This window comes from Puma concolor, chromosome B1, assembly GCF_028749965.1.
Source record: "Puma concolor isolate L17-30 chromosome B1, mPumCon1.1.hap2, whole genome shotgun sequence".
NCBI lineage: Eukaryota > Metazoa > Chordata > Mammalia > Carnivora > Felidae > Puma > Puma concolor.
In genome coordinates this window covers 32,281,397-32,569,754 of record NC_141670.1, presented here as the reverse complement: position 1 = coordinate 32,569,754, position 288,358 = coordinate 32,281,397, and the positions used below count along the sequence as shown (strand labels likewise).

The 288,358-nt window shown below is 44.4% G+C and overlaps 1 protein-coding gene, 2 long non-coding RNA genes and 1 pseudogene across 4 annotated transcripts; 1 reads left to right on the top strand and 3 right to left on the bottom strand.

Moving 5' to 3' along the window:
- Positions 1-14,067: 14,067 nt before the first annotated feature.
- LOC112870015 (COP9 signalosome complex subunit 6 pseudogene) lies at positions 14,068-15,051 on the bottom strand (annotated as a pseudogene).
- Positions 15,052-66,141: 51,090 nt separating this feature from the next.
- Positions 66,142-263,720, bottom strand: EBF2 (EBF transcription factor 2). Of its 2 annotated transcripts, XM_086703420.1 has the most exons (16): positions 263,157-263,718; positions 260,568-260,724; positions 259,462-259,525; positions 259,100-259,155; positions 258,513-258,586; positions 251,808-251,876; positions 126,963-127,044; positions 110,403-110,520; positions 108,756-108,886; positions 107,737-107,863; positions 86,068-86,156; positions 84,755-84,820; positions 84,494-84,671; positions 82,599-82,784; positions 73,738-73,905; positions 66,142-69,028 (listed from the first exon to the last, which is right to left on the bottom strand). In XM_086703420.1, the coding sequence occupies exons 1-16, from the start codon at positions 263,285-263,287 to the stop codon at positions 68,997-68,999; spliced, it is 1,728 nt and encodes a 575-aa protein (XP_086559546.1). In that variant the 5' UTR covers positions 263,288-263,718; the 3' UTR covers positions 66,142-68,996. The 2 variants fall into 2 exon arrangements, with proteins under 2 accessions (XP_086559546.1, XP_086559547.1); XM_086703421.1 differs by lacking the exon at positions 73,738-73,905 and having other exon boundaries at positions 263,157-263,720.
- Positions 227,034-230,784, top strand: LOC147581554 (uncharacterized). Its single transcript, XR_015250030.1, has 2 exons — positions 227,034-227,341; positions 230,445-230,784. It is a non-coding gene; the product is annotated as an uncharacterized LOC147581554 (long non-coding RNA).
- Positions 263,721-266,819: 3,099 nt separating the features above from the next.
- LOC147581552 (uncharacterized) lies at positions 266,820-268,825 on the bottom strand. The gene is made up of 2 exons (XR_015249696.1): positions 268,488-268,825; positions 266,820-267,145 (listed from the first exon to the last, which is right to left on the bottom strand). It is a non-coding gene; the product is annotated as an uncharacterized LOC147581552 (long non-coding RNA).
- Between the last annotated feature and the right edge of the window lie 19,533 nt (positions 268,826-288,358).

The following is a 288,358-nucleotide window of genomic DNA, read 5'->3' as shown; positions in this document are numbered from 1 at the left end:
AAATCTATAAGCATACCTTATGAGCTTCTGGGCTCACCACTGTTTCTAACAACATTCCTTTTTGCTAGGGTCACTGGTCACGTTTTAGTGGTGCCTTCAGTGTGGGTTGGAAGATGAAAAGCAATTTTAGTTTCTATATGTCTAGAAAAGTCTTATTTCATCTTCGCTTTTAAATGACAACTTACAAGGGTATTGAATAAGACAAACTATTTGTTTGCCTCAGCCTTTGTTTCTTAGCATCTGTTGTTCCTGGTGAGTGGTTTGCTGTCAGTCTAATTATAAATCCTTTGTTGGTAATGTGTCATTTTTCCCTGGCGGCTTTTTACTCTTTTTTCCCCCCTCCCTTTGGACCTCTGGTTACAGATTTGGAGTGATCATAATCCATGGTTCATGAACACTAAGTACTATCTATCTATATCTATCTACCGTCTATTTATTGTAATTTATCTATCTCTATATGTCTCTCTATACATTTATATCAGTACATTAATATTTATATAGAAATAGAGATAGAGATATATATTGATATAGACATATAGTACTTAATATCTACTATTTAATGAACCCTTAAGAAAAATTATACTACTACCAAAAACATACATCTTTTAATGGGTTCTTTTCCTATGCCATCTTTCTATCATCTCCCCTTCCAGAAGTAATCTCTAGCATGAATTTTGTGTTTATCTTTTCTTTGTTTTAAGAAATGTTTTATCATCTATGTACCTATAATCTATCATCTATCTATCTATCATCTATCTATCTATCTATCTATCTATCTATCTATCTATCTATTATCTATCTATGTATCTATCTATGTATCTATCTATGTGTCTATCTATGTATCTATCATCTATCATCCATCATCTATCTATGCCTCTACACTACATTATTTGATCTAGCTTGATTTTGGACTTTCTAAAAAAAGGTGTCTTACCTTATAGTTCCCTGGGACTTGCTTTTTTTCACACAATGTATGAAGATTCATCCAGGTCATTGCATGTGGCTGTAGTTCTTTCATTTTCTCTGCTGTGAAATTTCCATTGCATGAATTTACACAATTTAACTTTTTCCTGTTAATTGACACTTAGGGCATTTCCCATTTTTTTCTGTATGGGTAGTGCTGTTATGATATTTTTGTACATGTCTCTTGAGACACATATACTAACGTTTTTCTTGGACATATAGTTAGGAGTGGAATTGTTGAGTTGTGAGGTAAAAGGGTGTCCAATTTCACATTATAATGCCAAACGGATTTTTAAAATAATTGTATCAATTTACACCCCCAAAACTTACACCTGGGGATGAAATTGACACATATTCTTGCCAAAACTCAATATGGTCAGATTTCTTTAATTTTTACAAATCTAATCAGTAAGAAAATGGCATCTTGTTTTGTCTTAATTTGAATTTCCTTGATGACCAATGGAGTTGGACATCTCTTCACTTTTTTATTGGCCATATGATTTCCTCTTCCTCTTCCTTTCCTCTTCTGCAGAATTCAGATAATCTTTTTTGTTGTTGTGGTTCTTAACTGAGTTGTTTGTTTCTCTATTATTGACTTGCAGAAATTTTAAAAGATAGTCTCAATTTGAATATTTTTGTTTATATGAGTGTTTTCTACCAATTTCTAGTGTGAATTTCACTTTTTAAATTTTTTTAGAAGTTTTAGTGATGTTAGTGTAGTTGAATCTACCAATATTTTCTTCTTAAAGTTGGCACTTGCAGTGTATTATTTAAGAAATCCTACCCTATCGCATAGCCTGAAAGACACTTGCCTATACTTTTTTCTAAAAGTTTTATTATGTGACCGAGCTTTTCCATTTTCATTTCTTATTTTGTTCCAGTTTTATTAAAAAATATTGATTCATAGGGGCGCCTGGGTGGCTCAGTCGGGTTTGAGCCCCACGTCGGGCTCTGTGCTGACATCTCAGCCTGGAGCCTGCTTTGGATTCTGTGTCTCCCTCTCTCTGCCCCTCCCCTGTTCATACTCCATCTCTGTCTCTCAAAAATGAATAAACATTAAAAAAATATTGATTCACACATCACTGTATAAGTTTAAGGTGTACAGCATGATGGTTTGATTTACATTATAGTGAAATGTTTACTACAATTAATATCGTTCGTTTCATATCGATACAATACAAAGAAAAGAAAAAAAATTCTCTCCTTGTGATGAGACTCTTAGGATCTATTCTCTTAACATCTTTCCTATGTATCATATGACAGTGATGTACAACATGATGGCTAACGGCTATCACATTCTCAGTACGTATTTATCTTAAGTACTGAAATTTGTACCTGGAAATTGGTAGCTTTTCAATTCCAATTCCCCTTCCCCCAGCCTTCTGTCAGAGTAGACACAAATCTGATCTCTTTTTCCATGAGTTTGGTGTTTTTGTTTGTTTCTTTTTAGATTCCACATATAAGTGAGATCTCATAGTAATTTTCTTTCTCTGTGTCACATAGTTCACTTAGCATAATGACTTTAAGATTCATCTATGTTAGGGGTGCCTGGGTGGCTCCGTGGGTTAAGCAACTGACTTCGGCTCAGGTTGTGATCTCATGGTTCATGGGTCCCAGCCCCGCATCAGGCTTTGTTATGACAGCTCAGAACCTGGACCCTGCTTCAGATTCTGTGTCTCCCTCTCTCTCTGTTCCTCCCCTGCTTGTTCTCTGTCTCTGTTTCTCAAAAATACATAAATGTTAAAAAAAAATTTAAAAAAAAGATTAATCTATGTTATTGCATATGGTAAGATTTTTTTCATTTTTTATGGCTGAATAATATTACATTATACATATACCACAACTCCTTTATCCATGAATATTTGGGTTGTGTCCATGTCTTAGCTGTTGTAAACAATGCTGCTATGAACATGGAAGTGCAGATATCTTTTCAAGTTAGTGTTTGAGTTTCCTTTGGTTTCCCAGAAGTGGAATTGCTGGGTCATATGCTAGTTGCATTTTTAATTTTTTGAGGAACCTCCATACTGTTTTCCATAATGTCTGTGATAACTTGCAATCTCCCCAACAGTGCATGAGAATTTCCTTTTCTCCATATCTAGACCACTATTTGTTATTCTTGTCTTGTTGATGGATATTTTGACATTTGTGAGGTGATATCTCACTGTGGTTTTACATTTCATTTCCCCAGTGACTAGTGATGTTGAGCATCTTTTCACGTACCTGTTGGCCTTTCATACATCTTCTTTGGAAAAATATCTATGTAGATTCATTGCCCATTTTTAACTGGATTATTATTTAACTGACTTTTTTTGCTATGAGTTGTATATGTTCTTTATCTATTTTGGGTATTAACCCCTTATCTATGATTTGCAAATTTTTTTTTCTGATTCCTTAAGTTGTATTTTCATTCTGTTGGTGGTTTCTTTTGTTGTGCAGAAGCTTTTACGTTTGATGGAGACCCTCTCGTTTATTTTTTATTTTGTTGCTTGTGCTTTAGGAGTGATTTTCTTTTCATAACTACTTTTTAAAAAATTGTTTCTTACATTTATTAATTTTTGAGAGACAGAGAGAGACAGAGCACAAGTGGGCGAGGGGCAGAGAGAGAAGGAGACACAGAATCCAAAGCAGGCTCCAGGCTCTGGGCTGTCAGCACAGAGCCCAACATGGGGCTCAAACCCACAAACCATGAGATCATTACCTGAGCTGAAGTCGGACGCTGAACCGACTGAGCCACCCAGGCACCCCATTTTCATAACTACTTTTTAATGGAAGCTGAGAATCCTCAATCTATTATCCATTTTTCAACAGCTCTGTCTGTATATTTTAGAGAATACATTTTTTTTTACATTTTTTTACATTTTTTTACATTTCATAATCTTGTTCTTATTTGTGGGTGCTAATCCTTCATTTATATCTTTGAAGACCCTAAACATACTTATTGTAAAGTCTATTTCAGATTGTTCTGGTACTTTGTTTCTATCTGCAGTACATTCATATTCTGGTTGTTGGCTTTATTGTTTTCCTCCCTATCTTTTGTTTTTTTTTAGAATTCATATTTTTAGGCTCATTTTGAATGGGTAGCTTTTTTTCTCTTTTCCTCTTTTTCTTTGAGCTTATTCTCCATTTAGTAGTCTTGAATTAATTGTCCCTAGCCCTCCCCCCACCCAAAACCATGTTTATATTGTTGCTCCAGCTTTCATGCTCTGCAGTTAAATTTGGGATGTCATAGCTTCAGCCTGCTTGATTTTTTTCTTGATATTAAGGCTGTCTGCTTTCTCTTACTAGCCCTGGCCCAAAAAAAACTTGGCAATACAATAACATTTAGGAAGACTGAAAATCAACCCCAAGGTATCTTTTAGTCTATATTTTCACTAACTGTTAAAAACAAGAATGAGATAGTATCTCTTGTCTTGTCCCACTTTAGTTAAGGAATTTATCATGTAAATTCCTCCTTCTTTTTTCTTCTTGGTTTTGCTGGTATGATTTGGGATTTTAAATCAGGATTATTGGGGCGCCTGGGTGGCGCAGTCGGTTAAGCGTCCGACTTCAGCCAGGTCACGATCTCGCGGTCCGTGAGTTCGAGCCCCGCGTCGGGCTCTGGGCTGATGGCTCAGAGCCTGGAGCCCGTTTCCGATTCTGTGTCTCCCTCTCTCTCTGCCCCTCCCCCGTTCATGCTCTGTCTCTCTCTGTCCCAAAAATAAAAACGTTGAAAAAAAAAAATAAATAAAAAAAAAAATAAATCAGGATTATTGTTCCCAATTTGTTCTGTTAAATAGCCATCTTCTCCGTTAAACTGGAAATGCTCCAGTGTAAGGAATAGGCACACTTCTGGTTTTCTCACATCCATAACCTGGAGCGCTGGTGAGCATAAAGAAGATGAAGATATTTGGGGGTACTCCCAGTTTTCTTCTACCCAAATTGCAATAAATGAAAAATTAAAGTAGCATAACTAAAATAGGTCCTTTCTGCAGGTCTTTCTAAGAGTTATCTTTTTTATTCAGCGCAGCTTTTGGCTTGTCCCATCATTATAAGTAGCTTACCCAATAAGGATCGGAAATACACATGAGAAGGTGAAAGTATTTAATAAAAGGTATTTGTAGGTACTGGAAACACAGCAAAACCATAGGCTGGATAGCCTATGTTATCATGGAATTTATAGTCTAGTTAAACAAGCTCATGAATCATCCATAGGTCCTCTTCAAGTTCACCTTCAACACATTTCATTCTGTCTTACGTCTCCACAGCTTCTGTCAAGGACACTTATGGCCTCCATGTTGCCAAATCCAAAGGACTCCACTGTAGTTAACTTCTTGGCAACATTCAAAGAAATTGACTATCTTCCTTAAATCAATTTTCCCTCTTAATTTTGATGAGACAAAACTCCTGGTTTTCCTTCTATTTTTTCTGGCTGCTCCTCTATAATTTTGCTGATAAATATTGGAGTTCTCAAGGCTTACTCCGGAGCTTCCATTTCTATCAACGCTCTCTCCTTATGAAAACTTACCCAGTTCCATAGCTCTAAATAATGTATAAAATGAGGAGTCTCAAAATTAATCATCAGCTTTAAATTTTCTTCTAAGCTCCAAACTCACAGGTTTAATGCATATTTGATATTACTACACGATGTGTAATAGACAACTCAAACAAGCCATCAGTTGTCGCCCACTAAACTGTTCCTTCCCCATTACTCCCTTATCTCAGTAAATGATTTTACCAGCCATTTGCTAAGCTAACTAACAGCCTAGGAATCCTTCATCACTTCTTATCCCAAATATCCAATCCATTGCATTACCCACAAAATGTATCTTGGGTCCGTGTACTTTTCTCCATTCTCATTACCACCACTGAAATATAAGCCAGCATCATCTCCTGTCCAGACCACAGCACTGGTCTGCATGCTTTCATGCCTGTCTTACTCCAGTCTCTTCTTCACGTGGCAGACAAAGTGATCTTTTTATAATATAAATCATATCATGTTATTTCCCTGCTTAAAGCCCCTCATGACTTCCCAGTGCCTTTAAAAAAAGTCCAAATCCTCTTAATATGGATTATTTCAACAACCTTATTCTTTTCTCCCCCAGTTCCTTTCAACTGTTCAAAAATGGCAGATTTTGTTCCACCTTAAATCCTTTGTATCTGCTCTTACTCTGCCTGGGAGGTTCTTTCTCTGGCTCTTTGCAAGGTCTTGACTCAACTACACCATCATCAAAGAAGTTTTTCTCTGAGGGGTGCCTGGATGGCTCCGTTGGTTAAATGTCTGACTCTCAGTTTCAGCTCAGGTCATGATCTCACGGTTCGTGATTTCGAGCCCTGCATCAGGCTCTGCACTGACAGTTCAGAGCCTGCTTGGGATTCTCTCTCTGTTTCTCTCTGCCCCCTCCTGTGCTCACTCTCTCTTTCTCAAAATAAATAAATAAACTTAAAAAAATAAGTTTTTCTCTGATCACACTCCCCCAGATTATTTAATTCAATTAATGTTTTCCCTTTTCCCTTCACAATGTTATATGAAATTATCATTTTGTTTTTTAGTTTATTATCTATTTCTACCAATTCGAATGTAAATTTAGTAAGGGAAGAGATTTTTGTCTTGTTCACTGATGTATTCTCACAATCTAGAACTAGGGCGACAGTATAATTTATTTCCAGACTGTGACACTGGTTTTTGTGTTAAAATAGTAAGATGTATGGAAAACAAAGACAGCAGTTGTAAACAGGGATTACCCCAGGCAAACTGTGATGTATAGTCAATCTGCTGAGAGCATTATCTGACACCTACTTGGTCCTCAACGATGAACTTTTTCAAAAAAATTACAGAATCACCTAGTGCTAAGTGAAAGAAGTTGATGTGAAAATGCTTAATATGAAATCATGCAATTTATGTGAAATTCTAGAAAAGACAAAACTATAGAGATGGTAAACAGACACATCAGTGGTTGCTAGGGACTTGGAGGAGGGAGAGGGTTGAATAGGTGAAGCACAGGGGATTCCTTAGGACAGTGACCCTACCCTATGTGATATTGTAGTGGTGAATACATGACACCCTACATTTGTTAAAACCCATAGAACTTTGCAGTGCAATCCATGAACCTTAATAAGCGCAGGATAGAATATGGGCTATGACAAAAGACTTTAATTGTACCACAAGTGTATAAAATAACCTCAATGAAAGAAGTGTGTATGTGTGTGGGGAGTGATGCTGACCTACGTACCTTTAGAAGTGGATGGAGACTGTGAGAGTAAACCATAAAGAACTGTACAGAAACGCTGTGCTCTCTTTGCTAAAGTTGTTTCCCACAAGGTATCGGTTAATAGTTCTGAAACCACTATACATGTATACTGGAACCGAATAACGGATTAAATGGATGCAGTTGTTGTGAGCCAGGTTCTCACTGTTGGAATGGAAGGTGCAGAGAAGCAAGGAGGGAAAGACTATCTGAATGATCCATATGGTACTGAATTAGAGTTGGAGGCATCAGTACAATTTCAAGTTTAATTTAATATGGATATTGATGAATAGATAGATAGATAGATAGATACATAGATGTATGTACAAGAGTTAGCATACATATATTTCCTTGATCTGCCATCAGTGAGCATATTCAGCATGTAGATCATGGTTTCCAATATCTTCCCCAATAAGAGAAATCACAGCTTTTGGGAAAAATGGCTGACTCTAGACCTGAGGCCGGGAATATATATATAATATGAGCTTCTGGTGGTGCCAGAAAATAATGAAGTGCTCACAGACACACAGACAGAAAGATGAGGGTATGTCAAAGGAACACAGCAGCCAACCTGAAAGAGCGCTCTTGGGCCCAAACTGGAACACTTTGAGCAAGAAAATGAGTCTGAGAAACTGCAACAGTCCAGAGGAACCTAAGAAAACATACTGATCAAATGTAATGTGGTATCCCAGATGGGACCCTGGCACAGAAAAAGACGTTAAGTGAAAAATTAAGGAACTCTGAATAAGATTTGGAAATACATAGAATACTCTAGGAATAAAAAAATGAATAGTTGACTTAGTCTGGCGGTGTGGGGAGGGGAAGGCATCTTTAACAAAACTATGTATAAACTAAAGCCTCAAAGATGAGTAAAAGCCAGTACAAGCGTGGGTTCTGAGTTGGGAACAAACCGAAGAATGTTCTGGGCAAAGATAAGCTTGTGGGATGACCCACAGGTAGAAAAAAGCATGTAACATTGAAGAAAAGTAAACAAGTCTAATATCTTATGTTCATCAACCTGTTCTTCTCCAGAATAGTTCTTGAACAGGCTATGATTAGTCCCAATTTACACATGAGGAAATGGAGGTCACGTTCCCAGAGACATATGGCTGACTAAAGCAGAATTGGGAGCTCAGCCCATCCGACTCTAAAACCTATATCCTTTTCTCTCACACTACTTTCCATTTTCCTAAGAATTGTATCAAAGTAGGCCGTGGTCAGCCAGTTCTCACTTCTGAAAATGAGCAAAACTGAGCCTGCAAGGAGTTAACAAACAGATCAGCAGGGATTCTGGGAACAGTTGGCCAGAGCACCATTGGTTCTCACTGGGTTGCTCTCACAAGAAGCATTCTCTTACTTGCCAGGAACCAGAGCCCTCTGAATCCAGAGGTCAAATTCCAACCTGTGAACCCAAGGGGAATTATGGATCATGAAAATATGGCCTGACAGCTGGAACCAAAAGAAAAAAAAAAAAAAAGCCTGTTATAGAAATGAGAATTATAGCAGTGGAAGGAGGGATGTGGTTGGAGACAGGCTGTCCTTGGGTTGGGGAGAAGTGGACAAGGTGAAGACTTTAGTCTCATCTTGGAAGGTGCCATCAAGAAGAGTCAAGAGTCAGGCCATCATTGTTAATTTAAAGGATTCTGTCCCAGCTGCTCCTTCTGGCCCCTTTCCTCCTCCTCCGTAGCTAACACTTTAGTAAGCTGTTTAAAACAACAGCAGCAACAACAACAAAGAAACAAAAACAGGAAGAACTATCCAAACCTAGCACCCACCTGAAAAATCGCATTGATGTCCCCACGGGCCAAGCCCAGGAACAAAGCGACATTTGGCGGAGGAGGGTAGGAAGAGGGCTACCTTAGACAGAAAAACTCAAGCACTGGAGTGAAGCATTACGGCACTGGTAGCAAAAGGAGTGATACAGAAGTTTTTTAAATGCCAAAAGGAAAGCCAAAAATAATTTTAGAACACCCAGAACAATGTCAAAAAAGCACTCAGAAGAGGTTGACCATTAGGGAAACTTGTTACACTGAATCATTAGATCAACTGCTTTTAACCTAAAGTTCTGGGGATATACTTTTACAGTGGAAAGGGATGGCAAGTATAATGCTATTATAATTGGCCAAAAGAATGTGGGCCTGGGAAGGAGGGCAGAGAAAGGCAGGTACCCTTGTTAGGCCCTCTGTCACAGTTCCCAGGCGAAGCCCTGAAGTGAGTAACCCCGAGGTTCAACAGTATGTCGTATCTTGGGTGCCCTTGAGCCCTCCTAGTTGGGCCCCAGATCTGATCTGTCTTGGGTCCCGCCCACCTAGAGGATGGCCTTTCCAAAGGCTGACCTGTTGTTTGTGTGGTCGTTTGAGAGATGGCCAGAATTTTCTCTAGGGTGTATTCTACTGTAGGGATCCAGGTTTGGGGCACGCCTCGTACCTCCTAATTACTTAACTAGAGAAACTCAATTTTACCACACAGATGGAGTCAGGCATGTTTTTCTCTTTCCAAGCAAGTTTGAATCAAAGGGAGGTGTGGTAGAGATTCAGAACTTTGAAGCTGGAAGCAATTGACATTTGGATCCTGGAGGAGGAAGGGGAAGTTTTTGTGGTTCGTGTTTACATTGGCTCAGATAACAGGGCTCAAACAGTTGCGGTATCATCACGCCCTCTGCATCAGCTGCACAGAGCTGGCTAAGTGGGGTCCTAGGGACATTCTTCACCAGCTGACCTTTGTCCTGGCTGTTTCTAACACAAGCACCATTAGCTGCCTTGTAGCTTGGGATATTAAATGTCGGAGAGTGGGGGGTAGGATGGGAGTTCACCAGGTCAGCCTTCTGCTCTGACTCTGAGTATAGCTTAGTGCTGATCATTTGCCAAGAAGTTCTGTACAAGAAGGCCGCGTGACTCGAAATTACTAACACAGGATGGGGCTGCTTGGGGACAAACATATAAGATATGTATATTAAGTACTATAAATTCTTTACAAAACAAAACAAAACAAAACACCCAGAAGGTAACACTTTTGGCGGAATACTGCTGACTTCATGTACTTACTCACTGAGGCCAGCTGTGTGCTGACGCCATTTTGATCCTAACACTGGATACACTTAACGCTGGAACTCATCTTTGAAAACGGTCTTAGGGGACTTGTTACATTCCTTTATATATTATCAATGGTGAGTCTTCATTCTTGGAGGATGTATTTGATTTGAAGAAAGAGCCAAAAGTCATTATGACCTCATTATGGTAGGTAATTTGGCAGAGAATTATTGTTTTTGGTGAAAATAATTATAAAACCTTTCTTCCCCCTCTCTAGCATCATCTCTCCGACTGACATCATAGAGTCTAAGATTTTTAGTTTTGGAAAGATTAGGAGAAATAATGTAAGGCATTCCAAAAGAACTTCATGTTGAATGATATTTGGACAATCTAAACTCAGCTCTGAATTTGGAGTATCAATATCATCTATTCAGGGACTATTAAAAAAGAATGGTATTTCAAGCCAATACAATTAGTAATACTAATATTTGTGCAATGCTTCTAACTTTTCAGAGGGCCTCTGGAACCCATATTTAGTGGTTGCCAAGTTACAATGAGGCAATATTTGATTGCAGCAGCAATTTTTAACCCCTTCAAGTATAGTTAAAGAGAGGGGCTTAAACTAATATTTGAAATACTTGGTGCCCTGATTGGGTGAGAACTGGTGAAGAAAACCTTGATTATTTTTTAATATATTTTCGTATTTTATGGTGAAATGCTTAGGAATCTGCGCTCAGGAACCAGCTTGCCTGCGTTCAAATCTTATGTCCATTGCTTACTTAGCTCAAATTAGCATCTTGGAACCTCAGTTTACTTCTCTGCAAAATGAGAATAATAATAGCACCCACCTCAGAAATTTTTTGATTATCAAATGAATTTAAGGTATACAGATTTCACATAGTAAAGCGCTCAATGAATCTTAATTGTAACTACTATTAGTATAATTATTTCCCAAACCACAGTATAAAATAGGCAGAGCAGGTATTCTGAACTCCAATTTTATTTAATTGGCACAATAATCGTGACTGTGAGACATGAAAATGCCCAAAGAATAAAGTGTAAGAGCATGAAACTTCCTAAAACTCCCTGCCTACAAGATAGATTATAACAATAAGATCTGTTTTTCTTTTCTGTTATTCTATTTTTATTCTGTTTTTCTAGTGAGCTCTCAGTTTTAGAACATCATAATTAAACTGGAATTTCTAAACTCTGTTTTTATCAGTTGCTTCTTCCCTAGTCAGGGCATTTCTGAAAAGGTTTAATGAATGCCAATGTTTTAAAATTATCATAAAAGTAATGCAGAAGATGTATATCACATGTATTTTCTACCGTAGTTCATTCAGAATTGATGAAAATGGCCACACATTCCTTTCCCAGAGTACATTCTAGAAAATCTTTTAGGATTTTGGTGATGCAGATAAGTGGAAAGGTCTTCGTCAATTTTTTTAATCTGGAGCTTACGTAGCAGAATTGAAGTATCTGACTATACATGATATCCTCTTTTCAGCCAAAATGCCATCATACTTAAAGTAATGCCTTGTGATGAAGAACAAGTCATTTAATTATTCTGGATAACCTTTAGTCAAGTTATTCAACTGTGAAATCTAAATTTTCTCATCAGTAAAATGGGGTTAACAAAATAACATTAAACTGAGAGAGAGGATATGTGAGTGTTATGTATAAACAATCTGCCATCGGGGCGCCTGGGTGGCGCAGTCGGTTGAGCGTCCGACTTCAGCCAGGTCACGATCTCGCAGTCCGGGAGTTCGAGCCCCGCGTCAGGCTCTGGGCTGATGGCTCAGAGCCTGGAGCCTGTTTCACATTCTGTGTCTCCCTCTCTCTCTGCCCCTCCCCCGTTCATGCTCTGTCTCTCTCTGTCCCAAAAATAAATAAACGTTGAAAAAAAAAAAAAATTTTTAAACAATCTGCCATCATTTGTATAAGTGTCTCCATGAGGGAGTTAACTGTTCTGAAAAACCACAGGTGATACCTGGCTTATTCAAGCTCTCAATAAAGACGAGCTGCTAATATTAGTATTAGTATTATTACTACTACTATGATGACCACTGCTGCCTTTCAAGATCTCATTCAGGGGCACCTGGGTGGCTTAGTTGGTTGAGTGTCAGTGTCAGTTGAATCCTTTGGCTTAGGTCAGGATCCCAGGGCCACAGGATTGGGCCCCAGGCCAGGCTCTACGCTGAGTGTGGAGCCTGCTTGAGATTCTCTCTCTCTCTCTCTCTCTCTCTCTCTCTCTCTGCCCCCTCTCATGCTCTCTCTCTCTCTTTAAAGAAAAAAAAGATCTCATTCAAATATGAGCTCACTCTCCTTCCCCAGCCCTAACACGTGATTTATTCACTAATCACAAGATGCTGTATTTTATTGTATGCACGCATAACCCAAGAGCTTAGAAGGATACATGCACACTTTAAGAAGTTCCCTTCTACTGCTCCAAATATTAGGACTTGTGCATACTTATGAATGTAACCAGGAACAGAGCCCAATGTGGGGCTCGATCTCATGAACCATGAGCTCATGACATGAGCCAAAATCAAGAGTTGGACGCTTAACCAACTGAGCCACCCAGGCCACCCCAAAGGATTGAGTTAAATCTATAGATCGCTTTGGATAGTATTGACATCTTAATAATATTAAGTCTTTCAAATCATGAATATATGGCGTCTTTCCATTTATTTGTATCTTCTTTAATTTCTTTTATCAATGTTTTATAGTTTTCAGTATGTAAGTCTTTCTCCTCCTCGGTTATTCCTAAGTGTTTTATTCTTTCTGATTGAAAGTGGAATTATTTTCTTAATTCCCTTTTGGGATTGTTTATTGTGAGTGTTTAGATACACAGCTAATATTTGTGTGTTGATTTTGTATGCCACAATTTTGATGAATTTGTTTATTAATTCTAATAGTGTGTGTGTGTGTGTGTGTGTGTGTGTGTGTGTGTGTGTAATCTCTGGAAATTTTTACATATAAGATTATGTCATCTGCAAACAGAGGTAATTTTACTTCTTCCTCTTCAATCTGGATGCTTTTTATTTCTTCTTCTTATCTAATTGCTTTGGTTAGGACTTCTAGTACTATGAGAATAAAAGTGGCTAAAGTGGGCATCCTTGTCTTGTTCCTTATCTTATAGGAAAAGTGTTAGCTGTGGGCTTCTTATATATGGTCTTTATTATGTTGATACAGTTTTCTTCTACTCTCAGTTTGTTGAGTGTTTTTTATCATATAGGATGTTTAATATTGTCAAATGCTTTTTCTTCATCAGCTGAGACTATTATGTTATTTTGTCTTTCATTCTGTTAATTTGGTTGGTATATTGCATTGATTGATTTTCATTTGTTGAACCATCCTTGCATTCCAGGATAAAAAGCTCCCTAGGTCATCACTATGATCCTTTTAATGTGCTGTTGAATTCTTTTTTCTAGGATTTGGTTTAGGATTTATGTGTCACTATTCATCAGGGCTATTGGTCTATAATTTTATTGTAGTGCCTAGCTTCAGTATCAGAGTAATGCCAGCCTCATGAAATGAATTTGGATGTTGTTACTTCCTCTTCAACCTTTTTGATGAATTTAAAGACGATTACTTTAGTTCTTCTTTTAATGCTTAGTAGAATTCACTAATGAAGCCACCTGGTCGTGGGATAGCAGTTTTTTGATTAGCAAGTTTTTTGATTACTGATTCAATTTTCTTACTCATTATTGGTCTGTTTAGATTGGGGGGGGCGGTGCTGAGAGGCTGCTCCCCTTTTATTATTGACAGAGGTTTCTCTAAAGGGAGTGTAACACCCCTCTCCTGTGGGACCACTGTCCAACCTGTGCATCCTCCCTTCAAGTACCCTCTCAGAAGAAGAGCCCCTGCATCCGCCTGCTGATGCCTTGTCAATCATAGAGGACGTTGAACTTGTTCACAAACTGGTTCATGGTGTTGCACGTTTTGCTGATGGTGCCAAGGTAGGCCACGAGCCCCACGTCATTACATTGATCGTAAAAGTCTGTCTTGAACTTGTCTGTGCTGAACACTGGGAGGCAGTGACACAGAGCATAGGCCTCCCGCAGGATTTCTTGATTAAAGGGGACCTCCCCTGCTTCAGAGGCCTTGACGTATTCCCAGATGAGCTTGACCCGGCTGTGCAGCATCTTAATGGCACTGTGTTGCTCTATCAGGTGTTCAGCCACAGTGGAGTTCTCCCCACGGCCTGTGGCTGTCACTCGGGCTACGTGGTTTACACCCATGCGTTCAGCTTCCTCTCTGGCCAGAGTGTAGGTCAGCTCAGCAAACAACATTGTGGCCTCTCCATTGATTATATCGATGACAGACTCAAAAACACTGATGGGAAGATGTGTGTGCCTGGTCATAGGGTTCAACTTCAGAAAGAGAGGGCTCTCGATGATCTTGCACGCCTGCTTCTGGACGTGGATGTCAGAGGGGTCAGGCGGCCCCCCGGGGGTATACCAACCCAGAAACTCCAGCTCCTTGAACACCTGTTTGAACTGCTCTTCCTTGGTGTAGTAACACTCCTTGTCAATGATAATCTTCTCTTCCACGGCGTGGGACAGCAGCTCAAAGGAGTTCATCACCTTGATATTTCGGCCCTCCTGTTTCCTGATCAGAGCCCCAATCACCTGCATAGGCCGCCCCTCCTGGGAGCGCATACGAATCCAATGGTCTGAAATGTTGAGAATGACAAGGGGATGAAGAGGACTGAGACGCTCCCTGTCACGCCGGAGGCCATCACGCTGGGGACTACTGCTGCATCCACCTCCATCCCCGCTGTTCCCTCCGGTGCTGTTCGCCGCCACCGCCATTTTCCCCGCGCCCGTCAGCCTTGGCCGCGGTCTGTTTAGATTTTCTAATTCTTCATGATTCAATCTAGATAGGTTGTGTGTTTCTAGTGACTTGTCCATTTCATCAAGGTGATCCCATTTATTGTCATACAACTGTTTTATGGTAGTCTCATAACCCCTTTTATTTCTGTAAAACTGGCTGTAATGTCCATTAGTCATCATATTTTTATATTTACCCTATCCAATGCCTGCCCAAGTTGGGATACTTGGTAGCCATTTAAAAAGAGAACGTAAAAGAGAAAATCACCGGACCCTTCGAGCCATGTGGACAACCTATCATGGGTAACTTCACTGAGAAGGGATAGACTTGGAGAACGAGGCCACCACCAGGAGGTCTTCAGGTCAGAACTTGGGCTAGCAGGAAAGGGCTCCCAGGGCTGGCCCTGAGTGCGGGGTGATGACTCTCTGTGAGATGTCGCAGAGTCTTCAGGCAGGGTGTGGATCAGGGAGACATAGTGGTCTTGCCCATCATGGAGCCCAGAACCTGCAGAGTGAACTTGACTTGACCATGAGTGCCAGTGGATCTAGCATGCTTCCTGAGCCCAGCTTGAGCAGTTCTTTTCACACAGCTACAGAGATGACTAAACGTATTGTGTAGTAATCCACATGGGAGGTTGTCTGGCAGGGGCAAAATCTGTCTATCACTGTGTTCTTGGAGAAGTAGAGTCCAGGCGAGGAATCTCTTAAGTGATCTTTCTTGGGACAGGGTGGGGCACTCTGACTTCTTGCCCTTTCATAGTTCTGACCAGGAAGAGCTATAGAGAACCACACATAGTACATAAATGTTGAGAAGGCATGGCCAGCTTTGTCTCACGGTTGGTCTTCCTCCAGCAGCTTTGAGCCTCCTCTCACAAAAGCAATTCCGTAATCTGAGGGAGCATGCCTTATTCCCTGCTATGGACAGCCAGAGTAGGCAGGCTGTTGTTTTTATGTAAAGGGCTATTCTACTTGCCCAGCACGATTTGAGACACTCATTTGCAGTTCTTCCCTTCCCATCAACCCCGACCCCACCAAGAATCTCTCCTTACCACCTACGTTAGCTCACTTTTGCACATTCCCCACATCTAGTGCAGTGCTTGGTGCTTAGCAGGTGTTTGACAGATAGGTGCTGGATTCCTTCTATTACTGTAGTCTTTCCACAGTGCCCTACTTGAGGGAAGATGGAGAAGGGGCACATTCTCTGCTGCGATCATAGAGACCGAAGGGAAATGTGTGTGTCAATGAGTATTTCTTCTATTTCCTTCTTCTCATTTTTATTCAACTACCCAGAGACCAGCATTCTCATTTGAGGTGTTTTGAGAAGCAAGCAAACACAGCAGATGACAGGCAATGCTAGCTAACAAATTTTTTCCCCTTCAAAGCAGGTTAGTAGGTTCAAATAAAATACACTGAAGAGGCATTACATGAAAACAAAACGGAAACTGTGAAGTGCAAGCTGATATTTTTAGAAGTTTGTATAATGACAGGTCAGATTCCTGAGGATTAGCCAAAGTGGCAAATCTAACACCACTTATTCAAAAAGGGGTAAAAGATATAGCAGGCAATTATACTTTAGCAGCAGTTGCAGGGGGAAATCAACTCTTCTTGAACTTACTGAGGGGACAGCTTGAAAAGTGTAATTTGAATATAGATAGCCAACTAGAAGGTTTCTATGAGGAGGGGGTTGGGAAGCTGGAGGAAAGGGAAGAGGAAAGGAAGGGGGTTGCCAGGAGTTCATTATTTTCATATTTTAAAGCCCTGCACAGTTTGAAAGGATGATTGCCAGAGGGGACCAGGAAAATTAGTGGTTGTTTGATTCAGGATCAATTTTCAAATCTGCCCAGTTTATAATTGTGCACCTCTCCCTGTCATCACTCATGTGATTCAGGCTCCAGATGTTCAGGGTTGAAATGTCCCCAGGGCTCACCACCTCCTTGGTATGCCTCCGGGCCTCTCTGTCTTCCCCCACCAAACAGTTTTCCCCTGGACTTATTTATTGATATCTGGAATGCCTGCATGGGGACTTAGAAATAAGAAGTGAAAAAGAAACACTTAAAACACGGGGCTCAGGCTTAATGTGTATCACCTTTGCAAGAAGTGACATAGATTAAATCCACACTGAGACATGAAGGGCCAGGATCCTGCTCTTTTCCAAGAGCAGATCTTTGTGAGGACAGAGTTCTGAGATTCCCAGGAATGAGAAAGATGAAGGAGGGGCTGGATCACAGAAGACAAATTTGGATAACCTGACAGTTTTAATTAGAACTCACCTGCATTTGCTGTTTATCATTCCTGACTTTAAAGATAATGGGAGAACTTCAGAACTGGAAAGAATCTTTAAGATCATCTGGCACAGCCTTACTCAAACTGGGTTCAGCAGACTCTTGGGATCCACAAACATATTCTTAGTCTACAAGTTTTTTTATGAGATTTAAAATTTGTCTTCTCACTCTGATGGTGATATAAATATATTATCAGAGTATCAAAGGCATCTGAATGCAGATCCAGAGTTATGTGATCCTAGGACAGTGTTTATGGTTTTTTTGGAGGGGAGGGCACCACCCAAAGGGAACTTGTACTTGGGCTTGTCCAGCTGGAAGCAAGTTGGTAGGTCCTAATATCACAACGACAGCTACCAGCCTCTGTTCTCTGTATACTCACACTGAATTCTTTACCAGCAATAAACACAAGCCTTATTTGCCAAAGATAATTTACAATTAAGAGACATTTTCATAGACTATGATTTTTGTCCCTAAAGTTTTTTTTTAATAAATTAAGACTTTGATTTGACATCATGGAAATGACATACTATAACAGATGGCTAATGAAAAAGAACAGAGTCAGGTTTAATAGATGAATTATGCATTTCATAAAGTTAAGATGAAATACTATCATGGCACACTGTCTGAATGAAAGTTTCCAGTAATTTTAAGAGAAGAAAGTGATATGAGAAGTTTGTCATCACATAACACACAGAAATATAAACATATCAATCAATCCCCAAAGTAACTGAGTTGTAGCCTTCATCACCCTGTTCATGTTGGGGATAACAATTTAGTTTCTGCCAAACAGCATTACTTATTATCTTAAATTAATGACTTTTATTGTCTTTTGGGTTTTGTTTCTATTCACTTTGTGAATATGCCTTTGTAGTTATTTAATACTTATAAAAAGTGATGCTGAATTTTATATTGGTACAAAACATATAAAAATATATTAACATTGGGTGTTTACAAATTTTTTCTCCCCCACGACAAGGAGTCTGAATATAACTTATCCTTGAGTAACACTAATCTGGTTCTTTGTTCTTATTTAAAAAAGTGACCTTTCAGTATTATGGGTATGTCTCAGTGTTGGAACCTCCACAGTCTTTCCAAAGAAAACTCAACCATCCTCTCCACCTATATATAGGTTATTCTATATTCCGCCCAGTGTTGATTGCTTTTTCCCTATTCCTACGTTTGCTTCTTTCACTCCCCCAGATTCCCTCAGTGTTCCTACGTCAACCATAGCAAACTTCTGCTCATGTTTCAAGACCAGCTTATTGAAGGCTGCTCTTCTGGAAAGCTGTTTTTTCCAATACCATCAAGCAGTTTTCCAAGTCTCAGTGGATACTGACTGGGTGTCCCACAAACTTCACCCAATTCTCCCACTACCTACCTGGAGATAGCATCAGATCCCACAGGTTAAGGGCTCAGCCCTAAAAGGCTGCCCCCACTTCAGACACCATCACAGATCCAAGTTGTCACCTGACTGACTGGCTATAAATCACAGGTTTCCATGACCCTCTTTTCAGGCTGGATTAATTTGCTACCATGGCTCAGAGAACTCAGGAAATCAGTTTACTTACTAGATTATTGATTTATTATAAAAGATATTAAAGTATCTGAATCAGTTGTCAGATGAACAGATATATAGGGTGAGGTTTAGAAGAGCCCCCAACACAGGGGTTTCTGTCCCCCCCCCCCCCCATGGAGTTTAAAGTGTGCCACCCTCCCAGCACATGGACATGCTCTGATTCACCAACCTGGAAGTTCTTTAAACCTGTCTTTTTTTTTTTTTTTAATGCCATTTCATTACATAGGCATGATTGATTAAACGTTTGGCCATTGGTGATTGAACTCAAACTCCAGCCCCTTTCCTCTGTTTGGAGGTTAGGGATGGGGCTGAAAGGTCCAGCTCTTTAATCATAGTTCCACTGGGAACCAACCCCATCCTTAGTGCCTTTCCAAAAGTCACCTCATTAACATACTCAAGTATGGTTCAAAGAAGTTTGTTATAAATAACAGGACACTCCTTTCACCTTTATGGCTCTGGAGCTATTTTAAGAATCAAGGACAAAAGACCAAGTACTACAACAAAAGATGCTCACATTTCTCTTATCACTCAGAAATTCCAAGGGTTTTAGGAGCTCTGACTCAGAAACTGGATGAAGACCAAATATATATTTCTTACTATAAATCACAATATCACAGAAGCCTTCCTTCTTTTCCCGGTGTGGTGAGTGGCTCTCTCTGTGTTTGCCACAGCTTTCAGTTTCTATGTCTCATGCCACACCCTTCATGAGACATTGAACATATCTACTTACTCTCTAAACTTCTGACTTGCGCTCACCTTGAGGAGCCTAGCCTTACTCATCCACGATTCTAGTCTGTGGCTCATTGTCAATTTTTAATAAAAGTCTATTAAGTAAGTTAGACCTCTCTATATTAAAACAATACATCCTAATGAAACTGATCATCACCCCATGAGGCACAACCTCTAATGTCACCCTTGCAAGATTTTTAGGAGACATTACCTGCTAGATTTATTTTTACCGAATTAGAGCATGAGAAGAATAAGACAGAAACAGAGGAAAATTTTGCCAACAAGACATTAGAATCCCTGGAATTTATATGCAGAGGTGGGCAGGAGGCTATCTCCAGGGTCAGCTTTTGACCTTCCCATTTATGTTGGAGGAAGAAGGGTTGGAAGTTAATTCTTGCTTGAATCTGGCCTTGTGATTGGTTGCAAATGGAAAGACTTCTCGTCTCTGCAGGAAATGATGCCATCACATTGAGAAGCTGTTTTTTGGACTGGCAAATGGAAAATGTTCTTAATGAAAACACAGGATAATCACTCTGAGTGTGGGGAAGAAGCACTGGGAGGAAAAAGGAGAAAGAATACATATTAAATAGATGTGCCTACCAGCATACTGATGAGGAAAGGGATTTAGAGGTTATTGTAGGAAAAAAAAAAACCCTCTTCATGTTATTATCCTAATGCCTTTCTGTAGCTTAAAAAGTGAATATACAGAATGTGTCACAGTGGAAGGAAAATGCCAATCAGTGGTCTCTAAAATAGAGATATGGTGGTCACTTTCTAGAGCTATTATAGAAACTGTCACCCAGTCCAACCCCCAAATTCACTTTCACTTGTCAGACTATTTGTCCAAAGCTTTGTTTGGAAAATATGGTCACCAAGTTATCAGACATATATTGTAATAATCATAGTGGCTCATGTTTACTAAGTCCTGACATATGTTCTAAGCGCTTTATAAGTATTAATTCCTTTTTCCCATTTTACTCAGGAAATGGAGTCACCAAGCAGGTAAGAAATTTGGCCAAGGTCACATAACTAGTGCGTTGCTCAGCCTAACTTCAGAGCTCCAGCTGCCTAGCATTATGACAGTCTGCCTTCATAGGAGAAAAACATGGGCTTTCGAGTCATGCCAGTCTCCCCACAAATCCTGAGCATTGGGCTTTGGCACAGGACAAGTTATTTAATGTTTATCAGCCTCCATTTTATCCTATGCAAAATGGGAATGATGATATTTAACTCATAGGGTTTTGTGTGGATTAAATAAACTGGTATACATAGAGTTCTTGGTACAGTACAGAGTAGATAATTTTCCTGCACCTACATTCTCCTTGCCTTAGGAATCTTTATAAGACAGGGCTTTAAGGTTTTTGGAGTGAGACATGATGTGTTGAGGCTGGCTTTATGGGATGTCACCAAGAAGGTATACCCCATCGGGTTGAGGTGCCAGTGAGGTCATGGACAGGTGCACGAGGATGCTCAGAATCAGAGACTGACAGAATTGTTCCTCTGTCCTTGTATGTTCTCTTCAAGGGGGATATGGCTTAGGAGAATCAGCAAGATGAAATTTAAAATTAAATTGCTTCCGCTAATCCTGTGTGCTTTCTGCAAACTGAGTAAAATACCCCCAGACGTGCACAAATGTGACTACCATGGTATTGGTGATTAGCTCATGTCATTTGCTCAAATGGAGCTGAAGTCCTGATATTCTTGGGGGAGGGTAGAGATGTATGATACAGAGGCAGGGGATGAAGCAGCACTGGAAACAATAAAAAAACTTCATGTTGGTGGGGGCTCACATCCTCAGTCCAAACCACTCACATTGGACAATGAAGCGGATTCTAACCAACGGGGAAATTCTTGAAATCCTTTCTACTGCCCTAAAAATGCCCGTCTACAAACCGGGAATCTTCTCCATCAATATTTAAGCCAGAGTGAAGAACTACCATCAGGTGGCACCAAACCACAGCCCGCACAGGAAGGATTTGGATTGCATAGCCAGACCACTGGAATGCTTCCAGAATTTCAAGCTGGTCACATGTGCAAAGTCCACCTGGTCATTTCATTAACCTTGGACAAATGAGAGATGACACTTTGCACAACCAAAGTTTGGGGACATCACACACCATGTTATTGTGGGTTTTCTCATGTACGCTGACCACCTACTATTTGGGGACATATGTTAAGTGCTTGGGATTCAGAAGCAAAAAAAATCTAGCCCCACCTTCTGGGAGCTGATGGTTCAGTGTGGAGATGGTCAGACAGACAAGCAATCACACCGTGATGTGACAAGCGCCACCACAGTGGAAAGCAAGGAATGCTTTGGGACTGCAGAGGAGACACAGGAAGGACATCTGAACCATTTTCCTGAGGCAGAACCGGAGGATGAGAAGGGAATTCCAGGCAGAGAGAGCAGCTTGTACATCGACCTAAAGGAGTCATGGTTTGTTCCCAAAAGTCAAGAAGAAGAACATGAGAATGAGGTATGAGGCATGAAGGACCCCAGCTGCCATGATAAGGAGCTTGAGCTTTTTGCTGTGTATTAATAATCCCTAGCCTTTTCTGGGATGCAGACTGTAGTGGGCTTTCTGGTCCCTTTTCTCTGGAAAGAAAAGCTATAGTGACACACACATACACGTGACTCTTATATTTGACATTCAACTTATTTATGGACTCCTACTTAAGACATCCCACCTAGAAGTAGTAGAGATGAGTAGAAATCAGATTTTGGGTTGAGCAGGAACGTGTCCATCAAATAACTGGAAACAGAAGATGGATTGGAAGATGTACAGCCTGAAGACGAGGAAGATGGGACCACAGTTGGGAGCCGGTAGTCACGGATTAGACAAAACAATGGTTTTGTGCAATCTCCTCCATCTCCAAAACTTTTGTTGGGTGGTGGATAAGGCACAGAACCCAATCACTGGACTCAGAGCATTTTCTGCTCCACCCCATTCTTTCTCAGGAAGGCGCCAATGATCTTGAACTCAGCTGTGAGGGAAGGCAAGGGGAGGATAATAAAAGAAGCTGTAATCTACAGGTGATATCACCAGCCCCTAGGGTACAGATTGCCTAGGCTAGTACCCCGGAAGTTCATCTCTGAGAACATGCCCCTGGAGTGTGTCGTCTGCTTCTAACAACCACAGTGGTATCTCACTAGGAGACCAGGAAGCCTCTGGGTAGCAAGACATCATTGCTTCTTCTGTGTACTGGGGAGAGAGGCATGCAGAGAGGGAAAAGTGCTTTCCTTTAGCAGTGAGATAAGGATGTGGAGATGTGAACTTAATCCCGACTCTTCCTGGGAGAACCTGGCAAGTGTCTCTGCACTCCTATTTCTACATCTAAGGGAGTAACAATAAAAGTGCTAACATGCTCTGGGAGGAGTGACAAGGAGAAGCATTTTGTAAACTCTGCAGGAAGGTGATGCAACAGTGGCGGATGGCAGGTTCACTGGAGGACACAGCAGAATTATAGCCATCCTTGCTTTGTGGCCGACTTTTGATTTCTCCCATCACTAAAGGCCCTCCCAGAAGTAAGGGAGCCCTGCCTCCCTTTCTTATTGCCTTCTGCAACTGTCTTGCCATGTGACAGCAATATGGTGGAAACCAGAGAAAAGAAAGTGTCCTGAAGCAGTGGGAAGCTTGGAGTGTTGAGCGAGCCTCACTATCTCTCTAAAATAGCTGCTTAGGGAAGCCAGGGCTGGCTCCACCGTACCTGGTGTGTGTGTGTGTGTGTGTGTGTTTTGTTTTAAGTTTGGGTTTAATTGAATTTTCATTGATGCCAAGAGCGCCTATAGCACTTGCTGTCCCCCATAAAGTGGGCAGTAGCTGCTCAGAATGGCTTGGTTTCCTTGAAGTCACGTTGTGGCAGACTGAGACCCCCATCCATCCAGTTCCACACCTGCTGCTTTTTCCTTAGGACCGTCCTCGCACCTGAAGAAGGTGGGAATGATGAGCCCTGCTGGAGTCTAAACCAATCTGCTGTTCCCTTCAGACTTCCAAATGCTTTCTCCACAGCGTGATGCCTTGTTGGGCTTGAGGTATTTTGTTTTTTGTTTTTTTCACGAGTCGAGTTTTGGCACCATTTCTATCAGTTGCAATGGAACAGAAGAGGAGGGTGGCTACAGGTAACAGATTATTTTTAATTCTGCCTTGTTATTTGGAACTGCTTTCCCATATGTTGTTGTTGTTCAATTCCTTGCATGAATTTTCTCAAATATTTGTAACATATGTCATATCTATATGCAGATTTTAAATTATGGATGCCTTCATCCAATCATTTTCGAAGGAGGAAAAATCCAAGTCTAATACTCTCAGGCAGGACCACAGTCTCCTGGGCATCAGTTATCGTTCAGGTAGACACATCTGGTGAAATGCATCACATCAAATTAGTATCAAGGGTATTGAGACTCTGAGACTACAGGCAGACAACCCCCTTCTAATGTACTGCTTTTTAGATTGTTGGGGAAACTTGAATCCCAATTCTCCTGTGAAATGAGTGATACTAACATGCCTGTTCAAATGCTCAAAGTGAAGATCAAAGCAGCAGTGTCCAAATTGCCTTTGCAAACAAAGCAGCCCCTTGCATCCCCCCTGGGGATACCGTGCTAATTTTATCTACTCTCCCTGGCTCTTCTGCTATTAAATAGCAATAAATAAATGTTTTTTTCTGGGTTTGCCAGTGGCTTATTTGTCTGACAAACAAGCTCATTTCCTTTTAAGTGTGAGGTTTTAGTCCAACTAATAGAATTAATCTATTTTTAATGAAAATGCGAATGGCTTTTACTTAGAAATCTACCTACCCATCTCCCTCTTGGCAACAGGCCCCTCCCCCCAGTGCCTTCTCTGAACACATACAACCAGCCATGAATATTTCAATACATCTCAGGCTTCCAGATCAATATAGGCAACTCTCAAGCCCTATTGATTTTCAGAGGTTTGACTCACAAGGGTGATAAATATTTCTCGACTTATGAAACCTGAGTTAAAGAGGCTTTGCTGGCCCTTCAACTTTTCCAGACATCTTTGTCTCCTCTTCTGTCCTCTTCCCATATCCCTTCTGCTCCTTCTCCCTCCCTCCCTTGCCCTGCACCCCGCCTTCAGTGTCGCCCTCCCCCGCCCCCAGCCCCCCAACAGCCCTGAGATGGAGTTTATGACTAAGCGATACGTCCTGGAGAAGCAGGCACTGTTTCCCCACTGGGTCCACTTCAGTTCAGAGGGAGAAGAGCCACGGGAGGAGAGCAGTCATGGCACAATTCGGCCCCCATCCATCTCGCCTGCAGGGACCCTGCCAGCTTTCCTCTTGTCTCTCTGATTCATTTATCAGCACAGCCGACTCCTCCTCCTGCACACCTCTGAAGATGTAATCCCAGAAGGCGACCCTAGCAACATATGAGGAATTCCCCACTGAGGCACAGGAGCTGAGCTGCTCCATATGGGTAGGAAATAAGCTAATTATACAGTCAGCCATGTCCAATGCCAGGATGTATGTTGTTATAAGTTTATCCAGCCTAGTTATGAAGCAGTGAGCCTGAAATTCTTGGAAAATTTTACCGAACCTTTGCCATTTGATCCACCGTGATGTGCATTGGATTAGGAGGAGTTTGGAGACCCGGGTACGGATTTCTCTGGCTCGCCCTGGGAGGTTGGTCAAATCAGATGACTTCCCTTCCTGAGCCTCTGTTTCCTCATTAACAAAATAAATTCATTCATTCATTTACTTACCAAATCATTGCGGAGTTCCTCCTATGAGCTAGGGACAGAGGCTAGAATGGCAAATGAGAGATACGGGTCCCTGCTCTGTTGAAGCCCATCATCCAGCCAGGACTAGTCAAGGCTATACTAATGGGGCTTCCTCCTCTGAACTCCCATATTGCATGCCTGTAGATACTGCAAAGACATTGTATATAAATATGTCATCATCGTGTTTCCAATATGATCCCTTGCTTAAACTGTGTGCGGCTTGTTGGTCTGGATTGTGCCTAGATCTTTGGAGATGCTTGTTCGCTGGACAGCAGTTGAATAAATTGGCTCTTTATACTCTGTGTCCTGCTGAACATCATGTAGAATTGAGGTAGCAATCCTGTGTGTGGAGCCACAGCAGAAACATACTCAGTAGTCATGGATCCTGCTCCAGTGGTTTTTCATTCCAAGTCTTGTGTAAAGAAAAGCATATGAAAGGACTTACAGAAAGCGAGTTATAAACTTGAATAAGTTGAATAAATTGTAGTGAATATAATTAATATATTTGTAGTGAATATAATATATAATATAGGTAAATATAATATAGGAATATAATATAATATAATATAATATAATATAATATAATATAGGTATAATATAGGTATATAATATAGGTATATATAATTGTAGTGAATATAATACATAAGTAAATAAGTAGCTGTGTTTTCAATGGAAAGTTAGAGATGACCAAAATGACCCTGTGACCAAAACAGACAGACTAACGTCTTTCTCTTGAAGCACAATCACGTTTTGAGTAAAAGTATGGTAGAATATGTAAGTCAGGGGATAAGTCATTTATTCTAGTAGCCAGATACATTTTTGCATTTCAACTTTTGAAAAAGTTTTAAATTTATTATTTTTTTTTATTTTTTTTAACGTTTATTTATTTTGAGACAGACAGAGCATGAATGGGGGAGGGTCAGAGAGAGGGAGACACAGAATCGGAAACAGGCTCCAGGCTCCGAGCTGTCAGCACAGAGCCCGACGCGGGGCTCGAACTCACGGACCGCGAGATCATGACCTGAGCTGAAGTCAGCCGCTTAACCGACCGAGCCACCCAGGCGCCCCTAAATTTATTATTATTTTCAATTTGAAAAGTTTTTCAAGCTCTATTGAGATACAGTTAACATATAACATTGCGTAAGTTTAAGGTGTACAGTGAGCTGATTTGTTATACATATATGTTGCAGAATGATTCCCACAATAGTATCTGTTGACAGACGAATGGATAAAGGAAATGTGGTATACAGTTACGGTGAAATATTATTCAACCATTATCAAGAAAGAAAGCCTGTCATTTGTGACAATATGGATGAATCTTGAGGGCATTATGATAACTGAAATAAATCAGACAGGGGAAGGCAAATACTTTATGATCTCATTTACATTGGAATCTAAAAATGCAGAATTCAGGTGCCTGGGTGGCTCAGTCAGTTAAGTGTCCTACTCTTGGTTTCGGCTCAGGTCATGATCTTATGGTTCATGAGTTTGAGCCCCGCATCAGGCTCCACGCTGACAGCATGGAGCCTGCCTGGAATTCTCTCTCTCCCTCTTTCTCTGCCCTTCCTCTGCTCTCTCTGTATCTCAAAATAAATAAACTTTAAAAAAAAAAAAAAGAATGTGTAGAAACAATGAGTATATTGGTGGTTTCCAGGGGTGGGGGTTGGGAAAAAGAGGGAGTGAAGAAATGAGTGAAGTTGATCAAAGCGTACAAACTTCTATCTGAAATTTTTAAGTGAAGTCACATTTGCTTCTTTTTTTTTTTAATTTTATTATTTATTGAGAGAGAGAGAGAGAGAGGGAGAGAAAGAGAGAGAGGGAGAGAGAAAGAGATTGCAAGAAGGGAGGGGCAGAGACAGAGGGAGAGAGAAAATCCCAAGCAGGCTTCGCACTGTCAGTATGGAGCCAGATGCAGGGGTCAAACTCACCAACCGTGAGATCATGACCTGAGCTGAAAACAAGAATCAGACGCTTAACCTACTGAGCCACCCAGGCTCCCCAAGTCACATTTGCTTTTAAGTGACCTTGAACAACACTCAAACAGGCCCAGTGACTTGGGTTGGAAAAGATGCACAAGTCTCCTTCCAGCATTGGTATTGCTTGATTCTACATGGCATTGTTTATAATTTATGTGAGCTCAGAAAGAAGTCCCCTCTTCTATGCTACTCCCTCATAAGTCACGCAGGGTCAGCTCCCCTTTCTCAGGGAAGCCCTCTCTGGGAGCATCCTTCACCCAAGGTTCAGTGAAGGGCCTCTCCCACACTTACCTCTGTTTCCATGATAAGTTTTCTTGACTGTCTCCACTAAACTTGGAGCCCTCTGAGGACAGAAGTTATGTTTTATTCTGCATGACATTTCTAACATCTTCCTACCACATTGCTGGCACAAAATAAGTACTAATAAATATTTACACTGAGTAAAATTGAGAAGTTCTCTGCTTAACATGTTGAATAAATAAATATTAATAGAAGATCTAGAGATCTAGAGTGGGGAGGTGCTGATGCAATTCCTTCTTGCTCTTAAATCCTCAGGAGGCATGTAGGAAAGAAATCAGGAATCATTTGCTTTCTGTTTCCATTTCACTGGAAGAATATGGTGACCATTTTGGTACCATTGAAAGATATTTGGTCTTTGTCCCCAGTTCCTGGCACAAACCTCCTAAAATTTTGGAATTTCCTGGGTGATAATTGTGATAGGAGCCCCTTTTGTTCTAATGAGGCAACTCTAGGCAAGCCCCAGATAGGTTCCGGATGGCAGCTGGTCATTGTTTCAATGAGGGATGGTCACTAGAAAGACCAAGCCTTGATTAGAAGCTTGAAATTTTCAGCACCCCCATCCAACATCTAGGGAGGAGAGAGGGGGCTGGAGATTGAGTTAATAACCAATACCCAACAATTTCATCAATCCTGCCTACATAATGAAACCTCGATAAAAACCCCTAAACTACAGGGTTCAGAGAGTTTCTGGGTTAGCAAACACACTGAAGTGCTGAGGGGGTGTTGTGCCCTGCCTATGTGTTTCCCTATGTGTCTCTTCCATTTGGCTGTCCCTCGTTGTATTCTTATAACAAACTGCTAATAGTATGTGAAGTGTCTTCCTGAGTTCTGTGAGTGTTCTAGAAAATTATCAAACCTGAGGAGGGATCAAGGAACTCCAAATTTGTTTCCAAGTCATACAGAAGTGTGAATAATCTGGGTACCCTACTTGAGACTTGTGTCTAAACTGAGGGCAGTCTTATCGCTTAAGCACTTAAGTCTATGGAGTCTGGTGCTAATTCATTGGTAGGTAGTGTGAGAATTGAACTGAATTGTAGGATACCCAGTTGGTGTCAGAGTTGGTTGATGTCAGGAGAAAAAGCCACACATTTGGTGTCAGAAGTGTGAGCAAAACCAGTTCAACCACGAAGACAGCCTTTGCTGTTTGCTTTGGCAATAAGGGCATCTCCTGCTATGAGAGAAGGCCCAGTCTTCCACCATGAGGACATAAGCTTGTAGCTGGGTAGGTATTTCCTGAGTGGGTTGTGCAGGGAGTCATGTACAGAAGTGATGATATCATCAAGAGTTCTTAGGGGCAGGAGCTGGTTTGGGGAGAAGATGGAACTCTACAGCCTTTCATTTGCTGTGGAAATTCTGAAGGATCTCAAAGACCTCCCTGGGGAACAATCCAGTTACTCTCCACCAGAGACAGAAATGCAAACCGCACTGCAGAGCACAAAGTTGCTCTCCAACTTGACAAACTAACACCTTGATGGTGGCAGAGCTAGCAGTGGAAGTGGCGGTGGGAACATGGCATGATGTGGATGACAGCAGCTTTGCCCTCAGTCTGCCAGATGCTTTGCTGGTTGCTTCCACCAGCTGTCTCATTTTCTACCTCTCAAAATCCTTTTATAGATAAAGTACTATGATCCTTAGTACACAGATCAAAAATTAATTCTGAAGTTCTGGGGAAAGAAAATCTGATTTTCACATCAGAAGTCACAAAGGTTGCAAATGTTCCAAAGTGTGTGTATGGCTAGGAGATACAATAAACAGAGCACTCACATTGCCTCAGTTTTATTCAAAGTGGTGGGGGTTTTGGTGGTGTTGGGGGGCTGGTCGCATTTTATTTATCAAAAATGTGAATGCAAACTTTACTTCAATATGCAAAGATTAAAAGCACATCTGCAAAAGGGCTGGCTTAGTTGGTGGAGCATGTGACTCTCCATCTCAGGGTCATGAGTTCCAGCCCCATGTTGGGCATGGAACCTACTTAAAAAAAAACCCAAACATATCTTGGGGTGCCTGCGTGGCTCAGTCAGTTAGGCATTCAACTCTTGGTTTCAGCTCAGGTCATGATCTCAAGTTTCATGGGTTCAAGCCCCGCATGGGGCTCTGTGCTGACAGCGTGGAACCTGCTTGAGATCCTCTGTCTCCCTTGCTCTCTAACCCTCCCCCACTAACACACTCTCTCTCTTTCTCAAGATAGTAATAATAACAATTATAAAAAGCCATACACATCTGCAAAGAAAGTGTGCACGGCAGCAGGTTTGCACACCGTGCTCCCAGTACTCCCAGTGGCATTGTGGTTATTTGACAGAGAATTTGAAACACAGGGATGCACGAGTCCTGGGGTGTCACAGCTTGCTGTGATGCAGCTAGAGCTAGCTGAAGAAGTTGTGAAGAATGTCAAATAATTTTTAGGCATTAACTCTGGAGTATAATTTCTTTTTCTGTTTCTGAGAAGGAAAGAGGGGACAGACTGCTTTACTAATTAAACGTGCAAGCAACATTTGTTCTCCAGCTAATAGTTTGATGCTTCCCACTCAGTGACATGCCCTCCATTGCCCCCCTACTTACCTCTTGTTCCAAACAAGACGCCCTCATAAGTACAATCAGTCTGGAATAAAAAATCAAGTTGCTGTCTGTTAGTGTCTAAATGCATCACATGTAAACACGTGGATGGATTTCTCTGTAAATCTTGAGGGGGTATGTGGTGTGGTCTGGTTTTAAATCTAGGTTATGTAAAGTTTGTGAAATTTGCTTTCAGGAGCTGAGGGGGCACCTAAAAGAGAGAGACAGCTATACTCTGGAGCATCTGAAACTGAGTTTACTTGGGATGTCCCAACGACTTCTGATCTACAATGTTATAACTTCCATGGAAAGGGAAAAGAGTTTCATATTCGAATCCCAAATTAGAAGTCTCAAAGGCAGGTGCTCTGAATTGATTCACTGTGGAGCTACTTCTAGAATGGGCAACTCTATCTTATGAAGCCCAGACTTCATTTACATGATATCCAGTGAGACTTTATTATTACCCTAAGTGATGCTGGAGGCGGTGAGGGGGGCCACCTAGTATCACACGTTTCCTCAGCTGAGCAGCCTTCCTTTTACATTTGCCTCTTTTGCATTGAGCCATTCTCTAATAAGCATTAGCTGACTATCCCAAACAGGGCTAAACATCTACTCTAAAAGGTAACCCACTGCAGATTAGCGTTTTAGGGCTAAAGCGCACTGAGAACATCACCTTGTCAAAGCTTCTTACTTTAACAGTGAAGTAACAGGCCCGGAGTTGTGAAGTGACTTGCCTAAGGTCATTAAATTAGCTAATAGTAACACTGAAACAGGACAGGTGTCTCCTCTGATCTGAGTGCTTTGTTGTTCCAGATAGCGCCCTATCTTTTCCAGGCGAACACCATGGAATTTTCAAAAGTATTTGGCTTATTTGAAGGTCATTTGTTTCTGAAAACAGGGAGCTCATGACTTATGAAACAAACTGAGAAACTGAAAATAATTTCTCATTGGGGTGTTATTGTTGAGCAAATGTTTCTGTCCTCCGTCTCCCCCAGGAAAGGGGTAGACTTTTAGACACCACTGGTGGGCCGTTTGGCCAGTGAAACGTGAGCAAATTTGAAAATACCACATCTGAGCAGAGGTGTGCTGGTGTGGTGTGGGTTCTGTGCTCTCTCCCTTTCCTGTAAGAAGGACATGCTCCAGCTTCCTGGGTCCTAAAATAGAAAGACATGAGACAGCCCTGAATCCAACTTGCTGCTGAGATGCTAATCTACAAATGCATGGGCAAAGATATAGGTATTGGAGTCTATGGAAATTAGGGGGGTTTATTATATAGCATATATTGGGGGATATTTATTATATGGCGTATCACAGAGCAAGCTAATACACTCAAGCAAACCTTTCCTTATGTAGTCGTACCTTGCTCTCACCTTTCACATTGTGGTGTACAAATTCAGATTGTCCCTTCAGTTTTCAGGCAAGAAAGTTGCATCCCAGGTTAGATGCTTTATATAAGGGCACATTGGAGAAAACAGAGGCATAGCTGCAGTTAAAATTCATATATCCTTCCTGATTTTCAGAATATAGTTTCACAGGATATTTAGACATGAGATTCGTATTACCTTTCAGGTTAGAGAAAAAACCAAGGCTATTTGCTTTTTTGGTTTTGTCTATTTCTTATCTATCCATCATCTTTCTTTCTCTCTACTCCCCCCCCACCACCACTCTCCCCCACCTTTATCTATCTATCTATCCATCCAACTGTGTATTTGTTTGAACTAGAGAAAGGTAGTCTTAAAGTTCTATTGTGTTCACTGTTGTGGGGTTGACATTTTAGTGCCTAAAAAAAATTCAGCTGAGTTGATAATGTTTAGTTGATCTGTCTGCATCTGATTATGCTTGTTTCCAGATCCAAGCAGTTGTTAATGAAACAGTTGCTGTTTTGTTGACAGAACATTAATTACTTGATCTTAGGACTCAGTAATTGCACAAGCCCCCTCTGTATACATTACTAATTACATTAGCAATTATATGGCATTTTAAAGACAAAGAAGTGACTGAAGCAATTGCAGTGTCACAGGTAACCTGCTGCTAGATTTCAATCACATTCCTCACGTGTCCATGATGTGCTGAAGCAGTTCTGATGCATCTGTGACACCGACTTGAAGAAATGGCCTAAGACTTCTTACCTATGAACCCACTGCCTAGTGGGAAGCCCATCAGGTGGGCAGAGATAATGTCAGGAAGGTCTCTTTAGCACTCATTTCCTTCCTCTATTGAAAGAAAAATCAGAGAGAGAAAGGTTGGACCAGAAAAATTAATTCATGTATTTAACAAATAGGTATTGAATTTCACTACGTTAGCTAAGTTACAGGCCTAGTCGATAACTCTGTAAAGTTTATAATCTTGTGGAAAAGACAGTAAGTAATAAACACTAAAATAAGTTGGTAATGGTCAGAGTAAAGCTTGTTAGCTGCTGTAACAAATAGCCCTCTAAATCTCAGCAACTTACTATAATAAAATTCTATTTCTTGTTCGTATCTTGGTCAGCTCTTTCTAAGCGGTGGCTCAGGGATCCAGCTCTTCCCTTGCACGACCCCATAATTCTGGGCTTCTTCATTCCCAGCTGTGGGGACGGAAGAGAAAGTTCAGGATCTTGGGAGATTTTAGAGAGCAGGCCTGGACGGCCATGCTCCATTTCCCCTACATGTTACTAGCTGAAACTGATCACAGGGCTTCTTCTTCCCTGCAAAAGAGGCTAGAAAATATAAAGAAAAAGGAAGAAATGAGCACTGATTCTGTGTCCACTGCACTACACAATTACAAATGGTGACTGGTGCTATGGAGGACAAGCACATAGTATGATGAAAACATGCAATGGAAACGTTCACTCACTTGACATCTGGCATCCATTCTTCTTCCTGATAAGAAGGCCCTCGTTGCCTGAGAAGGGAGCTACCCTCTATTGTGTGTAGTTTTTGTGGAGCTATCATTCAAGTTTTCCTATTTCTCCGTCCTATTCCTATCAGGCTTGTGCACATGGTATGCCCATCAGATTCCCTCCCTGGACCTTAACCTCAACTGGAGAGACACAAAAGACAAGGAAAGGTAACATTTCATTCTCTACTGTGAAAGAACCATACACCGACCAACTTGTCACTTGGATCTGTATATGCCCAGTCCCTGTCCTTCTGGCCTATTTATCAGCTTTCCTTTCAATCTCCGCATGATCTCATATTGATCCAAAGGATTACCTTTTTTCCTAGATTAACCAGTTGGTTTCTGTGCTTACACCCAAGAACTAATTGACACAGGCATATGAATTACATTGGGAGGTTTAGTGTCTCTGTGGAGCAGCATTTTTGCTTATAAATGAAGCATAAGTTAGGGTTACCTAGATGAAGTGGGGAAAATGGTTTCTAAGGCAGAGAAAATCATATGCAAAGGCCTTGAGGTATTAAAAAAACCTTACAGTGTCTGAGAATCATAAAGTATGCCTATCTGGCTGGAGGTTGTGGAGTGAAGGGGAAAATAACAAGATGGAACTGGACAGGTGGGAAAATAATAAAAATTGTGAGCAGTGTTGAGCATTTTGGATTTTGTCTTAAGTGCATTGGGAAGCCACTGAAAGTTTTTTTTTTTTTTCAACGTTTATTTATTTTTGGGACAGAGAGAGACAGAGCATGAACAGGGGAGGGGCAGAGAGAGAGGGAGACACAGAATCGGAAACAGGCTCCAGGCTCTGAGCCATCAGCCCAGAGCCCGACGCGGGGCTCGAACTCACGGACCGCGAGATCGTGACCTGGCTGAAGTCGGACGCTTAACCGACTGCGCCACCCAGGCGCCCCGCCACTGAAAGTTTTAAAAAGGAAAGAGATACAATTCAATTTACACTAAGAAAAAAAAAAAAGCCACCACCACCACCAACAACAACAACGCACCCAAGCTAGTCTGTGAGAGACAGAATGGAGTCAGAGTAGAAGCAGGAAGATCACTCAAGAGTCCAGGAGTCAAGAGACAGGAGGCATGACCGTGGTTTGTCTTGGTGGCTGGCAGAGAAAATGGAGAGAGGAAGGCACTCTGGATGTGCATTGGGATAAAACTGACACAGCTTGGTGACGAATAATGTCCTGGAGGCAGGAAAGGAGGGACAAAAGGAATGACGTCAGTTTCAGGAGGTTATCATTACTGAGATTTAGAAAAAACTGAGAGGAATAGGTGAGAGTGACAGAGTTAAGAACGCCTTTTTGGCACTGAACTGCTTTAGAGACTCCAAGCAGTCATGTCAAATGTCGATATATAGGTCTGGCATTCAGAAGAGAAGTCTTGGTCAGAAATACAAACGTAGATAGCATGGACTTAGACATTGCATTTGAAGCCATGGAGAGGAAGAGACAAGATATCTGATAACTCCTGAATCTACTACCCTGGGATGGGTGCCTAGGTGGCTCAGTCGGTTAAGCGTTCGACTTCAGCTAACTAAGGTCATGATCTCATGGTTCCTGAGTTCGAGCCCCACATTGGGCTCTGTGCTGATAGCTCGGAGCCTGGATCCTGCTCCAGATTCTGTCTCCCTCTCTCTCTGTCTCTCCTCCCCCTCAAAAATAAACATTATTACCTTGGGAAGCAGACAACAATATTGCACCAGCCATCCACTCACCTAACCATGTTTGGGCTATGCCGTGTCTTCGGGCTTAGGGCCCTGTCCTTTTAAGGAAGCCAACCCTTCCTGCCCTACTCTGCCAGGACACAGTTGGAATGGCTCCCTCTATTCCTGAAGCTTCCCTCACTCCCCAGTCATTTCCCCTCTCCTTTCAATCCCCTTGCATAGTTTCTGAGCAAAGCAGCCCTGCTTCCACTTCCCCAGATCTGAAGCCAGTTGTGTTCCTCTAGTGCAGCCCCTGGCTCCCTCCCTCAATGGCGCGTGCTAGTTCTAATCTGTGGGTTATTTTTCCTTCCCTACCTGATCCAGCCTGGCCTTTGAGCCGTGCCCCTGGTGAGCTCCAACCTCTGAGGACTAGCGCCGTGCCCTTACATTATTTCATGGCGCCTGGCCATTGGCCCGACTACTGCTTTCTAGAGTTGAAGGAATGGGTAAAGCAGAGAGAGAACAGCAGAGACTAGCTCCTGGGAAACCAGGCTGGTGATCTGAAACTGGAGAAGTTCCCCAGACGGTGTGAGGGGGATTGTCCTCCTGACCCCTCACCTCCCCACAGCCCTGGGTCATCTTCCTCTGTTTACTTGAGAACACGCATGTGAGAAAACAGGACCTGCCTGGGCCAGTGAGCCGTGTATGAGAGAATTTGAACTTTATTGGTCCTGACACCTCTGCCTTGGTATGTGTGACTGTTCGTACACATATGGATCGGATCAAACGAGATAATTTATGCGAAAGCACTTTGAAATTTTTAGAGGGCTATCCCAAGTATTGCTTGTTGTTATTATTACATTCCACAGGAAAGCCTTTCCTCTTTAACATACCCAAGTATTTGATTAAAATTAGGTGGCAAATTGGCAAACCTATAAAATGCTTTCTTGTGTAGCCTGTCACCTATACCTATGGTGACCATATGGTCTCCATTTTCCAGGATGGCCCAGATTTCATGTCATTTTATTCTTTACAACAGAAAAGTGATTTGTTAAATTCTTAACCAAGTGTCACTTCATTATTAAGCCTCTGTAAGATTTTTCTCAAGAATAAATTCTTAAGTCAGGATAAAGAGTTTTGTCAGCCCACGCATTTTAATTTTTTGGACAGGTATGGCCCTCCGTATTTAATACTGTCATCCATGCAGAATGGGAAGTATTCTGAAAAGTCAGAGCACCTCTTTTATCTCCTGCATCTGGCAGGAGGGGAAAATGAGAAGAAAATCAATTCTCCTCCTTTTAACAAGTGAGTAGATTCAAGCCAGAATGGCCTGGGTGGCACCATGGCCTTGTGAGGACAGCCACCCTGGAATTAGTTGGATTTTAATGGAAGGGGAAGAGACGAAGGGGGACTGGCCACAGTACCTTTGTCCCTTGTTGGTTCTCCCCTCTTTGTTTTCTTTTTTTCTTTTTGGTCATCCAAGGCTTTCCAACAGGGACTCTGCAATGGCAGCCTTTGGGTTCTCATTGTCCACATATGCTCCGTGTCCCGTGGCTGTGGGAAGAAGTCATGAACAGAAATTAAGAGGGAAGGAGGGACAGTGGGCCTCCTGCTTGATTCCCACAGGCTTATTCTTTAGGGAAGAGAAGGATGTTCATGGGTTTTTTCTCTGAGACATCATTTTCTGATCTATTCTGAAGTAGCTGGCCCACCAGGCATCTGAGAGATGTTTCATAAATGGCTGCATCCTCTTCGCTACTTCCTCTCCTTCTTCCCCTTTCAAAACACCTTCTCCTTTGCACAGCCTTCTCCTAAAATCCTAACACAGGGGCTCGTTTGGTATTGTTCCACAAAGGATTCAGTGAAGAGGTCACCTTAGGTTTTCCAGTCAAGAGAATTTCTATGAGTAAGAGTCCAGTTTCTAGAACATTGTAGGCCAGGTTGCATTTGAGCTTCAGTTAACTCTAGCCCTGACCCAACCACCAATGAGCACCGTGAGACAGAGCAGCTCAATGAGCACCGCAGGCCTTACTTTGCTTACCTGTGCTGTGAAAGAATGGTCCTTCCACCTCCGTGGAACAGTTCAAAGAACAGAGCACCTTTTGTCCCAGATACTCTTCATTGGGTTGCACACTTTAAGCCTCTGTACTCAGCTCTTCCAGCCGGGCACACAGCTACCATTTTTCTGCTTGTATAAATCTAGTTTGATGAATCTTGGAACAAGTACCTGCCAGATGCTTGGCACTTTGACACACTTTTTTCTCATCGAGACTCATCTTCTGAAGAACAGTGTAGGAATGAGATGAAACAACATGGACAGAAGCATCCAAGAGAGAACGAGGACTCTGGGTTTCACAGAGCTCATACTCCCCGCATGAGGTCACTTAGATGAGAGGCAGCCAAACCAGGATTTCAATCCGGGTGTTATGGCTCCGGGGCCAGTGTTCTTCCCAGCACATCACAGCAATTGCATTCAGAAGTTGTTGCTCTTTAAAAAGAACCAAAAAAAAAGAAAATCCTGTAATCCAGGAAATCCCAAGTCTTCTAAAATTAAAGAAGTTTAGAGGAGAGTGTAAGTTATTTTGAAAAGTGAAAGCTGTGAATCACCACAGCATTGCCTAGCCAGGAACACGTTTGAAAGGAAACAAATAACAAAGATATAAATGTTACCATTCTGACTTTTGATAGTATTAAGAGCATTTCACTTCAAACAAGCGTGTTTATTCTTCAATATTCAACGTCCTCAGTCTTTGAGGACACTTCTGGTATGCACTTACAGAAATAAACTCCATATTCTACAAAGGGCCTAAAGGAAGACGTTTGGAACAACTTGTTCTGCTTTTGCTAATGAAGAAGCTGAGGCTAGGGAGGACGGTGGCTTGCGTACGGTTGCTCAGCCGGTGGAGAAAATGGCAGAATCTTGAATGAAAGAACCTTAGCATTTTTGCTTGAATGAATGGATGCATGGTATTGCCATTCGCTGATGTAAAAAACACTTGGATTGGAGGATACATTTTGGGGAGAGGCAAAAGTTTATTTTGGATATGTTGGGTTGAGCTTTCTGTGAGATATCCATGTAAGCAGCTGTCTGAACCTCAAAAGAGGTGAGAGATGTCAGCATATAAACAGGTGCTAAAAGCCAGGCTCGGGCTGAGAGTGGAAATTGGCGCAAGCTCTACAGATAGAGGGGACCATTTGGTTTATCATCCAAACCAGCCACTTAAGTGCAAGAGGTATTATTATTAATAACTACACTGGGACAATGTCCTTGGCAAGCTAGAGTGACGGTAGTCTCTCTCTTGAAGGTAATCTGGCAATATTTGAAAAATGACAAATGCACATGTTCGTTCACCCACTTCTGGGAATTTGTCCTGCAAATATACTATAACTCTTCTCACATATGTGCAAAAGGACAAATTTATTAAATACCAATTATATTATTATTAGTGGCAAAAATAGAAAACAACATAGATGTCAATAAATAGAGGAATGATCAAACAAAATATATACATTAAAAATTGGAAGGGATTGAAAGGGGAAAAGCACTGCCCGCTGGGCCTGAAGATGGTTTGAGGACACAATCAGAGAACAGCGGGAGCCCAAAGCTGCTGCTGGGGCCACTTGCCCCATGGCTGGACCAGGTCCTGGACTTCCCTCTTGGTTCTGTCCTTCCTACCCCTCTGTAGGTGCCTCCCACCAGGAGAACCCTCCAGGGCTTGGGCTCTGCTCTCTCTTAAAAAAAGAAAAAAAGAAAAGGACTACAAGACAACCATTAAAAGCCAAGCTGTTATTTATGCACAATGGAAGTCTTTAAGATGGTTAGTTTTATATATATATATTTTTTATTTATAAATTATATATATTTATAAATTATATATTTATATATTTATTTATATATATTTAATATATATATTTATTTAATTTATATATATTTATTTAATATATATTTATATAAATATTTATAAATATATATTATAAATTTATATATATATATATATATATATGGTGCAGTTATATTTTTTTAAAAGGTACAAAACAGTGAGTAGCCTGTGTTACTGTGGGAAAGACAGGCAGAGGATAATATGTATATGTATATATGGAGACTACCTCTTAGAAAATATACAAGAAATTGGTAAAATTGATTACCTACAAAGAAGGAAATTGGGTGACTAAGGGACAGTTGTCAGAGGGAAATTTTTCAGCATACCTTTGGACTATCTTGAATTATGAACCATGTTAAAATATTACCTCTTAAAGAAAAAAAGTTAAAATTAAAGATGAATCAATAAAATAAAGTCAGCCTGAACTTTAACCCATAGAAAAAATGTATTGTGAGGCTTGTAGCATTTTATACATTTTCTTCTTACAAGGTGAAAGCCACAAATGCTTAGACCATGCCAGAAAAAGGGTACTTCTCATGCATGGTAACCAAGATATCCTTTATAAGACCAACAGACTGACACTAAATAACATCAGAGTGGCTAATATGTCAGAGTGGCTAAAATGAACAAATCAGGAAACATACACAGAATTGCAAATTGAAATTAAAAGCTGTAAGAAGTTTCAGCCACGGTGGAGAACTGGGACCAGGTTAGTCCTTCTTCTTAAACAACAAGGAAACTAGACAAAATATATGAAATGATTCCTTTCAGACACTGGAAGTGAGCAGAGAATGACTGTGACAGTGAGGGAAAAGAAACAGTGAGGGGAAATCATAGCCCTACAATTACTGTGGCTTTCCGCCTGGAAGCACTTTCTGGAGCTCAGCACAGGGAGGAGGAGATCAAGCACAGCAGGGCCATCTTGCTGAGTTGAGGAGACCGAGATTGAGGTTTAAATGGTCTAAGGTGGTTGGGAGTTGTGGGGAAGACTATTAGAGGCAAAGAAGCAATGCAGAGAAAGATCCAGAAATCTACAGAGGAGCCTCCTAAAGTCTGATGCTAAATGTTAAGCTATCTATCTATAAGGTGCAAGTCCATGAAGCCATACAAAATCCACTGGTGAGGACGGTAAGGCTGAACAGTTGGCAGAGCTCACAAGACCTGACAGATGTTCAGTTTTCAATCAGCCAAAGAGGAGACACATTGTCTAACACCCAGGCATGTGGTAGATACCCCAGAAGGGTCACGTCTCAATGAGAGTTAAATTAACCCTAGAGAAAAACTACTCTAGATTTTCCCCTACAAAGTTTAACCAAATCCACAAAGGATCAAACTAATCCTTTTCAAAATAAAAATCAGCTCTTTCAAGCCTGACAACAAAATCCAGGCACGCAACAGTGTTAGATCCACAATATTTATAAATATTTATATAATATCCCACAATAACAAAAAAATTACTAGACATATAAAGAAGCAAGAATATATGGTCCATAACCAATAAAAGAGTTGGTTGATAGACCAGAAATTATAAAGATAATGGTATTAACAGAAAAAGACTTTAATACGGCTATTATAAATATGTTCAGGGATTGAGGAGGAATGGGCGTATAAAAAAGAATCAGTTGGAAATTTTAGAACTTCATAATGCACTATCTGAAATTTCAAAGTTAACCAAATGTACTCAGTAGAATATTATACGCAGAGCCAGAAGAGCTCAGTAAATTTGAAGACAATAGAAACTATTCAAACTGAGGCACAGAGAGCAAAAGTTTGGGGAAAGAAAGTGAAGAGTGAAGTGACTTGTGGGACATTATCAAATGATCATATCATTGCAGTCTCTGAAAACTGCAAAACATTGCTCAGAGAGTTTTAAAAAATACCTAAACATATGCTATGTGAGGGATAGTATGTTTATTTGTCAGAAGACTCACTATTAAGAAAGTCATTCGTCCTAAATTAACCCATAGAGTCAACACAATCAAAATCTCAAAAGGCTCTTTGGTAGAAATTGACAAGCTAATTCTAAAATTTATAGGAAAATACAAAGATCTAAAATAGCCAAAAATTTTTTTTGAAAAAGAACAAAGTTGAAAGACTGATTTCAAAATCTACTATAAAGCTCTTAAAATCAGTGTGGTATTGGCATGAAGGTACATATATAGATTGATGAAACATAATAAAAGAAATAGGCCCCCACCAAATATATGCTCAACTGATTTTGATACAAATGCCAAAAAACAAAAACAAACAAAAAAAAAACAACCCAACGTGGAAGGGATAATCTTTTCAATAAATGGTTTTGGCACAATGGATAACCTTAGGAGACTAAAAATAAAAACAAAAAACCTTTTACCCTTGTTTCAGACCAAACGCAAACATAACCTGAAATAGATCATAACTTAAATATAAATCTAAAACTCACAAAAAAGAAAATCTTTGCAACAGTCAACCGTTTAACATTGGAGTAGGCAAAGATTTCTTAGCCCAGATGCATAAAGCACTATCTGTAGAATTGAAAGAGATTGATAAATTAAATCAATCCATAGAAGGGGAAGCTGATAGATTGGACCCCATTAAAATGAAAATTGTTGTTCTCCAAAAGTGTCTCTTAAGAGGGAGAAAAGACAAGCTACAGACTGGGAAAAAAATATTTGTAAATCTCTTATCCAACCAAGAACTAGTATTTAGGATGTATGAAGAATTCTCAAACATTAGAGTAAAAAACCAAAAAAAAAAAAAAAAATTCAATTAGTAAATGAGCAACTCATGAAGAAACATTTCACTGAAGGTGAAATATTTAGAGGGCAAAAAAGCACATGACAAGATATTCTATTTCATCAGCAATTAGGGAAATGCGAATTAGAGCTACAATGAAAACCACTATGCACCTCTCAGAATGGCTAAAAGAAAAAACAGTGACAAGACCAAATGCTGGCAAGGAGGCAAGGAAACTGGATCACTCACATTTTGCTAATGAGATTGTAAAATGGTACAGCCACTTTGGAAGATGGTTTGGCAGTTTCTTATAATACTAGGCATGCAATTACCATATGACCCAGCAATTGCACTCCTGGGCATTTATCCCGGAGAAATGAAAATTTATGTTCACACAAAAACCTGTCCATGAATGTTCATGGCTTTATTCGTAATAGCCCCAAAGTGGAAACAACCTGGATGTCTTTCAGTGAGTGAATAGTTAAACAAACTGGTATATGGAATGCTACTCAGAATGAAAAAGCAACAAACTACTGATACATGCGACAACTTGAACGAATCTCAAGGGAATTATGCTGGGGGGGGGGCGGGGAATCCTCAAAGATTACATCCTACATGATTCCATTTATATGACATTTTTGAAATGAAAACCTGAAGATGGAGAACAGATCGGTGATTGCCAGGGGGTGGGGACGGGGTGTGGGTGGAGGAAGGAAGGTCTGTGGGTGTGGTTATTAAAGGGCAACACAGGGAGCATAGTATTCTGCTTCTTGACTATGGATCCATGAATCTACACAAGTGATAACTGAATATAAACACACACACACACAGGAGTATACATAGGACTGGGAAAATCTGAATATGATGGGTGGGCTGCACTTAGGTCAATATCCTGGTTGTAATGTACTACTGATAGTTTTGCAAGGTGTTACCACTGGGGGACTGGGTAAAGGGTCACACGAGGTGTCTCTCTACTACTTTTCACAACTGTGTGTAAGTCTATAATGATCTCAAAAGATGCTTAACATTATTAGTCATCAGGAAAATGCAAATTAAAACCACAGTGAGATAGGCTATACACCCATTATAACAGACAGAACCAGAAAATCTGAAAATACCAACTGTTGGTGAGGATGTGGGGCAACTGGAACTCACATGCATCGCTGGTGTGAGTGAAAATGACACAGTAACTTTGGAAAACAATTTAGTCTTTTTAATTTTTTTTTTAATGTTTATTTTTCAGAGAGAGAGAGACAGAGAGAGTGCAAGCAGGGGAGGGACAGAGAGAGAGGCAGGCACAGAATCCGAAACAGGCTCCAGGCTCCAAGTTGTCAGTGCAGAGCCCGATGTGGCGCCCGAACCCACTAACCGCGAGATCATGACCTGAGCCGAAATCGGATGCTTAATCGACTGAGCCACTCAGGCGCCCCCAACTGAGTCTTTCTTAAAGATAAAATAAGACATATGCTAACAATATGCTTACAATTCCCTTCCTAGTCGTTCACCCAAAAGAAATGAAAACATCAGTCCACAGAAAGTCATGTATGTGAATGGTCTTGGTGCTTTACTCATAATAGCTAAAAAATAGAAAAAGTATCAATATTTATCAACAGGTAGATGAGTAAATAATTTATAGTATATTCATACAACGGAATACTACTCCTCAATAAAAAAAGAATGAACTACTGACACATGCAACAACATGGATGAATTGCAAAAGCATTATGCTTGATGAAGAAAGACAGATACAAAAGATTACATACCATATAATTCCATTTATATGAAATTCTACAAGAAGCAAACTAATTTATGGAGGCAGAAAGCAGAGCTTTCAGAAAGCAGAGCAGATGCTTGCAGTCAGGGGTGGAGGATGTGTTTAGGGATGATGGAAACACTCTAATCTCAGTTGGGCTGGTGTTGATGTGCCAAAACTCACCACACTGTATACTTTAAATGGATTTTTTTATGTCAAAATGAATCACAATCAATTTTAAAAGTAACCAAGGAAAAAAAGGTTTCAGAGAATACACAGATTCTGTAAAATATAAAGTCTCTCAACTAGTCAACAAGTTTGCCAAACTCTCGCAGACAGTGAAGTCAAAGGACAGAGAGAGGCAATGAGAGAAAGAAAGTATAGATGTGAAGGTCAGACCATGGAAACTTGACATATGGCAACTATTGTCCCAAAGAAGACAACAAATGGGAATAAAGAAAAAAAAAAAAAAAAAAAAAACCTTTAACGTGTAGTCATAGGAAAGATGATGGCTAGCTAGGAGGGTAGGTAGATAGAGCCTCAGACTGGTGTACCTGTTGCACAATCGATAACAGGATGTGAATAACTTCTCAGTCTGAGAGAAAAAGGAAACATGGTGCATATGGCTAAATAAAGAAAATTGCAAAAAGGCACAAACTATAAAAAGTGGCGTATCAAACATAAGACAGGGCTTTTTTTGATACCATTAAGCATAAATCGATTAATCTTCCATATATGAAAAGAGTATTTTGAACTTCTAAAATAACAACAAGTGAAACGCAGATATTTGATCTTTCTTCCATTTTTAACAGAAATGACAAGAGAAAGTAGAAGAAACCAGGATTTCTAGATGTTGGGAAAGAAACAATCCAGCTTCCTTAAGCTTTGGAGGTTTGTGCCAGATGCACAGAGAATGGAACCAAAACAGAGAGATAACATGAACATCCTTGAAATTTACTGCCCAAAGAGTAGGCAGAGATTTGGGACCCTACGAACATCCCTCAGCTCTTAGGAGGAAAGAGTGGCTGCAAAGGCAGCCGCTGTGTCTTTAGCCACTGTGTCTCAGTGATGGTCAGCACCCAAAATAGCCAAGTACCTCAAGTCCAAAGCCAGCACTGATGGTAAATGGATTTATTCCAATAAAACAACAGAGCTCTTATCTTTTGCGGAAAATGACAGCACCAGAAAGGAAACTGACCACGAATGGAGAAAACACATTTCAACAAATGGTGCGGGGAAAATTGGATATTCACATGGAAAAGAATGAAGCTAGACCCCCTATATTATTACACCACTTACAAAAATTACGTCAAAATGGATTAAATACTTAACATAAGACTGGAAACCATAAAATTCCTAGAAGAAAGCATGAAAGTAAATAGCTTTTGGACACGGGTCTTGGCAATAAGTTTTTGGATATGACACCTAAAGTACAGGCAATAAGATAAAAAATAAACAAGTTGTGACTACATCAAACTAAAAAGTTTCTGTACAGCAAAAGAAGTGATCGATACAATGAAAATACATCCTATGGAATGGGAAAAATATTTGTGAACCATATATCTGATAAGGGGTTAATGTCTCAGGTCTATAGAGAACTCAAACACCGTACTTGTCATAAATAGACATTTTTCTGGAAATATATGAATGGCCAACAGGCACACAAAAAGATGTTCAACATCACTCATCGTTAGGGAAATACAAATCAAAACCTCATCTTGAGATGAGATATCATCTCAAGCCTGTTAGAATGGCCATCATGGAAAAGACAAGAGATGACAAACAATAAAACTTCTAGAAGAAAACATAGGCAGCCAACTCTTTGGTATCTGCCACAACAACGTATTTTGGAAGCCATCAACAAGATGAAAAGACAACCTACTGAGTGGGTGAAGATGAATACTATATGACCTCATTTACATGTGAAGTAAGAAGAAAAACTCATACAAAAATAAATCAGCCTTGTGTTACCAGAGGTGGGGAGTGGGGTGTGGTGTGGGGTAATTAGATGAGGGTGGTCAAAGGGCACAAACTTCCAGGTATAAGATAAAGAAGTTCTGGGGATGTCACGTAGAGCAAGCTGACTGTAGCGAACACTGCTATGTGATCTATGGGACAGTGGTTAAGAGGGTAAATCCTAACAATTCTCATCACAAGGAAAAAAATATTTTTCTTTTTTTTTTTCGTATCTATATGAGATGGTGGATGTTAACTAAATTTGTTGTGATAATCACTTTACAATATATGTCGATCAAGCCCCCATACACCTTAACAGACATCCAATTCTGCGTGTCATTTACATTTCAACAGCACTGGGGAAAAAATATGAATCTTTAAATTAACCTATATATAAAAAAAAGGAAGCTGAGTACAATTTGGGGGCACAATCCTCTCAGTCCTTGATATAAATGGTTAGCAAGGGATACATAAGGCTGGAGAATCTCAATAATGTAATAACATTGATTAATAGATATCTTTCTACCCCAAAGCTTCATCTTTTTCTCCAGTATCCTGAACTACTTTTTTTATAAAAAATAAATGTGGTCATATGTTAGACCACAAAGAAAACATGTCAAAAACACCGGAAATCAGAAAATGTACAGTCTGCATTCTGAAATAATGCAAGGAAACATAGAAATTAAGGACGAAATTATGAAATAAAAGTCCCCACTGCTTAGGAATTAGAATGCACACTAAATAATACCTTTGGGGCACCTGGGTGGCTCAGTTAGTTGAGCATCTGATTCTTTTTTTTAATGTTTATTTATTTTTGAGAGAGAGAGACAGAGACAGAGAGAAGAGAGAGTAGGAGACACAGAATCTGAAGCAGGCTCCAGGCTCCATGCTGTCAGCACAGAGCCCGATGCGGGGCTCAAACTCACAAATGGTGAGATCATGACCTGAGCAGAAGTCAGACGCTCAACCAACTGAGCCACCCAGGCGCCCTGAGCATCTGATTCTTGATTTCGGCTCAGGTCATGATCTCAGGGTCATGGGATAGAGCTTTGAGTTGGATTCCATGCTGAACATGGAGCCTGTTTGGGATTTTCTCTCCCTCTCTCTCTCTCTCTCTCTCTCCTTCCCTTTCTCTGCCCCTCTCCCTTCCTCATGCTCACTCCCCCGCTCTAAAATAAAAAAATAATAAAATAAAATAAAATAAAATAGCTATTCAGTACCAATCTTGCAAAAAGCAATGCAAATCCAAAATTAAGAATATTATATCAGTTCCATCATTAAGCAACAAACTGATCACATTATACAAGATAGAAGGAGTATTGAGAGGATCCTGATGTAACACAAAGAATCGAAAGACAAGCTGAGCCAAGGTGTCTCAGGAAAGCCACGGAAGGCTGTTCTAGACTCTCACACTGGGAGCTCATGGGATCTCACTAAGGCTTTAGCTAAACCTGGAAGAAGCAAGTTCAGTAGACAAAAACAATAGTTATTATGACTCCATGGATCAGAAAAATACAAGTTAAAACCAGTGGGTTGGAACCAGATCTGTCCTTGGAGAGAAATTAAATAACATTAAATCATTTTGTTTCTAATAAGTGAAAAGGTAAATAAACTTCACTTAAGTTAAAACAGGAAACGTCCCCACTACACCATCCCCAAAAGGAAAGAAATAAGGAAAACTTAATAAAAGTACCCTAACATTTAAATAGAGGATTAGTAAAGCTAAGAATTGATTCTTTGCAAAAAATAATCAAGTACCAAATTACTAAAAGTCTAACAAAAGGATATACTAAATTAGACCACAAGAAAAATCCAGTAGGAACTGTATGCAATTCTATGGTATTCAATTTAAAATTCTCAGTGCAATGGTAGGAAAATTTAAAGTAATAAAATTGACAAGTGATGAAATAAAACTCCTTAATTAATCAATAATGATGAGTAAAACAGAAAAAGCTGTCAGAATATTATCTCTCATTGCAGCTCCAAACCCACAAGTTTTTATGAACAAATTTTAAAGTTTTTTCAAGAAAAATAATTCTTGTTACATAAGCTAGAAAATAATGAAAATTTTCTAATTTATTTCATGGTTCTATGTATCCCTCAAGAACACAAACTTAGTACTTTGAAAACTGAAAAATAAAAGCCAATCTTCCTTTGGCCTTGTCCACAAATCAAACACAGCAGCTTAGTTTAAATAAAGAACACAGCAGAATCAGGAATGCAAAAATGGCTTGATGATAGAACATCTATTCATATAACTCATTAGTTTTGTAAATAAAGGATGAGTCACATGATTATCTTACTAGATGCCAAAATACGTTGGTGATTTCCAATGTCATTCTTGATTTTTAAGAAAAAAATTTCAAATGAAACTTCTCAGCAAGAAAGGAGACTTCCTTAACCAGAAAAAGCATATTTATGTCAAATTGGCCAATACCACATTTAATTGGGAAACCTGGATATAAAAGTCAGACCTAGGCATGTGAGCTTGCTATCATCACAACTTGTTAGTTAATATTTTCCTGGAACCCTTAGTCAACAGGACATCAACAGAAAGAAATATGAAGTATAAACTTTGGAAAGGAGAGAAAAACTGTGATTTGCCTCAGAGGTTACTAGAATAATATCCTTGATGGGCTTGGGCTTTTGGAAACCAAATTCTCTTTATTTTCTGCTTTTTGCCTGTTCATTTCTCCCCTGAGGCAATGAGCAACATGCTTTCTATCTGCTTCAAGTAGGGAGAGAAGGAAAAGGGAGATGGACTGAAAAGAAAGAGGGAAGGAATCGGGAACAGCCCAAAAATATTACTGCACACACTCACGCACACAAATACACATGCACACACAGAAAACAAATCTGGAGAAAATGATAACAGGGCGTATTCCTTAACAGTAAAATAACTATTTTTTTTTTTTCTTTACGCTGGTCAGCAGTCTCCAAATTTTCTACAGTGAACATTTATTACTCATGTAGTAGGAAAAAAAAAACATGATTTCAAAAAAAGAGGCCAAACAAGGGGATTGTAAGAAATTAGTCCCGGAGCTGTGGCTGGTGGGGAGTTGGGGAGCAGAATCCAAAGGGAAGGGGTCACCGGGATGTATTGAAAGAACTGTAGCTCCGTATCCAGAAGACCTGAATTCATTTCTGGTTGCATCGCTCATAAGCCTGTTAACTCCAGGGAAATCACTTAACTATCCAAGACTCCATTTCCTTTGGGGGAAACACCTATGCCCTAGTCCTCATGTTCCCCCCTGGAGGGGCTTCCCTGGAGAATTAGGACTTTCACCTTGCTTGACGCTTGAGCTTATGGCTCCAGTTACCATACATCACAATTTGCCCAGCACAGTGAATGCCTTTTGTCTCACAGTATTTATACATTTCTTTCCTTTTCACTCTCAAAACTGTCCTGGTTTAAACACTAAGTCACGTGGTCACCCTACTCGTGACAGCTTTGTCTATGTGAAAATGGCTATTTTTTATTGTTTTAAATACACGTGGACTTCAGCGAACTCCGGCTGCCAGGGCAAGCAGGCCGCTGGGGTCTTGGCAAAGTCCACCTGCCAACGCGACTGGTGCCGTTTCACCTGCAACCACCCAGGCTCGATGAGGTATTGTCACCTGCTAGGCATCAGTAGGCAGAACTGTGCTTGCATCTTTGACCATGGATCTCAGCCAAGTCTGCAGGCCAAGAGTTTAAACTGTGTGGTCAGCAATGATGTACAGAGCACGAAGGTGTCTTGGGCCGGGCACAGATAAAGCGAGGCTAGGTCTGATGTCCCGGAAGTCATCCGACTGTGTTGCTTTGGATCCCCTTGAAAGCTGAGGGAGAGAACCATGGAGGGATTAAAACTCCAATTGGATTCCCATGGCTTATTCACACTTTCCAGAATTCGCCCCCGTTTGGCGCTGGTTTGTAAAATACATAAGCACTGGCCAAGATTTTAGATTTCAGGACCTATATTGTGGGTTAGCCCACAGATTTTCTCCTTCTCCCAACACTGCTTGCCTCTGACAACACTACATACTGGGTTCTGAAAAAAAAATAATTGTGATAAGTTAGCTTCTCAGGTGGCTGGAGATTTCTTGTGGTTCTAAATTTTGTGGAATATGGGCCTGATGTGATAATAATCTTCTGTGTTCCATTAACTCTTTGAACCCTTTAAAAATGGAGCTCCTGGGGGACTGTGCAGGAGTCACGCCCATTCCCATGGAAGACAGCCCAGTCTGCAGCTGGTAAAGGCCAAGACCCTCTGGTTGAGACTGAGCAGGGCTGGAAATTGAGATGAAATTTTGGACATGAATTTCTCTGTGTATCAAGTCACAGGAAAAACGAAAAATTCCAATTCAACTTTAATTTCTTTGGACTTTTAACCCCACAAGTTAAAGAAATTTAACTTTGGGCCTTAATTATTTTGGCCTGAAATGTCTTTGGACTTTCTTTAGAGGAGTATTATTTAATTTTTGGACTTCAATATATCCCTTGGAATTTCCTAATGGGAAGGAGTTTCGATTCCAATTTGGTCCCCTCCATGTTGCTGGCATTATACAATTGAGTATATTGTTACTTAACCACATTGCAGAACCTCTGAAAGGCGTATCAGAGAACATGGCTGAACAGTTTTGGGGGGAGGAACACAGAATCAGGCGTGCCTTTGCACTTGGTTAAGTTCACGTAGTCTTTGGATTCGTTCAGAGTCTTCTGAAGGCAAATTCTAAACTGTCCATCTACGATCCCAGGAGGATTTTCCAAAGGAGCCCGGGCAAGGACTGGGGGGCTGGCCTCGTAGAGTGCGAGCAGCACGGCTGTGAGATAAAGCCCCTCAGAACAAACAGCCACACCTGTGATGACCATGTGCTTGGCGGTTAAATTCCAGGCATTAGAACAAAAGAGCTGGGATGTACCAGGAGAAATCCCTTCCCCTCCCCTCCTTGTGTTTCCATGAACAATATTGCTGGCTCTCCTGCCCTCTCACCCACTCAACCTCGTAAGGAGGAGGGAGTTATCCACTCGTGAAATGACAGCCTCAGTTGCATGGAGCTCATCTATCAAAAGCCTTTGAGCATGAGGGTTGTGCTCTCTTCCCCCTCCTCCCGGATTCGTGGTAAGTGAATCTGCTGTGAAGACCAAACTTGTACTTGAATGGGCTGCCCTTGGTCTATGCTGATGTCCGTTGTGTGTGCCTGTGGGGAGAGGGGCGGGGATGTTAACAGACTCATTGCATATGTCAGCCGCTCTCCCTGGTAAGTTTTAGCAGTAATAAAGCTGACATTTTCCTCTTCGCTCGCCTGGCTTCTGTAGGTTCCGCACTTGGGCAAGAACAGAGGTATTTGTTTAGTCTATAGAGCCCTGGAGAAACCTCATCTTTGAAGGGTGAATGATAAGTACCGCTACCATACAAAGTTGTATTGAAAAGTTAAGTGGATAACGGATGTGAGCATATTTGGTGAATTGCTGATCATTACGTAGTTTGGCCAATGACCACTGTTACCTTTATTAGGTCTAAGATAAGCATCACCTACTTCCCAAATCAGAATTTAAAAGGGCACTGCTGGCTGTTCAGTCGGTTGAGCGTCCGACTCTTGGTTTCAGCTCAGGTCATGATCTCATGGCTGCTTGGGATTTTCTCTCTCATTCTTTCTCTGTCTCTCTCTGTCTCTCTGTCTCTTGTCTCTCTCTCTCGCATGTGCATGCTCTCTCTCAAAATAAATAAATAAACATTAAGAAATAAATCAAATAGGGGCATTCTGGGTAGCTCAGTCAGTTACGTGTCAGAATTCAGCTCAGGTCATGATCTCAGGGACCGTGAGTTCGAGCCCCGCATCAGGCGCTATGCTGACAGCTCGGAGCCTGCAGCCTGCTTCGGATTCTGTGTCTCCCTCTCTCTCTGCACCTCCCCCACTCGCACTGTCTGTCTGTGTCTCTCTCTCCGAAAAAATGAATAAACGTTAAAAAAATTAAAATAAATAAAATGAAAGCACGCCTCTGCCTGTCGCGTGTTAGCAGAGTGCCTGGCCACCACTTACGGACTCCCTACTCTGTGTACGGCACTCGGGACGGTTTCCCCCTCTGAGCATTTCTGGCTCTACATTTGCAGTTTTCATCAGAATGTGAGGGGAAAGGAAGCTCGTGGGAGAACCCTGCCACGTGTGCCACCGGGAGGCCCCCGGCTGTCATTTCTCATGAACACAGAATAAATACATTTGCTGTTGATAGCGCCTCATGCAAAAAGAGCTGGGAAGTGGCCGCCCCCGCTCTGTATTCCTCTTCAAGGTTGCAAGGGGGGCATAGGTTGCCCACGTCTTCTCTTCTAACTTGATATCTTTGTGTGTCAACTTCCCATTAGCTATTCTGTCGACACGGCGCTCGGCCCCAGCTGCCCCGTGCACCCTATCCCCCAAGCAGAGATAATGAGACAGTGCTACTTATATAACCTGGTCTGATTAGAGTCTCAGATCTTTGCACCTCAACAGCTGTGTGTTGTCACCAGTGGAAATTTTTAACTCGTCTGCCAATTCCCAGGTCGCCCAAATAAGTGGCTGAAAGAGTGGCTGCTGTTTCACCGTTTATTAGAACAGAATTTAGGTTCTGATAAACCCTAATGCTGAAAATTAGCTCCGAGGAAACTGTGGCCGCGGTTCCTGGTCTCTGGCCGATAGGCACAAGGAGAATTTATTCAGGTGGGTTTTTTTTTTTTATCCTGTAGCCCGTTCGGCACACAAATTACTTCAGAGCTATTTTTAAAAACGTAATAAGACCAATACTTAGGAGAGCCAGACACAGTGTGAGGAGGATCAGAAAGCATCTATTATGGGCTCGACATTCGCTCTCCCCCAAAGCCTCAGATGATATTGAAAAATCTCTTCCTGGTCTTCCTGGTGGCTGAGCCACGTTGCTGGAATCCTCTGGGTGTTGGTCAGACTTGCCATGGATGGAGAAGTCATTTTGGCCTGCAAAGTCATGTCGGAATTAGCCTTTTGATACGGGCAGAGTGGGGGTACCCCGCTGGCTTTCCAGACTGTGTGACACACGGCGAGGTCACCTCTAGGACCGGCGCATTCGAACCTCTGGCACTTGAACACTCTCTTCAAGGTCTACAGAGAGAGAGGCCTTGCACCCTTGGTGGTGCATTCGAGTGTTTCACACCCAGTTCAGAGGAAAAAGGAAAATTCGTTTTCAGGCGCATTCTAGAACTTTCCTTCTTGTTGTGACATGATGAAGCATAAACCCTCCTTCATCACCACTCCCCTCTGATTCCTTTAGGCATGGTTCTTGGAGGTTGTAATGAATTCCACCCCCTTGGCCTTTCCTTTTGCAGACCAGAGTGATCCATAGATCAACCAGGATACATTGCATCCCCAGCTGGGAGCCTCGGAGGGAGAGGAGGAGGCCGGCCACTAAAGCAAAGTTATATGACACCGTTCCTGGCCCCGTTGGAACCTACCATCTAGTGAACAAATTCTTTAATTTTTCCCTGTCAGGAAGAGTTTTCTTGTCTCTCCCCCGAGCTTTTGTTCATTTTGGCCGCGTCCTTCCCAAGCCTTTCCAAGTTCTCCCCATTCTCGCCTCAGGTCAGAGGCCCAGCTTGAATCTCGGACAGGAAAACAATAATCTTATTTTAAAAGATTTCTACATTCCAAACACCTATAACATCTTGCTTGTATTATTTTAACATTCAAATGGGAAATCAGGAGAATTCAAGGCAGGGCTTTGCCACTGCCCAGCTGCTCAACGTCAGGCAGGGCCCCTAACCTTTCCTGGCCTCAGTTATGCCACCTCTCAGATGTGGGTAGCCACAGTCCATTACAGGCTTGCCGGGGGGATCAGAGACTAGGTAGTGAAAACTTCTTGCACTGATTTTTTTTTTGTCCTTGGAGTGAAACATTTTAAACGCTAAAAATTACTACTGCCTTCTCGTGGATGAAAATAAAACAGGCCCGTGGTCCTCGAAAGCAACAGCAGTGCACCCAGCGACCTCTTCTGTGACACCTTTCCTAAGACGGAGCTGGATCTCTGCCGCCAGCTGCCCCCCAACCCTCCGTGCCCCCTCTTCCACCCCTTGGCCATGGTTCAGGCTTTTCCCGCCTGACCTGGGCGCCTTGCAGTTGCGTGTCCATAAACGAGCTCCTCCCTCAGGTAATGAAGCTCCGGAGGTAATGAAGCCCCCAGGAAAACATGGGGCGTCTCCTCACCTGGGCGTCCCCAGCACATTTGCACTCGCCTCCCAGATTATGTTAGTAACACTTCCACATGTACTAGCATATTATCTCATTTAATCCTTCCGACACTCACGTGAGCTTGTTCTTTGGGCCCATTTTACAGAGGATAAAACGTGCTCAGAAAGACCGAGTCACTTTTCCATGGACAAAATGCTCATGAACAAGGTCACTTGCACATGAATCTTGGTCTCTGGGTTCTCCATTCCTGCTCCCAGTTCTGTCCCTTTCACACAGTCAACATCCTCCTGGAGCTAGACCGCCCCCAGGCGTCCTGAAGGCTCAAGTAATCCCAGGGTTTGTGCATTCCAAAAAACACAGCTCAAGCCCCCAGGTATCTGTGAGCCACCCAGAGAGAGAAGCCCACCCAGAGAGCACCAGGCTGCCCTGGGAGCTTGCTCAGTCTCCCCGTTGGCTTCCTCTGGGCACCAGAATCTTGCCTGAAATGGTTCTGTAGTACCTACAAAAAGCTCACGAGTGGTTTTAAACTCCAGACGTCATGTGGACAAGAAAGGTGTCGCTGGGAATGGCTGAAGCCACACAGTTGAGTAGACTCAGAGTCAAGGCTGTAAACATCTCCCGGCGGCTTGTGATACGAAGTCCTACTGAGTTTTACTTCCTCATCAGCAAAATGCTTAGCAAGTACAGATAAGGGGATCTCTGTGCTGGTCATGACCAGATTTATCTTCCTGAGTTATAGAGTCGCCGCAGTTCCCTGTCCTTGTCTATCAGGGGGCATACCCGGCTACTCTTCCTCAGCCTCTGCCAGTGTCCCTTGCTCAAGGCCCTGTCTGAGCAGAAGTGTGGCCAATCCCCATGCGCTCCACAAACTGCTCGTTGAACCTGTAGTGTCTCAACTCAGTCGATTCTGGAAGCTCTGTGCTGTCTGGCTGGCCGTCCCAGGGCCGTGGTGAGGAGGCAGGTGCTGTCTTCCGCTCCTTTTGGACAAAATGTGGGTTCTAAGATAAAAATGGATTCCCCGGTGGGCAACAGCCTTCACCTTTATCAACAGTCTTTCTGATCATAGCAGACAGCACTCTGACATTTTTTCTACTTCATTTCCTGTCATGGATGGGCTCACTGTGTGTTCAGGGAGCAGCCCTTTCTGGCATCTTCGCCTGAATTAGAAGGGGAATGGGATGCCTCCAGCATTCTTGAGAGTGGAAGAGAAGTGCTCGTTTCCATCGCCTGTGTTATTTATTTGTACAGCCTAAGGATAGCAAAGTGGGGAGCAGGAGGAAGGGGGAACAAAACAGCCATGTAGGCCGCTCTAAGGCTTAGACACTTCTTCCCTTGGATTTATCTTTCTGTGTCTCTTTGTGTCTCTTCATCTTTCTCTCTTTTAAACCATCTTATGAAGTATACAATTGACATACAGTAAACTATACGTACGGGGTGCCTGGGTGACTCAATCGGTTAAGCTGTCTTACTCCTGCTTTTGGCTCAGGTCATGATCATGCGGTCTGTGGGTTCGAGCCCTGCACTGGGCTCCATGCTGACAGTGTGGAGCCTGCTTAGGATCTCTTTTTCCCTCTCTCTCTCTCTCTGCTCCTCCCCCGCTCTCTCTCGAAATAAACTTCAAAAAAAAAAATGTTTTGAAGAGTCTGTTTTAAGAAAAAGAAAAAAGAGGGGCGCCTGGGTGGCGCAGTCGGTTAAGCGTCCGACTTCAGCCAGGTCACGATCTCGCGGTCAGTGAGTTCGAGCCCCACGTCGGGCTCTGGGCTGATGGCTCGGAGCCTGGAGCCTGTTTCTGATTCTGTGTCTCCCTCTCTCTCTGCCCCTCCCCCGTTCATGCTCTGTCTCTCTCTGTCCCAAAAATAAATTAAAAAAACGTTGAAAAAAAAATTTAAAAAAAAAAAAAAAGAAAAAGAAAAAAGAGACTATGAAAACGTAAAGCATGCTCTCTGACGAGTTTCGACATATGTAAACACCCACATAACCATTACCGCAGTCAAGCTAGTAAATATCTCTATGACCCTCAAAAGCTTCCCCATGTTCCTCTATAATCTTCCCCTCAACCCCCAGCAACCCCTGGTCTGCTTCCTGTCTCTATAGATCAGTTTGCTGTTTCTAGAATTTTATAAAAATGGAATCCCACAGTACGTAGTTTAGAAATAAGCACTTTAGGGGTGCCTGGGTGGCTCAGTCGGTTAGGCGTCCGACCTCAGCTCAGGTCACGATCTTGCGGTCCGTGAGTTCGAGCCCTGCGTCAGGCTCTGGGCTGATGGCTCAGAGCCTGGAGCCTGCTTCCAATTCTGTGTCTCCCTCTTTCTCTGACCCTCCCCCGTTCATGCTCTGTCTCTCTCTGTCTCAAAAATAAATAAACTTTAAAAAAAATTAAAAAAAAAAAAAAAAGAAATAAGCACTTTATTGAGAGAGAATTCACATACAATAAAATCGACTTGCGTTAAGTCTACTTTTCATCAGGGTTCTCCGGAGGCACATCACTAATACGTATATGGAGAGAGAGGGAGACATTTATTTTAAGGAGTCGACTCATACAATTGTGGGGGCTGGCAAGTCTGAATCTTCCAGGGCAGCCCAGCAGGCTGGAAACAAGCAGAAGTTCGGTGTCACAATATCGAGGCAGAATTTCTTTTCCTGGAATCTTTGGTGTTTGCTCTTATTAAGGCTTTTCAATGGGTTTCACAAGGCCCATCCATATTATCACAAGGAAGTCCTTTTAACTGATGGTAGATGTTAACCACATCCATAAAATACCTTCACAGCAACACCTCGGTAAGTGTTTGGTTGTATAAATAGGTAGTGTAGCCCAGCCGAATTGATACACACAGCCACTAAGTACACAGCTCGATCATTTTAGTCTATTTATTTACTAAAGTTGGGCCCCTATCACCACAACCTAATTTGAGAACAGTTCCATCACCCCAAGGTCTTTACACACTTTTTCTCTCAGATTTATCTCTGTCTCTTTCTTTGCCATCAAGGTTATGAGAGGGAAAGGGACCAAGCTACCTCTAGTCTAATTCTTTCAATCTTCAAATCCAACCATTTTTAGCAAGGCTTTTCTCTAATTGCTTACTGATGATCTGTTACTTATCAATATACCAGAATTGAAAAAGTCACTCTGTAACATGAGCCCATTCCTTGATTCGTGTTCAAGAGCACTGAGTTCTGCTCTGTGCTAGGGGCATTCACAGGAGTCATATGTGATTCTTATCACAACCGCACAAAGTAAGGAGGAGTTGGTCCATTTTGCAAAACACAGCAGAGTCCCAGAGAGGCCAAGAACTGACATATTCAATCCATAGACAAACAGATTTGCGAACCGTCCTCCCGATTCTAAGTCCTTCCCTTGCAGCCCAGCTGCCCTCTTTAGATGTCACATGTCGTATGTGTGTTAGAGAGCCTGATACCGCATCACACGCACATGACTAAACCTTGCCAGGTTGAAGAAAAGCCTTGTGAAGGTCCTGAATGCAGGAAGCTTGGCTGGGAAGTGAGAGAATCCTCAAGCATTTTCACCTGGTATTTCCACTGGCGCTTCAGAAAGGACACCACAAAAGGGCATTGGCATATTTCGGTAGATTTCTTGGCTACAGCTGTTGAAGTCTTTGGTTGTTAGAAAACTAGGCTAGAGCGTGTTGGGGAAAGCACCCTTCCCAGATGTATCCCTCTTGTCTTTCTATTGCCAACACAGTCCTCTGTTAGGCAGAAAGAACCCGGCACCTGTATGAGGGACCTGAAGCATTTTGCCTAAGGCTTTGCACCTCCTTTGCTCCTTCCCTGCTTCCTGCACCTGCTGCCTTTCCCACAGGCTCCTTCTCTTCTGCCATGCTGATGAATGTCAAGGTGAGGCTCCACGTTCTGCTGTCGTTTCTGAAGAATGGATGCCATCAATCGTATATCTTGTGCTCCCACAAAGGGACAGCCCTCTCTTCATTCCCCACATCGAAATGTGTCCTACAGGACAGAACCTCAGTGGTACTTCTCCTGCTTGTGCCTATTGCCTCTGAGAATTTACTTAACTGAACTTTTCTCCACCATGGAATTCTTCCTCTGTTCTTGTTTTAAGATCATGGGGCGCCTGGGTGGCGCAGTCGGTTAAGCGTCCGACTTCACCCAGGTCACCATCTCACGGTCTGTGAGTTTGAGCCCCGCGTCGGGCTCTGGGCTGATGGCTCAGAGCCTGGAGCCTGTTTCAGATTCTGTGTCTCCCCTCTCTCTCTGCCCCTCCCCCATTCATGCTCTGTCTCTCTCTGTCCCAAAAATAAATAAACATTGAAAAAAAAAAAATTTTTTTAAAAAAAGATCAAATGCGTATCGTATGGCATATTTGAAAGTCGCAAAGAGAGTAAATCTTAAAAGTTCTCATCACAAGAAAAAAAAATTTGTAACTCTGTGTGGTGACAGATGTTGACTAGACTCACTGTGGTGATCATTTCATAATATATACAAATATCGAATCATTATGTTGTACACCCGAAGCCAACAAAATGTTGTATGTCAACTATCCCTCAATAAAAAAAAAAAAAAAAGATCAAATACATACTGTGTTCTCTCTTCATTTTCTCTTTTCTTCCACTCTCTGACATTCCTCCTTAACCCAAAGCGCAAACAATTAAGGAAAGACAACAGTAACCGGAATGAAAACTATATGCTATGCAAATCCGCATCTGCTTACAAACTTGGGTCCTTTGGCCGGTACAATATGATTCAACGTAGAAGAGAAGTTTAGCCTGAGGCGTGAGCATTTCCCCAAGCTTCTGGGCACACCGCCTTCTCTACCATCACTATGCCAACCCTGCTAAGCCTGAAGAAAGGACCAATTTTTACAAGGCTTATTATACAGGAAGAGATTTCTTTCTGGTTTCCTTGCAAAGTCAGGGTACGTTTCCCAGAAGAGCTGGTTTGATTTCTGTTCTCACCTCTTGCCCACCTTAGTGAAATCAGGGAAGTGATAGATTCTTGGGTCTCAGCCCACACATACATAAGGACGGTGAAGACAAGAAACTGTGGCTTTCAGTTTTCAAAAATAAGAAAGTGAAGCTTTCACCTGCACTGAAGCTGCATCACGTGGTAGGTGATTTTCATGGCTTATACCGTAGAACTCGGTACGTCCTGGATTTTCCACGACAACCCGTTTCAGATACATCTCTGCTTGTCAAATCCCAAGTCCTGATATGTGCCCTACAAAGGATGATCACCTTGGTTATAGGTGAGCCTGTGCTACGTGAGGTCATTTTGGTAACTAATTTTTCTCGGATGGTGTCAAAGATGACTCTGAGTTCTGCCACACTGTATCAATGAGTCATATTATTGAGATGATACAGTGCAGTTACCAGGTGGTTTTGCTAATAATTAGAAACACATTTCTATATTTCATAGAACCAAGGCAAGGAAAACATGACCAGGAAAATGTTACATGTGGGGACAATTATTCAATAGGTCCTTGGCTGAGATTTGTGGATATGAACATAATTCAGAGGCAAAAATGAAATACTGGAATAATACATGGAGATTTCTTTTATTGATGCTGAATTACAGAACACAGGAATTAACATTCAGCCAAGTCTTGATAATTCAAGGAATGATGACCCAATCTGTAGAATACCAGACCTTTTCCTCCTCTTTCTCATCGCCATAGGCTTCTCAAATTTGAGTAATGTGTTTCGGAAAAAAATCTTTAAGAGGCTACAGTGTTTCTTAAGTTGCGTATACTAAAATTGTAAAATTTGCACAGAACTAAACTTTAAGATCGAATACTTATGCTTTCATATATGCTTGTTTTAAATAAAAATAATTCACAAAGGCCATCAAAATCACCAAATCAATAAATTGGATATTCACAACACGCATTTACAGTGATGGATGGTGTTGTTTTGCTGAAACAACATGGAACACCGCGATCTTTCTATGTGACCAGAAGCAGAGGGGAACGAAATATAGAGACCAGTGTGAGACCCACAAGCCTCAAGTCCTCCCATAGAACATCACGCTCCTCCCCCAGGGACGTATGAACCCTGGCTTGAGGAATACTGCTTTAATCCATTTAGAATTGATCTTTTTCTATATTCCAAGATCTACAAGGGCAAGGAGAAAATGTGAAACCAAAATGGGCCAGCGATCCTTCTTGTTGGTAAAAGTTGTCACTGAAGGGGACTTACGGGTGATTTGTAGATTTCAATCAGATCAACTTTTGACCTCCTTTTATTGGTTTCCCATTGCCCTGGCTATTAGAGGATTATCTATAATATTGCCTGTCCCGAATTGCCTGCCTACTGCTCAGAACAGGCTGTAGTGCAGCCTGCAGACCCACGGCTTTTCCAAAGACTCCCACACTGATTTTTGAAAGACTGGAGCACTTCTATTAGGACTCCCTTACATTGTAAGCAGATCCAGTTGAAGGAGCCGCCAACTCATGTATTGTGATGTAAATGGTGTTGTTCCACACCCAGTGCTTTTCATCTTCCAAGAGTTTCACAAACACGGACTAATTAATAAGCCTCTTTTCCATGCTGGCAGGGAGGAGTTGTAAGAAAAGAGCTGATGGGTGGTTTTCCAGATCAACACATGTTAATTTTTACCTAAGGCTGAGGAGAAAGAAAGAAAAAAAATGTATAGTGTTGAACACGTAACTGTGTCGGCCACTTTCACATTCTTTATTTTCTTTCAACCTCACAACAGTCTTGGCAGGAAAAGAATCTTGGCACAGAGGTCTTCTTGTCACCAGTTTTACAGATGGGAAAATGACGGCTCCTAAAGGTAACTTTCTGACAGTTACACAGTCATAAGTGAAGGCTGGAGGTGGGACTTGAACTCAGGTCTGTGAATTTCCTGCGCTCACACTCTTTCTGTTCCTCCATAGGACGCAGACCGGAAGTTGAGCATTTTCGCTGTATTGGTGATTATCATTGTTATTGTTACCAGTTAGTGCTATTAATATTTAATGACCATAATATTTCACAATTATTAAGTCACAATCTTTGAGGCACTTAGAGTTCTATGCAACTATTCTGCTTTTGCTCAGTTCCGAAATGGCAAATATTTGGATTTGATATTACAAGTCATTTTGGTCTCATTTCTGTCTTACAAGCAATTTTTCATGGGTTCAAACTCTTGGAACTTGCAAAAATCTGGAATTAAAAACAATGCTTGCTTTGTCCTCAGAAGTTTTGTTCATGACGCACCAGATGTTCTGGTCTATGATAAAAAAAAAAAAATTCTTCTTAGTTTTTAAAGGAAGAAAACACAGACGGTGTTAAGGACACATCTTTCAGTCTTATTATCACTTACAAAGAACTGGGACTGTGGCTTCTCTTGAGTGGACCACTCCCAGGTATGCAGAGCGCTAGAGAACTCTTTCCTGGCCTGGGGTCGATTATCCCTCCTTGACTTTTGCTCTCGGTTCAAAGGCCATCATGGCCAAATAATGGTCCCAGTGCTGTTCACTCTTCAATCCACCGAACAGACTGGACTGAGCCTTGTGCTCTGACTCCTTCCCTTCTGAGCACCTATTTGAGAGGCACCTGGGACCCGGGACCATAAGAAGGAGATATTAACTGACCCCAAGGCAGGAGCAGTTGTAGTAGTTCTGTTCTTTCAAAGATGATAAACCAGAGACTACAGGGTTTCAGTACTCACACGCTGGCAAGTGGGAGAGCGAGCCTGGGGGCCTCAAAAACCCTGCTGGAGCTATTGTCAAATTTACTGAGTCTCTACGGAAGGCAGGCATTTCACATATTCATTTAATTGTTAATTTTTTGTTGCATGCCTACACTGTGCCCAGTACTATTCTAGGTGTTGGGAACAGAGCAGTGAAGACCAAAAACAAAAATTCAACACTCACGGAGCTTATGTTCTTTAACGTATATAGGTGTTGCTATTTAACCATAAGAATGATACATACATACATATGTATATATGTGTATATATGTATAGGTATATATACTCCTTAGCCATGTATATTTTTATTGATGTAATCTTGCGTAAATCACTGCATTGAGTCTCGTCTCCTCAAGTGCAAACCAAGGACAACCATATATATGTATACGTATACATATGATATACATGTGAATACATGTGTATACATATATACATATAGTTGCTTTTGGTTTGCATTTGAGGAGATAACGATTTAATGCAGTGATTTAATAAAGATTGCATAGCTAAGGATGATAGAATTTGAATCCAGATCTCTGCATTCTAGCCATTTCCATTTTATCATACCATGTTCTGTGCATATAATTATATAATCTATGGAAAATAGAATTTTACTGTTCCAAGTGGGATCAGCTATAGGGAAATAACCAGAAGCACTGATGTGCCATTTCAACATATTTCCAACATTCAGGCCATGGGTCCCTTTTTGTATATTTTTTCATTGAAACAACTTCCAGTAGTAGTTTTGGGAATTACTTGTATCTTATTATTTGTATTTGACTATTTGAAATCATCCAGGGGAGAAGATGAAGAATGTAGCCATCGGCCTGGGCCACAGGAGCTGGTTAGCAAGGGGAATCTATAAGGTCAAAGGTAGAATGGAGGGGTTCGTAGCACTACGCAGCAATCCCTTTTTCTTGAATTACTATGGTTCGGAGAATACGAAGCCATCAGATTAACACACTATCATAAGACCTTTCCCATCAATTCCCACTCAGAATCACTCAATAGAAAATAGGGAAATGTGAAACAGAGGCATGAATTTCATCTTGGATGAAATTAGGAAAACCGGTGACCCCAAATCACGATTTGTGAGGAAGGCATGGCAATGGCATTGAGAGTCAAACAGGACTGTGTAGAGACTGAGAAAAGATGCTTCAGCTGCTACAGTCAGACAAAGCTGGCAGGATGAGGTGTGATGATCCTAAGGTCCAAACCAATGGTCTTCTGTTGAAACGACTAGAAGTAACATATAGTCTGATGGCAGACACACCTCTGGACCCCATTTGGCAGAGGCATAAAGCACACTAGGTAAGACTGATGTGGGAAGGACGCAAGGAAGCCATGGACGTATGAAGTAGTCGGTGAGGAAGAGTAGCAGCCACTGTGAGAAAGAGCACAAGTGCTGTTTTACCTTGCCCAAGAGGAAGTAAAAGCTAAAACAAGCATCTCTCTCTTTCTCTCTCTCTTCTCTTGTACACACACACACACCCCCCACATCCCTTTGAAATAAGAGTTCCTGCTAGCCTGTACATGGTCCTAGACCCTTCCCTTTCAAACTTCTGGCAACTAGCTGATACAGAAAAAACTCACTTTAAAGATGAGTATTATTGGGCACCTGTGTGGCTCAGTTGGTTAAGCATCCGACTTCGGCTCAGGTCATGGTCTCGAGGTTTGTGAGTCTGAGCCCCACATCGCACTCTGTGCTGACAGCTCAGAGCCTGGAGCCTGCTCCGGATTCTGTGTCTCCCTCTCTCTCTGCCCCTCTGCTACTCATGCTCTGTCTCTCTCTCAAAAATAAACATTAACTTTTTTTTTTTAAATGAGTATTATGAAGAAGGTATCAAAACATGATTTATATACATACACCAGGAGAGAAAAAAAAAAAAAAAAAAAGGTAGGTGATGACAACACTCACCAGAAAAAAACAGAAAAGTTTTCACAAACCTGATGGTAATTCTGATCAAGCTCATTGCCATAATAATAATAAAATAATTTCTCTATGAAACAATAGCTCAAAGCAGAGATACAATAGCTCAATGGAAACAAGCAACACAATAGAAAGCAATGGGGTATAAGCTGGTACAGCTGATGAAAAAGTGAAGGAAAAAATAGAAGCATCTGAAAATTAAGGCCACATTTGAGGGAGTAGAGAAGAAGACAAGCATACGAATGGCAATATACAGGTACACTAAGAGTCAAGGGTGGTTAGAGAGACCATGATAGATATGAATGATGGACACTAGAGATCCAGCTTATCAATAGCTAGAGTCTCTAGCAAGACAGACTGCAATGAAGGAACAAGGAATGTATTTTATGTTACAATTAAAGGAAAGTTTCCAAAAATGAAAGAAGCCTGGAAGCTACACCTTGAAAGGGAATGCCGTATCCCAAGGGGGAAAAAATTACACATAGCTATCAACACTAAGCAAATCACTGGACTTCACATACAGAGAAAGGCACTTTTAGGCAGGCAGATAAAAATATCAAGAGTGAGACCAACTGCCAGTTTGCATCTGTTTTCCAGGCATAATTATTTACTGTGCCCCTTCTCACGGTCAGAAGGGTCTGGACTTCACCAATTATGGGATTTCCTTGCTTATATAAGGGAAATTAAAGAGAGGAATGAAAAGGGAAGGCATGACTGCAGACATCCCCATAGCAACATTCAATACTGGGAGCTAGCTTTAAAACAAACCCTTGTATGACGTTCTCAGAGATATGCGGTGTAACCCCAGAAATTTTATACCCAACTGAACAGCCATTCAAATAGAAACAGAGCAACCATTTTTTTAAATATGCATGAACCAAAGTAATAATTCTCCTGAGTCCTTAAATCAACTGCTGGCAAACAGACTTCAGCTAACCAGGAAAGAAAAAAGGAACTGGGGCATTTGTGCTCCAATTTAAAATCATGATATCTTCGCATTCCCCGCAATCTGTTCCTCTCTATTCCCTATTTCGGTTAACGTTATCACAGAATCCAATTGTCTAACCAGCAGACTGGGACTTAATACCAGCCCCCTCTTCTCCCTCATTCCCACATCTAATCAGTCTGTAGGTCCTGTCAAACTGCAAGGCTCACTCTCAAATCTTTCCTCTACTTTTCATCTCTATTGGCAATCCTTAGGTCAGGTATGTCACTCTTACCAGGATTATTGCGACTTCCTCCTAATTTTCAGGAGTCATTTAAAAACACTTATCAGCAGGCATGGCATAGGTACTGATCAGTCAGTATGGACACCTGCCGTAGGCACCAATACAGCACACAGGTGCATATGAGCCATCTTTCATCCCTCGCCTGCTTGGACTCCTTGCCTCCAGTAACCACTTGCTCCAATCCATAATCCACACTGTAGTTACTGTCATTTTTCTATAGTTTAAAGTGTATCGGGTCACTCCTTGACTCAAGTTCCTGTAAGAGTTTTCCGTGACCTGCTGCACAGTCCTGGGGATGAAATCCAAACTCTCTGGCATGGTCTCCAAGATCCTTTAGGACCTCGCTTCCACTTCATTCATAAAGTCTCACATTCACTGCCCCACAGCCACTCTGAACTTGCAGTTTGGTGAATGCCCTAAAAGCTCTTTGCGATTCAAGAGTGGGATCGACAAGTGTCATATCTGGAACAGAAATGGAATGCACATTTCCCTAAAAGTTCCCGATTCTGGTTCTGGAATTACATCATGAAAATCCACATGGGATAAGTTCCAGGGCCAAGGGGTCAAGCAACTGACCCAAGAGGCTACCAGCCAGAGAGGTCTCTTCTCTCTTGCTTTCTTTCCATTTTGAGATTTCTATATTTATTAAGCAACCAGCCACTTTACATCATAGACACACTTCATCTTTTTTTTTTTTTTTTTGATTAATTGACTGACAAGATCGTCCCTAAGGAGTGGGCTCTCAAAGCGATGCTATTTCCTACCATTTGTGACAGATCAGCTACCTCTCCCACATGGAAAGGCAGAGCTGCCTCTGGGGATCAAAATTCAGTGTGTTCGTTCACTAATTTAACAAGTATTTGTTGGGCACCTCAGGCACTGAGCTCAGTGCTCCACATAAAGTGTTGAGATGGCCCCTGTTCTTATGAGCCTTCAGTCTAAAGTAGACAACAAATGAATCCAAATCATGACAAGGACACAAGCAGAGTTCAGTTAAAGAGAGTAAGTGGGAAACCTGCATGATCAGAGGTCAGCCAAGGCCTCCATGAGCACAGGATACTTGATCTCAGGCCTGAAGGACGACAAGACACCAGGCTGCAAAGAGCAAGATCTTCCCCATGAGAAGATCAAGGGCAAGCACGGTCAAGGCAGAGAGATAGTCTTCACAGAGAAAATCAGAACTGAGGTGACTTTCTCAGATTAGTGCTTAGAGATACCATCTCATCCACGCATGCAAGGAACGCGGTTTACGTGGTTTCAAGAAACTATACCCTTGTAGACAGAAAGGAGATAATCTAATCATGAGTATGCTTGTGAACAGTCTGCTTGAAAATGACATTGAGGAGCACATTCACCGAAATGTGCTTTGTGAATTTCCCTTTACATGTCTCTGTTTGTGACGGCCTTCCATCTGCAGCATTCACTATCAACCTCTGCCACAAAATTCCTACCATTCTTTGAAGGCCCTTTCAGCCCTGCCTCCCCCCATAGAACCTTCTCTGACCACTCCAACCCTCTGTGATTGCTGTCTTCTCTGAGTTCCTGCAGCCCTTCTATATTCCTGTATGAGCTATTCTCTATGGATTATTTCCTTCCAGGGGCATGCACCTTGCTCTCTTCCTATGACTTAAGACTGGCCTCAAGCCTTTGTGTCCAGCCTCCAAATCTTGACCCAGTGTCTGATGGGTCAGTTATAACATTTGTTCAACATGCAGTTTCAAACTTAAGTAGACCACCCACCTACCTCAAGAATTCCATACAGCCAAAGTCCAACCCAGGAAGTAGGATCCTTCTGAGTTTTTATGAAGGAATTTGACCGGATGGATACATAAATAGATGCGTACAGAAAAATGACCTAAAGTCATACATATTCTCTCCTGCAAGTGAGAACCTCAGAACACTTTCCATGTAAGCAAAAGCTGTAGTAAGATTTCCTCAACCAGAGCTCAGGGACTAATAGTTATGAGAAAATCCGCAAACATAAGAACAAATCCCAAACTATTTTTTTTGCACTTCAGGGGGGAAAAAAAAGGCAAAGTTCCAATCATTTTTACAGTACAAAAATTTTATTTTTTGTTAGGATAATTTAAAGTTTAAAACTGAAGTAGACGTATTCATTTTACAAACAAGATATTCTTTAATAAGTAAGACCATTAAAAACAGTAAACAAAAAAGCTGTCTTTACAAAAAGCTCTGTGCATAGCAACTTTATACTGTATATAACTGACAAAGCAAAACGATAAAAGGAAACTATACAGTTTGAAAATGAGACCTTACTGTACAAAAGGTAGAGAAGATAATGGTTTTTAAACCATGCATATTGAAATGTGCAAAGAAAAACTGGAAAAAATATGATGCTATAACAAAAAAATGAGATAAATAATGAAGTAAATTGTCCCTTTAAATGGAAAATCTTACACAGCTCCTCTTACAAAGATAGGATAGAATTTGTAGTTACCTATAGAAATACTCGTATTCCAAGTGGCACAAAAGTAACCTGGGATCGGAATGACTCAACAGCAAGACTGAAGAGGAGAGAGTAGCTTTGTTTTTAATTTATTAGTACACTAAAAATAATCCGTACACACATTTGTACAATTAAATAGATCTGTCGCTGCCAAGGTTCTAGCTGAATGGTCAAGGATGTCTGGTATTTAGTTACACACATTTTTCGGTGTCAAGCTATCAACAAATTCTACAATCATTTTGAAGACAGTACTCCACTCATCTTCATGCAAGAGCAAAATTCACAGATTCTAAAAGCAATGCTACTTAAAAAAACATTTCCTTATGTTGGATTGGCTCGAATCCAGGTCTAAACACGCTTAGTTTTGTTCTGCCTTCACTTTTGGATGGTGGTGGTTGTATTCCACACACTCTTCCTCTTCGATCAGAATTTTCACAGGGAACTTTCTCTGGTGCATTCCCTATGTTTTGGTGCTGTAAGCCCTGACTATGAAGGACTGTCAGCAGTAATTATAAGCATGCCAGGTTTCTAGAATCTTGGATTCTCATGTGCATAGAAATAATATTTGGGTCATATTGAGTAATTCCAGAATGGATTGAAGGCAGGTAAGACCGTTGGGGGCTGGACAGCTGTGGGCAGGTATCAATGGGGCAAACAGAAGGGAGGTGGGATTTGTGAAGTCACCTAAAATTGGCTCAGATGCACTGAAGATGTGTTTCCATGAGAGCTGCAACAATTTCTGATGTTAGAACCCCAGACCGAAATCTGTATACAGACTGTACCGTGGTACCAATGAGGCAACGAGGAGAACCCTGGCCTACAAAAAAATGACGTCCTTACCGGAAATCCAAACGAGTCTAGATACATCTTCAGGATCACACAGACTTTCAGGACTCAGCCACTGTTAGCCGCTCCTGCAAAGTTTCCCTAAGAGCTAGTCCCAGAACTAGGAAGAGTCCGTTGCAGACCTGGGTACCAGTGCTGTTTCAGCACAGAGGCCCTTAGTCTCTGACCCTGCTAAGAATCTGGGTGTCCATCTTTTTGAACATTAGGAGAGGGATTTAGGGCTTTTAACATTCTTCTTCCACACAACCATCCCATTCTTGTCTGGAAACTGTGTCAAGTTAGATACAGATATTTTCAAGAAAGTTGAATGCCATGAAAGGGGAAAGCTGCAGAGAGAAGAAAGGACACGGACATTCTAAGACTAGTGCTTACGAGTCCAAGAAACAGGATCATCTTCCTTAAACCCTGTCTCTGAAGTTCCGTGGAGCTCATAACCTCTGTGCTCAGCCAGGTAACCAACAAGGAGGGGGCATGTGGCTCTATCAAGGGAGAATTCCAAAGGGGCCACTTGGGAAAGTCACATGGCTTTGGCTCCTCTTTAAGGCGAGACACGTCTTGCTCCGGGACGCAAAGCCTGGGACACACTAAAACATGGGAATTTTCCGCGCTGCTTGGAGGAGAGTGTTGAAAGCCAATATAAATTTTTCAAACATTCACAAAGAGTGAATACCAAAAGGGACATGTAGACTAGAAAGTGGACGGAGCTGGGAATGAGTGGATGACTTTGAGTATTTGTGTACGCGCATGGACTGAATCTTTGCTTCTGCCTTGGGCTCTTCTGTAGGAATCTGTGGAAGGTACGCGTTCTTGCCCATGGGTCAATAAAATGATGGGAAAAGTGGGGGAGGGGATGCAGGAGGGGGGATAAAAGTCTAGTAAGTAACTGCAGGAATAATCACACACCTTTTAAACTCGTTACTACTTGTTTGCATCATTTTCATTTTACATCAGGAAGAGAAATTCCTCTCTCTTCCAAAAAGGTCTTAATTTCTACCTCTACTTACAATAAGTTACACGTTTATTTATTTAAATAATTGTAAAACATTTTAAAATTTTTCCCTTTTTTGCTTTTTTTTTTTTTGTTTTTGTTGTGTTTTGTTTTTTAAAGAGATTAAACTATAAGCAAACGCACATACAACATTTCATCATTCAGTTCAGGTTTCGTTTAAGAATGTCTTCCATGCTGGTACCCTGTTGTGTTCAATTTTTTTTTTTTTCTGCATAAACTAAATTGGTATCTGAAAGGCTTCATAGAAAATAGAAACTTTCAACTTTTTTTTTCCTACAAAGAAAAACAAATAGTATCCAAAATATTAAGCATGAATTGTTTGCCAATTTTTTTTTCTTAAATATTTTACAAACATAGGAAGGTGGTTCTCATAATGTTCATAACAAAGAATTGCATTTCTGCTCTTAGCACTGACTACGTCAATGACATCTTTTGTCCTTGTCCCCAAGAGGGTCAGTTTGTGTAGCCACCATGAGAACTATCCAGGAAGCGGGAGGCCAGGTGAGATGCGGCTCCTTGCACACCCAAATCTGTCCGTCATGTTCGTTCTGGGGCCCAACTCTCCCCAAAGAGCTCATAGTGCTTTCTTCAGTATTGGTCCATCAGAGTAAGTAGTTTTGTGCTATAAGAAAGCAGTTCCTCTTCTTTACATCGGGGGCACGACAAGTCCAGTCATGGCTGCAAGGAAAGAGTGGCACAGAAATGAGACTCAGAGATGTTGACACTCGTGTCTATAACCCGCAGTGAGGGGCGGGGGGTTGGGACTGACAGAGTCTGGTACAATCCGGGGAGACGGTGCACTGATACGGGAAACCATTTTCTCCAGGTCTGGTCTAGCAGACAGCCCGGTCAGAGGCACCGAAGCCTTACGGAATCACTGACATATACACAAGGCTTGTTGAAGTTTTGTTGGGAGGCCAGGAGCTATGTTTTGTCTTGTTGTGTATCAACGGGTTGTATTCTTGACAGAACAGAGGTAAACATGTAAACTACTCACATCCTTGCATTATATTCATTTTGTAGCATCAGACTACAGAGAAGAGTGTATGGTCTCAAATCAGTTGGAACAGGAAAGAAAGCTCCAGGTGCTGAGCCTATAGCGTCACTCACCGGGTGTCGTTTATGACCTGTAGGGCTTTCTATCCATCCTAGGTTTCTATCCATTCTAGCTGAAATGTGATGAGTTTTTTTCTAACTAGCTCATCTTCCTTTGGTGCTTACTGCTGATACGCAATGCTCGTTCACTAACAAAATGCTGATCCCCTGGAATAGAAGACTTAATTGTGTTCCTAATCTGGGAGTCACCCGATCCCCACTCTTCAGCCCCTAGCCAAGTGTGGTGCTCAAGGTCTCCTCCATCTAGTGAGGAGGACACACACGATACCTGTTGGGGGCATTGGGTTCAAGGCTTCCCCTTGATATGGGAAACAATGCAGCCTCGGCAAAATGTGGAAAAGTCACACGGCAAAACGCACCCTCTGACCTTGGCTTTCGGGTGATGAACCCATTCTTGGGAATCAGCAGAGCAGCTTCCTTGCATCAAACCTGAAAACCCTATCTAGAACTTGATGCTTTGAGTTTTATTGTCTCTGTCTCATCTAGAGCTCACCGGATACATAGAAGCATTTTGCTGAGTGGTGCTGACCAAGCTTCTAAGCAAATGGCCGAGATTCTTCCTGCTTCCCCCAACACCACCCCTCTTCCCTCAACACCACCCCTCTTCCCTCCTCCCCTCCTCTTCCTCCCCCGCCCCTCCCTCTGCCCCTTCTCTCCGTGCCAGCTAGTCTGCTCGGGCAAAATTGTCAGCCGCCTATTTCCCTGCCCATACAGCCTTTATTGAATGTTTGTGAGATCCGGATTAAGGTCTTACACAGCTAGCAAAGCCTTAATTATTTTTGCCTGTATTACTATATATTGAATCGATGTAACTTTTCAATAAAGGCAGTTCAATTCTGGACACTCCCTGATGATTTGGAGACATAGCAACCCTGGTAATTATCCCAGAGTGTAGGAGGTTTTTTATTTTATTTTATTTCTTTTCCTGGAGGGAGCTGGAAAATGAATCAGGCACATAGTGCATAATATTATCTCGACAATCTATACTCATCACTGCAAATGCCTGATAAATGAGGTAGAAGCTGGGAGAGTGAACACTACACGTATAACTCTCTGGCAGTGGGATTCTGGCTCACGTTTTTCAACTTTAACTTGTCCATTACACTTAAAACTCATCAGCCCCTTCCTTTTTCTGGGTCCTCGGGGAGTTACCCAAGCTGCTTAGGGCAGAGCCGCTCAAAGAAGAAGATCCACTGCCTGCAGGAAGAACAACAGATCTCACATATTTTCCTTCTTCCTACTCTCACCTCGGGCACCGGGTGGGCTGGATCTCCGCTACATGGTGACCCTGACTTTTTGCTTATAGAAACCATCGCCAACAGACAGAAAGCAGACGTTAAGTGGAGAAAAAGTAAGCATGCTCACTGTCGCGAGGGGAGCGTGCTTAAAACCGCACTTTGTTCAATTTCTTTCTGCCTTTGGCGTTTTCCAGGAAAGCAATAATCCCCCTTTGGTCCAGGTGGAAAGCAGGTATGGGCGAAGGGTGAAGAGAGGAACTGCACCATGCCTGTCCCCGGGGAGACAGAGGGCTGTTGCAGCACAGGCTCTGGAATCCAAACGTCTGAGGTCACCTTGCTTGTGTGGCCTTGGGAAAAACGACTTAACTGAGAACGGTGATAATGGTACGACCTTCCCTTTTTGGTCACATGTGCGGCGTGGGCAAGGTAATCCGTGTAAAGCGTTTGGGTCACTGTCTTGCACGTGGTGCTCAAAAACGGCAAGCCTCAGAGACGGCTGGTTGCACGTGACCTCTGCAGATGATTGAGCCCCTCTCATCTTACGGACCAGCCTGTGACCACCCAGGCACCTCCGACCACACTCTTACTCTCCCGACGTCTGTCTCTAGAGAGACGCGGCTTCGTGCTGATCGCCCCGGCAATCCCAAGACTCCTTCGCTCGGGGACTGTGGCTAGCTCGTTTGAAGCCAGCTTGTTTTCTCCTTCTAGGCATCAGCGGGACACCTGGTAGCATTGGACCTTGAAGTTCTAGTCACCTGATGCCGAATGAGGAGAAGTGGGAGTCTGCACTCCTAATTTAGGCACGGCTCTCCCCCTCCACCTCCTCCCTACTGTCTTCCTTCTTCTTCAGGCTCAAATTACCAGAGGAATTTAGAGGGAATTGTAGGATTCCCAAAGAGGCTCGGGACATTTCAGCGATTCTATAGAAAGGAGACTAGATCCCAGAGCCTGTGCCTACGCGCAACTGATAAAATAGTCACTCCTGCCGACACAGAACGTGTGGCTCAGCCACCTCCTCAGTCTAATTATTCTGACCTGTGGGGGACCAGAAGCCCACATGGCTGAGGACCCTAGGGAGGGTCTTCTGGCGACTGCTGTCCCTGCAGAGAAACCTCACTATGACCGCACAGACCCTTCCAGCATTTGGGGCCAACTCAACTCTGAACGGGTCACACCACAGCTAGACTTAGGCAAGCAGCCACAGGCAGGGCGTAGATTCCGGGTCATGGGAGCCGGTGTAAGATCTGTCCCGCATTCCTGAGGGCCAAAAGCCAGGCAGGGCCCATCGTTGAGTATCTTCTGCCCAGAAGATCTGAGGCAACCAGCTCAACTCGCCCAACTGAGTGCACGCGAAAGAGAGATAAAGGAGGGAGGGCAAGTGGAAGTGAAGTCGTACGTTTCCTCCTCGAAGTGAAGCTGGAAATGTTGGCAAGGGTTGCCTGCAAGGAGGAAAGGGCTGCATCCCTCCCGACTTCCTCCTACACCTGCACTCCTTCTTAGCCTTTCGGGGGGCCCTCGCTCTACATTTCCCCAGCGAGAACTGTGTGGCCCCCACTTGGTTAAGGGACGTGACTAAAATCACAGCACTTAGAAAGGGGAGACATCATCACCGACGCCGGCAGGCAGAAGGGAAAGATACACCAAATATTCGACAACTGTATCCACTTCCCGGTCTCGAGATGAGGCCATTCATAGAAAACGTTCTGAGCATATCCCCCAAGGACGGGATGGAAACCACTGGTTGTTGAGGAGAGACCAGGCAGGTAGTGACACTGAGCCGCGGGCTGAGCCTCTTTCTCTATGGATCAGCCATCTAGATTAGAACCAAACAGATCCATATTGTCCCCCTCAAATATACAGATGTTTCCAACTACTCACACGTTGGATGGCATGTTTCCCAGCTGCTTGTCTCATTGAAAGTGAAAGAATTTTCAGGGACCTCTTCTTAGGGTTGAGCTTCCAGTTCCCGTTTCACAGTTTGTCTGTCCAGTCACTGGACTTTGAGGAGACACCACTGTCTCTTATGGTAGAATGGGACAGGAACCTACCATGCCTCCCAGAGCTCTGCTCGGCCACAACTGGCAGATGAACCCTCACAGGTGACCCAGAGGGTCAGGAATCTACGCATAATCATAAAGCTACTAGGCAGATGCCGTCCTGGGGACGGCACAGGTCATCTGAGGTTCTGCTGAGCTCAGAGGCTCTGATCCATAAGGGGTTAACCAAACCTCTGCCCTGCTCCGTTTTAGCCAATGCCGCTAATCGTGAATGTTTTCATGTCAAGACATGAAAAAGAGCCTAAAAATAATGTGGGTCGTCAGGATCCATGGTGTCCAGCAGGTTCCAATTTGTTCTTTTGCCATCAGCTGGCTCCCATTCACAGCGAGATGATTAGATTCTCATGCACTCATCACATTTGTGTAATGTTATGTCATACTCTATTTTCAGACATTGCTCAAAAATGGGTTGGATGGGCGATATTCATTTTTGTTCTTAGACGGTGTATGTCTTTTTTCTTTCTTTCTTTCCTGCCCCACCCCTGATCAGGCACCTGCTATCAATCTGACTGGCATGTAACCAGAACTCTCACAATGGGCTGGTTGCTCCCAATGGATCCTGTCCATTTGTGCCATGGGAATATGTATGCAGTGTAGACGGCAAGACAGGTAAGCAGCAATCACCATACGGTATCTGATGTGGCAACGAGGCACCTTCTGGGAAACGGTGACACGGCCCTGTGGAAACCAAAGGTCTGGGGAGTCCAGACACTCCCGGAGGGTGTATATGGCTCTATCATAGTTAACTCTGTGACCTCGAAGAGCTGTCCGCCTTCTCTCTTTTCCTCCATCTTGCTCTTGGATGGAGTACAAGCTCAGCTGTACAAGCCATCTGTGACCCATGGTGAAAACACCAAAGCACCTCTTTGTAAGTACATGGTTAAAGATGGGGAATGATGCTGTGCTGTTTGCTCTTACTCTGCTGGCCCTGTGGCCCATCTAATCATGGCGGTACCAAAGTGGTACCTTTGCTTACCTCTGAATCCATTTCCATTGCCACTGGAGCAGGCAGGTGAAGGGGAGCCTTGTGGCCTGATGACAGGGGCAAAGGCACTCTTCTGTTTGACAGCAGGAAAAACTGAAGAGGAAAATGGAAGGATGGAGGACGTGCTAGAAGATCCAACAGTAGGACTTGATGACATGACTGGAAAGCAAAGGCACAATCCTCTTAGGAAGGGACAAACCTAGGAACGAAGTCCTTTCTTCAGGACATACAACCGACACACATTACTCATTGGTTCCAGGCATTGTCCCAGATTCTGGGGATTCAAAACAAAGTAGAATGCAACAATGTCCCCGCCTTGCCCAGTGGAGGGAACACACAGACAAAATAATGAACAGGTTCACAGTCCTACTGGAGGAACATACACGATGCTAAGGAGACTCAGCAGACAGAGTCCTCTTCTGCCAGGGAGTCAGGAAGACAGAAGCAGGAGGTAATACGATGATAGGTCTTTGCTCACGACTAGAAGCTTGACAAGAGAACACTAAGACCAACATCGGCAAAATCATCAAATCTACTCAAGAATGGAAACCTCTTTTTCACCCTAAAAAGAAGTCCTGGCTGGGAGCTCTGCGCTGCCCTGGTAATTCTCAGCGCTCCAGAGGTTTCATCTACAGGGTTAACATCTCTGAGAGTACCATCTCTATGGGCCACTGCCTCATTAAATGTAAACGTTTATTAACATCTAGGAGATTACCTCCCTCTCTCTCTCTCTCTCTCTCTCTCTCTCTACTTTCAAAGCCCCTGGGAAATGAAGTTGCAAGTTAGGCCCCTCTGATGTAATGTGTAGAAAAAAACACCAATATTAACACTAAAATTACTTAAAGGAAGCCAAAAGCTAAGTGTTGTAATTTCCAAGAAAAATAAAGGCAATTTCCACAATGAAATGCCCTACCTCTTAATGTCAGATACTCCACCAAGTTACATCATACAAGAAGATAATTTTATCTTTTCTGTTCAACTAGCTCAAGTAAGGGGTAATCTCCAGTTCACAAGGGTAAAATTGGCAGATACAGCATCTTGGAGAATAAGGTCAAGTTCCAGGGATTCATTTTAGCACCGTCTCCAGAATTCTGAACCATCATATGACATGGTGAAGGAATTACTGAAACCTAATGGTCAAGGCTAGGAGTGCTAACTTCTGCTTCGTATCTTCAGTGACCCAGCTACCCAACAAAGTAAATTTTGAAAGTGAGGACATGTATGTGACTTATGGTTCAAAGACCAAGTACAGGGTGAATTGAAGGTCAACTGTTCTGATGTCCTCTGTAAGACTCCATTCCCGTTTCTTGTCTCTCCATATTTTCTACCTCCATATGAAGATACACTTTGGGCTATGTTCACACAATTACATATATAAAATCACCATATAGCATCCCTGCAATATGATGTCTTTTATAGCCAAACTACAAACCAAAGACCTCAAACAAAGAGCTTTATCTAAAAACTGCTCATCCTTATGTAGTCCTGATTTAAGCGCAGAAAGACGCATCTGAGTACATGTCTGTCTTTCCGCAAGTAATAGGAATCAAGAGAAAAAATTGGAAAGGAGGATGAAGTCTTGGAAGAATCTCACATCATACTTGAAGATTAAACTGAAGAAAAAATTGGGCTAATTCACTATTATTACAGAATAGGACACAGGGCTAACCATTGGGAGTGGATTGTATTCATACTCTCAAGCAAAATCTCCTCTTCTAGCATTGGCTTTCACATCAATAAAAGGAAGTCGGGGACCTTTCCCCTTTCTGGAAGGCACACAATTAGAGGCCAAAGAAAAGCTGAGACTCCGGAGGCCCTGATTCCGATCACAGTCCAATCTCCACCACTCCATGTGAACCATGCAGGCACCAAGATGGCGCCTTGACTTCTGAGTCTGCAAAAGCACCACCTCTCCTCCTACACCATGATAGAGGAGGGTTTTTATAACATTAGGCACACATATACACCCTTGATTCCATTTATATTCAGCATCTGATTCACTTTTACAAATACCTCTTTTCTAAACAACAGATCTCAAACTAAAGTAGATTCATTAGGTCAAATGTGGCTGCCTCTCCATGAAAGAGTCGCCTCAAACTTCGCTAAGTAACATGGAACAATTGTTGCAGAGTTGAATAAGCACAGAGTTATAATATGCCCAATTAAAATACCTTTTAGGAAATTTTTGTGAAATGCTAAATACCCAACTTAATTTAAAATTTAATGCAACTATAACAAAAATCCCAAGAGGAATTTTAATTTGTTTATGTCCACAAACCCAATTGTTATGTTTATCTACTTAAAAAACAACAACCCTATAAGAGCCAGAAAGTTCTGTTAATACTTCAAAAGTACTAAGAAAGCATTTATCTTAACAGATATTAAATCTTACGAAAAATCTACATCAGTGAAGTCAGTGTTATATGAGTGTAGAAACAGGCAGACAAATCCTTGGAGAAAATAGAGGCGAGAAACAGACCTGGATATATATGAGAACTGAAACTTAATAAAGGCGACATTTCAAATTAATGGGGACATAAATGCATGGGAACAATATACAAGCCCCCCAGAGACAAAATTTAAAGTGCTTCCTCGTGTTAAACACTAAAGTAATGTAAGTAGATTAATGAGTTATTTGCTAAAACAAAATTATAAAGGCGCTAGTAGAAAAATTAGGAAGGTTATGTAATCTACATAATCCTTTCAACCTCAAAGCCTAAACAGAACATCACGGAACAGATTTGCCCCATGACGCAAAACTTCCTTAACACGCAGAGAAAAGGCAAATGACAAATTAGGAAAAATCTTTATCATAATTATTGAGATACGTTCTTATCCTCAATAGCTAATAGGCTGTTATAAATCAATTAGAAAACAGAAAAACATCCCAACGAGGAAAATGGGCAAAGGATCGGAAAAGCAAAGTCACAAACATGAGTGAGACATGAGTGAAATTGACCAAAAAGACTTTCATAGGCCTAAAACATGTTCAAACTGATTAGTAATCGAATGCAAATTAAAACAGTCATGAGGGGTTACTTTCCACTTTACCAAACTGCCAAAGATTAAGGAGAAAGGAACAGGGCAGGGAAACAGCTACTCTTCCTTTACTAAGGGGAGGTTCCATCTCTCTGGGGGGACTTTGGCAATGTGTATTTAAAATCAAAGTATTTTAGGGGCGCCTGGGTGGCGGTCGGTTGAGCATCCGACTTCAGCCAGGTCACGATCTCGCGGTCCGTGAGTTCGAGCCCCGCGTCAGGCTCTGGGCTGATGGCTCGGAGCCTGGAGCCTGTTTCCGATTCTGTGTCTCCCTCTCTCTCTGCCCCTCCCCCGTTCATGCTCTGTCTCTCTCTGTCCCAAAAATAAATAAATGTTGAAAAAAAAAATTTAAAATCAAAGTATTTTAAAATGTGCCCATTGTTTAACCCAGCAATTTAATTTTGAGAAGTTAATCCCAAGGAGATAATCATAAATTTGCAAAAAAAAAAAAAATTGATCCAAGGGCATTTTTATAATTGGGAAAAATTGGGAAATAATGGAAATGACCTAGCAACGGGGTAAACTATATTAAGTCTATAAAATAGAATGCTATGCAAATATTAAAGCTAATGTTGGAGAAGAATATTTGCTGACATGGAAAGATATGCCTCCTCAGGTGAATAGGACAAATTACATCATAACATATACATCAAACCCAATTTCATTTTTTTAATGATTAACTTTTTTTTAGTTTTAGAGAGAGGGAGCATGTGAGCAGGGGAGAGGAGCAGAGGGAGAGAGAGAGAGAATCTTTTAATTTTTTTTTAACGTTTGTTTATTTTTGATACGGAGACAGAGTGTGAGCCAGGGAAGGGCAGAGAGAGAGGGAGACAGAATCTGAAGCAGGTTCCAGGTTCCAAGCTCTGAGCTGTCAGCACAGAGCCCAACGCCGGGCTCGAATTGATGAACCGTGAGATCATGACCTGAGCAGAAGTTGGACGCTTAACCAACTGAGCCACCCAGGAGCCCCGAGAGAGAGAGAGAGAGAGAGAGAGAGAGGGAGAGAGAGAGAGAATCTTAAGCAGGCTCCACGCTTAACACGGAGCTCAATCCCATGACCCTGGGTTCATGACCTGACAAATCAAGACCCTAACAAATCAAGAGTCAGGCCTTCAACCATCTGAGCAACCCGGGGGCCCCAACCCAATTTTATTTTCTAAGAACACATACAAAGCAAAAATTTAGAAGGATGTGATATGCATCAAAACTTTTAACAATGTTATCTCTGGCCGATGGATTATGAATGTTCTTAAATTTATTCCTTTAACTTCTCCATATTTTCAAAATCTTCTATGATGAACATGCATTAATTTTGATGTAGCAGAAACCAATAAAAGCTGTTAAAAGAAACAAATGGAAAATCTCCTTTTTTTTTTTTTTTTTTTTTTGGTTAAAAATTATATAATCCTTAGCACTTTGGTTAACTTTGGTTAAAAATTATATAGCTTTCCTGGCTGTTAATGCTCCTCTTTGATTTAAGGCTTTACTACCTGTAAACAAGGTTGCCTGTTAACCTTTCTGCTACAAAAAAGCAGACACTGATAAATTTTCAAAATCCCGGGAAAAGCTTATTGATTATAGTGAACTTCGCAAGGCAAACATCACTCCTTCTGTCTGTTCTCCATTCTCAGGACCCAGGTCTGCATCACTGACAGATTTTATGGAGCCTAGCTTCCAATCTGTGACTTTGATAATTTTGCCACTTTTCTTTTACTCCCTCTTTCATTGATCCCCTGGCAGAATTCCATTTGTTGTGCATCAGAGAAGACACTGCAATTTTCAAAATGTATCTATCCATGACTAGAAGGTTATCCTTTAAAAGCTAACGGCGGTTGTCCCTGCACGGAAATAAAGCGTGTTCCTTTTTACATATACTTGCTTTTCAAATTGTGTATAAATGAGAATGTTACTATTGTAACAGGGTTTCTTTTTCCTTCCCGAGTAAAAGACAATAGAAATATGTCAAAATGTTAACAAGGTTGTTTTTTACGGTGGGAGTACGCTTTCTTTTTGAAACTACTTCCATATGTTCTAAATTTCCTATAATAATCATTTAATACTCTACCATAGAAAATGTCTTGATATCTGTTGTTGAAAACATAAAAATATTGAGCCCCAGGGCCCAGGCTAAAACTATGTAAATGAAGTAGGAGTCCCGGAGCACGGGTTGGATTTCTGCCCGTATAGATTCTGCCCCAATCTTTGGAATTGCTCGATGGCTACCCTGCTTTGGAAGAAGTGGTCCCACAAGTGTCACAAGCCTGTTGAGTAGACCGTCTTTGGGGACACCAGCGGGCGCCATTTTAGGAAAGCTGATCACATCCACTTGCAACTGAGAATTTCTCTGGACAACTCTCTCTCTATGGATAGAGGCCAAAGTAAAGGCAAGTCTGTCTGGCCCCCAAATCTCTGTGAACATGGGGAGTTAAGGAAAAACCACTTTTCTTCTTACAAGGATTGATTGGCCTGCATAGGCCCAGCTGGAACTCACCGGGCACATATCCTCCTTTGCATCGAGCCATTGCATTTGTTGGCGCTAAGGGGTCTGTCGGCATTTCATTATAACCCCCTATTGTCAGGGGTTTAGAATTCAGCCATAAAAACCTGCACTGAGCTGGAACTTGGCACACATGCTACCGCCAGGAAGTGAAGTTTGTATGTGAAATTGAAAAAACATCTGTCCGGCCATTTTTGAAGCAGTGTGAGAGCGAAAGCAGTGAAGACGCAGGTTTTTGATACTCTGCGATGGACATCATGCAAATCAACTTGACCGAGAGGCTTGGCTTTTTATTTATTTATTTTCTTAACGTCTCTGGCAAGTGATTGCTCCGGGGCAGGGCCCGGCTGCATCAGCATCGCTTAAAAAAGAAAACGAAAAATCACAGACTGGTGTTTTCAGACACAAGCAACTGAATTGACAAAATGGTTTCCCCTGGGCTGTTTTTTATATTTCCCAGAGAAGTTAAGACTTAGCTGGCTAGAAATACAGGTCAGATGCTATTGTAATGAACTCCAAGGGGTATTCAGTATTTTTGCAATAGGGGATTTTATTGTAATGAATGCACTGCTTGGAATCCATTCTCGGTTTACAACTGCTTCGGACCCTCCTTCAGAAAATAACGGTGCGAGAGATCACACAGACCCAGGAGGAGCAAGGAGAAGGTTCTCTGTTGTGTGTCCCTACTCCCGTTGGGCAGGGTGCCTCTTTCTGGTCTGTATAAGCCATCTTGTTTTAATGGGTGATTTGAAGAATTGGGTGTTATCATTTTTCTTGTGGCAGTGGGATCGAATGATCAAGAAAGGATAGTGGAAGGAAGTTGTCACTGCTGCAGTGGGAAAGGAAGCTCCCGACCAAATGAATTAGCTAATAAGAAACAAGCAATTACCCAGTGGGCATATTCATTTAGCTGTTCCTCTTTTCTCTCTCTGTCACTCTCTATCTCTATCCCTATCTTTCTCTGTCCCTCTCTGTGTCTCTGTCTCTTTCTGTCCCTCTCTCTCTCTATATATATATATCTCCCTGCCTCTATCTCTCTCTCTCATCCCTACTCATCCACCCCTGTCTTTCTTTTGGTCTCTCTCCCTCATCACCACACTACATACTATATTATTATATTGACCATTTTTGAGCTACAAAAATGACAATTAATATGGTTCAGCTTTATACATGGATTTTTATTGATAAACGTATGTTGAACATATGAAACTATTTGGGGGAAAAAAAGTAATTTCATGCTGTTTGGTCTAATAATGTATTATGAATACAAAAAGTATTTCTTACAGTATTGAATAATTTTAGAACATGGTATTCTGAACCTGGTGACATATTTCTAGTCCTATTTTTATGATTTATTGGCTACAAATCCTTGAGTAAGTCATTTAATATCCCTTGATAACTTAAAGGGAAAATGATAATAATAATTACAATCATAGCCGTGGCATAAATTGTTGTGGGGATCCCACTGGGGTCTATATGTGAACATGCTTTTTAGACTGTAAAGTGGAATGCAGTTGTGAATTACTCTTGTTGTCACCATTATTATGTGACATTCTTTACACAATGGCTCTCTTGCCTTTGTATCGCTTGTAGGGGCTATTGGAGATGTGGTCCCTTCTACACAGTGATGCATGGGAGATATCTCTCCAAGATCTCAGCAACAGAAAAATCAGGTTTCTTCAGAGCTCCCCCCCACCCCACACCAAGAAATGTGTGGACACAAAATCTTATGACAAGTAATGTTTCTCTCTTTGCTTTCCCATCTTGTAAGCCTCCGAACCAAGTTTATGGCTCTCTTGAATAGACTGAATAGCATCCAGGTTAGTCCTTGGATTCGTCTAATTTTCCTATCCATATTTTTAAATTTTATCTCAGTTTCTTATAGTTATTATTTTATACTTTCAAAGCACTCATCTCACTATTAATATCCCCCCGAAATATTTTTGGAAGACGATAAGGTAAAAACAAGTAAAGAACTAAACAAATCAAGAAAGCAATAGTTTGTTTATCTAGACCGCCATGATCTATCCATATTTTTTAATTTTATCTCAGTTTCTGGAGGTCATTATTTTATACTTTCAAAGCATTCATCTCACTATTAATATCCCCCCAAATATTTTTGGAAGAAGATAAGGTAAAAACAAAGAACTAAACAAATCAAGAAAGTGATAGTTTGTTTATCTAGACCACCATGATCTAATTGATCCAGGCCATTGGACATGACAGACACAGAACTCATGTCTTTACAGCAGTACGATTTTAGTTGTAGTAGAAGAACCAACCTCTGGTCTCTCTGCTACTTGGTTACTACGTCCTTATCACACTGAGTAGACTGTTGAAGGTAATGATTTGAACAGATAACACAGAAATAACTCATGGGTGTGTGTCCACAGAGAACCACAAGGCTGTGAAAGGCAACCTCCAGATCCTTGGCATGTCACAGCCTGAGCTGTGTGCTGCCCTTGACTTGCCCTTGTCCCTGGCCTGGGGGAACCATTCTGGTGAACGGAGGGCCTGCTGTAGAGCCTTGCAGTTGGAGCCAGAATTTCAAGAACATTCCACTCACTCACACAGACTCTCCATGGAGGCTTCTCCCCTGGCCTGAAGTATCCCCCAGGTAGGTCTGAAGAACACATATTCTCTCAGGTTTCTTAGCCCGCGAAGCAACCCAAAAGAGTTTTCACGACCCCCTAGGACATCTAGCTAGCCCATAATAGGATTAAGAGGTCTGTCTCACAACACCCTCTCATAAGCAGCTAAATTCCATCTCTCGGAAGGTACGTAAGGAGGAGAGGGCCATGTAACAAAGCAACATGGGAGCATGGTGTGATACACAAATCAACCAAACCACAAATTCTGTGTTCAAATGATGGCCCGGCTCTATCCTCGCTGTGTGATCTCAGATAAGTCAACTGCTGTGCGCCTGAACCTCCTCACCCACAACAAGGAGGAAGTTCTTATAAGGATTAAATAAAACATTACATCCCAAAGTGCCTAATTGAGAGTGTGCATAATGGTAGCTGAAATGGAATCTCAATTCCCCTCTCCTGTCCATATGAGCCGCATTGCCCTTTCTTTGCAAAAAGCAAGTATCTTCCCTCTTTGTCTTTCCTTCAGAAGGCTTTGAGCAACCAAGTGCACCAAAGTCCAACCAACGGCGAAGAGCAGAGGGCAAGAAGGACATTTCCTCGGGAAACTGGGTTCCTCCTCCACGAGTCAGTCAGATGTAGGGATGCAACTCTCCCTCAAAAGGGTGAACAGTAAAGCCCAGGGACAGAGAGACAGGGAGAGCCGGACAGAGGGAAGGGGCACTTACTTCCATACGGGGAGCCTGTGGGGGAGCCGTTTAGAAATCCTGGTGACCCGGGGACGCCCAGGTTGGCCATGGGGACGTTGCTGTAGCCGTTCATGCTGTTACTGGAGGTGCTGTAGTTAGACTGCTGGGGGGTGGAGCTGGAAGAGTAGCCCCGCGGAGAGATGCTGCTTGTGTTGCGGATGTACCCTGGACAACAAGGAGAAAGCCCAGGTAAAGGAACCGGCACACGCAGCCAGCACAGGCCAAACATGGCGGCGTGGGCCCACGTGGCCCCCAGATGGCAGAAACCCCCCCGGAGCCACCCTTGGGCAGGGTGGAATGTCTGCACTTTGTCTTCAGCCTTCTATCCTCCTCTCCCTTCCCCATCCTACAACCAGGCCATGTCCCTGACAGCCCCTCCTTCCTCTTGGTCCCCATTTGCAGTCAACATCTCCAGCTCAGACCGAGGAGTAGTGACTAGCGGTTGGGTGCAGTGACAGCTCCCAAATCATCCTTCAGGTCAAGTCCTGTGAGATCTCCAGGGTGTCACTGAGGAAGGCATTCTGGGGTCAAGTTGTGTACTGTAGCTATCCCTTGTCTTTTCGCGTATGTGGGGCCTAGAGAATAAGCAAACCAGTTTACATCCGCTAACCTAGTGTTTCCCAAATTTAACATACCACAGTATCTTTCCCGGGAGCAGTGGGCAAAAGGGATCCTGATAACATCCCAAGGGCCACCAGGACTCTGCAGATCATAGCTTTGGGAACGTGAGTTCAAGGTTGTTACCATGCCCTGGGTGGGAGTGGGGAACATCTTCATTTAAAAATTGCTGTTAAATTCATCTAAATGTGCCATTCTTTGGCCAAAGACTTGGAAGCATCCGCCATCGAGTGCAGGGAGATCAGGTCTGTGGGAGGGATGGGAAGGGATGGCAGGGTTCTCATACTTCTGAAACCCCAGCACGGAGACATCACCTAACCTATCCTGAAATAATCCATTTTGGATAACAGTCTCTAAAGCTATGTAAAAAATGACCCAAGTCAGAGAAGGAGGAGGAGGAGGAGGAGGAGGAGGAGGAGAAGGGGGAGAAGAAGAAGAAGAAGAAGAAGAAGAAGAAGAAGAAGAAGAAGAAGAAGAAGAAGAAGAAGAAGAAGGAGGAGGAGGAGGAGGAGGAGGACAGGAAGAAGAAGGCGGCTATAATATGTCCACACCCACCCTTCTATAAGAAAAACGCAGCCTGGGCATGAAAATGAGGCATTGCCTTCCGATGGATGAATGAAATTGGAAACAAAGCTATCCCAAAGTTAGGGATATGATTAGGAAATTTATTCCTTTTAAAACATGATTTGTGATAAACTTAGCACCTTAATAAAATCAACCTCGGTGACAAAAGTCTTTACACGATATACTTCAGGTGTAGAAAGCACTGTTAACTAGAAAATGTGCTGCTGTGTATTTGTATATGAGATAATACACACATAGAAGTCACCAAATAAAGCCAAGCCACTCACCCCTGGCTCCTAGGAAGAGAGGGCTGTGCATAATAAATAAACGATAATGGCAATGACTCGGCCTCCTTTCACTATTCAAGCTGATGATCCCAAGAGCAGAAGTGCACATTTGAGTCCAAGAGTACCTGTAAGTCTCGTTCCAGGAAGCCGAAACCATTCTAAATAAGTAACAGTCCCTCCTAACCTTAAATATCTTCAATTAAGGGGATTCGACCCGGGACCTAAAAAGCCCCAAATCTAACAAAACATCACCTATCATGTTGAGATAATCCAATATGTGATCGGGAAGGGGGGGACACGTTTTTCTGATGGTACATGAATCAAGCTTCACCTCCCTCCACTCACGCAGAACCAACGTTTTAAATGGAGAAGGTGCTTGAAGCCTGCCTCCGGGAAAGGCTGTACCTTGATTATTTCCCTGTGTTGACTCTGAGATGCTGACGCCAAGCTGGCTGCCGTACGAATTGATGCCCATCATGCCACCGTGAGCCGGAGAGCTGGAGAGAGCTGGGATCTGGCTGGGATTCCTGGGGACGCTGTACAGGGCTTCCGCGATGTCTGCGGCCCGCTTCAAAATGATGTCCTGCAGAATGGCAGGTTGAGGTGAGCGTTTTTATTCAGCGCAAAAACTCAAGCTCAACCGAGGGTAAGAGGTCAACGTCTAACCTGGTTATTGTGTGGTGTGCCATAGAGGGCCTCCACCAGATCCGCAGCTCTTTTCAACAGCATTTCCTAGGAAAAGGGAAGAAAGAATAAGGGATGAGCAAAGGTAACCCCCCCCCCCCCAGTGGCAACCACAAAGGAAAATTATGCATAAAAATCAAAAGTCCAGACATCCTCCCTGAAATATAAATAACTGGCTAAGGGGTCCTGTATAATTGGTGTGACAGGCAGAATTATACCTGTACGTATAAATCCCGCTATAAATATGTATCTACACGGAATCCATCTAGATAAAACGGTTCCATACATGATTGCACTACCAAAACCAAAACGCGACCAGATTCAAGGTGGAGCTGGTTAAAATTAATAAGGTCTGGGAAGTGCCATTAAAAACTTTCAGACCATTCCATTTATAAGATCTGGTACTCTAATTAACCAGAAATTCTTCAAATGATTGACTGGACTGAGCTTAGCTGCTTGCCAAGGAGTTGTTCGTAATACTGAAATGATCTTGGCAGGGCCTTCTGCAAAATTTTATTCTAATAAAGATGAATTCTTTCAATAATATTTCCCCCTGTTCACTTTAACCAGAGAGAATTAGTAATCAGTAATCCCTTTCGTCTCATTTTGTCTTTTCCACCTCCTGCTTTGAACAGCCTCTTAAATTGCTATTAACCTACTTTCCAGATATCATCTAATTTAATGGTGGGGCTGGGGATTTTTCCAAGAGGAGAAATAAAGGTGTGATGGAGAAGCGAATGTGGTACTTGAATTTTACTCACAGTACAGAGAAGAGAACACGGCATATTATAACGTGTGTACTCAAAATGCGAGTAGAGACGTTAAAGTTTAATAATGTCTTCTTAATTGAATGTCTAATAAATTAATGTGCTTTTCAATACGGAAAGCTAAAATAATGGGCCAAGTTCATGACATAATTGTCCATAAGCAAGTTCACTTAAAAGTGATTCATTTCACAGAAATTTTACATGAAGGCATTTTTCACTTCACAAAATACCCACATACGGGGTGGTGCCTCTATGAATACCTGATTGTGGGTTAATGTGCCCTTGCAACTATGGGCACATAAAACACAAAAAAGTGAGGACTCACATTTTTAAGCAATTATACAATTATTTATTTTCATAAAGTTGGCAATGTTTTATAAGCTGGATACTTGTAGTGTATCTGTTTTTGAGGACAAAATTTTCAGATTTCATATTCCCTCAGGTATTAATTTTCTGGATTCATCTAAGTTTGCTGAAATCCTATAATAAGGTTTTCACCTGTCAACTTCCAAAGCATTTTTTTTTTACCTTAGCTAATCTCTCTGGGTCCCCAGGATGCCTTGGAATGACTTTCTGCAGTCTTTGGAAACCGTAGTCTATGGTGGGTTCATTTAATGCTGAAAAATAAAAGTCCTCTTATTGAGTATGTTTCATGGTCATAAAGCAGAACTTCTCAGTAAGTCTTCCACCCGCAAAGAGAAAGGTTCTGGTATTATCTGAGAATCGATACATAATGGATACAATTCGTTACGGAATTTTTTGCTGTCGACATTGGTTAATTCACATTTGTAAGTTTGGAATTCACGGTAGTTTAGTGTCTTTGCATTCAAACGATATTTCAGAATTTCGGGATTATTACATTTACTTACCATTCTGCCTTAAGTGCATACAACTTCTCATTCTCCGCTCACTCTCAAATAACCAGAAATATTACACAATCGACCATCTCCCCGTTTTCTACAAAGACAATAAACTACCCTTACATGCTTTTTCTCTTCCCCCCTCTTCCGTTTCCCAAGTGTACCTTTATCATCTATTAATTCTCCTAATTATCAGCTTTTCTTATTCCCCTAAATATTTCCATTCATACATATACAAACCTTCTGTGAATTTATTCTCCCAAAGCCCTGTTCTTATGCAATACACTTTCAGAATTTCCCATGACATTTTGCTACACGTACATTCGTATACTGTCAGGCTCCACCATATGCTGAAAGTTCCATAGAATCAGGACACATGCTTTGCTTTGCCAGTGTGTTCTCATTGTTGAAGACAGTGCCCAGCACATAGTAGGCATTTGGCATCAGCAATTTGTAAAATGAGTGAGGGACAGAGTGAACGAATGACACATCTCCCCATGTCTACCATGCTAAAGAATTTTTGGAGTGGATTCCCTTATCCTTTCTCCTTCTTCCTGTCTTCTTTGAGTTCTTATAAGTCTGTTGTTTAAATTTTGTAGTTTCAAAATTAATGCATGATCAAAGTAAAGAAAAAAGATGCAAAGAATAAAAAAATAATCACCTGCACTCCCTTTAGGCAGCAGTAAACACAGGAGGGTGTACTTCCTTTTTTAATCTTCCTTTTTGCACATATGTTTTATGAATATTTGTTGCTATTATTCTAAATATCAAAGCAACACCTTTGGTTCAAAAGAATTATTCAAAAAATTTAAATGCGGAAATAAAAATACAATCATCCATAATCACCATTTTAGAGATGAGCTGGGTTAGCATTTTTGCTCATATCCCTACAGATCTAAACACGCACGCATACTTAAAATTATTCACACTGTTACATAACCTACTTTTTATCAATTTAGCAACATATCAAACTTTTCCCCAGCTTATTCAATATTCTTTTATAACATTATTTAAAATTCCTGCATATTTTTCCATGTCATGGCCTATAATTTATTTAAATGGCTTCCTAACGTTTGCCATTTAACGTGATCCTTAATTTCTCACTATTATAAAAATCAGAGCCATAATTATCCGCTGTGTATAGTTTTAATGATTTCAATTGGATAATTCCAAGAATTAGAATTACTGGACCAAAACTATGATTTATATTTAAGGCCTTCCACACATCCCGAACTCTTCTCAGAAGACTGTACAAATTTGTATTCCCTCCAGCGGTGCATGTGGTCACTTTAACGTCTATTTCGTCATTCATCAGTGAAACTGAAGAGCTTTTTCTTATACTTGCTGATCATTTTAATTTTTTTCTTTTATGAACTGCTTATTGATTCTTTCCATGGTCCTTTCAATTGGGGATTAGTCTTTTTCCTTTTTTTTTACTTGTAAAAACACTTTATGTATAAATATTTTTAACACTCTGAATGTCCCCATGCTATAATATCATATCCCAGTTTGTCCTCAGGTATTATAGGTAAAAAGATCATCCCAATTCCATGATAAGTACGCACGCACACACACACACACACACACACACACAGACACACACATGCAGTACGTGTGGTATTTGCATATACATATACAAACATATATGAATTCTCTTTCTTCTTCTTTTTGCCCAGGTCCACCAATAAAATGTGTACTGCTCATCATCTAGGTAATACGTTTTTTATTTTTTGGTCTGTATTTCACTTTTTATCATTTTTCTTGTCAATACGATTACTCCCTCATCACATTTTCTAGGAGTTTTACTAGTGCCTAGAAACACTTTTGGTTTTTATGTGTCTGTGCAGGCAGCGTGCAGGGAGTGGGTGGTCGTATATGGCCTAGTCATTAAGAGATTCCGCTTTAGAGTCAAATGGATCTTGGGTTTGAATTTCAGCTCCACCATTAATTTCTCTAAGCCTCTGTTTAAAATCCGTCTCATGGGTTTGCTGTCAAAATTAAAGAAAACCATTTATATAATGTCCCAGCTCAGTTCTTGGCCCAGAAAAGTTCTTAACCAAGGGCGGCTATCTGTTATTTTGTAACCAAACCCCTGACAGATGTCATTAATGTTTTCTGTTCATTCTTAGGACCATCCATTCATGGCATCAACATATGAGGATCATTTTGTCTGTATATTAATTCCAACTAGTTCTCTTAATCTCATTCTCATGTTAGCTAAAATGTCCCAAATGGTCTAAAAATGAGGATGATTGTGGAAATTCTTGCTTGTTTTTCTCCGAATGGGAATGACATTGACATTTCACCATCAAATTATTTATTATGTTTCAATAAGGGTTTTTTATCAGGACTTTTTAGAATTTGAGGAAATTATAATCATGAATTTTCTCACTTGACAAGTATATATTATATTTGATAAGAGATTTCCCAATTTGTCACAATTAAGTGTTTCGTCACGGATATGGTATATTTCTGAATACAGTTTGTTAATATTTTCCTAAGATTCCTGCTGTGAGGATTAAATCATTTAACTATTGAGAATAGTGCCTAGCATATACTACTCATTCAACAAGTATTAGTTACTATTACCATTGCTGGGGGTTTATGTGTCCATATTAATAATTGGGATTGTGTGCTTGGTATTGTCCAGCTTCTGGTTGATTTGTGTTTTATACGAGCTTTGAAAAATAAATTGAGAAGCTCTCTGTATTTCATCCTATGCTTTGTAAAATTTATACGGCATGGATATTCTCTCTTGACTAAAAGTCTGGAAGAACCCTGTGAGATTTCTCTCATTAAAGTCACCAATAACATTTTAACCAAACCAAGAGGAACTTTGCCATTCTTCTTTTTTTATATATGTATTCTTTGAGAGAGAGAGACAGAAAGAGCACATAGGGAGAGAGGCAAAGGGAAAGGGAGAGAGAGAGAATCCCAAGCAGTCTCCACACCCAGCGCTGACTGGGTGAGTTCTCCACATGGGATTCTATCCCACGATCTTGGGATCATGACCTGAGCCAAAATCAAGAGTTGGGCACTCAACTGACTGAGCCACCCAGGGACCCCGGAACTTTCCCACTCATATGATAAAGACGAGTTAGGATTTGACACTGGAAATACTCTCCCCTTGGAAATTCTTCCACCCATCGCCTTTCCTGAAAGTGCACTGCCTGTTTCACTCTACCTCCTTAGTCACACCATCTCAGCCCACTTTGAGGACTGCTCTTCCTCCATCTTGTAAATGCTATTGCTCCCCATGACTGTTGCCAAGCCAGTCTTCTGTTTGGCTATACATTCTCCCTCAACCACCTCATCAGTGCCCGCATGATTTCCATGTCAAGCTACATGCCGACTGTCACAAACCTTTGTCTCTAGTCAAGAAAGCTTGCCTAAGATTCTGCCTTATCACTCCAAGTATTGGCTGGAAATTTCCACGGGATAGCCCATAGACTCCTCCCACTTAAGATACCCCAAGCCGATGTGGCTTTCTGTGAATTGTCATGTCCATTAGGTTGCCAATCAGAAACCTTAGATTCATTCTTTATTTCTCAATATCATTTGTATTCTTCTAGACAATTCATGCATTTCATCACAATTTTAAATGTTTTAGCACAGATTCTACACAGTATATTTAGAATTTCTAAACATGGGGCTTAGTCCCACACCGTGAGATCATGACCATGAGATCATGACCTGAGCCAAAATCAAGAGTCAGCATTTAACCAACTTGATCCACCCAGGTGCCCCATGAATAGTCATATTTCTAATTCTGTCTTCCTTTTGTTCCAAAGAAAATATCTGAGACGCTTGGCTGTTAGTTAATTATTTATTCCAGCTAATTGCATTGGATTCTAAAACGTGGCCTGCAGAATATCTGTCTTTTGGAATTTAAGTTTTTTCTGAATTCATACATATTAGTTTTGTCTGTGTTCCATGGGTAATGCTTCAAGTATATTATTTAATATATCTTTTTGATCATATTATTTAACATATTCTATATATAATTGCTACTATAAATTTGTCCTTCCACATTCTCCATGTATTTCTGATAGTTTTTTAATGGCTATATTTCTCTCTAGTAATGAGAAAGATACACATCCTATTTTAACTTAAAACAGTGCTTTTAGGGGTACCTGGGTGCCTCAGTCGGTTAAGCGTCCGACTTCAGCTCAGGTCACGATCTTGCGGTTCGTGAGTCCGAACCCTGCATCGGGCTCTGTGCTGACAGCTCAGAGCCTGGTGCCTGTTTTGGGTTCTGTGTCTCCCTCTCTCTCTCTCAAAAATAAATAAATATTTTTAAAAAATTTTTAAAAACAGTGCTTTTAGGTTTCTCTGAAAATCTTTTTTTCTAACTATTTGAGTCCGGTAAGCCCCTCCACACGGAAGGAATTTGGTCCACCCTTAATTTCTCTACCTCATACTTTCTACTTTTACATTTTGATTGTTCGGTTGTCATCTTCAGCTAACATTACTATCGTTAGACTTTCTATGATCCGTCTCTTTTAGACTAATTTTCACATTGACATTAGGCTTTGTCATTACATTGACAATAATTGAAATACTCTAACTGCTTTCTCTCTTGTGATACCATAACTTTTCCATCCTTACGTTTTTCACTGGTTCAATTCCCCAGCAGTCAGGTTACATCAGTAAGAAGAGCTGAATTCTATCCAAGCCCCTACAATGAGACAATATCTTTTTGTCTCCCTCATATGTAAATGACAGCTTCTCTGGATGTAGCACTGCTAGGTACCCTGGTCTCCATTCAAGATCACGTTTCTGCTTGTGTTGCTTGTTCTTACCCTTTGGGTAGGGGGTCAGAGGAGGCCTGGAGGGGAATGACGGGTGCAGCTTTCTACACATCCTCCAACATAACCCTGTTTGCACACACCAGCACACAATTTCTGGCATATTGATGACACCAAACTGGCTTCAAACATGAAGACTAGATTTCCCTTATTTTTGTTGTTGTTGTCGTCGTCGTTTTCTTGAAAATATCCTCTGATATTTTCTGGGGCTGAGGGCAGATTAAACACTTGGACTCAAATTACCATTTTATCCAGAACCACATGTGAGAAAACCTGTGTGTATAATTAGAATCCTTCCATAAACCTTTTTTTTTTTCCCCACTTAGCATTAAAACGTCAGCAGTTTCTGAATCCTTTTTCTTTAATAACAGTATTTTTAGTGGCAATAATATTCAATAATGAAAATCGTTATTGCTGCCGTTAGAATTAACCAAAGGCTTGCTGTATTACAGGCCTTTTACATACGTTAGCTCGTTTAATCCCCATTACAGCCCCACGCTATGGGTTTTATCCCCATTTCGAATGTGGTTCCAGGCAGTAAAGGTGGAATTTGTGTCCTGTCTTCTCTAACTCCTAGGCCTGTGCCCTGAACCTTAGAGATGTTCTCTCAAGCCTTATCCAGATTCGCCAACGGCCGCCTGGGTCAAAGGCTACCCCTCTGCACTGAGCTACTGGGCTGAGCTGGTAAAGAGCAGAGAGTGTTGGCAAGTGGCCATGCCATCTTCTGCTTCCACCCACTCTTTGCACCCGCCCTTCTGCCTTCCCGCGCTTCCTCTCTAGCTTCTGGCAAAGGGCTGCAGATCTCCAAAGCGAAGCCTCGCCAGGTTGCCTGACTTCGCAGTCCCTGAGTGTGGGAGAAGGCCCCATTTGGTATCAATCAGCAAACCCAAACAGCTGCCCAGGGCTGCAGGGAGAACAGACCTAGTGACAAAATGCTCTAAATCAATCATTGCCTTGTCTGTTTTCAAACAGGCACCATTTCGTTACCTGAGGTACTGATTTTCTTATGTGGAGAAAATGGAAGTTATAGAAATTAGTATGCTCACAATATGTTTACTAGAAAGTAAGGGAAGATCCCCTAAGGTAGAAAATCTAGCCCCTCCGAGGGCCTCCCCCTCCTGTCTCCACTACTGTCCTTGTCCTTTCTAGCCATTTGCATGGCTACTCCCCCCCCCCCCCACCGACAGGTTCTCACTCCCCCTCACTACAGCTCCAGGGGTCCCCCCATGACCACCACTAATCCCCGTATCCCTTGTGCTTCCTGCCACTTGCAGAGGAATTCTCTACGGCTGGGCTTTAATCAGTACACAGAAGTGGGATGTAGATGGAAGTTTCTCTTGCACAGAATTGATCGCACATTTGTACCCACTGTTCTTCCCGTTGGATGGGAAACCACCAGGTCCCAAGGGTAATGTCTGCTTTATCTTGCCTGCCCTCCTCTCCTCACTCCCCACCCAAATCAGAAATAGCAGACTATCTTGGCCACACCGGGTCAGCGATGCATGTTTTAAACTGAGAAGTTGATCAGGCATCCTCATCTATTTCTGATGTTGAGTGTTTTTTGGCAGGCCCCTGCCAGACTTCACAGCAAACTGTGGGAGGGGTTCTGTGTGTATCCCAGATGAGAAGACAATGGTAAAATACACTGTCGCCTATACGGACAGGAAAAAAAAAATCACATGCATGCACACACGCGCGCATGCACACACACGACTTCGTTTAATCAAGGGCACGTCTGAAGCACAAATCATGAGCGGTGCTTAGTCAACGCCAAGCCAAAAGAAGAAAAGTCGGTCAATGCCTCCAGTTTTCGGCCGTCAGAACATCCAGGTTGAACTGGACAACCTTTACTTTGGTCCCAAACTGACTTCCCAACTGACCAGCTGGTTTTGCATCCTGTCGGTTCAGCCTCACGTTGAATCCCGGCTTCCCTCCTCCCCATCTCCCTGGGTGTTCTCTGACATTTCAGGCCTCGGCGCGAGCCAAGCAAACCTCAATTAGCTAATGAGGTGCCCAAGATCAGCACCAAGACTGCCTCCGAGGGCCAACCAGATCATTAACCACCATCATCAGTGTGAATTTCCAACCTCTCCTACCACATGGAGTGGGGGGGGGGGGGGGTGCTGTGAAACGCTGCCGGCCCCTTGGCTGACAGGGACACAGAGAAGTGCTAGCAGGGCAAAAACAGAGTAAATTAAAAATACACTTCGATCTATAGGCTCTATTTATCTATGTCTTTCTTTAGTAACATCACATTAAGGTAAAAGGTCATATCCCCGCTGAAATATAATTTATATTTACCTTTTATTAAATAATTATGGCATGGCATGAAGTTAAATATTACAGAAGCTAATCAAGGGGGAATTCAATAGAGAAAACTCAGACATGAGAATTTCGTCTTTGCTATACATAGAATGTCTTAATCCTCCACTGGGAGTCATTCGGGTTTGCTTAAGGAGTTTAATAATACACATTTCAACTGCCACAGAATCTAAATCCCATTTGGATCAGCCTTGGAAAAACTTTCATCAATACCTTGAGATTTCATAATATTTCTCCTGAGAGCCTGGATCTTATGTGTCATTTCTCATTTTGATTGTGGGTATAATATATGAGGTTTCTTACATATCTTGGATCCGGCAAATAGATATAAACTATAAGCAGTGTGTAAAGGTTTTATTTTATAAGTAAATAGTATTTAACTAAAAATATCTACTGGGAACCACTCATTAGAAAAAAAGCTGGCTGGTGTTCAATATTAATTTTCCCCAGAGGTTGGTGAGATGTATAAATTCTATATGATTATTGCTTTCCTTAAAGGGAGGCACAGAAACCAGATAATGCCTACCCTCTACTTCTGTTTCCAAAAAAAAATATAGGGGACACTGGCTAACATGGAATGGGGAGTCTTTGTGACAGTTCTGGTCAACCCTCAACAAAGACAGCATTGACATTGCAGGCAGGAGGTCATTTATGCCCTTGGCCGACAGGAGTACTCATCACAAAAATGGCGGCTTCAAAGGCTGATCAAATTCCTTTGCAGAAATTTGAGAAGAGACAAATCAGATGATGTGGTGAGGGAAGATCTGAGTGCTCAATTGGGCTGTCACTCTAGGATGTTGGCCTGGGTTTCAGCTTTCCTCACTGGTAAGTCTTCAGCTGGAGCCTACGATCATCATGGAGTGTATGGATGGCCATCAAGAGGCCAATAAAATTCTAAAAGTCTGAGCCTAGCTGTATGTTTGCACATATGTGCATTTATCGGCAACAAAGGATCTTCACTTTTATTAGATATGCATAGAGCCCATGGCCCACTGAGGGGTCTAGACCACATAAATAGAGGATCTCTCTAGTCCTAACTTGAAATCTTACCCTTCTCCAATAATAAAGAAAACAATGGAAAAGAATCAAATCTCTGCAATGTGACTGCCAGACAAACACCAAATCAGAAGATGGACTTTGATACGCAAGCGAAGGGGGAAAACTGCATCACGAATGCCTCTCTGTGTGGCTCTGGTCAAAGTCCTGTTGACAGGACAGGAAGGTGAAGAACAACTCAGCATGGGGAAGAATTCAGATGTACAGAGACCAGCTCTTGCCTTCATGTTACCTCTAGGACTTCTCCATTCTGCTTTTCCCTCAGTGTCCATCTCTTCAAAGAGCCTTGAGCCTCCATATTGATTCCTGTGGGGTCTGCCTTCTTTGTGCTTTGATTTTAGTTTCTCTCTCTCTCTCTCTCTCTCTCTCTCTCTCTCTCTCTCTCTCTTTCTCTCTCTCCTCACCTTCCCAATGTCCTTGTCCAATCATCTACCTTCTGCCCCACTGCTCATGTGTCCAACATGCAAAGCCTACGTTCATTTCTTTTAAGGCCTATGTTCAATTAGCATCTTAATGCTCCCAAATTAAATTTTTTCAGAGCATTAGATAGCCAATGGAGGTAAAATTGGTCTGGCCTGGGATCTGCTTTATTCGCCCACCCATGACCGACCATACACCGTCTTCAAGGCCAGGTGGACTTTGGTCTCTCTCTCTGCAAAGACACAAGCTGGGGCTAAATGGCCTCTAAGATCCCTTGTAGGCCCTTGCATATGATCCAAAGGCTATTATTTATTTGGTGCAGTGAAATTCTTCTTTGAGAAGCGGAGACGGGTGGGGCTGAAGCCATAGGCTGTTGAATTACATCGTCGTTAACCTTTGCTACATTGAAATCTTTCCCCACATCCGCTTGTTTCAATGTAGCAAAAGTTCGGTGTCACCAATTAAAAAAAGGGACAAAGATAATATAAGAACACATTATTAAGAGGCGGTACCCGCCTTCGTGGATACAGGAACAAGAACACGAGGTGAGAACCAGCAGTGCATAAGTGAAAGATTAGACTGAAGCCTTTGATATTTAATTTTAAATGAAATATTAATTTAATATTTAATTATGCTTTGGTTTCAAGAAAAACTGCAGCAGGAAGACAGATTGTTTGAAGAAGGGAGTAATATACGCGGTTAAGGAGACAACTGTAAAAATTAAAGATAAATTTCAAGGGTAAATCTAAATGCCACAATGGAGCAGTTATGAATATGATCACGCTCTCTGTAATGTGTATTTAGAATATTATAGCCGAGAGCACCAGGCCATTAAGGGGCTGAGATGTCTCCAGTGAAACAACAGCCCCCTATTCTGGGGCTTCCAATGGAGACATCATTCTTCAGACTCAGCTGAATGACGGATCCGAATTTTACAAGAGGTGGGGGCAGAGGCGACCTCAGTACAACTGCAGGCTACCAGGAGGGCTATTGATTCAACCTGTTTCCAGGGTGAACAGGGACCAATTGTACTCGGGCCAGTTTTTGATGTCTGAACTGGGTATTTTTAACTAAAAATCAGATTCATTTCTTAAATGGGAATTTTTTTTTTTCAGGGTACCGCTCTAAGAAAAAGAAAGAACGAAACGTGAATTGCAATGAGCTATTCACATTTGCAATCCCACTTGCACATCTGTGAGGTGCAGCTTTATGAAAAGAGGACCCCCACCCCCTACACCAAGCCTCGGGTATGATGGAAAGGTTTGTGGAAAAATCCAGGTCTTCCATTTCTTCTCCCAACTGCTGCCTGTTCTTGGCCATTTTCTTGTTAACGCTTTGTCTTGTTAACACATGGAATCAGATGCAATTGTTTGTGCTAAAGCAAAAGGTAAGAAGGTCTCTGGGGACGGAGGTGAGGTGACATGAATTCTTTGGCTCCTCAGCGTCCCAGGGTCCCCATCCGTTCTCATTTGCCAACGTCCAAGTTCAACCACACACCTGGGCAAGCAGCTCCTCCGTGCGTGCCTGGGCCACTTGGGCCGATTAGGTGTCTTCTGCTCCTTCTGTCCCCCTTTGAAAACCCGCTCCCCCTTCTCTCCACCTTCAGAGCCCACGTTCTCAGGCTGCCTTGGCCCATTCTGGCCCCGACAGAATCCTGATTTCTAATCTAGTCCCAGCTATGAAGAGCATGGTGCGGCGGGCCTTTCAAGAAGAATCCACCTTTTTCAGAAGGGAAGACATGCCAAAAAGCCCACCTTGGATCCAACGGTGAAGAAGGCGAAGCCACGTAAAACTCATCCCGGAAACACGTGCCCCTCTGCCAAACGCCGACAGGAGTGAGCTGTACTTCTGTGTCGATATTTCTAAGCATATGCATTTGCAAATCTATACCATTTCATTCTCCTCATGAGATATATACCTTCCTATTTGTTCACTTAGGGACCTGACATGCAGAAGGGTTAAGTGATTTGCAGGAAAGTTGGGACTCAAATCCAGGCCTCCACACTCAGTCCCTGTCTTCCACTCCAGCGCTAGGTTCTCTCTTAATAAGAAAGTGGAGTTGGTACTCCTTTCCCAACTTCAGTTATTCGTGGAGAGGATGGTTTCTAGGACTTCTAGGGAATCGGAAGCACTCCATAGAGTCTCAGCCGATCGCACGACATCCCCACTTCGCAATGTGGGGCATCGTCTTCGTCTTTTTTTAAAAAATCTTTTTAATGTTTATTTATTTCTGAGAGAGACAGAGGATGAGCAGGGGTCGGGGAGGGGCAGAGAGAGAGAGTCTGAAACAGACTCCGGGCTCTGAGCTGTCAGCACAGAGCCTGAGGCGGGGCTCGAACTCACAAACTGTGAGATCGTGACCGGAGCCGAAGTCAGACGCTTAGCCGACTGAGCCACCCAGGCGCTCCGGGCAAGGCATCTTCTGAGCCCCTCCGTGCTCATTGGCCAGGCTTATCTCCTGTGCATTTCCTCAGAGTACCGGCCAGAGAGGCAAGGCCACTGGCATTTGCCAGGTAAAATATTGGATGAAGCCAAAGAGATGGCCTTGGTGTAATTTCTTCTACTTGCTATTACGGGATTGGTGAGTAGCATAGGTCAGTGGTGAAGAAGGCAGCTTTGAAATGAGACACCTAGGACTGCACCTATCTCGGTGACCTTAGGCAGCAGCATTCTCATCTATAAGGTCGAGATACTAATAGAATCATCACCATGGGGGAAAAGCAGTGATGCTATGAGCTCGTGAGATATGAGCCTGGCCCTACCTCCTCAAACGATGCCAGATGTGACTACTGAATTCGTATCATCATTTCTTTTTTCTCACTAGTCCTATCTGATGACAGAACTTACGGGAGACTTCTTCACCAACAATCAAACGTTTACACCAGATGTTTAGGCCAAAGAACCAGAGGAGTAACACTGAAAAGCTGTACTCATCTACCCCCATATCCTCGATGACCTGCCTTCAAAAACCATGACCTCTCACTGGTTTCTGTGGGTGGTGCGGATTTTATCATTATAAACTGTGGCCATTCTACCCCCAGATGCACACTCCAGACATCCCCTTCCTGCACCCACAAGACAGCCAGGAAGCACCTGCACAACCAATAACCATGATCCCACTGGGCGCCTCTACCGCGATTATTTTTCTGCCCTCCAAGTTCACTGTGGAAGGGTCTGTGAGGAAAGCAGAGGTCCTTCTTCCCTCTGAGCCCCGGCTGGTATACCATGCCTCGGTCCCTAAGCAGACAGAGGCAGTCAGACCTTTCCCGAGGAGCTGTATTCTCACATGGATCTCTCAACTCCACAGCAGCAAGCCACGCTTTAGCAAACCACGGTTGGAGGAAAACAGATCTGCAAAGTCACACGTGTGAAGCAAATGTGTTGTTTTTCAGAGCCCTGATGCTGTTTATGCTGTACTTGGCGCAACAACCACGGGGAGCTGATTACTGCATTTTGGCTAATTATATCAAGTAAGTTACATCTAATAGGCTTGGGTTTATTATGATGGTGTATCCTTGGATACAGCAACCATCAATGGTTGGACCTTGGAGCCTCCTTTCCCACCTCCTGCTTTTTGAGTCTCCTAGAAAGTTCCACCTGAGAGTAAATATTATTGTGTTCGCGGTGCAACGACTCAGTCTCGAAGGAGGTGCCCCCGTGCGCAGGGTACTTTACCAGCAAGAAAGTCTCCACGACGGCCTGATGAGCAGGACTCAGGCTTCTCAAACTTGTTTCTTTGTTTAAAATACAGATTCTCAGACCCTCCCCAAAGAGAATGATCCGGTATGTCTGGAACGAAGCCAAGCATGATTCTCATGCTCAGCCAAATTAGGAAAACACCTATGGGTAATAGTATAATTAGTACCAGAGCTTTACAGATGAAGAAAATGAGGCTCAGGAAGGTTAGCTGACTTGTCAAAAGGACAAACAAGTCATTGGTGCCACAGCCGGCATCCGAAAGCACGTCTTCTGGCTGAGTCCAGTGCACCCTCCCTTTGGATGCCAGCCGATCGCTGGTGCCCAGTCTGTCCCCACTAAAGCTCTCTAGATTTCTCAAGGTTTTCTTTTCCTCTGGAATCAAGATGCGATTTTCCACGTGACCACTGGAGCTGAGTATTTTGTCTAGACCTCTAGTGGTTTCTGACACACTATCCTGCAGCTGAGCACATTCTGAGGCTCCAAAGGTGTGGCTCAGGAGGCCGGGCTGGCTGGAAATCCATAAGTTCTCTCCCCATCACCACCCAGAGAGAAGGTCAGGATTCTCCAGGTTCCCTGAAGCCAGGCCTCAGCTCGGGAGGCATTGTAGCCCCACCTCCAGTCACGGGGGGAAGCCACTGCCTCTCCAGCTCTTGGACCAAGATTCCCGATGGGCTGGAAAGTACTTTCCATGTTGGTGGCTGCTCATTGAGTGGGCAAGACCAGAGATTGCCAAACCATTTCCTGTAGTGCCTGGGCCCCTCCGTGAATAACATTAGCCACTTGTGTCTACCAACCCCAGTCCCATTTGGCTCAGTAACCTCAGGTAGAAGTTTTTAGAGAGAGTGACCAGCCTCCTGAGCCACCTGAACAGTGTTTGTATTTTTATTTTCTTCTCTATTTGTGGAAGAATATACTACTGTGTCCCCACCCTCCTCACCCTTAACTGCTTCCCATGGTCCTTCTTTATCAAAGGCAGTCTTCTGGAAGAAGCTTCACTGCTTCCCTGGCTGGAAATACTCTTTTTTGTGCCTAAAGAATCAAGTCGACCAATGTGTGTTGTTTCAGAATTTAAATATGGGGAACATTAATTTTTTATACCACATTTTCTTTGTTTAATTATTAATTAAAAGTTACTTATTTTTTTCAGAAAGTAATAAATATAAGCAAAACTTAATAACAATAATACCAACACCTAGAAACCACCATGGTTAAGACCTTCATATGCAGGGCTTTTTCATCTTACTGGGGTTTTTTATACAACTATTCCTTTTTCATATATATGTGTATGTGTATATATATATGTGTAAACACACATACATACATATATGTATACACACACATATATACATACATGTATATATGTATACATGTTCATTAAATCAAAAGGAAAAGGACAGAGAACGTATTCATTACTTGTGATATATTATCTTATGTATAAAAAGATTCATTCATTTGTTAGCATAAGCTTATTTTATGCCTACCATTTGTCAACAGCTATGTTACACATGTGGATAATTATATATATATATATATACATATAAAATATATATGGATGTTATATATATAATATCCATATATATTATATATATAATATGTGGGTATTATATATAATATATATTATATATTATATTATATATATAATATGTGGATATTATATTATATATTATTCAGTGTAAAGAGACTTCATTATTTATTCAATGAGTCCCCTAATGGACACTAAGGATGTTTTCAATTTTCACTACCACAAACAGCGTTCCAATGAACAGCCTTCAGGCAAACTGAGTTATTTCCTCGGTATACATTACAGAAAGTAGAATTGTTGGGTCAAAGAGTATATGCATTTTTAAAGCCAGTGCCATCAAGGTACTCTTTAGAGCCATCTACTCTCCTGCAGTAGAGTGTTAGAAGTCCCACTTCCTTCTAATTTTGCCAACTTGGGTATTTTCATTTGTTTAAAAACAATTCTTTGCCAACCTGACAGGGAAAACAAATGTTATCCTATAGTCGCCTTAATTTGCATGTATTAGATTATTAATGAGATTGGGATTTTTAAAAATACGTTTGCTGCTAAACTGTATTCCTTCCTGAATTAACTCCTGATATTCCTTGCTAGCTTTTAATTTACATATCTTTCCTTTTCTCCTTAGTTTGTGAGATATCTAACATTCATCACTTTACCCACAAGGCATAACATAGTGGTTGACAAATGGTAGGCATAAAGTAAGCTTTTGCTGAACAAATGAATGAATCTTTTTATACATAGGGTAATATGTCACATGCAATGAATGTGTTCTCAGTCTGTCCTTTTCCTTTTGACTTAATGACCATCACCCTGACATGCAAAAATTTTCTTTTTATGTCATCACAGATTTATGCTTGATGGTTTCCTTGGGGTCAAGGTTAGCAAGGCTTAAGATTATAATATTTTGAAATGTGTACATTTTTTTAATGTTCACTTGTTTACTTTGAGAGAGAGGGAGAAAGAGAGAGAGAGAAAGAGGGAGGGAGAGAGAGAATCTCAAGCAGGCTCCACAGTCAGCATGAAACCCAATGTGGGGCTCGATCTCACGACCACGAAATCATGACCTGAACTGAAATCAAAAGTCACCGACTGAGTCACCCAGGCACCCTGAACTGTGTACATTATTCATTCAAAACATCTAATTCAGATATTTCAGTTTATAATATAAAATTAGTCATCTAACTTTTTTTTTTTTAATGCTTAACTAGTGAGCCCATTCCCATTGGTTAAACATTCCATCTTTTCCACATTGACTGAGATGGCTCCTTATGTATCCATAGTACTCATGTATACAAAACCTGTTTATTTTTAAATGTTCTCTTCTGTGGCATAACATTTCTATGTATTCCTACAAAGCCCCATATTCTTCTAATTACTGAAACTTGCAATAGGTTTTAAGTCTGGAAGAGCATGGCCCTTCTCATTTTTCAAAAGGAGGGGTTCTATTTAGCACCTTTATTTTTCCAGGTGAACTCTTGTAAAGTTTCCCCAAACATTTTGTTAGTACTTTGATTGGCATTGTGTTAAATGTATTCATTAATTGACATCTTTACAATATTAAATCTTCTCACCTCTCCACCAGCTGGAAGTATTTTGGCCTTCCTCTGAACTCCCTTAGCACTTTATACCTTTTTAAAAATCCCTTTCTAAACTATACCCACCCAATTTTTCAAACTTGAAACCTGAGAGCTGCCTCCTCCCCTCCCTTCCCCAACCTTCACCCCATCCAATCAATCATCAAGTGATGCCAACGCTACCTCCTAGATTCCACCCCCTTCTGCCTGTTCCCACTACTGGTACTCTGGTCCAAGCTGCCATCATTTCTGGCCGGGGCCACCACACCGGCCTCCAGCTGACCTCCTTGAATCCACCCTGGCTTCCAAGCCATTCTCAACAACTCAGCCAGAATGATCTTTTAAAAGGCAGATCTGATCATGGCACTCCCCGGCTTTAAAATATTCCAGTAGCTCCCCATGGCACTCGGGGTAGAACCAAATGATCAGCCCCAACCCTCCCTTTCCAGCTCGAGGCCAACCTTTCTTCAACTCATTCTTTCTTCCCTGTTCATAGTGGCCATCGTATATATCCCATTTTCTTTCTTACTCCAGGGCCTTTGCACCTTCTGCTTCCTGTGTTTGGACCGTTCTCAGCTTTCCCCATTATCTCAGTTTAAGAGGGTTCAATTTCCCAAGCATATGTCCCCAGCATCCTATGCAACTCCTTTTTAGGATTCATCACATTTGTAATTACTTGCTCAAGTTTCCATGGTAATAACCCTGATAGTAAAAGTTTCCATGGTAATAACCCTGATAGTAAGCATAGGAAAATTATTAGTAATAAATAATTTTTTTTTAATTTTTTGTGTAACGTTTATTTATTTTTGAGACAGAGAGAGACAGAGCATGAACGGGGGAGGGTCAGAGAGAGAGGGGAGACACAGAATCTGAAACAGGCTCCAGGCTCTGAGCGGTCAGCACAGAGCCTGACGCGGGGCTCGAACTCACGGACCGCAAGATCGTGACCTGAGCCGAAGTTAGACGCTTAACCGACTGAGCCACCCAGGCGCCCCAGTAATAAATACTTTTGAATAATAAGATATAGTCGCTCCCCCTCCCAAATGCTTACATACAGAGGTGTTCTAGACCTGGTTTCCACCAGCTTGTGAGAGCAAGCTGTTAAATTTTCAGAAATTTTGTGAGCCAGCTGATGTCATACTGGTAAGCTAGAAATCACCCACAGTCAGAGTATTTGCACCATGGAAATCAGCAAATACTACAAACCCTACTGCTCTCTCCCCCTGGCTTTTCCCTGAAGAGCCAATTGTGAAACTTTTACCAGCACGCCACTGTTTCCATGCCCCATATTTTTAGTCCTCACCACAGCTCTGTAAGGTAGGCAGCCCATTTTGTAGACGGGAAGGCTACGAAGTGAAGTCACGTATAGAAGATTTCAGAACTATTTAGAGGCACCCAAGCAGCCCAAGCTTAGAGCATCACTGGCTTATCCTCACATCACTGCACCATAATGAAGGAAGGATCCTGCTGGTCTGACTCATCTACAGTGTCCCCAGCACATGGCACAGTGCTAAGCACAGCAAACACGCTCCACCAATATTTGCTTCCTGTGGGGGCTCAGTTGGTTAAGCATCTGACTTTGGCTCAGGTCATGATTTCGTGGTTTGCGCGTTCGAGCCCCGCATCAGGCTCTGAGCTGTCAGCCCAGCCTACTTCAGGTTCTGTGTCTCCCTCTCTCTCTTCCCCTCCTCCACTTGTGCTCTTTCTCTCTCTCTCAAAAATAAATAAACACCAAAAAAAATTTTTTTTTAAATATCTGCTTGGTGAATAAGTCGATAAAATCTCAGCACATCAGGAAGGCCGAGCTGTTGGTTAACGATAATTGCTAAATAAAAGATGCCGGGCAGGATGGCCAGAGACCTGAGTCCTTATTCTGACTCTACCTTGAATTCAAGGGGCCATTGGGAACAAGTCACTTCTGCCTGGCTCTCAATTCTCCCATCAGCAAAAGAGGGAGCTTGACCACGTGATCTTCAATGGCTCATCATCTCTACCGTTCTTGGAATTTACAAGTAAGATAATATCTATTATTTTCATGGTTATGTGGGCTCCTCTTTGCCAAACACTTTGTTTCCACAGGCTGTGGATCACGGCCTCTTCTATTCTGTCTGGCAAGTTCCTACTGTGCTTTAGAAATGTCACTCCGTTGTCACCTCCTGGAAAGCCTTCACTGATTCCCCAAAGTCAGCCACTCCCTGCTCAGTGCTCCATGCATTTATACCTCTTATGGGACTTAATCCAATTATCATAATCTCCATGTGTCCGTCTCCCCTTCTAGAACTGTAAGCTGCTAGAGACATACTGAAATTACTGATTTGGTGCCTTGAGCGTAATTTAGAGCTGATGTTTGTTCAGTGAATATATGAAGTGCATGGATACCTGGGTGGGTCCTGCCCTCCGAGATTCAGAGATACTTGGTCTGGGGCCCAGGTGTCAGTGACTTAAAGTGCAGCAAAGGGTGAGGACTTCTGCTGCAGAGACAGTTTTCACATGTACACACACATATGCGTGTACAAGCACACAAGCCCTGGTTCCACACGTCCACAGCCTCCCTGAGGATTGATGTCTTTCATTACTTCACAAGAGAGCTGAGGATTGGCTGCAGTGTGATTGCTATTAGTCCCACCTGTCCCCTCACAGGCCGATGGTCACCCATATACAGTGAGTATACCAGAAAAAACCGAGATGCCAGAGTCCTACATGTGGCAAGTGCCCCAAAGTGAGACCCGTTCCTCACCTAACTCTGGGGACAGCCCGCATTTCTGCTGTCCTCCAACCCTACCAACCACTCCTTCTCAGTCACCTTCACAGGCTCCTCCTATCACCCCGAGCCCTACATGTTGGTGCTCCTGAGGCGCCATCTTGAGACTTCTTCCCTCCTGTAGCTACACTCCCTTCTGTGGCCCTCTCATCCAGCCCCGTGGCCTTCAATCCTGTCTGGATGCCGACTGCTTCCCTGTTCAACATCCTCCGTGTCTTCCCATTCAAACCCCTTGCTCTATGTGCCCTTCCAACCTCGTCTCCCATTGTCTTCCTCCCCCCCAATGCTACTCCAGCCACAGGCATTCATGCTCTTCCCTGACGACGCCAGGCTTATTCCGACCTCTCAGTCTATAATCTGTTCTCTGCTTGGGACGCTCGGCCCCAATTCACTGAGAGTCAGACACTGTGCTAGAGAACACTGAAGAGCCACACAGAAACACAGGCCTGAAGAGTTCCAGGCGCAGAGGGAAGGCAGTGTGAGTGGAGGCGAGAGAAAGTGAGAAAGATACGGAGGCAGGGGGACAGCTTTGCACACCTGTGATACAGGTCTTCACGCAACGTCCCTTCCTCACAGCGTCACTCGCTGACCACCTCACCCCAAGCCCTCCCTCATTCTCTATCCCTTACTTATTACTGTTGAAATTATATTACCTGTTTTCCATGTTGTCTGTCTTCCCCTCTGGAAGTCAGTTTTATTAAGATGAGGGATTTTCTTGGGGCGCCTGGGTGGCGCAGTCGGTTAAGCGTCCGACTTCAGCCAGGTCACGATCTCGCGGTCCGGGAGTTCGAGCCCCGCATCGGGCTCCGAGCTGATGGCTCGTAGCCTGGAGCCTGTTTCCGATTCTGTGTCTCCCTCTCTCTCTGCCCCTCCCCCGTTCATGCTCTGTCTCTCTCTGTCCCAAAAATAAATAAACGTTGAAAAAAAATTTTTTTTTAATTAAAAAAAAAAAAAAGATGAGGGATTTTCTCTTGCCCATTTCTACATCGGAGAGCCTAGACATGTGCCAGGCCATGGCAGTAGGCATGTAAGAAACACTCATTTAAATGAATGAGTAAACTGTGTCCCTCTGGGGGCGAGAGCAGCAAATAGCTTACTGTTCCTGCAATAGACTCTTCCGTAGACACACACACACACACACACACACACACACGCTAACCCTGAGAGAGAAAATTCAAAGGTGAAATTTTAAATTTTTTTTTTTCAACGTTTATTTATTTTTGGGACAGAGAGAGACAGAGCATGAACAGGGGAGGGGCAGAGAGAGGGAGACATAGAATCGGAAACAGGCTCCAGGCTCTGAGCCATCAGCCCAGAGCCTGACACAGGGCTCGAACTCACAGACCGGGAGATCGTGACCTGGCTGAAGCTGGACGCTTAACCGACTGCGCCACCCAGGCGCCCCAAAGGTGAAATTTTAAATAAATAAACCTAAAAATTACTCTCCATCTACTCCTCATTGATATCTAACCAGACGCTTACACGTACACAAGAACAGGAGGCTGGATCCAAACGAGAGACGAGGACGCTATAAAATACGATCAGAATTTCGTAATGTGCCTGATATATTTTTCAGGTTCATATGATTCTTTCTCTACACCCCTTATTTTCTCCTTCAAAGTACAATGTCCTGGTTGATCTTCCTGCCTTCAGTCATTCCCCTGACTGACTCAGTCTTTATACCAACAGCATTTGTTTTTCTTACGACAACCCCTTTGAGTTACTCTCCCTTGCCTGGGAACACTTAACGTTGTCTTACAAATCAAGCCCTAACTCCCACACGAGGAGCTTTTTTTTTTTTTTTTTCATTTCTTTAAAAATTGTGGTAAAACATGCATAACAAAATATACCATCTTAAACCATTTCTGAGGGCGCAGTTCAGGCATGTGAGGTACATTCACACTGTTGTGCGACGCATCTCCAGCATTCTTTTCGTCTCACAAAACTGAAACTCTGTACCCATTAAACATCAACTCCCATTCTCCCTCCCCAATAAGCACCCGATAACCACCATTTGATGTTCTGTCTCTGACTTTGACCACTCTAGGTACCCTACAGGGCTCTCAAACTGTTTTATGTTTTCCTTCCCTCCCCTGCGTGGCTCATGTGGGCTAAGTTCTGGTCTAAGTTCTACCTGAGTGCATTGCCACGGCTGTCAACCGGCCCTCTCTTCTCCAGACACCTGCTCACCTCACCCGCTGGGCCTTAGTATGTGAGATTCCCATAGCTGGAACATTCTTCCTTCTTCCCTTTGCCTATTCAAATCCTCCCCGCCCCTAAAAATAGTCTTTGGGGGCACCTGGGTGGCTCAGTCAGTTAAGCGTCCGACATCGGCTTGATCTCCCGGTTTGTGATCTCACGTCCTGATCGCACAGTTCGCGGGTTCGAGCCCCGTGTCAGAGCCTGGAGCCTGCTTCAGATTCTGTGTGTCTCTCTCTCTGTCCCTACCCCACTTGCGCTTTCTGTCTCTCTCTCAAAACTAAATAAATAAACATTAAAAAGACAGTCTTTGATTTCCACCTCCTCCTTGAAAACCCTTCCTCCTACTCTAGGCCACACCAAACTCATATTCCATTCATCGGAAACACTAAACATTTTGAATATTCAAATTCCTCGGCTGTTCTGTGCAATATACCATCCCTCCTCCAAAAGTTTCTACATCTCCAAATAGGAAGCATGCCTTATAAGTCATTGCACCTTCCATGTAGAAAAAGTAGATACAAAGTAGATATTCAACAGATACCGAAATAATAATTTCCACTTCCATAAAATTTTAAAAGACTTTGAATCAGTCTGTAGTATCATTGGGTAATTTTTATGAATCTTTTTCAAGAAAATTTAGTCATAGCCAGCAACTTGGTCTATTTTTTTTTTTTATCTGATTGCTCAGACAAAATTCCATTCTAGGTGGTTCCAGCTGAGTTAAATCTATGAGGATATATACTCGTGAAATGAACTCCCGTGATCATCTCTCAGACTGTTGAGAAACTGCTTGCATAAAATAAACTTTAGAATCAAGTCTGCATTTCCCCAGTCAATACCTATCACCCAGTCCACTCTTCCCACACTCGTAGAAAGGCCTAGAAAAGGTAAAATCATTATAAATTGGAGACACCGGGAGCTAGAGCAAAGGTGAACCAGGAGCCAGTCTCCCTTGGATCATTTTCTCACCCACCTGTGTAAATGAACCTCCCAGGAGCTCCTTTGCAGAACTGCTTGGATTTATAAGATAATGTCACTTCCACTACTCCAGGGATGTGCCGGGGAGGAGTCTGCACTCGGATGGCATGAGGAGTTATTAGCTGAACAGGCAGGGAAATAAAATACCTGTTATACAAGTTATCACCGAGGATATGGAGAACAGGAGCATCTCCCTCAACAACCCCCCGGGGCAAACTGGCTGTACTCACAGTGCTCCAAACGCTCCAAACGCCCCGTCCCTGTGTCGCGCGTGTTTCTCTCTCCCACTCTGGAATTTCCTCGCAAGGTAACCTGTCTGGATCCTTGCCTCCCCACCAGCGCTGCTCAAGTCCCACCACCCCCTGTATTCACTCCCTCCCTGCTTCCCACACTGCTACTCTCTCACATCGTGATTTGCCACTTTCCATATCCAACCCAGCACTGTACTCGTCTTTTGGTAATGTCTTGTTGGTTTTCTCATTATGACAGTGGAACACACCTACTTTAGACCATTTGGAAATGATAGAAAAATATAAAGTAAAACATTAGCATTGCATAACCCAGAGACAGCCACTGTTAACCTTTGGTGCGTTTCTAGCGTTTTTCTATGGATGCATGTTGTGTAATTAGATTTTATATCCGTAGACCTTGTTATCCTGAATTTTTTTTCACTTACCATTATAGCGTAAGTACGATCCCCTCTCCTGTGTCATTAGAACTTTGTCAAAACCTAATTTTTAATAATGGATTTTAACCATTCCATTATTCAATATTTAGGCTACTCCTAATTTTTCACAATTGTAAACAACGCGCAACAAAGATTTATCTTTTTAAGGGATTCGTGCCTACAATAAACTGTGGTTTACATGTCTTTTAATTCTCGGTGACTCGCTCATAGCGAGTACTCAACAACAGGCAATCACGTTTTTGCTGATGATCCAGGAATTACACTTACCCAAATCAAAACAATCTTTGGGCCAAAGAAAATCAGGGAAGCAAGTTGCCTTTGCCTACCTCACTCCATACAAGCATGGTCCCAAACACCACTTGGAGGCCATCAAAGAAGTTGTCTCCAATGATGATGACCATGGCTCCTCCTGTGGTCCAGCCTTCGCTCGGGCTAATGGCTTTGATGCAGGGGGTAGCTAGGAAGATAGGAAAGGAAAAGTCAGGGCTGTCCTTTGATGGTTGAAATTTAGAGTTTTGGGGATTGGCTGCTCTTGAAAGCTGTTGGTTATTTCAAGTTCAAGTTGAGCTTTGCTGACTTGCCATCATTCCCTAATTGGTTGCTGGTTTTCACCAGGTCATTAAAGCCTAATGAGTTGACCACTATATATGAAAACGTGGAACACTTAGCTAATTGTGCAAAGGGTGTTTTTAAAACCCTGTTGTTTTCCCCCATATTTTTATAAGTTGATCACACTAGAAATGTGTAAATCCCTTTTCTCTCCCCACCTCCTCTGCCCCAAGATGTTAAGATTTACAAGGCCTGTTAATGTGCTAGTGAGAGGAGAAAGTAAAATCTATCATAGTTGAGTTTTTTTCCGGCTCTATTAAGAGACAATTTCTAATCAGTTTCCTAACTTTGTAGGAAGGATTCCGCCCCCGCCCCCCCCCTTCTTCCATATGTTCAAGGCCTCTGGACTTTACATCCCAACAGGAACCCAATATGGTTTTCAGGCCATAACTAAAGTCAATCCATCACTCCATTTCCAAAGTTGACAGGGTCAAAGGTGGAGGAGAACTTTGGCAGGACTCCAAAAACATGAGCCCCCTTTGAACAGCCAGTCAATCACATCCAATCAGTCAAAAGAAACTGGATGGGTTCCTAGTTCTGAACCCTGGGATTTTCTTCTCCCCTTTCAATGCCCACTGTGGGAGAATTAACACCACTCCAAATTCTTTACTGATTCAATCATTTTCTTTCAGTTCATTAATTCCTATTTAAATTGATACAAGACACATTTTAAGGGCCAAGCTGGAGCGGGGGGCTGGTGGGCAGTACACAGCAAAACATCACAATAAAATAGTAGCCTAGGTTAGCCATTCACCCCCTATAACAAAGCCTTACCCAACCCTGGCAAGTTGGGGAGTGTGAAAGATGGAATTTACTTAGGTATTTGTCAGTTATCTTCCTTGATATGCTTTAATTTTTTGGACAACTTGAAGTTGAACAGTCACCAGTATTTCTGACGACTCTAATGCACATGGAAAACTACCCAGAGCAGATCATGATTTCTTCTTGTCCAAGCAAACAAAAATCAATTAGTGTCAATTTCATTCTGCACATTGTTTTGTTTTGCCCACAATCTGTTTAAGGGTACATCTGACACTTATTCATACATGTCTGGCAAGGTAACGTTCCTGTTTAACCAAGATGTCATAGGCCCACGTTTGCCTGAGATGCCCGTCTAGCAAAAAGAAAAACACAGAACTGGATGGAGGGGACGGTGAGGCATGGGGGCCTGAGTGTGGGCTGGGACGTGTGTGGCGTTGCAGCAGAATAGGCAGGCATCCGTGTTTACAACTTCACTTAAAACCCACATGATCTTGTGTGCTTTCCCCACTCCGGCTTAGACATGAATGGAAAATTCAAGCCAGGACAATTGCGGACATCTCGACCTGTGTGCTGTTCTCAGCCCAGACAGCGGGCAGCCCTACCTTCTGACGGGTCCAGCCTTCTCGCTCGCCGTCCATGCTTGGAGTTGTTATGAACAAACATGTTGTCAGAAACAGCCAGCACGTGTCCATCCACATTCACCGTTGTTGACAACACAACCTGCGTATTTCAGGTGAAAGTGGGGTGGGGGTGGAGTTAGTTGTACATAAAGTAGTAGAGGCCGTAGCATACTGATCTGCCAGACTTCCCCATGGCTAATGAGAGACGGAACAGAAACTTGGGCCGGGGCCATGCCCTCAGCATCTCAGCAGGCCATCCCCTCATAATTATGGCAGAGCCTTCTGGAGAAAGAGGCCACCCTTCACTCACGTGTTGTTACGTATTTGCACACAAACCACGCCCAGGTGATGAAGTGGGGAAACTGGCCATCCGCCTGCTGGTTCTAAAAACCTCATTCTCAGGAGCGCCTGGGTGGCCCAGGAGGCTGAGCATCTGACTCTTGCTTTCAGCTCAGGTCTTGATCTCATGGCTCATGGGTTCGAACCCCCCTTAAGGCATGGACTGCCAGCATGGAGGCTACTTGAGACTCTCGGTCTCTCGATCTCTCTCTCTCTCTCTGTCCCCCCCCTGCTCTCACTCTCTCTCTCTCTCTCTCTCAAAGTAAATAATAAACTTTTTTCGAAAAGATAAATAAGAACCTTGTTCTCTACCACAGGACTTGGACAATCGTTCCCAGCTGACCCTACATCTGTAGTCACACCAAGGAGCCGATTGTGTGTGCTCAGGAAGTGAAGATCTCGACACCAGTGGGGAGGTCATTTCTCCCAGCTTGGAAATGGGTTCTCCCACTTCTAGCGTGTGCTAAAGCAATGCTGGGCACCAGGATGCTGCCCGGGGAGTGGTCTGCGGTGGCCCCGCCCACTCGAGAGCTGCGGCAGAGATGCTCTGATCTTTTGGTGAGTGGATGAAGAAGCTGGAAGTCAGTGTTGAAAATGTAGGACAGTCGGTAAATCTAAGCAGAGGAAAGGGAAGGGATGGGTGTGGAGTAATGGAAGGGCATGGACTGGGAATGAGACAGAACTGAAACGCCACACCTGCTCTTCCCCAACCTTGTAACCTGGGACGAATTACTTCACCTTGTCTAATCTCTTTTTTTCCTCATCTGTAGAACATACACAATAATGCCTGTCTCAAGGGCTGAATAAACAGAGGAAGGATAAGGTGAGATATTTCACGTAAAGCGTTTGGGGCAGGGCCTGGCCCATGCCAAATCGGGATGACGTCCGACCCTAATTGCCTCACCTCTGCCTTGTTTGACCTGTCAATAGGACAGGTGACATTACTCAGTGAGCCCCTCCCATAGCGTAAGCTCCGGGGAGCCTCTGGAAAGGCAGGCACACAGGCTGGGTACCAAATTTACGAGGCAGGGTCCCTACCCTTAAAAAGCTCACTCTCAGGATACAGAGATATGGCTAACACATCAAACCAATAGCATGCAAGATGAAATCAAATTGAGGTCTATGTGTGTGCCTTAGATCAGGGGTGCAGGGGACATTCAAGACAGAGATCAGTCAAGGCCAGAGCAGTTGGGAAAGCATAGCAGAGGTGGATGGACTTGAGTGCACCCACCACCTACTTGACCCAGGAAGACGGGCCATGCTAGACATGAATCTTTTTATCAGTTATGCATGCAATTTTTTTGAGAAAGTAACGTGTTATATACATATTCATGCGTATGTATAGACCTCTTGAGGAAAGACATTGAATAGGTACATAATGAGGAGCCGTATTTAAAAATGACTCTTCTGTCTACTCCCAAATTAAATTTGCTGATATTCTACTGGTAATTTTTCTGCACACCCCTTCCTTCCTTATTAAATGAAGGGCGGGAGGAAACCTTGACCCTGCCTTATCTCTAATATGAAATAAGATTCATTAGACGGCACTTAAAATTTTCCACTACGAATAATTTCAAGCAAACAAAATAAACAGAATAGTATAATAAATCCTTTTTCTAAGTTGAAGTTTTCATACATTGAAATGCACAAATCTTTGCTGCACAGCTTTGACAAAGAGATACATTCAGGTAATTCACACCGTATCAGGACAGTGAACATTTCCATCTCCCCAGAAAGTTATCTTGTGTTCCTTCTCAGTCAGTCCTATCCACTGCCTAACCCCCGCCCAAGAAAACCCTTCTGAATTTTTTTTTTACCTTAAATGGAGTTTTAGATGGTATCTTTAAAAATTTTTAATATATATTTTAATGTAATAGGGTTCAAGAAAACCCCCATAAACAGAAGTCCACAAAATATTTCACCTAGCCTGGTGCTGTGGGCATGACAGTGGCATATAGGAATTTTCCAGGGACATAAGTGGGCTTCAGTCATTCATTCCAAAAGCTTACAATGAACTCCTGCTATGTGTTGGGTATTACGTCAGGTCCTGGAGATTGAAAGACAACAGAACGTCTTCCTAGTCAGCTACGTGTCCTTCCCACACTTCAGCTCCTGACTTGGGAGTGCACCACAGGTACGGTGTCCCTGCCTCTCTGTGACATCAAAATGAACTTAAAGGAACCTTAGTTGTCACTCAGAAAATTACCGTCTATAAGCTCACAATTCAGGGATGCAGCCTTGTCTAGCTCCGGGTCTGTTTTTAACTGTGCCCAAGTTAACACGTTAGGAGTCTGGGGAAAGTCCTTCCAGAAAGTTCCTATCGTACGGTGGCCACTGTAAGATGTAGACATCCATCACTCTCTCACACATGCGCAGAGGCACAAGTTCTTATCCGGACAAGCATCAGATGGCATCATAGTCAAAGGAAGAGAGAAACTAAGTCTCCTAGCGCGGGGTTAGGATGAACACGAAGGTTGAAAGCACTCACCTCTGTATACGCTCGCCCTCTGAAAACAATAGGAGGCAGAGGAAAAAAAGAGGAAGCGGACCACCTTTGTAACTTGTGTGTGCGAATGGATTTTCAAGGACATGGCTGCCATCTGTGGGAAAACCTGAAAACGCGAGGGTGCTTCTGGCTTTAATTGCCAATGAGCCGTCCTAGGCACAGTGAGGGGAACCCTAGCCTGTCTGAGGATTATGTGGCCAGAAAGAGCATTCTCTCTGAGACCACATTAATTCATTCCACAAGCTTCTTGTCACACTGTACTGTAACGCTCCTCGTGCATCCCTGCCACAAAATGTGGGGCTTTCTCGGAGCCAGCTGATTTCATCATTGTGCATTTGGGTGGAGTGAGATTCAGTTCCAAAGTGAACATTTCCCGAATGACATACCCTGATGGTTCAGATGCACTTCATTATTTTCTATTAACAATGGAAATAAATTTTAATCTCTTGCTGGCTAGCGCTGGCCTCTCGTGACAGCAAGGGAATTAACCTGAATTATTTCAGTGTCTGCAAAATTTATTACAAGATTTTAAATTATGTCCAAATGTATGTGCGTGTGGGTGTGTGTATATATAGATACGAGGCAAGTTCCCATTTTTAATACTCCAACCTATCTTAGACTGTGAGGTATCTAGGAGAGCCTGTCAGTGAAACGGACTTGGCAATATGTCGAGGACGTAATGTTCAAACTCCACCGCGTGAAACCAGACATGTTTGTTTGTTGCTCTCGTACATGGAGGCACACGCCGATATTGACTTTTACGCCCATTCCCTCTACTCCTGGAAGCAAACGAACCGCATCGTGGAGGCGAAGACCCACTTGGTACACTGAAAGCTTCGAATTTAACTTCCTTCCCTGTTTTCTGGTGAACGATGACAACACCGATATTATTCTATTCAGACAAGTTAAAGTTTCTGAATGTTCGGGGACTAAAGGAAGTAGAATGTGCATTCCAGCATCGCCCCACTCCCAGGCCTTCCCCTTCCACAAGCCAACTTCTTTCCCCTAGTGAGTATTTCCTGGGTCACGAAGGCTGACCTTTTCCATCTGGAATCAATCAGTCAACCCCTGACAACTTCCTGAAACACCTCACTCCATTTCCTGTTCTCTCCCCCTTCTCTCTTTTCCCCTGGTTAGCTTCACTCTTCAAAACTGCAGGCCACAGCAGCTTAATGTTAGAGGGTCAGACACAGTTAGACTCCAAAACACTACACAAGGACACCTTTGACCTTCAAAAATCTTTACATCTTAGCTAAACAAATCAAGGTCAACATTTCTTACCATTACCTTGTTAACTATTTGTATGCATCTCTGCCAACGATCTTCTGATCATATAACCATCAACACTACGTGCTGTCTCAGGCTCATAAGCTGATCTGTTTTAGAAGTAGCAAACTTCGGATTGACAAAGGATTGCCATTCGGAGGTTGCCGAAACTGAAAATCACGGGTATTGTGGCAAACCTATGGAGAATACGGCCTACAAAAGAGCTTCGATGTCTCATCAGTGTCTCCGACCACCTAAACCCGATACCTTGTCTTTTCTGAAGCTGTCAGGCTCTCTTGGAACTCCCATTCTGCTGGCACAGCCCGAAAGAATGCCAATTAGGAATACAGATGTCCATAATTTGTGTGGGATGGACCCCCGGTCTTAGCTGCTGACACCGTGACAGCTTTCATTTGTTTCTCAGATCTGGTGTATCTGTATTTTAGCTCGAAGCTCTCAAAGGAAAGCCTGCAGATCTGAAACCCACGCTACTGTAAATTATAGCTCTCCCCAACTGCAACATTTCGGTTCAACCCAAAAGCAAAAACTACCATATTCATGCAAATATTATTTATGACATGGCACTTGTAAGACAAGTTTCCAAGAAAGAGAAGTAGGGATCCGTTGAGACTGTTTGCATTAAAAAAAATTTTTTTTTAATGTTTATTTTTGAGGGAGAGAGAGAGAGAGATAGAACGCAAGCAGGGGAGGGGCAGAGAGAGAAGGAGACACAGAATCCGAAGCAGGCTCCAGGCTCTGAGCTGTCAGCACAGAGCCCACTGCGGGCTCAAACCCACAGACCGCAAGATCATGACCTGAGCCAAAGTCGGACGCTAAACTGACTGAGCACCCAGGCGCCCCAAAATTGCTTGCATTGCTTTAAGTGACAGTAGCTTTGTACTTCTCGCAACTCCCTACGTTGCGCCGCGTGATCTCTAAGTTTTGGTGAAGCCAGATCAATACGCACAGACCAACTGGAGAGTGGCCGTGTGCGTTCCGTTCTGAATCAGCCAATCAAATGGCAGTTTTCGCTACATGAATAAAAAGTCTGTATCTCCCCTTGAAAAGTACGAGAAAGTTGTAAGAACAAAATTTACAACTGTGTTAGCAATCTGCTAAAAGTACCCAAGAAAACCGATTGGCTTCCTCAAATTATATTTTTCTTCTCATTATCTAAAAGTACTCCCATGTCCCTCATTCTAATAATTTATACAAAGCAGGAGCTGAGCTGTGAAGAGGTCTCTCCTGCCTATACAAGGCCACGGCGGGAGTGACCCTTTAGGTGGGCACATCCGTTAACCCGTACAACCAATTTGCCACGAAAGGAACTGTGCCTTTGGTATCAGAATGATAGCATGCAGCCTGGGAACCTTCACCAACCTGACTTATCCCCACCCTTGAGGTATTTTTTATGTCTCACTCTGAGACGTCTTTGGCTTTTTGGAACATCACGCTTTTGGTTTTCTTTTTAACATCTCTCCTTCTCAAAGCTCTAACCGTATGGCTTCGTTGAATTGCTTAAGTCAGAGGGACGACCAGCTTGGATTCTACCCCCAGCCAGCCTCTCTCAGCTCCCACCCAGGTGTTCCTACAAAGGCCCTAAGCCTCACACAGGAGGGTGAAGGAAAAAGAGAAGTCAAAATGAAAAATGGGGGGAATGACTACACGATCTGCTTTTTGAAACAGACGAGAATCCTAGTGTCTGTCGTCATGAGAGAATAATTACACTGGTTAGAAACCTCCCCATATGGATCAGAGCTCCTGCTTTGAAAACACACCAGAGTCCACCATCAGTCAGACACGTTTCCCCTCCATTTCAGTGAGGGTCATGCACCTTCTAGCTGAACGTGGGGGCCTTTCGTAGTTTAATCTCAGTAAAGCTACGCTACGTAGCATTTATAGCACACTCAGGGTGGAAGGCTCTCGTGTACCTACTCACAAACACGCGTCCACCAAGCTACATAAAATGGCCTCGAAAATTCCTGTTATTTTGCCAAGTATGGAAAAAAATTCTTTATGACATTTTACATCTGGAAATGGAATTAAATTCATGATGTGCTTTTCCCTTATAACTGTTCAGTTGCCATATATGTTATTTCAGCTTTCCCAAAGCGTAACTATTATGTGGGATTTTATTTTCCACCTGTGGTAGGAGGAAAGAGACATAGAGACCATTAAAGGGACAGAGAAAATCAAGACAGACTTCTGGTTGTGGTAGGCAACCAAGTCTGGAGTCCACAGCACGAGAAAAAAAATACTCCACTGGTGTTTTTATACCCTGGCTAATTCTCACATTCGACAAGGGGACTCTGATGAAACAGTTTTGTCTAAGCCTCCGTTAATTCAACCCAGGCTGACAACAAACAATTGGCTACTGAAAATTGTTTCTCCCCACCACTCTACTCTTGGCACACGTCGTATTTTCAAACCAGATTTAAAGACCAGATTCTTCTTTGTTACTGGACTCCAGGGTCTCCAAAATTACCTTTAAACACCTACCCCACAAGTATGGATTTTGTCATCTTTTTTTTTTTTTTAAAGGAATTCCCAGAATTCTTAGCAATCGCTGCCGTTTCGTATTCCCTAAGGCTAAATTTTCTGTTCAGTTAAGGATCAAGTGCCGAAGGAGAGAACACAAAGTTGAGTGCTGTTGAGACAGATGTGGGGCATTGTGGGACTGCTTGCATGAAAGGAGGGGGGACCATGGCATTAATGACATAACTCCTGAGAAGACACTTGCTGAAGTAAGAAGACAGCCCTATGTTTCAAGCAGTCAATGGTATTTTTTGACACTCCCAGTGACATTCCCAGTGACACTCCACGGCTACACGCAATGGAGACTTACAGAAAACATTGTCACGACTCCAAGGAGCTTACCAGGTAGTTGATGAAGCATAACAAACACTACACATAATCAGAAAAGATGACTATATAGTAATGCATAATTGAGGACCAAATTGGGTGGCCGTTGCATACCCTAGGAGTCCAAAGGTGAGAAAAATTAACCCGAAGGCAGTAACCACCATTTTCATCAAGGACGTGAAACTTGAGATAGGTCTTGAAGAGCTGAAAAAGTTTGGTTACGTGACTTGAGGTTACTGAAATCATCATTCTGGAACTTAAAACAAAACAAAACAAAAATCTAATGGGCATAAGTGCAGTAGTATGCCAAAGACAGTTTCTGCTGGCATATTTTGCAAATTTGGCTTAGGATGGCTGTCTTTTAGAGCCTGTTTTTTGGGGTTGTTTTTTAAGAATTAAATATGTACAAAAATCAAGTGGCAATGTTTTTTCCAACCCACCTTTCGTGTCATTGGGGAGCCTGCTTTACAACTAAATTTGCCCCATCTCAAGGGTCAAAGACACTTGCTGCATCCACCCTACCTCATTTTATTCCATCGAACCCATTGCTTTCCCCGTCCAAAACGTACTCCGAGCGGGATGGTTCTGGTCAAGGGCTGTATTTTACTAGCAAACATTTGGAGAGCCACAAGGGAGCCTTAACATATTTGATGCAGTTCTCGATTCAGTTGGGCCATTTTCTTCCACCAAACTCTGCCCACCGGGGACCTCATGAATCACCTGTCGCTCATCAAAAACCAGGAGCATGCAGTCCCCATAAGCAGCTAAAAATCTACGCACTCTTGTTGCAAAACTAAAAAAGCTTTGCTTTCCAGGAAGTTCTGCATCTGATTGTTCTGGAATGCGTTCAGAGGTAGGGTTTAGGGCCCAAGCTTGAGTCTCCTAAAATGCTGGAGCATTTAAGCTTTGTTTCCACTTACCTGAAATCTGACGTGTCCTTTTCCCAAAAGTTATACAGAGAGCTACTTGCTACCAATCTCCCTTTTCTCCCCCCAAAGAAGTCAAAACACATTCCCTATGGGGGTGAGTCAAACCTTTTGTCCGCCTGATTCTTGTCCCCATTTGAGATGCCAAAGGTCACGCGTTGGGTGGCAGGGGGGGGGCAGCAGGTTATCCTGCCAAGCAGAGAAAAGCTTGAAGTGACCCACAGAAAGCCTTCCCTGAGCTTAAAGCACTAGACTGAGGGAAATATCCTCAGCCCCTCGGAGGGGTTTTGTTTTTTTTCTGACTCCAGATAGATAATTATTCTTTCCTGGACTCTCTGGTTTATTTTACCACCAGATCATGGACTCACCTGTTGATTAGAGAGGCCATAAGTCAAGTGATTTTCATTATGAGCTTTAAACCTGCTACTCAGTAGCCCAGCAACCTTCCAAGGGTGCATGAGATCACAGAGCAGCTGGGGGAGCTCTCGATTTGAAAGATTTGAACTGAAGAAACCTGCAGGCAGCTGGAGCTGTATTAAATTTTTACCATTTGGAGTTCATTTAAACTCTCGTTCCCCTCTTCAATGGGTGTGAGAGAAACAGTCAACATTTTTTATTTAAGGAAAATAGATGGTGGTGCCATTAAAACGTTTTATATAAGAACCGGGGGGTTAAGAAATCGTAAGGGTTTGTTGGATGGATCCTGGCCCTGTTCCAAGACATGAGCAGCCCTGCCCTTCGCTCATGCGTTGTTTAGTCACACAGACTAAGGGCTGACGCCCAGCTGTGGGGACTGGGTGTCTCTGTCATCCACATTAATTTCCCGGTTGCTCCTGGGCAGTAACGACTGTTTCCGGGCCCCAGGCCTCTGACATTATCCAGCTACCACAGCGATGCCAGTCAGGGCTTATGCGGCCTCACTTCCTTTCTTCATTCTGATGGAGGAGATCTTACCGCCTTCCGTTCCCTTCTCTCCACATCTCTTCCTCCCAGGTCTGGCAGACCTAGATGTATCCTCACCAGGCACAACCCCCTCTCTCACCCCCTCCAAGTGCCCCTCAAAATCCCCTCTGGCAGGCCCATCCCGGGATTCTGTGAAGACCCCTATAAACAAACAGGAATCGACTTAGCACCGATGTCCTTCCCAATCTGGCCCCACGATGACTTTCCTTTCGTCAGAAATGGGTGCCTGTGCCCCTCCATATATCTTGCCCGTTTGTCTCTTGAGGCCACAGGTGGTGAGACCTGTCTGTATATATTTCTCAGTCCTCCCCCCAGAATCGGCGTATAAACAAAAGTTATGATTTTGGTGGACCTAATCCAAAAACGGAATCATTTAGGGGTGAACCTGAGGCGTACGAGAGTCACTCAGAAAAGTTCAGCACATGACAGTAAGAGTCTTTATCCTAACTACACGAAAGCTTTAGGTCTAAACGAAGGAGTTCATTTCATATTATGCTCGGGTGAGAGATATCTCAAGGCACATGCTACTAACTTCAGAATGACTAATGGACAAGTTGGTGCTACCTATATGATGGAAAATACTGCAGCCCTCTACAGTGATCAGGCCTGTTTATTTATTTTTTTTAATTTTTTAAATTTATTTTTGAGATAGAGAAAGGGGAGGGTCAGAGAGAGGGAGACACAGAATCCGAAGCGGGCTCCAGACTCCGAGCTGTCAGCACAGAGCCCAACGCGGGGCTCGAACTCACGGACCGCGAGATCGTGACCTGAGCCGAAGTCGGATGCTTAACCGACTGAGCCACCCAGGCGCCCCTGATCAGGCCTGTTTAAATTTTTTTTTTTTCAACGTTTATTTATTTTTGGGACAGAGAGAGACAGAGTATGAACGGGGGAGGGGCAGAGAGAGAGGGAGACACAGAATCCGAAACAGGCTCCAGGCTCCGAGCCATCAGCCCAGAGCCTGACGCGGGGCTCGAACTCACGGACCGCGAGATCGTGACCTGGCTGAAGTCGGACGCTTAACCGACTGCGCCACCCAGGCGCCCCAATCAGGCCTGTTTAAAACAGACTCCTTTTTTTAAAAAATGTGGTGTGTTTTTTTTTTTTAATTTATCTATTGAGAGAGAGAGAGAGAGAACACGAGCAGGCGAGGGGCAGAGAGAGAGAGAATCCCAAGCAGGCTCCGTGCTGTCAGCGCAGAGCCTGACACAGGACTCAATATCACAAACTGAGATTCATGACCCAAGCAGAAATCCAGAGTCAGACACTTAACTGACTGAGCCAGACGCCCGAAAACAGAGTCCTTGTGAGGCAGGGGGAAATCATGGACACCCAGGCCTTTAAGCTTCCCAATATCAAATAAATAAGTGATCTGCTGACGTTAGTGTCCTCTTACAGCTGATGCTCTAAAAAACTTTGAAAACTACATGGAAGAGTATCCCCACTGACTGCTATCATAACGGCGGGTATCGCTTAGTTCTACCTCAGCTGGCCTTGACCACACCACTGGGTTCTGACAGTCAGGGCGAAGACAACTGGCCTCATGCTGGGCCCTGCGCTTTCAGGCAGGTCACTTGAAGACCACGGGGAAGCGGAGCTAAGCCATGTAAATCACTCATTTACCATATTTTCCCTGTGTCTCCCCTCCCCGCCCCGGGAGATACGTCTCTAAAGGGCAGGGAATTGTATCTGTTTTGCTTGTTGATGTATCTCTAGCACCTAGGATAGTTCCTGGCAAAGAGAATTTCCTCAACAATACTGGTTGGGTGAGTGAATGAAGGAGGGCATCTATGTTTTCATTGACTTGGAGCAGAAGCAGTCCGCCTGTCTATGAGAATGAGCTGGCAACAATTGCCCTGATTGTTATCAACTTCTGTGCTTTCAAATCTGAATGGGGGAAATGGCAACATATTTCACTTCTCCTTGTCTTGGCTTGATTTTCTTCTGGATTTTCCAACTGCCTGCTCTCCACCCACAATGCAGCGAAATAAAGAATGGGGTTCATCACGTCTAACAGGCCTGTCAGCTTAAACTAGGCACAAATTTCTTTTCCTTTTCTTCACTGAGCTGTTAATCTGGGTGTTTCACCTAACTGTTCCATTTCAAGAAGGGCAGAAGTGATTTTCTGCATGTATGGTCCATGGATTTAGATACGTTGGGCACCACAGACATTTTTACTTTCCCTTTCTTCCTTCCCTTTATTTCTTCTCCCTCTTAAAAATGTATCTGATAACAATTTATTGAGCTCCGCAGAATGGCTGGCATTGTGCTAGGCATTGGGGAGAAATACAAAAATTAAGAAGACATAGCAGTTACCCTCAGGCAGCACAGTCTCAGACAAACAATAATGACAAGACAATGTGATCGATGGTATAGAAGAAGCGTGGAGAGAATGGTATGATGTACAGAAGAAGGAGGCAACCAATCTGTCCGGTCAGGAAGAGTGAGAAAAATGCCTCACAAAGGAGGTGACACTCAGGTGTAGTCTCTTTTTTTTTTTAATTTTTTGAAAAATGTTTTAATGTTTATTTTTGAGAGAGACAAAGCGTGAGCAGAGGAGGGGCAGAGAGAGAGGGAGACACAGAATCCGAAGCGAGTTCTGGGCTCCGAGCTGTCAGCACAGAGCCCGACGCGGGGCTTGAACCCATGAACTGCGAGATCGTGACCTGAGCCAAAGTCAGAAGCTTAACCGACTGAGCCACCCAGGCACCCCAGGTATAATCTTGAAGCATGAGTAGAAGTCACAAATCAGAGAGAGGTGAAGGGTTCTCAGGCAGAGGGGTGACTGTGTGGAAAGGTTCCAAGTAATATTCCATGTCAGAGAAGTCAGCGAGAGGTGCCTAGTGAGTGGTGGGTATATGGAAACATCAGGAGATGTGCGTGACAGGAGCACTGCCTGGTGTATCTATGAAGAAACTATTCAGCCTTTTAAAACCTGAACTTCGGGGCGCCTGGGTGGCGCAGTCGGTTAAGCGTCCGACTTCAGCCAGGTCACGATCTCGCGGTCCGTGAGTTCGAGCCCCGCGTCGGGCTCTGAGCTGACGGCTCGGAGCCTGGAGCCTGTTTCCGATTCTGTGTCTCCCTCTCTCTCTGCCCCTCCCCCGTTCATGCTCTGTCTCTCTCTGTCCCAAAAATAAATAAACATTGAAAAAAAAAATTTTTAAACCTGAACTTCTGTCTAGATACTCATATTCTAAGCAGAGGAGTGACATGTTTTCAAAGTTAACTTTGGCAGTAGGGCTGGGGATGGACTAGACAAGGAAGAAGTAGAAGCAGGGACCTATTGCAGTTGTTTTCAGGAAGAGAGATAGATGTAACCGCTACTTGGGTGGAGGAAGTGATACTTCAACGATAAATAAGGAGGCCACAGATCCAGAGAGTCAGTACTGAGATCTGCTGGGAACATGTGCTCATTAGTGACACAAGAGAAGATGCCCAGGAAGAAGGTAGAATGGTAATTCTGCAGCTCCAGAGAAGGGTGAGGTCTGAGGACAGGGATCCAAGAGCCACCTGGGAACAGATGGCATTTATAAGAGAACAGGAAAATTCATGAGGGAATTTTCCCAAGTGAACAGGTCCTCTTTGTAAGGGTTAAATGGAGGACGGCCATTTGGTAGATGAATTTCATTTCTTTAGATCAGGGGTCCATGGAACCCTAAGAAACATTTCAAGAGGTCTGGCCACACCTGATATTTTAAGTAAAACTTGGTTTCAATGTAGCTTTTGGTGGGGAAATTATAGCTTCTACCAAATTCTCAATAGGTTGTGAGCCAAAAAAGGATTAAAACCTATTGTGTTTTGATAAATAGACATATGTATTTGTATAGGTCCAAGATACTTAGGACTTGAACTGAATTAAAGAAAGGTTTGTTTTAGGTTAGAAAATGAATGTAATATAATGGTTTTGTTCTCATGTGCTCATTTTTGGAAAAAGAATTCGGTTCCACCAGTGTTTTGGAGACAGAGGAAAGAAGAGGGGTGAGAGAGGAGAGGGAGGTTGGTTGGCGTCGTGATTTGGTAAGAAGAGATTCATATTTTTATCTGTTCAGATCAAATCTCCACAAAAGAAGGCTTCAGATGAAATATGTTTGACTGATCACTTAACAAAGTAGAGAAATGAAGTAATTGTCTGTATGGTTTAAAAGTGTTACCTTTGTCATTCTGAGTAAGATATGTATTTCAGAAATTCCTAAGTCACCATTCCTTCAGATCACAACCCGCCCCCCACCCCACCACCATGATTACCTACAATCTCTGGTTTGGTTCCATATGTTGAACTTGACCCAAGTCTCCCACTTGACCCTGATAGCCCATAGTCATAGTCAAGGCTCTTCTCCATGCAAAGAGTATTCATTGAAGACTATACTCTTAATAGAATCTGAGCACAGTATAAAAATTATCATTTCTTCTTTGCATCACAGAGCACTATCCAAAAAGAGAAAAGACAATGATGGAATGAGAAAAAATATTTGCAAATCAATTATCTGATAAGGGCCTAGTATCACACACACACACACACACACACACACACACACACACACACACACACATATATACACACACACACAAACACACATAATCACAATAAACTATATTTTATATATATATAAAATATAAACCCACAGAACTCAACAATTAAAAGACAAATAACCCAATTCAAAATGGACAAAGGATTTGGAATGGACATTTCTCCAAAGAAGATACACAAATGGTCAACACGCACATGAAAAACTGCTCCACACCATTAGCCGTTAGGGAAAGACAAATCAAAACCACAGTAAAATACCACTTCACCTTCATAGGATGGCTAGAATTAAAAAAGAAACAAAGAAACAAACAAAGAAACAAACAAAAACCGGAAAATAACAAGTGTTGGCAAAGAGATGGGGAAATTGCAACCTTTGAACATTACTGGTGGGAATGTGAAATGATGCAGCCACTGTGGAAACCAGTTTGGCAATTCCTCAAAAAGCTAAAGATAGAGTTAACGTATGACTCAGAAATTCTACTCTTAGGTATATACTCAAGAGAATTGAAAACATATGTTCTGTTTGCACATGAAAAAACTTGCACACAAATGTTCACAGCGGCACTATTTATAAAAGCCTAAGTGTAGGAACAACCCAAGGGTCCGTCAACGGATGCACAGATAAACAAAATGCGGTACATTTTTACAATGGAATATTATCCGGCCACTAAAAGGAATGGAGGACTGTCACAGGCTACAGCACAGGTGAGCCTTGAAAACATCATGCTAGGTGAAACGAAGACAGACCCAAAAGGCCACAGATTGTATGATTCCAATTCTATGAAACTTCCCCAAGAGAAAAATCCACAAGAGACAGCAAGTGGATTTGTGGTTGCCAGTGGGTGGAGAGAAAAGAGAATTGGGAGGTGTGGGGTTTCATTTGGGGATGATGAATGTTCTGGAAGCATATAGCGGTGATCGTTGCACAACACTGTGGATATACTAAAGGCCACTGAATTGCACAATTTAAAATGGTTAAAATGATGAATGATATGTTCTCTCTGGGGTGCCTGGGGGGCTCGGTCGGTTAAGCATCCGGCTCTTGGTCTCATCCGGCTCATGAGTTCAAGCCCCACATCGGGCTCCACGCTGAGAGTACACAGCCTGCTTGGAGTTCTCTCTCTCTCTCTCTCTCTCTCTCAAATAAATAAACTTTTTAAAAAAGGATCAATGATATGTTCTCTGAATTTTAACTCAATAAGAAAATACAAAAGAAAATTGCCAATTGATGTTAGCACTACCCCCAAAATAAGACAATCAGAACCCACAAGCTTAAAACAAATCTTTCTCGTTCTCTGCAGAAGTTAAATATTTTCACATGGGATGAGAACTCGCCATCATTCTGAGATCAGCAGTATTTATTCTGACCCTGTTGAAAGCTCAGACACGTTGAAACCCTCACTTAGTAAATAACCGAAGAAGTACAGGAAATATGAGCATGCGTTTGCTTAGTGGGTACGTTTCCAAAATTTGAGAAAAATAAAATGACAAGGCTTTCTATGAAAAGCCTCTTCACATTTATAAGAGCATTCTCAAATGCAAAACTCTTTGGAAGTGATGGTAGTGAACAGGAAGATAGGAATGCAAACTGCCAACCTCTCCTCCCGACTCTGTTTCTTGGGGAAGTGAAAGCCAAGGTCATTCTGGTCATCGAGGTACTTTGGAATTCTTTTGCATCTCACACTTTTTTTGGACTGACATGCTGTACTATTGCATTTGGAACATGGAATACCATAAACTTCCACCTTGCACAATCTTCCTTGCGTGGTCCCCAAGAAAGCTCACTTTATTTCCATTTGTCTTCACGGCATACGGCAAGGGGAAGAAATTGTGTGATGGAGAGGAAGAGAGGCTGGTAATAGTGTTCAATAATGCGCAAAAAGTGGGCCAGTGCCAGGAAGATAGTTCGATAGCCATCAGATGGTGGGGAAAAAAAAATGACAAGAATTTTCTTTTTTTTTTTTTTTTTTTCAAAGTAGTTCTCTCACCGTGTGTGCACCCACCTCCCCTGGCAACTCTTTAAGGACCCTGTTCCTAAACCCGAGAAGCTCTCTGAGCCTCGGGCGGGAGCAGCGACATTATCTGTGCGGTCCAGCGCAAAACGAATACGTGCAGCCCCTTGCTCAGAAATGATTCAGGTTTTTCAAAAAGTCAACAGCAAAGCGCGCACCTAGCTGTTGTACACAGTGCAAACCCGCGGTCTGGTGGAAGGGGTTTGAGCAGACAGACGCTCCTGGCTCCTGGTTCCATCACATCCTTCCTGAGATTAGAGGCAGGTCACTAAGGCCCTAGAACCTCACTTTCCTCCCCCAAAACACGAGTTTAATAATCCCCATCCCTTCCGTTGCTGCCGGATTTTTTTTTTTTTTTTTAAGTCTCAAGCTTGAAGGCTATTGTCTAACGTGTTTTCAATGTTTCCACGGGGAAGAGAGCGCTGTATGTTTCGCCGGGGTGTGAATGGCAGGAAAGCCTTTTGGTGGATTAAATATGGGTCCTTCAAAGATTAAGGAAGGGGGCCGAGGGGGACTGCACTTCCTCTCATCTCCTAGCTGACACACTTTGCCTCTCTCTGTGTTTTTATTAGCTCGTGTCCTCAGTACATCAGTGGCAAGGGTGATGAAACCGGTGGCAGATTTAACTGCCAGGCAGCTGGGTCACTGCCCCGTGGGTCTTGTTGTCATGCTGCGATCTTAAAGTGACCACGGCTGTTTGGGCTGCTGCTTTCCCAAAGGCTCCGAGAGAGACCACTGAATAGTTAATCGGTGGGAAAGGAAAGGAAGAGGCTGTTGCTTGCAGAAAGCACAGAGAAGCTGCTTTGAAAAATCCCAAGGTGGCGGAGTATCAAGAACACGGTTCCTGCTGTGGGCAGCTGTGTGTGCGAAGGGCAGCCTGAGGGCTTAAAATCAAATCTCCAGCACGGGTTGGTGCCCCTCCCCTGGGGCCTTGGCAATAGAGGCCGAGGGCCTAAGCACTACAAAATGAAGAAACCCTCAATGCTATGGGATGAGGGTTATCATTTAGAGTTATCTTTATTGTTAGCAGCATCGGTGAATAATGTTTTCTAAGGCAGAAAAAAAAAAAAAAGAAGCAAGTGCTAAAGACTGGGAAAACAGGATGACTTATTTAACAGGCAAGAACCGCAGGCCCCTTACCTGAAACCTTCTCATGTCCCTCGGGTTTCCTGCTGTTTTCAAACAATTCTGATTGCACTTGAGGAAAAATTTGAGAAAGAATCTGCGAAGAGAAAGCAACGTGTTACACTCCGGAGTAAACAGTTTTTAAGAGAAAATAGATCTGCATTATATTAGATTTGATTGGAAAGCGATTGTGTTTCAAAGTCTGGGGAATTTCAGCCAGCCGCCTGGGAAGGAACACCCTGCCCCAACCCACTGCAATTTGCAAATTTGGATGTTTGCGATCACACGCCAGCTCCATCACCCGTTGAGGATCGTGAGGTGGCTCCCAAGCTGGGCTCCTGGTTGTATACCCGCCCCCCCCACCCCCGCCACCCCCACCCCCGAGTCGCAAGGGCACTCTGTCTCCCAAAAATAAGCCTTCCAAGGCAGCAGTGACTCCTGCCGCGCAAAAATGTCTTGCTCCGGGGTAAAAAAAAATGGCATGACTTCACCCAGAATCCTAGGGTTCCTCACGCATGTGGCTTTCCGCGGGCCACACACACCTTCACGCTCGCACACATATCCCCTCGCCCACAAAAGGGCCCCTGGTATTTTTAACCAATGTATATAAAAATCAGAAAACGGTATGTTGCCATCCATAGGCAGATCGGTCTGTGCAGGAATACACTGGGGTTTTTATGATTAATAACAAGTGTGAATGTCCTCTCAGACCATCTGTAGATTATCCCGAAAAATACAAAGGCGCAGCATAATGGTCTGAGGTTATCATTCATAAGGCATATTTTAAAGCCCACAGCCTCTGAAATAAACTATTTGTGCAGGTTTAAAATTGGGAACCTTTAATCAGACAAGGACATGGAACAACAACAACAACAAAAATGGCAGAGGTGGTCTTTTCAGCCATTTACCTATTTCATGTTTTGGATTTTGTTGCAAAACACAATAAGTTTCTCATTTATTTCACTTGCAGAGTCCTTTTCCTTAAAAAAAAAAAAAAAAATCCAGCTTTTGCAGTGTTAAAGTCCCAGGTGAGCTAGGCCTATTTCCCTTTCTGTTACTATGACAACGAAATTTTACCGCAGTCCCAAAGTCCCTCCAGAACTCTCACATCCATGCCTTGAATTAGAACTTTAAAGGAAAAGATATACATTTTTTCCCCAGGATTTACCAACAAAAATAAGTGGAAATCAACAATGCTTCCAAAAATTCTATTTTAAAGCAACGGCTGGTGAGATGCTCTCAGGGTGACCTTCTGTTTATTTTCATCTTTTTTTTTAAAGAATCACACAAAAGAATTAGAGCGCGCTCCGGTTAATTGTATGTAGCACTTAAAGAAAAAAATAATAATAATAGCCCTGATGGAAAGATAAGCAGTACACGATAGAGGAGGAGAGAGTGGAAACTGTATTCTGCACAGTGTTTTCCGTGTTGGAGTCTCTTTTACTCCAGATTCGCTAAAAATATTTGGCCAAGTGCTCCTGACCCCTATCTATGAATAAGGTGGGGTGTGAATTTGGAAATAACAGCTAAATTTTTTTTTCGTTCTGTTACGAGATCTGCTTTTCACGTCTCTCTTTTAATCTTTACTGGGGCGGGGGTGGGAGTGGGGCGTGGGGGGTGGGGCAGGGGGTGGGCATTACTTCCGGTGCCATGCAGCCACCGAGGGTCTCCAGCCGAGGTACCTCTGGAGTGACAGGGCAGAGAAGATGCCCCGCACTGCTTTTTTATTTTGCCCCTCACTGCTTTACGCAGTGTCCAAATTCACCACCTGCCTTTGCTCCCTAAAATGCAGTGAAATGCCTGCCCGTAGCACTCGGAGACGGAGCAGAATTCAAACATTCGATTTTTGTGAGGGGAAATGTTCCTCCGTTTGTACATTCTCCGCAGAGGCAGCTACTGCCACTCACGACTCACGGAGATCCTTTAAAACTTGCTTTTTCTCACAGCAGTCCCCTTGCAAACAATAGCCCTCCCCCCCCACCCCCCATGGGTGATTTACACCTTTTCCCCTCTTCAAACCAAATCAAGTGCCTTTTCTTACCAAGTCCTTGATGTTTGGAAAGTTTTGCTTCAGCGGAGCTCCTTATAATGCACTCTCTGTGTGTTAGACTTTCCCTTACCTGCCCTACCCTCTCCCTGAAATGTATCTGGTGAAGACATTAATGTTCGCGAAGGCATTATTACGCGCATGGTGTGGTAGGTGGAAAAGTGCAAAAAAAATAAATGCTTACAAGAAATCAAATTGATTGGGGGAAACGAGGGGCCTGCCGAAAGGCTCGATTCATTTTCAATTAGGAGTTCTTTGGATGGAAAGTTTTGACTCTTTTGCTGGCCTGGGATTGGAGTTTGTAACCTAGACAGCTCCCTGCACAGTAGGGATATAACCCTCCGTTCACAAAGGAGAAGGGAGTGGTGGTGGGGGTGCGGGGGTAAGTCAAGCGGGGAGGGAGAGAGAGAAAATTCTCTTACGTTGTACAGTACTTTCTAAAGGAAGGCACAGCGGCTTCTAAGTGGCTAGCTCCAGAAACTATGGCCTGGATATTTTATATGTGAACCTAAAAATTAATGTAAAGGAATTCTGGGGTTTCCTGAGGTCTCTAATTTTTTCTCTTCCTTTTCCTGCTGTCTTCCACCTCCCTCGCCCACACCCCCTCCACCCACCGTGCTCAGGGGCTTGCTAGAGAACCCTTTACTAACTATACCATCCATTAGCCACAGGCAGGGAACAAATCCCCTGGGTCTGGATCCCTCCGAAGCCACAGCTGCCTGAAAAATGTCAGCACTCTGCACTCAGAAACGGGAAACCAAAATGAATTACAAGATTCGGACCAAATGTGCCGATTCTCATCAGGATGGATGCTGTTATTTCCACGTTCTCCAAACAGCGTTGACTCCATAAATATTACAGCCACTCAGCATATAGTACACTTTGCAAGGCTTCTGATCTCACTCCTGAGGAGCGAACTCTAACAACTGCAGGACTGTCCTTGTTTTATAGACGCGGGGAGGTGGGATCAGAATGGGAACTCGAGCCATCCGCTTTCAACCTGGTTCCTAGGTCCGCTGAGGCAACCTAAGGTACCAAAAGGCATTCCCACACTCCACAAATACATATTAAATGCTGACAGGATTCTAGTCTTGACCTGCTACCAACCAGCTATGCAACCAGGTTACCTCACTTCCCTGGGCCTCAGTTTCTTCCGCTGGGTTTAACTGGATGACCTCCAGGGCTGAGGCAACATTAACGTTCTATGATCACAAAGTCAAGCGTGTAGAGCTGAGAGCCCTCCAGAAATGGCTGCACTGATAGAAGAAAGCACTGAAGACAAAAAGACCCCGGCTTACTAAAGTCCAAGTGGGATGTTTGCAGGGTTTTCTAGAGATAGGGCAAACCCACTGATCTGAGATTGTGGAAGAATAACTAACTAAATAACTAAATAAGGCAGGACAGCTGATGGATGGAAAGTGAGGCATCTTAGGTGATGCCTTGGTCAGAGCAGGTGGTACCCTGGGGCTTGGCAGGCAAACTGCTGAGTGTCCATTCTCTCAAGACCCCTTCTGGATGCTTCTGAGGCAGGAGAAGGTGGCTCAGGAACATCACAGGTCAAAGCCACCTCTGTCCCTGCTCACCATTCTGGGTTGGACCAGCGGCTGAAGGGCGTCGGGATCACAGAAGGGACGGAAAGGAAGTTTGTCTCCTCTGTGCAATACCCTGAGCTAGGTGCTTCATATACAGCGCGCCATTTTTTTCTTGCAACAACTTTATGACTGATGAATCGTCTCACAGCCACGAAAAACAAAGGCACCAGATTTTTCAGACACTTGCCCAAGATCACACAGCTTGTCCGTGGCAGAAACAAGGATTTGAACCTGGGTCTTTCTCGCAGCAAGCTCCATCTGGCGTTCTATGTTTCCTGAACCAATTAGATTACGGCAATGATTGCACAGCTCTGTGAACAGATTAGAAGGCATGGCGCTGTACACGTTAAATGGGTGAACTGTATAGTGTGTCAGTTATATCTCAAAACAGCTGTTTTAAAACAGAAAATGCTCAGGAAGGAAGGAAGAGGGAAGGAGGGAGGAAGGAAGGAAAAGGGAAGGAGGGAGGGAGAGAGGGACGGAGGGAGGTAAGGGGAGGGGGGAGGAAAGAAAGAGAACCACGTGAAGGATTCTGGTTTCTTGGTGAGAGGGCTATAGCATCGCAAGAGGGAAACATTAGGTCAAAGATAGTTGCATGGAAGTCAATGCCTACTAATGAAAGTCATGTATCTACCTATCTGATCGACTGCAAAGTATATAGTAAATTCCACAGAAGTTCAAGCACCATGGCAAATAAGATGGACAAAATCTTTGCCCTCATGGAGCACACAATCAACCTCTTCAAAATATACTTCTTCAGATTGTGAGAGGCGTCTGGAGACCCCTGAACATGGGTCTACGATCTCACGGGATCTCCTAGTACCCCAGAACTCTTCTTCTCCCAATCTGGAATACTGGAACACGCATCACTGTTAAGAACAGAATGAAAGTTCTAGAAGGGTGGGTCTAGAAGTGTCCTGAGCCCTTCCCAAAAGGAACCTGAGTTTATTTTTTTTTTCCTTTTTTTCTTTTTTATTTATTTATTTTTTTTCAACATTTATTTATTTTTGGGACAGAGAGAGACAGAGCATGAACGGGCGAGGGGCAGAGAGAGAGGGAGACACAGAATCAGAAACAGGCTCCAGGCTCTGAGCCATCAGCCCAGAGCCCGACGCGGGGCTCGAACTCACGGACCGCGAGATCGTGACCTGGCTGAAGTCGGACGCTTAACCGACTGCGCCACCCAGGCGCCCCGGAACCTGAGTTTAAAACCGGTTGCAGAAATAGGGCGCTGAGTGAAGGCCTGGAGGGTGGGAGAAGCGGGGCGGGCAGGATGTGTCTCTAAATCCAAGGAAGGGCAATTACTCAGTATTCACGCCGGATTCCAGAATTATAACCAACGATCCGACTAGTACGAAACCCAGCAGAATTCTGTCCAGATTTGTGGTAGAGGTCATTCAATTCACCTCCCATTTGAAATCCGAGATCCAGCGCCTTCTAAAAAAATTGCAATAGGAAAAGTGTTGCGGAGAGCACTGTGGGAAGACACGAACGTCTGCAAGGAAAAGATTAGACAGGGATGCGTATCAAAAGAATGTGAACTAGGGGCGCCTGGGTGGCTCAGTCGGTTGGGCGTCCGACTTCGGCCCAGGTCACGATCTCGCGGTCCGTGAGTTCGAGCCCCGCGTCGGGCTCTGGGCTGACAGCTCAGAGTCTGGAGCCTGTTTCGGATTCTGTGTCTCCCTCTCTCTCTGCCCCTCCCCTGTTCATGCTCTGTCTCTCTCTGTCTCAAAAATAAATAAATGTTAAAAAAAAAAAAATTAAAAAAAAAAAAAAAAAAGAATGTGAACTAGCACCAGTAACAGCCACCATCAGGTAGAACCTTACTCTATACAAAATAATGTGTAAAATACCTTTCACTTTGAAACCTTTTCCCTTAAAAAAACATATCTAATTCTGCCTATGCTGGAAATAATTTCTGCAGTACCATGATCACATGTTCCACACCACAGAGATGAGAATACCCCCACCCTCTCCAAAAGCCAAGAGCAAGGGGTACTCTCTCTGGTTCTCTCTCTCTCTCTCTGCCACGGTGGCCACATAAGCAGGCTGGCTCACTGAAGCCTGAGCCATATGTAGACTGGATATGCCTCACAAACCGTGTAGGTGTTTAAAGGCCGAAGTCCAATGATTTTCGAGGAAGACACATGTTATCTGGATTAACTACTAAACTGCCTTTTCTAGAGTCCAATAAATTAAAATACAATTGGCTCCCACTGCTTGTGGGTGCTTCTGAAAAGAAGGTTAACTCCTGTCCTTTAAGGCACTCCTACCACTTCTGAGAACCATCAAATGTAGGGAGAGGCCGGATCATCCAGTCATATTTGAAAGAAATGAGCACTTGCCTCTCTTGTCCCAGGGCCCTGTCACGCTTGGATCCTCGGGGGACTAGGCAGGATGAGGGGCCGCGCTGGATGGACACACCTGCGGGGGCCATTTTCTCACTCAGAACGTCCAACATGGCAGCTCCCTCTGCTTCACAAGGTAAGAAAACCCCTAAGTGCTGGGTTTCCACTTGAGACCAGTAAAAAACATGATGATAATGCTCCAGCTTTAATCTAGGTCTTAGCTGTAACATCCTCTTTGAACCTTCTGACAACAGAAAGAACGCATTTTCCTCTCCCAAAAGCCTACAACAGAATCCAAATCCTGGCGGCCAAAGTGAGATGAAGGGCAGCAGTGGGCCCCATGCTTGGCTCAAAGATGACATTACTCTTGATAAATCTATTGACTGTTTAGGTATCAGCCCAAGGAAGAAAGGGCCCTGAAGCTTTAAGGGCCTTGTGAAGGGTCTCATTCAAGTCCACAAAAATTAAGAGAATCTGGGGGGGGGGGTCAAACTCCCCATTGGCTCTTGCTATGCCTTAAAAACTTGACAGTGGGGCATCTGGGAATGGTTGGAACTTGACATCTGCTTGGTAAGATGACAGCCAAAACAAAGGTTCAAGAAGATCCATGGAAAGGGGAGATAACTGAAAAATGTTGACTGACTGGGATCTTTAGGCTTAAATCAAATACTCATTTCTCTAAGCTGAATTTCTAGGTGATCTATTTATTTAAACAGTCGCTTAAAATGTAAATATAAATACATGAACAGAGCAGACAGAATCTTTAATCTCCACAGGCATCCCTATGGAAGAGGTTTATTACCATTAAAGTTTATCCACTTAGACTACTTCGGTGAGAGGTCATTTCAGATCCGAAAAATGTAAGTTTACGGAAAATCTGGAAGCACTACATTGTCTTACTTACAACTACACTCAACCCCTCTCACTCCCGATGGTTGAAAGACTAATTACGGAGATGATTGTAATAACAATAAATAAATAACCCACATTCATCGACCTCATATTATGTGCCACGTGTGATTGTATTTAACCCACCCACCTCTGACAGTAGGAGAATTAACATCTCCGTTTTACAGGGGAGAGGAACAACACTCACACAGGTGAGATTACTTGTCCAAGGTCAAACAGCTAATAAGTAGAAGAGCTAGGAGAGGAACTCTGCTTCGTCTGACTCTTAGAAAAACATGGCTCTGGTGGGAGGTTGGCTGTGCTTCTTTTTTTCTTGTTGTCTTTAATGTTTTCAATGTATATTTATTTTTGAGAAAGAGAGAAAGAGTGCAAGTGAAGGAGGAGCAGAGAGAGAGAGAGAGAGAGAGAGAGAGACAGAGAGAATCCCAAGCAGGCTCCAGGCTCTGAGCCAGCAGCACAGAGCCCGATGCAGGGCTCGAACCCACGAACCATGAGATGACGACCTGAGCCGAAGTGGGACGCTCAACCGACTGAACCACCCAGGCGACCTTGGCCGTGCTTCTTTTGAAGAAAAAGGTAGGACGTACAGCCAAGTGGCTCTTTGCTTCAGGGACTAGGGCCTCACTGATCTATGGGGGGATCATGTGATATCCTTCACCTTATTCTACGGAAATGAGAGTAAAGTCATTCTTCATGTCACAAAACAAAACAAGCAGACAAAAGTCTATCAGGTATCCGAAAATAAGACATCTCAAGAACCCACGTGGTCCAAACATGACATGACCCAAGAGTTACAGCCTTCTAGAAAAAGAACACAAAATACTGCTTGAGTGGATGATGAAGATTAGGGGTCGTTTGTCCATCAAGACTGTAGAGGGAAGGGGCACCCAGGTGGCTCAGTCAGGTAAGCATCCAACTCTTTGTTTCAGCTCAGGTCACGATCTCACCGTTTCGTGAGTTCGAGCCCCGCATGCGTCAGGCCCCGCGCTGGCAGCGTTGGAGCCTGCTTGGGATTCTCTCTCTCCGTCATTCTCTGCCCCTCCCCCACTCATGCTCTCTCTGTCTCTCTTAAACAAATAAATCAACTTAAAAAAATAAAAGACTATGGAGACAGAAAAGGCTGGGAGTCAAATGTGAAACATGAGCAGTTGAATTAAATCTTGGAAAACATTTTTTGAGAGTCAAGTCACCAAGCTAAATTTTGAAAGCATTACCCAAGGGACTGAGGAGGCTCTCCTACATTGGAGATTTTTTAATAGACCAGCAAGTTCATTTCTTTGGCCGCAGATAATTTCGGTCTTACATGTGGCAGCTCACTGGGGTGTCCCCACCAAGTCACTGCCACACGACATCAAGGCTTCTGCAATTACTGTTATTATTTTTTGCTTGCTTTGTATTTATTGTAAAAAAAAGTTAGGGACCTTCAGTTTCTTCCTCTGTAACCTGACCCCCTGCACCAGTGGCGAGGATTAATTATCCACGCCAAGTGTTTGGGCTGGGACATAGTGACTTAGCGCCCTCACCTTTCCATAGGCGAACTTACGGCACCTCGCCCTGAATTGCCCCTTCCTCGCCACCACATGTGAAAATGGCTCATTTTCTAAACAAAATTATACCAGAGGGAGTTGCCATAAATTCAGATCTGGTTCTCTCTGCATTGATTACCTCTCCAGTATTAATATATACTCTACTGAAAGATCTTCCCTTAATTTTCAGGGAGAGATCGTTTGTTTGGTTTTTTTTTTAAGTTTTTTAATGTTTATTTGTAAGAAAGAGAGAGAGAGCATGAGCAGGAGAGGGGCAGAGAGCGAGGGAGACACGGAACTCAAAGCGGGCTCCAATAGCACAGAGCCCCACATGAGACTTGAGCTCATGAACCGCGAGATCAAGACCTTAACTGACTGAGCCACCCAGGCACCCCTATTTTATTATTCTTTTAATGTTTATTTTTGAGAGAGAGAGAGAATGAGCAGGGTTGGGGAAGAGAGAGTGGGGGGCAGAGGATCTGAAGCAGGCTCCGCACTGACCACAGCAAGCCCGATGTGGGGTTCGGACTCACAGACCAAAGTTGGATGCTCAACTGACGGAGCCACCCGGGCATGCCCTGGAAAGATACCGTAAAAAGAAAAACAAAAATGCCATTAAATCTATCACAACAGATCGTAGGAAGAGAGCAACAGCAGAGGACCGTGGGTCAGAGTCCTCATCCACGTTTTCCGCAAACTACGGTCAGGCAAAACAATTCGGTTCCTCACTGGCAGCGGGCCCCATCAGATCATTTTCTATTCGGCGTTCACTCCAATCACAAGCTCCTGGAAGTGGCACTTCAGTTTGGCACTTCAGGTTCAGATCCTTCATTACCAAACACACTGCCTCCCGAGTGGACCAGAAGGGAGCGACTTCCCCCACTGTGTAATTCTGACTCTGTATTGATAGACTCCATTTCCGAGCCATTTCGGGATTTCTTCCGAAGTGAGGGTCTCCCAGAGCTCAAGTGCAAACAACCGACTGTCAACAGTCGCTGAGTTGCCAAAGCAAGGGGCCACTTTGATTCTCCACGTCTGACCAATAACACCCTATAGTTTCTGAGGACCTGGGGTTATGTGGCGGGAGGTTTTTTTGTCTTTTTTTTCCTTCTGGAGTCAGACACACATCCTCACTCCCCTGAATTCCATTACTTGGCAACATGAGGCTCGTAGGAAAAGAATCTCCAAGGAGAAGTCCTTGTTTTTGCACTCGGATGAAAATCTGACACCATTAATGAAAATAATAATTGAACTCTTTGGGCTTGAATTGGAGTGAAACAGAACGCTAAGAGCATGTTTGTAATTCCAATTGTTCTCAGAAAGTGTCTTTGGAGGGCTCTTGGCAATGTGCGCTGTTCCAGCTTTTCCTTTTGTTTTTTGTTTGTGTGTTTGTTTTGCTTTGTTTTTAACCCGCATCTCTTTTTGGCCGGATCCTTCCCTCTCCCTTCAGATCAATAAGAGGAAAAAAGACGGAGGGAAACCGAACGTGGTACCGGCTGACTTCAGGAAGCATCATTCAGGGAGACTTCAGAATTGGAATACAAATCTCTTTCCCTTTCTAACGCCCACGACGACTCGGATGAAGGAGAGAAATGAAGTTATTAGCCAGCCATCAGCTTAATGGGTCCTTACCATCCTATTTCCTTAGCGCCCCTTCTCCCCTTGGACAGCCTTCCCCTCCCCCTCCCGTGGCTCTGCCCTCCCTGTGAAGCTCATCTATGCTAGGCTGAGCAATGAACACCAATTACACCAAGAGCCCTTTGCTGCTGCCTGGTCCGCTGGTTTTACTGTTTTGCCAGATGGTTGAGGCCAATGTGTAAAACTCTCTACCCTACCATTAATTCATAACTTGGTAATAACTTTCCCACGGCTCCAGGAAATTGAAATGAAGTGCAAATGTGAATATTTGGAAAGGGAATCAAGGTTGGACAACTTTTCTACCTGCCAGCACAGATAACGGTCGGACAAAAAAGATATCCCTTTCTACACAGGTTGGAAGGTTACTTTCCTGAAACTAAGGCGGACCGACCCAATACGCAATATTGGATAAAGTGGCGAGCAAAGTTCAGAGTTTGGGTCCCTCCTATCACCGCTTTCCCCCCGCAGTTTTTAGCTTTATACTTACTGCACCTATGGGTCCACTCACTAATGACCTTGAGTTTGAGCATCTATGTAATGCTATATTCTTATGACAGAGTCGTAGATTAGCAGATATGAGTGCATTCTCTTGGTAAGACAGGACACCATCCAATGTTTTTTAGCATCATTAAACTAAAACTGACTTTTCACCTGCTCCCATACCATATGCAGCTGCAAATTTTTAAATTAAACTATGAAGCCATGCATAAATTTACATATATTACAGACTAGCCTCTCCATTTAACATGCAAATGTACTCCAATGTTTCAGAACACCTTCTGTCGCTAATTAATTTGCTGAATTATAATTAGACTAATCCTGCATAATTAATAAGCACAGATTTTTTTTTAATTTGTAAGCAGCTTGAGGAGATCATTCACTTCCTTCTATAAACTGCTAAGTAAGTGTTAAAAAAAATCTGGAAAGAACATGTGTGAAAAGGTATGTTTGATGTCGCATACAAACTCAAACTAGTGTGGAAGATACAGAAGTCAGTATTGATAAAGGTACATATTTGAAGCCAACATTCAAACAATCAAAAAATCTCACTCAGAGGATGGGGACTAATTCTCCCTTTGTCTCCTTGTGTATAATGTTTTATTCTTTGCCGTCTATCCGTCGGATCTTGCAAGATCACAGAGGCGGGAGAGGATTAAAGTAACCGTATGTTGTATTAGGAGAGATAATGATATTAACACTCCACTGTATATCAAAACACTCTGTGCATGCTGGGTGCTTATAAGCCCCTTTGATGGTATTTGGAATCATTTTCATTTTGGCTGCCAAAAACACCCGAGATCCATCTAGTGGAAACAATTAAGTTCCATTAGTACTGTATCCATTCGGTAATGATTACAATGAAGGGTCCCTCTTTAATGCTGAAGAGTACGGTCTCAAAGAAACGCACGCATCTGTGCGCTTGAAAACGTGAAACTATACAGTTTTACGACCGAGCACGAGGCTCAATTTTGACCCGGAGAATAAACCAGGGGCAGGAGAGTCCAGGTATGGGTCGATAACTTGTTTGAAATTTTGAGGCAAGGCGGGAATCTGGAAGGCCAAAATGTGCTTAACAGACAGTCACACAAATCGAGGACAAAGCTAGAAACACAAAGTGGGAAATGCATGTTCTGGCAGGGGGGAGTGATCAAACTTTCAAAGAGAGGAGAAATAACAGGCTGGGAGAAAGCAGAGAGGTCCTTGGCCCTCCCACTCTGCGAAGTCACTAATAGTAGCAGCCAAAAAAGATCGTTAGGCCAAAAGGACGGGGCCACTTGAAATGTGCCTGGCTGTCTATCCCTGGAATGCAGGTTTTCACAGAATGCACACAACAGCAACTTCCGAAGAAGGGGAAACATTTTCCCAGGTCCGTTACCATATACTTCCTCATTACTAGGCAGCCAACATTTTTTTTTTTTTTTCACAAAGCTAGGACACAAGCTAGCTCAGGAGCGGAGATGAAAGTTTAAATGTTCTTTAACGGTTATTATTTATCTTTGAGAGGTGGGGGTGGGGGGAGGCGCAGAGAACAAGGAAGACACGATCTGAAGCAGGCTCCAGGCTCTGAGCTGTCAGCACAGGGCTGAAAGAAGGGCTCAAACTCACAAATGTTGAAATCGTGGCCTGAGCCCAAGTCGGACGCTCAGCTGACCGAGCCACCCGAGCACCCCAGAGTGGAAATGCAAGTTTAGACGTGCACTAGCCCCTCAGAGGCCTGTGGCCACTGCCAGGAGCCAATGCCAGGGGGTCAGACTGACAGGCGGCTCCTGCTTCTGCCCTGAGAGGCATTCATCTTATTTTTTCTTTTTCTTTTTTTTTTTTTTTTAATTTTTTTTAAGTTTATCTATTTGTGACAGAGACAGAGAGCGAGCATGAGCTGGGGAGGTGCAGAGACAGAGAGGGAGGCAAAGAATCCGAAGCAGGCTCCAAGCTGTCAGCACAGAGCCCGATGCGGGGCTCGAACTCACGAACCGTGAGATCATGACCTGGGCCGAAGTTGGACGCTTAACCGACTGAGCCACCCAGGCGCCCGAGAGGCATTCGTCTTAGACCCCGGCTACGGCCTGGGGCTACTGCAGTGACTAAGCGGACTGAGAAAAATATCTTGAAAGCACCTGGAAAGAGTGCAACAATTTTTCTGAGCAAAGTGATGTTATTACTTGGATAGTTTGGAAGCATAAGACACTGGGACGGGTTTTCGGAGTCAAACCATAGCTTTCGCCTTCGGTTTCCACCTGAGGAGATTAAAATGGTTTTAGGCAGGTTTGTAAAAGCCTAAAAGAAAGGGAGCTCTCTGTGTATCTCGTAGTGACTCAGAAGGAACATAACAACAGCTGGAATAATGCTATTAATAAGAGGCAACAATTATCTTCGGTCAAAAACTACATGCATGGCCATGGAGATCCTGAATAACACCTTCACCTTTCAAGAAAACCCACTGTAATATAGCGTGCTCGTCTTTCAAACTCCCCACATCCCATTTTTTAGTAGGAAACCTGGTTTCTGTGTAGTCGGGAACGGGTGCGGGTCTGTTTTGCTAAAGCGAGAAAAGGGCTTAATCGTTAAATTCTGACTGAAAGGGAGGGCCTCCCCGCTTCCTCCCTGAAGTGTTGGACCAAGGACGCCACATCCTCTCTGCAGCAGAGCTTAGAGATGGAAAGAGCCAGAAGGTCACCCAGTCAAGCCCCACGTATGGATAGGCAAATGATTTGGTTTTGGTTTTGGTTTTCTTGGCTATTTTCTCCAGCTTTACCCAGCCAATTTCAAAATACGTACCAGGGGGAGAGAGCCGAGAGAAAGCAGTTGTGGCCCATGCACAGTCAGGTTTTGAGACATTCCTGACAACTTATTAGGGAGAAAGAGAAACGACTTTGTGGCCTTTAAACACTAAGGTGTAAAGCAATTCGTTAACAAACCCACATCACTTGTGGTAATGGTTTTTTTTTCCCCCTCGTATATACATTCCAGGAAATTCCTCTAATTTTACTCTTTACCGGGAAGATCTTCCCCCCTTGACTATCACTCCCAGTTTCTTCTCGTGATTTGTTCTGTCTCCATCCCTCTGTCTCCCCAGTTCGTAAATTCAGGACGGCGTGTTGTGCTTTTCAAGAGTCGTGGGGGGGGGAGGCGAGTTGGGAAGAAGGGGTGGCCGGAGCAAAGAAGCCGAGATGATAATGACATCAAAGCTCTACCTCATCTGAAATGTATGACGGCTTGCCTCCACCGTAGCCGTGAAGACCCACATTCCCAGTTAATGCAACCTTCATGCCAAAAAAAGGAAACAAGAAAGAATGTGTAACCTGACAGGTAGCAGGTGGTACATATGGAATTATCATTGGCTATTAACACCAGGTCGGGTATCATATTAGCCACTTTCAGACTGCATTTGCCAAACCCACATAAAAATATAAAACCAGGTATTTCAATATTCTGTCACTCCCTTAGCAAAACAGATTTTCTTATATTACTCATAGTAGAGTCAGCCGGCTTTCATTAGAATTTTTTTAAGGTTTTTTTTTTTTTTTTTCCTTAAAGGAAGCACTAAACCTAAATGATATAAGAGAGAAACTAGGACAAAAATCAGGTCAAGAATTTGATACAAAAAGCATCCAGATAAAGCTAATAATATTCCAGAGTGTTGTCAGTATCGCGGCCGATGATGACATTTGTCTAATCTCAACCCAACCCCTAGATCTACATGAGGTCCCAGGAATCAGGTATTATTTCTGATTTTTTTTTTTCATTCAAACTTTGCTGATTCTAAAGCCTCTCTTTACTTTCTGGGTATCACTCACTTTCTGGAAACTTCCAAATCTTAGTACCAAAAATGGAATCTTTCTTTTACATGCCACTAAGAGATTTTTTTTTTTAATCTGTTCCACTTTTTTTCACGCGGGGCTCGAACTCACGGACCGTGAGATCATGACCTGAGCCGAAGTCGGACGCTCCACCGACTGAGCCACCCAGGCACCCCCAAAACTCTAGTTTCTTAAATAACTTCCAAACTGATGAAAATCGGTTTTCTTTCTTTAGCCTGGTTTTATGATATGCAGTGTTTTACAAGTCCAGACCATTTCCAAAGGTAAGAGTGGATTTTAGGTAATTATCCCTGCCCTTCATTAAATAAGATCTGTTCTTTCAGCCAGGGGAGTAGCATGCGTGCCTTCACAGTACCTTCGCTTGAGGCCAGAGAATCACGATGACTCAGATAAAGAAAACCTTTCTTCAGAAAAAGATTGCAAAGGTGTTGGGTATCTACAGAGATCCTCAACTTTAATGGTTCAAACGCTCATTTCCTTCACCGGAACAGATATCATTGCCACGTCAAAGTACACAGCACACACACATACACACACACGCACACACACGAAACAGGGTAGCACAAAAAATGCATGAAAGTTGCATATAGTCCCCAAAACTCTGTTGAGACTTTCAATGCCATTGGCTTTCTTACTCTCCAAAATGCCTTTGAAGTAAGTGCTGATAAGCCAAATGGACCACCGCAAGTTCTTTTGGGAACATGGCGGAGAATTCAATGAATGACTAAAATTTTAACACCATGAGGGGAAGAAAGGCTTGATCATTGACACGCTCAATATTCAGCAATCTGCAAAAACTAAAGACTTGGATTGCCTCATATGAGCCGTCCCTTTCCCCACAGCTTAGAGTTGAGTTTGTGGTTTCTCCTCGTGTGGTAGATCATAGAACACAGTCATTAAGGAAAAAAAAAATCACTTCCCTTAGGGAGTCAGCAGCTGACCTGGAAGTAAAACGTCTCAGCCCTTCACTCAGAGGCCACAGAGCCTGTTCTGTTTTCTCAGGGAGCTGCCAGGACTCAAGTGAACAGTAGGACTGGGTCCAGGAGCATGGGAAAAACGAGAGCCACAGCTCCCTGGGGAAGAAGCACAGAAGGTCGCACAGCCACGCTGGGAGAAGGGCAGCTCCGTCCAGCCCGGCATTTTCTGCTGACTCAGAACCCAGGGACCCAATGCCAGCTTCAGCTTCTCCCTGGCAAAGCCATCGGCAGGATCACCACCCCCAGAAACGGCCCAGAAATGCCTCTGGTCCAGCACCGTCACAAGGAAGTCATCTTGGCTCCTGGATGACTCAGAGCTGATTGGCTGCACATTGGCCCCCAATTGAAGCTACAATTCTACTGTTCCTCCTGATAGAATCCTGCCTTGAAATCTGACAGAACAGGAAGAAGAAGGCCCGTTTTTGTTACCATCCCTCAGCTTGCCAAGGTGATTACAGTTTAGCCATGCTGAGCAAACAGCTAATCCATGGCTAAAGTTCTTTGTTTTCTAAGAAAAAGGAGATTTCCTCACTCCCAGGAACATGACTACATTAAGTTTTCTTTAGATAGTGCAAGTTCTGAACTGATCAAAATGTGTCTCCACCCCCCTGCTTTGTTAGCCAAGGCCTTGAGTTGGGGATAAGGGGAGCACTTGAGTTCAAGTTCGAGATAGAGTCCAACTGAAAGGCCCAGGTGTGGTTCGTGGCCTTTCACAGTTTGTCCTCATCTATTTTTTTTATCATTATTTATTTTGAGAGACAGAGAGAGTGCGAGTGGGGGAGGGGCAGAGAGCGGGAGAGAGAGAGAGAATCCCAAGCAGGCTCCGAACCGTCAGCATAGAGCCCAAGGCGGGGCTCGAACCCACGAACCGCAAGATCATGACCCAAGCCGAAACCAAGAATCGGACGCTTAACTGACTGAGCCACCCAGAAACCCCTTGTCCTCCTCTTTAAGCTTATCGTTTTATTAAGAATACATTCTATTTTGAGGCTGGCCAAGATTATGATAGCAAAGCCTTGCTCGGTGAACGAAGCGAGGCAGATGAACTTTTACATTACGATTTTAAAAAGCGATAATGCAGTTCTCCAAAATTAGCGGACTCCTTTTGGTTTTAACTCGGCTGTTGTTAACCGGGGCTGAATGTGTACCCTTCTCCTAATGAGATGACTCACCGAAAAGTGAAGATAAATGTCACCTACTTTTCACGTGATCTATAAAATTAATCTCCCATGCTTACGTTAATACCGATAATGTAGTGTAGGAGGCAGTGCGACCCACAGGATAAAACTTAAGAGGAAAGCGAGCGTGTTCAATTACTGCCTATATTACTCACAATATTTTCACCTCTCTGTTTCACTGCCTACTCTCGGCCCTCGTACACGTTCCCTCACATATCTTCCCTGTAAAATTGGGTATTACCTCAGGGAGATGCTGGGAGAATTACTTAGGTGCTTTGGGAAACAACTTAAAACACCTTTTAGAACTTTCTCGTGAAATAGCAGATATTGTTAACGTCCCTACCGTCGCGGCAGCCTTCGGTAAATAACCATGACACATTTAGCAAATTGTCTTTCTACTCGGTGAAAGACGATCCCACACAGGTAACCCTCCACCCAAAGGGTTCCGTTTATTTCCAGAGAATAAATTACACAGAAGGAGGGCACCATGGATAATAATTAAGTCACCAGGAAGAGATCAATGCTTACACTTCAGGGGTTAAACCAAGAGCTGATTACATCGAGAAGGAATTCATGTTCTGTATTCAGCTGTAAAAGAAACTCGGAGTTCTGTGTTTGGTGTCTGAAACATCTTTCGGAACACTAAATCAATTTAATATCAATAATTGCCAGATATATGCTAGATTAAATGAACCAACACAGATAGCTTTGTTCACAGAGAAAACAGGGCCAAATGGCCTTCATTAGCATGACTAATCCCAAAGTTCTGTGTTTCGATAATCAGATGTCTAAGCCTGAATTCTCACTCTTGCAATATATAGTTTGGCACAAGACATTATACACCCAGCTATTCTTTGCCTTTCACGTGCATGCAGGATGTCAGAACAGCAAGGTGACATTTATAGCGTCCGTATTAGCCACAACTGCGCCCACTGGTGCTTGGAAACATACCAGACGCACAGAAAATGAGGAACCGGCTCTTCGGTGCAGGGCTGAGGCTTTTCCCAGACCCGTTTCTGGGGTGCTTTAGAAACACCTGCTTTGGCCTTGGGAGCCTTAGGGGGACCCTCTCAACAATAGTTTCAAAAACCAGGCCTTTCTTCATAACAACTCTCCAGCAGCCCCATCCTGCTGGTCCCTTTCCTGCCATGCTTATAGGACCAAATGGGCCCTGTAACTGAAGGGTTGGTAGTATTTTCACCTCGGACCTGAGAATAGTTCCCTTTTTTTGAAATTCTAACGTATCTTTTCTCCTTGCGACTTCCCAAGTTTGAAAATTATAACACATTTTGTCCCTAAACAACCCTGTGAATTTCAGGGTTTCTCTCAGGATCTCTTAACTAGAAAAGAATGGGCTTTTCAGAAAACCAGGGGCGTAGAAAATGAGCTGAGGAAGGTCATCAGAATGACTGGTGTGGGTGGAAACTAGGGAATCGTCAGGGCCCGGCTTCCACCACGGACAATTGGATGTGCAGGAAAATGTTGGCAGAGCACTTAGAACCTTGTGGAAGGGGGCTGTGGACATTATCATTTGTCGGCCCTGGTTTTCTAATCCTCAAGTCCACCCCCTCACCCCCAACCCGCCATTACATCACCTCAGCCAGTCCTTGTGAATATACTTCACCAGCTGCCCTTTGAAGAGTGAGTGAGTGAGTGAGAGTGTGTGTGTGTGCGTGTGTGTGTGAGTGTGTGTACTGCCAGAAACACAGAATAGCTCTTCAGGGCCTAATCACAAGGCGGCCAAGCCTCTGGACAGTCTCCTTTGGAGGTCTGTGAGCCTCAGGTCAGAACAGCTGCCTCTGAGTCATGGTGGGCTGTGGGGCCCCAAATGCCTTCATAGCTGATCTCTTCAGAGCTGAGAAAATACTTAATTTTCATTTCCATGATAGAAAGGAAGTTGTTTTTTGTTTGTCTGTTTGCAAAACCCTTACAACCCAGGCAGGGAATTATTTATTCTGAGCAAGGGGGGTTGGGGGCGCACAAGCACAGGAGGGGCAGAGAGAGAGGGAGAGACAGGAGCCCAAGCAGTCTTGCACTACCAGCGCACGGCTGGCTGCAGGGCTCAAACCCACGAACCCCAAGATCATGATCTGAGCCAAAATCAAGAGTCGGCCGCTTGACTGAGCCACCCAGATGCCACAGGGAATGCATTTTTAGAGTCAAGGGTGACTGTCCCTAGACTGTGGTTTTGAAAATCACAGACTCCGATTATGAACGTTCCTGGAGCACAGCTCGTATGCACAAGTACCAGCCATGTCCTTGCAGGCTCTACTCTCCTGTGCTACGTGCGTGTGCACACTTGTGCACTGTAACGGTTCTCTTCCATTCCCCCATTGATACAGCGGCAAAGAATTCCTCAACTGCCCCGCCTGGCAGGTGCTCCAAGGGGTCTTGACTCAAACATGCAGTTAGCTCAGAGGGGCAGAGAGAGTCCTTCTGATGGGAGGCAAAACCAGCAGGCGAGGGCTCCACGTCCCCAGGTACAGGGCCACAATACAGAGCGTGAGGAGGACGTCTTTATCCTCTCCACATGGTAGCCTGGCTGAGAAGTCAAGTGTTTCTGTGAGTTTTCTGGGACCGAATCCGAGGCAGGCTGGCTCATCCGCTATAGATGCTATTGCAAAGAAAGGTATTTATTTATTTGTCTGTTTGTTTTTGAGACAGAGGGAGAACAGGTGTGTATGAGGGAGCAGGGGAGGGGCAGAGGGAGAGAGAGAATCTTAAGCAGGCTCCACACTCAGTGAGGAGCCTGACGCAGGGCTGGATCCCACGACCTCGGGATCATGACCCGAGCCAAAATCAAGAGTCAGGTGCTCAACTGACTGAGCCACCCAGGCGCCCCCAAAGGAAGGTGCGGAGGAAACATCATGTCTGGCCTATGAAATCTGTCCACCCACCCCACCTCTCCCGTCTTTCCAACGTTCTTCTCAAGTCTCGCTAAGAGTAATGCACTAAGCGCTTGGACCGGATGGTGGCCGAATCTCTTGAGAAACAATCTGGAGAGGATGGCAGGCCTGGTGCCTTTGTGAGTGGAACCTCAGCCTTTACACCTTGACTTTGGCAAAGGAAACACAACTTTCTCTCTGGGCATCCCCTTTCTCTGATTCTGAGCAGGCTGTATTAAGAGTTTTCATTTAGTGAGAAAGTGTGCATTGTTCCTACTCTCCGTGACACTCACCAACTCCCCCAATGTGTCCCACCAACTCACAGAGGCCTGAGTCCCTTCCACATACCGAGGCTACTTCCTAAGAGATGCGATCACCGTCAACGCTGGCGATAGTTTATTGTTGCATGTAAAATTTGAGAAGCACCCTGGAAAATTCTATTCATAATCTTTGCAGCCATCTACGTTCACCACACTTCCCAGAAGAAATGAGAAGAGAATCGTCACCACCTCAGAAAACCCCTGAGATCAAGGAGGACGTGCACATGATCTTTGGGGGCCAGTAAGGAGAGGCAGAAATCCCAGGGAGAGTTTCAGGTCTGTGACGGCTAGTGTGGAGTGTCAACTTGGCTAATGGCTAAGCTCCACTGTCCAGTTATTGAATCAAACATTAGTCGAGGTGTTGCTGTGGAGGTATTTATAGGATGTGGTTAACATCTATAGTCAGTCGACTTTAAGTAAAGGCAATTACCCTCACAATGTGGGTGCGTCTCATCCAGTTACTTGAAGGTCTAAAGCAAAAACTGGCATTTCCTAGATAAGACATTCTGCTTCAAGGTTTACAGCACCAACCCCAGCCTGAATTTCTAGGCTGCATATGGATTTTGGACTTGCTAACCTCACCGCACCAGTATATGAGCCAACTCATATATACGTATACATATATACACACACATATACACACACATACACACACATATATACGTATGTGTGTATATGTATGTGTGTGTATGTATGTCCATGTACATATATATATATATATATATATATATATATATATATATATATTCTCTTATTGGTTTCTCCCGAGAGAGAACTTTTATCATTCTAGAACTTAAAGATGCAAAGAACCTAAAAGTACCAAAGAGTAGACACTTTTCTGCCTGAGTGGATAACTCCGAGGTGAGCTGTCCTATTCTTGGTACACAGTAAACCTTCTGGGGACATTCCTTCTGAGTGGTACAAGAGGGAAGTGGGGGAGAGGAAGGGGGGAATATTTCTGTGATTCATGCTGCTGTGGCCTTATAACAGTAAATTTTACATACCTGACCGAAAAGTACTCAATTGGAACTCAAACCCTAAACAGAGTGAGTTTACATGACATTGTCGTTATTATGGCCCAGCTACAATCAAATTGTGTCAAGTACCACGGGCTTTCTTTCCTTCTCTGAGAAATCCCTATACTTCTCTGGAAGAGCTACAGAACTCTGATGAGAAAACCTCGTAGAGAATAAAACCTGGCCTTTATGGACCCAGGACAAGACCAGAATGTATGTATTCCATTCAATAAAGATAAAAATAGAAGGAATCATGCCCGCTGTATAAAGGACGAAGGCTTGTCCCCTCCTCCCCATGCACCTGTAGCCAGAAGTTTGGAAACTGTCAGAAATGGGTTTCCCCTAGCTTAATGGGAAAAGACATGGGTTAGAATCTGGTAGGGGTGAATGTTATTCTTTAGGATGAATTCAGTTAAGAAAAAAAAAATGCACCGTTAGCATGTATTCCTGAACTCTTTTCCCCACTTTCTTGAGGCTATTTGGCATCCTAGATGCACAGGTTGGGTCTCTACAGGCTGTAGGAAGAGAAGAACCTTTTAGATACCTGGTCGTTACCGGCTTAAGTCTCAGTGCTAACTGTGGAAGAGAGAAAGAGAACCCCACAGACTTTTCACTTGCTCTTTGACCCCTTTCACCTTGGAGATGGAAACTGGAAATGACTTAGAGATCAAGCCTTCTCCACCAGGAAGTAGACCACACTTGGCCAAACTGCAAACACACCAGGAAATAGTCCCTCCTTTCCAAGATAATCCTGCTACCTAAGAGGCACCTACTGTACGGAATGCTTAGCAAGATGCCTCCACATCAACACTCGATACATGATAGTTGTTAGTACTATTAGTTTTAATTCAAAAAGAACGGTATGGAGAGAGTTCAACTGAAAATAATACACCTGGTGAGGGAACCCTGCGGGGCCAGGGGTTGGGCCCACTGGGGTTGGCGGTCTACATGGGCAGAGTTCTCCCCAGGAGTGTTGTGAGATGGGCCAGGGCCCAGATGCTTCAAGCTCACATTCTATCAGTGGGGCCCAAGGCCGAGGGCCCAGGTAGAGTCCATTTAAAAAAGAAGGAAGGAAGCAAGGAAGGAAGAAAGAGAGGGACAGAAGGAGGAAGGAAGAAGGGAGGGAGGGGGGAGGGAAAGAGGGAAGGAAGGAAGGAAGAGAAAGAAAGAAAGAAAGAAAGAAAGAAAGAAAGAAAGAAAGAAAGAAAGAAAGAAAGGAAGAAAGAAAGGAAGGAAGAGAGAGAGAAGGAGGAAAGAAGAAGGGAGAGAGCGAAGGAGGGAAGGAAAGAAGGAAGGAAGGAAGGAAGGAAGGAAGGAAGGAAGGAAGGAAGGAAATAATACACCTACCTAGTGCTTACTGGATGTTGACCAGTGATCTGCTTCTAGTTCATTTGAATACTCGCAACAATCTTGTGAGACAGGTAGCCATGATATCCCCATTTTACACAGATGGGGAAACTGAGGTATAAAGAGGTAAAGGCACTCACACAGGGTCCCATAGCGACCGGATGGTGGAGAAGGGACATGAGCCCAGGTATCCTGGCTCCAGACCAGACTTGTTTAGCCACAGCACGAGGGTCCAGCTCCCTACCTCGGGGAAGAGGGAATCGTTGCCATTTCTTTTTTTTTCCTGAAGCATTTTATCACAGTTTATCGGGTGATTTAAAGCACTCAGTACACTGTTTATTGAAAGCAGACACTCGATACAGCTCTTCATTATATGATTAAGATTTTAAGGCAAGAGAACTTCTCCATTTTAGTATTTATTCACCTTGTTCCTTCAATGCCTTTCTATTGGGTACTTTTTTCTATTCTGCCTTTGAAACCTTGTAAGTTCTACCCATCTTTTGGGACACACACACACGTCCTCTCCTTTATAAATCCCGATCCTTCAGTCCACGGTGTTGTTCTCTCCTTGGCATATCTACACACATCCGTGAGGAAAATAACACTGGTCCTGGGCCTCCTTCACAGCTCCTTCCTCCTCCACCCCACCCCCCGAGAGCTGGGCCTTACCCAGATCCAGATAACTAGTGGGGAGAAGAGTAATGGAAGGACTGTGTTAGGAAGGGCTAAGGTTTGGGGCACCCGGGTGGCTCGGTCCGTTAAGCGTCCAGCTCTTGGTTTCAACTCGGGTGATGATCTCATGGTTCATGGATTCAAGTCCTGTGTCAGGCTCCATGCTGACAGCACGAAGTCTGCTCGGGATTCTCTCTCTCTCCCTCTCTCTCTCTCCTCTTCCCCAGCGCCCTCTCTCTCAAAATAAATAAACAACTTAAAAAGAAAAAAGAAAGGACTAAGGTTTATGAGAAACAGAGAGAGAGAAACAGAGACAGAGAGGGAGAGAGGGGTAGAGGGAGGGAAGGGAAGACGGTGAGGAGTTGAGAGAATGAACAACAGCAGTGAATATACAGAACTCATGGCGGCTAAGGACGGGAGAGGGATGGAGAATAAAATGATGAGGCAAAAGCTTATGAACGGAATTCCCTTTCATTACTTTACTGTTCCTTAAACTATGCCCGGAAGAAAATGAATTACTTGCAATTACTTTTAGCCGCTGAAAGGTTTGGATGTGAGACCATGCGGAGACAGGCACGCACAGACTTTTGGTTTTATTCCGACTACACTCCAAGGCTCGGCCACGGTCATGGGTACTGCTGGGCTGCACCACTCACGGAGTACTTAATCTTATGCTGACTCACACTGTGTGAAGTAGTGTTGAGAACACCAGTGCTGGAAGACCCGGGCTACAGTCCACCACTTCAAAGCTGTGTGACCTTCGGGAAGTCGCTGAGCCACTCTGAGCCTCACGAACAATTTCTGTCTATAAGAAGCAACGGGGACAGTATGTGTGGAAGCGTGCTGGGAGCCATCGAGTGCTACCTACACATCACTTGTCGCTCAGTGCCTAGCAGGGACTCATTAAAATCTTGCCGATTGACCGACCGATTGATTAACTCTCTGGCCAGCTTCCTTAAGAGTTTCCTCATTCAGTTGAGAAACGGGATGGCCATTTGTTGGACGACAAGCAACACCCGAGACAATCCACTCGGCTCTGCAGCAGCTGAGGCCAAGAGATGTTTTAAGCTTATAAATTCACTTGCGAACACAACTTCTGCCGTTTAATGAATTTCACCTTGGTTGGGACGATGAAATTTGTCAAGAGAAAGGACGATGTCACGTTGGCTAAGTGCACGTTTGAGCTTGGAAGAACCCGGATGCCAAAGAATCTGAGTGCAGACGGCAAGAACACTAGTCCCCACCTGCCTTGCCCCACCAGCTCCGGACTAAGATTTTTGAGAAACACCTCAGGGCTTCCCTGACCTCATGAAAACAAAAATGACTTGAAGTTAAATACAGTTGAAGCGAATGAAACTTCAAGCCACATTTTATTGAAATTCTCTTCATTGTCAGCCGACATTTTCAATTTCCATTTCCCTGCCTCAGCCCATTTTGCCATAGAAACTTGGATGTTTTCATTGAACAGCAGCCAGTGAACATTGGACTGAAGGGGCACACTATAAATTTGGAAAAATAAATAAATGCTTCAGAACTTCCACTTGAAAACCACAGCTAAAAATGAAATCAAATCTGACCCACCCCTTTTCTTTTAAATTGTGGGAACAGACTCAGTCTGCCTCAATTTTTAAGCCCATATTAAATTTTATATAAGCACCTTGGAGATCAACGCATGGCCTGGTCTAAAGCAATTGTGGAACTTTTGACTCATACGGCAAGGTTGGGACGACTTGAACCAGAAGGTATCATCCCTCCTCCACCATATTCCTTAATAAACATGTGTGCTTAAAAAATAAAAAGGGAAGAAAAATCAGTTTATGGGCATAGAGAGAATAATTCACTCCAAATTGCTCCTTTGATGAATGTGGACAAAAGAACAAAATTTGTCACCCAGCTAATATTACCATCAATATTTTGTCCAGCTACATTCCTTCCAATTTAAAAACAGTTCAATATCCCTTTTACCTTCAAGTAGCAGCACTTAATAAACAGTGATGGATGGTTTTTATTTTTGTTCGCATTTCAGTCTTCCCTGCTTCTGTTACGAGGGGACTATTTTGCTTGGGGGAAATGTAGATCTTCAGTCTTTCTTGCATTGACATGCATCCCTCAAGGAAAGACGGCCATATTTAATTCATAACCCCCATCGGCTACACAAACATACAACTTCCCATCAATTAGGCAACACAGAGATGTTGTTAAAAATCAATGAGCTTATTATTAAATATATTTTTTTCATGTAGCAATAATAGTTATTGCCGCACTATTGTTATTACTGCAATGCCAGCTGTTTAGGCAGCGTTCAGAGAGTTTGATTGGTTTTGATGTTGCTCGCAAGGCATTCTATGAAACAAGGGATCAGGGTGAGGCTTTCCTGTTCTGTCTCCTGCCTTCCCTAGAAGCCATCAAGAGAAAAGGGGGAAGGAGTGCTGTAGGGGAATGAGCCCCGGAATGTTGGCAGAAGACCTGGGTTCCAATCCCCCCTTCTGCGCATAACAAGCTGTATGACCGTGGGTAGACCCCTTCTCTCTCCTGGGGTTTAGTTTCCTCATTTTTATTTATTTATTTATTTTTTTAATTTTTTTTTTCAACGTTTATTTATTTTTGGGACAGAGAGAGACAGAGCATGAACGGGGGAGGAGCAGAGAGAGAGGGAGACACAGAATCAGAAACAGGCTCCAGGCTCTGAGCCATCAGCCCAGAGCCCGATGCGGGGCTCGAACTCCCGGACCGCGAGATCGTGACCTGGCTGAAGTCGGACGCTCAACCGACTGCGCCACCCAGGCGCCCCTAGTTTCCTCATTTTTAAAAAGGAGAGGAGCACCTACAGGATGGCTGAGGGCCCCTCCATTCCAAAATTCAGGATTGTTTCATAACTTGTTTTACCAGCAAACAAAACAGGAAGAAACTGGTACAATGCAGCAGTTCTTAGTCGTTCCTTTTCAAAAAAATCCTGATTTATAAAAAAAAAAAAAAAAAAAAAAAAAAAGACGGAGACAGAGTGGGGCTGGGTGGGGGGCGGTGGGGGACACTCCTGAATCTGGAACAGACGTTAAATTGATCCGAAGACCAAATATGCCCATATCTGTGTTTTCATCCTCGTTGTGTGTTTATTAAAAATAATTTTGATATTTTGACACATGCCACTAACTGTGGGAGCCTCCTGCCTACAAACAGAGATGTTAAAACCGTGCCAGCACATGCAAAGGTTAAAAACAACATTGCACAGATCTTGGCAACTACATCATGTGCTGTCTGGCCGCAGCTGATCTGAACTGAGTCCCCCGTAATTACAGGAGAAGGTGGAACAGGTTTGCTGCTAATTGGAAAATTCTGCAAATGGCAGCACTGAAGAAAATTGACAGTCGTTAGAATATTAGCAAAATGAGAGTACTGATTAGTAAAAAGCTCAGATGCAGACTCTTTTTTTTTTTTTTTTTTACTGCCGGATTCTACTGGCAAATTGATAATAAAAGCTGAACTTAATAATAACAGCTGTTATTTGACCTGCTAATATTTTTTTTTAATCTGTTGCTGTTCCCAGACCAATAACACATAAAAAAAAAAAAAAAAGGTCTGTATCCACTGTTGCAAAATTATTTTGAATCCCAAAAGGTGTATTCAGACTTCAGACTCAGTGAAGGAAAACTGCTTCAGGGACAACCCATCTACAGGCACATCCTAATGAAGGTACGTTCACCTGAGAAGCTGTCACGTCGTCTTGCATTTGCCATCTTCCAGCAGGTCTTGGTGGATATGCCAGGGTGTTACGTGTCTTTTCAGAACTGGGCCCGAATCCTACCTCTAGGACACTTTAAATCTGTGACTGGCGGGGCGCCTGGGTGGCTCGGTCGGTTAAGCATCCGACTCCTGATTCCGGCTCATGTCAAGATCTCATGGTTCGCGAGTTCGAGTCCCACGTCAGTCAGGCTCTGTGCACGGACCTCGTGGAGCCTGCTTGGGATAGTCCCTCTCCTCTCGCTCTCTCTGCCCCTCCCCCACTCATGCCCTCTCTGTCTCTCTCTCAAAAAAATTAAATACATAAATAAATAAATCTGTGACTGGTAAAAAAAAATATCAAAGTTAACTTATTTTTCACTTTAAAGTGAATGGGAAAGGAAATTAGACGTTGTCAGACAGACCATGAGGCTCCTATCAGCACTGAGCTGTTTCCAACTACCGCAGGCAGAGAAATACAGAGAGGGGAGGGATTTGGGAATATACGTGTTAATGAGAATTGTGGCCATGAATCGATGGACTGTTCAAGACTGTAACTTCACCACACGTAGTTCCATATTATGTGGACACACATGGATAGGCCCAGAAGACCTCCATTTTGGTACGGTCTTCTTGGCTGTATGGCAATCTGGGTCAAGAATCTTAAACCCGCATATGGCCTTTGACTCAGCAATCGTATTTTAAGGGTTTGTCCCAAAGAAAGAGACTTGGAGGGGCGCCTGGGTGGCGCAGTCGGTTAAGCGTCCGACTTCAGCCAGGTCACAATCTCGCGGTCCATGAGTTCGAGCCCCGCATCGGGCTCTGGGCTGATGGCTCAGAGCCTGGAGCCTGTTTCTGATTCTGTGTCTCCCTCTCTCTCTGCCCCTCCCCCGTTCATGCTCTGTCTCTCTCTGTCTCAAAAATAAATAAACGTTGAAAAAAAAAAAAAAAAAAGAAAGAGACTTGGAAATGCCTAATGCTCCACCTCCAAAAGATATTCCTTGCACGCAGCGTTGCTTAGAACAGCGGAAACCACATTTGTCCTGAAATGAATCATTGTCTCTGATATACAGAAGAATTCTACATAATTATCTAACATATCCTGTAGAATATTTAATGACACTGAAAGATAGTCTAGAAAGTTTAAAGAAAAATAAAACCAGACTACAGAAGACCCAACATAGGATAATCACTCTTTTTTTAACTACAGAGAAACAAGAGCGGAAGAGGTCTGGCCAAGGGGATTGGTGGTTATTCCCGGCTGGTGAGCTCGCGGGTCGTTTTCATTTTATTCTCTTTTGCCTGTCCGTGTCCTCGAAATTTTCAAAAACGATCACATGCTGTTTCAGTCGGAAGAGAACGTATGCATTATTTTTCGGAGAAAAAGAATCTTGAGGCTTCCCGTTGTTGTTTTAAGCAAAAATTCAATCTGTGACGGTGGGAACCAACAGCACTGCTGAAAGCCAGGTTGGGTTCTCTGCTGCCTTACACAACGTGAGCCCACCTTCCATCAAAGTCAGGAAAAGGGTCAGCTGAAAGCAAATCTTAGAACCCCGTGTGAAGAACTGGCCTGCTCATTATAGTTAATCACACACACACACACACACACACACACACACACACACACACACACCTTTTTTGATAGGTACCTGTTCTCCAAAAAGGCAGGTAGGTCAGCAACACTCTAGGCCCATATACAGACAGATTTCCTGTTACGACTTTGGACTTCACACTCTGCTAATTTTGCCATTTCCTTCTGCCCTTATTTTGGTAACGCAGAACCTCCCTTATTTTGAATCAGTGCAGGAGGGAGTCATTGCCATTTTCAAGTTTTATCTAGCCGTTAGTCTAGGGGGACTGGAGGGGAGTCGGGGGTTGGACCCACACAAACCCAAATCCAGCCCACAGCCTCACAAAATACACCCCGTTCTTGCATTATAACAAGAAAAGTTCGCTCCTAACCAGACGCGGTCGCGCTGCACAGGGCCCTGTTGACGGATCTCTGCATAGTTCACCCTCAGCAACAAAATATTAGCGGCTTGAGCTCTCACAACACTCCCTGCACTTGAACACCAGCCAAGAAGTTGAGTGAGGCTGAAGCCTTTCGGAGCCGGCCTTACAGCGCATGTACGTTTGCAAAGATAGACGCATTGCATTTCTTAACAGGTCGGCTTTTTAAAAAAATTCGCATTAACATCCTACGGGCACTGTGGCCAAAAACATAGAATTCCAAAGGCAAATCCCCCAAGTTCAAGCGCTGCCAGAACTGGTCCGACTAGGCTCTGCCCGGGGACTGTAAACTGCCAGTTTCTTCCAGCGAGGAGCACAAAGCCCACGCCATTAGTTTCAGCCACAGGACCAAGCCACTCTCAAGCTGCTTCTCGCCAGGAGTGTGGGTGGGCAGCGGGCAGGATCCCAGCGTGACAACTAGACTCAATTGACTGTAACCTGGAGTTTTTTTCTAAGTGGCTGTTTTGGACGGTGGCACCCAGGCCCCCCATCCTTCCTTCTCTCCAACAGTTATGCATCAGGAAAACAAAGCGACGAGGAGGGGGAGGTGGGGTGTGGCGGCAGCCAGTGTGTTGCCAGATACAGTTAAGGGTGGAGAGGGAGGGAGGATTGGAAAGGGGGGTAAAAATCAAGTCACTTTCAATCAAGTGTCGCACCTTTAAATAGTGGTTAAATCTTTGCATTATGCAGCTCATCCCTTTACAACATGGGGTTCCCTTAGAGAATTCCCTGTTTACACTGGGAATTCCTCCAGGGCCACATCAATAAAGCTGAACAGATGTCAGGGTGGGATGCCAGCGGCAGTGGCTGTTGTCAGGGGTACTGGGGAGGGAGGCACAGAACAATGAGAGAGGCATCTGCTACACAAAGCCCTCACGCGTGGGTCAGGTTCTGCCAGTGTGTAGAGATTCCACCCTACCCTTTGTCTGGGCACATTGCCTTTCTTGTTTCTCGATGACAAGGGTTGACACATGTCACCGGCCCTATCAGGAGTGTTATTTGTTTGCCACTTGCATATGCACCAGCGTTTCTGACCTCCCCCGCATCTCCGCAGAATGCAGCGAGCAATGCTGAAACTCTCCAGCGCTGCCCCAATCTACAATTTCATTATGCACTTTGAGTGGAAAGTGGGATGTAGATGTCCTTCTTTTTAATTAAAAACATGATTGATGAGACTTAACTGACAGTAGGAAATGCAATTTAAATATTCCTTAAAGAGGCACTAACCCTGTTTGTGTGGTGAGGGCTGCCTTCTGCCTCCAAAGTTGCAACCAGCGGGAGAAAGGAAATTAAAATAAAAGCCCCGTTCAAGTCCGCTCGGCTGTGGAAGGGTGGTAACGGAAGCCAGCATCTGCAGGCTTGTAACCAGAAACTTCTGCACATTAGGAGCTAATGTGAGGTGTTACTCGGTAATGGTAATGTTCAGTGTGATGAAAGGCCGCAGATGAGTGGAGAAGAAGACGATATGAAACCGTGTCAAAGCAAAACACAACTACTTGACCGTATTGCTAAGGGACAACCGGCTTCTAAAAGACCTTCTACCACAACTCCCCCATTTGCCGGCTCTACAGAAGTGGTTTTTGCCTTCGCTGCCGTGTTGCTGGGTTCCTCAATCCTTGGCTCCTCTCTTGAGCTCTTTTCTGTACGCTGTCCTTTAAATACGTGCATTTTAAGGAAAGTCCTGGATGCCCTGGGAAGGTTCATCTCCAGCCTGGACTCAGGCTGCGGCACTAAGGCAAACAGGAAAGCGTTCACAATTTTGTTTTAAAGGCCTTCTCAGATTTATTCCCTCGGTGACCGCTAAGTTATTAGGGAAAATTACGCGAACCACAGGATGCGGTAATACACAAATCATGGGAACCCCAAAACGCAATAGTCGGAGTAGGTTTTCCCAATCACAAGGCCTTCGCGTTGATATTTTCGGTCTAGAAATAATGGGCGACGTCGAATCTTGGTCTGTACCAAAATAGCGTTAAGCTAAACACCACCAACGATAGCCGTTCAAAATGTATTTTCAAAATAAATCTGCCTTCTTTTTCTTGGTATCGTTTACAAAGGGACTTTTTTGTTGTTGTTTCCGGACGTTTGTTTTGTTTCGCTTTGTTTTCCATGGAAATAGTTATTTTCTGAGAAACAGCAACTTTGAGTCAAAAAAAAAAAAAAAGAGAGACTTTTTCCTAAATGTATATGCAAGAGTAGCCGAGTCTCTGCTATGGAGCCTACTAAGAGTCTGATCTTTGTATGTTGTTTGTGCCTAAAGATTTTATTCTATGTCATCAAAATCCCCCAAAGAGCAGTAGATACCACACAGTATAGATCTTTTCCACTTAATTCCTAATTAAGGACTGATAAAAAAGAAAAGCTTTTATTGAAACGCCTGGATTAGAGGAAAACAATTGGAGTTGATTTTTGGTGAGTATTTAACTAGCAAAGGTTAATTAGAATTGTAGCAATGAGATGTAAAAGAACAGATTCTGATCAATTGATTAATGAGATGTCAGAAGGTACAAGAATTCACCTTTGGGAGAAGCATATTAAAAATGAAATATATTTGCAAAGCCATAATGTCTTCCCTCTTATTGGGTTTATTAACACTAGCAGCAGCTGTAGATGCTTTTCCGTCTATGACAAGGTACAGAAAATTATGGCCCCCAAATCTACCAAAAGTAGCACCAAAATATTCCAGTGTCTCCTAACCAGGTTCTCCTAACACCCATAAAAGTTCACAGAGGCTCTAGGAACAGGGCAAAATCTTCAGCAATCCCTTTCTCCGTCCCTCTCTGCCTGTCCTCCCCCCCACCCCCCCCACCCCCACCTATTCCCTTGGCTTTATATATTCAGATTAATTTAAAAGATAAGTGGTTTTGAAGTTCTGGATTTGAAATTATTAAAATAGGGCAGGTTACGCCCATTCTGGATTTATTGATTCATTAGCCCCACATCAATTTCACTGCCGACAAGGGCGATGGGGTAGGGAATGGGTCTCCCCAAACGTTTTTCCTTTCTCAACTGATGGTACCGGTGAACAGACCCATCTCCCTGTTTGTGGCATAGATGTTCTTTGTCACAATAAACCACAGTATATTATGTTTATATATGTCCTTCAGGCATGTCACAACAGTTTGGCATTCTGAGCGGCTCTACCACTGTGTACATTAAATAGTCATGTAGTTACATTAAACAGTGGGGAGTTCACACTTCACAACCACTCAGCGTTTTAAAACAGATGTGGGCTGTCTGTTGTCAGACGCTGGTGGAAAAGCTCAGAAGGATCTTGGCGGGAATCTCCAAATGATTGGGGGCTCCCCAAATTTTCCACCCAAGTTCCCTCATCCCCACCCCGGCCTAGAGGGTGTGGGTGCGAGAGATTTGGGGGGAAACAGATGAGACAAGAAGGTGGGGGAAAGCAACAACTCTTATGTCTTATAGTACAGAGATCTGAAAAAAAAAAAAAAGAATTCAGAATTCGGAATAGTTTGTGGCATGGAATATTTTGAGCGGGGTGGGCTTGCCGGGGTGTCGTGGGATTTACTGACAGGAGAATTTTTGACAGTTGATGGACAGATGAATTCCGTCATGGAAGCGTTAGTCGAAAGCGGCAAGGCCAGATGGAAACTCACAGCTTGTCTTTAATATTAATTTTCTTTTTTTTTCAGGAGATCAGAATTCCCTAATTCCCTAAAATGTTTCAATGCATCTTGAGGTATTATTTTTCAGATGCCTTTCTCCACCTACTCTTAGTAAGAGTGTTCCTTTGTGTTAATGTTATTTTTCCTCCCTTACTTTGAAAAAGAAAAAAAAAAAAAAAGCCCGGTTCGTTCTTTCTCTCTTTCTTTCTGTCTGTCCGTCTTTCTTACGGGAGTCTAGTTGTACAGCTGTTGAAATTCTTCCAGCGTTTCCAGTAAATAGGGAAGACACATATCTTAACCTCATAAGATGCTAAATCTAAATAGGAGAAATGCTCCCAAAGTGGTTGTGACTTTGCACCGTGATGACTGAACGAGCTAACGATAAGATTTTCTTTGTGGCCGAATGGGAGACGGAACTCTTCATGCTTTTGGGGGTGGAAAGGGCCATTGTTTTTAGGGTGTCCATCTCCTGGATGGGAAGAAGTCATCTACTCTGTTCCAGGATGCAGTTGGGACTTGCTTACTGACTGAGTGGTGTTACACAAGTCACTACACTGGCCTGGCCCTCGTTGTCTCCCCTTGTAAAATACGGTTCATATCGCGAGGAGGCAGCGAGGCCCAAGTGTCACGTCTCCCTTTAGGACACTCCAAATCTTCTGAGGGAACGCCAAGTACGCATACCCAAAAGTCACAGACTGTGGCTTTCCTCCACTCACCGCCGAGCCCCTCAGAGACCGAGGCAGTCGCTCCACAGGAGCTCAGCGAGCAGGGACAGCGCCCCACCTCTACTGTCACCTTTTTCCTTCTGTTCCGCACGAAACACAACTGCCGTGCATTTCTCTGTCACGGTGACCTCCCTCTTACGACAAATATGTAAACATTTAAAACTAAGTGACCCGGGTGACATTCTATATTCTACCAAAACAAAGCTCAAATGCTCCTAACGTGTCTGTTCTATGATCTTTTCCCCCTAGTTCCTTTATGTTACATCACTGGATTCGCTCAGGTTGAGAACATTACTTTAGAACTCAGAGATACTTCTTCTATGTCTATGTATTGCCTATTTGGCTAACATCGTCTCAAGTTTCATGTAAAAACGTGAACGTGGGACAGCTTTCCCCAGAGTTTCTGACACATCACTTTGGTTGTATGTCGGTTATGTGTGTGTGTGTGTGTGTGTGTGTGTCCGGACACACACATATGTTAATAAGTTAGTCTTGGTCAACCAGCAAAGCCTTTTACAATTAATGTAATGAAAACATTTAGCCACACAAAGGAACGCAAAACAAAGCAATGGATTGTGGTTTGTTGGCAAAATGAAACAGAGACCTCCCCACGTAAGTTCAAAGAGTGTTTCTATGTGTCTCAGGAGGGGTGGGCAGCAGTCATGAAATCTCGTGCAGGAAGCTGTCACCATACCCTGATGTGTCCCCACTATGTAATCAGGGATGAGTCACTTAACTTTGTTCTTTCTCCTTAACTGCGAAGCAGAGAAAAGTTTATTAACCCAGACAAGAGAGATAGAGTGAACACAAATACCTGTAGGTTGTTTAGGGTTCCAGAGGACAGGAAGTAGGAGCGGTGGGCGGGATTTACCAAGGACTAGATCTGGCCCATTAGGAAAAAAATTTGGCTGAAGTGTAACACTGCTCAAAATCACATTTGGTCCCCTTGTGACCCGATTTCCCCACCATGATAACTAACCCATTGTCCAGAATTCCTTAAAGGTAATCACTCTGTGACTTCGCACGTTCGCCTAGATGACATCTAAGCCCCTTCTAATTAAAAATACCTATCTTTGATGATTCTAAGACACACAGCTAGACAATGGGGTGTTTCACAAAAATACTCGGAAACATCCTCACGAAAGAATAGACTATTAAAACTGAAAGAGACCCCACAGGGTGGGGGGACTCTAGGCAGTCCCTACACCCCCAAGAAGGCGGTCGCGGACCCAGAGACAGCAACAACCTACATCTGAAGAGTATCATACAACCTCTTTTGAGCCTCACAGCACCCTTCTAAGGTGGAACTCACGAGCTACACATTTTACTGTCATTGAAATCAAGGACAGGGAGGTTACATGGCTTGTAAGTCCAGGCAGCTAGCAAGGGGAAGAACCGAGGCTGGAGCTCTGAGCAGCTTCCGTCCTGAGCTGTCCCCTCTGTCCCTGGCACTTCTCTTTCAAGGACCCGTGAACATTTCTCTCTCAGCGTCTCGGCAGCATCCCAGACATATGCGTTACAAATGAGTAGCCACAGAGAATCGCTAACTACCAGAAAGGAAACTCTGTGGTCGTGACGCTCCGTCCTTTCATTTGCAAAAGGAAACTGAGGCTTGGAGGAGTCGTCATTCAGCAGGCCACCTGAAATAAAAACCTTGATTTAAAAAAAAAAAAAAAAAAGAAAGAAAGAAAATCTTGATTTCTGCAGGGTTCCTCAAAGACCTTAAAATAGGCACCCGCCCCCTTGACCAGGCAAGTAATGATTTAAACCAGGTGAGTGCGAGAATGATTTCATACATTGCATTTTGCATGTGCCTCTGGAGGGAAGGCATGTGTAATACGTATATGGAAAGAGACCCCCAACCTCCATGGCCTCCCCCTTCTCCCACACATGGTAGACTAGTAAATGTTTGCTAGCTATTTGTAAGGCTGACAGCAGGGATAATTTTTCCCATGTGCCAAACAACTTCATCCTAAAGGAAATATTTTGCTCTGGCGAGATTTAATAACAATTATAATGATACTTTATATTTATATAGCACTCTATCTCTAAAATATTTTTTCAAGCCTTGTTTTATTGGTGAGTTGATAGGGTGTGACAGCAAACCTCACGGGTATGAAGAGTGGTGTGGCAGTAATGGCCGGGATACAGGCCACTCCTCGCCAGTCCCTGGGGCTCTCCCTTCCCCATGTTTCCCCAGCTACCGAGCTGGATGACAACTGGCATCCCCAAAGTCATTACTGCACCCCCTCTTTTTCACTCACTTTTCTCATCTGAGATTTTGGTGGGGGGGGGGGGGAGGAATGGGACAACAACACTACAGGAGAAGCAAAGGAGTCTGGGAAAGGAAGGGGCAGTAGAAACCGTAACTCCTCTATTACCTGACCCTCTAGTCTGTGCCTTATGCCATAGAGAAGTATTAAAGACACCCGGGTTGACCAGAGGATCCAACAACAGTCCCAGACCATTGGCTGCTGATAGAGGGGCCAGACTCCATCCACACTGCCCATTGGTTCTGTCTCCTTCCCTTCTTTACAAAACTCCCCACTCTCACCTATGCATTGCTTATAAACACTCCAACTTGTTAAACTTGTTAAAATATGGTAGGGGGTTTCCAAAGTCAACCATTTCCATTCCTAAGATGGCCTGGGGTTTTAGTCCACATGGCAGCTAAATTATGGATCACTTGTCGATTCAACAAATGTTTATTGAGTAACCATTATTTGCTAAGACCTGTGCTAGAGACTGGAAATAGAAAGGGACTTACGGTCCAACAGAGGAGATGAACACTGGAGACAAAACTGTAAGATGGTGTGTTTAGACCCAAGACAGAGGGGAGTCCACGTTGCGGTAGAAATGCTTAAGAAGAGCAATGGACTTCATCGGGGAACACAGAATGGTCCTCAAGCATACCTGCCAGTTTGAAAACTAGACTTTCTTTTTAAAGTTTTATTTATTATTTATTTTGAGAGAGAGAGAGCACAGGGGAGGGGCAGCGAGAAGGAGAAAGAGAATCTCAAGCAGGCTCCGCACTGCCAGCACAGAGCCCAATGCAAGGCTCGATCCCCCATGAGATCATGACCTGAGCTGAAATCCAGAGTTAGGCACTCAACCGACTGAGCCACCCAGGGGCCCCCAAAACTAGACTGTCAAGAGCCACCTCCAGCAACCTGAATTCTAATATAACCTTTCCCCAGTTGAATTTGGTGTGTGTCTGAGAGGAACGAGGTCTAGTTAGATGGTAAGTGACATCAGACACCTCTTTTTTTTTTATATATTTTTTAACGTTTATTTATTTTTGAAAGACAGAGAGAGAGAGTGTGAGCAGGGAAGGGATGGAGGGAGGGAGACACAGAATCCAAAGCAGGCTCCAGGCTCTGAGCTGTCAGCACAGAGCCCGACGCGGGGCTCTAACTCACAGACCACGAGATCATGACCTGAGCCGAAGTCGGACACTTAAATGACTGAGCCACCCAGGTGCCCTTAGACACCTCTTTTTTGAAGGATGTACAATTCAGTCACCTATGTATAATGCTGGCACATTGTCAGTCCTCAGTCTGCGGAGCAAAAGAAGCCCACAAGAAAAAGAGGTGTTTCCAGGATGGGGCATAAATCCTACTATGTTGCTAAGCATTCAGTTTCAGAGAAACTGATTGAAATACGACCAATTTGTATTTGATACAAATAGGATCAAATCCTATTTGTATGATAGTGTTTGGATATCATACAATATAGGATATTGTTGGGAGACGTTCATAGGATATTGTTGGGAGACGTTCATAATTTGCAGTTCTGAAAATTGGTGACAAAAAATATTTTCATCTTAAAAACCAGGTAACTAAAAAGCCTTATACACGGGCCCATGCACTAACCACCAGGTACGGAAGGAGTATAGGTTTGTGGATTCACTACGTGACAGTAACTCTGGGCACTTACTTGGGCATATGTGCACTCTGCAATTTGACCCTGTGAGCGGCTTGCATTTCATGCCTGTTAAGTGCCCATGCTTCGATCCTGAAGGATTCTTCGGAGGGACACAGTAAGTGTCCTAGCACTTGACATGAGAAAAGTATACAGTATATAACATGTATCATACATAATAATATATAAGATATAGAACATAATAAACTTCATAAATGCTTGTTGGATTGATACACTTACTAATATATTCAACAACTGTAGCTGCTCCCTTTCCAGCCCTCTTGGATTTGGGAAGCAGTTCTGACACAGTAAAGAGGAGTCTAAAGCCATCTCCCCTCCGTTTGCTTTCCTTCTTGTATCCTGAGGCTTCCCCAAACCCCTATTCTCCTTCCCTTTCCAGGGCTGAGCTCTTTATTACCTGGAAGTTCGTGGGTCCTTAAATAGTCTGAAAATTGGTTCACCCCGGTCTGGCTCGGGATTGAGAGAAGCTGCAAATTCCTCCATCCAGAGAAGAGAAAGTCTTCAGGCTGCAGCGTCCTGGAAATACACTGTTTTCCTTTTCGCTTTGCTGGGAGGGGCATTCCTCCAGCGCTTGGGGGGTTTTCAAAGCCTTTTACAGTCATTAGTGGACTGACACCACATCCCTATGGGGCTTATCCCCCTTTCAGAGAGGCTCCGTGGAGATTAACCGCTGTCTAAGGTCACCCAGGGCAGAGTCTAACCCCTAGCCCCCTCCTCAGGCAGCTTCAGAGATACATATATGGCAAAAATCATTCTGGAAATAGAAACTGAAAGCCTTTTCGAACTTGACCTAAGCCTAAATTGGAGATTCTACACATATCTTCTATCTTTGATAATTAAGTGAGGAGGTGGGGGCTGGGAGGGCCAGAGCAACTGCTCGGAAAAATGAGGAGCACTGCTCATGCCCAGTGACCCCCCGTCCCCCCACTTCCCAGCTCAGCAGCCGCGTCGCCGTGGGGCCACAGAACTTAATGACTATTGTGTGTGCTCTTCCAGTGGTCAAAGGCTGCTGTGTGGACTTTTGTGTTTGGAAATGTTTCCTAGGCGTGAACGTGGTAAGTTGCGTGTGTTTTAAGTCAATGAAGGGGTAACTTCCTCGGGCACAGGGTTTTTCTCCACGAAAACTCGAGTTTACATCCATGAGTAACTTCATAGGACTCTTGTCTCTTGAAGCCTAGCACCTTGCCTCCCCAGCTGTGTAGGAGCTGAACTGGACTAACGGCCAAATATTTGTTTCTTTTGTGGAATAAAACTGTTCAACTAGAGTAGAACTCCAGAGGCCATCCAGTGGAAACACCTCATTTAAGACCGAGGTTTCCCGGCTCCTAATTCACTGTCCTTTTCTCTCTACCATCTTGAAAGCAAAGAATCTCGTATGGGGTTGCCTGTGACTGCTTTAGTCCTGGAGACCTAGTCCACGGGTACGTGACAACACTCAGCCGCTTACAGTGGAAACCTCTGGGTTTATCTGGGAAGCTGGACAGCCCCAGAAAAAATACAGTTCTTCCTGAAACACCAAAACACCACGAAAGAAGCCTACGGTAATCTGGAACGTTCTTCTCCTCCTTCCCATTCCTTGGCGGAAATAGAGCAGAATAGGACACTCGAGGATCCCCATGACTGCCGTGATATCTGGAAGGATCACAAATGTCCTTCACAGCTTTCGAGCAGAGGAGAAAGATCTAGGGGAGAACAGGGCTGCAGGGTGCTCCAGACTCATGGCCCGGGGCCACACGCAAATAGACCCTTGTTCCCCTTTGAAAAAGGGCTTATCTGTGTGAACAGATAAGCTGAGAAAAGAGGACGTCTTCATAAAAAATTCATCTTCTTAAAATTTTTAATTTAAGTGACGTTAAGCATTTGTCATTTGCTTGGTTCACAGTGGGCACTCTACAGGGGTAAGAGAAAAGCTGACGGCCAGGTCCCAGCCCTCCAAGAAACCACAAGCTAATGAGAGGAAAAGACACAAATGACAGAGCGGTAGAAAGAAACTTATAACGTGTCTAAACAACGGTGTCACCATTCAGCTGAAGTTAACTGTCCTTGTCTCTAAACTCCCAAGAACATCTCCATCCTGCTTCTCTTTAGACCTCCGGTCGTTGCCTGCTATAGACAGTTCACTCCTCGTGGGTATCAGTTTTCTCTCCCCTGACAAGACTAGAAGTTTTGGCAGGCAGAGGTCAAAGGATGCTGTTTGAGTCACCCTTAGCATCTAGCATAGGACTTTGTACATGGCCGGCCTTGTACACACACACACACACACACACACACACACATATATGTAAATATAAATATCTATAAATATATATTTAGTTATTTATATTTATAATTTATATATTATATATAATATATATTTATAAATATATTATATATTTATATTTCTAATTTATATATATAATATATATTTATAAATATATATGTATATATTATATATATTTATATTTATAATATATTACATATAATATTATAAATATATATTTATAATATATATTATATATTTATATATATTTATATTTATAATATATATATTATATATAATATATTTATATTTATTCAAATATATATATATTCTTAAGTGCAGTGTTATATGCAGCCAAGGAGCCAGGACCTTAGTGGTATGCTTTTCCAGGCCCTCTGATCCAGACTGTGGGTCCTATCACCTGCATGATTCCAACTCTCTCTTTGTCATAGGCCCAGTTTGTCAATATTCTTCTGCTGTGGCCCCAAAGTTGAGCTCAATACTTCTGCCTTATTTCACACAAATTGCTTTTGGGCAATATCTCCCCTTGTTCCACATCATGCGGTGGTTGAGATCAGAAAATTTCTAATGTAATTCCGTGGGTTGCTGACTTCCAGGGCAGCTGGCCTAAGGAAATCCAGGCAAAGATGCCCCCTTCTTCTGTATTTTTCCCGCATTTTATCCTCATTTTATTTAAGCTCTGGGCCTGAATGAACCTTCTTGCATCACCAGGTTAGAGAGGCAAAAAGAGTCACTCCAGGTTCACCCAATACTCAAGGCCTCTTATGCCAAAATCAAGATGTGAGAGGCATCATTTATATAGAATCAACTATTTCTTTCTCCTACTTTATGTCTCTTCTGTGTTTGGCTTCAGGGGTACAGTGAAAGCCTATGAAGTTTGTTTCTGATAATGCAATGCTTTGAGGGCCCCTGAATAATGGGTCTGTAACTGGGATTATGGGGAAAAGACAGAGAGGGTTGGAGGGAAGGTGGTTCTGATTCCACCTCTGTTAAATGTTTCATGCTGCCAGAGGGTAACTAAATTGATTGGGGTAAAGGGAATTTTTATTCCTTGTGCTGTCTAAGGATTCGGGGCTCCTCAACCTCTTAAAATCGTCTCCCTTTCATTCCAAAGATGGGAGAGCCTTTTGCTATTAATAGAGAATGTTGAAACGTAGTCTCAGAATGAGCAAGGGGTTGGAACTGGAAGGGGGTACTCTCTACACCCACTGCTATGCCTTCATCCAAGCCTCCCTCACTTCTTGCCTCAATCATGCCAAAGCTCCCCTAATTGGTTGCCCTGCCCCAGGCTCTCCCCTCTCATGCATCCCTCACTCCATACTCTAACCCCAGTCAAAGGCAAATCCATTCAGGCTGTACCCCCTTTTAAAAACTTTTGATTCTTGTCCAACCACCCTCAGTGCTGCCACCGTGTTCAGACCAGAGTCCATACTCCTTTGTTTGGCCTAAAAGTCCCTTAATAACTTGCCTCTATTGGCAAGAGCCCTAGTTGAACTTTTGCAGTGTGGCCCATTCCCCCTTCTCTTTTGCACATTTTGTTGTTCCTTCTACCTGGATGCTGTTCCTTTCTTCCCTGCCTTAGTAGCACCTTTTCATTCTTCACCCAGTCTGGGCATCACACACTCTGATTATCCCTGATTCTTTTTTCCCTAGGCAGAGGTATGTAGGGGCCCTTCCTATAAATTTGGTATAGACCTCTGATAAACACTTTCATGCTCTTCGGTCATTTTTGGTTTTCTCTAACTGAACCGGGACCCCCTAGAAAGCAGCAACTACGACACTCAACTCTCTCCATAGAACAGAAAATCTGTTCCATGGAAGATGTGTAATAAATGTTTCTTAATGGCATGATGATGCCAGAAAGTTCTTCCAAAGAGTTTAGTTGGCCAAGCATGCATTGATTTGTTCATTCATTCATTCAGCCATAGGATACAAGCATCCTATACTTTGGAGGTAGAATCTGATTAGAAATTAATCCTAAGGGAACTGGTTTTCTAAGTGATCTGACTTCTCCTTGGCCTGTCTTGAAGGAACCAAAAATGACAACGTGCAGTGTCTCTCCTGCCACATACACTCACCCCAGCTCAGGAGTTCTGTGGATGAATGAAAACTTGAGCGGGTTATTTCTCCAGAGAGCAGGCATTGTTACTCTGGGGAAACAAACCAATTCCATGACTTCGAGCAAGCATCCATGTAGAGCAGCTTAGACGATGATTGGCAAGAAGGCACTCCTCTTCCAGATACCTCTCTGGTCCAGAGGAAGCAAACCAGCTCATTGCTTCACCTTCCCCAGTTACAATGTCTGGTGAGGGATGGGCCCAGAGTCCCACTCTAATTATACCCTGTTTGACTAGGAAACAGAGTTCCTGATCCATTCCTAAATCTCAAGCTGATGTGACATTTATAACTACGTGAAAAAGGAAATGTTCTTTGCTGTGTGCCTTCACCTGAGATAATTGCACAGTGATAACACTGCTGAGGGGCCTGAGGCCCTTCCCAAAATGACAGGAGAGAGCCATGACTCATAAAAGCAGAGGAAACAGTAGTTCTCTCCCGGAGCCCTGGACACAAGGGAAATAAATGGAGCCTTCGCTGAAAGATGGACATATCTCGGAGAACTCCTGAATTCTGGAAATCTCGGGGATCCAAAGTCTAATCCCGCATTGGTGCCAACTACCTCTCCCTTCCCTGTTCTCTGCTAAAGGGGACCAACCAGCGTGTGCTTTTAATACAAACTCCAACTACGATTGCGGACCTCTGGGCGGCTGGGGCTTACCGCAAGTGACCTAGGAATCCAAACACACACCAAAAATCATAGCTAAACAGATAACAGGTCTTGCACAAATTTACCCTTCTACTTTTCAAATGCCTTCAGTCGTGACCTTCATCATCATCATCATCATCACCCTCACCATCGCTTCCCATACGCCTCTTTTCAAACACCATCCGCACATTAACTGGTTTAATCCTCTGAACCACCCAATGAGGTACGTGGCCCTCATTGTTCCTATTTTACAGATGAGAAAACTGAGGTACAGAGAGGTCACGTAACTTGCCCGTGTCTCACAGCTAGAAAGCAGCGGAGCTGTGATTCAAGACAGGCGAGCTGGTTCTAGCATGCCTTACCCCTATTGCATCATGCTGCCTTTTCCGTTTCTAACAGTTATTATTAAAAGTACCCCCCCCCCATAATGGCATTGGGAGTCCTGATTTTTTTAATGTTTTTTTTTTTCTTTAACAAGGTCCTCATGTAGTTTGGAACCCCTAATTGGTTAAATAAGAAGGTTGCAGGAGCTACTCCCTGACAGAACATTCCTACCAATGCCTGAAAGCTGGCCATCGGAGATCCCTCCCATGGGTTTAAAGGTGGCCATCAACATGTCCTTTTAAAATGCAAGTGCCCCAAGGAGGGTAATATAAAAAGTCACTAGTACTTTAGTACCAGTGAGGTTTCTGGATCATTCCTTTATTAGCATGAAAGAAAAAATCAAGGGCATTAGAAGGATAATGTTGGAAGTAGAGGAAGGGGGGTGGGGTCCGGGGGTGGGGAAAAGAGAAAAGGAAGGTGGTCCTGAAAAGGATAGAAAATGACCACATTTGGAGGCAGTCAGGGAAGTCAAAAAATAAACTTGGCCTACTTCACAGTTTTGCCTAGAGCTGGCCTCAGGGCATTCAGCAGTACCACACAGGATGCCATTTTTGGTGAGATGTTTTAAAACCAGTTAAGGGCTAAATCATTATTTCTAGAAATATTAACTTCATCACCTTTTGAAATAAAAACTGTACCAATAAGCAAGAGGCCAAGTAGATCTGGGATTTTACAGAAGACAACAGGGCATAGTTCGTCAGCCTAGAAATGTATTAATGGCCACGGTCTGAAGACCAACTTTGATGAAGGGCAGCCTCCTTAATCAGAGCATCTGAAATGAGCCACCTTGCTGAACTGGCTGTTTCCCCTTTTATCACTGACTGATAAATAACGGACTGCTAGGTTCCATTACTTTTGCAAAGACCTTTTCCTTCAAAAATCATACAATGGCCTCTCAAATTCCATAGTTTGCTAAAAACAAGAAGGCTGCCATCTCCGATGCCCATCCATATGAGATTTACACATTTTATTAAAAAAATAATAGAAATATACAATAAAATTGGCCTCATTTTTCAATTACAATAAAGGCTGCAAAACACATGTGAAGTCTCTACATAAAGGATGCTTCTGCAACACATGGGTCCTCAGAATTTAAATGCCCCTATGTTCCAGAAGGTTCCTGGCTGCCGAGGCAGGTAACCAAACCACCTTTGGCCACTGCCCCAGACATCTCATCTACCTGGTTCAGAGGGAAACAAAAGTAACTATCAATGACACTTTACTCATTGTTGCATCTGAGGAATAAGATTTACTAGAGCTAAATGAATAAGAAAAAGATTGGGTCTCCATCTGGGAGGAATGGGTTAAAGTCTGTTAAACCATTGACCCTGGGTCAAAGATGTCACCATAATTGTTCATCAACTGCCTCAGGCATAGAACTACACTCTTGGGTTGGGGCAACCTTCAGGCAATCTTTAATGCCTTGGTGCTCCAAATTGTACCAGAAATGCATAATTCACAGGCCGGTTAACAAATGAGGCCAGTTCTCCACAATTTTAACACAAACTGACAAGAAAAAGCTAGAATGAAAATTAACTGTAACTCAGAAATAAAATGAAAATAAAAGGGTTTTTGTCCTCCACTTACCCCCCACACGGAGGGTCCCAGTCCAGGACAAAGTAGTTTTTTATAGATTTTCAAAGGAAAAAAAAAAAATCTCCAAGCATGATGTATCTCTTTCTCTCCAAATGAAAACCAAAAATAGATGCTGCTTCCCTAATCTATCTGATTTGGAAATTATTTGGCATTTTTAGAAATTAATTTTTCCAGACAATTAAATTAGCCAGTAATTTAATATCACCATCTTATGTCATTATATAGAACACATGCTGAAATGACACACAATCCCATTTTCATTTATTATTTTTGCAAAGCCAGCGCACATAAAAAGGTGTTGGATTGACTGTGCCAGCAACTAGAATCTTCCCTCCTAGCTGGGGGAGCTGAGGAGTGGTTACGTGAGCTGGAGCCCAGGCCCATCCGGGCTGGAATTACCAGCTGTGAGAGCAAGAGCAAGTCCCACATCGGACAGGACAGCCCTTTATTGCCTGCTCCAGAATCCTAGTTGGCCCATCCAAGTGAACATGATAAATGGCGCCACCACTGGATGGAATCCACCCCCTCACTTCCCAATGGCCACCTGGTATTTCTATGATGCCTGTGTCCAAAGAATGTTTAAACACTTTCCAAGTCATCCAACTCAGTTCTCCAACCCTTTTAGACAAAGACAGATCTTTGAAAACCTGGAAATTCACTTGGGAGGAGAGAGAACACACACACTACTACAGCAGAGATGAGTGAGTTTTTTACTTCTGTTCAGCCGGTAAGGGTGAATTGTTATGTTCTACCAAAAGCAGAATAAGGTTGAAGATTTCACTGGGCCCCGTAAGCCCCTAGGAAGAAATGAAAGCACCAAGTGTTTCATGGGTAAACAAAGGCACAGAAAAGAGGAGCCATGACTTCCAGCATGTGCCTAAGACAAAAAGGCAAGGTCAAAGTTCTGACATTCAGAATTCATCAGAAATGATGAATACTTGTTTAATCATTCTTAATATGGATACTTTGAAGAGTGTTCGAAGGGGGCTCTGGTAATTACACCAGGAAAACGGGCATGTAATCCAGGCCTGTCCAGGGCTACCTGAGACATGTGTTCACCCTGTACATGTGGAATTTACAATCCGGCTGGGCAATCATTAGGTTAAAGGCGATTACAAATCATTTCAGCCTTTTGGCTCTTCCCCACTCTGCCATGTTCACTCCTTCTGCAGGCTTTGTTAATCTTTCCGCAACTCCCTGACTAGAGTATCCTCCCTAACCTGCCCTTCATCTAAGCAAATCTTATGCTTTATTTAAAATCCAAATGAATGTCCACCTCTCCCACACAGCTCTCTCGGCCTACTCCAACTCCTTCTACTTTTTCCCCTTCTACTTCCTGAATTTTAAAAAATATTTATTGTATGTATCATATAACATAGCACTGACCTACAAAATACTTTGGATTGTTTCCTACTTGCTCTGTGAGTATGAAGTTCTTTTTCCAACTAGTCTTTAAGTCCCTGGAAGGCTGAGATCTTTCTTGTACTTTTCTTGCATCCTCCATTGGACAGCCTCACAGATGATTCAGGAAGTTAGGATAGGAAAACAAACAAAGAAGCTTCAAAGAGAATACCCAGTCAAGTTGCAGCTCAAGAACCTGGGATCTCCCAGCCCTGACATAGCCTGGGATAGAGTCCCCTGGTCCGTGGGATCTTGCGCAATTCACTTCATAGCACACACATTGTGGTATTTCTTTACTGTAATAATTGGGTGGTAATGACTTGTTTACGTAGTTGCCCATCACTATATTGGAAAGCTCCAGAGGGTAGGAACTCTGTTGGATTATCATATCCTCAATACGTATCCATAATACATAATAGACACTGAGTAAATATCGGTTGAGTGAATGACTGAAGGAATGAATGAACGCATGGTTTTCTTTAAAGTAATAAAATAGGCATTTATTGGACTTAATCAAATTATTCAATTTAGTCAGGAGAGGAGAGACAGAATCTTCTCTTCCCTACAAGAGAAGAGACAAGTCATAGGAAGCAGACTGGGATGAGATAGCTGATTCCTGGCTTCTGCTCCTTCCACACTGGCTAGCAGAACCGGTTTCCATTGGCTTTTCAGCCTCATGCCATGTAGGGAAAAAGACACCGGATTCAAAGCCAGAGCAACTACATTGAGGTCTGCCTTCCACTGAGTCTCTGCACCACCAGCAGCAAGACCTTGTGCTTTGGACTTCAGAGTCTCCACCAGAAATAGGGGAAGCCTGGCCCCAAAGACTATAGAAGCCCCTTCCAGCCCCCGAACTCCCTGGCCCAGAAGCCTACTCACTGAGCACTCCTGCAAACAAATGGTGATTCCCAGGCAGGGTAACACTCCATCAGGGCTGGATGCACAAGGGCTCCTGCTCTCCACAGTCAGGGATTGACAGCTCAGCAGACAGAACCTCTGATTCTCCCTTCAGCTGCTTCCCAGTGGGAAAGTGAGCCTCACGGTAGCACATTAGGTTGCATATTAAACAGATGGGATGCCGATTTGAGACCTCTTAAAGGTGGGGGCTTTTCTTTTTTTTTTTTTTTTTTTTTTTTTTTTTTGTATAAGCTGTTGTCAAGGTGCGTTAGTATCTCTTTATTTAAACAATCTCCGTAGTCTTGGTACACAGAGCTGGGACTCAAAAAAAAAAAAAAAGAGTAGAATAAATAATCTATCATGCCAGCAACATAATTATAAGAACATATGTTAGCTCGAACTAGCTATATTCTAGTCATAGTAAGGGTATGTGTGGGAGAGAGAAAGATGGCAGGAGAGTCTCAAAATAGTTCAGGCGGAGGAAGAGTGATATTGGGATACATGGAAACCCAAACTGCCTTCCTGAAGCCTCCATCGTGGCGCCCAGAGCACCCCAGAAGGCTGACGGCACTGCTTGCAGACTGCTATTAAATGCAGCCGCCTGGGTCTGGAGCTCAGCAGCGTCTTGCTGCTCGGCGGCCCTACCTGAGTGCACAGGCCAGGGGAGCTGTGTGTTCCTGCTCCCCCACCCCCGCCCCCGTCTCTCTCCATCAGGTATACAGATAGCACAAGTCCAAGGAGAAAGATCCCCAAGAGGCAAGGGCAACCTGTGGGTCTTGGTTCTCTCAAATGCCTCATACTTTGAAGCGCGAAAGAAAAAAAATCCATACATTTGACACCTTCCTCAAGGGAGTCAATAGGAAAGAAATATGTACTGTTTCCACCGCGTCTTCCTCTCTGCTCATCTAGATTTTACCTGCCATTCAAGGCCCCACTCAAATCTCCCCTCTCACTGCCACCCACCTCCAGCCCTCCCCAGCCCCTCCCCTAGGGAACTCCTGCTCATCCTGCAGGAAGCCTTTCCTGCTCCCTGCCCCAGTTTGGGTCTCCTGGTTATTTGCTGCTGCAGCACCCTGTGGTTCTGGATGATACTAATACCTACTGCACTTTTAATTATACCATGTCGGTCTTCCCCGAATGGATTGCAGCCCCTGCGAAGGTAGGAGCTGTGCCTAATTTGTTAAGCACGGTGACGGCTGTGCTGGCTCTGGGAGCTGGGGTCTCCGTGCTGAGGATGCAGACACAGCATGCCAGCCTGTGAGACAGCTGTAAACAAGGTGCCCCGAGAACTGAGAACTGCCGTAGGCCGGGAGGATCAGAGAAGGCTTGCAGACGACAGCCCAGTGCGCATCCCGGAGAAAAGCTCCAGGCTGCAGCAAAGTGGAGAAACTGGACCGATCGCTGCCAGCAGAGAGAGCCACGGCTCTATCTTAGCCTGACCGAGGCAGGGACCAGGACTGGGGGGGTGGGGGGGGGTGGGCTGGGGGGGCTTTCCTCACAGGCGCTAGGAGTTGGGGTGGGGTCCTGGCACAGAGGGCAGATGCCCTCAAGTCTGTGCTCTAGAAAGTTAATTTCTGAGCCAGAAGAAGAGCCTGGAGACAGGAAACCGACCGCAGGCCATTATATTTGCCATGATAAGAGATAAGGGCCTAAATTAGCGGAGGCCTTGGGAATGGAGAGGGGGATGAAATTCCAGAAACATTTGGTGAGACTCTAAGCATTCTGGGGTCTTAAAAAGTTGAGGGCATAATAGAAGTTTAATAAATATTTGCCATCCTATAAAACACATACACTCACGTGTCCAGGAAAGTATAAGAATGGAAAGGGATTTTTATGAAAATATTTTAAAGCATTGTAATTTTAACACATTTTCCATATTTTTAGATAGCCCACTGATGTTGTTAAAAGGACAAGAAATAAAGGATCTGAAGGAAGAAAAAAAGAGAGCACTCCGGAGAGCCAATTCTTAGACACTTAATATTTGCAACCACAAGCCACATTCAAGGGCACGTTCACCTAAACTATTCCCATTGAAGCCAGAGCCCTTTAAAAGCTATGATTTTGGCACATTTAAGTGCTACCTTCTGTGTTTGGTGACTACTGATACAGAATTAGGGTACTGATATGCCTTTCCTTCCCCTGGAAAGCATGACCCCGAGTAGTAGGATGTGCCGGTAGGTCTGCAGATGGAAGGGAGAGCCATGATTTCTGACCCAGGAACAGCAGAGAAAGCAGAAGGGCAAAGGTGGAGCCCTACATGGGGACGGGTGGCACAGCAGTGACAGGGAAGCTTTCACGGTCACCTGCCCTCCAGTTCTCACCCAAGGGTCGTTTCAAACGCTCACATGTAAATGGTAGTCTTTCCCAAGATGACAAACCATCAGGACTGAATGTAACCCGGACTATTATGTCCATCGCGCTGATAAAGAACACGTGACATCTGGGCTTCATCCCCAAGGAAACACTGCTGCCCGTCAAGGAGAGGAAAGGAAGAAGTCCAGATTGACATATTACCCACCACCATGCAGTTGCCAATATCCATATTGAGAAATCGGGACATTTTGCCAAGGACCACGGTGACGGCCACATCTTCCACTGCTCTTAAAGCGCAGGACGGAGGTGGGTCAGGGCACACGTCAAAAAGCCCTCACTTTCACTCTTTGAAAGAAGGGTACCAGTAGGACTTCTGTGTCCACACTGCCTTCCTGCCTTGCAGCGCCTCACCTCTCTCTCTAAAACTGCCCTCTCGCTTCCAAGAGCAAACTTTCCCGCCCCACAGATGACGAAGAGGGTAACACACTGCGCAAGATGATACAAGATAGCCTGCAAGACATTTTCACACGTATTCCTTCACAGGCGTCTCCCCGAACAAACGTGGATCTCTAAAAGTCGCTGGGAAGGCGCTGTTAGTCCTGCTGGGATGGCAAAGTGACCCTGTCCAGCTTCGCCCTCCTATTTCAAAGTCAGAGACTTTTCCACTCCCCCACGGGCCACCCCGTTACCATCCCCCCTGCCTATGAAGCCCTAATATCTGGCCGGGTCTCCTGCGTTATTGAATTATGCCCAAGGCCAGACAAGGAACAGAAGAGAGCAGGATACAACCAAAAAGGAGTTCAAGCCATCCTTGCCAGATGGGGGCGGGAGTGGCGACTGGGACAGAACCAAACTGGCCAGGCTTCCTCTCCAGAGCCAACAGAGAGCACGACCCGTAGGGAGGGTGGGAGCTCCTGGCTGCACGTCCTTCCACGAGGTCCCCGGACAGACAACAAACCTGCAGGATGATGCGGGCTCTCCAGAGGTGGCGCAGTCGTTTCTAACTAAAGACGACGCGGTGCCTGAGCAGACCCCAAACAGAGACCAGCACCTGGCTTCAGCCTGCCTCGCACTGCCCAGAGCCTCCCCGACAGAAACAGCCCCGTCGGCCCAGAGCAGGAAAAGGTAAAAGTAAATAAACGCTGCCTTAATCTCTCCCGTAGATTGGAACAATCTGAACCAACCTGTAATTTCATCCAGACACGCGGGGAGAATAATTTTTAAAGCCTTGCTGCACAAATGCACCTCCACTCATTATGATTTCCCCGGCATTTTTTTTTTTTTTCCTTCCTGCCCCCTTCTCCATCTGCACTTTATTCAATGAACACATCTGCATTCCTTCTCTCTCTTTTTCTGGCCAGAAACTCTATACAACCTTATCACTGACACCTCTCTGCAGTTTCAAATTCCAACTTTGTGCCAAATCCCCATTTCCTGCTGCTTAATTTCCATTCATTTACTCTTGTTTTTGCTTCTTCTGCCATTCCCAGCATGGACCAGCTCCAGCCCAGCTTCTTCTAATTTTTTAAGGAAGGCTCCCCATCGAGTGCTATTGGAATCTGAGCCTGCACTCCATGCCAGTGACTGGCCATTGTTTATACTACCTAACGACAGTTGCCAATAGGAATGCTTCTTTCTCTTCCTTTGTTTCACTCCCTGCGTGTGTAGACTAAGGCCCAAGAGAACTTTTCCCCACATATGGTGACCCAGTAGGTCTGGTTTTATTATTACTTCAGTAGACTCTGAAGTAGCCTCTTTCCATCTTTTTTTCGAGAGGAAAAAGGAAAGAAAATCGAGTCTGGGAGCTTTGTTTACAGTTCCGTTAGTAGAATGCTCAGCCCTAGCCCCTGCTAACGTGCTGTAAGGACTGGGTCCTTGGGAGCCTCATCAAGGGAGGCTCAGGAAAAAGATGAGGGAAAGGTACTGGGGGTCAGGGGCGGGGTTAAGCTGAGGCCGAACTCTACAGAGACGTGGAGGGATCACCGCTCAGTATTTCTTAGGCTCAAGGATGACTCGTTAAGATTGTTCGGCAAAGCCAGGAGCACCCTCAGGTTGGTTTCCTGGCTTCCAGGGATAGAACTCCTGTTTAAAATAAGCTCTTCTAGGGGCGCCTGGGTGGCTCAGTCGGTTGGGCAACCGACTTCGGCTCAGGTCATGATCTCACAGTTGGTGAGTTTGAGCCCCGTGTCGGGCTCTGTGCTGACAGCTCAGAGCCCGGAACCTGCTTTGGATTCTGTGTCTCCCCTCTCTCTACCCCTTCCCCACTCACACTCTGTGTCTCTCTGTCTCTCGAAGATGAACAAACGTTAAAAATTTTTTTTTTAATAATCTCTTCTAAGCAAATGAATTGTGGTTTGAGAAGGTAATGAATATTTCACTTCCCACAGTGGGACTGATCCTGGTCTGGTGTTTACTCAGTTTTGTTTTTTATTTGATTCTTCCTAAATCTACAGATGAACAGAGCTCATCTGCCAGCTCTGTCACACCAGAGCCATTTTGCCATCGCCCCAAGCATCTCTACCCCCAGGTTCTGTTCGCCATTCCTTTCCCACTGGTTTTCATCACCTACAAACTACATCTCCATAGCCCCATCGAAAACATGGCATCCAGAGCTAAAACATGGCATCCAAAATGGAAGGATGAGGTCAAGAATGGAGATGACTCGTAGCAAATGTCACCAAGGAGCAAGAAGAGAAAATCATCAGTTATTGCAAATGCTTAAGGGACCCAAACACTCCTGACTATCTCTTCTCCCATCTGTCTCTGCTACAGACCCTAAATTGTAGACCAGCCTCCCTGAAATCATACCACAACCCCGCCTTTGGCCTCCTGAGACAAAGATTCTCCTATATGGCATTCCTTCTCTGAAGCTATAGTTAGAACATTCTGTATCAGGAGGAAATCTCCATCCCACAAAGTTTGAAATGTTTTGAGGCATGTTCTCTCTTTCCCCAGCTTGCATAGCAACAATATTACTTCTTAAGAGAGCAAAAGGAAGGTGCTATTTTATGACACAGATGTGCCTGTAAAACATTACCTTTTGTTGATCTACTTTATTCACATTTAAGAGCAAAGTCATTTTTCCAGTAGAGCACAGTTGGGTTATCCTCTTGACCCAAGTCGGGCCAACAGTCTCTCAAATGGTATAATTCACACTCGTATAATGCTAAAGACTTGAAAGCATTTCTCAGATTTTTAAAAAGTGAGTCGGGGGTACCTGGGTGGCACAGTCAGTTAAGCGTCCGACTCTGGATTTCAGCTCAGGTCATGACCTCAAGGTCGTGGGATCAAGCCCGGCATCTGACGTAGCTCCACACTCAGCATGGAACCTGCTTGAGATTCTCTCTCCCTCTCCCTCTGCCCCTCCCTTGCTCATGCTGTCTCATAAATAAATAAATAAATAAATAAATAAATAAATAAATAAAAGTCTGTGTGTGTGTGGTTGGTCCTTCTCAAGAGCAGGAATACTAATTAGGTAATAATGCTCCATTCTGCAGATAAGAAACCAACAGTTCAGGGTTGTATCCAAGGTGGAATAAACACAAATGATCCAAATTCCTGGTTTCTGATAGAGCTACCTTTGAACACATCTATCACCCTGAAGCAATGATCCTCAAGCATCTAAGGTAGAAAGTGAGGGACTGGGGGCGCCTGGGTGGCGCAGTCGGTTAAGCGTCCGACTTCAGCCAGGTCACGATCTCGCGGTCCGGGAGTTCGAGCCCCGCGTCAGGCTCTGGGCTGATGGCTCAGAGCCTGGAGCCTGCTTCCGATTCTGTGTCTCCCTCTCTCTCTGCCCCTCCCCCGTTCATGCTCTGTCTCTCTCTATCCCAAAAATAAATAAACGTTGGAAAAAAAAAATTTAAAAAAAAAAAAAAAAGAAAGTGAGGGACTGGTGACTCAGAGATTATGGCCATCCACCCTTACTTTGTTCCTCCAGTGCTGGGGTCTCCACTCCATGACAGGCAGATTCAGCCCTTGCTGTAGGAGTATTCAATACCATGGCGTCATTTCAGTTCCCGAGTGACGGAGAGTCTATCGTCAGATGGGCCGTCTCGTTTTAAAGAAGTGGGCTTCCAACCAGAAGAACCAATTCCATGCCCTCAGGCCAGCTGTGGCTCTCTTCACAGAGCTCAACACAAGGTTCCCAAAGCTAGCTTGTAACACATGCAGTACCACTCATTTGTCGCCCCAACCAAAGCGAAACCACGGTCGCTGGCAACGAACTTCACGTACAAATCAACAAATAGATGGCCAGGATAAATATTCATCAGATTTCGCCTGTGTAATAAGTGAACGAGGACTTAAAATCGGGAGGGTATCATCTGTCACGTCAACAGCCAAGGGGAGCCCCACTGGAAAGGTTCAATTTACTGTAAATTTTCTTCTCTGCTGGGGGATACCTGTGGGTGCCTATCACAGCAGATGAATCAGTAAAAGAATGGAAATCCTTTGCCTGTTCAAGAGCCTTTATTCTTTCCCTAAAGCACCATCAAAAAGTCTCCAGAGAGCTGGGTATGTTGGGTTGGGTAGATTCTTCAGAAAGCCAGAGTAGAATATGTACTTAATTAAACTCACTAAAATCTATCTTCCCCACTTCTTTCAGTTCCCCAGTTTTAGACTCTTCAACCTATGGGTATGGTACTTACTACTGGGATATGCACAAATATATAAATATAAATATGTATGCACCTATCCACATGTGAGTTTCTCATTATATTATTCTCTTTGCTTGTACATGTGCTTGAAGTTTTCCATAAGAGAAAGTTTAAAATGTAAACTTAGAAGATAAAAATTCCGCTTCCCTGGAGTCAATAAAATGAATTTTATTAACTTGATAATTATGGGACATTTCTTTTTTTTTTTAATTTTTTTTTCAACGTTTATTTATTTTTGGGACAGAGAGAGACAGAGCATGAACGGGGGAGGGGCAGAGAGAGAGGGAGACACAGAATCGGAAACAGGCTCCAGGCTCTGAGCCATCAGCCCAGAGCCCGACGCGGGGCTCGAACTCACGGACCGCGAGATCGTGACCTGGCTGAAGTCGGACGCTTAACCGACTGCGCCACCCAGGCGCCTGGGACATTTCAAGTAATCAACATGGAGACCCTTCCTCATTATACTGGTTTTCCTAAACGGCTCTCAACTTTTTGAACAGAAAAGAGTAATAATGAGTCTTTTTAGAAAGGGTCTATGCACCAGGGCAGCCTACAGTTGAAAATGGGCAGAAGGTGGACCAAATGGTATTGGAAAATGCATTTGCCATTATTCTTATGAAGTTAAAAACCCTCATTTTTAAAGAATCTTTCTGTAGATTACACCCTCTCCAAAACACCCTTAGAAGATTTATGAGCCAAAGTATATTTTCCATAATTCTAAAATGTCCTTCTACCCGTTGCTGAACTGACCTGGGCATGAGGCATGCAAATTCTCTGGAGTAGCCAAATTTAAACAAAACGAATAAAGTTTTTGGGAACGTGCATTCTGAATGCCAAATACAAATCCTATTTGTTTTCTGCTCCATTCAAACACATATTGTAAGTTAAGGTGCTTACACATGGCAGGTAAAACAAAGAAATAAGAAGGTGGCCCAAATTTTGGTTCTAAGTCCTATCCGGATATGAGCACAGGGTGTTGGTAGTATTAGCTCACTGATGCACCTGGTTTCCCCTGGAACCCAGTTGCAAGAGGGCTATTTTGGATAACAAGTTAGTCCCAAGATAACAGGCCCCTCCAGAAGCAAGAAGCATTGGCCTCAATGTAAATACCCTGGGTCCCAAGGGCCGGCAACCCCCTCGGATCAGCTTCTAACTATTATCCAGACATAACTGAATCTAGCCTCTGAACCGAAACCCATCCATCTATCATGGGCAACACCACGCATTTTCTTGGATCCACACAGCCTGACTCCCCCCTCCATCCCCCCCCAAAAAATTCCAGCAAGTGTGTGACATCAACATGTTTTCCTCAGCTAACAAGCTTCTCTATTCACCAGCAGCCAAAAATTTTAAGTGGCTCTTAAACAAAGACAGCCCAACAAAGAATAATGATGTCAAACCCAAACCATAGTTCCGTGGTGTGAACACAAAATCTACAGGACTCAAGTTAAAAATGATTTACACACAGTTTGATCAGAGTCAGATGTAAAATTGTATCTTACTGGAGACAAGCCAGTGGCTATCAATCCGAATCCCCTACAACAAGTGATGTCATTAGTCAGAATCAATACATTATGGAGACAATTTTCTCTTTTTGTCTCTTGGCCCAGGGAATTTTCTCAGTTGAGTTTCATCACTAGATTGCAAGGCACTCAGATTACAAAGCGGCTGACAGGCATCGCAACCAGGACTCGCCCACGTGGCTCTTCTGGAGGAACAGGGGAAAAGTTAAAGGAATAAATCCAATGAGACATGGGAGACTGAGAATAACAAGTCCAAGGTCTTTGCTGGCAGGTCCATTTTGAACTTGTCTAGCCCATTCCTCTTGTTTTATCCCTTTTAAGGTCATGACTTTGGATTCTCGGGTATAAGAACAACATTAGGGAAAATGCTTAGTTCCCCATCTCCCCTGGAAGGAACGACCTCATCACGTTGGCTCAGCCACGACCTAGAGAAAATGACTCGCTGATGAAGTTCAAGACTTCCAGGCTTTGACTCTGGCCTATATGCCCTCGTTTTTCTCCTCTGTAACACCAAACAGCCCCCATTTACCCAAAAGATCGCCATGACCATGCTCTCCTCTTTGAACCCTGAAAAATGGCCAGGACGTGGCCATCTAATATGAGGGTACTTCTGTAAGATCCTTCCCAGGTGTCACCAGGCAGACAGGTACTTCTTCCATCATTAATGTTATCAAGGACCTCTTGCCTCCCAGCCTTGGTGCCATCTCGTAGGACCTTCCCTCTCTTAAAGGCATGACAGAGAATAAGAATGAAAACACAGGAAAATTAAAGAAAATGAGACTCTCGTTTCCTTATTGCCTTCAAGCTCTTCCTAAAGAAAAATTCTCTATTCAGTCCCATGTGCAACTCCAACACAGGATATTTTTCCAGCTCACTGGTATTTCATAAACACCATTTGTTGTCATGTGGTTAAATTAAAACTGAGGATATCAAACATCAAACAGTATGTTAATGTCAAGTATGCTTGAATAAATAGTAAGAGTTCAACTGAATGGAATATGTGGATTGCTAGCTAATTAAGCAAGAAGCAGGTGTGAAAAAAATCTAATTTAGGCAATTTTTTATAATTAATAATGTTTACTTGTAGTACCCTTCTAATGGGGCTCTAGTTTAGCCTCTTGTGAATTGCTAGGAGTTTACTCCAGTATTTTAAAATTATAATTGAATGGATAATTTTACGAGATATCAGGTTTCCTTGCTGATGGTGAAGCACGATGTACATAGAAGGTTCCTGACGGTACTTTGTATCAATAGGATCAATTAGCAAATCGCCCCCAGCAATTAAAACTTCAAACACACACAGGCTCACGTCCTCACCGAAAAGTTCTCTTGTAAACTCCAGCACCAGTGAAGGCAGAAGAAGGAAGCCTGGATGAGCCAATTTGAATGAGAATACGGTACCCATTCCAACGGATTGTTGGACATAGATGGTGAGGGCTTTGGTGAATGTCTGCAAAGAGCCGCGACAGCACATTTTGTTACAATTAGGTACAAAATATTAAGATCGTATCTAAACTGTCCTGGCAAATTGCATACCAGCAATCAATTAGTCCAAGTATACATTTAAGGTTGGTTTTCTTTCCAAGAAGCCAAATGGAAGTAGAGGAGGAGAAAATGTCCACAGATGCGAAAGCAGACCTGGAATATTTCATGCACGTGACATATCTACTGCATTTAATTAAAAGAAGAATGTATGAGAACAATGTATCCTTCTCAATCCGGGCGGAGGGAACAAAACAGGACTGGATTAGATAGGACAACTGCAATCTCTAGAGACCGTCACATGTTTAATGGGAGCGCCACATGTTTGATACGTAGGGAAGTAAGTGGGTGTCCTGGACATAGTCCACTATTCATCATAATACCACAGCCCTGCTCATTCCCAGAGAGGAGACTTAAAACCATGAAACCATATGTAGAATATTAAAAATCATTTAACGTTAAAATACACATTATGAAAGCATGTACTTCGGGCAAGGCTGCAGTCCAAGAGAGCTCTGAGAAATCTCCAGTTCAGGAGATAATGGTTGTAAAGGTAAACACACACACACACACACACACACACACACACACACGCACGCGCGCACGGAATTTCACAGAAACCTGGCCCTCATCTCTTCAGTGCTGCCTTTTATCACTCTGTTTTCCTTACTGATTTCTGCAGTGAGATCAGTATTAATAATTGATGGAGAAATGATACCTAGGGCATCAGTACATTAATTTATAATTAAAGATGAGAAACACCAGCTCCTCTCCCACCACCCATCATTTGGAATAGATATATACGGCAGATACTAAATTGTTTCTCCGACAGAGTCAATAACCTTACTATATTTTCGTGGTCTTTTCATTGCCACTGAGTTAATCACAGCCCTGCCCCTAACCACATAGAATTTTATTTCCCATAAGAGCGATGTTTACTTTGGTTTACTTTGTTGGAACTCAGAGTACTTATTCAGTCTATAAAGATTTAGTGTAACAGATTGTGTTCAGCAACGTTAAAAGCGCTCCCTGACAGATCTTGTCTTACGTTGCTTTGCTTCCATGCAGATTCTGTGGGCTTTCGACGTCATCCAGTGCTCCAACAAGGCCGATGCTGAGGCTAGCTCCAGTTACGTGGAAATGCCAACAACGCCTTTGGAGGCAGAGAGTTCTAGTTATTTTCCTCCGTCGCCAAAAATAATATATGAAGTGAAAAGTGAATGCCACGAACTTGAGCATGCCCCCAGGGAGAAATCCTATTTGTCAACTTTTGGCAGGAGATGACAGACACCAGAGACGGTACCAACTCAAACCATCGGTACTTTCATTCTTAACCATTCCAGCTCAAAACAGAAGGACAGACGACTGTTGTCAAAGTTACCAGAAGAACGAGAGCCCCCTGGTCAAGGCGACGTGCCTCCTTCCCCATCCCATCCATAAATTCATTGTAGGACCCTAATGCCACCCCTTTTGCTGGTTGCCTCAGTCTCCCCGGCTGGAAGATGGGAGGATATTTACTAGAAGGGCAAATATCAGATCGGGGAAGCAGAGAGAAATCCAGAGGTCGGTACCTGACCAAGAGCAGCACAGCCATGACTTCCCGTGACAGGGCATCAGCAAAGAGTCTCCTGCTCTCAGCTCTATACTGCTGCAATCGGCCAGTGCACTCTGTGGACACAGCATAACTCATTCAAGAGTAACTATGGGGCGCCTGGGTGGCGCAGTCGGTTAAGCGTCCGACTTCAGCCAGGTCACGATCTCGCGGTCCATGGGTTTTTACTAGAGATTTTGATGAGTAGTCTGGCACTAGAAGGACAGGAGTGTTCACAGCTCAACACCCAAAAAGCCCAAACAATCTGATTTTAAAATGGCCAGAGGACCTGAATAGACGTCTCTCCAAAGAAGACATCCAGATGGCCAACAGACACATGAAAAGATGTTCAACATCACTAATCGTCAGGGAAATGCAAATCAGAACCACAATGAGATCTCACCTTTCACCTGTCAGGATGGCTAAAATCAAAAAGACAGGAAATAAGAAGTGTTGGCAAGGAGCTGGAGAAAAGGGAACCCTAGCGCACTGTCGGGAGGAATGTAAATTAAGGCAGCCGCTGTGGAAGACACCATGGAGGCTCCTCAAAAAGTTAAAAATAGAAATACCATGTAATCCAATCATTCCATGACTAGTTATTGACCTAAAGTAAATGAAAACAGCAACTCAAAGAGATGTATCCATTCCCGTGTGTTTTGCAGCATTATTTACAACAGCCAAGATAGGGAAGCAGTTTAAGTGCCCATCAATAGACGAGTGGATAAAGAAGATGTGGTGTAAACACACACACACACACACACACACACACACTCACGCACTGGAATATTACTCAGCCATACAAAAGGGATGGGCTTTTGCCATTTGTGACAACATGGAGAGACCGCGAGAGTATTACGCTAAGTGAAGTAAGTCAGAGAAGGACAAATACCGTTATGATTTCACTCCCATGTGGAGTCTAAAAATCAAAACAAATGAATACACAAACAAAAATAGCAGAAGCAGACCCGTAAATACGGGGACCAAACTGATGGTTGCCAGAGGGGAGGGGGAGGGGGGCAAAACGGGCGAAGGGGAGTGAGAGGTACAGGCTTCCAGTTATGGAATGTGCTAGTCGCGGGAATACAAGGGGCACGGCTTACGGGACGTCATCCATGGTATTGTAATAGTACGGTGTGGTGACGGAGGGCAGCTACACGCAGCACAGCAAAGGATGCAGACTTGGAGAATTACCGTGTTGTATACCCGAAACGAATGTAGCATTGCAGGTCAACTCTACTCAAATTAAAAAAAAAAATTTTTTTTTTTTTTTAAAGAACAGGTCTAGTTGATGTAAGCCATTCAAACCCGCCCCTCGCCCCAAGCAGAGGGAGAAAGGAAGGTATGGCAGGGTGGTAGGGCACCTCTTTGCCTGCACACACTTCCCACCTAAGCCCAAGCTGTTCCCAGGAGACCCAAAGGAAATCATTTCATGGACTCTGCCCTCACCCACACACTTACCAAACAACAGCAACCAAACATCAATCTCGGTAGAAAGAAAACGAGCAGTGGTTGCAAGAATGTTACTGCAATCTGAGAGGTGTGCCGTAAACAACAGGGGGTGGGGGGGTGGGGAAGGGGAAGGGGGAGCTGTGTTCCATCATATAAAGCAGGAGGCGGAGGCTTCTGAAGGAACCCGAGCTCCTTTCCAACATCCTGATGAGATGGGCCCTGACTTCCCTGAATTCTTGAGAAAAGACAGCCCATTCTGCTCCCTCCTGATGTTCCCACCTGCCTGCCATTTGGGCGATGAAAGAATTAACAGCACAAGGCCACCCACTCCTCCGCGAATGCAGTCAGAAAGTCTCACTGTACGAGAAGACGAGGAGGAATTCTCTAGACCCAGACAGCGACGCTACAAGCCTTAATGCCCTGCCAGGCACGAGGTTGGCCAGAGATCATTTTCTGTGGACCGTCTATAGACAGCTTGCCCAAATACCATCCCTGCCTGGGTATTCATATAATTTCTTGAGACAATGTCAGCAAGGGACGGGAGAAATCATAACGGATACGCTGCAGTCGACGTAGCTACAATAACGGAGGGGAGGCTAATCAATAAATTCGTCAGTAATGACGCAAAAAAAAATGAAGATGAGTCTGTATTGGTTGGGAAAGCAAACCTCTAACAAATGGCACACACACAGCATGTTGCTTGGTGGGGGCTGACCCTGGGTGGAGGCTCACAAGAAAAAGACGCTATATACGTGTATTAAGTCATCGCGAAGAACGGAGGCAACAGGCGAGAGCTGACGCACCTGCGGTTGGGTCCAGATTCAAAAATAGAAAAATAGAGGGGCGCCTGGGTGGCTCAGTCGGCTAAGCGTCCGACTTCGGCTCAGGTCACGATCTCACGGTCCGTGGGTTCGAGCCCCGCGTCAGGCTCTGTGCTGACAGCTCGGGGCCTGGAGCCTGTTTCAGATTCTGTGTCTCCCTCCCTCTGACCCTCCCCCGTTCATGCTCTGTCTCTCTCTGTCTCAAAAATAAATAAACGTTAAAAAAAAAATTTTTTTTTTAAATAGAAAAAAAATAGAAAAATAGAGCACCCCCTTGCGTAGCGAATTGGGATGTCTGTGGATATGTGCTGGGGGCGGGTGGACACATTGAATGGCTGGGATCCTCACCCACTTTCCACGAGAGACCACAGCTCTGGGGCCAGACCTCCTGGGTTCACGCCCTGCTTCCCCCATCTGCTAACTTTCTTAATGTCTCTAACCCTTAAGACATCCACATGTATAACGTGGGTAATCACACAACCGGCCACACAGGAGTGTTGTCGGGAAGACGGAATGGAGCAGCCAGATGAAACCCTTATCACAGTGCCAGGCACACACCGGCGACTCACAATAGCACGCATGCACTGTCTGCACGCACGCCGTGCAGCCTGCCTGAAAGAATCCGGGCAGAGCTCTGTTTTAAAAAATATATACGGGCTGCAGGTGGTACTTTTTATGTTCACTGGCTATTTAGTGAAAGACGAGGCACTTGAGACCTACTTAAGAATCTCAGTGAGTCACATAATCGGAAAGTCCTCTTCAAATGGAGATTACGGTCCCGGTCTCTGGATCCTCCCAGCATCAAAGACTCCTCCTCTGAAGACACCCCAAAGTCAAACCCTGGAGAACAAGGAACTGTCCAAGAAGATTTAGGTTCGAGTCCGACTAACAACAAAATCCATCACTGAAAGTTGCCAAATTCCCCCATCCCGTATGTGAATTGCTTCCCCAGTGCCCAGAACTGGCTCCATTTCTGGTGGGCAGCCTGGGAATCGGGGATCAAAGAATTCAGCAAGCAGCACGAGCCAGAAAGGGAGGCTCTGAAATCAATCACCTGTTTCAGAAAATGGAAGGCAATGGAGACTCTTGGGTCTGGTCTCCCCAGGCTTCCAAGGGCAGGGCCATAGACCTACGGACCCCTCTGAGTTCCACCGGGCCTGGGGCACTTTCGTGGCCGGCAGGAAAGGCGATAGCGACGCGTGTAGGGCCCCCATCCTGAGAAGTCACTTTCTAAACTGAGACCGTAAAAGGGCAAAGGAAATTCTAAACGAGAGCATGTCTGCTTAACCAGAGCATCTCTTAGGACATAGCAAATGCATGTTGCCACTGGAGTACTTGCAAGTTCTTTCTCAGTGAGTCTCACTTATGACGGAGCAGTTAAAAGCTCAGGCTCGGCAGTCCGAAGAGTCTGGGTGGCAGAGGAACCATGGGCAAGGAACGTAATCTCTCCTGGCACCAGCTGTCTCATTTACAAAACGTGGATGACAACGTCACCTATATCTCAGGATCGTGGTAAACATTCAACGGGGCGATGGGTAAAACAGGCTTCGTACAGGGCCTAATGCACAGCAAAGGCCTGGCGAATATAGAGACGCATGCTTGGATAATGCTGTCCTGTCTGCACTGCTCCTTTTCTGGTTCCATTCTTTCTGGCCCGCGCTCAGAAGAGGCCTTCAGATCCACTGACAGGCCGGGCCAAAGGCCCTGGTCTCCGGATACACCAGGAAGCTACCTCTACGTTGGCTGCGGACTTTCCTATCCTAGGGTAGTACCCAAATGTAAGTGAAACGCTGTGCCCCGTTCTTCCATTTGCCTCGACAGGGGCCCTCATCTGCTCTGCCTTCTGGGAGACTGTGTCAGTCTCGGAGCCCGGCACTGAAGCAGGTGCGGGCGTATTTTAAGCTCCAGCAAATAACTTTAATTGAGCTCTCCTTAGACATATGAACCCACAGAGCGATTTTTTTTTCTCTCTCTTCTAATAAAAAAAGACCCACAACAAACCAGATGGGTCTCCGTCCCTCCCCAACACCCCCTCCCCGCTCCTCAGGCTCCCCTAATAAATCTTTTAACTGTAAAGAAATTACCTTTCTTGGAGTGGGTATTTTATTTGGTTGCATATGTGGACCCAAGCTGCCTCTGCGGGTCAGAATGTGGGTCTGCGGTTGGGTTCTCTCCCAAGAACGAGGCCGGAGGATGCAGCCCACTGGTTCAGGCCCGGTTGGTACTTGAATTATGACTCATCCGGAACTTTTGCCAACTGCCTCCCTCTGCCGGCTCCCCTCACTCCTGGCTCCCTGACCACCACTGTCGCTTCCGCCATCTCTCCTCAGATTCAGCATCTTCACCTAAATCTTCACCTTTCATCGTCCTGACCTAAACTAAAATCTCCACCACGGTGTGGGCCTTCCAAAGCCGCAGGCCAATGCACGTGGACCCAGACGGAATCTCTCCACCGGGAGCCAGCGTAACTCCTCGGCCCTGTGTCCAGAAAGAGCGACAAAGAAATAAGCCCAATACCTCCTGTCACCCAAACAAGGCAGTGTGGGGCATGGGGTTCTGTCTCATTTTGCAGATGTGTGTTCTTTTTTACTGTCCCCTCTGAAGATGGCAGCAGGGAGGAAGAGAGAAATGCAATGTGAATGGATTCCAGACTCCCCTAGAAAAAAAAAAAAAAAGACTCCGAGAATCGCCCAGGGCAAGAGAGAGAGAGAGAAGCAACACGCTCTGGGTTCTGATTTATGAGCACTGAATTATTGGTAGGAGGGCCCAGAAGGAGTCGTTTACAACAGAAATTATTGCAGGCAAATGTTGGTTGGTATTTTAAATCACTCACTAATATTGATAGGTTAATGCCTGTCACACTTGCTTAAGGGTCATGGGGGAAAAAAAACCCACACAACTTTATCTTAGACTTGTTACCAGCTAAATATAATGATAAATACACCTTTTTGGCTTGCTTTGGGGTGTTTTTTTTTTCCTCAAGCAAAGCTTGCTGTATTATTTACGGTTTTCTGAGTCACTAGCTGTCGCCTGTATCTGGATTTTGAAAAGGTTGATTTGCAAAAAAACAAAAACAGGGCACCCGTCTAGTGAGGCTGGTGGGAAGGGAGAGCGGCCCCTCCGAGGACCCTCGTGCCGCAGCGGCCTGGGCGCCTCAGGCGGCGGGGGCCAGATGGCCAGGGTGTATTGTTCCCTTTTTGGTGACCGTCCTGCTGTGGCAAATAAAGTTAAATCAAAAGGTTAGTGCTCCGCAAGAGCGTGGCCGCAGCCGACAAGGAGCAAGGACGCTGAGCAGTGAGGACACAGCGACTGTCCCCTCAGAACGCAAAGGCAAGGCCGCGGCTGCACACGTAGAGAGGAAGCCCACGGATCTCGGAGGCCTTTCCTTCCTGGGGCCTGAGAAGAGCCGAAAATATCACCTGGGTCTACCCAAGGCCAGGGGCTGAGGGAGGTACAGTTGCTCTCCGTGTGTGCAAGCTCAGAGGACCGATCTTGACTTCCCCCAGACAACAGCGCATTCCTCGGGGGCGGTGGGGTGGGGGGGTGATCTGGGGTTATTCTGAGAGGGTCAAGTGCCTGCCACTGTTGTGAGTGGAACAGAACTTTGGAATCCAGGCAAGCAGCACGAGATCACCCTCATGGGCGCATCAGACTTTTAACGCTGACACAGAATTCGCGGATTATTTCGTTGCATGTCAGAGCTAGAAAGAAACTGTGGACACCCCCCTCCCCCCCCCCCCCACCACACACACACGTTTTTTACAGATGGACAAAAAGGAGGCCACAGAAGCGAAGCGATCTGCTCAGGGCTCAAGGTCACATGACAAGGAGGCAAAGCTGGCACCAAGCGCCAGTTTTCTGCAGTGCACTTCCTGGGCGACCGTACCGGGAGGATACATGGTGGGGAGTGGGGAGGGGTGGGGGTGTCCATGTCTGCCAGGGATGTGCAAAATCACAGGACCCACAACCGCAGCATGTGCTAGTTTTAAATGGTGACTGAGAGATGACGTTTTCCACACCAACAGATACAATATACAGTCGAATGCAGTACTGGCAGTGTTTTTGAAATCACCTTTTTGATAAGTCATGTTTAAGCTCCTCTTACACTTCAAAATCTGCTACCCCCTCCTCAGCTCCAAAGGTGGGATCTCCTGGTTTCCTCTCCTCCCTCCTCTGGGCTCCGCCCCGCGCTCTCACTCAACGATGCACAACTTTACGCTCCTTTTTCCGTGGAGTTGCCAAAGCACACCGTTTACCCTCGAGGCCTGCAGTTTCCAGGGCTTGGAACACAATTAGGCGGTCTGCAAAAGCATTTGTTATTTACCTGTGAGACTCAGGCCATCCTTCAGTGCCAACCGGTCTCACGGGTAAATATGAACTTGGGCAGACTTTAAAAAAAGGCAAACATCAAAAGATTGTATTTAGGGATTTTTAAATGATGATTTCATTCTTTTTGGTTAAGTACCTTTCTTTCCACTTCCGTCCCCCCCCCCCCCGCCCCCAACAGAATATTATGTATGCGATTTCAGTGCTGTTGATGCTGTTCTAATCTAGACCACATTTACGGGTACTTGTCTTCTGCCACGTTCAACCGGCTCGAAGGCACAGCAATATTTCTGTTTCTGTTAAGTGATATCTTGACTTCCCTTTGAAAATACAGGAAAAGGGGGAATTTCCAAAGGTATGTAAACTCATCGATGCAACAAGTTTAACATTTTTTAAAAGCGGGAGCTACATTTCCATTCAAGCAGAACTTGAAGACAGCAAAACTCTCAAATCACTACATCTCCATCCTTAAATCTGCTTGGTTAGGTTGGGTGACCCCCCCTTGAAGCTCCTCGAGGTGTGTCAGTTCCATTAGGAGACTGTACGGGGCTCTGTTCCTTTGCAAAGCACGTGAGGTCACGTGCCACATCTCTGTCTATTCCGAGTTCCAAATGGAAACTATCTGAGCGGTCTTGACTTCTTGCTAAGGATAAGAACTTCAGAGAGGGAAGAGGCAGGTGAGATTGTGCTGTCAGACTGTGATTGTTTTTCAAAGCTTATTTATTTATTTTGAGAGAGAGAAAGGGCACAGGAGGGGCAGAGAGAGAGAGAGAGAGAAAGAGAATCCCAAGCAGGCTCTACGCTGCCAGTGCAGAGCCCGACGCAAGGGCTTGAACCCATAAACTGCAAGATCACGCACGACCTGAGCCGAAATCGAGTCGGACACGTAACCGACTGAGCCACCCAGCAGCCCCTGTCAAACTCTGACTTTACAGATGAGCTCAGGAAATACCCAGGTGAATGGGCACAGATCCCAGCTGGAGTGGGCTGGACTGAGGCCAGAGGCCAGTACCCTAGTGCCTGGACTCCTCACTCAGTGCTCTTCCCAGAACCTCTCACTGACTTCCTAGCCCCCCCCCCCCCCCAGTCATGATGGGAGCAACCAGTGACTTTATGTTACCGGCCTGACGGCCACCAGAAAATAAGAGGATCTATCAAAGTCCACGGCATCCCCTTGTACTTAATAGTAGCTGAGAACACTGACAGATAGCCTGGTGATCAAAGTGAAAATAGGGGCGCCTGGGTGGCTCGGTCGGTTGGGTGTCCAGCTTCGGCTCAGGTCATGATCTCAGTTTGTGGGTTTAAGCCCCACGTCGGGCTCTGTGCTGAGAGCTCAGAGCCTGGAGCCTGTTTCAGATTCTGTGTCTCCCTGTCTCTCTCTCTCTGCCCCTCCCCCACTAGCACTTTCTCTCTCTCTCTCTCTCTCTCTCAAAAATAAGTAAACATTAAAATTTTTTTTTTTTTAAAGTGAAAACCTCCACCCTGATACCTGTATTTGGACAAACCTCTAGTTTGGACTAATGTCCCACTGTCTAGCCAGTGGCTAGAGCCGGAAACTGAATAATCTGAGTTTGAACTTTTAATGTTGGGAGAATCAAACAAGCAACCGAGAATTTTACCATTCAACTAAGTATTTTTAAATAGATGTTATAATTAATATTTTCAAAGTATTTTTCTGACCATACACAAACACATTAGCAGTGACGTAAGTAGGACTTGAACTACAAAATAATGAGCCCTGCTCTCCTTCTACCCCCACCCCCTCCACTCCCACCCCAGCCAAAAAATACAGTTTTCCAAGAGCTGCATTTTTCTGACATCTTGTACATTCTGATGTCCAGGGAGACTTCCCATTTTCTACACTCAGCACTTTGAGGGTCATCAGGGTCAAGGCACCAGTATTCCCAAAAGATCCCTGATAGTTCATCCAGAACAATCACGCTCCCGGCTGCTCCGCCCCTCTTGTTACTAGCGGATGCCAATTTCCCAAATAAGCATTACCTTTTTGTTGTTTTCCTTGTTTACCAGAGATCCAAAGCAAAAAGATTAGAGACACTGAGAAGTTGTAGCAGTTCCAGACCCTGCTCTAAATCCTATTCTTTAAACACCAGGTGCCCAAGTTTAAAAAGAAAACAGAAAGAAAAGAAAGAAAGAAGGAGGGAAGGGAAGGGGAGGGGAGGGGAGGGGAGGGGAGGGGAGGGGAGGGGAGGGAAGGGGAGGGGAGGGGAGGGGAGGGAAGGGGAGGGGAGGGGAGGGAAGGGAAGGGAAGGGAAGGGAAGGGAAGGGAAGGGAAGGGAAGGGAAGGGAAGGGAAGGGAAGGGAAAGGACCACATCCTGGTCTCAGCTTCTGTCAGCACAGGAACTACTGTACTGAACTGCAAATCACATCTTCTGCTCAACTCTGTGAGCAGGGACTACAGGGGAAAAGGAAAGAAATGGTCCATGTTTCAAATTTTACAGGAGTTTACATCATGCAAAATGGGAAGGGCCTTAGTGGTTTCATTTTGAAGCATGGTTGGTACAGAATCAAAGAGGTCTCAGGAAAACACGCCACAGGCACATAATGTAACATAGGCAAACATCGAAAGCAACATCAGATCCCTTTCCTACCTTCCTTTTTCATAAAATTTAGATGCACATTTTTACTGGGACTATTACTTAAATAACGGGACACGGTTAAAGCAGCATTCAAGCATTCGTAAGTTGAGTAATACGCTTTGTAGGATATCAGTATGATCACATACATTGGCTTTGTTAAATGAAATATTTGATTCATTTAATACATAAATACATAAATACACAGCCTGCTTTTTCATTTCTTAACACTGTGTGTTTTAAGCCTGTATGTATATTTTTATATAAACAAGATACATATTTTCGTGTGCTAGATATCTTTATATAAGCAAGATTCTAAGAATCTTTCGTCTTTTTCTTGCCTAACCCCAAACTGCAGTATGACGTAAAATAGTTTTTATACTTCCAAGCAGCATGCTGTTAATTTTTTTTTTTCCTTTCATTTCTACAGTAACTCAAACTTATCCCGAGTTGTAAAAATTGGCATTGTGTGCAGAATTACTGAGGAGAATTAATAGGCAGAAAATCATCACAGAATCTAAAAATTGTGTTTAAGCAGAGCTGGTGACTGGTGATTTCAGATCTAAATTTGCACAGCTGCCAAAGGAAAGTTAAAAATTACATCTAAAAGGATGAACAGCTGTGGTCAAAATTATGCCGCAGTGTTAATCTTTATGAGCTGCTTCGATAGGATTCAAACCAATGCCAGAAATTTCCAAATAGATTCCTCTTAGAGCATGAGTCAGAATCACCATGTTCTGAGGTTTGGGTCTTCTTTAAAATAAAATAAGAATAAATTCAATGACATTAAAACTCTCCTCAGACGAAAATGAAAAACTCAACTCTGTTGCATCATGCGTTTTTATGAAGATGAATTAAAATGTCTTCATTGCTTTTAAAGGATGTGGTTAAAATTATTAAGTTATTACTGAATCTCGTTCTCAAAAACCACTCGCAGCTTTTTTCCATGTTCTTCCACATGTTATAACGGAGATCCCTAAAATTTTGCCAATTTGGCAACAGGTCCCATAGATGATTATTAAGCCGTGCTTGACTATTCAGCTTTCTAACTTCTATAATATTTTGTAGTCCTCCATAGAACTCAAGCTGCCATTCGCCATCTTTAGAATCACTCATAACGTTCTGGGCAAAACCTTAGGAAAATGACACAGCGTTAGACTTAGCTGCCAGGACACAATATATTTCAACTGAAGACTAATAATATTTGGAAACGATTTCCTGTATTTCTTTTCTACTTATTTGTTAATCTGATATAGTTTCCAGGGTTTGGACTGTTCATGCCTTTTGTGTTCTAGAAAGAGATTAGGGGCTCCCGGAGGAAAAAAAAAAAAAAAGAATCAACTTACTTTCTCTTAGCTTGAGTCTCGATGCTGAAGGTCTTGCAAACCTTCTAAGTAAACATAAATGTGCATACATTAGTGGTACTTGCTTTGGGGGTGGGGGCGGGGAAAGGTTGGCCTTTTCCCTGTAAATATGGACTCTTAAGCCTCTAAATGATTTGCCAAACCGAATCGGATAATAAAGGGTTTAAACTTTGCCACTTTGGGGTTAATGTGAAAGGCTTGTCAACATCAGATTGTTTAGACATTAAAAGGAACGCGCTGTGCGCCTCCTTTTAAACCCCATGTTCACTGGAGTTGCAGCTCCCAGTGAATTTACCCAGCTGTAAGTGATTCCAGATGCGCCGCAGTGACAAGCTTCAGTCTCAGGGTACTTATTCATTTCGCATTAAAATCTCATGTTCCCAGGTCTGAGCCGTTATCTGACTGAGATCTGATTAGGGAATACAGCAAAGAGGCATTTCCAAAGCCAGAGCCTGCCCTCGCTCCCTGGCATGGATCTCTGACCAACAGGCACCTCCGATCCAGGGAGAGGTGCTGGGGGCTCAGAGCCACCTTTTCCAAACTACATCCCATACGCCAAGTGCTCCTCCCAGGCTATCTCATTTAATCCTGGACAGAGCCGTTGACATCTCAGCTCGGCTAATTCCTCAACCAAACACCGACTTCCTCCCCCCGGGGACTTTGTCCAGCACAGCACCCACACGCGGAAGGGCTCACAATCGGTGCATTATGAGAGATGATGGATTTGCCAGACCCGCAAGCCTTCCATTCTCTCTCTCTTGCCCCCAGCTCTGTTCGGACAGCGACAGCAGAAGGAAAGTAGAAGCGGTGAGGGGAGGAGGAAGAAACGTAAAGCAGGTCGGGAGCCCGGAGGAAAAACCTAAGTCAACCAAGTAGTCGTGCCTTTGTTCCCGGGCAAAGGCAGTGATGGACCTTCCCGGCCCCTAGAATGAAACAGGGTACTTGGTTCTGAGTCCGTTTTTACTTCTCTACCCCAAGTGCCGAAGCACAAATGCCGTTGTCTGACACTGTCTTCCATGACACGTGTCACAGACACATGGCTGGAGAACTAGAAGGTGCACTGAGGACTGTGGACAGAGCCTACAGGTAATGGGGTGCGTGTGGGGAGCATGCTTCCTCCGGGACGCCCACGAAAGGCAACAAAATTACGGATCATTATTATTTTATTTTCCCTTCCAGGCGGCCCTGTGGTTTGCTTTGGGCTTTCCTGTTTTGTTTTGTTTTTCTTTTTGCCCTGCTCCGTTGTCACTTTGAAGAGGTAGAGAGAACCCCCAGCTGATCGACTGTGGTCACAGGCTGCTGGGCAGCCCCAGAGCCCATCAGAAGCTCCTGTCACTGGACTCCCGTCACACTGGAAGCCCCGGAAAACATGCAGTGAATACCGTAACCCCCTCCCCATGGGCTCAGTCTCCCCCAAGAGGAACAAAAAAGAATCACTCAAACCCCAGATTCGGAAGGGAGAGGATTTAAAAAGTCAGGGAATCCCCAGACCGGCCTTGGGGGGAGACGGGGGGGGGGGGGGGGGGGGGGGGGGAGGGGGGGGCTTGAAATGCCGGCGGGGGTGGGGGGGGGGAATGAGCTGGCCACATGGAAGGAGAGCAGCGGCATTTGGTTTGGCGGTGGGCAGATTTTCTTTTATGACTGCTAAATGCCTGCCTTTCTCCCCAAGCAATTACAGTGCTGTTTCCCATCAAGATGGCTGTTAGCAGCAGATCTCCAAGTTGCTGCAAATAAATCACGAATGCTATTGGCAGCTGTCGGGGACCGTGGCCTGGCTGGTCATCCTGGTCATTCCATCACAGAGACGAGGGGCATGGCAGCAGTGGTCCGAGCTGAACCGTAGTCCGCAGCTCAAGAAAAGAGGGTGGCAGCCCTCCCACGGCCCAGATGGGCGAGAGAGGAAAGGTAGCCTTCGCCCTCTTGCTGCGGGGTTCAGAGCAGGGGCACCTACGAACTTGAACTCCCCGCCAGGGCCATGCTTTACCCAAGGAAACACAACGAAGGCACCTTCCTCCGGCACACAGACCGGCATCAAGTGCTGTCATTACAGTTAATTAGAAGCAACACAAAGGGGCGATTCAGCGCACCGTGGACACAATTCATCCAGTAATGAAAGCTTTTAAAAGACCGTGCCGAAGACGCGTGTTGGACACTGAGGGCGACTAATGGCTGTGACATACGGGGACTTCTCTCTACAACTTGCCGTGGCTTCCGGCTGGAACACAGGCAGCTCGAACCTCCCAGCGCCTTTGATCTTCTGGAGGCAGGAAGGGTTCTCAGAACCTCGGTACCCGTCTTGGTGTGGATGAGCGCACACCCACGCGAAGGCTCCACATGCCAAGGGAGGGTGAGGTCCCCGCATGGCTGCACGAATCTCTGCTCCCCGCCACACCCGTGGCCCCCCAAAACCACTGCCGGCAACTTGCTGTATGCCCCACTGAGGCAGAAGGCATTTCCTCCGCGACAGTGTTTGGGGGTGAAACGAGAGTAAATGATTTGGGAAAGCTGCCAGGGGTGTTTGGAGGCCAGGTGGCCGTGTCCTCGATGGGCATCGCGTGCTGGGCTAAGTAGCGGTCCCCGCACCGGACAGGCTCCGTGTGCCAGCTGCAGACCGAAGCCCCGCCCCCGGCCCTCGAGTCACATTGTGTCGTGCCACACAGCCTTTGGATCAGGAGACGGCTGTGGCGTGCTGCATAATATTTTTAAAAGCCCATTTCCCTGTTCAGGGGGAAGCAGGTGGAAAGCAGGACCCCTGAAGGGCAGATACTTTGAAAGGCCCCACAGGCAATTCTCCAATAAAAGAGCGAGCAAAGCTGGCATATATCCCAAAGTTTCAAATTGACCTTCTCTCTTGATCTGGGACTTAATGCCTCCAAACCAAACTAATTCCAAAAGTCACCTTCTCAACTTCTCTGCACAATTTTTTTTTTTTTTAAACAAATGAAAGCTCAGGTACAGGCTCCCCTCACAGCCCTTCTGACGTCCTTAGCTGCTCAAATTAAATCTGAATGGTTCGTCTCTTTTTATTATACGATGGGCCATATGTCACCAAAATAAAAACCCAGCTGAAATCCCAGTACAGATAAAGGGCATGAAAGGCTGTTCCGGCCACAAAATAGAGACCCTGTTTAAATCTTATTAAACAATAACACCCACCCAACCATCCCCTCCCCCTCTGGAAAAAAAGTCAGGAAGGAAATTGTGGTTAAATCATCTCATAGTTTGGCAAAAACTTCTACCTCTGAAAAATGAAAAGAAAAAAAAAACTTCATTCTGAGCTGGACTCACACAGGCTAATAAAAAGCAGGACTGTATTGCTTTGCACTGTAACTGTCAAATTCTCAGCAATGAAATACAGATCCTGAGTCTCCTGGTCCCTCGAGTCCTACCCCTCCAGACCACCAAAAACGGAACGGCCAGGGGCGGGGGGGCCTGGGGGGGGGGCGGAGGGGTGGGTGCATTTATCCTCTCCCACTCCAGAGTGAATCTTGTTTGTTGCTTTGTTTTATTTTTAATTTGGGGGTTCTGGGCCCGCGTAGCTCCTTTTCCTGAATAAGGTTTCCAACTGTTCCTACCAACACAGTTTGATCGATGTGTCAGGGGATGTTTGGGGCTGCCGTTTTAAAGAGCTGTAATGCTCACTCTCGCCAAGACACCACACACGTACGTTCAGAGAAGTCCAGGCATTGCCACGACGGTATGTGTGTCTTTAAATTAAGAAAAAAAGAAAGAGAGAGAGATCAAAAAGAAAAAACATTTCCATTTCACAAGGTCCCCCAGTGGCCTCAAACGCTCCTCCTCCACCATCAAAAATTCATAAAGGGGATCAGCATTCTTTACCGAATGGATCCCAGTGGCACCATAGACCTTGTTGGGGAGAGAGGCAATAAATATCGAATTATACACCTCATGGGAAGAAAGGACTGAAGACTCGGCTTCAAGCCCTCCACATGGTCCCTGGGGGAGCTGGGTCCAGACTCAAGGTCCAGCACAGAAAGGAAATGGGTCAAGTGTGTCAATTTCTAGACTGATGACCTTTGACTTGCTTAATGACACTAGGAGGCCACCACAAAAAAAAAAAAAAAAAAAAAAAAAAAGACGCCAAATGCCTTGGAGGAAAGACATGGGGGGGAGGGGGGGGTTGGGGGCCACAGGGAAACTGCAGCCACAGCACTGCCGTGGAGGATGGTCCCCGGACCCCCTGCTACCTGTGATCTGTCCTTGTGAAACTCCGACCAGGTGAGTGGTAGACAGTCCACGAACGGAGAACTTGAATTCCCACCCACGTTTGGTTCCCGGGCCCAGGAACACTTCACCTTCTGACTGAAACTCCAAGAACATAGGTTTCCCACTGAACCCCCAGAATTTTCCCATACAGAGACTCCCCTCTCCCTCTCTGTCTGCTGTGCCCCCAGAGCCCTTGTCTTCACCCCCCACTAACAACCCCCGCTTCCAGCGGCCCCCCACCTACGCTCAACCGTGCATGCGGCCTCAACGCTTTGCTGTTTTGCACCACCACCCCCCCCTTCCATGTGTGGGTTTTTTGCCATCTCCCCACTTCCAGCTCCCAAACAGCAGGAGCTCCCTGCCACCCCCACCCCCCACCCTCCTGCCTCACACACTGTGTCACAGACGCTGAGTCAATGCTCTGTCATCCACGTCCATCGACCGCTGCACAGGAAAAGGAAGAGTCTGGCTTCCAAAGTGAAAATTAGAGGGCAGAGAAAGTGGGGAAGAAAGCAGACACGAACGTGTTCACACAGCCCGCATCTGCGTTTTTCCAGTTGAGGAAAGCAATGCAGTTATTCACTCGATAAACAGTATACAGAAGAGGTACCCAGGACTCCTTTCCTTACGTTGGACGATCTAGATTGAAATTTCCAAAGTACTCTCACAGCTTCAATGCAAATTAGGAGCCTCAAAGTTGGTGAATAAGGCGGAATAACATTTTTTACGGACCAGAACACTTTCAGGTAGTCTTATATAGCTCATGGACTAAGCTTTAAAAAAAAAAAAAAAAAGACATTTGGCCGCAGTTGTCCCAGAGGGAGGTCTCAGTAGCTAAAGCCCCCCATATTATATATAAAGTTGACCCAATTAGAGTTTGGATCGGGGTGGGCATTTTTAGCTCCTGCTCTCAGACACCTGGGCTGAAGTTGTCATTTATGCTTCAAAAACGGTTGAAGTTGCTCACCCTCTAGCTTTCTGAACTCTACTGACAATTCGGTGAGCTAGTCCTTCAGACATTCGCTAAAGGGTAAGCGGCAAGAAACCTGCCCAGAACACCCACACTGAACTGCTGTTTCTCCCTGTTCCCAGAACTCAGGCTCGGTGGGAATGAGCCTCAGCCCTCTGCCAGCTCGCCTGCAAAGCGAAAGCTTCCCACCCCGTTAGCCGTGGCCCTGCTTCTCATCCTTCACTCCTCCTCCTCGCTTCTTGTCACTTCCTCAGTGCATCTGACCCTCCACAACCAGTGGGCCTGGGAAGTAAAAAGTGAACCTCACACCAGTCCCAGGGGAAGAGGTTTAATGCCAGGCTCCATGGGGAAGGAGCCTGGGACTACTATCTCAAAGGAAGCTGGGGGATTGTGTGTGGATTTCATTGATCCGTGTTTACTCCGCCCTCCAAGACCATTAAGAGGCTGTTCGCCAGCCCCTAACCTTTTTTAAGAGTGGAAACACACTAGCGCTGTCAGATTTTACCAGCACCTTTCCTTCCTCCCCTTCACCTCCACAAGGGGAAAAAGTATCCTATGCTTTTCCTTTTTTTTTTTTTTTTTAAGTTAAGGTTGGTTTAAATTATTTTGGTTTTTAGAATACTGAGCCAGTCATTAAATTGAACAGAAACACACAAGGGTGACATATGGGCCAACCTTTTTGTGTTTATATTATGTTATTACAATATACATATACAATACAGATAGTGTATATAAATGCGTAATTACGTATCACTATATTATATTGCCATATGACTAACATGTGTATATATTTCTAAAAATTTTTTTAATGTTTATTTATTTCTGAGACAGAACATGAGTGGGGGAGGGGCAGAGAGAGAGGGAGACACAGAATCCGAAGCAGGCCCCAGGCTCCGAGCCGTCAGCACAGAGCCCGACGTGGGGCTCGAACTCACGAACTGCGAGATCGTGACCTGAGCCGAAGTCGGTCGCTCAACCGACTGAGCCACCCAGGCGCCCCACATGTGTATATATTTCTATTTATAAGGTTCATATTTCTAGGTGAGATAGATACAATCATCTCAATTCCATGGTGAAAAAAATGAGACTCAGTAATTCTCTCCACAAATCACCTAGCTAATATGTGGCAGGATAAGGACACACACCTTCATCTTCTCGAATGAATATGTTCATTACACCATTTTTAGAAACAACAAAAAAATTAGAATTTCTGTACACCAGAAATAATGGCAAAATGGTTATGCAAACTATGTCACATTCGTCCACTCAGTGGGATGGTATTTATTCGTTAAAAAAAGGATGGAGGGGCGCCTGGGTGGCGCAGTCGGTTAAGCGTCCGACTTCAGCCAGGTCACGATCTCGCGGTCCGTGAGTTCGAGCCCCGCGTCGGGCTCTGGGCGGATGGCTCGGAGCCTGGAGCCTGTTTCCGATTCCGTGTCTCCCTCTCTCTCTGCCCCTCCCCCGTTCATGCTCTGTCTCTCTCTGTCCCAAAAATAAATAAACGTTGAAAAAAAATTAAAAAAAAAAAAAAAGGATGGAGAATATATAAGAGCATGCCAAATGCTCACCACTCAGTGTGGAAGTTAAAATAACAGAATACAAACTCCTAGGTCCTCTATCACGCATAAAAATATGCCTATTTAGAAGACCGTAGGGAACACACAAAAGTGCTGAGTTACAGCGATGTCTTTCCCTTTCTCTTCCAGGCTTTGCTTTTGTGTTGCTGTTTCATTTTATCATTGAACAAGCCTCTCGATCCAAGCTCAGTGCTGCCTCCAGTGGGGAGACATCTTTTACACTCCTGTCTTCTCCCTGGGGCCACCTACTGGCGCCCAATTTGGGAACTGGGCTTTGGGTTCCCAACACTACCCAATGAACTGGAGTCCAAGGAAGAGCCAGAACTCCTGAGCTCCAATCTCCAGTGCCCGCCCCCCGCAGCCCCAGCTTCCCAGGCACTACGCTTGGCTCTAGCTGTGCGTAGCCCCAGTTCATCAGGGGCCTCTCGGCTTATGAATTATGAAAGCTCTCTGGGTGTGCCCACTCGTGCATATGGATCAGCTGAGCCCCCAGTGCTGGAGACATAACCAAGGATTTCCCTCCTTGGTATCAATGTCAATTTAAAAATCAGAAACTTTACTTTGTGATCTATATCCTTCCACGTCAGTAGGGTGTGGTGTAAAAGGTACCCCAAGATAACTGTTCAATGATTGCCTCAAAAAATAATAAAATCTAAGCATTTTTTTAACCAGTGGATGTATTCCCCCAACATTTGTCAGGCGGCCGTATGCCGGGATCCCTCCTCCAATCGGATGGTACCAGGGTCAAGGAGAATGAAAAGTAAGCCAAGAGGTGTGTGCCTGTGTAGGCTTATGTACACACTGGGGTGCAACCTGGAATCCATAAAGGTTACATGTGGAATGTGAAATCGAGGAGGAGGTGGGTCTCCAAATTTACGAAGACTGTAAGAACTCAAGCATTGCATGGAGCTGTGCAAAAAAAAAGGGGGGGGGCTGTTTTGCTGAAACAATCTTGGCTGACTCGATTTGAGTGTCAGATTCACACACAGCTGCATTCACCATATCATTAAATGCATACGTAAACAGACCCCCAAGCCCAGGTTTACCAACATTTACAAGCAAACAAGGCACAGAGCCTGGGAAAACTCAGTGAAGTCCATCAAGCCCGCGAGCACCTCAGAAAGCCCCGTTTCCGGGCGATGAAATTTGCCCAATGTTCCTTGATGTCTAAATTTTGGGAGCAGCCCAGGGTTCTTTCTTCGGGTAGAGGCTGTTAGGTTTTTACAGAATGAGATGTGCAAAGCTCAGATCTGCAGCTACCCGTCCTGGGTGTTCTCAAAGAGTTTATCCGCCTACTCCCTGAAATGGAGAAACTTTTCAAAAAACGCATCTTCTGCCAAAAGACAAAAAAAAAGAAAAAAAAATACACTTCTACAATAGGCAAAGGGAAAGGTCTCTTTCTTCTGCCTCCAGATCTCAGGGACGGTAAACTCCGCTCTTAAGGGAAAGAATTGTTTTGTATTTGAAACGTGATACAAACAGGACTGAGCGGAGCACGGGCTGTGATGGGAAAAGAGTGTCACCAAGGTGGGAATTACCCAGTATAATTCAAGCCTCCAATGAGGTCTCGATGTTCTCCATGGGCTCCATGTGGCCAGTCCCCTTTCTCTGCCAACATCATGGAAGACAAGCCCTTTAAAACTGGCTGGGAATTTAGCTCCTGTCTTCTCTGAAATACCCAGTGGCTACATATAAAATATATGGTGCCACAGCAGATTTCTTCACACATGATATACACATAAAATTTCAGCATATTCCGTCAGTAAACCAGGTGGTAGGCCTCCGGAGAGCAAAGATGACTAAATGATCCAGGGGACTGGAGAGGTTTCCAGAGTCAACTTGGCCGTAATGAGAAAGCCAGGCGCTTACTTGAGAAGCCAGACTTCGGAACGAAGAAAATGTTATAGTGCTGCCACCAACTAGCTGTGTGACCTTGGGGAAGTCACTTAACCTCCCCGGCTTTCAGTTTCCTCCTCTGTAAAGATATACACTGAAGGTCCTTCTCAAGGCCCCGACGTTCCCTGAAATGCTACTCTTGGTCCGGCCAGGAGAGAAATTAAGGAGGACAGAAGGTAATGGGAATCTTGCTACTGAAAAATGAGGCGAGGTGCTGGAAACGTTTTATGAGCTTAATGGTAACGTTACATGGCCCTAAGATGTGCACTCGTTTATGTAAAACATAGTCGTTGAGGAACGATTATGTGTATATGCTGGAGTGCAAAACTCCATGGTTCTTGCCCTCATGAAGCTTATGGTTGAGCATGGCCACGGTCTCTGAGCCTATCAGGCACCCTCCTGGATACTCAGATGTGCCGGGGGGTTCACCCTGTCTGCTTTTGCTCATGCTGCAGCCGCCACCTGCAATGCCCTCTACCCATTTCAGTTCTACCTCTGTTTAAACCCCCAGCTCCTCGATGAAACCTTCCTCCACTATTAACGCAGTCGACCCTGGCTTCTTTTGCCTCTGGGCTACCATACTTCTAGGAGCACCGTTGAATATGAAATCATATCGCTTGTGCACTGCTGGTAAGTGTCCCCAAATTGTTACCCTACTAGATTATAACCTCCCCAGAGACAAGGACGTGCCTTCTTTTGTCATGTCCCCCACGGCACCAAATTTAGCTGTGTCTCAGGACCTATGCCTTTGTTCGAACGCTATTATTGCTCCCTATTTTGCAGAAGAGGAAACTGAGGCACAGAGTGGTTCAGAAGCTTGCCTGCAGTCACAGAGCTGGGAAGTAGCAGAGCCAGGAGTGGACCCCAGGTAGTCTCAAGAGTCCTTCTCGTACTCACTCTCCGACAGCCGGCTCTACGGATCATTCAAGCCTTCAAAAACCGTCATGCCACCTTTCACTTGCTCCACACTTCAGAGTTTTCTAAGAATTTTTATGCATGGTATCCCATCTGAGCCATTCAGCGATCACGTATGAGGATTATTGCCTTAGTTCTTCGGCTGAGCAAACTGAGGCACACAAAGGTGAAATCCCATTCAGAGTAACGAAGCCAAAGCCAAACCTAGGTCTCCCAGCCTCTGAGTCCAGTGGTTTTATACCATACTAACCTTCTCTAAAACCAAACTTCGCAAGGACCTCACACCTATTTAATGCCCCTTCAGAAAGCTTCTACCGTGTTCTCTAGAAGCGTCTCCTCCCGGGTGGTTCCAAGCATTAACTTGGGCTCAGTGTCTGCAAACACATCATCAACCACTCAAGTATATTTTATAGTAATACGCCCCAAAAATAATTAAAGAAACCTCTTGAGGTTTGCTGATTTGGTAGGTTTTATTTTTTTTGTTTTACAGGTAACCTTAAAATACAATGAATTCTTTTATGACACAGGGACACTCCAAGGACAGCGTAGTGCTGTCCAAGGGTTTTGCAAGAGACCTACTCTCTTAGAATTACCTGCTCCTCCCAGCCTGGTACATCTTGTCTAGAGGCCCATTTGGCCGGCCATTGGCTAGAAGGTTGAAGAGTGTGGAAAGGTGGGAAAACAAAGAGCTGGGGCACACATTCCCACCCTGGGGCCCTTACCACAGCTCTGGGGCCCTGGACACATCCGAGGGCTGCCCACAGAGCTGCCACAGGCACAGACAAGTAGAACAGCTTTGATCTTGCAAAAATACCATTGGTCCCTGCACATCAGCCATCAGTGACCCCCCCCCCACAACTAATAGTGAACTCCCCACACACATGCAAAAATATTCTACATGGTCACTCACGCACATGTTTAAATAAATATTACACAGCCATGTACATCCCTATGAATGTTGATACATACGTGTATTAAGAAACATTTTTCAATCTGCCAAAAGTCATCTCTGGGATGTCACCATTTGAATGGGAACGTATTATGCACGGGGGGGAAAAACACAAAGGAATGGGAAGGCATGATCTCAGCTTTCCATCAATCAATAAGTCAATCAGCTTATATGTATTGCATAGCTTTTATGTAGGTAGCACTACATTAAGCTACAGAAATAGAAAAGGAACGTGACGTGGTCCAGCAAGAAATATACAGTCTAGTTCATGAGAGAATTATAATAACCTTTTACATTTTGCATAATAGTTTATGTTCTATACGATGCTCTCCCAAACACCGTCCCCCACCCCCGCTTTACAAGACATCTATCACAAATCAGAATGGATTTTCTCAAAATTGCGCAACTAAAGGGTCGAAGAGCGAGAATTTCCGCTCAGTTCTTCAAACTCCAAATCCAAAGTTCTTTCACAGAAACCACACTGCCAAGCAAGACTCACATGTGAAAACTAAACAGCCAGCATCGTATCATCCAATTATAGTAAACTAATTGTGTGAGACACGACCATGAGGGGCAGCTGAGATGTAGAAGAACCGACACGGGACTTAGATAGAGTCAGACAGCTCGGACTCTGTCCCTGGTTGGTAAAAATCTATGACTTCACAGAAATCCCTCAGTCTCTCTGAGCCTCAGTTTTCTGTGAAATGGGAATAGCAGCAGCTACCCCGGAGAGCCGTCGTAAGGCATAAAGGCCATAATGTACGTGAAGGTGCTTTACAGGCAGGAAAGGAAAGACTGAATGTGACTCGTTAGGGGCGGGGTGGGGGAGCACAGTAGGAAGGGCGCTCCCCTCTGCTGGGCATGGAGACAGATGAAACACTCATCGCATGAGCCAATGGCAGGTTAGAGCAGTTTCGCCGTCTCGCGTGTGGCATGGAGGGCCAGGTTTTGGCTTGCGGCGCATTCAAATCTGGGCTATAAAGATCTACGTTGTAGTGAACGTGTGAGCAAGACCTCATCTGATCCACCTCCGAAGATGAAAAACATGCAACGTGCAAAGCACGTTGGGTGCCATGTGAAACTCCGGTTCTTTAAACAAATATCCACCTAACCAGGGGGTTGGGAGAGTACAGGCATTACATCGTGCGGTCTCACATACCCGAGGCCCCTGGGAATAAAAACGGTTCGGATATATGACAATCCAGATATTTGCAGAGAACTCGCCCACATTTACAAGTAGTCTCCATTTTTGCTGCAGTCTCTTCTTAGCATTCCTGCCACAGAAAGACGCAATGTGTTCCATATAATGATAGGAAAAAGGGCAAGAGAGCTTCCCTTTCCACAAGCTCAGTCAAGTTGCCTTTCTGCATAAAAGGGCCAGTGGGTCGCCCTGTTCCTCTACTTACCAGTAAATAAATGTGATGCAGGAGGAGAACCTGCCAGGAAGCCCTCCATTGAGGGTTAATGGTTTTCCTCTCTGCCAGTTCACTTGGCATCAGGGTCAACTTCTAGAGCATAAAGCTGCATTAGGATTAGCAGGAGTATTCAGCTCCTGGTGACTCCTCCGCCCAGCCTCGAAATTCGCAGATAGAAAAGGAAGCCCAAGGTCAGGAACAAGAAGTATGATCGTCTGCACATAGTAGGTGTGCAATAACATCTTACTGAAACCGCAGTTTTACACAACCAGTCATCCTACGTAATTGTGTCCTTGTGCACACGCATGCATAGAATACACTGCTCCAGATGTACACACACACACACGCACACGCACACGCACACACTACACGTAATCAACATACCCATTTGTACAATAGTGCATCTTCCCTCTGAGCTTAAAATATTCTATGTATATGTGCGTTGTTGTATTAAATAATAATTTTAAAGGTCTCTAAATAGAAACTTTATGAGATCATGTACAGTCCTGTTTTAAGCAGAAAGCTTGAAATGCACAACGTTGGAATCATCTGAGAACCCTCCTTGAGGCCAATCCGTAATGAAAAATAAAAAGCTAGCTCCAGTCTTCCTGGGGGCCAAGTACTCGTGTCCAGGTTCTTAAAGACGGTGCGGCAGAAAAAGAAAAAAAATTGCCTGTCCTTCTTATCCCAACAAAAGCCACCATCTCCAGAGCTGAATTCAAATCCTCTGCATTTTTAGGCCAAGAAAAGGGAAAGGGGCTGTCCTTACCACAACAACAGAATAGCCTGGAAATATTAAATTGACTCAACCCATGTTTTATTAGACACAGCTTAACAACTCTGAGTTTACAAAACTCAGCCAAACAGCATCAGGCTTCAGCATAAACTTTTGCTAACTAGCCCACATAGTTCCCATATGCTATGAGATGTTGTTTGAGCCAACTCGGTACCTTATAATTATAAACACACGTCTTTCAGCTCTTCTGTGTATTCTTCCCAGGCAGAACGGAAATATGTCACTTAAATTAGCACTTGGAGTACAGAGTGGGTGCCAAATTTGGGTTAGCACAAACAGGGTAAATAAAGCAGCACCAAATTAAAATGGTAAAATAAACTTCTTTATGCTCCAGTGGAAACTGCTAAGTCCTAGCTGAATGGCAGCTAATGGGTCTGGGAAAAGGATATCCCTCACACTGTAGCTCTTGGCTTTTGAGTAAGATTTTCTCATCCAAGAATCTCGAAGCAATTTCTTGCAAAACCCGAGCAGTGTGAAAAAAAAAGGAGATGCCATCATTTTTCTTCATCATTCCTTTCCAATAATACTGGGAAGGTTTATATTTTTATCCTTATACAACTCGTGAGGAAAAAGAAAGGTTTTAGGGGAATAAATGAAGGCAAATAGGTGTGACATAACTTGGCAAAAGCCACAGAGCTAGAAAATAATGCAGAAATCCAATCATAAAATATCTTCCAACTAGAAGCCTCTGTACAATCACAACTACCACTTATTGAGCACCTACTGTATACTAGGGACTTACTTGGGAGCCTTTCATACATTACCTCACTTTCTTCACAACACAACCCTGTGAGATAGGAATTATAGCCACACCATGAAGTATCACTTGGGCAACCAAAAAGGAACAACTATTGGGGGTTGGACAAATCTTAAAAACATCGGTCTTTTTTGTTTTGAGAGAGAGAGAGAGAGAGAGAGCAAGTGGGGGCTAGGGACAGGGAGAGAGGGAGAGAGAGAATCTGAAGCCTGACATAGGGCTTGAACCCACAAACTGCAAGATTATCACCTGAGCCAAAATCTAGAGTCGGACGCTTAACCGACTGAGCCACCTGGGCGTCCCTTAAAAACTTTTTTCTGAGTGAAAGAAGCCTTCCAGAAAGGAGTACATTCTGTTTGTTTCCATTTTTATGATGTTCTAAAACGGGCAAAACAAATCCAGAGTGGTAAATTATCAGAACAGTGGGGGTCTCTGGAGGGAGAAAGGGGGGACAGGGATTGGTTGTGAAGGGGCATGAAGGAACTTTCTGAGGTGATTGGAAGGTTATCTGTCTTGACAGGGGTCTGAGTTACCCAGGTGTATTCATCTGTCCCAACTCATCCAACGGCACACTTAAGACCTGCGAAGTTTATTGTGTGTAAATTGTAGCTTAAAAGTGGGAGCTGGGTGGGGGCGCCTGGGTGGCTCAGTCGGTTGAGTGGCCGACTTCAGCTCAGGTCATGATCTCACGGTTTGTGAGTTCGAGCCCTGCGTCGGGCTCTGTGCTGACAGCTCGGAGCCTGGAGCCTGCTTCGGATTCTGGGTCCCCCTCGCTCTCTGTCCCTCCCCCACTCATGCTCTGTCTCTCTCTGTCTCAGAAATAAATAAACATTAAAAAAAAAAAGTGGGAACTGGGTAGCTCAGTCAGTTAAGTGTCTGACTCTTGATTTCGGCTCAGGGCATGATCTCACGGTTGTGGGATCGAGCCCTGTGTCACACTTTGTGCTGACAGCACGAAGCCTGCTTGAGAGTGTCTCTTGCCTTCCCGCTCTGTCCCTCCCCCTCTCCTGTGTGCTCTCTTGTGCACACAAGCTCTCGCTCGCCCTCTCTCTCTCAAAAATAAACCTAAAAAAAAATGAGTTCCCTCCTTTAAAAAAAAAGGGGGGGGGAACTTTAAGCAAATATTGAATTCTAGCGAATGATACACATACTAAAGTACTTACAGGGAGTGTACAGGTCACCGATACCCAAAACTTATTTTAAGATAAAAAAAAATTCTAGATTTCTGGGTGGATACAGAGATAAACAGATATGTAATTAACAGATATGTACATTTCATAAGATGTTAACAATGGAATCTGAGTGTAAGTATACTGGTATCACTGTAAAATTTTTTCACCGCTGTATACTTGAACATCTTCATCATAAAGTGTTGGGAAAGAGCAGGAGGATTGGGAGAGAAGACAGAATATGAGGGAAAGGACAGGAAAAGAGGACAGGGAAGTAAAACATTCAAGAGAGGTCTAGGAAAGGAGAAGCAGAAGGAAGTCAAGTGGGCGGAGGCCGGAAAACACAAACAGAGATCGGGAAGGAAAATATAAAGAAAGGAAAGACAAAATAAGAGGGGGCAGGATATGTGATAAGAAAGGGGCAAACTAAAGGCAGATGACATGGACGGAATGGGACATAAAGGAGAAAGGCGGCATACAGACTGACGAGACGTGTAGCCTAGGTCTTGTCCAAACCACCCAGCTCAGGGCAGCTGGACTGTGACGCGTGCGGCCCATCTTGCAGCTGCCGTGCCACGTGCATCTGGTGGTGCACTTGGTCAGAATCTGGATCAAGAGGGTGGAGAGGATTCGAACGTGTTTTATATTAAAGCCACTTGACTCATCAAGCCCAAGACTGGAGGCAATGTGGGATCCTGAAATGGTTGTCAAAATGTATCATTCATCAATAGACTCTCTTTCAATAAAATTTTATATGTATAGATTATAAGAATATAACAGGCAAAAGGGGAAATGCTCTGGCCAACATGGAGGTCACAGGGGCTAGGCCCTATGGGTAGAGTTGACCTGCCACCTCTCCCTGCCCCCACCCCACCCTCAGTGACCATTCCAGAGTTTCTGCAGAAGCCCAAGGTTCTGAATACACTCAGTAGAAAGTCCACTGCGCTAAAAAACGGAAGATGAGGTCATGATTCCGCCACTAACTGTGACTTCGAGCAAATCATTGAACCACCCAGTATCTTGGTTTTATTATGTCTAGCTGCACTGTCAACCACTCTGGGTAAAAGGCTCAATTAAGGCATTACTCTATAAGTTTTAAAGCACTTTGCAAATGTCCAACTATTAAGACTCTTCTTTCCTACAAACTTGCCACAAGAATCCGTGAGCCAGCTTCTGGTTCAAAATGGCCTCCAGCTAACAGCTCCCTATCCTGTTTCTGCTACCTTGTTAATATCAAGATCCAGAAAGACAGAAGAAGAAGAAGAAGAAGAAGAAGAAGAAGAAGAAGAAGAAGAGGGGGAGGGGAGGAAGAGGAGGGGAAGGGGAAAGGGAAGGGGAAAGGAAAGGGGAAGGAGAACAAGGAGAGGAAGAAAGAGGAGGAGGAGAAGGGGTAGGAGAGTTCACAGCAACATGGAAAATTACCTATTAAATGTATCTCAAGTTCATTTGTTTCTTTCCTTCTGTACTGCCACCACCCTGGTCTGTGCCTATAAGAGCTACCATAACTGCTCTCCTCACTGCCTCCATCCCAAACTACCTTCCAGTCCATTTTCCACACAGCATCCAGTGAGAAAACTAAAACCACTATGTGGACCACCAGCTTGAAATGCTGTCCTAGAAAACATAAGGAAAGGACAAAATAATAAGGAAGAAACATAAAAAACATGGTAAAGAAATATTTTTCTAACTTGAAGAAATGTATGCAGATTTTAAGAGTTCCTTATGTTCCAGGAATAATCAATAAAAGCAAAGTATTACCAGATTTTCACATATCAACATTAAATACTAGAATACACTGGGCTATGTCTAAGTAGTTGTAAGTGCAAAGGAGAATGACCCAAGAGTTTTATAGCCAATATCTTATAAGTGAAGACCTCAGAAAAAGACTCTTAAGTATACAAGTGTCAGAAAATATAGCACCTATACACCCTTCCCAACAAATTTATCGAAGATGTAATCCAACTCCTGAAAAACAAAGCAAAATTAGAAGCTCAAAAATGTGGGTATTATAATATGAAGGAAGTAGTTGAGGATGCTGAAACCAATTAAAATAGAGACACGCCTAACAATACAAATATCACTACAAATTTAAATATAAATGCCAAAAAATAGATATTCAGAGGAGGATATATAATGAAAAAGTCTGATGTAATCACATTAATCTGGTTATAAAGGCCAAATTTATTATTTTAAAAGACTAAGAAATGACATAAGAAGAAAAGGGGGAAAAGGTGATTATATAAATGCAAAATTGTGCTAAATTATTTATATCAAACACAGAGAGAGAGAGAGAGAGAGAGAGATGCATTTCGCTTCTGGCTGACAGTAATAGAAATACAGCTTAGGAATTATTTTTGAAAAAATTTTGACCAATAGTAAAAGTAAAAGAAGACATATACATTCAAAGATATTTGAGATTAAAAACAAAGAAAACAAGATCAATATACAGAAAGAGAACAGGCAAAGGAAATGAAGTAGAACAAGATGACAGGTGTTTGGCCAAAAAATATCAGCTACAACAATAAATGTAAATAAGTTAAACTTTCATATTAAAAGGATATTGAATGAGATATCCACATCGAATCAAAAATACATATTATTTAAAAGAATACGCAGATGTCCCATAACTCAATTTATTAAAAATCAAAAATATATACTTAAGGGGTGCCTGGGTGGCTCAATTGGTTAAGTGTTCAACTTCAGCTCAGGTCATGTTCTCGTGGTCCATGGGTTTGAGCCCCACATCGGGCACTGTGCTGACAGCTCAGAGCCTGGAGCCTGCTTCAGATTCTGTCTCCCTCTCTCTGCTCCTCCCCTGCTTACACTCTGTCTCTCTGTCTCTGTCTCTCAAAAATAAACATTAAAAAATTAAATATATATATACATATATATATATACACTTAAAATGGGAGGATTTTATTTATGTCAACCCTACCTCAATAAAACTGTTTTAAATAAAAATAATGCTCAAGTCAGAGTTTAGAAATAAAAGGATGTGCAAGTGATTCTGAGGCAAAGGTAAACAAAAATAAAGCTGTCACAGGGCGCGTGGGTGGCTCAGTCGGTTGAGCGTCCGACTTTGGCTCAGGTCATGATCTCACGGTTCGTGGGTTCGAGCCCCGCGTCGGGCTCTGTGCTGACAGCTCAGAGCCTGGAGCCTGCTTCGGATTCTGTGTCTCCCTCTCTCTCTGCCCCTCCCCTGTTCATGCTCTGTCTCTCTCTGTCTCAAAAATAAATAAAAACATTAAAAAAAAATTTTTTTTAATAAAATAAAGCTGTCACGAAACTAATGGTAGACAAAGTAAACTTAAAGGCAAACAACACTAAACTGGATAAAGGAGATAAGTTTATAAACTTTATTATTATAATAATAAAAAGAGCTAACATTTATATTGAGAATAATGCATAGTAATCCTGAATGCAAATGCACTACATGAAAATATATGAATCTTAAAAGTATTAGAATTCTAAGGATAAATTTGCAGAATGATAATTATAGCTAGAGATTAACAGAGCCCTCTTGCTCCTTGGAAAATAAAATAGACTAAAAAAAAAACAAGGTTGGAGATGATGTGAATAACATTAATAAAGTTGTGGGGTTTTTTTAGAATCACCCAAAATAGAAATGGTCCAAACCACATTTTCTAACCAAAATGCAATAATTCAAAAACATAAAACAAAACAAAACAAAAACCAAAACAAAAACCATTCAATCACTTAGAAATTGAAACTGCAATATGAGTACTTATAAATAAATAACAATTAGAAAGAAAAACGTATTAAAACTCACAAAAACTCATGGCCAAAACATGAGGCCACAAATTTTTCTTGGCCACAAAACACGAGGCACACAGAGGCCCCAAATTTTTCTTTTCGCATGGCCCCAAACGCCTTCTTTGAGTAAAAAAAAAAAAAGAAAAGACAGAACAACTAAAAAATAAATAAACTAAAAATTCAATCAAGGAAACTTGAAAGTGAAACAGTCCCACAGAAAGGAAGAAGATGGATTTGGCAGAGACGAAAGCAGACCATAATTAACTAGAATTGACAAAGAATTGTAAATAAATAATTTAAATGTAAATTAGAAAAACCACCAAGGATGATAAGAGAAAGAGAGGGTAAGAAAGTGAAAGAGAACAAGAACACAAATGGGTCTAACTCCTCAAGAATGAAGGACCTGGGGAATTTACCCTCGCTTAACTGGAGATCTTTAAAACTGTAGGGGAACAACTGCGTTAGGGCCCCTGGGTGGCTCAGTCGGTTAAGTGGCAGACTGTTGGCCTCACAGTTTTGTGAGTTCAAGCCCTGCATCAGGCTCGGCACCAGCAGCGTGGAGCCTGCTTGGGATTTTCTCTCTTCCTCAGTCTCTGCCCCGCCCCTACTTAAGCTGTCTTTGTCTCTCTCAAAATAAACAAAAAAAACTTAAAAAATAATAAATCTGTAGGGGAACACTATATACAATTACATGCTAATAAGTGTGAAAATGTTGACTTAAGTCTGCTACTTTTGGGATAAGACTGAATTTGAGAATAAAACGTCTTCCAGTAGAAAATGTAAACTGATCCAAAATCATTCTGAAACTGGAAACATTTTCAAAAGTCATCCTTTAAAATTTTTTTCTTATTGAAGGATAGATGGCATATAACATAGTGAATAACATAGTGATTGGACAATTCTATACATTATGCAGTGTTCACTGTGTTAAGTGTAGTTACCATATTACTGACTACATTCCCAGGCTGTACATCACATTCCCGGAGACTTATTTATCTCATCGCCAGAAGCTGACACCTCTTAATCCCTTTCACCTCAACCCATCCCTTCCTGGCAATCAGCAGTTTCTCTATATTTAAATCTGTTTCTGTTTTTCTGTTTGTTTGCTTGTTTTGCTTGTTTGTAACTGGTGAATATATGCAACGGAATATTACTCAGCCATAAAGAAGAACAAGATCCTGCCATTCACGACAACATGGGTGGACCTAGAGGGTATTATGCTAAGAGAAATAAGTCAGAAGGCATCCTTTGGGCCAAGATTTTGTATCACAAGTGGTCAGGAACAGACGGGAGGTGGAGGAGAGGAGGGGTCAGCATGAAATCCTGGAGACTTGCACAGCTAGAATGGACCTCATAGGTTGTGTCGGGTAACCCACTCCCTCCTGCCCATCCCGTGCTAAAACACATTCTATGTCCTGGCATGTTTCATTCCACTGAGATCAGAAGGTCCCAGAGCTACATTTCCTCAGATTATCACCACTGTTTATGCAATCTTAATTTTTTTTTTTTTTTGAATCTAACAGACCAATTCTAACCATCTCCATGGGACACGGGGAATAACAGGAAGAGCTTTCAAACTGGGGCCCAGAAGCCTGAAACCTCGTCCTGTGCTACCACTAACAATGGTTTGTACACCCTCTTGGAGAAGGCAGTTTCTCTCTCCTGGCCCTGAGCTGGCGCATAAGGTTCACTTTGAACGTGTGATCCACAGAGTTAGTTTTCAAACAAAACCTGAGAGGAAAAACAGCATTGTTGGTCCCAAAAAGCAGTTCCCTGTGCACACATATTTTATACCTTCTTCCCCAACCATCTCACCCTCCTCACCCTCCATCGCATTACTGAAAAGACTGGACAGAACCTAGAAACTTCCATCTGGAAGATCACTGGACCCCTACGATGCAAAATAAGGTAAGACATAACCCTACTTGTGAGAGGCTCCCAATGTCATGGAGGGGATACAACTGACAACATCAAGCAGTGACGGACAAGAGAAGAGAATTAAGTAACCAAACGGGCGGTTTAGGCAATAGTTGTGAAAACAGACAGACAAGGATCTTGGCGCAAAGGGGAGTGAGCGCGGGCTGACTCCACGGCAGAAGCCAAACTTGAACTTCCTCGCAATATTTCAAGCAATACACAAGGAAGGACTGTCCAGTCTTGAAGGGGTCACAGGCAACATGAAGAGAGGTTAAGAAAGCGCATTTTCAGTGGTTATTTCAGCGCCAAATTGCCCTAATTTGAATGATCTCTGCCTTGTAACTGAGAGGGATCATCCCACATAAACTCCTCTTGGTAATGTTCTGCTTTCTTCCCATTTATTTGTAGTACTTTCTGGGTTGTGTTTCAGAGTGTCATTTAATGTCATTTTATGACTCCCTGGTTGTAAGTGTCTGAGTATTACCAGGGCTTAGAGATTTACAGCCTATTTTAAACTCAGATAATGATGTTTAATTTGTTATTGGCTGTGTAAAGGTTAACAAAGAAATAACTCAAATTATCATCTCAGGGATAACACATTACAAGAGGGCAATTAAGCGCAGTACCTGGCATTACACAAAAGATTGATATCTCGTTACCAGAGTGCAGATGAGTTCCGATTTCACAATACAGGAAGTACACTCGTCACCACCATCCCTCTTTGAATAAACAAATAGCAGGTCCCACTTATCAGCGCCACTGAGTAACCAGTAGGGGAAGAAAACAATTTTCCAGCAAACGAAAGACTGACATACAGCCAATTTCTTGGAGAAGAGCTGGAGACGAAAGAAAGAAGCTTGGCCTCCTAGCGAAATGAGGTTGATGCTACTCAAGTAAAAGATCGGGTTCCCTCTTGGTTGTAAACAAACGACGCTCAGGGGCAAGCAAAACAGACATGGGGCCAATAGGCCCTTGAGAAGAGGAAGCAAAATAAATAAAAGCATCAAAGCCAAATTGTTATTAAATTGTCTCTGAAATGGAAAATGAAAAACAATCCATTGCAATAATCATTTTTGTCTCTTTTCTTCTCCCCCAAACACCTTTCTATGATGATCTGGTCTGCATTCCATGCGTTTCCATGCCAATGAAAATATAAATAGATAATATTTTTTAAAACCCATCAGATTAAAAATATATTTGTATTTCTCAGCTCCCTCTTTCTGGGGTAAGCTAACAAACGCAGCATGTCTCATAGAAAGTCTCATCTAACTCATGTTCTATTTATGTCCCTCAAAGAGAACATCCACCTTTTTTTCCATATTCACTTTCCATCTCTTGCCTTTTCTTCCCTCTGCAGTCCGGGTCTCTCTCCATCAGGGTCTGTAATTTCCTCTTTCGTTTCCCTTCGCATCTTTCACTTTCTTCCAGACTCTCACTCTACATCCCTTCTTTCCTTTTTTGCCCCCGTTGTCTCTCATTTCCCCAACCTACCCCCATGTGCTCACATTTTCTCTTCCGTGGGCGTCCCGCTTCCTACCTGTTACGTTCAGTCTTCCTACCCAGTTCTTCTTTGTCTGTTATTTCTACTATGCCATTCTTCAGCAATTCTCTACTCCTGCACCCTTTTCTTCACTTCCCACTTCCCACCAAACTTCTCCAGTCCAAGGTGCTCAAACCCTGCTCCATTCGGACCATGACATCTAACCGAGGTCTCGGGAATGGGTGTTCCCCCACTTTGCTTTGACCTCAGAACTGACGGGACCAGCAACTCGGAAACAACAGGTCTGTCCGCCATGGCTGAAAACTCCCCAGGAGCCAGAAAACTCAGGTCATGACAACTGCAGAAATCACAGTGTCATTGTCTGGTATGGTTGGGGGCAGAAGCCGTCCCCCCCCCCCCCCCCGCAAAGTACAGTCTAGTAAGAATCTGGCATTTTGAGTCCTTACTCCCAAATCAAGCTACCACTGGGGATTTGAAGCAGGCCCAGCTTTCTGTCTGGCTTTATATTGAAAGAAACAAGGGCTTGTCACCAGCCATCACGTGTTCGGCTTGCCCAACTGGCAAAGCAACGCAAATACAAGCAAACACCCCCTTCCTCGACGTCGCCGAGGAGCGTTTACGAAGCACAAACGTATCTTGCCTCTGGTGCCAAGCCTTGTGGGAAACAGAGGGAGACGAGACACGGTCCCTGTTGTCAAAGTGCTTATGGCCTGGACACAGGTACCGCCAGCAATGATCGCCAGTGCTGAGGCCACACTGTATGAGGAAAATCAGATAGTCACATTCAGTAAGTAGCCTCTGTTGACACATAAAGGAACGTGCTATTCATTTGTTCCTTTAATCAACTGGCTGTGCCTTAGTTCTGTAGCCCCTGATAAATGGAATTGTTCGTATTTCATAAGGATGTGTACATTCTACCAGTCACACCAGGGAGTCAAAGCCCAGACAACACTCTCGTACGGGAACACCTGGGATCAAGGGATAACGCATTAGGTAAGCAAACTAACCTTGCGCTTTTGGAACTGAAATATCAACAAAAGGATAAAATAAATGTGCAAATTGTTCTTCCCTGTGGACATTAGCCAGGCGTTTGTTCTTTAGCCAACAACAATCAACAGGCACAACACAACCGTAAAAATGCCAGCCGAGGAGCTAATCCAATAAATAAAGAAAACTCCTTGTATTATGGATAGGCCACCAATGGTCACGCCGTCGAAAGTGAGCAGTGAATTCAAACAAGAATGGGGAGGTCAGAGTCAAAGTCGGACCTACCTCAGGGAGGGGCTCTGACTGCTAACATAAATTTCAGATTTAACGCTTTCTTTAGCATATGATTTCTAGCCTGCAAAGCAACCAGATGCCACGTGGGGTACCTAAAAAAAAAATTGCAGTAAAGCCTAACTCAGTGAGTGCTGAGTGCATACGGAGAGCCAGGCACGGTGCCTGGCATTGGCTCGCTCGGCCCTCAAAAGGCCAAATCCTGCCAAGCCATTCATCTAAGACCGGAAGGGGAAGGAAAGGTAACCATGAGTCAGCATTTTCTAAAAGCGGCTCCCCCACTTGAAAAATGCTTGACCCTTGAACAACACGGATTTGAACTGTGTGAGTCCGCCTATATGCTGATTTTTTCCAATAAGATACAGGACTCTAGGTGTATTTTCTTTTTGTATTATTTTTGTAACATTTTCTTTTCTCTAGCTTATTTCATTGGAAGAATACGGGATATAACACATGCAACAAACCAAACATGTGTTCGTTGACCATTTTATGTTATTGGTAAGGCTTCCAGTCAACAGTGGGCTATTAGTTGTTAAGTTTGGGGCAAGTCAAAGGTTATACATGGATTTTTGACTGGAAGGGGGCAGTGGGTGCCCCTGAGCCCCCACATTGTTCAAGGGTCAACTGCATTGATAGGAAAAGAGGATGGAAGAAAGGGAAGAAGGAAAGAGGATAGTACAGATCTAACTAGATTAACTATATACCTGGAAAGATATTAACCAAATGTTACTAGTGGTTAATCCTAGCTCATAGGCTTATTTTTTTCCTTACAACGTCTGTAATTTCAAATCATCATTCTCCATTAAATACAGAAGGTGTAGAAAAGAAAGTAAGCTTACTTAATATATTTTTTTTTCCTCTTTTTCTTTTTCTTTTCACTTAATATATTTTTAAAACAGCTCTGTTTTCCCTCCCCCGCCTGCTCCCCAAGCAGCCGCCGGATCCTAATGACGCTGTTCACATGGGGGCACCAGAAATAGGAAGGATGAAGGACAAAAGTGACCTGAAATAAACTGAACTCAGCAAGATGGTTATGAAAAACAAGACAGGGGGCGCCTGGGTGTCTCAGTCGGTTGAGCGTCCAACTCTTGATTTCGGCTCGGGTCACCATCCCAGGGTCGTGGGATCGAGCCCTGCACTGCGCTCCGAGCTGGGCATGAAGCCTGCTTAAGATCCTCTCTTTCTCTCTCCCCCTCTGCCCCTCCCCCCCAAGTTAAAAAGAAAAGAAAAAGAAAGAGAGTTTCCTTTTATGAGGCTTGGTAGCCAGAAGAACCCCAGCGCTCCCTGACCGTTAGCTAGCATGGATGAGGTGAGTGAGGTGTTCAGAAAAAGGAAAACAGGGATTCGGGGCCTCTGGCCCGAAAGCTGCACTCAAGGTCCCAGCCAGCGCCGGGAGCCCACATCCGAGCCCGTGACCTCCTTGTCTGCGACTCCACTGGGAAGTCTGCCCGGGTGGGGTGAAGTGAGGGAGACGGTGCCCAGGGATGGGCTTGATAGGAGATGGAGTCTATTTGTTGTTCGGTTCCTGGAGAAGGGTGTTAGGAAAAAATTATTGATGAACTACTTTGTCATCGTTAAGAGTATTGCTGACACGCTCACAGCAGGCCCACTGCGAGGCAGACAGCGCCAGTCTACCCAACGCCTTTTGTAGCCGAGACATGTGCTGTGCATTAGGCAAGGTGTGTAAATTATGACAGCCCGAGTTCTTTGGCGAGGGCCCGCTCTGAGCCCTCTTCTGCCTCCTTCTCCCTTCTGTGTTCTATTTCCCCACGGCGCTCGCCTCAAAGCAAGTGGCGCTCCTCGGAGAGAACGTTAACAGGCAGAGGCTCTGGCTCGGAGTAAATATTGCAGGATTGAAATGCGGAGGGAATTATACCAGCTCCCTTGCAGACTTTGGAGTGCTGGATGAGTAATAAATAATGAGGGTAATAATGGGCCCGGTTCTTCTCGGCTGTGCCTCTTCCCCCCCTGGGCGTCGAGCGTCTTCTAAAGTCGGTGTGGCTGTTTGTGGTTATGGATTCGATCTTGAAGCCAATGGACAGGCAGTCTTGGTCAGGAGAGCAGGTGGCCAGAAGAAGCGGGGCTCCGGGACAGTTCCCAGATGCTTTCATGTCCTCCCTGTTCCCGGCCTCCTTTTGCAGACAAGGGGCCCAGAAAACAAAGAAACTCCCTGATTGTTTGGGGGAAGGAATATGATCCTAGCTTGCGTTCCAAGAGACTATTTGGAGTCCCTCCTTCTGAAGCCAGAGTGGGAGAGCCTTGGAACTTTGAATAAAAACGGCACACTGGAAGGGGTTTGAGTACCCTTTGTGATTGATACGTAAGTGGTATAGCTCATCCGTGGGCACTGATCCCGTGGGAAGCCCTGCTAGAAAGTGGTTAGAAACTTCCAGGCCCTTTGAGAAGGCACTGAATGTCCCCCTGCCTCTTCACCCCTACCCCTATTCAATGACTGTTGCGAAATTGTTTTCTGTGAGTGAGCATTTTCAGAATTCCTCCAATAGCTCTGTCTTTTCCCGCTACTCCCGATCCCCTCTCCAAAAGAGGGCAATGGAAGTCATTTACAGTTACTTCTACGCAGTGAAAGCAGCAGGTAGATCGATGTCCTGCACTTGAACTTCTGGAATCAAATCCAGCCTCGGGAAGATAGAGCCTGCAGCCTCAGGAGGATGGAGTTGTTTCTATGGTGAGTGCAAGCGGTGCAGGAAGGAACCTCCTCCTGGTCACTGGCAAGTTCAGGTTGAAATCTGAAACACTGTAAGAAGCAATACCTCCGGGAGGTGTTCAGAGGCAGCTCTCACCGTGAAACACTGTAAGAAGCAATACCTCCGGGAGGTGTTCGGAGGCAGCTCTCACCGTGGAGAGCCTGCGGGTCAATAACCGAGCAGGTCTTAGAACACTGGGCCATCAGGACAGGTGAGCGAGCGATGCCCCTGCTTCTGCTCAGAACTGACCCCTAGGAGCTGGTGACGGTCAGATTCGATTCCAGCCGTGTCCTGAGAGGGCAAACGTTGATGGCCCTTCCCACTACCTCATTCTCAATTTCTTTCATCTGAACTCACGTTTTCTCCTGAAAAAAACACCTCTCTGGCGAAGCACCAAGAGAACAGTTAGGGATTCACCGAAGTGCTGCCTCTTGCCAGCAAGAGTTTGGACTCTCAGGGGACCAGGGGCAGTTTGTACCAAAGCTCTTTGTCTCTGAAACTCCTTCGTCTTTGTTTTTCATCTCATTAGGAGATGCATTTTTCTTTCCACCGTGCAAACAGACTTTTGCTTCTAGGTGTCATTGAATTGTTGACTTAGTATTTTCCCCATGTCCAAAGGCCTTAGGACAATAAGTGACCATGTTGAAAAAAAAGGGGGGTATTAAAATCACTCAAAATCAACATATCATTTGTTGGTACTATTGGCTTCAATATCTATAATTCCTTCACACACTGGCTTTTCCTAGAACACAATTTTAACCCCAGTGTCTCTAAGCCAGCATCCATTTGATAAAATTTATTCCAAGAAAAATTAACAAGGCAGAATTTTTTTTCCTGATTTTTATTGATACTCAACTTCCACATTGCACTCCAAGTGCAAATTACTTCAACTTCTGAGACAGGACTAAAATCAAAGTGGTCCCTTATATAAAGTTACCTATAAAAAACACTCCACCAAAATTAAAAACATAATTTTTTAAGCACGACAATCCCCTAAAAGACACCTAAGCCCCTCGACATTCCATAACCAGGGCTGAGAGATGGGTATCATAGCTCAAATTGAGCCCCACCTCACCCCACAATATAGATAACAGAATTATCTTTGATTTCTTCATTCATCCAGAACAATGGAATCATACACAACAGTCCCGTGGGGCTGCTGATATTCCTTTGAGGCACACAGGAGACATGGAGAAGATAATTGAGGCACATAGACGAAGAACCACCTGTCCACAAACACAAATTCAACAGCAAAAAATCAAATTAAAGTGCAGGATTTCCTTTTCTTTCTCTACCAGGTCACAAAAAGCCTGTGGAACATTGCTAAGGAGTTACTTGTATGTTGGAGAGCAGCTGGGCTATTTTTTTCTAAGAGATGTTTTCTGCACTGATGTACACAGCAACGACTCTATTATGAGACAGAGTATCCTGTGTGTGTGTGTGTGTGTGTGTGTGTGTGTGTGTGTGTGTTTAATGGGAAGAGTTTAAAATGATACTAGAAGCTGGACCCATTTGATAAGTGATGACGTCAAAGCATGAGTCTTCCCAAAAGTAGCCACAATTTAATTTCCATTTTCAAATGGTCAGGGCCTCCATGTAGCACGTCTTCACTGGCATCTTGGTTCCTCCTTAGCACGAGAAAAAAAAAAAAAAATCCCTTCCTGCAGGATAAAGATTCCTTTTTTTACAAATGGCTAAACATCGTGGAACATGATGAACCCAGAGTGGGAATAGAAAGTTAAAACATACTCTGGGTCAAGATATCGAAAAGCCGGTCCGAGTGATCCTTCTTGGGAACATTGGTTGTAATTTACATTAAGGCAGGAGAATAAAAGTAGGAAATAAAAAACAGATCCCCAGCCATAACTGCACCACCTTAACCACTGACTGTTTTGACTTTCTCTGCTTCCTGGGGGCATACTTTACAGAGCAGCAATCTGTGAATCCACGATATACATTCCATCTTCCGCTAAACATCTTCCCACATTTGCTAGCCAGCCCCCATAATCCTCCTCAATGGCTGTTTACGGGTGCATCCAATTGCTGTGCTATCATGTGCCTACTTGTTCTCTTTCTTCTACAGGATATGCTTTGGGTTGTTCAGGTCTTAAGTTAGAGAGGGAGGGAGGCAAACCATAAGAGACTCTTAAAAACTGAGAATAAACGGGGCACCCGGGTGGCTCAGTCGGTTGAGCAACCGACTTCGGCTCAAGTCACGATCTCACGGTTTGTGGGTTCGAGCCCCGCATCGGGCTCTGTGCTGACCGCTGGCTCAGAGCCTGGAGCCTGCTTCAGATTCTGTGTCTCCTTCTCTCTCTGCCCCTCCCCCGCTCACGCTTTGTCTCACTCTGTTTCTCAAACATAAATAAATGTAAAAAAAAAAAAAAAAAAACTGAGATTAAACTGGGGGTTGATGGGGGGTGGGAGGGAGGGGAAAGTGGGTGATAGGCACTGAGATCTGAGCACTGAGTTGGGATGAGCACTGAGTGTGGTATGGAAACCAATGTGACAATAAATTTCATATTAAAAAAAAAAAGGTTGTTCAGGTCTTTACTATTCCAGATAATAAACAAGGCAATGAACATCTTCATGGAGGGAGGGGCTTTTTTCCCTTACGTGATCCACTATGAGTCTATTTTTAAATAAACAGCCTCTTATGTACTTCCTGGTGGGAAAACTACATCGTCCGGTTAATCACCTTTTCCGGACACCCTCTCCTTGCCAGTGCTCTGCAGGGGTGCTTTTGAAGCAAAAATGAGAAGCCCACTCGCAAGGCTGATGTTGGCTTTACTGAGACATGGCATCCTGCCAAGACCTCATCTCTCTGTTTCTGAGACCGGAAAGAGTATTTTCACTGCTGACTTGTGTCTCTTCAGAACCAGAGTAATTCCTTTTCCCCTTAGAGGTCGTGGGACTCGGCAATATGAACACAGCAGCACCCACTTAGCACATACTTTTCAGGCCACAATCCAGGGCCATTACCATCAGGGAAGCGCTCCTCTGGCCATCTTGACATTGTTACCTTTGCGTAGCCCAAGATGACTGTGAAGTCTTCCTCACCAGATGAGACAAATAAATTTATCTGTTACTGAAGAAGTGACCTTTCCTCAAGCCATAGTAGCAAAAAAAAAAAAAAAACAAAAACAAAAACAAAAAAAAACTGAGTTAATAGAAGCCTTAAGAAATATTCTCCATGTGGGGGGGGCGCCTGGATGGCTCAGTTGGTTAAGCGTCCGACTCTTGATTTCAGCTCAGGTCATGATTCCACAGTTCATGAGTTCGAGCCCCCCATTGGGCTCTGCACTGACGGTGTAGAGCTTGCTTGGGATTCTCTGTCTCCCTCTCTCTGTTCCTCCCCCACACGTTTTCTTTCTCTCTCTCTCTCTCTCTCTCTCTCTCTCAAAAATAAATAAATAAACTAAAAGAAAAAAAGAAATATTCTCAATGAGAAAGGAAGTATAACCTAATGAGACCTACTGTTGATCCTTGCTCCTCCGGGCCAAGATTCTCCAGCGAAGGTCGCTCCTGTGGCCTGATCATTTCACATCACCATGTTTTAAGTGACTAGGCCAACAGGGAGAGAGGCTGGCCTTTTGGTGAGCTGTCAGGACACCAGGCTTTGTGTCCTGCCTTCCGCACTGACTCACTCCACGGCCTTGACCAAGTCCCCGAGCACTCCCTGTGGCCTCCGACATTCTCTACTCACAAGATATGAATCATTTTGGTATCAGCTCCCTTTGGGGAACTAGAGATGCAGTTTGCTTCATCGTGTTTTCCTGCCGATATTGTCATTTACAATTTGTTCTCCTCTACTCCACTTGAGTTGTGCTTTGCAAATCACCTAATCCAGGCTAAGACTAGAACAGCCTTATGGAGAAAACAAAAGAACCCGTGGAGGAAGCTAGGAAGGGTGAGACTACGAGTATTCAGAAGTGTAAAAGACACTAAAACTTCGACACCCTTCTATAGAGGTCCCAGATCACACTGGGCCTCTAAACCAAGGAGTAGAGGCTAGGCTGCAAGATTGGGGTCATCCTGGATTCTGAGATCAGACTCAGATCTTGACACCCCCTGCCCCCCGCCTTAAGGACCATCACTTTCTCATCTGCTCGTGACTTTTTGCACGCCACCCACACAACATGCACACACCACAGAGAAAGCGGTTCCCAAGGTCACACCTAAGCCCAGCCTGATCCTATTGGAAAAGTAAGACACACAGGTTTCCCTGAAAACATAATTTTACCAGATATCTCAGCATTTTTCCCTGAAAAAAAAGGAAGATATCACTGCATAGTTTCCAAGTGAAATCGTTTTAAATGTCCTACATTTGGGCCGTTCACAGAGGCTAATATTTGAATCCACTTGGGAGACTGTGTCCCCAATTCCGATGCAATCATCATGACCAGCAGGGCCTGGGATATCTTTGAGGTCAATACGAGTTTTCACAAATTGTGTACAAGACAGACTTCAGTGATACGTGGGTGTGGGCCTGCTTTCACCAAGCAGTATTTACAGCACATGGCAAGAGGCAGGGAAGTCTTCTAACGCCCGGTCCTCAGGAAGGATACGGAAAATCACAACACGTGTGTCAGCTGCATTTATGCTTTTTTTTCCACCTTCTTTTACTGCAGTCCCCTTCACACCTTTCCTAGTCTGCATTTCACCACGCAACTGCAAAACGCGTTCTGCCTTTGTCGCTTCGAGAAGCCTCGTTCGACAAGGACCCGGTCAGGTCATGAGTCATGCCCACTAACCCGATGTTTAAGCTAGTGTTCAAGAGCAAAATGTCAGCCTTTGGGGGGCCCCAGAGACAGACTGGGGTGCTGCCTGAGCTAGTCAGTGCCTCAACCTACTCCGGTAACCATCAAGATACTCACTGCGATAACCGCAATTAAGGCGGGGGAGGGGGTGCTCTTTAGAAAAGTGCAGTAAATTCAGTTAGAACAAAAGTTATGACATTACATTTTATTTTCCCCTTTTGCCTGAAATCCTAATGCCAATATTAAGTTAGCGGCATTTGATCATGATTTGCTTTTCATATCCCAGGCATTTGTTCCCTTAGAAACTAAACAGAGGGAAAAAACTGACTCTATATAGAAATACACAGTTAACTAACTCTCCATCCCCAAGATAAACAAACTACTCCTGGCCTTATTTATGCACCACTCAAAAACAAAAACCTAAAACTACAATAAAAACAACAACACACCATGTGTGTGCAAAACTGTAGGCAAAGCTAGTTAAGCCACAGAGTTTGTGATGTTTTATACAGCAGGCTCACAAACTGAAAACAAATTTTTGATTGCTTATATATTCTGAAGTGTTTCCTGCCTACATATCCTCAGAAATCCCAGGAGCTTTCCTGGACACATGGAAAATTTCAAGTTGAGCCATTTTTAAGTTATCCATGAGTGAAAGGGGGAAAAAAAGGAGGAAAAAAAAAAAAAACCCAGCACATGGAGTGGGAGTTTGAATTTGTCATAAAAAAGAAGAAAAAAGTTATTTTGTTCTTTGCCTGTCTTTGAGTTACTTGACAATGGCTGAACATACTTTACCCAAGTTTTTTTTTTTTTTTTTCATTTTTTTCAGAAAGAGGAGAATCACCTTTGTGCCGCAGCCAAGTATGAACATATTCAGCATGTTCTTTCTATACAAGTGCGCACCAGGGAATTCTTAAGGCAGATCTACGTGTAACCGTAAAACTAGCACTACCAGGCACAAATCGGATCGCACGTCATAATGACAAATAACTACCAGAATAGGAAAGCAAGCGTGCACTTGGCATCCAGCTTCCAAAATAAGAATTCGACTTTTAAAGTTACTGTACAGCATTTAACATGGAAATAATCACCTCCGGTGGAGATCGCGGACGGAGACGCGAACCCCGCAAAAACCCTGGCGACCGGGCGTAGACCGGCTTTTGCGCCTTCCCGCCGCGCCTCGGAGAAACACCGCCCCCAGATTCAAGGTTTCCGAGATGCTCTGCGCACGGCATCCACGTGGTAGATGGCAGAGCCTAACGGTGGCTCGGGTGCCCGTGACAGGCGGGGCAGGGAGGCGCGGAGATTCTGGAACGTTTAAAGTAAAAGAGTTGAACAAGTTAAGTAGAGGGCAGAGGCCAAGGCTGTTTTTGCAGGGAAACACCCCACTCAGAAATTCAGTTCCTGGCTTCATTTCCCGAATCTCACATAAATATCTGAGGACATTGCCGGCTTCCTAGAGCCAAGAGGGAAAACATGCATTGAAAAGAACGAGCAAGAGGAGCCAGAACGCGGGATGATCGTTTCGCTGGACGCCCTCCCCTTCAGACACCGTTGGCTGGGGCTCCCGGTAAGAAGGGCCGGAGAAAATGGATGAGCGGTGCTCCCTCGCCGGGAAGGGAAGAAACTCTGCTTTTATAAATAAACTTGTCACGGAGATAGGCCACACATCAAAAAAGGAAAGTAGGGGGGAAACCTGGAAGGACAGGGGGCCTGAGGTAATGGAGCCCTCCTGTCTCCCATCGCGGCTGGTGCGCACGGCGAGGGGAAACCGAATATTAGCATTGTCTGGCCCTGGCCATTTTTTCCCTTCTCATAATATAACTTTGTGAATATGTTTAAGAGAGTGTCTGCTGTTATTGGTCTAATGAGCGAACTCTGAAATCTGAGCTAAAGACAGCTCCCTAGTGGCTGCTCACTGTTCCACAGACCGAAAGGAAACTCCTTTCAGGGGCCCATCAGGGCGAGCCACTGCTGACAGCTTGGAACGGCACAGCACACAGATTTATTTCACAGACAGCCACAGACAGGAATTTAGCACCCTGTGCTGGCCTCCTGCTTAGTGGAGAAGGTGTTAAAATGCAACCATGCAGAGCTCTCCCTTGAACAAAACCCAGTAGCGACTAATCAAGCGGTCACCCGTCCCCCGGCAGAAAATTCCGGGTGCCGAGCAGCTGAGCGCCGAGCGGGAGCACCATCCTGACAGCTGCTCGGCGGCCGCTGCAGCTTGAGAGCTGCCTCGGAAATCGCTAAATATTTTGCGTGACCTTTCAACTTACAAATTAATTGATTTATAAACAACGGCAAATGTTATTTATTTATTTATGACATCTTGGAATGCCTTCCCTCGATTTAAGGGCACAGAGCTGCCGAGAATATTCCCTGAGGCCTCCGGCGGAGCTTCAGACCCAGAGGGTGGCCGCTCTTGCTGTCCCTCGCCAACGCGCCTCCCCTGAACGTGCGGCTGAAAGGCGGGGACCAAAGTGGGTGCTGATGTGTAAGACAGTCACCCGCCCCCACTAAGCAAGTCTGAACCGTGGTGTCACCTGCAGAAAATAAGCACACTAGCTTTGTTCTATACGTATATAGATAGATAGATACATATATGTGTGTATTTCTGCGTGTACCGTGTGTGCATATATACCTGTGTGTGTACATGCGAAATATACATACACACATACACATATGTCTCTAAGGCAGCCTTCACCTTCAGATTTGTAGCGAAAGTTACTCTCTCCCCACTGCTGCAAATTTTAAACAAGTACTCAACAGTTGATGGGCTGAGCTATTTAGGGATAAAAGTGAACTACATTTATGGAAGCGATTGCTACCGCATCCTGGTCGCTGGGGGTCGTTCCTAAGGAAACTGCACACAGTCGGCAATATTGTTTATATTGATTAGTTTGCTAATCTCACTCTCCCTCACGTATGCCATGCTTTCTCATACTTAGTTGGTGTGTTTATGAAACTACCGACTTGTTCTGGCAAAAGGAGGAGAGAAAAAAAAAAAAGAGAAAGAAAACAAGGAGAAGGCAGGAGGAGGACCAGAAGAAACATTTTTTTTTTCGTATTTTCTGTGCTGGAAGTAAGCCCCTGGGTCTCTCGTTTTTAATTCCATTTGCAATGGCTCTGAAAGCTGTCCTCGCCTAGTGTATTCCCAGTAAACGTATCCCTTCAGCTCGCTTCTCTTTCTCCCCACCTCAACTCTTAAAGTTTGCCAATCGATAAATAATAATGACCAGATGCTCCCTCAGTCCGGTGCTGGAACCATGCACGATGCCAAAGGCAGGACACATCGGGTCAAACAACGATCTGCGTCCCAGAAGGTCTTTAAAGCAAGGGACACAAGAGTGAAACGCGATGGCACATGGACCGAAAGGACCCTGCCCGAGACCCCAAAATGCATCTTCACAGAACCAAGTCTACATTTGTTGCGACTACCCTGTCGCACCCCCTCCCCTGTGCTATTTGCAAGCCTGCCAGCATTCTTAGCGGGAAATAATATTTATTTGGACTTTTTTTTTAATGTTTATATATTTTTGAGAGACGGAGAGAGACAGAGCATGAGCGGGGAGGGTCAGAGACAGAAAGTGAGACACAGAATCCGAGGCAGGCTCCAGGCTCTGAGCGGTCAGCCCAGAGCCCGACGCGGGGCTTGAACCCACGAACCGCGAGACAATGACCTGAGCCGGAGTCGGATGATTAAGTAACTGAGGCACCCCTCGGCTTTTTTTTTTTTTTAGGCCAACATGTTATCAAATCTCGGGGGCACTTGCAGAGCCAAAAAAAAAAAGGGGGCACAGTATGAATAAGAAACTGATGCCTAGGCAAGTGCCCCTCCCAGAGCTCCTCCTCCAGAGTGGTAAAGCTTTCCCCACCTCACTGTGGTAACTTTACAAAGGGAGCCTTGAAAGAACCAGAGCGTTAGAAAACCAAAGTGGGGAAAGAAACCTCATCACCTTAGGAAGCCAAATCCGTCTGCTCCCATTCCAAGACAGAAGAGAAAAAATTATGCCCTGTTTATTTTTCTACTTCTCCCACTTCTTTGCAAGCATATCATTTTCCTAGAATTCTTGTGTCGTAGGTTTTGGTTAAAGGGATAAGACAGTATTTTTGTCCCTGAAGTCAAAAGGGGTGTGTGTGTAGGGTAGTGGTGTGGAGGAAAGAGGAAGGGAAGCCACAGGTATGATGTGACGGAGGAACTTTGTATGGAAGGTTCCTTTGCATGTGTATATACACATAGATTCATATATACATATAGATTCATACATACATACACATTCATATATAAATATACAGACATACATATACATTCATATATACTTACATATACATATATATTCATACATACATACACATTCATATATACATATATGTAGATATGAACGTAAAGTTCACATCACACTTACTAGTATAGGGAACGTGCGGAAAAGTATATTTTCACTTAGATGCAAATAGTTTATAGGAATCCTATACAAAGAAAAATGCAACCAAAAATAAGTAGCTTGAAATAGAGAAATTTGCCTTAACCCCAAGTTGAAAACCATCTAAGTGATTCCTGATGCACACTAAGTTGTCCCTCTCACTCTTACTCCCTTGCTCTCTTCCTGGAGTCGGTATTTCATATATTAAACAGATTAAACTTTCATTCTATAAATGTGTTTGCATTCCAGATGAAATCTATTGAGGCAAGGATGAAGTGCGAGCCAAGATGGGCAGAGAGGGTTCTCAATTCTTCCATCAGTGGACACGGTTACAGTTTTTATTCTGGATTTACATAATATGTTCTGCCTTTGAAATACTTCCCCATTGGTGCTGGTTGCTAGATTTCAAACAGGTGCTACCAGTGAGGCACCCAAGGTAAAAGGACATGTCCCTGTCCCCTTGCCCAGTGTGCATTATGTATACTCAAAGTGTCCCTGAGACCCCTGACCACTAGAACATGAAACAAAGACTTCCACAATGTAGGTCTTCTTTTATTCATTCATTAAATAAACGTTCATTGGTACCTACTATGTGTTAGGCATTATTCTCGATGTTGGGGATGAACCGCTAAACAGAAAAACAAAACTCTCTGCCCCTTTGTAGTGGGAGTCAGCGAAGGCAATATACACAAGCAACAAATGAGAAAAATACAGAGCACGTTAATTAGTGAAAAGCGTGATGAGAAAAATCGAGCACGGAAGGGGGTTAGGAAATGCAGGATCGAGGAGGAGGATCTTCACCGGGGTAACATTTAAGACCCCAAGGACACTGGAGCAAAAGCTTCACATTGAAACATACAGTCCCGGGGCGCCCAGGTGGCTCAGTCAGTTAAGCGTCTGACTCCTGGTTTCAGCTCAGGTCATGATCTCACATCGGGCTCTGCGCTGACAGTGTGGAAACTGCTTGGGATTTTCTCTCTCTCCCTCACTCCCTCTCTCTCTGTCTCTCAAAATAAATAGATAGATAGATAGATAGATAGATAGATAAACAAAAGAAACATACAGTCCCAATTAAAAAGTAGATATGAACTAACTAACGACAAGGATTTTTCCGTTGGTTTTTATCATGCCAATCACAGCCAATGGTAAAACAGCTGAATTTCTCCCCATTTTCCCTCCAGAGACCAGATTGTGCTTTCCCGCACCCTTTGCTGCTTCTTTCCCACTGAACTTGCACCATTTGGTTCCTGCTGTCCTAACAGTAGGTTCTGTCATTCCTTTAAGTAATATTTGCTGGGTGTCTACTCTGTGTCAACATTTGAGGAGGAAATATCAAAATGGTGTAAAAGCAACATCTATGAAGTCTTCCCTCCTCTGTCTCTCCCCCCAGCTCCATCATACCTGCTCCCCTTCCTACTTAAGGCAGAAACATTCCAAGATCCCAAATCAGTACCTGGGAGTTTTAGTTTCAGGTGCCAGTTCCTACATGGTAAATAGATGTGCTCCAGTTACGGCAATTCAGACTCCCTGGTTTTCAGATACACCCCTCCTAAAATCACATGTCTACTCACTATTAAAAAAATCAAGTCAAGCCACAACAAAATGACTCCATGCAATTGTGTATCACAGGTAAAAGAAAACCTTGTCGATATGAAATCAGACAGTGTAAAATTCTCTCCCAGAGGAATCTGGCATTATTACATCCCCCATCAATCATGGTATTGTCTCTCCAACAACTGTATCAGATGCAACATCCAGATATTGCTGTCATCCTACCAATTCAGCAAAGACTCCAGATACCATTACAAACAATTCGGTCCCACCAAAATCTAAACTCTGCCTAGAGATTTCAGAGTCCTCACTTGTTTCCAACAACTATGTCCAAATTCCAGGACTTTGCCGTTGCGTGTAATGGAATTTGACCTAAATATATGTGTATGACCTACACATGTACATTTATGAGGAAATCATGGATCTGACCTTGGCACATAAAAGAAATACTCTATACACATTAGCATAGAATAATATCTGACAGTGCGTTATTGGATGGCATGTACTCTAAATCTTACCAAGATCAGTTCCTATTCTGGGCATGCCATTTAACGACAGGCAATGATTCCCCCTAGCCCATATTACGGATCACGTTATCGGAAGCATCCAGGCAATGCTCCAAGTATACAGGATATAACAGGTAGACACACGGATGGGCCCAGCAAAGCGTCTGCCTTCTGAATTTACTTTTTTTTCCAGTAGGGAGAGAGTTTTGGGTTTTGTCTCGTCAGATACTCCCGATGTGGGTGAAAATCACAAAACCAAGCTTAAACTTCAGCACAGATATCAGGTGAGCATTCAAATCACCTTCTCTTTATCCCCTGATGCCATTAGGATAAAAACGCTTCCCCCTCTCCTCCTTCCTGCATCCTCACGCACATATGCACACGCACAAAAGTTGACTCTGAAGCTTTCGATTTCGCTTAACGTCTTCCCTTTGTCCCCGCCACGGATAACCCAAAGCAAGCGAAGTGAGGATCTTGCCTTGGCCCCTGCACAGAAAACACCCACGGTACTTTCACCTTATGTACCTTATTTATAATCCTCTGTAAATTCACCCAAAAGTCATGAACTACATAATACTAATTCTTATAGGTTGACATATTTCCCTGATCTTTCATGAGCCACATGGGGAAACAGTTTTCTCCTGATCTGAATGAAGAAGAAAAACAGTGATCCTAATCAACCATTTGCCCTTAGTGGCTTCCCTAAACAAATCTGGGAAAGCGCTTAAAGGCTTGGGAATAACCATGACCCTGCTTGATGCACTGTAATAACCCTACCTAATTATACTGATATAAAAACTAATTGGAAAGATAGCAAATGTCAGGGTAAGATGCAAATCGTAGGGTGTTAATTGCTGAACAGGTGCTGGAATAGAATTAAATGAGCATTCTGATTAAAAGAGTGGAGGAAACAAATGTGGACCCCCGATACAAACTTGGCCATGTGACTTCTTCAGCAGTCCATTCCACCAGGAAAAGGTCATGATGCTGTGACCTCTGTTCTGTGATGGGTGGACCAAGAAAATAATAGTGACCACAGAAGAAAAAAAAACAACAACCTAGCAATAATACCAACATGACTTCTAGAACCGACTGCTTGGTTTGAGCCCCAGAGACATGCAATGTGTTTTAAGAGTTCTCAGATACAGAAATAAGCCTCGCTAGAATCAAGAATGCAGAAATGCTCACCTTTCCCCTTCCACCTTGGACCAGAAGTGCTCCTATCCCGCCCCCAAGTACAGCACTACACAGTGCTAAGTGCTACGAGGGACTCACAACACACTTGGGGAGGGATGGAGTGCTTGATTAATTAACTGAATCCATAGCATCGCTTGCCTTGAATAAGGTGAAGCCGTATACGAGCCATGGCATTGGAGTGAGACGACATGACAGAGAATATATCGGCGGTTCCAACTGCTATGAACTGCTCATTCTTACTGCAAACAGCATCTCTTGATGCTCTAGCCATCCAAACCGTAAACTGTGTCTGTAAAGGCGATTTTCTCCTTAGCCCCGCATGCCAATGAAGAATGCTTCCTCCCAAATGCCTGGTACCTTGGTCAAGCTCTCGGCCAATCGTCATTCATCTCCTGACATTTGGAGAAGCCTGGACCAACAGCGCCTGCATGCTGACGCCATCCAGAGACGAAACCCTGAGGGCAGCCGCTGCATGTGGGTGCTGGGTGACAGAGATACAGCTCCCAAGCTCCAAGTCGACAGGATCCCTTCCCAACACCATGACACCGTCCGTGCTCCCACCTCCTAAAGAGGCCCTTTGCTTCAGCACCCCCCTCGAAGAAATGCTCTATGTGAAGTTCCTACCCCTTTTCTCGACATACAACCACAAACAACCCAGAAGGAAATAACTCCCTTTCCAAGGAAGGATGCTGCAGCTTAAGGGTTCTTTTCTCCCCGTAGTTTGCGGGGCTTTGAGATGTATGATGCTGGACACCTAAACTAGCTCTTCAGTGCAGGGAGAGGGAGGCAGCACAGTTCTGCCCTGTTCTACTGGTGTTTCTCACGCTGCCCTGCCCCGGGGTAGAACAGCAATTCATTTACAGTGCTCGTTCTACCGGGGGGGGGGGGGGGGGGGGGGGCCTCTTCACCCAGTGGCTGCCAACCGCACACCGTTCTGCTTACCTGTATTTGCTTTTGGTGATAGAGCCCAGGGACGGCAGGGCGCACAAAGCGGCAAAGTTAATCCTTCTAACTCAGACCTACGTCTCCTAGAGTTAGAGCAGAAAGCGCAGCAACCCAGTTTGCTTCCTTTTATTTATTTTTTTTTCTTTGCACTTAATAGATTTGGCCTCCACTGACAGTGGGCAAAAGAAAATAATACGATGGTGACATGAGACAATGCATCAACTCAGCAGCCCAATTTCAAAGTGCAAACAGAGGAGCTCCCAAATGCTTTAAGAGGGAAATGTGGGTACAGGAGGCATGGGTGAGATTTCACCGTGTTTATTTATGCTTTTATAAGGACACTGAGAATAATAACAAAACAGGATGGGAAAGAGAAAAATTTTTGCTCCAGCATGGAGATGGGGGGGGGGGGTAGAACCTCCTTGCTCTTTCCTTTTCTTTGATCTTAAGAGAAGCTCACTCTCTCTTGTTCACTCTTCTCTTTAAGGAAAAAAATAAATAAATAAACTGTCTCCTGAGTAATAAAGTCAAGACACTTGCCAGTAAAAATTGGTTAAGGTCATCACTTCCGAAGGTCAAACGAGTTTTAGACAAGATGCCATGTGGGATCGCCATTCAGCACATTTCGTTAAATGGTTAAAAATAATAAAAATAATGACAGTAGTGGAGTTATTTAAAAAAAAAAAAAAGCACAGAAGTCAGAGAGAAAATGAGAGAACCAGATGTCTTGAAGGAATGCTGGGAAATGCTTAAGAGGAAGATTTCTCCCACCCCAAACAAAAGCTTCCCCAAGGATCTTTTGAGATGCGCTGTCAGTATCTGATGCAACACCATATATCTTTTTTTGTGTTTTGCTGTGGGGTTTTCTTATTTATTTATTTTATTTTAACAAAGAAGACACAACAGGGCAAACTTTTTTAAAGGGATGGCAATTCAAGTTGACCCCAAAGCAAGCATTTCCCCAGATCCCTTGTGCATCGGCCTTGTCGAAAGATCCAAAAGACGGCAGAAGCGATGTTGTTCCAACGGTAGGTTGGCATAGAGGGGCCAACCTCATGCTCAGCCTTTCTGAAAATGATACCATCAATTTAAATGAGAAGATACCACGATCCATGCAGGTTCCGAAAGAAGAACTCTGCTTTAAACAGGTGGAGGCCAAGAGACTGTTACGAGATGCAAATGAACTCTCACAGGAGACCTCCATGGCTCCAAAAACAAACTCGGAATCCACACTGACAGTGCAGCCCGCGTTCCAAGTTATGTCACATCCTTTCACAGGGCAATAGTGGGCCGTCAGGCCTGGTGCTTTTTATGATCCGTTTGCTTTTTCAGGCCACAGCTCACCCACGGAACCAAAAAGTCTCTTGTGCCAAGGGATGCTTTAAAACTCCAGTGAGGCCACCGCAAGACTCCAGTTCCAAGTACTGTTCGTTGCCAGTGACAATTAGAACAATCTGAAAATGTTCCTCCCAGAAAAATACACTCTTTTTTTGTTGTAACAGGGGTGTAAACGCCAGCCAATCTCTTTTGGCACCCAGTGCCGTAAGAAGTGCTTTCACTGTGCCACCTCTCGACAAAAACGCCCTCAATGAGTGTCCTCTGAGGACCAGCTTTGAAAAGGGGTTTCGCGTATCAGGTTAATGCATGCACTTGGCACGGCCCAACTTTTGCACCAAGGCTCTGGGGTATGGGGTGATAAGAGCCAGGTTCTGTTTGTTAACGATAAGGCAATTATTTCTTTGGTACTTCATAGGAAAAAAAAAAAATCTTACAGCAAAGATTCAAACAAGGATCCCTAGGGAGACAACGGAACTCGTAGGTTGGAAAAGTTTCTTTTTTTTTTTTTTTTTTCCTGCACAAGAGCAAACAAATGGGCCATTGAGAGCAACAGAACGGCTGAGACCAAGTTCCCGACAAACACACTGGCTGTCGGCTCCTGCACAAGTCCGCGATAACTTGGGGAGGGGAAGGCAGGCGGCAAGGGGAAAGAGAGACAGGAAGAAAAGGCGCAGAGTGAGAGGAAAGGAAAAAGAAAAGGAGGCAAGAACAAGAACAGAATAGGAGTAAAGAGGCAAGAAAGAGAACAAAGGAGTGGAGACGGGATAAGAGAAAAGAAAGGGCACAGTACATCACTGGTGGAACTTTCGATGTGTTTGGGGATGGAAGAGATCCATGAACTTGGAAAGGTAAACAAATCAGATCTTTATTTTCACTGCCCCCTAATTGAAATTTAGCATCTAAGCATCTCTTTCCATTTTAAATGTAGACAAGCCCCAACGGGATCAGAGATCCACAGGCTTTCCTGGACCATCGACGGTATCCATGATGAAAAAGGAAGGGATGTGGTGGGGGAGATGAGAACACCAAAATCTTGGGATGGTATCAGGCAACCTCTGTCTCCATAGACATAGTATTTCAGAGGATAGATATGTATGACTTGGGTTTGGAAAAAAGGTCCTTTCATTTACTTCCTGGGTCTGGTTTTCTGCCTTCAAGCCCTGGCTCCCTGACCTTCCCCGGAACCCTCTAACGTGCAACAAGTCTAGGCTTCCCATGCCAGGGAGCTTTCAGGAAGTTTTCTCAAGGTCATCACATCTGATTAACAGCTGAGAGTCAGTTCCACAGCTCTGCAGGTCAGGTCAAGCATGACAATCTTTTCGGACACAATTTTGCCCAGCTGGTTCCTGCTAAGGTCTGTAAAACTCAAAAAAAAAAAAAAAAAAAAGAAGAAGAAGAAGAAGGTAGGCTGTGACTTCCCAAAGAAGCATGTCACTGACGCCTCATTTTTAGTTTTCTACTAGGGAAAAAAAATTGCCGAAGGGACCGAGATTAATCTACAGACACAATGGGTCTCAAAACAACCAGCCTTCTGGGGCGCCTGGGTGGCTCAGTCCGTTCAGCATCCAACTTCAGCTCATGTCATGATCTCACAGTTCATGAGTTCAAACCCCGCACCCGGCTCTGTGCTGTGGGTGCAGAACCCCTTCGGATTCTCTTTCTCTCCCTCTCTCTGTCCTTTCCCATGCACATGAGTGCTCTCTCTCTCTCCCTCTCAAAATAAGTAAATAAACTTAAAAAAAAAAAAAAAACTAGCCTTCTTTCCAACCTTCCTTGTCCTCAGAATTACATCACAGAATCCCATTTCCACGGAACTTCAAATCCTGCTGTCAGGGTAGACTAGCATCCCGCAGTCAGTGGACCACTGACCCCATGACCTGTGCCATAATCTACTAGTGGTTATGCCCCTTTACAGATGTGAGTGGGGAACAGCTGAGCCCCTGCCTTTGCAAATTCCCACCTCCTTCCTGTTTCAGTATCACAGGTCAGCCTGGCCTGACCAATAGAAATCATGCCAACTCATCAAACTGATCTCCCTGCCCTCATCTGCAGATGCTTAGGTTTGGGCTCTGTTCCCAGAGGCTCCAAGCCAAAGCATCCCCCCCCCACCCCCCGTCTTCATGAAGCAAGAAGACCTAACACCTTGACTTGGGGCTTCTTGGTGCTGGACTTTAGCATAGGTGTCCCACTCAAATCCAGCTGCCTGCCCAGGGGTTAAGAATGAGGGAGGCGGCCTGTTTCAGGCCGATGCCAATTTTGAAAAACGTGACATACTTCTCTCATCTAAGGAGGGGAAGTTCTGAAAGGACAGGGGAGGGCCTCCCAAAAAGGAGCCCACCGCTCCACCTCTTTGGAGAGGGCACGTTTCTACCTGGCAGTAAGAGTCCATGGGACTCCAAATGATAAGTTACACCCCCATGTAGGCAGGTTCCAGCCATCAGAGTGGCGGGGGTCAGGCACGGGATGGAGAAAGACGCTAAACAAGATACGCCCTGACCAAAACCACATACCGGCTTACCTTGCTGTCTGGTTAATTTGCTTCCAGTCTCAGTGATGGGAATTAGGCAATTGCTTTAAAAACTCAGAAGCCACCATAAAAATAGAAAATTATTGCTTCCTGTCATGACCAAATATTAAACACAGTGCACACCTAATGACTCTATCCCTCCCCAGGGAAGAAGCTTTATGAACAATAAAATCCCAGCAGACTTCTACTGTTTGGGTTTGGAGGTCTCATTATGGGCTCACTGATCCAATACAATTTACAAGCTCAATGGACTCCACTCGAAGTGAAAACCGCCAAGCCGGAGTTATAAACAGAACACCTACAGTGAAGCCAGCGTTTCATTCTTCATCAGGGAATGAAAAGAAGAAAGAGGGGATTGAGGAGAAAGGCACTCGGGTACCAGTTGCTCCCGGAAATGTTTCTGACAGCCTGTGTCTGACTCAAGGTTAGACACCTCACTAAAAACGCAAGGCAAGGTGGGGGGAAGCTAAGGAGTCCCTAAAGCCAAAGGCAGGAAGTAAAAAAAAAGAAAGGTCAGCAAAGGAAAAAGAGGGAGACGGGGTCAGAGTGGGGCGCGATGGGAGTGAGGGAAGCAAACGCAGAATTTTAAAATCGCCGTCCGGTGTTTCGACACAGGTTGACTCAAAAACGACACCAAATTTTCAAAGTTAGATTTTTTTTTTCAGCTCACTAAATTACCCAGATATATGTCTAAATGGTGGTGATCCTTCATCTTGTGACTCAACATCTGGATGATAAAATGCATTAGCCACTCTACATTTACTTGGGCAAGCATCAAGTGGACTGCTAGCATTAAATCGAAGTCGAGTCTGGCTCTTGTTCAAACGTCAGCCAAGACCAAGTGGGGAGAGAGGAGCTTCCCCTTTACCTTCAACTCCATGCAATTTATCACTCGAGCCTAAACAGTCCCACATGTTTGAAGCGCTGAAGGAGACTTGGGGAACGCTGAACAAAGGCTTTCAGGGAAGTCAGTATAAAAGTGAACAGTAGGTAGACAGTGGGCACTAAACAAAACCAATGCAGGGGAGGCGACAAGTCCATAAAACAGGGTCTAGACAGAGCATGAGAGCAAGGCACCGAGAGGTGACAAAAAGAGACAAGAGACAGAGCGCCGAAGAGGGGGCCTGGGTGGCGAAACTGGCAAAGACTGGCGGGGGAGGGGGAGGGGGAGGGCCGGCAGGGACTGCTGACGGTTCCCAATAATGTTTTCTGTTCACCTATCAGCTTCCTAACTGAACCCCCTAAGTGTGAATCAACTTCCACGTGGACAAGAAGATCATTATGAGCCCTACACGAAGGCAGAACACACACACACACACACACACACACACACACACACACACACACACAAAGGAAGGAACTAAGCCAGCATGAGCCCATCATGGTACAGGGCTCTCTCATGCATCATCTCCCCATCCCAGCACTGTGCGACAGTCCTCACTCCCCTATTTTTCAGATACAAACTGGGATTCAGATAGGGTTGCCAGATAAAATATAGGATGCCCAGTTAATTTTAAATTTCAGACGACAATGAATAATTTTTCAGTATAAGTATATCCCATATATCACGTGGGAAAGGCCTATAATGAAATTGCATTTGTTTTTATCTGAACTACAAATCGAATTAGGGCATACTTGCACCCAAAAAAAAATCATTCATGTTTACGTGATACTGAAATGTGACTGGACATCCTATATTTTTATTTGCTAAATCCGGCAACTCCGGATTCAATGAGAGGGAGGAAATGAATGAATGGGTAAAGGCATGAATGGTATAGTGGAGTGGTCAAACCCAGATCTGAAGCCAGATTTTGCCAGTTATCACACTCCAGGAATAACAACCACTTCAAGTATGCAACCCACATGTCATAAGTCTGTGTTACGTGCACAACCTTACTTCTTCTGAAGAAAGAAAAGGCCTTTTTTCGCAGAACAAACTGGCTACATACAAAATTACTGATTATAGGGAAGCAAAATGTCATCAGTCTGACCCATGGCATGGTGCTTGAAAGGTGATGAATCCTCCAAAGCTCCGGTCCAGTTAGAAGCTTTGCGATTCAGCGACACCCTATTCATTGGGAATGTCATTGTTCCTCCTGTCCTCTCCTTACACAGACCATCACAGCTGTGTCCTGGGAGTGAGAGATCTTGTCTCTAATCCCAGTTGAGTCTTTGACCTGCCTGCTACATGGCCACTGAAGGAGTTGCTCTTCCACGGAGTTTTCTCATCTGAAATGTGGGTGACGGTCCCAGTGTATACCTGAGTCATGTGCAAAGCTTTCAATCAATCAGGAAAATGTCCTGTGCAACTGTGCAAATCTGGACCAAAGTCAACCAACCAAAAGGCTTGCCCTTTCTCTCCATAGAGAACCACCTCAGGGCTTGATTGGAGGACCTATGTGTGAAGGACAGCATACAGAGCTACGATGGCCCAGACTGCATGACCATTTTGTGAGCTCTCTTTTCTAAAAGTCCTGGCATCCTATGTGCCTTAAAAAATGCAGGTGTTAACCCCAAAGTGCTGGCCGGAATCCAGATGGTTCCATCCCTGCAAATTCTTCCATTCCTGCCATGGTATCAGTGGGATTAGGAATTTCTCCTTATTTCCTTTTCAAAAGCTCCTGTTATATGTGAGCAGCTGCAGCATTTCTCACCAGTTCTGGCTCCTTGGTGGTCTTGAGGGGGCTGGGAGAGTTTGAGTTTAGAACAAAACCTTCCTGGAGGACAATCACTTAATTAATTACCCAGTAGAGACTGACGAAATGCTGACTCCTTATAGACTTGGGTCTAAGCTGCCTGACGTGCTTTGAGCCTCTTGTCACTCGACCACTTTCCTTTCGATCAAATGCCCCCTCCAATCGCAACTCTAGGTCAACATGAAGAACAGGGCAACAAAGAACATTTCCTATAAGATTTCAATCAGCATATAATCTAATCAAGTCCTAACAGGTAGAGCCCTGAGTTTTATAAATCATCTGTGGATAACTTCCTTCCTATCTCCTTAGGATATGTCATATTTCCCAACCGTTTGGCCTGTTAGCCTCTTGGCTGGTCATAAATAGACCCAGAAGAACTCCTCTAGCCCCATTTGCTCAAATAGAAAGAAATAACTGGGAGTTCTAGAAAGTTCTCTCAGGATGAACATGTGGTCTTAGCAATCTTTCCCAAGTTCTGGGTCCTTTGTTCCCCCTAAAGCCAGCTAGACAACTCTGGGAAGAAATACCTTTCCTAGAAACAAACATCGATTTCTTATTTCCAGCATTGAACAACGTCACAGTGCTGTTCTACTTCTCCTGACTCATCCCCTTTCTGGCAAACCTGCAACTTAATCACATCATACAATTTTATACGGGAGAAACCGGAAGTTGAAGCATACCATTATTTTGCTCCGCATAACCGCATACATCCACTTGGTCCTCCGATTTTCCCTGGGAATTGATCCAGGGGACCTAATGCGAGCACTTCGAATGAGAGAATGCTAGTAAAAGTGAACTGGTTTGGGTTTTTCCCCTTTTTTCTAAAGAATTCCTTGCAAACGGTTTGGATTCCGGCTTCCGAGTTCCTGCTCTCTCACAAACATCCAGGCTACTAAAAAATTCACAGATTGCCAGATGGTACAACAGCAGTTCTTTGCAAAGGATCTGAGCTTTCCAGTGAACAAAGGACGCGTACTCATGGGGACAAGTGGCAACATCAGCAAAAGCTTTGGAGTGGTGGGTGTATTGGGGGAGGGGAAGTGAAATGTGGAGAGGTGAGAAAATGTGCCTTTTACCTCCAGCGACTGGTATCTGGCAGGGAAAACCCACCTCCCAGCCACTGCTGATGGTAGGAGGGAGCATGTCCAGAAGAAGATGAAAGAAATTAAATCAGACACTAGGATATTTTGGGGCGCCTGGGTGGCTCAGTCGGTTGAACTTCCGACTTCGGCTCAGGTCGTGATCTCACGGTCTGTGAGTTCGAGCCCCGCGTCAGGCTCTGTGCTGACAGCTCAGAGCCTGGAGCCTGTCTCAGATTCTGTGTCTCCCTCTCTCTCTGCCCCTTCCCCTGCTCATGCTCTGTCTCTGTCTCTCTCTCTGTGTCAAAAATAAATAAACATAAAAAAAAAAAAACTAGGATATTTTTATAGGAAGTCACTAAATTTGAAGCCTGTGCCCATCTTCCCAATTCCTGGCGGTGCAGGGTGATAGAAATAATGCCCAAGTTTTGGCAGGCAAACTGATACATTCCCAAAAAAGTCACAGGAAGCAAAGCATCCGTGAACTATTTTAACGCCTTCCTACAAGTTTCCCCTACTTCCATTCTCCATTTTCCAATTCATCCTCAAAATCATCCCTCCAAAATATTGACCTGACCATAAAATTGCGCTACTTAAAATCCTCTAATGTCTTTCCGTCACCAACGAAAGATGTCAAAATACTTTTGTCCAGGCATATAAAGTCTTACAAAATCTGGACCCAAATAATCTTTCTAGCTTCTCCTACTGCCCCCCTTCACATACGTCCATGCACTTCTAAAACTATGAGCAGATTTAGGAAATTTTTTCCTTTCCATGTCTTCTCCTACCCACTTTCCTCCTAGAATGCCCTTTGATCTCAACTATGAATGTCCAAGTTATAGTCGTCACCTCTCGCACCTCTACCTAGATGAAAATAATCTCCCCGCTACAGGTCTTCAGAGCTTTAATCTCTGCCTCTCTTATGGCAGTTTTTTCTGCACACTTTTCATTTTTCCATCTGAACTATAAGCTCCTGATGGGAAAGCTTTGTGTCAATTCAATTGTATTATTCCTAACAGCACCTTGCAAAGTCCTTAACATAATAGACCCTTGATAAACATTTACTGAATGATTCATTCTGCCTCACAACCCTAGATATCTGTTCTTGGCATTGTTTTGTTCCTACCTGTCCCTGGGGGTAAGACTGCTAAGCAGCAGTCAAATACAAGTAGTTACAGGAAAGGTCCTATATAAACTGGCAAAGGACTCAGTCATCCAAACCCTTCAACGCTTGGCAGTCACAGACTAATCTGCCAACTAATATTTACTGAGTGACTGTAGTATCCAAGCCACTGGACAGATGTTACAGGAGATACAACATAATAATTGCTATGACTTTTTTTTTTTTAATATTTAGTGGTTGCCTAGTCTTTTTTTTTTTTTTCAACGTTTATTTATTTTTGGGACAGAGAGAGACAGAGCATGAACGGGGGAGGGGCAGAGAGAGAGGGAGACACAGAATGTGAAACAGGCTCCAGGCTCTGAGCCATCAGCCCAGAGCCTGATGCGGGGCTCGAACTCACGGACCGCGAGATCGTGACCTGGCTGAAGTCGGACGCTTAACCGACTGCGCCACCCAGGCGCCCCACTATGACTTTTTTAAAGCATCTATTCAGTCATACGCTATGGTGGGCACCTTACACTAATATTCTTTTTTTTTAATTTCCAATAGAGGTTTCTTTTTTTTATATTAAACATAATTTTTATCAAATTGGTTTCCATACAACACCCAGTGCTCAACCCAACAGGTGCCCTCCTCAATGTGCATCATCCACTTTCCCCTCTCCCCCACCCCTCTCATCAACCCTCAGTTTGTTCTCAATATTTAAGAGTCTCTTATGGTTTGCCTCCCTCCCTCTCTGTAACTTCTTCACTACAAGCGTGAAACCTACAGATAACACAATGACTCTAAACCCATATCTTTCAATAATATCCTTAGTACAACTCATTGAGAAAGAAGTATTATTAGCACCATCACAAAACCAAGAAATATCAAAGACTTAAGCCACATATGATGCCCGACATCCAAGAATTACAGTGTACTTGGAAATGTAAGGCAAACCCAATAGGTAAGAAGATAACATCCAAACATCCTAGCAAGAGCAGGCACAGGGGGCAAATGTCAAGTGAGAAGACTTGGGCTATAAGAATTGATATCTTTGAAGAGGCAGAATCTGAAGCAGGTCTTGAAAAACTGATAGGATTTATATCGGCAGAGTTTGGGGTGGGTGTTCCAGGCAGAGCTGGTACATGCAAAGGGAGAGAGGAAGACATTTTCAAGGTCTGCTTGATGAAACAAACATTTTGATTCATGGGGAAAGACATGACTGAACTAGAAAGTTGGAACCCATCTACAATCCACTCACCTAGTTTTCACGTACTTTCCACAGTTTGTAAATAAATATTTCTCCGCGTGATCATTTAAGCTGTCCGCTCCATAAAAGGAGGAACCATGGCTGTTATGCTCCCCAATGGTCTCTTAGTGCCACAAGTTCACAAATATTTGTTTAATAACTGAATAACAACAGCAACAAAATCCTAAATGAATAAACGATGGAGTGAACCAACGTACAGATGATTGAGCCAGTGTGAGTCAAATCTTAAAGCTCTGTGAGTCTAGGAAGTCCGGTGAGCCGAGGAGAACAAGTGTAATTCTTAAACACTAGCCCAACTACAGAAGCAAACATCAAAACTCTTCCATACCACCTCTTTGATCAACAGGGGAAGAGTGATTTTCTCAAACGAAATATCATTTATTTACCACGTGGTCCAGGCTGTCATCTGGTGAAGTGCTTCAACCCAAAAGGATGTATTTTCTATACCAGCACATAGAAGAGTCCCTTCTCCTATCTGTGTCTAAAATGGCCAAGAAACTAGCAAAGATTTTACTGGAAAATAAAGGACAAAGAAAATGAAAGAATGATGCACTCACTTCGGGTAGATAATCTGTGTTGTTTGGTGAGAAAATCTACACCCTCTCTGAGAGAATAGAATTTTCAGTACAAAAAAAAAAAAAAAAAAAATAGCCCGGGGCCAGGCTTTTGTAGACTCTTCACAGCACTGGGCTCCCTACACTGGAGATGGGGAATCTGGGCATGGAAGGCACATATTAATAGCTCCCGTAAATTATTGATGAGCAAGGATGATGAATTAGCATGCCTGACACCCAAGCCTGGGCCCTCCGCTAGAATCAGAATTCAGAGCTGGAAGGTAATGCAAAGGTCATCCATTAATCCAATGCACTTCCTTTTACAGATAGGGAAACTAAGGCCCAGAGAGGCAGCTCATGACCTCTGTAACATGAGACAGCTAGTTAGTGCATGATCCGGGGCCAAGAGCAGGCATCCTGATCCTAGTCAAAGGCCATATCTGCTACCAAATGCAGCCTCTCAGTCACGGGGACTGGGGACTGATATTCCATCACGCCTGTCACACACATGAATGTGACTTGTACAACCTCAGAGTTAAATGGCACTTCGGGAGCCAACAGTGCTTCCAGACCATACTCACCAGGCCTTTCCATTCTTACACAGCTCTAAATTCCGGAAAGGTTTTCCTTCTTTACCAAAATCTTTTTCTCTGGAACTTCTACCCATTAACTACACTCCAATTTCACCACTGAAACTGGCTATGTGACCTTGGCTATGTTCTCCAGCTCCTTAAGATTCATATTCTTCCCCATAAAATTGAACTTTTCTTAACCACCAAAGATGAATTAAGAAGATAATTAACGCAAATTACATAGCCGAATGCCCAGCACATAGTAAGCGTCAATTAAAGGTTGAGTATCGGTCGTATCCACCCTTTCCAGGGACAGAAATCCTTGTTTGGGACGTGCCTCTAGTGACATATCTGGCTTGTCCATTTCCAGGGAAAGGGAGGGAGTTGTCACAGATTGAAAACCAGTGTGAGTGGCCTAAGACGGCAGGAATCTACTAGGCTTTGTGGACATAAATCTCAGCAAGAGCTCAACTCCAACTACTATCCAAACACTGCTTCTGTGCTGAAAGGAACAGTGGGGTTAAAAGCTGAATCGACATTACAAATCAAGAAGAAATTAATATGGAGTTCGTTTGGTAAATTAACAAAAACTCTAGTGTTCAGGTTTCATGCAATACCCTCTAGCATGCCTGGGAGGTCGGTAAGAGCTTTACTCCCCAGTTATTCTCTGGAAATTCCCATCCCACAAATAATACTTTCCTGGAGTTAAGTGATACACTGGAGAGAGGGATAACAAGCATGGGCCAGAGGAGAGAGGATCCAAACACGCACTCCAATGGAACAAGGTGGTCGATGAGGCAGAAAAAGGTGGGAAAAGGATGTGCCAAACGGCAGGAAAAGGGCAAACAAGAAGCCTGGACCAGAGGGGAAAGCAGCAAGTGAAGATGCTTACCAAGATGAAAAGAGGAGCAAGACTTGGGATTACAATTACTGAAAGAAAGACGGAAAGAAAGAAAGAAAGAAAGAAAGAAAGAAAGAAAGAAAGAAAGAGGAGAGAAAGAGGAAGAGGAAGAGGAAGCAGGGGAGGAAGGGAAGGAGGGAGAGAAAGAAAGAAAGAAAGAAAGAAAGAAAGAAAGAAAGAAAGAAAGAAAAAGAAAGAAAGAAAGAAAGAAAGAAAACAAAAGAAAGAAAGAAAGAAAGAGAAAGAAAGAAAGAAAGAAAAAGAAAGAAAGAAAGAAAGAAAACGAAAGAAAGAAAGAAAGAAAGAAAGAAAGAAAGAAAGAAAGAAAAAGAAAGAAAGAAAGAAAGAAAAAGAAAGAAAGAAAGAAAGAAAGAAAGAAAGAAAGAAAAAGAAAGAAAGAAAGAGAAAGAAAGAAAGAAAGAAAGAGAAAGAAAGAAAAAGAAAGAAAAAGAAAGAAAGAAAGAAAGAAAGAAAGAAAGAAAGAAAGAAAAAGAAAGAAAGAAAGAAAGAAAGAAAGAAAGAGAAAGGAAGGAAGGAAGGAAGGAAGGAAGGAAGGAAGGAAGGAAGGAAGGAAGGAAGAAAAAGAAGATAAGCAATGTGGGGATCTGGAGAAATTGGGACCTTCATGCATTGTGGGTGGGAACGTAAGTAGCTGCAACGGAAATGGTGTGGCCATGACTCAAATTACTGTTTGGTAGGAACAAGGGCAGAGAAGAGAGTTCCATATTCCACTTCTAGGTCTATACCCAAAAGAATGGAAAACAGACAGTCAAAGAGATATTTGTACACCCCTGTTCACGGCAGCATTGTTCACAAAGAGCTGAAAGACTGAAGCAGCCCAAGTGTCCGTCGACAGATGAGTGGATAAACGAATGTGATATATCCAAACTGGGATATTGTTCAGCTTTCAGAAGGAAGGCAGTTCTGGCACTCTACAACATGAAGGACCTTGGAGGACATTATGCTCGGTGAAATGAGCCAGTCACAAAAGGACAAATACAGTAATGATTCTGCTCATGTGAGGTCCCTAGAAGTAGTTAAACTCATAGAGACCAAAAGTAGCATGGCGGCTGCTGCGGGTGGGGGAGAACGGACGGTCACAGTTTTGCAAGGTGAAAAGATCTCTGCAGTGGCTCTCACCGCTCAGTAATGTGAACGACCTAAACCACCGAACTTAAAACTGGTTAACACTTAAAAATGGTTACGACGGTCAAGTTCATGTTGCGTGCATTTTTCCACAATTAAAAATTTATTTAAAACACAGGGAAGCTACCATCAGGAAAACCCACCCGTGAGATACTTTTAAGTAAACCTTTTGAATAAGGTTCATTCTGTTGTTTGTCGGGCTTCTTGAAAAAGAAAGTTAACAAAACTACATCAACATTTAAAATGGCCCTCCAGGAAACAGCTCAGAAATATGGAAACCAATGTCCCAAGACAGAAGATCTTGGGATATTTAGCGTATGAGACATAGGCTGATCTGCCCTTCTAATAGAAAATACCGTACCAGTGTGCACATGGGCACAGACAGCCTACAAAGATGCAAAAAGAACGTTAGCCCTCTCTACCCATCTGACTTTTTATGGGCTACAAGAACTGGTACTTTAAGGACTCTTTTGTCACTCTCCTACATCAGTGCAACTGTCCCTAAAGAGATCTTCCCACGGACCACCAGATTATCCCTGAGCCCCAGAGATTCAGCAGATACTCAGAAGAAGTTTCCAGACGGAGAAGAGAGTCTGAGAAGAATACAGCCCAGAAAAAACAAGCTCTGAATTAGCTCTGAAACCACAAAATGTAAATCGGCTTGAGACTTTTTATTTTTATTTACCACACACAGATCTTTATAGACAAGATTTAGGCCGACCAAAGGAAGGATTATGGTTTCATTCTTGGTTTGGTCTGTTCCGGTTTTGGTGTTTTTTTTTTTTTTCTTCTTTCATACAGGATCTTTGGGTTTTTACACTAAAAATTAATCAGCTTTACTGCCACTCTAGACACGCACACATTTGTACACAGAAGGAAGGCTCTACTGGAGGCCTGTGATTCAGCAGCAAGTCCTGCTGGGCTGTGCATTGGCCTGGCTTTTTGGAGAGAGGTGGGGCTGCCCAAGAATTCACAAAAGCATGCTGAAAAGACAGCTGAAAATAAAAATTAAATTTATGTTTCTAGAGAAATCAAGGCAGAGAGCAATTTAGTAGGAAAAAAACAAATCCTAATCTGGGGCTAAGTCTGAGGACCTAGAGAACTACATCTCTGATGGGGGGCGGGCGGGCGGGCACCCTATTATAAAATCCGATGATTTTCAATGAAGGGGCCACATGGTAGTAAAAACTATCTTTCATCTTTTAAGCAGCCTATTGGAAACTGAATATCTGCCCAAGATGTGGTCACAGGGGCTAAATGAAAAGTCAAGTTGTTTGGCGTTTGAGCTGGAAGCCTATCAAGTCAGTGTCATAACACTGCTTGTCTTGTCCCCATCCAAAACTCTGACTGGCCACTGATGAGATCAAGGGCATTTCTGGAATGAGATTCTTCCTTCCCATTCCATTGTATGTCTTTGATTAATAAAAATGGAGTTTACAGCTGAATGGTTGGTTACTTGTCGATTGCAGTCCAGCGGGCAAAACCTGACAAAACGCTGGGCCGGCCAAGGAAAATGATCGAAGGGGTCTTTTGTGGTGAAAAGTTTGGGAACCACCCTTGAGGCTCCCCATCCCCTCCCCCGAACATGCACAATTCCAAGGGAATAAGCAGGCTCCCTAGAGCCAAAGTGGAGCGTGCCTGTTGTGTGAGAAAACTCAAAGAGAGACAGTGTAAATTAACTGCATCTGGTTAGATGAGCGAGCAGGGGGAGGAGATAATTAGTTGGCATTATAGGAACAAGGGCAGAGAAGAGAGTTCTATATTTACTCAGAGGAAATCCAAAATAGACTACTTTGCACCCGTTTGCTGCTCGTGGGGGATCTCAACATTTCCAAGTTGGCAGACGTTGAACGCAGGGACGGGATGCAGAACTCAACCAAACCCCTGAATGACACAAACCACCCATCCCACCTCCCACAAATGGAAACCTGACTTCACCTCCTTTTACATCCACAGGGAAGGGAAGGAGGCGAGGGTAAGCCCAAAAGACATTCAGAAGTAATAAGACAAGGGCGATATCTCCAAACAAAAGCCCTACAATGAGTAAGCAGAATAAATGCATCTGTTTACAATAAAACGGGTGCTCTAAAAACCTGATGATGGCCAATTTACAGCACCCTTTGGTATGTCTCCGTGTGTAGATGCGCAACATTTCAAAAGTAACACATATTTCAAGTGATGCAGAGATATCACTGGGCTGTTTTATTGTGCACAGGATAGTAAAAAGTAAATGCCATAGTCCCATAAAGCTCTATAATATGCAGCCAAGATACAATTTCCACCTTCGAAGACGAATTTAAGGCATTCTAGCACAAACAATGAAAGCACCTAATTTGAAAATCTTCTCCCTCTGTAGATGCTAAAAGACTTTCTTTTGTACGGGTACCATGCGTATTACATAGGATTAAAACGTAGATATGTCAGGCTTTATCCGCGGGTGCAAGTCGTATGCGGGTTCTTAAAGTAAGAACTGCTAAGTGCAGAGTCATTAGGATGTGTGCTTATGAGATGGAAGGTGCAGATCAGGATTTATGGGTTGGCAACCATCTTTAAAGCTGATTTGTGGGGACCTTATTCCAAGAAAAGATGCCATAGTCATGAGGTCGGAAGACCTTCTTCAAAGGGGAGCAGAAGTGTGGGGAGGAGAGTTGAAGATTAGTGAGGTCAGCGTGCATCCTGGAAAGGACTGGGTCTGCATCTAGCTGTTCTCATATGCTTCGAATTCCCCCAGAGGATCCTGAGGGCATCCTGGGAAGTTGGGAAATGGGGCCACGTGCGATCAACACATCCAACTCACAGAAGTCAGGACAGACAGTGCTTGGGAGAGGCAGGCTGTGGCAGTGAGAGGAGCACGAGCCGAGAGGGACAGACAACTGTGTTCTAGAGCCAGCTCTGCTCCACCCATCCGTGCAATCGTGGGCAAGTCACGTCACCATTCCCGGGTCAGCCTTCCGTCTATCAGATGAGGGAGATGGCTGACCCCAGAGAGTTCTTACAACCCCTGCATTGTAAGCTTCTATGCACTTTCAGAAAAAAACAAAAAACAAAAAAAACGGAATTCCAAACAGCTCTCTAAAATTGGTCCCCCGTGAGCCTCCTAGGATGGCAAAAGCACCCTGCACATCCAACAGACATTTTACATTTGGTTCTCATCCTCTTCCAAGCACCTCAGAGAAGTCTGCAGAACCGCCACGGACATTTCAGGAGCCTCCTGAAACCTACAGCGGCAGCCAGTACCCTCCGATCGTACCATGGAAGAACAGAGCTGCTGAGTGCTTTGTCCAAGGTCAGAGGCGAGGACAGGATCAGGATTCCAGCCTCCCCGTTCCTAGGGCTATGCTATACTTTCCACAAAGAAACCAAGCTGGCTTTCTGGGAAGAATGCCAGAGGTTCCATTCTCCCAACTGAGAATTCATTGGGATATTGGAATAACAACTTTGGAGACTGTGGTCTCTCCAATCCATTTCAGGACCTGGCTAGAAACACGAAAACCCAAAGAAAAAAGCAATAGGGAATTATTCCGTTTTTTAACGAAAGAGAAAAAATTAGGGGTGGGAATATGGGATTTCTTAAAAATTACATGATTGCTGGAAGTTAATTTGGTATTTCTTCGTTGGTTTGTAAGTTCTGTTTCCAATCACAAAAACAGACAGCCGAGGATGCCTAAATCACATTTCAATGAATTAGCATCTTGTCCCAGAGAATCTTTCCCACTCTGAATAGAACAGAAGACCCAGAATGCAATGCTCTGTGGCAGAAAGGAATCTCCCTCGATGCAAGAGAGAGTTTGTCATAATCCCCTAAACTGTAATCTAAACTGATAGTCTTCAACCCAACAGCCATCGCGGGGAATGACAAAGGGGATGACGCTTAACTCGGGGTACACTGCCTCTTCCAAGAAACTTAGTGAGACCCAGCTCTGCAAAGTAGGAGAGCTGGCCTCCTTTACCATCAATATCCACACACTCCTTATTAGGTTGACATCAGTGCACCTGGAAAAGAATCCCAGCATAGATTTAGAGACACATGTTCAAAAAGGAAGGTTCTGACTTCTTCCAAGAAAGGCCAACCAGAACAAGAGAACACATGTTGGACTAGCTCTGCCTTGAAGATAACATGAAACCAACCTTATGTATGGCAAATCCCAAGTGATCGATACTCAGCGTCGAGGTTCATAAAGGAGAGAAACCAGAAATGATCGTTTTAATCACTTTTGCCCCCTACCTGTCGATGATGACAGGGTCTGAAGGAGTCTCATTTCGGTTTCCACAACTTTTCTTCTCGCAACATCGACTGTAGATTGGGAAGGAACCAAAAGCGTAAAAGAAAATCGTTAAAATCAGGAAGATACAATGAGCATACAGCATAGAAACATTCACAAAAATACACACGTCCTAGGTAGCCTCTTAGCGTTCAGAGGCTCGAGCACAGAGTTTATGGCCATGTTTCAAAACAACGCTGGACCTGAAGCCCAAAGATACTCCTTCAGATACTCTGTGGCTTATGACTGGGTAATTCTCAGCAAATCACAACTTTCTCAGGAACCATATTTGTATTCTGAGCCACAGGCATTGGACTTTTAAATCTATAAGGTCACATCTTATAGACCCATGTTGAATGACTTTATGATTGTGTATTTTAGATCTTTGCGTCTCAATAAATATTTGAAGAAAGAAGGGGCAGGAGCACGGACAAAATAGACCCCCAAGTAGCTGCCTGGACTTATCAACCTTATTTGTGTAATCTTTCCAGAAAACTCTGTGTACTTTATAAACATTTATTTATTTAGTTATTCATTTCTATCATTTTCTAAAGATGACGGGAGAAGACCAGAACCATGGTATACATTGTAAAATAGGGGAGAAAATGAGGCAGGGAGCTATGAAATGATATCTCCAAATGATTTTCACCAAGTCCAGAACAGAAATGGGACTTGATGCGTGAAGTGCCATCTTGAAAACTCCACCTCCCAGGGCTTCCTCCTAGCAGAGTACCTGGTAGGGGCTCAAAAACCACTTGTGGAATTAGCTGGGAGGGAGAGAGAAAGATGAGGCCCGACGGCAATTACAACACATAAGCGGGACCCCGTCAAACCTGAGCAGAGAACAAAATGCTCCCTTCCAAAGGTGTCCGCGCGAAAGACCTAGACAGATGTGACAAGAGCAAAGGAAGGTGGGTGGTGGGGAAGCACTGAAAAAATCACCTCCCCACATGGCTGCCGCTGCAGACTTCTGAATACCTCTTGGCTCATCCAAGCACATGGTCTACCATCAATGGTAGTTGCTTATGGATGTAGGCTTGCAGGACATAGAAAAAAAAAAAATTACCATCCACACTGGTGTGAGAATATGCCTCATAAACATTAGCAAAGTATATGTAAGCACTGCCTTCCCCCGATCTGTTGAAGAGTGAAGCAACACCATAGGAAGATTGCCCAAGTGAGAATCAGGGCTCTGGCATCCGACCCAATGCTGTCACTAAGCAGCTGCGTGAGTTTAGTCAAATCTGTTTAACCCCCCTGGGCTTTGCCAACCTTATATATAAAATTAAAATATTGGACTAGATTGGGGTGCCTGAGGGGCTCGGTCAGTTAAGCATCCGACTTCAGCTCAGGTCATGCTCTTGTGGTCCATGAGTTCAAGCCCCATGTGGGGCTGTGTGCTGACTGCTCAGAGCCTGGAGCCTGCTTCTGATTCTCTCTCTCTCTCTCTCTCTCTCTCTCTCTCTCTCTCTCTCTCTGCCCCTCTCCACCCATGCTCTGTCTGTCTCTGTCTCTCAAAAATGAATAAATGGTAAAAAAAAAAAAAAAATTTTTTAATATTGGACTGATTATCTCCAGAGTCCCTTCTAGGTTTACAAAGCCTGTGAGGCAGCGAGATCTCCAAGCACCCTTTGGAGGTGACGACAGAGTAAGAGGGAAGCCATGTGGCAGCGATACCAAAGCCTTATACCGGCCCAGACACGGATTTGCTTTCTGCCTCTTCTCCATCCATTTGCCCTCGCTGGTCCGCCACAGAAGTACAAACAAACAAATAAAGGAGAATTTTTAAAACTTTTAAAGTTCCTCTTCCCTCCTTGCAGGGATGTGTGCGTGGATGACACGGCGAACCAACTCCAGCATTCTCAGAAAGCAAAATATACTTGAGAGATGCTAAACAAGTTCCACCAAATGAGCGCTAGGAGCTTTTAAGAAACTTAATCAAATTAGCAGGAAGTAAAAGAGAAATGGTCTCCACTTCCCTAAATACCAGAGTTTGCCACTGGGGGCTTTCTGAAATACTCTTTTGCCTTTGAAATTATATTAGGTCTTAACTTTTAAGATTTCAATCCATTGCAAGATTAACACCAATAAAAATGCCGGCCAGCTGCTTTCCTAGGTCCCAAAGCCCTTGTCTCTCCTCCCAAATCCCTATCACCACCCATTTCTGTCTCCCTCCTCTTCTGTTTCCATTGCTCACGTCAGCAGAATACCTTTGCAGTTCAGGCAAACCTTTTCCTCCTCAGCAACACAATTTCAAAAGCCCATATATGCTTGTTACCTAAAGACCTTCCAGCTAGACTCCCCTTTGACATCACCAGCATGTCAACGTGACCCAAATTATGTGTACGGTGCTGGGTACAATTTAATTACAAAAGCACACACTGTTGGGATGTGCCACTGTGTCTAGTTTGAGAAGGAATGATTCTGAAGAGGCCAAGTTTGCAAGAGGGCTCGGCCGAATTCAGCTGCTTTCCGTGGGGATTTTCTCTGAAGGAAAAGAAAAACAGGTAAAAATGCAAGCCTGGGGCCAGTGTGACACAATGTGGGGAATCTCATCAGGGAAGGAGCCAATGCTTGAAGAAAAATGCAGAGGAACTTTAGGACCCAATCTTCCATTTTCCAACAATAACGTCTTTAAGCATAATCTCTAATGTTCACAGGGCAAAAAAAGATGGAGAAGACACTCACTTGGCAGCTGGACTGAAATAGTAAAGGTATAAAAATAATAGGAGTTGGGGGCGCATGGGTGGCTCAGTCAATTGGGTGACCGACTTCGGCTCAGGTCATGATCTCATGGTTCGTGGGTTCGAGCCCCGTGTCGGGCTCTGTGCTGGCAGCTCGGAGCCTGGAGCCTGTTTCAGATTCTGTGTCTCCCTCGCTCTCTGCCCCTCCCCCACTCATATTTGCGCGTGCTCTCTCTCTCTTTCTCAAAAATAAACATTAAAAAATAATTTTTTGGGGGGCGCCTGGGTGGCTCAGTCGGTTAAGCGTCCGACTTCAGCTCAGGTCACGATCTCGCGGTCCATGAGTTCGAGCCCCGCGTCAGGCTCTGGGCTGACAGCTCAGAGCCTGGGGCCTGCTTCCGATTCTGTGTCTCCCTCTCTCTCTGCCCCTCCCCCATTCGTGCCCTGTCTCTCTGTCTCAAAAATAAATAAAGGTTAAAAAAAATTTTTTTTTTTAAAATAAAAAATAATTTTTTCTGAAATTAATTAATTAATTGTGTTTGCCCCATTTGAGCCCTTCTTAAAATTTCTCTGGGTTGGGCAAAACTAACTCTGTTTCTTTCTTTGTTCCTTTTTTTTTTTTTTTTTAAGAAAATGTCTCATCAAGATGTCCTCACTATTTTTTTTTTCAAATCTGGTTTCTTAAATGACATTCCGTCCTCATGCCAATAATATCAACATAAGCAAAGGGAAGTGGGAAGTGGGAGACATTCGTGAACCCACAGTCGGTCTCCAAACAACTGCTCTGAGATCAGATATGTGGATGGTGGATGTGGAGGACTGGGGCCCTGAATTACTCAGATAACAAACTCCATTCTCCCCTCCCTTTGCTGTATAGACAAAGCCTGTGCAACCAACTTCAGGTTCAGCTACTTTAGTTAAAAGGCTTTATAGGGTTATTTTCTAATAAGCAAGTCTCTAGGTCTGAAGTTCCTGGTGTTTCTAAAAACTGAACAAGACTGTGAAACAGGAAAGGAAGGGGAAAAATAAACAAAGAAGAGGAAACTGAACTTGGCATCACGTTGACTGTGTCCCTAACTACCATGGAGAGGCTCAGAAGTGCTTTTTCCCTAATGAATGAAAATGAAGGTTGGTCCTCCCCTCCTCACTTTGGCTGGGTTTGGTTTATTTTATTCTATTTCTGATTCAGAGAACCTTTTACCTGAAATCCTCTCAATTTGCCTACAGGACTCTGCCCTTCCGCATCTCCTCACAGAGTCTTTAGAGAGGGAAAGAGACAAAAAAAAAAAAAAAACAAACAAAAAAACATGGGGATGAGGCTGGGGGAATATGGAAAATTGCATCCCAATCCTGAATCTTACCTGCATTTTTCAGAAAGGAAGAAAGAAGGGGGATGAGGGATGGCTGGAGAAGAAAAAAAAAAAAAAAAAGCCCCAGCCACGGACACAGGGTGTCCAGTCAGTCAAACTCCTGCTCGAGACCAGCGAATGTGCCCTTTCCCCTCCAAAATCGTTTTTAAAATTCAACCCTCAACTTTCAAAAATCTGTCTCTAATTTCAAACTCAAATAAACGCACAGCATGGTGGCTTTTGTTTTGTTTTCTTCTCCCCAACTCCTCCCTGCGATTGCATAACAAAAGTGTCTAAATTCACACCATCTGGCCGATAAAGACACTGGCCCCACTGCCCGGCTGGCCCATCTGATTAGGGCCCTGTCTAGCCTGCGCCTTGTGGCGAAAAGTCACAGCTGTGGGGTTTGCTCGCGCTCAATACAACTCTGTTATTAGCCAGCTGTAGGCCTTGAGACGACTTCTGTTCAAATTATAATATCTTTTAACCCTCTGAGCATTGAGGGCACAGGGGTGGCTGGCAGCGACATAACAACTAGATTTCTCCTTGCTAATAATTGGCAAAATGAACTAAAGCAGGGAAGAGGGGAGCAGAGACAATTGGGGAAGAGAGAAAAAGTTATTCCTAAAGAGATTTATTTTGTTCCCCTCCAAAAGCTAAACATCAATTTATGAGCTCTTTTTTTTTTTTTTTCCTAAGGATTACAGAAACCATTCAGGGCAATTCCCAGGTATGCCCAAGAACACCATGCAAATGGAACTAAGCATGAGCAGGAATCTCTGAGAACATCCCTCTATCACTGAATGCTAGCACTTGCCTTGAAAATGTGGGAGAAAGAACTTTTTTCCCTTCCTGGAGAATCAACCAGCTCTGACTGACAAATTGAGATCTTCCCCTCTGGATACATCCAACATTTGCCATCATCCCAGTGATCTCCCAAAACACACACGCATGCACACACACATGCACACTCCATGCACAGTGCCCATCCAATGGATCATTTATTTACCCATAATTAATATGTGTTTTAAATTCTAGTTTGGGGAAGGAAATAGCAGAGCATCTTCCCTGGTCTCAAATGCGGAGAAGTTACAGTACATTAAATTTTTATATTGTGTTACTAATGCAGACTAAACTAGAGGCTTTAAAAATTGATGCTGCTACTTAGACAGCATAAAATGAGGAGGATTTGATTGGGCTTAAAAATAAAAATGTCAGCCTTAACTACAGCTAGGTGGGGCGTGCGAGTGTTATTTAAAGTGATAGGTGTAATTCGTCAGACAATGGGCCAGTTTGGGGGTTTGTTTTCTTTTCTTTTAAGAAGATAATCTCTCCAAACAAAGACATTTAAAAGTATAAAGAGGGATAAAAAAAAAACGCCCTTCAATTAGCCAACTAAATCAAAGTGTTCTGACTATTTAATCTAGGTATTACACGCAAGTTCATCTTGGAATTGTATTTTCTTTCTGAACGAATCTATCAGGGGCCCTGGGATCATGGCGTGGCTATCCGCTTACTCCATCACCCATCACCTCACCCGGCTACTCAGGCAGGGAAGCTCTATTCCCCTCGGCTGAGGCCCCTGGCAGAATTGAACTTTGCATTTGGCAAAGTTTGTTTTTCCTAATACTTGGTCAAAACCAAAACAAACATGGCTGATTGTTATGGTTTCTTTCTGACTGGGTTGGGAGGGAGCCGGGGCTGCTAGGAGCTGCCCATAAAACAGTCCAAGCTAAATCAGATGGCCTGCAATTACCCAAAACTAGCAAGTCTGGAGCTGGTAGACATTCGCCGGAGCAGGAGCAGTCAGAGTAAGGAAGAACTGAGGCTTTCTCCCCCGTCAGGGATTTTGGAGAAAGAAAAACACGTATGGAATCAACGCTTACATTTTTACATAAAATAACCACCTCTTTCAAGAGTTTCCTTCTTATACCCTCTCTCACGTGCTCTGAGTTCCCCACTACCCAAACTGTTGTTTGTAAGGATGAAGAACTAAGAACGGATTGCACTTTCTACCCAGTAGTTTCTCCTGACCTCAGAAACTCCCCTGACACGTGAAATCTTCGGAGAAGCCACATCCCCGGAGGAAGGAAACCCTTCCGCATCACAGACAGGTGCCTCGGCGGTTGGGGATGGGGGTCTCCACCCTCGGGTGGTCCCTCTCCGGGACTGCAAGGTTTTCCAGTGCTTTGACTCGGTCCGCCACAAGTGGCGCCTCCTGGAAATCTACCCAGAGCGGGCCCGACAGGCGGGAACCTAGCGGTGCGGACCTCGGGTGGAGACCGGTTCAGGCAAAGTTCACGACCCCAAATTCGGCCGGGGGCTGCCCGCCCCCTCCCCGCGCTGCCACCGACCGCTGGGCTACAGAGACTTTCCACGTAACGGAGGAGACTCCCGAGATGCCAGGGCGGTGAAATCCTGAGTGGTTGTGGGTTTCCTTTTAGCGTCGTAACGGATATGCTCTAAGAATCTGACCTTTAAGGGGAAGTTCTAGCGGATCGGCCCCCGGGGTAAGGCCTCCCTCCCTCCCAGCCATCATTGCTGAAAGGCGATGCCGGGGGCTCACGGGAGCGCGGCCAGCGAGGCTCACCTGCCCCGCTTTCCAGCAAAGCCCGCAGGAAAAAGCGACACTTACCTGCACATCACTTCGTGCGTCAGGAGAACTCGGCACATTTCCGGATTCTTATTTTGTCCCTCGTAAGCTATGGGCTGCAGAGGAGTCGGGGGCAGGGAGGGAAGATGGGAGGGCAACGGAGAGACAAAGGAAAGGAGACTTCAGAGCAAGCACAGAATCGTGGGGTGGGTTTTTGTCCCCTCTCTGCCCACTACTTCATTAGGAGTTAGCACAGAACCTGAGCTGTGGCCTGGTTAATTCAGGCGACAATGATAATAGAGTAGCGAAGTTGGCCCTAGTGAAAACATATTTTCTGCAAGGGGGGGGGGGGGGGGGGGACGCGATCTCGCAACAATTCTCTCTTCGCTCTTTTGCTCCCCTGCCCCCAACCCCCCCCCCCCCCCCCCCCGGCCAGAAAGAAACAGGACAAGGGGGAGAGAGAAGAAAAAAAAAAATTGTTCTCCAGGTTGGACAGGTTCTTGCTATTCGACGTGGAGAGGCAAGTGAAGTCTGACCCAGGAAACCGCGGGGGGTGAGCAGAGGTCAGGGACAGACGAGGGGGGGAGGGGGCGCGGGAAGAAGAGGAGCCGGGTGGACCTCCGACTTACCTGCTTGGTGACCGAGTCGATGAGCCTGACGTACAGGTCCTGCTCGGTGCGGACGCCTGCGGGGGGGGGAGGGGGCGGGCACGAAGTCAGGGCCGGGGAGCCCCTCCCCCGCACCCCCAAACCCGTCCCCGCGGTGGGGGCAGAGGCCCAGGCAGCCACTCCAGGCTCCGGGCTGCTGGCTAGCCGGCGGGCTGAGCCGTCCAGGGGGCAAAGACCCCCCGCCCGTCCCCTGCCCCTGACCGAGCCTCCCGCAGCCCTGCCCACCCCAGGCCTGGAGGCCGCCGGCCAGCGACGGCCGCAAGCCCAGCTGCCCTCCTCGCCGGTTACACGTGCGGGCGCAGCCGCCGGCGCTGGGCGCTCACCATTGCTGTAGAGGAGCTGTAACTTGTAGTGGGTGCCGTTGTTGGTCTTCTCGTTGCCTTGTTCCTGAAAAGACAGGCAGCGTTCGAGCCCCTTTGCCTTCCAGCACCCCCCACCCAAAGGAGAGACTGGAGAGCGTGCCCCACACCGCCTCCCGCCGCCTTTCTCGCACTGGCCCTGCAGCTTTGAACAACCCCCTGCCCAGCCCCAGGTCAAAGGGCAGGAGCTTCGGCAGCCGCCAAACCTTGAAACTTACTACAGCTCGGACCACTTGATGCTCTCCAACCCCTCTGTCCCTCCCCCTCAAAAATGTCCTCAGAAGTTTGCCTCCGGAGCCGCCACCATCGGACTCTGCGGCCAAAGCTGCCTCAAACAGGCAGCCCCTCCGGATCTCTCGGTCCTTAAGAAGCCCCAAGGCTTCTCTCGGCCGAAAGATACAGGTCTGTCATTTGGAACGGCAGCATCCCGGCTCCATCCCGCCAAGACTGGAGCTTCTGGGGCCACAAGCTCAGGGACCCAGGGCCAGGTTCGAGAGGGCCCTCCGGAAGCCCCTTCCCTAAAGCTCGCATTGTAGAGCTGAGGAGACTGAGGCCCAGAGAGGGCAAGAGACTTTCCTTTCCTCACACGTCTGTTTCATCTGGGATCAAATCCCGACCACCGAGCCTGGGTCGGGAGCAGGCACTGCGCTCAGGAGGGAGAGTGGGAGAGAAGGTTCATTGGGGAAAGCGGGCCAAGACTGGGCTCTGGGTTTGCACCTAGTAGCTCCCCATCTGCCGGCGCTGGCAGGTGCAAAATAATAAATAATCCGGAGAAGGGCATGCTCTAGTCTGAAGGGCGTTTACTCCGCGGCCAGTCCAGGACCAGGCTCTACGACTGACCCGGAGGCTAGGTGCGCAGAGCCGCCAGCGCCCCCCGCAGCGTGTGGTGCGGGAGCGGAGTCTGGAGGAGGCGCCGGGAAATCGACTGATTTAGAGGCTTGGGCCAGAAGCCTCGATTTATCATCCCTGATGATGTGAGTGGAAAAGTGTCGCGAGTGACAGATGGAATCTTTAGTGCTCTGCAAGGTGGTAGTTATTAGGCCGTGAGAAGAGGGGGCACCTCCGCTTACTTTGTCGTTCTCCACAAAATCTACGAAGGCTGTGCGCTCGATCTCCACCGGCTGCCCCTGCCTGTCATAAAGCGCCAGAACGAAGTGAAAGAAGTTGGATTTCCTCAAGTTGGAGGGAGGCTGCTTCTCAAAGTGGGCCCGGGACAGGGCGACTCCGCTGCGCAGGAAGAGACACCGAGGGGGCCACCAGACAGAGGGAAGAAGAGAAAGACACAATGTTACCAACGTCCCACACAAGCACCGCGGAGGAGGGTCAAGGGTTCCGGTCCCGGGTCCAGAGCTCTGGGCCCTTCAGATCTTTTTTCAGTTCGGTTTAAGAAGAACGGACTCCTTAGAGTAGTCGCCGCGGCCACAGGGGTCGGTTGTCGGAGCCGACGCCCTGTCCACTGCCACGCCCGCTGTTCCAGCCTCCGGGAGTCCCAGCGCCTGGCAGCTCACGGTCAGGCCTTTAGTGGAGCCCAAAGGATCTCGGGTGTGGGCCTAGGCTCAAAGCGGTCCCCTAAGGAGGCGGCCCAAGTCCTATCCCGCAGGGCCGCCCCTATCTTCACCCTCAGGTGGCGCCGCCGGCTGGATCAGGATTTGGAGCTAGGACCCCGGGTTAGAGCAATAAATGCCTCCTTACTTTTGAAGAAGTGACTCTGTCCTGTCCTAGAGCTACTGCCCGCTACGCCCTCCTTGCTCTCTCCAAAAGTTGGTGGCTGGGAACGCCTTGGGGGCGGGCGGGAAACCCAGAGCCCAAGCCTTGGCCCTGCAGGGAGAGGCCTCACCTCCGGCTTCCCTCGCTCTTCCGAAAAGTTGCGCCCCGGACAGTGGCAGAGCGGAATCCCTGGGACCTGGGATCGAGGGCCACTGCCGACAACGTGATACTGGGGACCCCGCCCCCAGAACTGCTGCGCTTGAAGCAGCCAAAATGTTATTAAGAGGCAGAGAGCGTCCTCGCCTGGGGCCAGAGGGATCCCCGCTTAAGCTGCATCTCCCGGCGGCGCCAGCCAAACCCGCTGACCGCGAAACCCATGTTGGAGGACCCGGGAGGCGCCCTCGAGCGTTTTGAGTGTGCGCACACACCTCCCTGCAGACCCGTCGCGGCCGGGGACAAACTAGCCGCCAGATCGCATTTAACAGAAGTCTCGGGGCCCAGGCGAGCGCGCAGATGGCCAGTGCTGCCCCGCGGCGCCGGTATCGCTGGGCCTTCTACCCTGGGGCGCGAGCACTTTCACTCTTTTGAATGGTGTAAAATTTTGGCTAGAACCCGCCACTCGGGGTGCCTATTCCAAGTTTCACAATTATTTGATCGGGGGAAAGGAGGAAAGTAGGGAAGGTGTCTTTAAGGTGCTTGGCTAAGGAAATGCGCCTCGGAGCCTTCTCTGCGAAGCTGCCTAATTTCTCCCGGTTGAGCCCAGAGAGTACCCAGACGGCTGCGGAAAGCCGTAGCCGCCTTATGCTGTCTGCCTTGGGGATACTGGCGTGCCTGGGGCTCGGGCAGAAGGGAGGCAGCCGCCGCCAGCCCCGGTCTCCTCTCCTCCAAGGGTGGAGGCTGGTTCGCTCTACCCGGGACACCTGGAGACATGGCTGGCCTGGGAAAGGAGTTATTTCTCTGCGTGATGTTAGGACTTAGAGGGAGATGGCTAGGAGAACGGATAGGAAGGCTGAAGTCGTGGGAAGAAGTTCGAGAGCACTTTGGGGTTGGGGGAAGGAGGCTGTCTCTCCAAGACAAGGACGCGCAGACCACAAATCCCAGCTCAGTAGTGGTGATGAGGGAAGGGGACCAGGATGTTTCCGTGGAGTGTCATCCTAGACAAGGCGTTTACTATCTCAGCAGGGAGACGCTTAGAAACAAAGTCAACTTCAGCAACTAGCAAAACTAAAGGCTGGTGATCCCTGCGTTTGCGGCCCATCTCCTCGCCTTTCTTCTGCGGCTCTTTCCACTGCTACTCCTTCGTCTTTTCTTTTTAATCTCTTCTCTCCCCTCACCCCCGCCTCCGTGCGTCTAGTCCACTGTTTTTATCTCTGCGCCTGGACCTCCAGCCTGCACCCCCTCCTCCCGGAGCTCCCAGCCGCTTTGCCTTCCCAGCAGCGGCTCCGGCCTCTCCCACTCCTCGCGTCGCCGCCGCCGCCATCTGGCCGCGGGGCTTCCGGCCTCCAGGAATCACCCGGCAAGTTGCGGGAGGAGAGGCGCTTGCACGCGGAGTGGCGCAGCCCGGGAGTCGCCGGGAAGCCGGCTCTCCTCCGGCGGCCGCGGCTGCCAGCTCGCGTCCTCACGCTCCGCTCCGGGCTGGCATCGCAGGACTAGGGGCAGAGCTGCAAGGCGTTGGATGCCACTTTGCTATTTTTCCTCCCAACGAGTGGTGTGTGGGGAAGGAATGGGGGAGAAACACAAACGACCCAGGCAGTTCGGAAACTTGAGTGTTGGCTAGGGGGTAAGTGTCCCCCTGACTGCAGCGACCTGCCTGCCCTGGGTCGAGCCCCAGCGCGTGGGGCGAGTGCGACAGATGGGGGAAGAGGGAGGGGACACACAGAGAGACGGTGAGAGAGAGAAAGCGAAGGAGGGAAAGACTTAAGAACGTAATAACTGTGAGGCCATATCGTTACCTCTGCGCCGCGACATTGGCGTCCACCACGCCGACATTCCGGACCCAGGACCTGACGGAATCCATCTCGGCACCCAGCGATTTGTCTTTCAGAGCTGGTCCTCTTCCTAAAGTATCTTGAATCCCAAACATTTAAAAAGTCTGGTCTACTGTCGCTTTAAAAATACGAGTTACAACACTGTCCCTACTGTTCCCAACGCTGTCACCAAACGGTCTCCTCCAAAAGCAATCCAAGAAAAGGGATCAAGAGCCGAAGTTTGAGTCTCTCTGGAGGGGAGGGGTGGGGGGAGATAACCCGTCCTTTGCTTCGCGCGTGAGGTGCGGACTGATGTAGTTAAAGTTTGGGTTTTATCCTCCGCAAGTTCAGATCCGCCGCCTGAGGCCCTCCGTCCTAGGTCGCTCGCATCCTTCCAGCGGCAGCGCTGCCTCCAGAAAGTGATCACAATTTAGAAGCATCACCTGTTCTGGGAGAAACGGGAGATTGATGGCTGCCTAATCTCTCCCCTTCCTCCTGGTCCCCCCCCCTCCCTGCTCCTCCCCACCGCTCGAATTTAGAAAAAAAAAAAAAAAAATCCCCAACAGGATCAGTTGTAAAAGGAAGGGGAAGACCCGGAGCCGAGAGGAGGCGGTGGCTGCGAGCACCGCGGAGCCGGGCTGCAGCCGCGCGCGGGCCCCATGAATGGGTTACTACGGCCGCGGTCGCGGGAGGCGGAGCCGCGGCCCGATAAGGAGGCTCATTTGCATGGACGCTCGGGATTGGCCGGCGCTGGGCAGGCCGGGCCGACGTCCTCCGGCGGCGCGCGCCACGCTCGGCGTTGCCGGGAGTCCGGGAGGTGAAAGGGGACAGAAAGCTGTGGACGCTGCGTCCTTGTCCAAACTCCGTGTGCGTGCGTCGGCTGGGGGCCCCAAATCCTGCACTGAAGGCTAGTGATCAGACCCTGCAGGTTGGGATGCGCCCGCTCAGTCCGGCCGCGGGAGCGCGAAGCCTTCGTGGATCCCGCCTCTAGATGCAGATTTTTGCAGCCTGCCGGAGGCATATTCATTCTCGGGGCTTGAATCTGCGTGCGTATTTGTGAAGAAGCGGAGAGTGTGACCACATGCACTTATGTTTTGTGCAAACGTTCCCCAAAGCAACCCAGTTCCCTGAATGGCTCTCCCAAGTCTCCTGTTTCATGGTGACACTCAGATTTTGTGTGCGGTTTACAAGTTGTTGAGAGAGGAGGATATATGAATGAAAGCGGCACGGTGGGGGAAGAGCAAGGCTCCAATGCTAGTCAAATAAATACAGTGTCCGGGGAAACGGTCAAGGAGCTAAGGAAAATACCCCCGGGCAGACACTAGCGGGAGTCGCACCCGTGCGGATGAGAGCTTGCTGACAGATCGTGGTAGGCTGAGAGCGAGAGCTTCCCGGTGTCGTCCCAGAGGCCCCCTCCCGTCCCCACCCCCCCCCGCCAGAGCCCACCCCATTCCAATTCGCGAAGCCGGGGGCGGGGGGGGGGGGGGAGCCAGCAGGGAAGTCGCGGAAACTTTGCCCAGGGCGCGCGGTCGCCGCGTTGCTGGCCGCAGGCTGGTGGCTGCGAGGCGGCGGCGGCTCAGCCAAACAGCTGAAACCCTAGACGGCTTTTTAACTACGCCGAGCAGCTCCCGGTGCCTATTAAAAATCCTCCTGGCTGGGTGTTATTTTCTTGCTTCTCCTTTTGTATTCTGATCTGCGCATAGATCTGCTGCTGAAATCTAGAACACCAGCGCGAAAACAGATTTGAAGACAATGAATGCAAATCTGTGCTCAAAGACCATCTGCCATGGAGGAGACAAATCAGCTGTTCCACAGTTCGAGCGACTGCGCCCGAGCCTCCCGGCTTCATTACCAGAAGGGCCTTGGCGAAAGCCTGGATTACATTCAGGACACTTTCCCCTCACTTAGGACTCAAATTTGAGCGTGAATTGACTCTCGACCAGATCCCATAGGTGTAAGTGAGCGCTCGGAAATGAACTGCGAGAGTTTGCCGCTAGAGGACACAGCGCCTTGCTACTCATTGGCCTGGGCGGACTGGAAGCTCACACTTTCAGAAAATGCCGCTCTCTTGAGAGAGGGACAGGTCTGCGCCTCCACTCTACCCCAGGGGCAAACTGCGACCCTAGACTGCTCCAGCAGACCGCGCCCCAGGATGCGCAGGTCCCTACTGCTGAGATTCACTTGAAAACTGATGAGGAGGAGGGGAAGGCGAGCAAACCCTTTAGGCACAAACCCAGGTTGCAGGGATTGGAATAGTTGATTTAGGGGGTGGAGAACGTGAAACCCCAGCCTCTGGGTTGTGCTGACTGTGGCACTGGGACCCCAGAGCTCTGGCTTGGACAAAAGGGAGAAATGAAGGAAGATCGGGCACCAGAATATGGAACGGGACTGTCATAGAAGCCAAGATAGAAGTTGTCCATAGAAAAAAGGAGGGTAGGAGAGAAATGTACAGGATTGAAACTTCTACCCTGTTTCAAACCACCAATTCTCTATGGATAATTTCGGTTCCTGCAAAAACTAAGCCCTCGGAGTCTTCTACCCCGACCCGCTGTCCTTGTAAATCTCTCTGAACTTTAATCACCCAGCCCCATTCTCATCAGAGATGTGTGCCCAGCGGAGCCTATGCCTCGGGTTCCTTGGAGTGTGGAACAGCCCTCGAGTCCCTCAAGAGGTGTTGATGAGCCCGGCGATTTTTTTCAAGGGGCCTCTCGTCTGCTGCACCTCGATGCTGCCCAAGAGAGGTACCCAGCGCAGTGCGAGGGACTGTGAGGCAGCAGTGGGGCCAAGCCCGGCCGGACCGCCTGCCCCTCAGGCCTGGGGTGGCTGGGGTTAAAAGGCAGAACCCGGGTCGAGGACGCTGGCTCTTCTCTCCCCCAACAGCTGCTACCCAAATTATGCCCCTCTGGATGTGAATGAATTGGTCCTTTCTCCGGGCTCCCCGCTGCCCTCCCCAAACCAGAGGGCCGCGCAATGCGGGCGCCCCCACCTCACCTCCCAGAGACAAGTTCAGGGGCCATTGTGTCCTGCCAGGAGGTAGTTTGAAGAGTCGAGACCCCGGAACTTTGACCGGGAGGGGATGGGAGCTGCACCGCACCCCTCCCAGCCGCCTGCGCTAGGGGCGCCCTCCCTGCGCCGGTTAGGGAGCTTGGGCAAACACCCGCCGCACCGCTGGGGGCCTTTGGGCTGCGAGCCGCCGGCGTCCAAGTTCCCTCTGGGCGGGGACGAAGTTCCGGGGCCGGCAAGGGAAGGACAGCTGAGGGGACAGGGAGTGGGGGTAGCAGCCTTGGGCCCAGCAAGGCGGCGCTCGACCTTTGGGGAGCAGGGAGGTTTCTGTCAACCGGGTTGGGTTTAATTCTGTTTGTGCAGATTTTGGGGAGGGCGGACGCGGAGTTGGCCACCCTCGCAGAAGGAGCGTTGGTTAGTGGTGAAGTGAGCCGCTGCTCCTGGAGGGTCACTCCCGTCTCTGTAGCCTCTGGCTACCCCCAACAAACCTCCTTTTAGAGTACGCCACACAAATCCCGCCCCGAGCAGCGCGGGGGCCCGGCTGGCGCAGCTGCGGCCAAGGGAAGCCCGGCCCCGCGGGGGTGCCAAGCCCGCGCGCGCATCCCCGGCTCCGGCCCGCGAGCTTCGTTCCGCCCCTTGCCAGGGTCGAGAAAAATCTTAAATGACCTTTATTCCGATTCTAAACGACATTCGATTAACACAAAATTGAGGTGGGGGGTGGTGTTCCGTCTTTTACCCCGTCCCCTCCTTTGTTCGCTCTCCCCAAGGAACTCCCGGGTTTCTTTCCGTTCACGTTTCACATCCGCACCTCAGTGCGGTGTGTTCAATTTCCTCCGGATCTGTTTGAAAGCCCGGTTCCCCAATATCGTTCGGTCCAGTCTTCTGGGCGTCGCATCTCTCCTTCGGGTCAGAGGTTCGGAAATTTTTCTTCGAAAATTGCTCACCAAACCTCGTTCTCGTCGGGCAGGACCCTGGGGTGAAATCAGAGGTGTGAGAACACCCCCCCCCCCCCCGCCCCGGCCTTACAACCTGACCTTCACCCCCACCCTCCCAGACACTCCGTTTGGGGCCTGGGTCTGCGCAACCCGAAGAACAGAGGCTGGTTAGTACCCAGGGAATTCGATCCTTAGGGACAGTCAGTCTGGGTTTCGTAAATGGAATAAGTAAGCCTCTCTTCGTGGTTTTTCCAGTTTGTTTGTTCTAGTTGGAACCTTTGCTTTTTTTTTTTTTTGTAATGGAAATAAAGGGATTTGCTCGCCATCTCCGAATCCTGCCGAATATGTAAATCACAATCCTTCGTGGAATATTTTTTCCAAATATCCAACTCCACTAACCCCCACTCCAAATTTCAACGTTGGCATTTTTCTTACGAAAACTGGGCTTGTATGCTCCATAAATAAAAATTCCCTAGAGAAGGAGGGGGGAAAGATACTACTGTACTCACAAACGCACGACAAATATTTCAGGAGGACTTCACCATCCATACCGAACACTTCTCTTTCGGGACAATTTGGTGTGAAGTTAGATTCGCCTCCTGATTTGCTTTTACTAAGTAAGGGGGACGGGAGCAGGCACCGCGGCCAAAATGCGGGGGCACGGAACACGGAACGACGTTTTACAGACACACGCTATTGCTCACACCCAGGCCAGTCGGGACGCTGCAATGCGTTTACCCGAAATGGGCTGTGGGACCCAGAGTTGCCTCTACCCTAACACTTAAAAACTCCAGAAAGCACTTCCTCCCCCTTCTCTCCTCTTTTTCTTCCTCCTCTCTGGCTTGCTCCCTCTCCCCTCGGTACCCCGCCTCTGAAACACCCTTCCTTCCCGTTCTCCTATTCCGGGCGCAGAGAGCGAGGGAGCCGGAGCCGAGGCAGGGAAGCAGCAAGGTCAAGAGAACAGATTTTCGAAGCCGCGGCCGCGGTTGGGGGTTTGGAGAGCTGGCGTCGGCCCTGGGCCCGCGGCCGCGCGGGAGTGACTGCCCAGGGAGGTGTGTGTGTTGGGTGGCAGGTGGTCTGCAGCCTCCAAGCGAACCCGGGGGGCTGGCTTCCTGGGTGGGTGGGGTGGCACGCGCGTCAAGCCCCCCCCCCCATCGGCGCTGCGCGGGGGTAAAGCGGCCGGTCGCAGGCCCTTCCAGGTACCCCGTGCACGACGACCTTGGCATCTCCGCTGAAGGCTCAGCGACCGAGGGGCAAACTGACCCAAATTAAGCGACCCCGGAGAGCAGGTCCTCACTCAAGAGGAGGTTGAGGGGAAGATACAAAGGACCCGCCCGAGGCAGGACGTTCACCCAGCACTAGCCACACTCTGTCTTACCCTTAACCTCGACAGCGACACTTTCAGAGGGATTTGCTGGCTCCCGGGATGCAGATGTACAAAATGAGAATGGGAGACGGCCTTTCGTCCGATAACTTGGAGAACTGGGAACAAAGACCCACGCCAGTCTTCGAATACACCACGGTGGCAAGCAAGATAAGGCCTTTCAACCAGAAAAAGTTTAATGTGACTTTCCCCCCCCCCCCCCCGTCGCCTTCTTCCGGTGTCTCAGCTCGGTTGAGGGGAAAGATAACTGAAGAGATACTCTGAGATGCCCCCGCTCTTTTCCTGGTGGTCCCCTCCCCCAGCCAGCCGGCAGGGGAAAGCCCTCGGGACCTCCCAGCTCCCTCCCAGCTCCCTCCCGGCTCGCGGCGGAGGTGTGAGCGATGTGTTGATTATTCATATTTTTGCCGAGCGTACACTCCGCCGCGGCCGGCGCCGCCGCATTTCACACGTACACTCACGTACACACATGCACACGCGCTCACTCAGGCCGGGCGCTCGCTCCGCGCCCGGTGCGCGGGGGATCGCGGCCCCCATCCGGCGCCGCCCTCCTCGGAGAGGGGGAAGGGTGGCCAAAGGGTCCCACCCGCCCTCCCCAGGTCGCCTGTTCCCCCTGGCCCCCAGAATCACCCTTGGCCTCCAGATCCAGCTTGCTTCTCCATAATACACTTGTCTTCCCAGCTCCGGGAGGGGGTCGGGGGGGTGGCGGAAACAACTACAAATATGACACCAGCTGAAATTTCCGTTTGGCACTAGGCGAACTCGTCCTCCAACCCACCCACACCACTGTCACCTCCACCCGCACCACACACCTCCGAGAAAATCGAGAAAAAGGCACTTGAGTAAAATGCATGCTTTCAACTTGTCTTTAAAGGTATAAAGTGGATTTCTAACTGTGGAATCTTCACAAATGGTCCCCAAGGGCTAGAAATTCCATCTCTGGATCATGGGGACCCCACCCCCACCCCCGCACCCTCTGGAGCTAGACACGCATTTCGTGGCCTGTGGATGCAGGGAGTGCGGGCCTGCATGAAACCTCAGAACCAGCTGGGAAAACAGAGCTAGCTGGCCCGGCTGGGCAGCTCCGTCCCACCCTCAAAGGGGCTGCTTACTTCCACTTACTCCGGTTTCCCGAAGGAGAGCAGAAGGGGATCAAGGGCTTGGCGGTCACCCGCGTGGGAGCAGTCCCGGGGGCCAGCCGCTCCTAGAGCAGCATTTTTGAGCAATGCCGGCTGCGCCAAGTAGGGGGCGCTGGACTCAAGGCTGCAAAGCCGTCGCAGCTCCGCGCTTTCCGCGGCTCTGACCCAGGACAAGTTGGGGCGCTTCAGTTGCTCCTACAGGGCGGGCAGCGTGACGAAGGAGAAACTCTTGCAGCTGTGGTGTCCGCAGATCCGGGTTAGAGCCGCGCATTCACTGGTGAGGTTTGGGGCATCTGATCTGACCCCCCCTGAGCCTCACAGTTTCCTAACCGGTAAAAATGCGGGGCGTTATTCCTCCGAACCTGTTTTTCTTATGTTTATTCCCCCTAGAGCTTCCCTTGCCCTACGGCGAGAAAGTGGGTTAGCTCATGAGAGTGAGCATCAGGCACGTAGTAAGTGTTCAGTAAACGCAAGTGTGCCTTCACCACCTGCATCTGTAACGTGCGCATGCTAGTGTTTGCTTGTGGCACCTCACTAGGTCCTGTGAGTCTCCTGTGGGGGTGGCATTCCTTCCTACCTGGCCTCGGCGCTCCTCGAGACCGCAATTCTGACTTGCTTGTCTTTACAGCTCCTCGACCTGCTGGTTCCCGCAGTGGGCGCTGCGTCGTTTTGGTTAACCATGGAACTGTACCTAGGAAGGCGCTTTGGAGCCTGTTTGGTGCTCGCAGGTGTCAGAGGGCACGGAACGCAACCAAGCGGGGGGCTCCCGGGGGAGGGAATGGCGACTTCCTTGGGGTCTGCTTTCGGGGCTCAGCGGTGCCATTTTCCGCCGCAGTTGACTGGGCGCAACCAGGACCTGCCATGCGGTTCGCTGGGAGGACCGCGACAGCAGGAGCGCTGGGATCGTGGAGAAGATCACCAGGGAATTGAAGAAAATCTCAGAGTTTAGGAAAGGTCCTTGGGTTCCTGTGACAAGCACCAGTCGATTGGTGGTTGGGGAGAGCCGGGAGCCTCTCCCTGCCCTGCGCCCTACCGGGAGACGCGGCTCCGAGGTCGGCGCAAAGCAGAGCTCGGGAGCCACGCTTTCCCGAGACCACGTTAAAGGAACCGGGAGGCAGGGAAGCAAGGAGGCTTAAGAACCCAGACGCAGAGACCGGAGTTGGCAGAAAAGGGGGAGAAGGACAGAAGGAAGAGAAGGGTTCCAAAACTGTGTTTTCCACAAGACTAACGCCTCCCAGAATCCCCTTTTTTATTGCACCTTGAATGCCAAGGCAGCGCATGTTCCTGCAGGAAAAAAGTATACAAATACACATAAACAGCAACAGAATAAATTCAGGACCATCCCTAACCGCATCAACATAAACAAATGCTAATATTTGGGTGGGTTTCCTCCCAGTCTTTCTTCAATGCATATTTGTGTTTTCTAATTTGTCGTCTTTTGACTGACTTATAAGCATATTTTTCCATACCATTAAATATTTTCCTACAGTAGCATTTGATATTGGCTTAGTAGTTCATTATCCAGAAAAGATCTACCGTAAGTTGTTTCATCAGTCTGCTGTTGTTGACCATTTGTTTCTAATCCTTCACCATTATAAACAACACTGTGAGGAACATCTTTGTGGCTTTTCACATAACTAGAATTCATTCCTTGAGATAAAGTCCTTGACATAAAATTGCAAAATCAAGACTATGCATGTTTCGAAGCTTTGATGCAGATTGAAAAATGGTCCTCTTTGAAAGACTAAATGTACACTCTCTTCTCCCCCCACCCCAACCTTCCTTAATCCTTGAAGTTATTTTCTTATTTTAAAAATTTGCCAATTGGATATCTGTTGGTGTTTTTATTTCCACGTTATGTCTCTTTCATGAATTTCCAGTAAGAGGAAATTATTTTTTATTCATTTTTTCTTCACCCCATCATCGTTTGCATGTTGAGTTTTTAATCTCAATTTCACTGTCTCATGGTGTTGAGATGGTTGATGGAGGAGCAGACACCATAGCATACACTCAATGCAGGAAGCAAGAGGAAAGAGGTACCAGAAGATTCTGTACCTTTGTACAGCAAAGTAAAAGCTTTTCTAGAAACAGCCCTTATGTCTCCTTGGCTACAACTAAGTCGCATATTCTTATCCATAGTCAGATGGGTAACTGAGAAAGCAAGTCCCCGCTTTTCTGTAGTTGTGTGATAGGCCTCAGAGATGGGGGTTGAGAATCACATTTGGATTAGACGAACAAGCCCTCCACAAAAAATGTGTCTTCAATTGCATGTGACTAAATCTATTCATGTTTCTAATATCCTCCTTTTATGTTATTCTCAGGTAATCTGCCCCCATTCTAAAGTAATTTCAGTATTGACCTAAAACTTATGATGTCTTTTCTATGAAAAATTATCCCGTCAATAAACAAATTTGTTTCTGTGGTCTTGGTTTCACTTTCATCAATAAGCGCCAACATTTTGAAAGCCTGATTTTAATAGAAGATTAATTATAAATGTATCTAAATATTTAATTAATTTGTTCTTTCATTCAAAACATATTTTATGTTTATATATCAACTATATGCCCTTCATGATCACAGGTCGTGATCTCACAGGTTCGTGAGTTTGAGCCCCACGTTGAGCTCTGTGCTGACAGCTCAGAGCCTGGAGCCTGTTTCAGATTCTGTGTCTCCCTCTCTCTCTGACCCTCCCCTGTTCATGCTGTGTCTCTCTCTGTCTCAAAAATAAATAAACGTTTAAAAAAAATTTTTTAAAGAGTCTATATATCAACTATATGCCATCTGGAATTTATTGTGGTTTATGTTATGAAATAGAAATCAAACTTCTGTCACCAAATAGTTGTAATAAATAGCATTATTAAATAACCCACAATTTCCCCCAAAATGTGAAATGTTACTATATATATATATATATAAAACAAATGCTGAGATTTTTACATTGGAATTGGAGATTTGTGATATATTTAGAAACTAGAAAAGCCACGTGCTATTCAGTTTGTTCATTTTATTTTATGCCCTACAGTAAACCTTTGTCGTATTCCTTATATAGATCTAGCAAATTTTTGTTTAAGTTATTGCTAGGTAGTTTGTGAACACACTTTTTTCTATTATAGTTACTAACTGATTATTGTTGAAAAATAAGGAAGTTGTTTGTTCATTGTGGAATCAGTCATCTTACTTACCTCCCATTAATTGCTGTAGGTTTTTTAACTGATTCAGTTAGACTTCCCAAATAGACAAATATATTACCTACTTAATGATAACTTGGTTTCTTTCTTTCCAATAAATATACCTGATTTATTTTACTTGTTTTATTGCATTGGCTAGGACCTCTAATACCATGTCAAATAGTAGAAGTGTTGAAGATAAACTTTGTCTTATGTCTGAATATTATGGATATTTTTGTAATATGCCATTATTAATTTAACTATTATGTCAGATATTATCAAATAAGTATGTTAATTCTTGGGTTTCTAAGAATTCTGAGCACAAATATATGTTGAACTGTATCGAATACATTTTTAGCACTTATGAGGATAAGTATAGAATTTTTCTCCTCTTTCTATTATTGTGATTAATTATTAACATATTTACTAATGTTACCCTATCCTGGCATTTCTATAACAAACTGAACAGGGTCAATCATTTATTCATTCATCACAAATTTATCAAAACCTCACCTTGCTGGAGGCACCGTGCCCACCAATGCCCAGTCTGTGCCCTTGTGGATGGAATTTATATTCCAATGGGAAAGATGGAAATTGATTTACAGTTTTCTCTTGTTAATTCTATCTTTGCAAGTCTGTGATGTATTTGATCCCCTGACACTCAGCATTCATTCCCTTCTGCTGTGCCTTCTTGTCCTGGAGTTTAATGCTATGAAGAAGCGGTTAACTCGAGGGGGACCCAACGGGCTACAAATGATCTGAAGAGCTGTTCAACCACACTGGCAATCCAAGAAATGCTCATTAAAACAACAGTGAGGTATAACTTTAGATCTATCAGATGGACCAAAATTAGAAAGTCAAGTTTTTGGTACCCTGTTGATGGGAATGTGAAGTGGAATAGTCTTGAGTAATTAAAACAAAACAGAACACAACATTCAAATATGCTTTGTGGGTCATTGTTAAGTCCCTGCTTAGAGTCTGCCTCTCCAATTATTCCAATAATTTTGTAAGTACCATATTTCTTTTATCAAATTCCTTTCTGCTTATGATGTTTAAAGGAATTTATATTTTTTGTGCCAAACTCTAGCTAGCACATCAGGTTTTGGTATCCAGGTTATACAAATACTGCAAAAAATAATCTATCTTTTCTTACATTCAGGATTAGTTTAAATAGCATATGACCTATGCTTTTTAAAATAAATTGACAGTATTTTCCCATAGGCATCTTATCTGTCTAATTTATCTAATTTATTTGATAAGTTACCCAATTTATTTGATAGCTATTGATTTATTCAAGTTTTCTATCTCTTGGTGATTATATTTGGGTAACTTCTATTCTCACAGAAAACTATTTTAAAGTGTGCAATTATAGACATATACCTTGTTTTCTGCTGTAATTTACATTTTCTATATCTGAAATAATTTTTCTCATTTCCATTGTTGCATATTTGAATGTTGAGTTACTGTCTTGTTTTAATTACTCGAGACTATTCCAGTTTCTAATTTTGGTCCATCTGATAGATCTAAAGTTATACCTCACTGTTGTTTTAATGAGCATTTCTTGGATTGCCAGTGTGGTTGAACAGCTCTTCAGATCATTTGTAGCCCATTGGGCCCCCCTCGAGTTAACCACTTCTTCACAGCATTGTTCATGTTCTCATTGGATTTTCAGCCTTGGAGACTGTTATTCCGAATGCCTTTTGCTGCTGCTGCTGTTGTTGATGTGGATGATGCGTCTTGTGTGTTGAGATGTTAATCCATTGTTAGCTTTAGATGTTACAACTATTATCTCTTAATTTATCATTTATCCATAACTGTCAGTATTGTCTTTTTTTTTTTCACTAGAAACACTTCATGTTTATATTGTCAGTTCCATTCATTTTTGTGCTTTGCAGTCTTATTTAAGAAGTCTTTCTGTCTTCAAGGTCACAAAGAAATATCCCTATACTTTTATTGTACTTTTCTCTTTCATATTCATGTGCTAAATCTCTCTTGAGTTTAACTTGTAACATAGTCTACGATAATGGTCCAGATTTTGTTTTCCCCATTGACTGAGCCACAAAAATGGATGGCTAAATTGTAACATGGTAAGAAAGAAAATTGTCCCAAATCTGGTTTAGGACAGAATTTCCTTGTCTATGTTATGTAATATACAATTCCTCCTGGGCAATGATTAGCATTCCTAAGCAATTTTTTGGTAGACTTTACTGAGATTAAAAGCACCTTCTGAGTTGTGGGTCTTGAGAAGAATCTGATATTAATTGGCACCCTTTTTATTGTAGCATCTTTTTCTGTGAATTTATTTTCCAAGAGAATAGTCTTTGAAATTACTGGTTCAGGACACTCTTCCTTCATGGCAACTTTGAAATAAAGCTTTGACCAAGGCTTATAATCATTTCACCAGAAAAGTTGTTTTCACGATTGTTTATATGCTCTTAGTTTATAGACACATTTCTCAGTTCACCAAAGTGCCTCTTGGAGTAATTTTTCAGAAATGATATGTGGATATTATCCTTTTTTCCAGCAATATCACTACCTTCATCACAGTTCTGTTTGATAATAATCCCCAAGAATTATTTAGAATCCCTTCATAGAATGTTGACAGTAAGTGTTAGCTCTCAGTGAATTCTTTACTCTCATTGTGGTGACAATTGTGTAAACAATAAATTCTTAAAACTGTTATTTTTCCAGTGATTCTACATTGCTTCAGCAGACTGATCTCTCTCTCTCTCTTTTAAATACAAACTCTCTTGGGGCGCCTGGGTGGCGTAGTCGGCTAAGCGTCCGACTTCAGCCAGGTCACGATCTCGCGGTCCGTGAGTTCGAGCCCCGCGTCAGGCTCTGGGCTGATGGCTCAGAGCCTGGAGCCTGTTTCCGATTCTGTGTCTCCCTCTCTCTCTGCCCCTCCCCCGTTCATGCTCTGTCTCTCTCTGTCCCAAAAATAAATAAACATTGAAAAAAAAAATTTAAATACAAACTCTCTTTAAATGTCTAAAGATTTCACACAATCTCAATCAAAATAACACCAGCATTCCTCATGGAGCTAGAACAAACAATTCTAAAGTTTGTATAGAACCAGAAAAGGCCTCGAATAGCCAAAACAATCCTAAAAAAGAAAGCCAAAGCTATAAGCATCACAATTCCAGACTTCAAGCTGTATTACAAAGCTGTAATCATCAAGACAGTATGGCACTGTCACAAAAACAGACACACAGGGGCGCCTGGGTGGCGCAGTCGGTTAAGCGTCCGACTTCAGCCAGGTCACGATCTCACGGTCCGTGAGTTTGAGCCCCGCGTCGGGCTCTGGGCTGATGGCTCAGAGCCTGGAGCCTGTTTCCAATTCTGTGTCTCCCTCTCTCTCTGCCCCTCGCCTGTTCATGCTCTGTCTCTCTCTGTCCCAAAAATAAATAAACGTTGAAAAAAAAAAAAAATTTAAAAAAAAAAAAAAAAAAAAAAAAACAAAAACAGACACACAGATCAATGGAACGAGTAGAGAACCCAGAAATGGACCCACAAATGTATGGCCAATTAATCTTTGACAAAGGAGGAAAAAATATCCAATGGAAAAAGACAGTCTCTTCAGCAAATGTTGGGAAAACTGGACGGCGACATGCAGAAGAATGAACCTGGACCACTTACACCATACGCAAAAATAAACTCAAAATGGATGAAAGATCTAAACGCAAGACAGGAAGCCATCAAAATTCTAGAGGAGAAAACAGAAGACAACCTCTTCGACCTCAGCCACAACAGCTTCTTAGTTGATAACGTCTCTGGAGGCAAGGGAAACAAAAGCAAAAATGAACAATTAGGACTTCGTCAAGATAAAAAGCTTCTGCACAGCAAAGGAAACAATCAGCAAAACTAAAAGGCAACTGACAGAACGGGAGAAGATATTTGCAAATGACATCACAGGTAAAGGGTTAGTATCCAAAATCTGTAGAGAACTTACCAAACTCAACACCCCAAAATCAAACAATCCAGTGAAGAAATGGGCAAAAGACATGAATAGACACTTTTCCAAAGAAGACATATAGATGGCTAACAGACACATGAAAAGATACTCAATATCAGTCATCATCAGGGAAATACAAATCAAAATCACAATGAGATATTACCTCACACCTGTCAGAATCGCTAAAATTAACAACACAGGCAACAACAGATTTGGCAAGGATGGGAAGGAGGAACCCTTTTGCACGGCTGGTGGGAATGCAAACTGGTGCAGCCACTCTGGAAAACAGTATAGAGGTTCTTCAAAAAATTTAAAATAGAACTACCTTACGACCCAGCAATTGCACTACTAGGTATTTATCCGAAGGATACAGCTGTGCTGTTTCGAAGGGACACCTGCACCCCCATGTTTATAGCAGCACTATCAACAACAGCCAAAGTATGGAAAGAGCCCAAATGTCCATCGATGGATGAATGGATAAAGAAGATGTGGTATATATATACAATGGAGTTTTACTCAGCAATCAAAAAGAATGAAATCTTGCCATTTGCATTTATGTGGATGGAACTAGAGGGTATTAGCGAAATTAGTCAGAGAAAGACAAATATCATATGACTTCACTCATATGAGGACTTTAAGATACAAAACAGATGAACATAAGGGAAGGGAAGCAAAAATAATATAAAATATAATATAATATATTCTAAATTAATAATTATTTAATAATATAACTATTTAATAAATTATATAATAATAAATAAATTATTTAATAAATTATTTAATAATTTAAATAATATATATTTTAAGTATATAATGATTTATATTATATATTATAATATATAATATAAAATATATATAATATAACATAATATAATTTATAATATAAAAACAGGGATGGGGACAAAACATAAGAGACTCTTTTTTTTTTTTTTTTTTTTTTTTTTTTTTTTTTTTTTTTTTTTCAACGTTTATTTATTTCTGGGACAGAGAGAGACAGAGCATGAACGGGGGAGGGGCAGAGAGAGAGGGAGACACAGAATCGGAAACAGGCTCCAGGCTCTGAGCCATCAGCCCAGAGCCCGACGCGGGGCTCGAACTCACGGACCGCGAGATCGTGACCTGGCTGAAGTCGGACGCTCAACCGACTGCGCCACCCAGGCGCCCCAAGAGACTCTTAAGTATAGAGAACAAACACAGGGTTGCTGGAGGGGGTGTGAGACGGGGGATGGGCTAAATGGGTAAGGGGCTTAAGGAATCTACTCCTGAAATCATTGTTGCACCATGTGCTAACTAACGTGGATGTAAATTATGAAAAATAAATAAATTATAGAAAGTAAAAAAATAAAAAATAGATAAAATATGAAATAAACTTTTCCACATAAAAAAAGATGTGATATATATATATATATATCACATCTTTTTTTAATATATATACATAATGGAATATTACTCAGCAATCAAAAAGAATGAAATCTTGCCATTTGCAACAACGTGGATGGAACTAGAGTGTATTATGCTAAGTAAAATAAGTCAGTCATAGAAAGACAAATATATGATTTCACTCAGATGTGAACTTTAAGAAATGAAACAGATGAACATAGGAGAAGGGAAGGAAAAATAAAATAAGATAACAATAGAGGGGGAGGCAAGCCATAAGAGATTCTTAAATACAGAGAACAAACCGAGGGCTGCCAGAGGGGTGTTGGGTAGGGGGATGGGCTAAATGGGTGATGGGCATTAAGGAGGGCATTTGTTGGGATGAACACTGGGTGTTACATGCAAGTGATAAATCATTAAATTCTATTCCTGAGATCATTATTACACTATGCGTTAACTAACTAGGTTTTAAATTTAAAAAAACAGTATTCAGATAAAACTTTAAAAAAAATAAATAAAATAAAATGTCTAAAGACTTCACATACCCAGTGATCGCTCGTCCTAGGGTGGGGGGAGGGGCAAGCATGTCCGTTTGAGTTTCCTAGGTTGGTCCTCCACATTTCCATGCTTCTGTTTCATCTATAAAATGGGATAATGCCACATTTCAGCTCTCTTGCTAACGTTTTCAGGCGATGGGAGTTGAGATGGAGTCTTGTATGGATTTTGTCGAGCTGTTCCAAGACTCTAGGAAAGAAGAGAAATACTTAGAATTGCTGTACCTTTTACTTTTCTAGATTTAGGCTTTTCATTCTATGGAGAATGAAAAGGAAAGCTACTGCTAGAGGCAGTTGTACTCAAGAGCGCCACCCTTGTGTCTGAGAGCTTTGTTTTCGTATTTATTATGTTAAACCGGGTCAGTGTTCCCTGGGGCAGTGACCTTTTGTTTGGGGACGCCCGCTGCCCTTACTATGGCCAGCCTCTGCAGTGCCCAGGCTGTGTTTAGAATACAGCCCTAAAGAGATGTCTATTCAGAGTGCTGGAGCCATCCGCTCGCCCCGAGACTCTCGCTGTGCCCAGTGGATGGCTCTGTGGCACAGATAGAACAAAATTCTCCCTGATCATCTCCAGTCCCAGCTGCTTTGAGTTAGGGTATGCTGGTGGGGTGACTTCCACTGGCCCTAGCAGTTTTTCAGTTGAAGAAAATGCATAAAATGACTACAAAGGAAACACCTGTTTAGGCAGACCCTTCCCTCAATCCAGTCTCACCTGCCATATATCTTGGAGAAATTCCTTGAAGTTTATAGTATAAGAATGGCAAATCTCTCTAGTTTCCAGCAATAATATGCCTTTTTATTATAATATTCTTTTGGCAATCTCAATAGGAATTTGAAGCATGGGCTCAGAGGACTGGAATCTCTTACTCAGTTCTATATCCCCAGCACCTAGTAAAATGCAATACGTGTAAAGAATGTGTGCGTGATGAAGAAGAGATGAATTCAGTGAATTATGAGCACATAATTCAAAGTCTAAATCAGGATCCTTTTGAGAATTAAAGGGGATATTTGCTAGATGAATCATCAGATTAGCAGTAGTAAAATAGTACTGTCCCCAACAAACCAGGATATATGATCACCCTATCCATAAGGAAAGTGAGGGAAAAAAAGGAGAAAGAAAGAGGGAAAATGTGAGGCAAAAGAATGAGAGAGAATATAATGTCCTTGGATCCCTGGGAAAGTAACTCTGAGATAAAGCCTGGGCTGCAGGGAAGTTGATTGAGGAATGTTCTTGTCGACAGTCATTGAGGGGGTGTGGGAGAAGGAAGATTGGGCAGAGGGAGAAGTTCACTTCCATGGGCCACAGGGAACTCTGAAACTGAGACGGCCCTTCAGAGATGACACAAATCAAGGCAAGGAGCCTGCACCTTTGTACTCCAGCATCAACTGTTCATGGGATGTGGTATGACCTTTGGTGAGGCCGCTTCCTTCCGTGGAGGTCAACTCTCCCAGGGTGTGCAGCTATGGGGTCTCACCAGAAAACACACCCAGCACTAGGGCATGCCTAGGGCCAGAAGGACGATCAGGTTCTACTCCCATTGGCCCATCACGCTACTCAGTTACCTCCTTCATGGACGATGTTTACCCTCATCTGGGGAAGTTCCTAAAGGATTCAATGGAGCAAACTATAGTTCCTGCACTGCAGCTGGACCCAAGGTCACAATGAATACTCATCATCTTTCTCTGCAACCTATTCTAGATTCCCTTCATTCTCAAAAGGCATTTTAGCTGGTCAAGTTGACTTAGAGCACCATCCATGAGAAGTTTCAGTGTCTGGTGACCACACCTCTCTCAGGCTACGGCTGCTGGATTTTTCCATTTGCCATCACAATGGGGTAGGGTACCAAGAGCTTCCCCCCACTGGATCATTGGTCAGCCAAGCACATCCCTCGCTGCTCCCCTTATATAACAGCATCACCCTCTTCTTCCGGTGATCTGGGCCAATCACCCGAGCCAGGAGAGTGGCTCCTTTCTTCAGTTGCTGGTTTCTTAGCACAAGAAGCCCCAAAGAGCCAAGCAAGGGCCATCGCTTAAAGTTTAAAGTTCTTGCCATGTCCCGTGTTGAAAGTTTCCTTCTGGAAACCAAGACCTCTAGGCCCACCTAGAGTTTCAGGGAAAAGAAGCCTAAGTTCCCTAAGTGGGTCACAGGAAGTGAAGAAATGGGGCTTTTCCTGCTTCCATACTGTGTTCTTCAGCCTATCAGGAGTGCAGTGCCACATGATGGCAGAAATGAAGGGAGGCTACTCATAGGATATCATCTCAAAACAGGCACCTCCATCATTCTATCAGGCCAGCGGTTTCTGGGTGATAGAGCAAAATAGAGCCAATGGGTCCCCTGCTTGCGTACCCACTGCCATGCCTCCTTTGGTGGAAAGTGGGTCCTCTGGTTTGATGGGACGTTTCGCAGGATCCCACGTGGATGGATCACTGTCGTACAAAGAACGAAAGTTGTGCTGGCGTGGGCGCCACAGGCAAGAAAAGCAAATTCACATCCCAATTCTGTGTTCACTCTAGTCAAGGTGAATAACTGGCCACTCTCCACCAAGTGGCAGTTCATCCTACTCCAGGGAAGCTGCTGTCGAGAGGACCAGCATTAGTCCATTGCCGGCAGGTTGGACATATGGCAGCAGAGTGGCCAATCTTTGTGTGTGGCTGCTCACGCTGTTGGCTCGTGAGTCTCTGCTACCTTGGCCGTGCTGTCAACGTGCTCCTTGTGTCAGCACTGTGGCGGTCAGATACAGAGACGGGCTGAGTCGTTGTCTGCTTAGTTGTTAAGCACCTCTTTCCTGGTGGATGCTGTCTAGTGTGTGGTAACACGCACGTCAACACGCGACGTAGATACCTTCACCCTTTATATCCACCCCAACGGGTCCGACCATGTGCCTCTTCCCCTGTCTTCTTTCTTTCCAAATCTTTCTCCTTCTAAAGCCCTAACAAACCACTGATCTGTCACTGCCCACCAGTCTATGTGTATTCTTCTTTTAGAAACTCATTTTTCGCACACAACACGGATGACCAGGCATACTGCCCAAAGCACTTCCCATTGAGAGGATTCTCCCTGCCACAGTCGTTCAGCGTCACCCCAGAGTGGGGCTGTAAGTCAGCTGTGGTCCATTTTGGACTTGCTCCACATACCGTGCCTATCCATCTGTAAGCCACACTTGGCCTTTTCCTACTCCATCATCTGGCCGTAGGGAACCACCCAACTCCAGGCCGGCCAGAGGTATGAACTGAGGGAGAGACACCGCTACAAAGATAGTGGTGGGTTCAGCGAAGCTTTGGAGGTTGGGCTTATTGACCTATAGCTTTCTAACGTTCTCTGGCCTCGAACATGCCCCACCCCAGATGGACCACTTCCGTCTCACCACATACGGCTCTGCTGGGACCTCCAGACTTAGGACTTCGAAGGGCTGACAGAGCCCAGCTCATAACAGGCAGTTCTGACTGCATGATCACTTGATGTCTCATAGTTCAGTTGTCCCCTCTCTGCCAGAGTCCAGAAGCCTTCCGGGAATTGTTTTGCAAACATATAGCTCTCTGCTGAGATGCCCTGCTTGCTCCAGAACTCTAAGGACCTGTATTGTGACTGCGCTGTTGGGGTTTTTCCATAAACTCTACCGGATGCCTTTGGACGCCACAGATGCCTCTCTTTCCATGGGGTTTATTGGACCATAAGGCCTGAGTATCACATTGCGAGAACCTCAGCCTGGACCTGAGCTCTTTCCTGCTCTGGGTACCACCAGATTTGGCAGCCAATGGGAAAGTAGTATTCCTAGATGTGAAGTATGTGATTTCCAGAACCTGAGGCCCGCTGGGCATTGTGCTTCCTTCCTGGTGGTGAGCGGTACAAGATGTAGTAATTTGTCCTTTACTTTGAAGAAAATGTCCCGTGATGTTCCGGACCAACACACCCTTGGAAACTTTCCCGCCGTGGCAGGCACTGAATCTTCACTGGGTTTATCTCTCGTGCTCTGAAGCACATGTGTCTTACAAGGCTTTCAACACACTTGCCTCCCCTTGTTCATCTGGTCTGATTAACAGATGTCAACGGGAACCTGGGTGGCTCGGTCAGGTAAGCATATGACTTGGGCTCAGGTCATGCTCTCCTGGTTCATGAGTTTGAGCCCCAAATCAGGCTCTGTGCTGACGGCTCAGAGCCTGAAGCCTGGTTCCGATTCTGTGTCTCCTTCTTACTCTGCCCCTTCCCTGCTTGCACTCTGGCTCTCTCTTTCAAATATAAATAAACATTAAAAAATTAAAAAAAAACCCAGATGTCAATAGAATGGGCCACTGTGATATTATAAGACTAAGGATGGGAAACATATCCCTGGGGCAATATGATAAATGTATATACTTGCCTGGCCCATATGAATGTGAATTGTGTCTAATCTTCTTTTCTAACCGGCAATGGAAAAGAAAGCATCTGCTAGACGAATGAGTGCATACAATGGCTAAGACCATCTTAAGTCACTCTAGCAAAGACACTGTAACCAGCACATCAGCCGAAATCGGAGCTGCCACTTGTTTTAGTTTGTGACTGTCTATTGTCATCCTGAGAGACCGGTCTGGTTCTTGTAGGAGCTGGGATGATGTGATTACATGAAGATATAATGGGGACCACTGTCCCTTTATCCTTTGGGTCCTTAGGAATGGCCTGAATCCCCCCCACCACCCCCATCAGGACACAACATTGTTCTTAATTTCCTGTCTTGGTTGGGGAACAGGATCAAATTTCAGAGATGCTACTTGCTCTTCCCCACGATGATACTTCTCATCCGTGGGCCAAGGAACCAAGGTGACAGTTCTTCCAACTACGAAATGTGTCCATTCTGATAGTGCTTTCAGAGACTAGGGAAATGGCATGAGATCATGATGAGCACAGTGAGCCCACTGCGAGCCAGACTCAGAACAGAACTGTATGCATTACCAAGCCCTCATATGCCCCCTCTCTGACCCAGGGGCCATGATGACACTTCAGCTGCCCAGGTATCAATGGCAACTTGGAAGCCGTAGCCAACAGTCCTCCAAATGTCTGAATGGGCACCTTTCCCCAGGGAACAATTACTCAAATAAATGGCCATCGATCCCCTTACGGAAGGACTTCGGCAATGACTATAGACTTGCCACGTGTTGTGGAGCCCGTTCTTCCGAGGACTCTTCCTTGGAAGAGTAGGTCCCCGGTCCTTCCTCTTCAGTAGGTCCCAGGTCTGAAAACTGCTCAGCTCTGGAAACTGGACAAGATTTCATGGCTTTTATCTGGATGGCTGCCCTCCGTTGATTTCTGTTTATCCTATGCATTGAGTAACGCCTTTGCTGGTTGCTCACCTGTTTTGTCCCTTGGGATAAACTCTAGTTGAGTTCAGGGATTTCAGGACTGGTCAAGGACAAAGATGTAACCACAAGGGGGCAGTGGCACACAATAAACTTACTTCAGGCAGTGCTTTGATAGGATTGCTCGCAAGGGGAAATCCCTGAGGACAGGAGACTTTCCCAAGACAGGAGGGGCCACTATCCAGAAAACTCCAAGGAAAGAGGGGAATGAGGGGGGGCATAGGTGTCTGGGAGATGTCCCTCAGCAGCACAGAGAGCAGTCTCTGGTTTGGAAAAGTTCCAAAGGGCAGCAGTGGTGTGCCGTGTCTTGTAGACCCTGGGTTTGTCTTGTCAATGGCCAGCAGATGTTGGGTACAGATGTTCTGGAAGGTAATGCAAGCAAGCAGGCCCTACATGGCTAAAACTCTATTTGTGCTACATTTAAAGCAGTCGGATGGCTTAAATTTAAAATTTTGAGTTTGACTGTGGCGGGTTTTTGCGCTAATGATCTCAGTCTGCTATGAAGAAGTAAACAACTTACAGGCAATACCCAGGGGCTGCCTTTGGCTCATTTATATAGCAATGTTCACGTAACCATCTCTGTCCCTCTTCCTGAGTCAGGCCTTCCATTCTGATTTTGCTAATTATGATCATTGCCTCCACCTTTGTTTGTCTCAAGGCCATGTGCTTCTACTTGGCCTCTGCTATTTAGAGATCCTATCCCCCTTCCTATGGAAGCCCAGTCACCTAACAGTATCTCCTGCCACCTGCCCAGGCCAGCAGAGGACAGCCTCCTCCCCTCCCTTAATACCATGAATTTCTCAGAGTTGCTGGTGCCCCTCTTACCAAGTCATTTTTTATTGCTTTGGTGAACAGAATAACCTCCAGGTTCTCCCAGGGGACATGGTTCTCTGGTGAATCGTCCAGCCTTTATGTGGCATGCACTCTTCAGTGAAACTCTTGACCCCTTCTTCTATTGTCTTATCCAGGCTTCCTTAAACCATTCAAAGTATGCCAGCAATGTCTGCAAAGATCCCAGAGTCCCAGGACCCCAGGTCCTTGACAAGTATTTATACTGCAGTGTGCCCCCATATCCCCACACTCACCTTTCCCCAACTTTATGGTCTGCCCACCTTGACCCAGTGGCCTCCAAATCTATCTTCACACAAACTCTCCCGGATCTTGCTGGTACACAGGATATATATAGGTCCTGCAGCTGTTTGGATGCCTATTCCTCTGTTAGCAGGATCAGCACTTTCCCGGCTCTGTTACGTTGGGACCTCGGCCCAATGGCCAGGATCGGAGATGGGGTTAGGCCCTGAGAGGGGTGTGCATTGTCTTCAAGCGTTGAGGGCTATGCATTGTCTTCAAACAAATGGCACAGTGACCACTATTTCAGGTCCAGGATATTCAAGGGCCTCTGGGAATTCAAGGTGTGTGACTATAGACGTCATCGTCCAATCCCTCAGGGTCCCATTCTTCTTGATGGGAACTCTTGACATCTGAGACCTTAGCTAGTGATGAATCTCCTTCAGTCCTTCATTGGCTTCTCCAAGGCGTCAACTACGCTCAGCAACAGTGACCCAGTTTCACAGAGCTTATAATTCCTACTGCCCTGGTTGTTATTGAACTGAACGTCTGTGCCCCCTCCCCGAAATTCACATGTTGAAGCCCTAACCCCTCGTGTGATGGTACCTGGAGGTAGAGCCTTTGGAGGTAATTAGGTTTAGACGGGATCATGAAGGTGGGGCCCTGTGTTGGGATCGGTGGCCTTGTAAGAAGAGACCAGAGAGCTCTCTCCGAACTATGAAAACAAGTAACAAGGTGGCCGTCTGCAAACCACCAAGCATGACTTCAACCCTCACTGAGAACCGAATCCGCCAGCACCTTGACCTTGGACTTTCCAGCCTCTAGAGCTGGGAGAAATAAATGTGTGTTGCTTAAGCCCCCACGTCTGTGGTATTTTGTTACAGCAGCCCGAGTAGACTAAGGAACAGGTTCATCTCAAAGGCCTGAGTTATTTCCGTCACCACTAACATGTCCTCCCCCGCTTTCTGACACGGTCGCTACCAGCAGAAGCTTTAACAAGGGCACCACAGCAGCATGACAAGGCCTCTCCGTACTCGCCTGCCACCAGTGTTGTGGCCCTCACACCAGTCTTCCAGCAGGTAAGCTCTCCCATTTTTAGCGGCTGCTTCCTAGGGCCACTCCCAATACCAGCCGTTATGGGTGGAGTTCCCAAGGAAACAGATTCTGAGACTCTTAGATTGGCGAGCAGGACTCGTATTGGGCAGTGCTCTCAAAATCCAAACTCGTGAAGAAGCAAGGGAATTAGAACCAGGCAGTGGAAGACGGCTGATCTGCTTCAAGGAGCCCTGACGCTGGGACGGCCCCCCAGAGACATCCTGAATCCAAACGAGGGACTGGTCAGCTAGTCGCGGGACGCAGGGCTGAGGCGGGGTGGTGCCGGCAGGGGGACCCACCTTGCGTGAGATGGCTTCCTTTGGCCAGGAAGGATTCACAGAGAAGGATCCAGCTGTGGGCTGGCCGCGGCCGCCCCTCCAAGCAACTGGGGGACCAAGCATCTCGGTGCTGAAGGACACCACACCACAGTGCCCACTGCAGCCTGAATCACAGGCTTTCTTAAAGTGGGGAGGCCTGGGTGGATCAGGCAGGTAAGCGTCTGACTTCAGCTCAGCTCATGATCGCCCGGTTCCTGAGTTCGAGCCCTGCATCAGGCTCTGTGCCCCCAGCTCAGACCCCGGAGCTTGCCTCGGATTCTGTGTCTCCCTCTCTCTCTGCCCCTCCTCAGCTCGCGCTCTGTCACACTCTCTCTCTCCAAAAACAAATAAGCATTAAAGGAAATTGTTTTTAAAAAGGTTTCCTAAGAAGAAAAATGCAAATTCTGTCTCTCTTATACTCCTCAGCTTTTCCCTTTTTCTTAGCCCCTCACACTCTCTTTCCTGGTACTACTTGCTTGAAGGTAAGTTTGAATTATGTCCCCCCATATGTTGAAGTCCTAACCCCTCAGGACTTCAGAACGTGGCCTTATTTGGAAATAGGGTCTTTGCAGATATTGGTTATGATGAGGTCATTAGGGTGGTCTCTAATCCAATATGACCGATGTCCTTAGAAAAAGGAGAAAGAGGGGCACCTGGGTGGCTCCGTCAGTTAAGCGTCCTCTGACTCTTGATTTTGGCTCAGGTCATGATCTCATGGTGGTGAGATCGAGCCCTGAGTATGGCTGCTGTACCCTGGAGCCTGCTTGGGATTCTCTCCCTCTCTCCCTGTGTCCCTCCCCTGCTCTCTCTCTCTCTCTCTCTCTCTCTCTCTCTCTCAAAATAAACAGATAAATAAACATTTTTTAAAAAGAAAAAGAAGAGGGGCGCCTGGGTGGCGCAGTCGGTTAAGCATCCAACTTCAGCCAGGTCACGATCTCGCGGTCTGTGAGTTCGAGCCCCGCGTCAGGCTCTGGGCTGATGGCTCAGAGCCTGGAGCCTGTTTCACATTCTGTGTCTCCCTCTCTCTCTGCCCCCCCCGCCCCCGTTCATGCTCTGTCTCTCTCTGTCCCAAAAATAAATAAACATTGAAAAAAAAAAAAAGAAAAAGAAGAAAGAAATTTGGTACAAAGACACACAGAGAGGGGCGTCTGGGTGGCTCAGTCGGTTGAGAGGCCGACTTCGGCTCAGGTCACGATCTCGCGGTCCGTGAGTTCGAGCCCCGCGTCGGGCTCTGTGCTGACAGCCTGGAGCCTGTTTCGGATTCTGTGTCTCCCTCTCTCTCTTTCTCTCTGCCCCTCCCCCACTCATGCTCTGTCTCTCTTCCGCTCTTTCAAAAATAAATAAACATTAAAAAAAATTTTTTTAAGAAAATTGGAAACTTAAGCTGTATTTCTGTTGCACATTCTGTTTTCAGAGCACTTTCTCATCTGTTATGCCATATTTTTTTACCACATTTCTGTAAGTCGCAGAAAGGAGAGTTATTCCCATTGAGCGAATGAAACGCTGGGTCATAAAGAAGTTAAAGAGGTAGATAGTAACGGCTGCCGGGATTTGTTAGGATGTTTGTGGTTTCCTAGTGGACGTCAGAAAGGACGGTAAGAGGACAATTAGTGAATTTTCTAAACCTGTTTATTACTCACTAAGGTGTATTTGGTGTTTGGTGTTTAAAAGATACACCCATCAGTTTTTATTTCCAAACATTTATCAGCCTTCCAAAGCCTTATGTGTAAAAATTTTGCCTGTAACAACTATGGCTAGCATCATGATTTTAGTTACGTAGGGAATGCCACTGTATCCGTTTTGTTCTTGCAACTGCCCTCTGTAAATCAAAGAAAAGCCTGGTGGTCCTTGGGAGTTCACGGAGT

Bases quoted from the DNA above. Each gene is read 5' to 3' on its own strand.
- EBF2 (XM_086703420.1), bottom strand. From the start codon at position 263,287: ATGTTTGGGATTCAAGATACTTTAGGAAGAGGACCAGCTCTGAAAGAC. The intron at 251,877-258,512 runs GTAAGTGTCGCT...CCCAATCTACAG, and splicing joins ACGCACGAAGTGATGTGCAG to TCGATGTTGCGAGAAGAAAA. The intron at 84,672-84,754 runs GTTAGACGTTGA...GCCATTCTGCAG, and splicing joins GCACACCACACAATAACCAG to GACATCATTTTGAAGCGGGC.